The sequence below is a fragment of the Corythoichthys intestinalis genome, chromosome 20 (assembly GCF_030265065.1).
Source record: "Corythoichthys intestinalis isolate RoL2023-P3 chromosome 20, ASM3026506v1, whole genome shotgun sequence".
Classification (NCBI taxonomy): Eukaryota; Metazoa; Chordata; class Actinopteri; order Syngnathiformes; family Syngnathidae; genus Corythoichthys; species Corythoichthys intestinalis.
The window spans coordinates 37,761,811-38,050,168 of NC_080414.1; the positions used below are offsets into that span (position 1 = coordinate 37,761,811).

Here is a 288,358-nt window from a genome sequence, read left to right on the forward strand (position 1 = left end):
TTTTAAAACTGGTTGAAAATATAACGAGGAATTTACAATTCCATGCTCCATTATTAATTACGATAGGAAAGGGCATTGGCATAAAATGGCCGACAAGTGATGACGTCTGTCCCCGTTGACTCACAACGCGCACCTGACATCTAGTACTATATAATACCAGAGGACTTTCTTCTTTTCCTGTACAAAATCACCACACCAAATGCATCTGGCCATAGTAGCGTCATCTGTCGGTCAGACTGTCAGACACGGCAAACTAATGCTATGTTTGTATTTATGGATTACCGATGACAATTTCATGTTTCAGCCATTTGAGGGCCACGTCACCTCATATGTGTTCTATTTTGCTTGATGAACTGCTGCATTTGGAGATCTATACAGTAGATAATACGTGTAGCACATATTAAATCCAGAGGTGGGTAGTAACGCGTTAACGGTTATTAACGCGTTTTAATTTCAAAATAGTAATTATGAAGGAACTCTTCACTATTCAAACTAGGAACTATTTTCTCCACCAGAGGACATCCATGCTCTTTGGACGAATAATGGTTCATCTATGATTTTTATTTTTTTATTTTTATTTATTTATTATTTTTTTTCCTTGCTCTCGTCGAAATTCAATGTGTTTTTTTGTTTTGTTTTGTTTTTTTGTTTTTTTTGTTTGTTTGTTTTTTTGTATTTCTTTGGCTTAATGTGGTTATGTAATGGGTTATTGTACAGTATCATTCTAACAACAGTTCATATGGATAACTTTGTGCTCAGAAAAAAAAAAATACTATTGTTTAAAAAAAAATCCAATTTGTCCTCAGAAAAAAAATACTATTGTTTAAAAAAAAAATCCAACAAAAATGTAACCAGTTACTCACTATATTACTCATTACTTGAGTATTCTTCTCACCAAATACTTTTTTACCTATACTTGAGTACATTTTTTGGACGACTACTTTTACTTTTACTTGGGTAATATTATTTTGAAGTAATGCTTCATTGATTATAATTTTTGGCTACTCTACCCACCTCTGATTAAATCTAAATTCAATGCTGTCATCGGAGTGATATTCAGCTGGGGTTCTGAACCTTTTTGACCATGGCGCCCAACTTTTACAGTACGAAGTGAAATATGAGGCAAGTCACGGACTGTCTATGGAACAATAAAGAGAAAAAACTTTTAGGTTCACAGTATTGACGATAAGGACCTGCGTTCAGAAAAACAGCCTGGATCTTTCCAGTGGTTTAAAAAAATAGATTCAGTAGGGACATGGGTGAAAGTGGGTAGAATTTCTTGCCGGAACTCCTTGACATAAAGGTCGCCACGCAGCCTGAATTTTCTTTTGGGGAAGGTCTCAAATCTCCTAAAACCACAGTTATAAAATAAATGCTTTTGGCAGTTATACCTGTAACACACAATAAAACACAGCAGGTTATACACATGCATTAGGCTACTGCATTACACTTACTGTAACAAGGCATAGATAAGAAACTGATTTTCATTCAAAATTGTATTTTTTTTCATTGATGTGCAAATAATAGGTGACAAAAACACCATACGGTAACCTCCAATCTCCCAACCTCCAGCTCATCATTTTTATTTTCCCTCATTTCCTCGCATCTAAATTGTCTGTGCACACTGTCCACTGGATACCGATATATGCGGTCGTGGACCTAACGTATTCATTTGTTTTCAAACATTTGTTGTTCATTTAATTTTTGCACCATGAATGCAAATGGTCTGCTATCATAACAAATCCCACGCATCTTAGTTTGGAGACATCAGCGTAAGCGCTGTGCTAAACTGTGACCATTTTTTTTAGCTTGGCGTTTTGCCATGCCGCTTCTGTATGACAATGAATGACCTGATACAAAATGGTATCTGACTGCCACTGTTGTTCTGACCTGTGTTGCCAATAGTCAGATTGCCTCACACATCAGTTGTGATGTTTATGAACAATCTTTTTTATTTAGTTGTTGAGAATTGGGAATTAAGAATTTGTTGTTGAGAACTAAGGCCTCACCTACAGTGACATGTTTGAGAAATTATTACCATTAGGAGTTAACAGAGCTTTTGTAAAGTTTTGTTAAGAATTTTGCTATATAGTTGCAGATTGAACGTATTGCTGTATTGTTGCATATTGAACGTATAATTTTCGGACAGAATTAGTAGGTTTAGCTCAGTAGACATCTTGTTCCTACACGATTTACATGCGTCTAGCATGAGTGACACGTGCGATTTTGACCCCCCCCCCCCCCCCCCCCGCAACAGTTGCTAGCTTCATGAATATTAATCAGCAAAGGTGACATGTTACGTGCGGCACGCTATTGCAATTATTTATTTATTTATTTTAAATCACTTTTCACGTCCCAAAAAATCATTAAAGGGTCACAGTAATCAGGCTGGCCGGCTCTACCAAGGAGGTGTCCCTTATTTTTATTTTCAGGGTTTGTCAACCCTATCTGTTAGCAAAAATACTATTTCCCTTAAGTTTGCCTATGATTTATCTCATTCTCTTCGAATGTCATCAGTCGAGTGAGTTTTTTTTTTTGATACCAAAACAAGCGTTTGCCCAACTCTACAAAAAAGCTAATATTGTATGTATGTATGTCATCATGACAAAAAAATAATTATAGCTTTAAATTTATATTAATATTTGTCCATTGCTCTTTATGTATGACTCATTTCAAACATTTTTTATAGTCAAAATCGCTGAATTTGCCTATTTCTTGTTCAAATAAAGAAATGAAACGAGAGGTGCGGCAGCAACGAGTAAAGCCTCACCTCTGAATGCGCAATCCATAGCAAACTGGGTTGATACATGGAATTGGAGCGTGCTGGTTGCCGTACATCTGCATGTCGCCATTATAATGTTTCCAGATACATTTATTTGACCTGATTTTCCACAGTCTGGCTAATGTCTTTAACCCTTAAAGTTTAATGTTTGTTAGCGTCATATTTAGTTTTGCTGATGGGAAATAAAACCGCAGTGAAAAGGCACAGGTTGCGGCAGATAGTACTCTGCCGCACTGAAAGGGGGCGTACGTGAAACTGGACTTTCCGTCAAAAGTGGACGCGATTAACACAACACCGGAGCTAAAAGGTTTGCTTCAAACTACGGGACAGAAGATAATTCGCGCTTTTCAAACGGATTGGTACACCCGAAAAGACTGGCTATGTGGCTGTCCATCGAAAAATCGCCTTTGCTGCTTTCCCTGCCTTTTCTTCTCAACTTGTGCCAATGTCTAGACTAACACGAGATATTGTGACATTAAAAAACTACCACGAAGCCTCAGCAAACATGAGAGCTCGACCACTCACATTCAAAGCCTGATTGCTTTAAAAACTTTTGGAAGCTCAAGGATCGATTTGGCTTTGACAAACAGCGGAAGCTCAACGGTAGAATCCACAATGCTAAGGTAAAGGAAAACCGAAAGAGTTTGAAATACCTCATTAATGCAACCTGCATCCTAGCTAAACAGGAGTTAACAATTCGTGGTAACGATGAGCGTGTATGCTCTTATAAACGTGGCATATATGTAGAACGATTACATGGTTTTGCTGAGAAAGATGAAAGGTTAGCTAGACATTTGGACACATCCACTGTGTTTTCTGGCTTGTCAAATAGAACACAGAACGATCTAATTGAAGCAATCCTCTCCATTGAGGCGGAGAGATTTTTTAAAGTAAAGGAAAATAAGGAGGACTTTTACAAAAAGTGCGTAGGTTTGCATAGGGACGGTAGGGACATAACACTACCAACTTTTAAGGATGCTAAAATTGTCCCCACCAACTTTTAAGCAACCTTACCTTGTTTGCATGATATAATGTTCAGTTATATAGAGAATTTAGATCTTTCAATAGTTCCATATGTTGTAAGGATAGAATTGACCCTACCATTATTAAGTGAATTATTTTCATTATGTTTTTGTTTGCTAATAAAAACCAGACATTGATTCAGGAAGTTTTCAAAATTTTTCTTTAGTATTTTTTGAAAACAAAGGTTTGAATCGAACAGTGTATCATCTGAACTAATGCACGTAAAAGTTATTATCAGTAGATAAGGATTTATTTTGCATTGATCATTTTGCCTATGAATTAATTAGGTTCATATTCATGAGAAATGTGGCCCTTTGCCCCTTCATCCAATCTGTTTGGTCTTATTAATGTCCCGTCCCCAGCAAAAAGTGTACCTACATGCAGGTTATGCTGTTATATCGTCCCTACGAATGTTGAGACCAAACCTATGCCCTTCCAAAGTAATGGCGGTTTTTGTGGTGAAGGACAGGTGCAAGACCACAAACAGTTTTCATTTCAATCTTATTAAAAAAAAAAAAAAAAAAAAAAAAATTAGACTAAGAAAAATACAATAGAATGTTTAAAAACTAAATTTTGGCCTTAAATAAAATATTCTTTGTTTTTCTTTTCACTCTTTTTGTTTAGCAATCTGTAATAAATTGATTAAAGTATCAGAATTAAAAGTTTTAAAAACAACTGAATATTTCACTATAGGTCAGAATTGAATTCTGTGGTTTTGTACACCACTCTTTACTCTCATTTATGTTGCATGAATTATAGAATTGCGACGACACATTGAGGGTGTAGAGCAAATGCATGTTATTTTCTTACTTTTACGTATCGATAATATGTACCGTGTGTGCGTGTTTTGTGAAGAATGCTGATGAGATATGAAATAACCAGTAGCCAATTGAATAAGCTACCCTTTTTGGTTTATATATTTGGAAATCTGACACTAAAGGAGTCAGTGCGTCACCAACCATGAACCTCACCGCACGTCACTGGTATGTCTGTATGTATGTATGTATTTATGTATGCATGTATGTATGTATGTATGTGGGAATATAGCCTATCAATACACTAAATTTGCGACAGAACTATCGTGCAGGTGTAGCTCGATAGGTGGGTGTCATTGTATCGAAACTGCATTTTAGGAATACAAACACATTTTTAAAATGTAGTAAATGTATTTGTTTTAACAAAATACACACTCACTTTAGCACCTTCGGGAAAGATTATCATACATGTTTGTTTTTTTTATTTATTTTGTTGGTGACATTTATTCCTTAGCCAGTCCATGACACTAAACATATACAACACATACTTTTGTCTTTGTGTCCGTTTCTTTTTTATTGAAAAAAAAAATTTGACAAATTGTACAAAGTACAAGTAACATTTTCACATGCCAACAATAATACCAATATTAATTTGACATGTTAGTGTCCTTCTTTATGAGTGTGACGAGCATTTTACCACTCACTCATTGTTTATGGGAATTTTCTAAGTGTCAGGGCATCTTTCATTTGCCACAACTGTATTTGGGGCAGTCAACATGTAGAAAAATTCAATTCAATTTTATTTGTATTGCACTATATCACAACAAGGTTGTCTCAGAGGGCTTCGCGGAGTCAATATGATACACAGTCAAAAACAGAAGGTGAATTAGATGAAGTTCATGTCCTGGGCATCCCCCATCCTCAGACCCTCAATGGCGGCAAGAAAAAACTCCAAAAACCATATGAAAAATATTAGAACCCTTGGGTAAACCACAGTCAGGAGAGATCCACTCCCAGGACGGACAGGCTATAGATGCACCAGGACTGATGGTGGGTATTAGTAGCAGGAGGTCCAGTTTGTAGAGATGCAATGGAATGAAAAAAACAAGAGCGGTTCATCTAGCCAGATGAGACGGGGGGCAACGAGGACGTCCATCCAATTTTACAATATACACATCCAATCCATCCATCCATCCATCCATCCATCCATCCATCCATCCAATTTTACAATATACACATTCTATATTTTCCGACCTATAAGGCGCATCAGAGTATACGACGCACCTTCAATGGATGGCCTATTTTAAAACTGTTTCCATATATAGCTTGCACCGCATTATAAGGCGCAGTAGTAGTAGTGGTTGGGGTTACATTATGCATCCACTAGATGGAGCTGCACTAAAGGGAATGTCATTCCAAGAGTAACAAATATTGATCCATACACAGGGTGACTTTTTAACAATTCATTAAAACCAAGAGTGATGGAAGAAAAATATTGTATTTATAGGACTTGAATGCTTAAACATGGCAACGAAAGCAACACTAACCTTTCAACCTTTATAAAATATTTTCATAACATTTGTGATGATATGTAGACTGACCACTAGTTGAATGACACCTCTTTTATATGTTGAGGGGGTCTGTATCGCTCTTACTGGCACGAATTAACTTTGAGGAGGGTGGCAGGAACCCTGCCACACAAAAACCTTCAAATGTGCTGACTGCTTTACGGCATACGTCACTTCCCCCTTTCCTCATTCGTTACAAAGATGGAAGTCGATGAGGACGCTTTTGTGCAAATCCTGCAAAGATGGCACAGCAACAAAAGACACAAAAAGCTTTGTCCGAGGAGATAAAAAACAACAAAAAGGCAGGCTACCAGGATAAAAAGAATAAACATTGGCCCAGCTTTCACTTGCTGGCGTAAAAAAATCCTCCCCCCCGCCCCCTTTTTTTTTTTTTTTGGTGGTCAACAGCAGATTTCAAGAATATATTCATGCAGGAGGATGGCATTTAAAGGACATAATTTTAACATGAAATTTCCTTTCTTAAATTGCATGTTTTAAGGTTCCAATACTGTACTGTGCTGTACTGTAAAACACTTCTCTGTTATTAATGATCACTCGCCTCTTTCCGAGCTGTCACAAATCCAACATTTAGGACAGAAGGTAGAGAGTGTGTCCGTGCCTCGGATAGTGAAGAGTAGAAAACATAATACTATAGGAATGAGACCAAAGAATTTAAAGGGGAAATGTAAACTAAGGTTGGCCAACCATGTTTTTGAATAATATCAATGGCTAAACAATTTTAAGCATATTTTCATTTTTTTTTTTTTAACGCAACCCTTCCAGATTCTTTTTTTAACCCATAGCAACGCCCTTGACAACGAAAATGCTTTTCTTCGGCAATCTTCGGAAATTACGTCACACCAGGAAGTGCGAGGGAAGTCCACCATAGAACAGTATTGTTTGTTGCATTGCTTCTCGGTAAGATGCCACGGCGGTGTGTGGCGATGTTTTGTTCTCACTCAAACGAAAAGCTGTATGAGTGGCCAAAGGATAGCAGGGCACGTAAATGGACATCTTTCATTCGCACGAAGCGAATGAATTTCATGCCATCATCGAGTAGTGTTCTCTGCTGCAAACACTTCGAAGATGCCTGCTTCCTTAACCGGTCTGCTTATGATCAAGGATTTGCCAAAAAGTAAGTGTGATTTTTGGATTGATGACTGATGACTTTGTCAAAGCAGAGCTGCCAACTGTTGTGGAATGAACAGTATAAACTAGCGACGTTAGCTGAAAGTTAACTCGTGGCAATCCCCGATCATAGTTGTTGTTGCGTTCGCTAGGTTAAGCGTGTTTAAATTGTGCGTCATCTACGATCTTGTCCGAAAGGGTTAATCCACTGTCAGTCGGGAAAGGGGTGTGGATGTGCACATAAGCGGGTCGGCGTCGCGGTAATTCACGGTCACGTTGCAGTAAGAGACACACACCGCCGGTGAGTTTTTGCACATTTATTTGTATTTGTATTATGTATTTCCACCTTCATGCTTCAAGCATTGCATTGCATTTGTACGGTTCGCCGTTTCTTTCACGGTGATCGCTTGATGGCCTTGTAGTTTGTGTTTCGCCGCTTCGCGAGAGCCGCTGACAGATGACGAGTGTTGCTTTTAATGTCTGGCAGCGAATCAGCGAGCGCGCAGGCCACGCAGTGAATCATGGGAAATGTAGTTTCGGGACAACACTGAAGTGGTGCTTTGTAATCTGTTCGCTTGTGTGAAAAGACTACATTTCCTCACGCCATTAGACGCCACTTTGTTTTCTTATTGTTGCCACAATAAAGTGGAGAAAGCCATCGGCGCCTGTGATATAGTGGATATTATTTAGTTGTAATACGGGAGTTCACCAGTAAAGTGTACGCATGTCATTTAGATGTGTTATTGTTTGTGCCTTACTCCTTCACTAAAAGAGAGAAAAGTTGTTGTTCAGAGTCACTTGGCAAGACGTTGAGTAAAGTTGTAAAAGCCAATAAAGGTGTCCTGTGGGTCACTCGGTCAAGATATAACAACGACTCATCTCCTTCTCCCCCCCTAACGTTTTTATATAACTATTTTATATGAACGAGAGCTGCCGGATCTGCCAAAATGAACATGAAGTCTGATTTTTTTTTTTTTTTTAACAATGTCGTCAGATAGACAAAAAATATAAAATTATGTGCAAATGCCTGCATCTTCAAATCATGAAAATAATAACAGCCTATATCTTACCAATGTTGTAATCTCGATGGGTCTTGTATCCATTCCATGTCAGGAAGTCTAGGCACATTGTTTGCATCCTGATTAGCGTCTGGCTAATAACATGAAATTCCAATCTCCTCTTCTTCCTCCAACTCTTCAAAAACTTGGATCTCCTCCCTTGCGCTTGATCTATCGCTTATATCGCTGTTTGAATCATTATTTGAAGGGCTTTGTATGGCGGCCGTATGTATGGAGGTGCCATCGCGTTCCCGGTGTGACGTATCACTTCGGGGTTCGTCCCCTTTGAGGCTCGAACTTCGGAAACGCGATTATTTTGTCATATATACAACATATAAATGATTTTTTCATGCTTTATTTGTTGGACAATGTTTAATTACTTTATTTGTGACCCTATTTGGCATGTGAAGAAATTACTTCACATTACTGCTTTAAGACATATAGCTCCCAATAGCGGTGAAAATAAAATAACTCCTAATAAACATATAAAAGGCGGATTATTAAACATTAGGTCAATCTCGCCCAAATCTCTGTTAGTAAATGACTTAATTGGGGATTATAATATACTAGGGCTGTCAAACGATTAAAATTTTTAATTGAGTTAATTACAGCTTAAAAATTAATTAATCGCAATTAATCCCAATTCAAACCATCTATAAAATATGCCATATTTTTCTGTAAATTATATATATATTCTGTAAAATAAATTGTTGGAATGGAAAGATAAGACACAAGATGGATATATACATTCAACATACGGTACATAAGGACTGTATTTGTTTATTATAACAATAAATCAACAAGATGGCATTAACATTATTAACATTCTGTTAAAGTGATCCATGAATAGAAAGACTTGTAGTTCTTAAAAGATAAATGTTAGTACAAGTTATAGAAATTTTATTTTAAAGCCCCTCTTAATGTTTTCGTTTTAATAAAATTTGTAAAATTTTCAATCAAAAAATAAACTAGTAGCCCGCCATTGTTTATGTCAATAATTACTTACACAATGCTCATGGGTGCTGAAGCCTATAAAATCAGTTGCACCCAAGCGCCAGCAGAGGGCGGCAAAACTCCATAAAACAATTAACAAGTGGGCATTTCACTCTACTGTCATTTAAATCTGTCTGAGCGGGACATGTGCGTTAATTGCGTCAAATATTTTAACGTGATTAATTTAAAAGATTAATTACCGCCCGTTAATGCGATAATTTTGACAGCCTTATAATATACATATTTTGGCCCTGACTGAAACTTGGCTTCGGCAGGATGACTTTGTAAGAGTTAATGAAGCCACACCCCCAAGTCACGTGAACTATCAAACAGCTAGAAACATGGGCCGTGGAGAAGGAGAGGCAGTAATATCACACTCTTGTTTAGGTATGAGCAGGGGTGAAAGTGGGCCAGAACGGTCAGGAACGCAGTTCCGGTATAAGATTCAGGGCCAGAACACAGTTCCTGTATAAGATTCAGGGCCGGAATGCTGTTCCGGTACACGGTGCTTTGATTCCGAAAATACGACAGCAATTGTCAAAACGCTATGTAAAAAAAATAATAATAATAAATGCTATGATGCCACACATGCATTTCATCTCCAAGAAGAAAACAATCTACCAACATCAGATTTACATACACAAGTGTTAACAACAAGCGTAATAAAGTGCTTGTGTAGCGTAATCCGTTTCCACCAATAGGTATTTTATTCCATGGACGACATAGAGGTTTCCCCAGCTGCTGCAGTTATCTGAGTCTGACGATGATGAGTCACGTCAATGTGCACGCAGCAAAACAAAACGCCTGGACTAATTTATCCGTTCAATTGGCTGACATACTGATATGTGATCAGCAGAGATAGTTAGCTCTGATTGGTTCAAATGTGCATGTTTTCTGGAACAGCAAAAAAAAAAAAAAGTTAAAATTGAGATTATGCATTTAGTATGTGAGGAAATGAGGGAAAATAAGAATTAGGAGATGGAGGTTGGGGGTTATTGCTGTTTTATTTTTCAAATCATTGAAAAAATACAATTTTGAATTAAAATCAGTTTTTGTATGTGATATAGAAATAACTGCAAAAACAGTTTTCTTTGCATTTCAGTAGTTTAAGAGGTTCTTTAACAATAACATCTCAACTATTAGAAACAAAATAAATGAATTACTTTCAACCATTAGGTCTGATAAAGTGCAGACTGAAAATTCAGAATCTCCAATAAACCCTAATATAATATTAAATAACTTCACCACTGTAGACCAAATCGATGTATCTTCAATCATTATGTGCTCCAAACTATCAATGTGCCTCCTAGACCCAATCCCAACCAAACTTTTTAAAGAGACCCTGCCTCTAACTATTGATATTATCCTAAATATAATAAATACCTCATTAGTTACTGGCCACATGCCTCAGTCCTTTAAATATGCAGTTATGAAACCGCTCTTGAAAAAACCTACTTTTGATCCTGATATCTTGGCCAATTATAGACCTATCTCTAATCGACCCTTCCTCTCCAAAGTCCTTGAAAGAGTGGTAGTTAAACAACTCTGTCAGCACCTACAGGACAATAGTTTATTTGAACATTTCCAGGCTGGCTTTGGAGCTCATCATTGCACCGAAACTGCATTAGTCAAAGTAACTAACGACTTGTTACTAGCCGCTGACGATGGATTAGTCTCGATCCTGGTTCTGTTGGACCTGAGTGCAGCCTTTGACACAATCGACCATAATATCTTATTGCAGAGACTGGAATGGGACATAGGCATTAGAGGAGCAGCCCTCTGCTGGTTTAAATCCTATTTATCTAATAGGTACCAGTTTGTCAATGTAAACCAGCAATCATCACCGTTTTCCAGAGTCAGTTATGGTGTGCCGCAAGGGTCGGTCCTCGGGCCCATCTCGTTTACGCTGTATATGTTTCCTTTAGGCAATATCATCAGAAAACATAGCATTAACTTTCATTGTTACACTGACGACACACAAATGTATTTATCAATTAAACCTGAGCAGATCAGGCAAGTGGATAAACTAAGCACCTGCGTCCGAGATATAAATACCTGGATGAGCACTAATTATCTTTTACTTAACCCTGAAACGACAGAAGTCCTTATAATAGGCCCGAAAAGTGTGAGAGACTCTCTAACTGCCCAGATAGTCACTCTGGACAATGTAAGTGTAGCCTCCTGCATCACAGTTAAAAACCTAGGAGTTCTAATTGACCCAGACTTATCATTTAAAGGGCAACTGAAGACCTTTCCGGATTTTGGTGTAATTTTACGAATATAAACTTTGGACGAGTTCGTCAAAACAACCATGACATTATCAACACGTAATTGCAAGGATAATTTGCGTTTTTTTGTTTTGTTTTTTGCACTTCGTTAATGGTCCCTTCACAAACCCGGAAGTGTGACGTAGATTCCCCGACGCAACAGAGAAGACTATCCACAGCTAGCATAGCAGCAACAACGATGTCAGTGATATTTCCACCAAAGGTAACCATTCAGGATCGCTCTTTCGTGACACTACCGATGGCAAAGACTCCCAGGAAAGATGAACTACAATTAATCCCGACATGTTTGAACCTGAGGCGTCAGATGAGGCGATTTACTTGACACAGCAGATGTCATCATGACGTCAATTGACAGCTCGACACTTCACGAACGGGAGAGTGAGTGGTAAGCCTAAGTCCAGCATCGTGATTTTTTTTATTTGAGAGAATGCGATTACATGGTTGTATATTTTTCCATGCTCTCCACATAGCTAAAACTGGATATTAGGTAATGGGACAGCTCCTACCGATCTAAATATGGTAAAGCTAGCCCAAATGTGGCTAAATGAATGATATGTTTTTGATTTTTCAAAATAAATGACAAAACTATTTCATTTTCCAGGTGTTGCTGTAAACCGTCAAGTAATTACCCTTCCAAGAGTATGCCTGTGTCGTCAGGAGATCCCAGACGTGAGAGCCAAACTTGAGGAGGCTGAAGCACTGACAGGGGCATGAATTACATTAAAAAAATAAAACCATAAATTGTAAACAACACTGACACATTTTGTTGACTGTTTAATGTATTCTATTGGTATATAATATATTGTAATTATATTACATTCTGAAAAAATATTCAATAGGCCACAATAATAAATGATACCAGATTTATGTTGAATGAGCATCAGCTTTCGCTGTCAGGTTGTGACACAACATAGAAAGCTGTTATACCAAGCACACAATGGCACACATCAAAGAACAAATTTAGTAAGCAACACAAAGTTAGGATAGCAACGGACTAGCGCAACATTGAAAAATGATAATGGCAGTTGGAAATATGTATTTACTCTTTTTTTGTAGCATTAAGTGTTCTCTATACAAAGATAAATCATTATCATTAAAATATGAAGGTAATTAGATTTTTTTTTTTTTAAATGTGTACTGTATATATGACTAGTTTATGATTTCATGTCATCAAAATTTGCTACATTTATCTCTCCTAAGTCATCGTCATCTGATGTCGCAGATGGAAGAAATTCAGCATCTGGCAGGCCTCATGGGATCTCTTCAGTCGTCATCGCTGGACACCGCATCACTTGGGTCATCATATGACTCGACCCACTCTCTCTTGATTTTGGGAAACTGGGTGGCGACTGACTTGCAACGCTTTTTTCATAATGCTGAGGGTTTCCGCCGCTAAATTTTTTAAGTTTGGCTTCCTGGAGAAGAAAAAAAATCACAGCAGCATGAAAATATTGGATGAATCCTAATTTTAATTTAATAATAATTTCTTAGTGATCAAATAATATTGCTTTATATCTACCCTGTGACAGGCCAAAAAACAACGAGCCAAGGACCTATTTGGTGCTGGGGACATACCTGTTACCTATTACCTATAATACCTATTGATATAGTAATAAAATCACATGAGTAGACCTGTCAGCAAACCTATCTACTTATGACAGGGCAACAGCAACAACAACAAAATGTCGCGCTTCAACAAACAGGCAGTAGGAGTCCCCCTCGTTTATCAACAGAAGTGCATCAAATTTTAGAATCAGAAAGGTAAGGGTCTACTTACGTCTTTGTAAAACCAAGGTTGCATTGTTGTAGGTTTTCAAAGCTGTCGCCGCTGAAATAATGAAAACAATGAGCCGATTGGGGACCTGTATGCATGCTTACAAAAACGGTCCAAACCTTTGCAGGAGAAGTTTTTTTGGACCACTCATACAGTCTCAAGTCTTCCTGTGAGCAATTCATTGCTACGCATCGATATGGCATGACGAATCCCGCGAGTAAAACCCAGAAAATGTTTGCAATATATGGCGAGGATAGCCTGATGCTATATTTCCGTGTTCAGAGTGGTGGCGAGGTTCCGTGGAAGTTACGTCATCAGGTAGCGGTCGGCAGGGCGGCGCGTCCCTCGTTGCTATGGTGTTGCTATGGCCATAACTCAAAAACTACTCGGTCAATTATTTTTTATGACTGGTCTCTTCAACACTAGTCACCCGGTGTCCCCTTTCCGGGGAGGGGCTATTTTTCAGCCGCAGCTTCCTGACTATCCTGACCCCTGGTGTTGAGAGAAATGGTAGAGGAAATGTTTTGTATTCATAAATGTGTCCTCAGTTGATGTGGAAATAATGCTCCTATTGCTTGTTATTATTGACATATTAGCCTTTCGCCACAAGATGGCAGAATGGGACATAATTGTCTAAAGTGCTACTTTTATTACTTCTTTGTGTTTGACTTTGATTACTTTGATTTGTGAGATTGCCTGTGAAGACAACAATGAGAGAGGATGTATCCGCATGTCAATGAAAATTAAATACGCCGAGTTTTGACTAAAAGACAACTTATTCTCCGTCAATTCTTCCTACGAATGCAATGTTGAGCTGCAACCACCTCAACAGGTTATGGGCCCAGAAGTCATTCGAAGGTAAAGTCAGTTTCCACCGTGTAGAAGGTCGCAAAGGACAGCGTGCTCACGGACTGCTGATTAGCGGAAAAAGCTAACAAGCAACATGGATCCACGAGGAACAAGTAGGTTACCTCGACCGGCATTTGACGGAGATGAAGCTAAATATGAACTCTGGGAAACTAAAATGTTGGGACATTTTCATCTAATCGGGCTAAAGAAGACAGTGCTGGTAGGACCAACCACTGAAGCCGAGAGAGAAAATGATGAAATGAAAAATGCGGACGCGTATGCTGAAATGATACAACTTCTTGATGATAAAAGCCTTTCATTAATAATGAGAGATGCGCCAAATGACGGAAGAAAAGCTCTGAAAATATTAAGAGAATATTATGCTGGGAAGGGAAAACCCAGGATTATAAATTTGTACACCATGCTAACATCTCTTCAAAAGGGAACCGAAGAAAGCATAGTCGACTACATAATAAGTGCTGAGACCGCCATCACAGCATTGCGAAATGCAGGTGAAACAATGGCAGATGGTCGACTTATCGCAATGGTCTTGAAGGGGCTGCCAGAAAGTTACAAGCCATTTGCAGTTCATGTGGCGCATACCGATGAGAACATGACATTTGCAGAGTTCAAAACCAAACTCAGAAGTTTTGAAGAAACGGAAAAGTTAAATGCAGCAGAAACAAGCGACAGAGTGATGAAGACTAAAGCAAGAGCTTCAAAGCAAACCACAAAAGCAAACGCTCGTGACCGGATCAAAGACAACGCAGAGTTGGTGTGCTTCAAATGTGGGATCAAAGGCCACCGTGCAAAATCATGTCGACAAAAGACATGGTGTAGTCGGTGCAAAACGGACACGCACAAAGACACCACTTGTAGACGCAAGGAAAGACCGGACGGAGCGAGAAAAATTGCTGAAGATGGAGATCCTGACTTCGTGTTCAAGGTGAGAGATGAACAGCCCGACACCAGGCGGCAGGATACATACAGCATCCGGGAACGAGGTCTGATCGTGGACATGGGAGCAACATGTCATATTATCACTGACGAGACCAAATTCAAAAGCTTCCAGGAGACGTTCAAACAAGAGAACCACAGCGTCGAGTTGGCAGATGGTACCCGGTGCAGTGGAGTCGCACTCAAAAGAGGAGATGCGGAGTGCTACCTGAATGACAACGGATGACATGATAGCTGATATCATGACAAAACCTGTAACAAAGTTAAAATTGAAGAAGTTTGACAGTGTTATTTTTGGAATTTGAAATTTAAAAGTTCATTTGGTTGTTAAAAAGGCCATCAACATGAGAACAAGTGGGGGTGTTGAGAGAAATGGTGGAGGAAATGTTTTGTATTCATAAATGTGTCCTTAGTTGATGTGGAAATAATGCTCCTATTGCTTGTTATTATTGACATATTAACCTTTCGCCACAAGATGGCAGAATGGGACATAATTGTCTAAAGTGCTACTTTTATTACTTCTTTGTGTTTGACTTTGATTACTCTGATTTGTGGTATTGCCTGTGAAGACAGCAATGAGGAGGATGTATCCGCATGTCAATGGAAATTAAATACGCCGAGTTTTGACTAAAAGACAACTTATTCTCCGTCAATTCTTCCTACGAATGCAACGTTGAGCTGCAACCACCTCAACACCTGGCTGGATGGATTTTCTCCTCGTTCCACCCGATAACCGATAATGCAGTAAGCAGTAAATTCCAACATCTAAATAATGACAGATTGCCTGACATTGAGTAATGGTAAAAATTTTGGCAACCATTACTTACAGAGTAAATAGCTAAGTTAAACAAAAATGCTTATAAAAGTAAGCCATTTCTAACATATATAACATTGCTACACTGCAAGAAAAACACCTCCTTTAAACTCTGTTGTATCTGTTGTAAAGTGTATCCCAAAAGTGAGTACACCCCTCGCATTTCTGCAGATATTTAAGTATATCTTTTCATGGGAGAACACTGACAAAATGACACTTTGACACAATGAAACGTAGTCTGTGTGCAGCTTATATAATAGAGTTAATCTATTTTCCCCACAAAATAACTCAAAATATAACCATTAACCAACAATAAAGAAATTCTTCTCATTTTTAACCATGTTAGTGAGTTCTGTGTGATTTTCTACCCTAAACTGCAACTGTAACACCTGAATCGCTAACACTGCTAAATTATGTTTACTTGTAGTCTTAACTTTTCAAAAGTGACCCAAGATGTATGTCGTACACACTACTGTAGCCTATCTATAATCCTGCCTCTGGGTGTCTCTGCAAAATAAATCCCTCCTCTACAGCCTTCCAGTCTCTTCCACTGATGTAAATTGAATTTGGTACGTTTCCTCTCCAGCAAAAGCACATGACAGTCCTGGGATGTTAGTTTGGCTTCTGATGTGTTGGAATATTTACTTCATGGTTTAATGCATCATGAACAAAGTTCGTTGCTTGATTGTAATTTACATTGCAGTTGGTGTGACACAGCTTTGTCTCGCTGGACCTTTACATGCCCAGTGCAAAGTAGAATGGTAAGATTTATTCTCATATAATCTATGTACGCATATATTTCTATATTTTTTTTTTTTTTGCATCCATGGTTTTCAAAATGTAATACATTTCATAATATAGTATTTAGTATGCTTTGTAGTCAAACTATGCTTGCGAGGTATATTGAAGCATTGTTTGATTTTGATTATATATTGTTTATACCGTATTATCATATTTTTATCATTATCGTCCACCTTCTAAAATCTGATTGATAAACTCAGAATGAAACTTAACTTTGAGCAATAAATATTCTAAATCTGAATCTGAATCCTAGATGTACTAAAATACAAGCAAAAATATTCTAAAAATGTGCACTAAAATACTCACAATAAATTACCCCAAATATTTCAAGGAATACTTCCTCAAAAGGTGTTTAGATATGCCTTGTCTACAGGTTAAAAAAAAAAAGTTAAAATTTAAAACATAAAATGAGTGGTAAATGGGTCCCATACTTTTTCTCAATGGCGTGGCTCCCGGGGCGTGTCCTCCCCTCTGCCTGGGCTGCCGGCCGCGGGAATAGATGGGGGGGGGGGGGGTTCGGGGCTCCAACCTCGTGTCGCCCCATAGTGGTTCATCGGCGTGCTCCTGCTGCCGCCTTCCCCTCTCAACTCTGCCTTGATATCTGCCCTGCGCTCCGGTGCAGGTCGCTAGCTGGACGCCGCGGTGTCGGCTGGGTGTCGCCTGCTCCAGCGGGGGGCCCTGCCCTGCCCTGGGCTTGCTGGGCCATTGGGGGTCCCCCGATGTGCTGTGGCTCGTGGGCCGGGTGGGCGGGTGGTAATGGATATGGGGGCCGGTGGTGCATCTCCTCTCCCCATCCTTGGCTGCGCTGCTGACCTGTGCGATGTCTCCGCTCGTCTGCATCATGGCTATCGCATGTTTTGTGGGCTTGGCGCATGGCTGGATGTGAGTGGGCACGCCCAATGGTGTCATCTGGAAATACATCTAGCTGACGATAACATCCACATATTCATAGTGTAGCCGTTCAATGTATTTCTTGTTGTTGTGTTTCTTCTTTTTCCTCTCTTTCTTTTCTCCTGTTCCCCCATGACCCCTTCCTGTTCGCTGCTTTGTCCTAATAAACAAGATATGTTGAACGATCACAATGGGAGTATGTCATACTCTAATGTGAAACATTAAAACTGTTCGGATCAACCGGACACTCAGGCTTCCATTCTCTGTGTCAAACAGCTGAACAGGACAGGCTTTAAAAATTTTCATTGAATACAGTGGTACCTCTACTTACGAAGGTCTCTGTACATACGATATTTTCAGGTACAACACGCCTCGATGGGGAAAATATTGCCTCCTGTTACGAAAGAAATTTCAAGATACGAAATGCAAAAATACAGAATGGGCTGCTACTTGCAGCTCCCAAAGTTTACTGAACGTCACATACTTATAGCTGCTCTGCCATTGGCTATTGCCTAGCTATCTTCTTGGCATCCAATTGGCTAAGAAAGACTACTGTATGTGTATGTGTGTATCCCAGCGTCCTCTTTAATCGCCATGAGGTGTTTCGACAGCTACGTGAGTGTATTAACTTTTATTCTTTATTCTTTGTTTTCTACATTACCCACAAATCTTATTTTATGCCGGGGGGCTTGGAACAGATTAGGGCATTGACATGGAAAACATATCTCCACTTACAGAATTTTCAGTTTGCGAAACTACTTCCAAAACCAATTAATTTCGTTAGTAGAGGTACCACTGTAAACAATGATTGACACATTCGGTCCATTTAATTGTAGATCTACCAAGCTTCTCTGGCAAGATCAAAGCTAGAAACCTGTCAATCATCGTTCATGTTAGATAGCTAACTCAAGGTCACTGCCGACCAAGAAAAGCAGCAGGAGGGAGAGTCAGAGGCTGTATGAGCGTAAAGCAGAAAAAAGTCTATCTTCTTCTTTTCCTTTCGGCCTTCCCTTCGTGGGTCGCCACAGCAAATCACTTGTCTCCATCTAACCCTGTCCTCTGCATCCTTTGCTCCCACACCAACTACTGTCATGTATATATATTTTTTAATTAAAAAACCTGATCCATTTCACCTGATTCTGATCCACTTATAAATAGTGTGATTGGCCCGATTTCCGATCACGTGATCGGATCAGGACATCCTTATGTGATACATTTGGCAATATCGTTAATGTGCATTTTGGACTATTTTTGTCCATTTACCTATGATAGGCTAAAACCCCAAAAATCAGGCTCCGTGGTGACCTTTATGCAGTGTTGTCAGTAACGCGTAACCTAAGTAACACGTTACTGTCATCTGATTACTTTCTTAAGTAACGAGTAATCTAACGCATTCATTTTTCCAAGTCAGTAATCCAATTAAAGTTAGTTTCCCTAGTGCCTGTGCGTTTCTATTTTGTTTTTGCCTCATAATGTAGGTAGAATAAATAATACTGTAGTCATGTACGAAGAGCATTTCTCATCGGGAAAAAAAAAACGGGTCACGTGTATTACGGTGCTGTTTGAAGCTGAGCGCTGTCTGCAAAGGCGGTCAACAACATAGCATTCTGACGAGGCAGCGAGGCTAACAGGGAAAGGCAGGATATATACCGCAAATGGATGCCTTTGCTCAATGGAAATACAGCCGTTACTTCACATTTGTGTCCAGTAAAGATGACAAAAATATCTCCGTGCGTTGCAAACTTTACGCTCGCTGAAAAAGACTGTCGGTCGCTAAAAACTCTACATCCAATTCAACAGGGAAGCACTTGGAATTACAGCACAACGCAACAAAACTCGAAACAAAGCCTACAGGTTACAAGACAGCCAGCAATTCTACAGTTTGTAACCAGCCTTTATGCACATTTTATTGTCAGTGTTTGTAACCATAGGCAGAGTTTTACTTTTGTGGGGCTGGGGGCAAAGCATGTTGATGACTGAAACAAAAGTCAAAAGTTTGGACACACCTAACCATTTTTACGTTTTATATATTTTCACTACTATTGTAAATCCTTTCTGAATACATCAAAAACTTTGAACGAACATGTGGAATGGCAAAAAAAAGTGAAAAAACTGAAAACAGGTTTTATATTGTACATTCTTCAAAGTATCCACCTTTGAGGTGTCTCCAAACTTTTGGCCAATACTGTACAGTATATATACATATATATAAAACTGTTCAAGCTCAGTTGTTGGTTGTGTTTGAAAGCTTAGGTTTACAGAAATTCTAAATATCCATCTTGCCTCCACTAGTGTAGTTTTGGCTTAGCAAAGCAAAAGCTAGTGTCTTAGGTGCTAGTCACATGATCTGCTCGAAAAATGATTTTGACCCATTATGAAATACGTTGTAGGATTCTTGTTCATTTCATTAATTTTTGTTGTTTGTTTTATTGCTTTACAACTTTTATATACAATATTTTAACGGCTAGGTCTATTTTAAAGGGGAAGTTCAGAATTTTTGACATTAGGCTTTATCTTGGAGTTAGCGGGGGTTTATTTAGTCGTTGGAGTTGATTTGAACAAATTCCGTGCAGTTTGTCAGTTATTTGTTAGTTTCAGGGCTCCGGGGTGGCTAAGCTAGCGCGAGTCAATGGTGGTTGAAATCAACTCCATCGACTAATTAAACCCCCGCTAACTCAAAGATTAAGCCTTATGTGAAAAGTGTGATGACATTTTTTTGTTGTCATTTTTATGTTGAGGCAGGAAAAGGAGAAACATTGGTAAAAAGTAACTGATAAGTTACTTTTAAAGTAACTTAGTTACTTTGATAATAAAGTAATCGGTAAAGTAACTAGATTACTTTATTTAGGTGTAATCAGTAATCACTAATTAAATTACTTTTTTAAGTAATCTGTGACAACACTGCCTTTATGTCAGTGAGTTCCGGCGAGAAATTTTAGGCATTTTCAACCCTGCCAAAGGGCATGTTTTAAGGTTTTGATTACTATTAATAGAATATTTTTCCTTCATCACTCTTGGTTTTATTCGATTGCCAAAAAGTTCCCCTTTTTTGGGTCACCCTGTACTGTATTGTATTGTGCTGTAGGTTTTACATTGTGATTGGGCTGGAGAATGTCATTCCCATCTGCCAACCCTGAATGTATTCATTCATTGATTTTCTAAGATGCTTATCCATACGAGGGTTGCGGGGGCGCTCCATCTAACTACGGCCAGCATGCGGGGTCCACCCAAATTGTTTGCTGGCAGGCCTACTAATGTACGTCAAATGTAATTAAAGAAATTAAGTTAAATCAATTGCTTCCTTTCCAGCAGTAGAACTTTAAGCTAAAGTACATGGAAAATATTATGCGAACCCAAAATAGCTGTAACATTTACTCTGATGAAACAAATAAGATTATAAGATATTTTTTTATAGATTTTTAAAAATCATTTCTACACAAAATGGAATGTAGGAGGTGCGGATAATGGCTTTTTTCTTCTATTTTAACATACACTGTATAATACAATGGTACCTCTGCTTACTAAATTAATTGGTGCTGAAAGTAGTTTCATAAACTGAAAATTCCAAGTAAATGCCCTGTCTGTTCCAAGCACCCCCAAAATTCGGATATATATCTTTTATAAAGCATATAAATGCATCAAAACATGTTTTGATGCATTTTTTTATGCTTTATAAAAGACACTAGATGAAAGTTGTGTATAATGTAAAGTACAAAGAATAAAAAATAAAAGGTAATACACTCATATAAAGCTGTCGAAACACGAGGCGGGGGAAATGAAGAAGCTGGTATACACACATACACATAAAGTAGCCATTAGCCAATTGGATGCATGGAATGCTAGGCAAAAGCCAATAGCGGAGCAGCGATAAGTACTGTGGTATGAAAAAGTATCTGAACCTTTTGGAATTTCTCATAAAATCAAATGTGAACTGATCTTTGTCAAAATAACACAGATGAAAAAACAGTGTCTGCTTTAACTAAAACCACAACAACATTTATAGGTTCTCTATATTTTAATGAGGATAGTATGCAAACAATGACAGAAGGGGGAAAAATAAGTAAGTGAATCATCAAATTTAAAATGTTGTGGCCCCCTTTGGCAGCAATAACTTCAACCAGACGCTTCCAGTAGCTGCAGATCAGTCTGGCGCACCAATCAGGACTAATCTTGGCTCATTCTTCTCGACAAAACTGCTGTAGTTCAGTCAGATTACTGGGATTCCTGTCTAGCATGAATCGCTGTCTTTAGGTCGTGCCACAGCATCTCAATGGGGTTCAAGTCTGGACTTTAATTTTGGCACTCCAGAACGTGTATTTTGTTCTTTTGAAACGATTCTGAAGTTGATTTACTTCTGGGTTTTGGATCATTGTCTTGTTGCAGCATCCATCCTCTTTTTAGCTTCAACTGTCTGACAAATGGCCACAGGTTTTCCTGCAAAACATTCCGATAAACTTCTGAATTAATTATTCGATTAATGATTGCAAGTTGTCCAGGCCCTGGGGCAGCAGCCCCAAATCATGATGCTGCCTCCACCATGCTTCACGGTGGGGATGAGGTGAGCTGTTCCATTTCTCCTCCACACATGAGGTTGTGTATTACACCAAAACAATTCAACTTTGGGTTCATCAGTCCACAAAATATTTTGTCAAAGCTTGTGTGGAGTGTCCAAGTGCCTTTTTGCGAATATTAACTCATTCACTCCCAGCCATTTTCACCGGTGCAAGGCCCTTCGCTCCTGGCCGTTTTACTGGATTTTGACTGATTTTGCAAGGCCCACTGAAAATTCTGTTCTATTGCTATATAAACATTGAACCCACCAAATGACAGATTAGACTCTCTTCTTTCAGCAGAAAAAAAGTAAATTCATATATTTTCCCATTCTTTAGAAATCAGCATTAGAAAGTAGCTTAGTTTGAACATTTTTTCCAATTTCTGATGAAAAAAAACGGAGAAATTTAGCTTTTTGTGAATGCATACATTTCAAACACAACTTTGACTTTAACACAGGTATTTTTTGCTTTAGTTACATCCCAAACATCTGAATAATGGTGTCCCTTTACATAAAAACAGAGAAAAAGACAAATAGAGCTTTTGATAGCAATGTAACAATTTATTTACACATGACTAACTGAAAGATGATGTTGTGTTGGCCGTGACAGCGGGTTAAACTTTTCCCACATCGCCACCTCTTTCAAAAAGATGAATTTTTTTGAGTCTCTGTGGGCTCGGCTCGCAAGCAGCACGAACTGTTCGACATCTAGTGGTCCAGGTCATTCTGCTCAGTCGTCCGCCGCCTGTGATCCATTCGGTCGCCTTCCGCCCTCTCCCCAGCTTTGCGGCTTGGCCGTTGGTTGCCGTCGAATAGGGTTACCAAATGCGCTACTGCCCTCCAGTGGCCAGTTTTATTGCTTTAAGATGAGTTTTGAGCTTTGTGCATTCTATCTGAGATGCATGGGAACCTATAGATGCTGATTGTGAAAAAAAAAAAAAAACGCAAAAGACATATAAATACGTTTTTGGGACACTGAAGCAATTAAAAATAGAACGTATTTACACGTTTTTGGGAGCAAATGAGTTAAATGAGCAACAATGTTTTTTTTAGACAGCAGTGACTTCCTCCGTGGAGTCCTCCCATGAACACCATTCTTGGCCATAGTTTTGCATATACATAGTTGATGTGTGCACAGAGATATTGGACTGTGCCAGTGATTTCTGTAAGTCTTTAGCAGACACTCTAGGGTTCTTTTTTTACCTCTCTGAGTATTCTGTGTTGAACTATTGACGTCATCTTTGGTGGATGGCCACTCCTTGAGAGAGAAGTAACAGTGCCAAACTCTCTCCATTTGTAGACAACTTCTCTGCTTGTCGATTGATGAACATTCAGACTTTTAGAGATGGTTTTATATCCTTTCCCAGCTTTATACAAATCAACAGTCCTTGATCTCAGGTCTTCTGACAGCACTTATGACCACTTGCCACGACGCACATCAGACAATGCTTTTCATCAAGACATTTCTTACCAGGTGTGTATTTTATAGTGGGCAGGGCAGCTTTAAACCACTCATCAGTGATTAGGCACACATCTTACTTAAAATGCTTGGTAAAAAATGGTTTCAGTTGCTCTTTAAGTCTCCTTATGCAGAGGATTCACTTACTCATTTTCCCCCTTCTGTCATTGTTTGCATGCTATTCTCATTCAAATATGAAAACCTATAAATGTTTGGGGGGCTTTAGTTGAAGCAGACACTTTATTTTCATCTGTGTGATTTTGACAAAGATCAGATCACATTTGATGGTGATATTATGCAGAAATGTTAGAAAGGGTTCAGATACTTTTTCCTACCACTGTATGTCACGTTCAGTAAACTCTCCAAGTCCCAGCATACTGTATTTTTGCCTTTTGTATCCTAAAATTTCTTTCGTAACAAGAGGCAATATTTTCCCGTCGAGGAGCTTCGTAACCTGGAAAATCTGTATGTAGACGTTCGTAAGTAGAGGTACCACTGTACTAGATTGCATACGTTTATCAGAAATTACAACTAAAATCTTTTTTTTTTTTTTTTCATTTAAAGATATCCGTTGGTTGGAAAGAGCATTCTTTAATAACACTGTTTTTTTTTCAACCCCATCCAGGTATTTTGGAATACCTTGTCAAACGGTTTATAAATCCCTGGTTTTACAAATAAAGACATGGGAAACCATGGCTGGCTGCAAGCAGGGTGGACAACGGTGCTTGTACAAGGTTTGAATTGTGATAAATCTGTTCATGAAAATTGCAACCACAACATCGCAAAAAAAATCTAACAGGAAAAATTGGTTATTCACTAACAAAAAACTAAACATTTCATATATTGTATATATTAACTACTGTATATTACTGTATATATATATATATTCATAGTCATAACACTGTAATTTGGAAAAATTGATACAGAAGATATTAAGACCTGGACCAACATGCACCATTATATTATTATTGTCATTACTTACATCTCCAATCCTTCTAGTTGCAGTCTGCCTCAGTCCACTTTATAGCTGCCAAACACATGACTCCCGTTAAGAAATATATGGCTGCCATTCATTTCCGCCTCGTCCCCTATTATTTTCACACCTGCTGTCATGTTTCGGTAGGTTTCCACTCAACTCAAAACTATTTTGAAAATCATTTTTGTCGCTAATGTGTCATTTATGTGATCTGTCCCTATAGGCCATGTCAATCTCTGAGACCTGGTATGTCATTAGAGACCATGGCACAAACTACTGCAACCTCTACAATCTGATAGAAGGTGAGAACTAAGAGCACAATATTCCAAGCAGCAAGCATTAGAAATGCAAATATATGGTGTACAAACGTGACCGACACGGGGATTGATCCATGAGCTCGGCCCGCAAAATTATACGAGGACGCGACCTGGTTAACGTCCGTGTCAGTCGACCTGGGAAATTGCTTTCATACATAAAGGCTACCCGTTTAAATCCCGGGATTTAACTGGAGTTCAGCGTATGTGTGAGAGGGGCTTAAGTGATGTAAGTGCCGTTGATCATCGTTGATCATTCCCGTCCCCGTGGTAATGGCTCGTGGGTGAAGTTGAAAGTGTGGTTGACATGTTAGTCGTCCGTTTGCATTTCTTGGTTGGGTCATGCATCGTATTTGCCCTTCGCTGTGCTCTGGCGTTTGCTGGTCCCAATCGATGCCTACCTGGTACTGCTCACTTCAAGGGCCTTGGCCCCACTACTCCTGCTTGCCCTAGTTCTCCCAGCATGGGACAAATCATCGTCATCTTTCTCGGGTGCCCCGATCCACTGTAGCCAAGCGCCAGCTCCTCCCAGGATTGACCTGTGGAATGCCAGATTTCTGGCAATCAACTTTTATCCTAAACAACAATAATACATTTAAAACATACAAAGCATATGGTCATGGCTCACAATTACATGCAGCCAAAATAACATTTCAAGTTTTTAAAACTCTTTAAAGAAATCTTGTCATCTAGTTTCATATGACTTGGAAGGTTATTCCATTTGTTAAGGGCATAAAATTGAAAGGCAATTTTCACCAGTTCTGTCCTCACACTGGGGTTTTTTAACCCTCGTTTTCCTTTGTTCATTCTTGATTAAATCTTTTTAGCTTAGGTGGTTATTGCTTTCTTTTCGCTCCTGAATTGTGTGTTGTCATCCTTTGTTCATTGAAGAGAATTTAAAAAACCTGTCAAAAGAGAAAGTCGACCAAGGCTATTTTTGCTTCCAATTTTTTCGTTAAAATTGAACTGGTGTATAATGCATTGAAATCATTCAACAGTGTCCCATACCTCTCTAACATCTATAACTGACAGAAGATGAGCCTTTGTATGCAGCAAAAATCTTGTATCTTGAGTATGAGATGAAAAGTTGAAATATGGTGTTCTTCGCGGACAGATGCTTATGACATAGTATATCAATTAGGGATGTCCCGATCCAGGTTTTTGCACTTCCGATCCGATACCGATATTGTTTTGCACTTCCGATCCGATACCGATACTGGCCGATACCGATACCGACCTATCTGAGCATGTGTTAAAGTTTAAAGTTATTTAGCCTCCGTACTTAGTTGTCAGACTCATATTGAAAAAGGTTTTAGTACTCTTGATAACAGCTAGCCAGCTGAATTAGGTGAGTTTGAATAACACACAACGGTTGGTAACAAGAAACTGACCGGTTTATTCAGTGACAAACACAAAACATTATAAATAACAAACAGAAATGGCATAGTCAGTCAGTAAAATGTGCAAATAATATTGTAAACTGTCTTAAAAAAGCAAAACACACCAACAACCTCAGTGGAAAATCCCACAAATCCCCCAAGCTATTAGATGCTTTTAATGTTCGTGCATTAGTTACAAAAATTGTATAAAAAGCCTCTCAGGTTTAAATAAATGACTATTTCAGTATCAAGTTAACATTTCAAAACAGTAAATAAAATACTCAAGTCCCCATTCTGTATCAGCAGCTTTAAACTACATTCAATTCATTTAATTTTGCGAATCAACTGTTAAAGTTGTTAAAATTGCTCCCGTTATTCCATAATTTCCCTTCTGTCTACTTTCGACATGTGAAAGTTTTAAAACTGTTTTGAAGATAGATTCAAGTCAAGATTTTGCCGATTTAGGAGTATTTTAGATAAAAAGTTAATTAGGTTCGCTTGGAAGGTTCACAACAGCCTACTAGGGAAGTCTTCTGCTTTAAGATGGTGGCTGTTTACTAACGCATCTGGTTTTCAATACTTCAATGTTGCTAATGCAGTCGAGTCTGTCGTTTTGCATCTAGTTCTGTATACCTATGATATCTATTGTCTCCAGTAAAACGACGTTGACGTAGTTTGTTGCGGCTGTCAGCAGCAGTCAGGTATTCTTGTGTTTTTATCCAGCGGCATGAGTTGAGCTAAAGCCGTGAGTTGAGCATTGGCATTACCCGGGTCTATGACAAGCATTATGTTTACTATCGGGACGCAATGCGGTCAGTTTCTCATTGCGTCCCGAAGACCGCGCTGTGTATTAGTTCCACTTTACTTGACATATTTCAATAATCGGAATTTGGATGTTTGTGAATCGTTCTCGAATCTTCAGCAGCCGAATCACGTGCTGGATGGTGCGTCTTTACTCACGTGAGATAATGGCTTGTCATCCAGAATGAATTCTTCGGCAATGACTCTTGTTATTTCCTGGGCTCTGGGACTGTCAAGTGCCAGTTTGTCACACATAGCAAAGGTTTCTGCCAGTGTTAGTTGCGTAGGACCTTTCTTTTTGTCTTCGGTTTTCTTAACACACTTCTCATATTGTTTGTGGCGGTATTTCGCTAAATGCTATATTAGGTTGGTTGTATTAAAACTTCTTACAGCTTTACCACTACGCTTGACTTTATTGTGGGATATGTTGCTCTCTGCCTCTTCGTCTTTGTCGTCCTTTAAGGTAAAATGATCCCACAAAGCTGACATTTTTACCGATAAAGTCTCTCGGTAAATTGGGAGACGGTAATGTAAATGTAGTGTGTTGAAGGTGTGCCGTAAAATGCGGACCGGATTTTAGGGAAACCGAAGCGAAAACTGGAATGGATTATGTAAATCGGTGCGCTGGAAAATCCGACCGGAATTTTAAAAAAACTGGATCGGAAGTCTGGATCAGAATTTTTCCCGTGTTCCGATCCGATACCTATGCACATTGTTTTTTGCCCATATCGGTGTCCGATCCGATCCAAATATCGGATCGGGACATCTCTAATATCAATGTCTTCTTTTTTCAACAGGAAGCAGTCTGACTGAGGCCAGGGGGTATAGGGAGATCACCAGTGACTTCCTATGCACCCAACGCTCTACAGCCAACTGTACAGTATTTTGACGTCTGACTCCAAAAATACAGGAACAAAATAAAGATTCATGTTCAGTGTTGATGAAAATTCCAAACTGTCCAGAAAATAACCATCCTGAAAATGACGTTTTACTTAAAATGATCCTGTTCTTGCGTTTCATTTCATCAACATTAGTGCATCTAACACTAATACTAGCATATTTGTATTGATGTCCACAACTATGTAAAAATGTTGAGTTATGCAGCATTATTACTGGGTTTGCATGGTTGTAATATATATCTATATGGCGGAAAACACTCAGGTGACTTGAAGTTCCGCTCTGACACCCCCAATTTGGCCAAATTTCAAAATTGTCCGATATGCACGTGTGAGACATCATTGGAAAGCTTAAAATCTCAATTTTGTGGAGGAAGAAAAAATTTGAACAGGAGGGCATTTAAAAAAAAAAAAAAAAAAAAAACATGTTTTTTTTAAACAGTAAAACCCTTACTGGAGGTGAGAGCAAGCGAGAGCAGAATTACAGACGCCATGACTTTAATGAGATATTATCACGTACTTACCTTGTTTCGATCCAAAAACTCCCATGTTGCATGTATCACTGAGTGTCAAGACACAGCTGTGAATGGCCACAGCTGGATTTCTTTGGGATTTTATGGGTGAAACATGGTAATATAACAAGGGTCGCGATGCAGAAATAGCAGACATCAAGGAGTGGTTGAGATGTTCTTTTTAATATATTTACCCTTTTAAACGTTATTTTTCAATTTTTCTTTGTTTGGATCGATTATTTATCATCAAACATATTGGAGAAAATGCGACAGTAACAAAAAAATACAATTAAGCGAGAATTATGAGGTGGACATCCGTGACTTTTTTACAGACGCCATTTTTTTCATTGTGACTTCATTTGTTTAAAAGTTTAAAATATGCAAATAAATAGTTTTTTTTAAAGTCGTTTTCTTTTTTAAATGAACTATTAGACATCAATTAATGATTCTAAGCTTAAAATGACAGACATTTTGAATAATAAATATAATTAATTACCTCCGTTTTATGGCTGGGTTGAAACAAAAGCGGCTGCGCGACGTCTGTAAACGGGGGTTTTCGGGGTAAAATGGATGAATTAAAAATAGTTCGGGGGCTTATGGTGCCATGAATCTGCTATGGCAGCATATAGACATATTTTTCAATCAAACACACAGTTGTTTGGCTTAAAATACAGCAGTTTCTTTTAAAGAGAGGTGCAAGAGCAGAAACTGCTTTTTCAGTCTTTTCTGTGTTTTCCGCCATATACATATGAATGAGCATTTGAAATTACGATGAGCTTCAAGAAAAACCTGAAATTGTTTTCACTTAAGTTATGCCATTTTATTAATGCATGTTAATTAAATTTCTTGCTATATCAATGGGTTTGGGACTATCATTTGTGTTGCATTGAAAGAAGTCTGTCCAAACGTCTGGTTCGCGTCGATAACTACGTTAACGTGAACCCCCTTTGACGCAGTCAATTTTTTAAACACACGATTAATTATGGCTCTGTCCACTCCCCATAGTTTGGACTGCAAGACAATGTGTGCGTTCTATTGGCCGTCAGAGTGAAATGCTGGTTCTCAGACAAAACTTAATTTTGGATTTTAATGACCAATGTGAGGTACGTTGAGGTGGCATGAAGAGTGTAAATGGTAAAGTACTTGTATAGTGCCTTGTCCACCTTCAAGGCCCTCAAAGCACTTTACACTATAATGCCATCCACCTACTGCTGATACAGCACCAGGAGCAACATGGGGTTCAGTATCATGTTCAAGAATACTTAGACGAGTTCATCAGGGAGGAGAATCGAACACACGACCTCAGGGTGGGGGGACTCTATCACTGAGCCACACTGCCCCGTGTGTAAACTCGGCCTGAACGATATTGGAAAAGATTAACATGTGATTATATTGAATTGCCATGGTTACACACCTACCTTTTGCATTGATTGCACTGTTGCGCTTCACTTTTTTCTTCAGGTGCGCTTGAGATATTAATTTCGAGTGATGACGTGACTCGCAGCCCCCATTTACTGCAAAACTGATCCAAAGGGGTGCCATTCGTTTGTGCTATGTTTGCACTAGTTGTTGGGACACCACTCTGTTGAGTTGAGTGAGTTGGTACGCTTCGTCAGCCCTGACAGTGGTACTGTGATTGACGTCATCACTCGAAATTAATATCCCAATATCTATAAAACGATAGCAGCACAGACAAAAAATTTTACAGCACAAATGTAGCACAAACGATTGACACCATTTTTAACCATTTATAATCAATGGGTGGGGGCTGGTTGACCTTATATTGACCTATGTATACATATATATATATTTTCACTTTAAACCCTGCAAATGAACCAATTCTCACCACATCAGCTTTCATTTCCATGGCAATCGTGGGTCGCTACTTGTACGCAGTAAACGAGTAGCTAATACTCATACTAAGACAATCCAAACGTGAGACTTGTGATTGTGAAAGATAGTAAAAGGATTGGTCGTACATTAACTGTAAGAGGCACCTCATCATCACCTAAAGCAATTTTCCAGAATATTTTATTTGGTCCTTCCACTTAGGGTTGCCAACCGTCACTTGAAAAACAGAATTGTCCCGTATTAAGAAACAAGAGTACTGCGCTAGCCTTTTTTTCCCCTTCTTTTTAAGGCAGCGGGAGCAAAACTGAGTTCAATTCTACGTTATTAAAGGATTTTACAAAGTACTCGCATCAATCTTAATCTATTCATCAAACCTTCTCCCTTTAAGGTTGTCATGTGGCTTTCACTGACTCTACCGTTCAAAAGTTTGGGGTCACCCAGACAATTTTGTTTTCTCCTTCAAAAGTCACACTTTTATTTTTAAAATGAGTTGCAAAATGAATAGAAAATATAGTCAAGACATTGACAAGATTGGAAATAAGGATTTTTATTTTAAATCATAATTTTCTCCTTCAAACTTTGCTTTTATCAAAGAATGCTCATTTTGCAGTTACAGCTTTGGAGACCTATGGTGTACTAGCTGTTAATTTGTTGCGGTAATCTGGCGAAACTTCACTCCATCCTCCCACAAATTGGATTGGCTTGATGGGCACTTCTTGTGTACCATACGGTCAAGCTGCTCCCACAACAGCTCAATGGGGTTGAGATCTGTTGACTGTGTTGGCCACTCCACTACAGATAGAATACCAGATGCCTGCTTCTTTCATAAATAGTTGGAGGTGTGCTTTGGGTCATTGTCATGTTGTAGGATGAAATTGTCTCCAATCGAGCCTTGTCCACAGGGTATGGCATGGCATTGCAAAATGGAGTGATAGCCTTCCTTATTTAAAATCCCACTGATCTTGTACAAATCTCCCACTTTACCAGCACCAAAGCAACCCCAGACCATCACATTACCTTCACCATTGTTGAAAGATGACATCAGGCACTCTTCCAGCATCTTTTCAGTTGTTCTGCATCTCACAAATGTTCTTCTCTTTGATCCAAAGTCCAAACACCTCAAACTTTGATTTGTCTGTCCATAACACTTTTTCCCAAATCTTCCTCTGTCCCATCTCTGTGTTCTTTTGCCAATATTAATTGTTTCCTTTTATTATCCAGTCTCAGATAAAGCTTTTTCCTTGGCCACGCTGCCCTGAAAACCAGCATCCCGGAGTTGTCTGTTCACTGTCGACATTGACACTGGCGTTTTACGGGTACTACCGTATTGGCCCGAATATAAGACAGTGTTTTTACATTTAAATAAGAATGAAAAAGAGGGGGTCGTCTTATATTCACGACGCTAGATGGCGCCAGATATCATTGAAGCGATTTTCTGTCATGACTCATACTCTCAAGTTTAACCAGTTTGCCTTCTTTTATTGCAATGTTTTTCCTTATTCAGATTTGTTTCAAGACTAGTTACAGTTAGACTTCATTTTGATGGTTAATGCAGTTATTGCAATTTTGTTTTATCACAATAGATTGGTTTATTTACATTTCAAAAAACAGAAGCCATTCATTTACGACTGTGATTGCACTTAAGTTTACATATATAAATGTTCAGATATTAAGATTTGAATGAGGCAAAATAACATGCTTTTTCTCTCAAATATATTGTTATAATCATTTGTTTCGGATGTACTGTAATTATATTCTGTCTAAAAATTAAATAAAATTAAAAATTAATTTGGTGTTCAAAAAGTCTTTTTTCAAACTTGAGTCTTGAAAAAGAGGGGGTCGTCTTATAATCAGGGCCATCTTATATTCGGGCCATTATGGTATTTAATGAAGCTGCAAGACGAGGCATCTATTTCTCAAACTTGAGACTCTTTATGTACAGGGGTGCACATAAGTGGTCTGCATGCGCGCATGCGTACTGGACGTAGACAAACGCCCTGGCCCTCAACAGCTTCCATACGCTTTTGCGTACAGATGGCTGACCCAGTATTTGCGGCGAACACGAGAAAATCACTTCTCACAATGTCAAAGAGGCAGGCCCCACTGAGTAATTATTTCCGTGTTCCCCCACCCCCGTCAAAAGACAGACGGACATCACCGGAGCTACCGGAAAAAAGTACTTTTGCTGAAAAGTGGCTGCAGGAGGTACCATGGCTAGAAGCAAATGATGCTCTCACGGAAATGTGGTGCAACATTTGCTGCGAGAAACCCAATGTCGTTAATAAGAGCAGCAAATTTTACGTAGGGTCAAAGAATTTTAGTTATCCAAACTTTGAAAAGCACGAAAAAAACAGCATGTGGCAGTTAAGCAAACTATTGATGTCAGACAGGACCCCACTCGCCCTATGGACAAGTGGCGGGAAAAAGTTATTGAAGAACAGCGACATGCACTGACAAACGTGTTTTTGCCCGCATTTCACAAAGCTAAACATGTACGTTCAATGAGCTCTTATGAGGAGGACATCCCACTTTTACAAAGGCTTGGAGTTAATGTGGGAGCCGCATATGTATGCCTGTTATTTTGAATTAGTGCTTTTTTGTTTATTTCTTTACATTTCACTTCAAAGTAATGGCAATTTTGTTGTGCCCGTTGATGTTAATCAAGCGTTAATTGTTTATATAATTTATTAAAGGTAATTGGCTCTAAGTAAAGCTTGTCATAATTTTATCGCATCAAGCGGGTCGGCTCTCAAGATCAATGAGGACCAAGTCACATCTCCAGGTCCTCCTCTGAGAACCTGGGCAAAAAAAAATATGTGCACCCCTCCTTATGTACTTGTCTTCTTGCTCGGTTGTGCTGCGGGGCCTCCCACTTCTCTTTCTACTCTGGTTAGATCTTGTTTGAGCTGCTCTCTGATGGGAGTGGTACACAACGTTATAGGAAATCTTCAATTTCTTGGAATAGCCTTCATTTCCAAGAACAGATTGTCGAGTTTCACGTAAAAGTTGTCTTTTTCTTGCCATTTTGAGAGTTTAATCATACCCACAAAGGTGATGCTCCAGATACCCAACTAGCTCAAAGGAAGATCAGTTTTATAACTTACCACCTAAACTGTTTTGAGCTGTGCCAACATAATTGCACAAGGTTTTCTAATCATCTATTACCCTTCTCAGGCAACTTTTCTGATTAGTTTAATTTTATTTGCTTTGAAAAAACTTTGCTTTTCTTTCAAAAAGCAGGAAATTTCTAAATGACCCCAAATTTTTTAACGATAGTGTACGTCCGCCTTTTCAAAAATTGCTCAGTCAGACAGGCACATTTAGGTAGCCTGGAACTCCAGTCTCACCGCTTTTCCAGCTAAAGAGTCTGGCGACTGTTCCGAGGTTTAAATTCCCAGGGCGGAGCAAGCCAGAGCAAACAGACAGCAGAGTGGACCAATCAGCGACGGGCGGACGTGACGTTAGTAAAGCGACAAGAATCTCTAGCGCGAGGATGTAGACATACGAGGAGAGCGGAGAACTTTATTCCACATGGGTAGTGTGAGACAGACTGTTGGTTTTAGCAACTCAATGTGTTTTTGGTCATTTAAAACTGAATTTACCGCAGATAATGAAATATTCTCGGTTCTCCCGTTTGCCATCTGTGTTGTTGTTGCTGAGACGACTTCCGACGTGCAAGAGTGACGTTGCTCGTTAAGAACAAGTCACGCAAATAAACGAATCTGATTGAACGGACGATTTCGTTCGGGCTCGAGAGGCCAACAAGGAGCTGGGTCCCAGACTCTATATCTGGAACAGCAGTGAGTCTGGAGTTCCAGGCTAACATTGAGGTGCTCAGTCCACACAATAGGCGTGCAACATTATTAGGCGCACCATTCATTTTAAAGAAAAAGTTTGACTTTTAGGTGCACCTTATGGTCATGAAAATAAGGTACACATCCCGTATTAAGCTTACAAAGGACACACTTTGTCCTGTATTATTCATATTGACCTATAAAAGAATTGTTAATATCTCAAAAATGATAGCAGCACAAAGGAGCAATTTTCAGCACAAACAAAGCACAAATGACATCATTTTGCTATAAATTTGCATCTAATGTGGGGCCAACTTCACAGAGGTCAATGATACATTTGTTAAACACATTTATAACCTGAACAACCGGCTGATGGGTTATTAGCTTGTTCAAAATAGCCTTACATTACCATATTTTTTATATATATATTACATTTTATCTTAAAGCGACATCAGATTGTTGTTCCAAAATGCTTTGTCCATTCATTAAATTCTTCGGAAAACATTGGCTAAACATCATTTTTGTCCAAGCGTGTCAAGAGTTATCATTATCTTAATACTGTAATAAAAATGATTGAAATATATTATTTCCCCAGATTGTGCTACACATGCAATTGACTTATTTTTAAATGACTTTTTATCTATGCATGATGGTTAGTGGCACTGTGGTTAGCATGTCTGGCTCACAGTTCTGAGCTCAATCGGAAAAGGAATGAACAATGCCAAATATCATCTCTTTGAATATGAGTTCAATAAAAAAGAAAAAAAAAAGTATTTTATTCCTTGAGCAACACAAGTGCATGAGTTAATTCTGTTTTACATTAAAAGCATTTCATGGTTTTCAAATCTACAGTATATTTCATGGAGACAGACATAACAATAAAAGCAACTTCTTGTAACAGAGTTAAAGACATGGCAAAACATTCCATTGTAAATACAAGCTGATTACAATCCCATCAATAAGCAGCAGGTGATTTTTTTTACTTTGCCTTTGTGTTAGACTTGAGCATTAAAAAACTTTTATGATACAAGATACTTTCCCTTTGCAATATATAAATTGCCTTGAAATGATGCTATTGAAAGGCACATGCAGTGAGTCTGGCTTGTTAAAGGAGCCATATGTAAGATGGGTGGACAAAAATTATACTGCAAATATTGAAGCGCACCACCTTTGCACTGTCAGATAAGCCCTTTGCAATGGAGAATCAGAAAAGACGAGGCTAACAGACTAGACCCTAACATGATCAAGTGAGCATCAAAGGCGAGTAGTGAGGCATTATATTTACTCGAAAAACCTACTTTCGGGAAAAAAAAAAAAGTACTTCTACGAGTAGTTTTACTAAGCCGTATTTTTTACTTTTACTTGAATAGATTTGTGAAGAAATGCTACTTTGGGCTTCACTAGCGTTATTACCTTGGTCTTTCTGAAGGAAAGAACAAGGTTATGTTGTTGTGCAACTTTATTACCTTGGTCTTTCTGAAAGAAAGAACAAGGTATTGTTATTGTGCAACTTTATTGTACTTATTATTTATTCATCTTATTCTCCGCGTTTTTTTGAGCCAACGCACAGCCCAAACCGTAGCACCGATCGGCACAGTTCAAGTATCGGCACGACCGGAATTTTCGCGTGACGATGGGAATTTTTCAAACCGCCACGAAAAATTTTCCGTTCGCCCGTAAACGGCAATTTTCCGAAAAATAAAAAAAGTTTCAAAATGTATCTAGTCCTACAATTTTTGACCAAATCACATAATTTGGGCATCAAAAATTCCGGGACGGTGAGGGGCATAAAAGTTGTATACAGAATTTGGCAAAAATTTACGGTTCCCCGGAAATTTGCCAAAAACTTTCCTATTCATTTTGAATGGAAAAAAAACGCGCGCTTCACAGCCCGAACCGTTAGACCGATCGGCACCGTTCAAGTATCGGCACGACCGGAATTTTCGCGTGACACAGGAAACTTTACAAATGGCCCCGAAAAATTTTCCGTTCGTCCGTAAACGGCAATTTTCCGTGAAAAAAAAAAAAGTTTCAAAATGTATCTAGTCCTACAATTTTTGACCAAATCACATAATTTGGGCATCAAAAATTCCGGGACGGTGAGGGGCATAAAAGTTGTATACAGAATTTGGAAAAAAATTACGCTTCCTCGGAAATTTGCCAAAAACTATCCCATTCATTTCCAATGGGAAAAGTCCCATTCACTTCCAATGGGATTTCCAATGGAATTTTTTACATTGCATTGATGCCATTGACGGCCATGCATGTCGAATCTACTGATGCCAATGTACTTGGATTCAATTGACTATATGAATGTCGATGCCATTGACGGCCATGGACGTCCAAAATTTTTCCCATTCATTTTCAATGGGGAAAAAACAAAAATTCCCCAAATCAACAGAAAATGACCAGATATCAATAGGACGTGTCCCCCAAACTTCCCCAATTCCATTGACGCTTATGAAGGGTGCCGCCATTGACTTCCATGGACGTCCAAAAATTTTCCCATTCATTTTCAATGGGGAAAAAAGTAAATTTCTCCAAAACAACAGAAAATGACCAGATATCAATAGGACGTATATCCCAAACGTCCCCAATTCCATTGACGCTTATGGGGGGTGCTGCCATTGACGTCCATGGACGTCCAAAATTTTACCCATTCATTTTCAATGGGAAATTTTTTTTTTTCCCCAAATCAACAGAAAATGACTAGATATCAATAGGACCTGTCCCCCAAATGTCCCCGATTGCATTGCTGCTTATGGAGGGTGATGCCATTGACGTCCACGGACGTCCAAACTTCCCATTCATTTCCAATGGCATTTCTTCATGTTTGTTCATTCTTTTGATGCCAATGTACTTGGATTCCATTGACGCTTATGTAAGTTGATACCATTGACGTCCATGGACGTCCAAAATTTTTCCCATTCATTTTCAATGGGAATTTTTTTTTTTTCCCCAAATCAACAGAAAATGACTAGATATCAATAGGACGTTTCCCCCAAATGTGCCCGATTGCATTGCTGCTTATGGAGGGTGATGCCATTGACGTCCACGGACGTCCAAACTTCCCGTTAATTTCCAATGGCATTTCTTCATGTTTGTTCATTCTATTGATGCCAATGTACTTGGATTCCATTGACGCTTATGTAAGTTGATACCATTGACGTCCATGGACGTCCAAAATTTTTCCCATTCATTTTCAATGGGAAATTTTTTTTTTCCCCCCAAATCAAAAGAAAATGACTAGATATCATTAGAACGTGTCCCCCAAATGTCCCCGATTGCATTGCCGCTTATGGGGGGTGATGCCATTGACGTCCATGGACGTCCAAACTTCCCATTCATTTTCAAAGGCATTTCTTCATGTTTGTTCATTCTATTGATGCCAATGTACTTGGATTCCATTGACGCTTATGTAAGTTGATACCATTGACGTCCATGGACGTCCAAAATTTTTCCCATTCATTTTCAATGGGATTTTTTTTTTTTTTCCCAAATCAACGGAAAATGACTAGATATCATTAGGACGTGTCCCCCAAATGTCCCCGATTGCATTGCCCCTTATGGAGGGTGATGCCATTGACGTCCATGGACGTCCAAACTTCCCATTCATTTCCAATGGCATTTCTTCATGTTTGTTCATTTTATTGATGCCAATGTACTTGGATTCCATTGACGCTTATGTAAGTTGATACCATTGACGTCCATGGATGTCCAAAATTTTTCCCATTCATTTTCAATGGGAAATTTTTTTTTTTTCCCAAATCAACAGAAAATGACTAGATATCATTAGGACGTGTCCCCCAAACTTCCCCGATTCCATTAACAATTATGAAAGGTGCCGCCATTGACGTCCATGGACGTCCAATTCTCCCATTCATTTCTAACGGCTTTTACTTTGTTTTTTGCCAATGACTGGCATTATGATCCATTCTATTGATAGACCTGAGTGGGGCCAAGATCTGTATCTCCACAGAGGAAAGACCAAGGTGTGTAATTTCTCCCGAAATTGCAGTTTCTAGTTGTACTTATTATTTATTCATCTTATTCTCCGCGTTTTTTTGAGCCAACGCACAGCCCAAACCGTAGCACCGATCGGCACAGTTCAAGTATCGGCACGACCGGAATTTTCGCGTGACGATGGGAATTTTTCAAACCGCCACGAAAAATTTTCCGTTCGCCCGTAAACGGCAATTTTCCGAAAAACAAAAAAAGTTTCAAAATGTATCTAGTCCTACAATTTTTGACCAAATCACATAATTTGGGCATCAAAAATTCCGGGACGGTGAGGGGCATAAAAGTTGTATACAGAATTTGGCAAAAATTTACGGTTCCCCGGAAATTTGCCAAAAACTTTCCTATTCATTTTGAATGGAAAAAAAACGCGCGCTTCACAGCCCGAACCGTTAGACCGATCGGCACCGTTCAAGTATCGGCACGACCGGAATTTTAGCGTGACACAGGAAACTTTACAAATGGCCCCGAAAATTTTTCCGTTCGTCCGTAAACGGCAATTTTCCGTGAAAAAAAAAAAACTTTCAAAATGTATCTAGTCCTACAATTTTTGACCAAATCACATAATTTGGCCATCAAAAATTCCGGGACGGTGAGGGGCATAAAAGTTGTATACAGAATTTGGAAAAAAATTACGCTTCCTCGGAAATTTGCCAAAAACTATCCCATTCATTTCGAATGGGAAAAGTTCCCATTCACTTCCAATGGGATTTCCAATGGAATTTACATTGCATTGATGCCATTGACGGCCATGCATGTCGAATCTACTGATGCCAATGTACTTGGATTCAATTGACTATATGGATGTCGATGCCATTGACGGCCATGGACGTCCAAAATTTTTCCCATTCATTTTCAATGGGGAAAAAACAAAATTTCCCCAAATCAACAGAAAATGACCAGATATCAATAGGACGTGTCCCCCAAACTTCCCCAATTCCATTGACGCTTATGAAGGGTGCCACCATTGACTTCCATGGACGTCCAAAAATTTTCCCATTCATTTTCAATGGGGAAAAAACTAAATTTCTCCAAATCAACAGAAAATGACCAGATATCAATAGGACGTATATCCCAAACGTCCCCAACTCCATTGACGCTTATGGAGGGTGCTGCCATTGACGTCCATGGACGTCCAAAATTTTTCCCATTCATTTTCAATGGGAAATTTTTTTTTTTCCCCATATCAACAGAAAATGACTAGATATCAATAGGACGTGTCCCCCAAATGTCCCCGATTGCATTGCTGCTTATGGAGGGTGATGCCATTGACGTCCAGGGACGTCCAAACTTCCCATTCATTTCCAATGGCATTTCTTCATGTTTGTTCATTCTTTTGATGCCAATGTACTTGGATTCCATTGACGCTTAAGTAAGTTGACACCATTGACGTCCATGGACGTCCAAAATTTTTCCCATTCATTTTCAATGGGAAATTTTTTTTTTCCCCCAAATCAACAGAAAATGACTAGATATCAATAGGACGTTTCCCCCAAAATGTGCCCGATTGCATTGCTGCTTATGGAGGGTGATGCCATTGACGTCCACGGACGTCCAAACTTCCCATTAATTTCCAATGGCATTTCTTCATGTTTGTTCATTCTATTGATGCCAATGTACTTGGATTCCATTGACGCTTATGTAAGTTGATACCATTGACGTCCATGGACGTCCAAAATTTTTCCCATTCATTTTCAATGGGAAATTTTTTTTTTCCCCAAATCAACAGAAAATGACTAGATATCATTAGGACGTGTCCCCCAAATGTCCCCGATTGCATTGCCGCTTATGGGGGGTGATGCCATTGACGTCCATGGACGTCCAAACTTCCCATTCATTTCCAAAGGCATTTCTTCATGTTTGTTCATTCTATTGATGCCAATGTACTTGGATTCCATTGACGCTTATGTAAGTTGATACCATTGACGTCCATGGACGTCAAAAATTTTTCCCATTCATTTTCAATGGGATTTTTTTTTTTTTTCCCAAATCAACAGAAAATGACTAGATATCATTAGGACGTGTCCCCCAAATGTCCCCGATTGCATTGCCGCTTATGGAGGGTGATGCCATTGACGTTCATGGACGTCCAAACTTCCCATTCATTTCCAATGGCATTTCTTCATGTTTGTTCATTTTATTGATGCCAATGTACTTGGATTCCATTGACGCTTATGTCAGTTGATACCATTGACGTCCATGGACGTCCAAAATTTTTCCCATTCATATTCAATGGGAATTTTTTTTTTTTCCCCAAATCAACAGAAAATGACTAGATATCATTAGGACGTGTCCCCCAAATGTCCCCGATTGCATTGCCGCTTATGGAGGGTGATGCCATTGACGTTCATGGACGTCCAAACTTCCCATTAATTCCAATGGCATTTCTTCATGTTTGTTCATTCTATTGATGCCAATGTACTTGGATTCCATTGACGCTTATGTAAGTTGATACCATTGACGTCCATGGACGTCCAAAATTTTTCCCATTCATTTTCAATGGGAATTTTTTTTTTTTTTCCCAAATCAACAGAAAATGACTAAATATCATTAGGACGTGTCCCCCAAATGTCCCTGATTGGATTGCCGCTTATGGAGGGTGATGCCATTGACGGCCATGGACGTCCAATTCTCCCAATCTTTTCTAATGGCTTTTACTTTGTTTAGTGCCATTGACTGGCATTATGGTCCATTCTATTGATAGACCTGAGTGGGGCTAAGATTTGTATCTCCACAGAGGAAAGACCAAGGTGTGTAATTTCTCCCGAAATTGCAGTTTCTAGTTATTATTATTATTATTATTATTATGCAATGGTTTCTCCGCGTTTTTTCGGCGCGCCGCGCAGCCCGAACCGTACCACCGATCGGCACCGTTCAAGTATCGACACGACCGGAATTTTCGCGCGACGATGGGAATTTTTCAAACGGCCCCGAAAAATTTTTCGTTCGCCCGTAAACGGCGATTTTCCGATTTTTTACAACTTTTTCAAAACGCTACTTGTCCTACAATTTTTGACCAAATCACATAATTTGGACATCAAAAATTCCGGGACGGTGGGGGGCATAAAGATTGTATACAGAATTTGGAAAAAATTTACGGTTCTCCGGATATTTGCCAAAAACTATCCCATTCATTTCCAATGGGAAAAGTTCCCATTCACTTTCAATAGTATTTCCAATGGACTTTACATTGCATTGATGCCATTGACGGCCATGCATGTCGAATCTATTGATGCCAATGTACTTGGATTCATTTGACTATATGGATGTCGATGCCATTGACGGCCATGGACGTCCAAAATTTTTCCCATTCATTTTCAATGGGGAAAAAACTACATTTCCCCAAATCAACAGAAAATGACCAGATATTAATAGGACGTATACCCCAAACGTCCCCAACTCCATTGACGCTTATGGGGGGTGCTGCCATTGACGTCCATGGACGTCCAAAATTTTTCCCATTCATTTTCAATGGGGAAAACACTAAATTTCCCCAAATCATCAGAAAATGACCAGTTATCAATAGTACGTCTCCCCCAAACGTTCCGAACTCCATTGACGCTTATAGGGGGTGCTGCCATTGACGTCCATGGACGTCCAAAAATTTTCCCATTCATTTTCAATGGGGAAAAAACTAAATTTCCCCAAATCAACAGAAAATGACCAGATATTAATAGGACGTATACCCCAAACGTCCCCAATTCCATTTACGCTTATGGAGGGTGATGCCATTGACGTTCATGGACGTCCAAACTTCCCATTCATTTCCAATGGCATTTCTTCATGTTTGTTCATTCTATTGATGCCAATGTACTTGGATTCCATTGACGCCTATGTAAGTTGATACCATTGACGTCCATGGACGTCCAAAATTTTTCCCATTCATTTTCAATGGGAATTTTTTTGTTTTCCCCAAAATCAACAAAAAATGACTAGATATCATTAGGACGAGTCCCCCAAATGTCCCCGATTGCATTGCCGCTTATGGAGGGTGATGCCATTGACGTCCATGGACGTCCAAAATTTCCATTCATTTCCAATGGCATTTCTTCATGTTTGTTCATTCTATTGATGCCAATGTACTTGGATTCCATTGACGCTTATGTAAGTTGATACCATTGACGTCCATGGACGTCCAAAATTTTTCCCATTCATTTTCAATGGGAATTTTTTTTTTTTTCCCCAAATCAACAGAAAATGACTGGATATCATTAGGACGTGTCCCCCAAATGTCCCCGATTGCATTGCCGCTTACGGAGGGTGATGCCATTGACGTCCACGGACGTCCAAACTTCCCATTTATTTCCAATGGCATTTCTTCATGTTTGTTCATTCTATTGATGCCAATGTACTTGGATTCCATTGACGCTTATGTAAGTTGATACCATTGACGTCCATGGACGTCCAAAATTTTTCCCATTCATTTTCAATGGGAATTTTTTTTTTTTCCCCCAAATCAACAGAAAATGACTAGATATCAATAGGACGTTTCCCCCAAATGTGCCCGATTGCATTGCTGCTTATGGAGGGTGATGCCATTGACGTCCACGGACGTCCAAACTTCCCATTCATTTCCAATGGCATTTCTTCATGTTTGTTCATTCTATTGATGCCAATGTACTTGGATTCCATTGACGCTTATGTAAGTTGATACCATTGACGTCCATGGACGTCCAAAATTTTTCCCATTCATTTTCAATGGGAAATTTTTTTTTTTCCTCAAATCAACAGAAAATGACTAGATATCATTAGGACGTGTCCCCCAAATGTCCCCGATTGCATTGCCGCTTATGGGGGGTGATGCCATTGACGTCCATGGACGTCCAAACTTCCCATTAATTTCCAAAGGCATTTCTTCATGTTTGTTCATTCTATTGATGCCAATGTACTTGGATTCCATTGATGCTTATGTAAGTTGATACCATTGACGTCCATGGACGTCCAAAATTTTTCCCATTCATTTTCAATGGGAATTTTTTTTTTTTCCCAAATCAACAGAAAATGACTAGATATCATTAGGACGTGTCCCCCAAATGTCCCCGATTGCATTGCCGCTTATGGAGGGTGATGCCATTGACGTTCATGGACGTCCAAACTTCCCATTCATTTCCAATGGCATTTCTTCATGTTTGTTCATTTTATTGATGCCAATGTACTTGGATTCCATTGACGCTTATGTAAGTTGATACCATTGACGTCCATGGACGTCCAAAATTTTTCCCATTCATTTTCAATGGGAATTTTTTTTTTTTTCCCAAATCAACAGAAAATGACTACATATCAATAGGACGTGTCCCCCAAACTTCCCCGATTCCATTAACAATTATGGAGGGTGCTGCCATTGACGGACATGGACGTCCAATTCTCCCAATCTTTTCTAATGGCTTTAACTTTGTTTAGTGCCAATGACTGGCATTATGGTCCATTCTATTGATAGACCTGAGTGGGGCTAAGATTTGTATCTCCACAGAGGAAAGACCAAGGTGTGTAATTTCTCCCGAAATTGCAGTTTCTAGTTAATATTAATATTAGACTTTATTTTTGTCCGATGATCACACCAGCATGGCGTCTTTATAGCACTGTATAAACAAAACAAAAAAAAAAACTGACAGAGTGCTGTCGTCCACATGACTCAAAAGCATGGACTTCCATGCCGTCAGAAGTCCTATGATCACGCAGGCCTGTTCAATCACTTGACGTCTTTAAAGCATCGTTAAAAAAATAATAAAACTATTCCATAGAGAGCTATACCAACAACTTGACTCGAGAGCACAGATATTTACCTCTCTCCCAGTTTATATTTGGAAATAATAGATCATTTTCATTTCATGGTAGGAAATACGTTTTCTCTACTTTAAGGCACTCATGCTTTTTGGTTGGCTAATGTTTCATTCATGTCGATTTTCTATTAGGAATTCATTTTTTGGGCAATATATGGTCATGTAATAAGTTATAGTACAGTATAATAATAACACTTCATATAGCTGTTGTGCTGACAAAGAAATATAGCATTGTATAAAAACATATCAGACATTGTAAGCAAATTACTATTAATATTCTTTTCATCAAATACCTTACTTGTACTTGAGTAAATTTTTACTTAAGTAACATTATTTTGAAGGAATGTTCCTCTTACTTGAGTAAAATATTTTGGCTACTCTACCTCTCTGCAGAACCTACAACACGTGCCATCTACAACCTACGTGTATAGCATACCAAAAATTAAAGGCTATAAATTGGACTGGAGTTATGTTGCTGCATGAATTAAAAAAATCATTTCAGCTGGTAGGTTAACACAAAGATATAAGAGGTTAATTTAGAGTTAAGTTCAAGGTTAATTTCTATCGCTATGACAGCTGGGAGGTTTATTGTTGGAACAACCTTTGTCAACAGATAAGCACACAGGCAAAGAAATATCTCATTTGGTAATATATTGACAGCATCCACAAAGATGATTTTATTCCTAAACACATTTTAATTCCCTACCAACATAGGTACATGGGTGAAGACGTCATCTTTACCCCAGTCAATGTATAAAGCACTCGCATGCCATCTTTTTTCATCTTCTAAATGTTTCAGTTGACCATACAAGAAATAAAGTGGTACCTCGAGATCCGAAAGAAAAATTAATTTCACGAAAAGTTTTTTCACTTCATATTACGACAAATTAGTCATCATACAAAATACGTACAGCAGTACGTCGACATACGATCGCATTGACATACGATCCTTTCGATATCGGACGCAAAATTTGACTCGTCATTTGTCTCGACATATGACGACATCCTTGAAATACGTCGAATTATGACCGCGTCGCATTTTCGTTGTTTTCCCGCAAGAAGGACGCAGGGCAGAGTTTCTTGTGAGAGAAATCAACATGGGTCTCAAGTTAAGTGCATGTGGTGAAAAAAGGTGACACTTACCATTGAAATTAAGAAGGAAATGATTGAAAAAAAATATGAGCGTGGTGTGCACGTCAGTGAACTAGATCGACAATGCAGCCGAAAAACAATATATCTACGATCTCGAGCACAACCCTCATTATTTTTGTAACATCGGCAATTTATTTCAGACTTTGTCCAACACAACGCAGCTACTGTTGGCTGTAGCCGACACCAACAACAGAACATAAAAAGTAAAAATTCTGCCGCGAACAGCATGCAAAACACAACCGCCACATTAGTAGCGATTCATTACAGCATTGTAATTATTATCATAATTCCGATTTATAATGTATTTGTTTTGTTATGTGAATTTTTTATTTGTACCTGCAGTATTTATGAAGGATTCGGCGTAGGTTTTGGACTTTGGAAGGAATTAATCGAGTTATTATGTAATCTTATGGGAAAATCCCACTCGATATACAAACATTTCGACATGCAAACCAGGTCCTGGAACGAATTAAATTTGTAACTAGAGGTACCACTGCACTCTGATCGATAATTCCTGCTTGCCGTAATGCAATAATGTTACTACGATGGACTATAAATGTAAACAAAGAAAATATATACACCACAATGTGCCATACAATGCTCATGTACTGTGGTATGAAAAAGTATCTGAACCTTTTGGAATTTCTAACATTTCTGCATAAAATCGCCATCAAATGTGATCTGATCTTTGTCAAAATCACACAGATGAAAAAACAGTGCCTGCTTTAACTAAAACCACTCATACATTTCTACGTTTTCATATTTTAATGAGGATAGTAAGCAAACAATGACAGAAGGGGGAAAAATAAGTGAACCATCACATTAAATATTTTGTGCCCCCCCCCCCCCTTTGGCAGCAATAACTTTAACCAGACACTTCCTGTAGCTGCATATCAGTCTGGCACATCAATCAAGACTAATCTTGGCCCATTCTTCCCTACAAAACTGCTACAGTTTAGTCAGATTCCAGGGATGTCTGGCATGAATTGCTGTCTTTAGGTCATGCCACAGCATTTCAATGGGGTTCAAGTCTGGACGTTGACTTGGCCACTCCAGTTCGTGTATTTTGTTCTTCTCAAACTGAAGTTAATTTACTTCTGTGTTTTGGATCATTGTTTTGTAGCAGCATCCATCCTCTTTTTAGCTTCAATTGTCTGATAGACGGCCTCAGGTTTTCCTGCAAAACATCCTGATAAATTTTGAATTCATTCTTCAATTAAGGTTTGCAAGTTGTCAGGCCCTAAGGCAGCTAAACAGCCCCAAATCACAATGCTCCCTCCACCATGCTTCACAGTGGGGATGGGGTTTTGATGTTGTTGAGCTGTTCAATATCTCCTCCACACATGACGTTGTGTGTTACTCCCAAACAATTCAAGTTTGGTTTCAGCTGTCCACAAAATATTTTACCAAAACGCCTGTGGGGTGTCCAAGTGCCTTTTCACAAACATTAAATGAGCAACAATGCTTTTTTTAGACAGCATTGGCTTCCTCGTGGAGTCCTCCCATGAACACCGTTCTTGACCATTGTTTTACATATAGTTGATGTGTGCACAGATATTGGACTGTGCTGGTGATTTCTGTAAGTTTTTAGCAGGCACTCTAGGGTTCTTTTTTTTAACCTCTCTCAGTATTCTGTGCTGAACTCTTGGCATCATCTTTGGTGGCTGGCCACAACTTGGGAGAGAACCAACATTGCCAAACTCTCTCCATTTGAAGACAACTTTTCTGACTGTCGATTGATGAACATCCAGGCTTTTAGAGATGTATTGTTTCCTATCAGCTTTATACAAATCAACAATCCTTGATCGCAGGTCTCCAGACAGCTCTTTTGACCGAGCTATGATGCACATTAGACAACGCTTCTCATCAAGTTATTTCTTACCATGTGTGTAACGGTGTGTGGGCAAGGCAGCTTTAAACCACTCGTCAGTGATTGGGCACACACCTGACTTAAAATGTTTGGTAAAAATTGGTTTCAATTGCTCTTTAAGTCTCCTTAGTCATAGGGTTCACTTACTTATTTTCCCCCCCTTCTGTCATTGTTTGCATGCTATTCTCATTAAAATATGAAAACCTAACCTTGGGTGGTTTTAGCTAAAGCAGACACTGTATTTTAAATCTGTGTGATTTTGACAAAGATCAGATCACATTTGTGCAGATGTGAGAAATTTCAAAAGGTTCAGATACTTTTTCATACCACTGTATATGAAACAATGGATATAAGTTACAAGCGATGCTTTATCAAGGCACAAAAAGGGAGATGAAATAGCAAGCGATGGCTAACTAAGTTAGCTTGTCTTTAGCACTCTCTGTTTGCTATGAGCTCGAGTAGTAACGTGATAACGTCTGTAGTATGAGTTGAAATTTAATCGAGTTACACTTCGGCCCCACTAGGGGGCAACAAAACAATCAAAGGATAGGATTGCAAATTTGAACGAATTTGGCGATTTACCAAAAAAAATCAAGAGCTGAAAATCACTCCACAATGAATTAATTTGGTATCTTGAGGTACCACTGCACAAGGAAAATTTAAAAGTACATCCCTTGTTGTGGAGAAATCATTCAACTTTGGTCAGTTTTTTGTTTTCAAATGTCTCAATTGATCAAAGTCATCTCCAAAGTATATCCTCGTCTTATTACTGATTTTGTCATGATCTTTGAGATTCATAGCAAGTTTATTATTATGATTAGCACTTTTTGCTCAAGTGGTCGACAACATCGCTGACTCAGAGATTTTAGCAAACATGGGTTTAGGCAGACTATAGATTACTGAGCTCTATCAACCGGGATGCAGAGGCAGAAGAGATCGCTTAATTGGCTGGTTAGTGGAGGGCGGGACATCCATCATGCACACAGAATCAAAACAATAACTCATACGGGCTGATAATTAACTTTTAAAATGGGTAAATCTAGGCTTTAGCATTGACGACAGTGTTAGGAATATTCGCTAAAAACTTGTTTTTTTAAATGTGTATTAAAATATTTGAGCCATTTAATGAATAATCTGAGTGCAAATCTTACACATGGCCCCTTTAACACAACGTTAACATTCATTTTTAGTTTTTATCTGTTTTTGGCTGCAAGCGGTTTTCGGCTGATCTTCTTACTCTTGTCGTTGCTCTTCTTTGGAGGTTCCGGGTTGGCCTGCATGTGTCTGCCATAGAGACTGAAGGAAAAACAGAACAAAATGTAAAAAACACATAGTTTTGAAAGCATGCAAGACTGATGACTGTTTAGCATGTCATGAGATGACAGTTTAAAACAAAGATTCTTTACCTGAGGATGCATATACCTGCCTATTTTATGTGAATGAGACATTCTAAAATTTCATAACTTTCACAGAGATTGACATGAGACAGCTACGTTATACGACAAGGTGGGGAGCTAAAAACCATTGTCGGAGTTGACAAATTGGGTCGAATATAATCACTTAAGTGGATCTGGATGGTTGCTGAGCTGATGACCTTCGCCACTTTCAAACCATGGGAACCTGAATACTCAGTTCCTATAACTACAGGCCTCGCAAGGAAGCATCCTTCACCAGGCAGTCGTGGTCGTACATGAGTAGTGCACCCGATACGAACTGCTGTGACGTTGTAGTCTGCGCGAAAACTGCTGAATGGAAAACAAAAAAATCATAGAGGACACAGCGGTCATTACTGTCTGTTTACAGGGAAGAGTGTGGAAGATAAGAGGTTTGCGCAGAGCTTGAGAAAAAAAGGTTCAAAATGATGATTTGTTTTCTTGGTTTCACATGCCACCCATGTGTACTTTATTTTCACAAATTGTATTATATATTTGTGTTCTCCCAATTTCATTTGTATTTCCACATTATAATTGGAGTGATCATTTACGAAACTTCTATTGCGGAGTGGAGTTTGAACGCACCTCAGTTGCAAATGAAAAAGTGCTGCATGCTAGCCTCGCAAGCAAGACAGTGCTTCCTGATTTATTGATTCATCATACAGTGCCGTCTTGCAAACCTCTATGGGGCTAGATTAGTCTCACAATGAACACACACATCTAACATGAAACACACGCATATAACGTTTCGTAAACACATCTAACACGAAACACACACACACATTTATCAAACATCAATAACAGACTATGTCCAAATCACAACACAAAAGATTAAAAACATAATAATGAAAACGATAAAACAATAACAAGTGGATTACAATAAACAACACTGGGTCTCCTAGCGACCCACTTTTAAAAGGCACATATACCAGCGCTTCCAAAACCGTGACAAGTAGCATGTAAAACTGCGCAAAATAATACATTTGTGCCATTTTCAACAGGCATAAATGCAAATGAGTGGCTATCTGAATGATACCAACAGGAATGTTTTAAATAGTCAGGCAGCCATAATTCATGTTTTTATTGAGGAAAATACAAATATACGAGATAGTCGCTAACGTGATTCAAACCGACGCTTCCTGTATGACAGCAGCCCACTTATACCACTAGTCTATACTTTCACGCGATGACTCAGTCATGATTTTCTTTGAGAAACCCAATGGAATCCCCCTGCGTTGTTTGTCTCTGTACAATTAAATCTGAAAGGGAGACGCAACGGAAAAGAAAGTGCGGATGGCTTGACAACTTATTTAGAAAATGCGGCTAACTTCCCCGAAGTTGCCTAGAGAAACTGCCAGCCAGACGCAGTTTCTTGTGCTAAACTCGAAGTTGCACAGCAGTGACGTAACAAAACAGCCCAGCCCGTGTGATTGGCTATTTAAGAGGGAGACGTCTGATTGGCTGCAGACGGGCTCTGTTTAGAAAAAATAAAGGTGTGTTTGTCGGCTGCGCAAAAGGAGTCTCAAAAAGATCAACACACTCGTGAGTGGGATTTCAAATAAAAGCATGTTATAAATGTGCGTAAAGCAGTTCACACACACATTTGATGAATGTGTGTGTGTTTCGTGCGAGATGTGTTTACGAATCGTACAATGCGTGTTTCGTGTTAAATGTGCTTACAAATCATACAATGCGTGTTTCGTGTGATATATGTTTACGAATCGTACAATGCGTGTGTTTCGTGTTAGATGTGTGTGTGTTTCTTGTCATATGTGTTTCTAAATCCAACAATGCATGTGTGTTTCTTATTGGATGTGTGTGTTCATTATGAGACTGATCTAGCCCCATAAACCTCAACTGTCCAACAACTTCATCTGATGTTTGAGCCAATCAGGGGAAAGCGGTGGGACCAGGAAGCAACTATCTGCTTGAATACTATGGTGGAATGTGAAGCAAAGTTTTTTCAGAAATGCACTTAATTTCCTTACGACTAGAAGTTTTTTTTTTGTTTAACTAGAAACAACTTTTTAGCAAGTGTGACCAGAAGAGCCATCATGCAATTATCAGCCGTATATTTTTTGGAAGGTTTCTCCAATGAAACAGGTCTCGGTTGTTCTTTTTTCCCCAGATTTGTATTTGTAACATAAATAGGAGTTGTAGGAAAGCCCCATTGTGAGAGTGTGTGCTTCAGTTCAGTCGCTGCTACACTGGCCCTTCAAGGAGAGTGACGCGCGCACGAGTGACTTTCTCTCCTCCCTTCATTGGCGCGTGCGAGTGACTCTTTTTTTTTCCTCCCTTCACTGCCGTGTGCACAAGTGACTCTTTTTCCTCCTTTCAATGCGTGCAGTTCGTTCCTAAATCTGCCGTCCTGTTTGTTGCCTTCCGGTGTTGTGTGTGGATGAAAAAGGTGGGTGTGGAGTAGAAGTGTACTTTGGAATTGTTTGAAGACCTTTGGCAGATGATTTGCCTATTTGTGGTCCGTTGCGTTGTTAGCCGCCACGAGCTAACCGCTAGCTTCCGAGCGCAAGGCGCCGCGCTAGCCGCTTAGCGCTGGTGCTAATCGTTGGCCCTTTTGGCTACATTCTGAAGGTTGAGAGTTTGTTGTTGCCAATTCACTTATCTGAATTGTTAAGTTATTTTCCTGCTCAGTTGGTATGCTCATTATTGTGCATGATTAGCAGTGTATTTCATTTATATTATGTTTAATGTTTTCCTGTTAATTTAGCTATAGGTTTATACAGTATGTGTTTATATATTGTATTAGTGACATGTTACATGATTGTCCTGTGTTTGCAGAAAACCGCAACACAACATAAAACAATACAACAAATAAATCAAATCCTGAACTGTTGATCCGCTGATTCTCTGGCCGGAGTCGCACCTCCATAGCGTCGCCGGCTTTACACCTCACACCCAAAGAGAGGGATTCCCAGTAAAATTAGACCTCTTTTTCATGGTCCTTCGAGCCGGATAAAGCCACTATAAGACGCTATGGAACCAACAGAGCGTGATCACCTTCCTGCACCCCAGCCTTCATCCCAGAACGCTACAGAGGATCATGTCCGTCCTCAGCGAGAGCGACACCTACCCCGCTATCTAAGTGACTTCATGATGAACGATGAACCTCAACAACCAGATGAACCTCTAATTGATCTAGCCCCCCCATCTCCACAGCGGGCTAGCGAATCGAGGACCACATCCGTGAGGAGCAAGTACACGTCACGAGCTTCATCTCAAAGCAGCGGGAGGTCACGCCACTCCTCATCACGGACTGCCTCCGAAGTTGGTCCAGGTTCCCACCGCAACTCTCTGCGCTCAGTTGCCGGCATCAGTCTCCAAAACGCTCTATCACCAGTTCAGGAAGCGATACTAACAGAGAACATCCAACGCTTGGAGCTCGAGGAGCTGCAGTCACAGATCAAGGAGGAAAACAATGCTGACTTGGAGTGCCAACGCCTAAACACTCAAGCCAGGGAAGCCCAACGCCTACAGCAAGAAACACAAGAGGCACGCGAAGCCATCGCTAAGCGTATGGACAGGCAGCAGCGACTCAAAAGGAAAGAGAAAGAGCTACAGGTAGCTAAGATAGTTACCTCATTACTTCAAAAGCCAGAGAAGGAAGGATCCAGTGGCGATGAAACATCACATAAAGACTGCCAATCTTCACCGGCTGCGGTTAACAACCTAACTGAAGGCAGTGCAGGCATAACCTCTTATCATCCTGCTCCTCTACCACAATCTTCTCGACTGCCTCATCAAGCTATCATGGGGCCCTCACTCCAGCTGGCCTACTCCGAGCCTCCTCTTGCACCACAGAGCACGCCGCTTCCATCAGCTCAGCCAGCACAGCACTACCCGAGGGCTGAACCTGTCATCAACCCTCGTGATATGAAACACGCAACAACAGGTGGCTCACCCTGCTGTAACCTCCACTTCGGTGCACCCGCACCCCGTCACACCTGCTCAAGCTGGGCTCCCCATTCAATCACACCAAGCCTCTGCAGTTCCAACTGGTACTTATGGTCCACAGCAGTCTTCTACAGGACTCAAGACCGGACCACATTTCACCACCAGTTCAACTCTCCCGCACCAGCACATGAACTCGTTGGTCCAACCTGCGGTTCCCGTTCCTTCACGAGGCCCAGCTTATTCAGCACCAGAGACATTAAGTAACACTCTATATGGGGTTCCACCACCAATTCTACCTGTATTTGAACGTGACCGAGAGAGTGACTTTGCCCTTCTCAAGATGGCTCTGGACAACCTGATGGGCGGCAGTGAACACCTAACTGAACAATATAAGTATCAGGTGCTTCTCAGCCATTTGAAACTGCCCAGCGCTTTACACCTAGCTAAGGCCTATATGTACGACCCCCAGCCTTACACGACGGCCTTGCATGCTTTACAAGACAAATATGGCCAGCCGCGGCAGCTCGTCCAATCAGAGCTAGGTGCTATCCTCAACTCACCCGCCATCAAGTTCGGAGACGCTGAGGCCTTCGACTCATTTGCCCTCTCCATCCAGTCTCTGGTGGGCATGCTGGGGACACTTGAAGGCCCAAATGGGTTCGAGCTGAGGTGTGGATCCCATGTAGATCGGCTCTTAAGCAAAATGCCTCCCTCTTTCCGAGACAGTTTCATCGAATATTGTCTCAACCGCGGGGTCCTCCGAACAGGGTCCGACCTGACTTACACCCTGCCTGACCTAGCAACCTGGCTCCAGATGAAGTCACAAGCAAAGCGTCTTTCCAGTCGAGCAGCAGCGCTCTACCAGCACGAAACTCATAAGCCAGTCAAGAAAGATCGTGCTCCACAGTATAAGGAGAAGACCACGACCATCTTTCTCAACGCTGGAGAGCCTCCTAACCGATCACCTCCTGCTCATTCAAAGGCCAAGTTCAAATCCAACCCATATTGTCCTTACTGTGATAATAAAGATCATTTCTTAAACAACTGTGAAAACTTCAAGAAGCTGTCCACAGCTGAAGTTGCGAAATGGATCCGAGACGGGAAGCGGTGCTTCAAGTGCGGTCGCAATCACGCTGCCGAGAACTGTAATTTGAAGCGGCCCTGCAAGCTGTGTAAAGAACTACATCTCACTGTTCTGCACGAACCCAGCCAACAGATCCAAACCAGTGTCAACATGGTGACCACACCCACTGTGAGAGTCTACCTCGACAGGCCCAACCGTTCACAACATGTGATGCTGAAGGTGGTCAAAGTGATTCTTCGGAACGGCGACCGGGCTCTGGAGACTCATGCTGTCCTCGATGATGGCTCAGAAAGAAGCATCATCCTCCCTCAAGCAGTGCAGCAACTGAACCTGCAAGGACAACCTGAAACTCTCTATCTACAAACGATCCAACAGCACGTCGAACAACTCCAGGGCAGTACTGTCTCATTTGATATCTCTCCTTTGTGCAGGCCTTCCCAGAAGTTTCGGATCCATCACGCCTTCACCGCTAAAGGGCTCAACCTTGCCGAACACTCCTATCCAGTGGTCGCACTCCAACAAAGGTATGAGCACCTCAGAGGACTGTCTTTACCGCCAATAGATCAGGTGCACCCCATGCTTCTGATAGGCTCAGATATGCCACACCTCTTGGTTCCCACAAAGCCAGTCCGTGCAGGTCCACCGGGTGGTCCAGTTGGAGTCTGCACCCAGCTAGGTTGGTCACTCCAAGGTCCAACCACACTTGTCCAACCTACATCAACTGTGCAGTGTCTTCATATTTCTGCCGCATCCCCTGCCACAGAACTCTTCAAGCACGTCGAGCTCCTATGGCAAGTTGATACGCTCCCTTATCAGTGTTTCCCACCAATGAAAGAGACTGTGGCGGCCCGCCACAGTCTCGTTTGCGCCCCCCCCCCCCCCCCCGCGAAAGAAAAAAAAAAGATACTAATCAGATGCGTCAGTCAGCCGATTACACAGCTGTAGCCCACTCCACACTACTACCCGCGCGAGTGAGAGCAGCATTTTAGAGTAGTATTTTATTTATTTATTTATTCATTTAAGAGACGCAAGGGGAACGAGTAGGAAGAATGGGAGAACGAGCGAGATAGCGAGAGATAGCGGTCGCATGTTGTAGCAGCCCGCTGTTATTTTGTTATTGTTTTTCTTTATTATTGTTACCACAATCAAGTGGGTAAGCAAATACAGACTTCTCTCCTTCTTCCCCATATCCGGGGCATTACAATAGTTTGGATCGGACTTTTCGGCGAAAGTGAGCGGTGGACGGCCGTCTTGGACGGAAAGCAAACTTTGACTGAACTTGCGCAGAGAGGCGGGGCCCAAAATAAAGCCTTGCTCTATTTTCAGAGCGTTGGTCAAAGTAAAGTATTTATTAGTTCAAGCAGAGGAAAATGATACATATTCACGGTACCAGAACGTCGTTTCCGTGTCCATCGATTGGTAAGAAAAGGCTGTTTGTACGAGTGACGTGTGGGCGCTCCCGTCGGGGGGACATTTCGCGTGGAGTGGCTATTTTTCGGCACAACACCGACGCGCCAACTTCAGACAATTACGGCTGACGAAAGTTGGATAAATGCGCCCCCACCCCCTCCCGCCCCCCCAATTTCGCGAGCTCTGGGACACTCGAAAAATGACTCTCATACCTCTCCTTGCTAAGTTAATGGTACCTCGATGTGCGTTTGTGTGGAAATTTAGTTCACGAACAACGGGGAAAAAACTATTCACCTTCTCACCGAATCAAGAAAAACTTTACACGACCATTAGAATTCCCCCAGTCCTGTAAATGGGTCAGTTGACAGAAGGACTGTTATTGTTGTGGTAATGTAGTACTTATGAGGGTCAAATAAAAAGGAAAAAGGAGGGCTACGACGGCGGTCTGAAACCCGCGGCTCTTGGGCCGCATGCGGCTCTTTAGTGCTGCTTCGGAGCTTTTTTTTTTTTTTTTTTTTTTTTAATGGAAAAAGATGGGGGAGGGAAATGTATTTTTTGTTTTAATAGGATTTCTAGGAGGGCAAACATGATACAAACATTCTTTCAATTCATTAATATTGTAATGAAGTTAAACTTGTGGTGTCATCGTACAACAGAGTAGTCACGTGGTGTGCTGTAGGATCCACTGCAGGGAAAATAAACATTTAATCATGAAGGCTAATTATGTATTTCTAGCCAACTTATTCATTTTTATAGTAGGCTAATATAGCTAGTATTGATAATTATAAGGCTTGTACAAGGCTGTTAATTTTTTGCTGCTCCAGACATACTGTATTAGTTTTTTTTGGGGGGGGGTCAAATATGGCTCTTTCAACAGTTTGGGTTGCCAACCCTGAGTCACTACGAGATGTAAGTCGTACTATTGCTACGAGAAAAAAAGTTGCATTATTACATAGGGTAACGTAGCTGTAATCAGCAACGCATTTTACATACATGTACCGTAGCTGAGAGCTATAACATTAGCCTCGCTAATGAAATATTTCAAATATATCTTTGTTATGGTTCTTCTTGGGGGAAAAAAATAATGAAAAAAAAAAAAAAAATCGCCGTGGCACGACATGGTGTGGCTGTCCGACTCCGATGCAGCCCACCACCACAGTTTCAAAAAATCCTATGGTCAGAGACCCTCCCACCACAGTCTCCTAAAATCCTGTGGGAAACACTGCTTATAGTAACCCAAGAGCAGCTACCCGCTCCAAGCAAGATCAGCAAGCTATGGTCATGCTTCAAACACACACCAACAGAGTCGATGTTGATGGAGTCCTGCGGTATGCCACCCCGTTACTAAGATGAGCCAATGCTACTCCGCTTCGTGCACCAATGGAAGCGGTGTTGCCCTGCCTTCGCAGCATCGAGAGGAAGCTTGCCAAAGACCCGAAGAGAGCAGAAGTTTACTGCAAAGAGATATGGAAACTGGAGAAGGCTGGCTACGTTGCACAAGTATCACCAGAAGAAGCTGAGCAGACTGATGAGTCGTGGTACATCCCTCACCTTATGGTGAACCACAATGGTAAAGACAGGATCGTCTTTAATTGCTCATTCCAACACCAAGGACGTTCGCTGAACGAACTTCTCCTTCCTGGACCCACACTCGGACCTACCCTGCTCGGTGTCCTCATCAGGTTCCGCCAGCATGCCGTGGCAGTCAGCGGAGACATGAAAGGCATGTTCCACCAGATTCGTTTGCTACCCACCGACAAATCAGTACTGCGCTTCAACTGGAGGAACATGGATAGAGAGCAGGTGCCTCAGATTTATGAATGGCAAGTCCTTCCGTTTGGGACAACGTGTAGTCCCTGCTGCGCTATCTATGCACTCCAGCAGCTCATTCAAGACAGTGCAGAGTTCGAGCCTGGCCTAGCAGAGACAATTGAAGGGTCTTTCTATGTGGACAATTTTCTGCACAGCATGTCTTCCTCTGAAGAGGTCAAGAGATTGATCGACGACCTCCGCCAACACCTTCAGACTGGAGGGTTTGAAGTCTGTCAATGGTCAAGCAACATACCCACCGTGGTCGAGCACCTTCCTCCTGAAGCACGCTCTGAGAGCTGTGAGCTGTGGCTTTCCAAGAGTAGCAATGATCTTCAGGAACCTGCCCTGGGCTTACGTTGGAACTGTCTCAGTGATTCCCTTGGCTACAAACCTCGTCCCATAGCAACATCAGTACCCACACTGAGAAACCTATACCGGATCCTTGCTTGCCAGTACGACCCTCTTGGGTACATCGTTCCATTCACTACTACAGCGAAAGTTCTCATACAAGACCTGTGGAAAGAGGAAATCGGATGGGACGATCCAGTTCGACCTCAAACCCTGCTGGACAGATGGCGTACTTGGGAACAAGAGCTTCCTCACCTCATACATCTAGAGTTCCCCCGACCATATGCTCCACCACATATGGACACATCGACCGTAACACGAGCACTCCATATATTTTGTGATGCATCGGAGCGAGCTTATGGCGCTGTTGCATACATGCGGACTGTGAACGAACAGCAACAAGTCCACGTCTCGTTTGTGCTGGCCAGGTCTCGAGTTTCCCCACGGAAGCAGTTGTCCATGCCTCGCTTGGAGTTGAGCGCTGCCCTTGCAGGGGCTCAACTACTTGACGTCCTCCAAAGAGAGCTCACGGTGCCTATTCACCAAACAGTCCTTTGGTCCGACTCCACCACAGTGCTCCACTGGATCAAGTCAGAGTCTTGCAGGTACAAAGTCTTCGTCGGTACACGAGTTGCGGAGATCCAGAACCTAACTGATCCCATCAGCTGGAGATACGTGAACTCCGCAACCAACCTAGCAGATGACATAACGAGAGGTCTAACTCTACGTGAGTTGATGAGTCCGCACCGATGGCATCAAGGTCCAGACTTTCTCCACCAATCAGAGGAATGCTGGCCAACCATGCCTTCTGCTGAATCTGGATCTAATGACATTGAGCTGAAGAAATCTGTCAGAGTTGGGAACATGACAATCCTTCCGGGTCCTCCAGTCCCTGTCATTGAAGATTTCTCCTCATGGAAAGATCTCCTACAGGCCACAGCTAGTTCCCTTCACGGGGCGGCTAATTACCAAGCCGAAAACCAGCTCTGTGAAGCGACTGATTATATTGCTGCTGAGACTGCTCTCCTCATCAAAGCACAGCTCGACTCGTTTCCTGACGAGGTCAAGGCCCTCAAGGTAAACCGGCCTCTTCCGTCTGACAGTCACTTGTGTTCTCTGTCGCCAGAGTATGACGAAGTTACAGGTCTTCTGAGAGTTGGTGGTCGACTACGGCGAGCTGGACACTTGGAGATCGATGCAATTCACCCGATTGTTTTGGATCCACACCACCCTGTGACAAAACTGCTAATCCAAGACTATGACAGCACTCTTCTCCACCCCGGACCAGAGCGAGTACTTGCAGAAATGCGACGCAAGTTCTGGATTCTACGTGGGAGGGAAGCAATCCGCAAGCATCAACACTCCTGTCAAGAATGTCAGAGGTGGAGAGCTAAACCTGATGTGCCCAAGATGGCCGACCTCCCATCCTCAAGACTACGGCTGTACAAGCCTCCCTTTTACTCCACAGGCATGGATTGTTTCGGGCCATTCCACATCAAGATAGGCCGACGCCACGAGAAAAGGTGGGGCATCTTGTACAAGTGCATGACTACACGCTGCATTCATCTGGATCTTCTCGAGAGCTTGGACTCGGAAGCCTTCTTAATGTCTTTACGTCGTTTCATCTCCCGTCGTGGCACCCCATTTGAGCTGCTTTGTGATAACGGCACTAACTTCGTTGGAGGCGATCGTGAACTGCAGGACGCCTTCACTGCCATGGCACCCCCACTGAAGGAGCAGTTGGCCAAACAACGAATCACATTTCGCTTTAACCCACCTGCAGCACCTCATTTCGGTGGGACTTGGGAGAGGGAGGTGAAATCTGTCAAGACAGCCCTCAAGGTTATTCTGCAGGATCAGACAGTGCCCGAGACTGTGCTCCGTACAGTCCTCATTGAGGTTGAGGGCATCCTGAACGCAAAACTATTAGGTTACCTCTCCTCAGATGTCGCGGACCCAGACCCAATCACTCCAAACATGCTGATCATGGGACGTAGGGATTCGTCCTTACCACAAGCAGTGTATGATTCTACCAACCTCCTTGGCACACGTCGCTGGAAGCATAGTCAACTGCTGGCTGACCATTTTTGGTCCACCTTCATCCGACACTATTTGCCATGTCTTCAAGAAAGACAGAAGTGGAGAAAAGATGGCAAGCAACTATCAGCTGGCCAGGTGGTCCTCATCGTAGACCCGCAACTTCCACGGTCGCTTTGGCCAGTAGGTAAGGTCACTCGGACTCATCCAGGAGTGGATGATCGCATCCGCACTGCGACTGTACAAGTGAAGGACAGACAGTACCTGCGCCCTGTATCCAGGTTGGTGCAGATACCGTGTCTTCCAGATACACAGGACACTGATTAAGGTTTCCTATTAGTGTTCAAAGGTCTAGTTAGACCTCTGGGGGCAGCTGTGTAGGAAAGCCCCATTGTGAGCGTGTGTGCTTCAGTTCAGTCGCTGCTACACTGGCCCTTCAAGGAGAGTGACGCGCGCACGAGTGACTTTCTCTCCTCCTTTCATTGGCGCGTGCGAGTGACTCTTTTTTTTCCTCCCTTCACTGCCGTGTGCACAAGTGACTCTTTTTCCTCCTTTCAATGCGTGCAGTTCGTTCCTAAATCTGCCGTCCTGTTTGTTGCCTTCCGGTGTTGTGTGTGGATGAAAAAGGTGGGTGTGGAGTAGAAGTGTACTTTGGAATTGTTTGAAGACCTTTGGCAGATGATTTGCCTATTTGTGGTCCGTTGCGTTGTTAGCCGCTACGAGCTAACCGCTAGCTTCCGAGCGCTAGCCGCCGCGCTAGCCGCTTAGCGCTGGTGCTAATCGTTGGCCCTTTTGGCTACATTCTGAAGGTTGAGAGTTTGTTGTTGCCAATTCACTTATCTGAATTGTTAAGTTATTTTCCTGCTCAGTTGGTATGCTCATTATTGTGCATGATTAGCAGTGTATTTCATTTATATTATGTTTAATGTTTTCCTGTTAATTTAGCTATAGGTTTATACAGTATGTGTTTATATATTGTACTAGTGACATGTTACATGGTTGTCCTGTGTTTGCAGAAAACCGCAACACAACATAAAACAATACAACAAATAAATCAAATCCTGAACTGTTGATCCGCTGATTCTCTGGCCGGAGTCGCACCTCCATAGCGTCGCCGGCTTTACACCTCACACCCAAAGAGAGGGATTCCCAGTAAAATTAGACCTCTTTTTCAGGAGTACTTCTCAAAAAATTTGCATATTGTGATAAAGTTCATTATTTGCTGTAATGTACTGATAAACATTAGACTTTCATATATTTTAGGTTCATTACACACAACTGAAGTAGTTCAAGCCTTTTATTGTTTTAATATTGATGATTTTGGCAAAAAAGTCAAGAAAAACCAAAAATCCCTATCAAAAAATTCGCATATCATGAAAAGGTACTCTAAAGAAGTTACTAACCTAATCATCTGAATCAATGAATTAACCCAAAACCCCTGCGAAAGATTCCTGAGGCTTTTGAAAACTCCCAGCCTTAGTTCATTACTCAAAACTGCAATCATGGGCAAGACTGACGACATGACTGCTGTCCAGAAGGCCATCATTGACACCCTCAAGCAAGAGGCTAAGACACAGAAAGAAATTTCTGAGCGAATAGGCTGTTCCCAGAGTGCTGTATCAAGGCACCTCAGTGGGAAGTCTGTGGGAAGGAAAAAGTGTGGTAGGAAAAGGCTGCACAAACAGAAGAGGGGACCGCACCCTGAGTAAGATTGTGGAGAAGGGCCGATTGCAGACCTTGGGGGACCTGCAGAAACAGTGGACTGAGTCTGGAGTAGAAACATCCAGAGCCACCTTGCACAGGCATGTGCTGGAAATGGCAGGAGCGCCTGACCTGGGCTACAGAGAAGCAGCACTGGACGGTTGCTCAGTGGTCCAAAGTACTTTGTTCAGATGAAAGCAAATTTTGCAGGTCATTTGGAAATCAAGGTGCCAGAGTTTGGAGAACGACTGGGGAGAAGGAAATGCCAAAATGCCTGAAGTCAAGTGTCAAGTACCCACAGTCAGTGATGGTCTGGGGTGCCATGTCCGCTGCTAGTGTTGGTCTACTGTGTTTTATCAAGGGCAGGGTCAATGCAGCTAGCTATCAGATTTTGGAGCACTTCATGTTTCCATCTGCTGAAAAGATTTATGGAGATGAAGATTTCATTTTTCAGCACAACCTGGCACCTGCTCACAGTGCCAAAACCACTGGTAAATGGTTTACTGACCATGTCATTACCGTGCTCAATTGGCCTGCCAACTCTCCTGACCTGAACCCCATAGAGAATCTCTGTGGATGAGTTTAAGGCCTCTATCGAAGCATCCTGGGCCTCCATAACACCTCAGCAGTGCCACAGGCTGATTGCCTCATTGCCACGTCGCATTGAAGCAGTCATTTCTGCAAAAGGATTCCCGACCAAGTATTGAGTGCATAGCTGATATAATTAGTTAAAGGTTGACTTTTTTGTATTAAAATACACTTTTTTGTATTGGTCGGATGAAATATGCAAATTTTTTGAGATGGGGATTTTTGGTTTTTCTTGACTTTTTTGCCAAAATCATCAATTTTAAAACAATAAAAGGCTTGAACTACTTCAGTTTTGTGTAATGAATCTAAAACATATGAAAGTCTAATGTTTATCAGTACATTAGAGAAAATAATGAACTTTATCACAATATGCTAATTTTTTTAGAAGGACTAGTATTCGTAGTTAATATATGGAACAGTCAAAGTGGCATGCCAGGTTAGCTGCACTAAAGAGAAAAAGCTAAATAAAGGCTGGGAAGATTGTGCTCAGTTTTTGCTTGTTCTTTGTTTGCTCATTTTTTTGGTTTGTTTTGGGGGGTTTTTCCGAGTGATGTATGTATTGCTCGTGTAAAATATATGGAGGCCAAGCGCAACTCTATTTTCCCTTGGAATTTTGGCAAAGACAATTTAAGTATGATTATTATTCATCCCTTTTTTCCTTCTCATACCGAATAGGCCATGAAAAAGACGGGGATTAATTGTTACCTTTGGTTTGGCTGAGAACTACTGAATCATGCTCATGTATCAAAAAGCCTAAATAAAAAGATGTATACCAAAGGGTACCAGAGGACTACTTGGCAGTCCGGTGCTTGGCCTGCAACAATAGTTTTCATAGACAACAACGTCGAGCGTCAAACGACAAGATTGGAAGAGCGCACAGGTTTAGTAAGACTATGACTACGAGCCAAAGGCAGGTGACAATTCTTTGTTTTATGGAGGAGGAAAGGAGAGGACGTGTAAGTGTAATATAGTAAATGTGTTTACTGTATACACTTAAAACTTGCTGATACCACAGGCTACTTTTTTATTTATTCATTTATTAATTTTTAATATTGCAAATCCCTGAGACGCACTATGGCAAGTGGCATCAGGGCTTCAGACTAAAATTTTTTTTACTGAAGCACAGTGGCCTCTAACTTAAAATTTTAGGGCCGCAACCAGAAGATTCAGGGGCGCACACTGTAAATCAACATGCAGACAAAAAATGCAATCTTACTGGTCACGAATGTGCAAGTAGATGAAAAAAATACTCCGACTCTAACTTTAGTGGCAAAATGCCCCCATTTGGAGGCAGTCTGGAGCCCCGGGCATAGCTTCCGGTTTCAGCAAACACTGACATAATGGAGTTCCTACGGCCCTCCTACCTCAGAGCAAAGGCTTGAATGGTTATAGGAACTGGTCCCTAGTTCCTACATGTGTGAACACAGCAAATGATGTAATCGGCCCGCAAACGGTTATAGAAACTGCAGCAACAGCAGCAGGGTTTTAAAGTAACCTCACCTAATCTAACTCCTGAAGGTCTTTACTACGCAGAATGTTTTGTTAATTAAAAACAAACATGCACATTGCATCAAGATGGCGTCATCTCTTCTTTTAACACCCTGCAAGAAGCAACTGGTTGAGATGTGCACACATGTGTGAGAGTAAGGTTGTACGTACTATTTGTAGGTCTCAGAGCGAACATATTCAAAAACGTGTGAGACTCCTAGTTGAAACTGGTCAGAAATGGGAGTGACCCAGGGATTGTTTTCAGCCTTGAAGACCTGCTTTGGACCAGTCAGATCAAGATTACCTAAGGATGAATAAGGACAACCTTTTTAAGTTATTTCATTTCATACACTGTTTTTCTTAATAACTTGCTTTAGACCAAACAGTATTTCGTTTAAACTGTGCCTGAAAAGAAGGAAGAAATGAAAGTCCAAATACTGTACATTATAGAGTGTATGAGACATAATAAAAAATGTTCCATTTTGCTTCCTTTGACATAATACAGGTTTTAAGAGCAAAATCTTTAAAACTGCTGTTGATGTGATATGGAAATCAAATTAAAAAGCATTTAAAACATTCATGAAATGATTAGGGTTGGGTACCGAAGCCTGGTATTAATTTGGTACCAGTTCCGAAGCAACCGCTGGTAATATGACCGAATAAACGTTAATTAACATTTTGGTGCGTCATTTAGGTACCTGCCAGAGTCAGCTAGCACAAGATGCACATTTTATTTTATATTGAGTCATTTATTAATATTATTTTACTTGTACTGGTAATTATTACTTCCTCTCCTCCAATGATGACATCAGTCTTTTAATCACTGTTGCGTTGACTCAAAGGAAGTCCCTTGCTGTAGTATTTCATAGCAGATTTAGCCTTTCCCCTTGGTCTTACTGAGAAATTGGACAGCACTTGAGTCTTCTGGCACGCACAAAATTAAGGGGTGAAAAGAGAGGTAAATGGGAGAGTTTGGGATGGCCAAAATTAAATCAATTCCGAGATCAATCACGATTTGCGCAAAGGTAGGGAGAATGGATGTTGTCTTTTAACATTGCAGTAAAAATAAAAGTCAGGTCAGTACCGAGTTCCGGAGGTAGTACGGTCAGTCTATTGCCCTGGATGTGAAGCTCCTTGAGTTGAAGGAGTTCCCCAATATCCTTCGGTAGAGAGATCAGATCGTTGTCCCGTAGGCTCAACTGGATAGAGTAGGAGGGGAAAAAAATCATTTTTAATGAAAATGTTCATACACGAGAAGATTGTGTCTTTACATCATTATTCAGTAATCATAATTCTCACATTCAGGCTGTTGTAAGTGGAATCACAGCGAGCAGGACAATATGCTCCCCGCATTTCCAAACTGTTAAAGATGCACGATAATATCGGTTACCGATCATTATCGGCCGATAATGGCAGTTAAGACGTCACACAGATAATCCAGATTTGAAAAAATTTAACCGATAATGCAATCTGATCGGTTCTACTTGATGTAGCCTCCAAATGTGCAGTTTTGTCCAATTCTGCATCGCCACCTCAACCCCTCCTCCCTCTGAAACCCTTGTCGCATGCGTGACAAGTCACACCGAATGCTTAAAGCAATAGGATATCATGGTGGCTCCGTCACAAGTGTGGGTTTACTTTTCCGTGTGAAAGAGTATCCTCATTCAATACCACTAACCTGATCAACCTGATTTAAAGCTGCATCACAAAGATTTGTGGAACGAATACATAATAAATTAGCGGTTGAAAAATGTATTATCGTGCATCACTACAAACTTTAATGCGGCCTGCCGATATGAAAATAATAGAATTTGAACTACCATATTTTCACAACCGTATGGCGCACTTAAGTCCTAAATTTTCTCTAAAATGAATGTGAGCCATGGAGCGCCTTATAATGCGGAACGAATCACAGAAAAAAACTAGTTGACAACAGTTGGCCACTCAATGAGTTTTTACAACCCTGTAAACTGCCGTAAGCTTAAGTAGCATTCAGTGGCATTATTCAGTAGTGTCCAACAGCATGGAACTTACTATTTGCAGCTTGGTCATCTTCCCAATGTCAGCTGGCAGGACTTCAAAGTCATTATCACTCAGATATAGAGCACGAAGAGTTGCTGCAATACAAGCATCACCGTTAGTTATGTTATTGTCATCAATTTGCAATATTGTTTTACATTGAATATTTCATGATATACTGTTCACGTTCAAGGTGTGACTTCCAAAACATATTTGATGCTAGTTCACATTCTTTGTTTGTTTTTCCTATCATTGTAGTGCTCGTGCCACCTTGCGACAAACGGAAAATGCATATTAATCTTTCATGGTGTATTCCCAGTGTATTAACTGCAAACCTTCTAATTAGCAGAGAATGGTTTTAATTAGGGCTGACAAAATTATCGCATTAACGGGCGGTAATTAATTTTCTTAATTAATCACGTTAAAATATTTGACACAATTAACGCACATGCCCCGCTCAAACAGATTAAAATATACAGTACAGTGTACTGGCGCTTGGGTCCAACTGATTTTATGGGTTTGTACCATGAGTGAGCATGGTGTAATTATTGACATCAACAATGGTGAGCTACTAGTTTATTTTTTGATTGAAAATTTTACAAATTTTAATAAAACGAAAACATTAAGAGGGGTTTTAATATAAAATTTCTATAACTTGTACTAAAATTTATCTTTTAAGAACTACAAGTCTTTCTATCCATGGATCGCTTTAAGAGAATGTTAATAATGTTAATGCCATCTTATTGATTTAATGTTATAATAAACAAATACAGTACTTATGTTCCGTATGTTGAATGTATACTGTATATCAGTCTTGTGTCTTATCTTTCCATTCCAACAATAATTTACAGAAAAATATGGCGTACTTTATAGATGGTTTGAATTGCGATTAATTACGATTAATTAATTTTTAAGCCGCAATTCACTCGATTAAAAATTTTAATCATTTGACAGACCTAGTTTTAAGACTTTGATCATCCTAAAACAAAACTTTTAAGATTTCGGTGAACGCCGTTGCCATGTTGAGTAGCTATTCGCAGAGATAAACCAAACAATTTAGAGCGCTGGGGGAAAAAAAAAAAAAAAAACCTGGCTCAGGTCAGACCTAAAAAGAACTGTGAGACTTTTAAGGGGAAGCATGCATGACCCTCCCCCCTAAATATTAAATTGTAGAGATGGACCGATTACCGTAATTTCCCGAATATAAGGCGCACCCGTGTATAATGCGCACCCCAAATTTACTTGTAAAATTTGGGGGAAATTATTGTACCCGTTTATAACGCGCACCCTAATTTTAGCACCAATAAATAGAAGAATACAAGAAAACAGAGGTCGTGTACAGATACAGAGATGTCATTTTACTGACTGGTGAAACACAGCACAAGCATAGCACATTGGTAGTTCAAAACATTACCGTAAACCGACAATATTTACGGTAATAATATGATTTGACAACTTCTCCAACTTACCAGAATCTAGGAGAAAACAAAACGGATGTGACTTTTCTTTTAAAGGCTGCTGTATAACTTGCTCGTTTCCTCATGATGAATAAATGTTTCTTCCATGGATTGATACGGTAAAACTACTGAACTATTGTTATTTGGGTTTGAGTTTCCCGAGGGACCGATATAGTTGACGGACACAGGAAGTGTGTGTCCTTACATTTGTTATGCTCCGAATTGTGGAGCTGCAATAAATGTCGACTCAAATGAGTTCAAGAAACTAAATTCTGTGCTTTATGAAGAGTGAAAAAAGCAGAATTTAACACAGACGAAATCATTCGGCCGATTAGTGTGAAGTATTACCGAAACAAAAATGGTGACGTCACGTACCGTAATGGTCGGCAACGGGTCGCCGCATACGTTTCTTCAACACAACGTGGCCGTGTCAATGGAAAAAAAATCGGTTTCTATATATATGTAATACATATATATTTCTGTCTCCATCCATGTACCCATTTATAATGCGCACCATGAGTTTACAAGTTGATTTTGGGGGGAAAAAGTGCGCGTTATATTCGGGAAATTACGGTATCCGCGTCGACATATGGAAATTTTACATATATAGATATCGTCCTTTTAGTCCGACCGGCCGATATGGAAAAAAATCCATTTAAAACGGGATTATTAGTTTGTCCATTAGTCTAGGCCTGTTATTATGTTCATGGTGATATATTTTCTGTGGATTTTTTTCCAGAGAGCTATTTATTTAACCTTTTATTCAACTTTATAAGAGATGTTTCCGAGTCTAGGAAATTCAGGCACTTCTGGAGCTATCAGTGTTTGCATTATTCAAAAAGTGCTATGCCAATTTTTACACTTTTATGGCAAATGAATAGCAGCTTCAAAAATCGACCATCGGCCCCTCTAATGACTAATAATCGGTATCACTCCTGAAAAATCCATTTCGGTCGATCGCCTTAAAATAAATTGCAAAATTAAAGTGGCCTCGTATAACTGCCTTCAGAATGTCGGGGGGAAAAAAAGATGGAAAATGTTGCAACATTGTGATTTTATAGGTGAGAGCAACTAGGCGCACACATCTTGACATGCAAACCTATTTGTCGATTTGGACTACATAATTGTACTGAAGGTGTTGCCTCAAAACAACAAATGATTATTTTATTTCCTTTTTCTTAATCAGTGACACACCTGCGTTATTCATTGTGCGTGAACGGCGGCTCCACTGGGCTCCAGAACAACACATTGACATGACTGTATAGGTGATTATCTCTGCATTTGGTGATTTTTGTCCATCTTGCGTAAAATTTGAGAATTTTATAGCCATTTTAAGTTTTTTTTACAGTGCTGTCACCACTGCAATTCTATCAGATAATGCTCAATTTATCCCAGAAAATGATTGCAATTACAAATGCTTTGTTAGCAATATCTTCATTTATTTTGCTTGCAATGGAAAAAACACAAAACAGAATGGGAAAAAAAATTCAAGTCCTTATCATTTTACACAAAACTCCAAAAATGGGCCGGACAAAAGTATTGGCACCCTTTGAAAAATGATGCGATGCTTCACATGACAAGTGATGGCAATGACTAAATCACACTTGCAGCCAGTTAAAATGGATTAAAGTGGACTCAACCTCTGTCCTGTGTCCTTGTGTGTACAACAGTGAGCATGGAAAAAAGAAAAGACTAAAGAAGTGTCTGAGCACTTGAGAAGCAAGATTGTGAGGAAGCATGAGGCCACAAGTCCATTTCCAAAGACCTGAATGTTCCTGTGTCTACCATGCGCAGTGTAAATAAGTGTAAAGCCCATGGCACTGTGGCTAACCTCCCTAGATGTGGACGGAAAAGAAAAATTGATGAGAGATTTCAACGAAAGATTAAGCGGATAATGGATAAAGAACTTGGACTAAGATCCAAACAATTTCAAGCTGTCCCGCAGTCCAACGGTACAACAGTGTCAACCCGTACTATGAAAAGGAACTCTTTGGCAGGATAGCCAGGAAGACCCCACTTCTGACCCAGAGACATAAAAAAGACAGGCTGGACTTTGACAAAACTTACCTGAGAAAGCCAAAGAACGTTTTGGAAGAATGTTCTCTCGTCAGATGAGACAAAAGTAGAGCTTTTTGGGAAAAAGCATCCACATAAAATTTACAGGGGAAAAAAAAAAGCTTCAAAGAAAAGAGCACGGTCCCCACAGTCAAACATGGCGGAGGTTCCCTGATGTTTCGGGGTTGGTTTGCTACCTCTGGCACTGGACTGCTTGACCGTGTGCATGGCATGATGAAGTCTGAAGACTACAAAAACATTTTGCAGCATAATGTATGGCCCGGTATAAGAAAGCTGGGTCTCCCTCAGAGGTCTTCCAGCAGGACAATGACCCAAAACATACTTCAAAAAGCACTCTAAAATGGTTTGAGAGAGAGCACTGGAGACTTCTAAAGTGGCCAGCAATGAGTCCAGACGTGAATCCCATAGAACACCTGTGGAGAGATCTGAAAATGTCACCCTTCAAATCTCAGAGACCTGGAGCAGTTGGCATTACTACCAAAGCATTTGTATTTGCAATCATTTTCTGGGAGAACTTGAGCATTATCTGACAGAATTGCAGGAGTGCCAATATTTTTGGCCAGCAGTGTAAGTCCATTTCCCAAGTTTTTTTTCCTGAAATACACTTCATTTCCTCATTAAAAGAGGAGCAAAGAACATCACTAAAAGCTTTGTTGACGAGAAAAGACGTTTTCGCGAGTGTGACAAGAAGAGCCATCGTCCAATCGGCAGCTGACAAGAAGAGCCATCGTCCGTCCATTTAGCAGCCGTATATTTTTTGGAAGGTTTGTCCCATGAAACGGGTCTTGATCGGATCTTTTCCAGATTGACATGTGTAATATATTCTTAGTGGATATATGGAACAATTCATCTGGCTTGCCAGGTTACATGATTCTACAAAGCCTGAAAAAAGCTAGTCATTACCATAAACTAAACAAAAATATTCGTTTTTGCATGTGTATTTACTCACTGAGATAGAAGAAGTTTCCAGGCAAGGAATTTTGGCTCAGGTTATTGTAGGTGAGGTCCAAAACTTCAAGCGCTGGCAAAGAACCAAAGCCTCTGGGTAAGTTGTAAAGGCGATTCATTCTGTGCACAAAATTTAGCCGTTGTTTTAGATACAGGTACCAGATACAAACAAAGAAACATACAGTATACAGTAATTACATATACTTGTAGTACAAGCAACCACAGTTGAGTACAATTAATTATACGCCAGGGGTCCACAAATAAAAATGTTGAAGGTCCACAATTATTTTTTTCATACAAGCACGGGTCAATTTATTAATGTCCGTCAAGTACAAGGCAGGTCGAAGGTGGTTTTCTTTTGACCAAACAAAAATACAATGTGCATTCTGATTAGATAAAAATAAATTTAATTAAACTTAAAATAAAAATACACAAAAAACATGCAAGTACAATGTTTACACATGTACACTAAATAATTGACAAGATCTGTCATTAATTAATTAATTCATGTCATTTTGTAACTGTAAAACACTGCTGGACAAGAAAGAAAATGTGCAAATAGTAGTACAGTACATGTTCACATGTACAACACATAAATGACAAGCTCTGTCATTAAGGTGCAAACATAATAATTACTGACAGTAACTTTAACTGTAAAACACTGCTGAATGAGAGAAATGAGATTTGTTTGATTTTTGATGTCATTTCCTCCTTATCTTTTCCTTTGAACATTGCTGCCATCACTTCAGTCAGACACTCTTTTACTATTTCTCCACCAGAGAACAGCTTCTTATGTTTGGCCAACACCCACGACACTCTAAGTGAGCACTCCGTTAAAATTTGTTGCTGTGTCATAGATTTAACAATAACCTTGCTTGACTCTTGATATGACTGCTTCAACCTGTTAATTTCTTGCCTTCTCAAGTCTGATTTAGGAGGAATCTTATCTTCAAAAGAGCTGTGCTCTTTAACATAATGGCGTTTCGCATTTTCACTTTTTATCAGAGCAACTGTTTTGAGGCATATCAAGCATATAGGTTTGGTATTTGCAGTTGGTAAAATGGACGCATTTTTGTCAGTCCATTCCTCATTGAAACGGCGATTTTTGTTGTCCACTTTTCTGCTTTTGGTCAACTTTGAGCATACCATTTTGTAAGATTCAGTCTTCTACTGGGATTGCAAAGTGCCGGGTGCGACTCGTTTTCACACTGCTGCGGTCCGTCCACTCTAGCATTCAGGCTCTCTCAGCCAATCAGCGCATCGTTGTCATAGAGATGACAACAGAAGTGGAAACATGGAAGATATATTTGGCAAAAATTAAACAGAATTCAGCGATAGAATAGTAGCACCTTTTTTTTTTTTTTTTTTTTTTGGAAAAGTGCCATTTGCTCTGGGTCCGCGGAGAGGTGTGCTGTGGTCCGGTTGTGGACCGCGTTTCGCTAATTAAGGACCCCGGGATACGCCCTTGAAGTATAGGTAAATATACTTAAAGTGCAGGACATATTTCTATATCCTTGTCTTATTTCTGATTTTGCCATGACTCATTTGAGATTCATAACAAGTTTTTTGTTTGTTTGTTTTTACTCTAATTATAGACGGCAGCGTTATTTCTGACTGAAAGTTTTAGCAACCTGAGGCTAGGTTCATTTCGCAGGTCTTAATGCACAATTCCAATTTATTTGTCATATCAGTTTTTTTGGCGTGCCAGTTCAGACTGCCTTTGTCCATTGTGCCTGTTCAAGTATCACGCATGCGCACTAATTCGCAGTCCGAGATGTGCTGAGCAAACTAACCCACATGCGCAGGAGTATCAAAACAAATGATTACACATGACACATCCCCCACCCAACACACACACCCATACGGACATTTTGCCCCGACTCCCCGCAGTGTAAGCAATCCTGAAATATTGCTCATTTGGAGCAGAGAGAAAACCGAGCATTCTCAGGCTTATCCTAAACCCATTTTATTTTTTTTATAACTTTTGTCAAATCACCCCTTCCCCAAAAGCCGCACACAAGCTCGGTGCTAAGGCTAATCCACAGCTGCACCGCTACCGTAGCGCCCTGTCTCTATCGCTCTTTGCTGACGTTATTGCTGCATGAGTTCCGATTTTGGGGACTTGACAGTTCAGACCTCCGCCACATTCTTGAAAAATGTGGCCCAGATCAGATTTTAACCACGTACGGAAGTGACCTAGATTCGATTTGAAATGGTCCACTTTTATGTGACTTTTCCCGCTTAGACCGTCAAGTTAATGCCTCACTCGAGTCGGAAAAACTCGAGAAAAGCGGATTCGTGCATTAAGACCTGCGGTATGAACCTAGCCTTTGTTTACTAAGCCTACAGAACTCTGGCTACCTGGACAAAGCCAGAGAGATCTTGTCATTGGCTGAATAGTGGAGGGCTGGACATCTTTTGTAAACACAGAATCAAAACAATAACTTTTAAGGGTCTGACAATTGACTTTTAAATGGGGAAAATCTCGGCTTACCCATTGAGAACCGGGTTAGAAGTATTTCCAAAACACTTGTTTCTTTTGGAATTTCCCTATCGCATATTTTTGCAACACAGTCCGAGTCACCTGATTTTGAGGTTCTGCCGATAGAGTCCTGATCCGATACCGGGAAAAAAGTTGTTGTTTTTAGTTCAACAAAAGTTCCAAACATGTTACAGAACTGTACTTGTTACAGTACTTCCTCTTTTGAGTGTTGCGGAGGATAAAACTTAGATATTTCTGTTTCTTTTGGCAATGCCATTGTATTTCTGGATTATTTTATTACTTTTTAGCCCTTGAAAAAATATTTAAAAATCTAAGTGTACTACCCAAAACAGTGCGTTTCCTTGTGCACTGCCCAACAGCCAGCTAACATTGAATGTCCTCCAATAAAACACAAGGCTTGGTGTGTTCTTGTTTTTATATGAAGTAATTCACCTAAGTTTGTGAAACTAATAAGGAAACATGCATGCATTCAAAACAACTGCACAATACACGCCGATATACAAATACCATGTAGACACCTCACTTCACTTGAGCTACCAGCTATAAGTATAGGTTAGCTCCCATACAGCAGGACTTGGTTCATATAGCTATTCCCCATAAACACACATTTACTGCATATTAACAGGTTTGTATAGATGTAAAATACTTTCAGACATGTAGTTTGCAAGGCAAAAACGTAACACACTGAACTGTGTCAATGCGACCGACTAGCTGTGTACTGTAAAAGTGAATGAGCATGTGTTCCAAACTGTGACACACGGTGGGTGCAGTGAATTATTATAACCAGAAGGTGACAGTCACGTACTGTAAAATGTTAACTGGCTCTAAATGGTAAATGGTGTGTTCTTTTTTTTTTTTTTTAATTTGTTTTTTATTGTTTTCCAGTCACATGTTACATTGAGCATTCATTTCTAAGCAGTGGAGTCAAACTAGCAAACTATGTGACAATGTATAAAGAACAATACCCCCCCCAAAACAGAAAATACAAATCAAACCATACTTGCTAACACAAAAAAAAAAAAAAAAATACTTAAACACACAAACAGTACCTCGTCAGTCCTAAGATATACTCTATATTAGCATTCTGTCTCCGCAGTTCAGCAGCAGCAATTAGTCCCTCACAGTGCTCCCCAAAAATCAGAATCCAATGCTGTATACATGGAAATATATGAACCTTTGGGTCCAGCGGAAGGAGCAGTCTCATACCGTACGTTACTAACCGAAAGTTTTTTTTGTAATGCACACAACAGCAAAAATAAACTATACATTATTCTGGAATCTGAGGGAAATTCATGGCTCCCACATACACCAGAAAAAGGGGTCCACCTTGCATAAAATTTGTTTTCGTAGCCGCCGAGCGTACACCGGATTTTTTCTAGATGGACACAATTTAAGATTGATTTTATCCAAAGCGTGTGAGAGGGTGACTTGGGAGATTTCCACGCGAGTAAAATCAGTCGTCTTGCCAAAAGGGTGGCAAAGGCAATTCTATCCTGGTCCATCTTGGATAATTTTAAAACAGACGAGGATGTTCCAAACAGCGCTATGCTGGGGTCAGGACTTATTTGTGCGTTGCATATTGCTGAAATTGTGTTAAAAACCTCCAGCCAAAACTTATATAAAGACGGGCAAGACCAGAACATGTGGGTATGATTAGCTGGTGAACGGTTACATCGTGCACAGGTAGGGGCAACATCTTTATAAATCCTGGACAACTTGTCCTTAGTCCAGTGTGCTCTGTGAATAATTTTGCACTGAATAAGACCATGCCGTGCACAAATTGATGAAGAATGAACTCTTTTCAGTGCAGCCTCCCATACTTCCTCCGAAATCATAACACCCATTTCTTGCTCCCACAGTGCTTTAATTGGTGCCAATGAAACATTTTGTAGACTACAAATTTGGCCGTAAATATTCGATAAACTGCCTTTAAGTGAAGGTAAAGGCGTTAGAAAGGTATCCAAAGCATTCTCCTCTGGTAAAGCAGGGAAACAGACGTTCAAACTGCTAATAAAACTGCGTACTTGCAAAAATCTAAAGAAATTATTCCGAGGAATACCAAATTTCATCACCAGTTGTTCGAATGTTGCAAATGTATTATCGATGTAAAGGTCCCTAAGCCTGCAAATACCTCTAGTAGCCCAGGAAATGAAAGCATCATCGTATATGGATGGTTGAAAAGCCGGATTAGCTACTATTGGGGCAGAGAATGAAACAGCCTGAAGCCCAAAGTGTCGTCTGAACTGGTTCCAAATCCTTAACGTCGCTCGAACACGTAAATGGTGTGTTTTTCAACCGGTGTGCCGTGGCTCACTTGTGTGCCGTGAGAGGTCGTCAGGTGTGCCGTGAGAAATTATCCAATGTTTCTCTAGGCTCAAGTTTCACACTGAGTAAGTATACTGTGTGAAATTATTATATAATTACATCTGTACATTATAATTGTACAGAAAATAATTTTGGAACATTTTTGGTTTGTGGTGTGCCGCGAGATTTTTTACAACGTAAAAACATGCCGTGACTTAAAAAAAGGTTGAAAAACACTCCTCTAAACTATGGCAGCTCTAGCCAGAACAACAGTTTTTTTGTTTGTTTTTTTTTTAAAGCATAAATTAAAAACCCGATCCTTTTCACCAGATTCAGATCCTCTGAAAAATGGCCTGATCGGCCCAATTTTCGATCACGTGATCGGAGCGGGGCATCCCTGGTTTCTATTGAAATGTCAGGGCCACGTAATAATGAAACTACAAATCTTACATATCGCTCCTTTAATGTCCCAATACTGGGTTCCCCACCAGCCATTACTGGCATTGTTTGGGCACTCACGGTGCCCTATCAAGCCCCTATGAGAGCAAGGCTTGAGACAGCGGGAGAGAGTGAGCGAGAACTGTTTCAGCCTTAAAAGATGCTCAGATTAATTCTCAAAGCAGCTGACAGGTGTTTATTTTTTTAATTTAAAAAATCAAGAAAGAGAAAGAAAGAAACATGTTCACCCCCCCCCCCCCCCCCACACACACACAAAGTGATCATTTGGGTTTGTTTTTTTAAAAATAACTTGTGAGGCAAAAAGGTGTGGCAACCTCTGATGTAAAGAGTAGAGTCCCAAAATATGTGCTATTTTGAAGGTTCTTGTACAGTGAATAATGACAATGCAATCTGGTACAAATTATGCGGGATTCAATAAAAGAAGTAATAAAAGTATGATGTATGAAGCATGCATGTGTGGTATACCCAAGGTTAAGGTGTTTCAACTTCTGAAGACTGCTAATTTGAGTTGGTAGCTCTTCAATTTGGTTGTTGAACATATTAAGAACCTCCAGATTTTTGAGCTCAGAGATGTTGGGAGGCACCGCTGAAAAAAAGAGAAAACAACATGAATATTTTTTGTCGCACATTTCAAAAACAATTAAAGGAGATAGTCAATTTCCAAAAGCGTACCGCACCAATGCTATTTGTAGACCGGACGTGTTGACCATCTATGTTGACCCACCTCCTTAACACACAGGTGGGTCAACATAGACACGCCCTCGCATACAACTCATGTTATTACTCTTTTTTTCTGCTGGTAATCTTTGAAAAAAAACATACCGAGTAAACACTGCTGCTATGGAACTTGTAGAACGACTCTAGACATTATGACATATGAATGATGTTTTCTTCGTATGTTTCCCGAAGCCAAAAAAAGAGGAAAAAATGTGAACAATGGATCAACTTGTGCGGATGTCCAAGACCAGTTTAACGCCAGCAAGGTGAAGCTATTCATCTTCATATGCAGTAAACATTTTTATGGCGGCCATGGTCCTACGGAGGACGAAAAGGTAACCCATTTTGATATTTTTACTCATTTATTTAGCGTAGCGTTTTGCTGTGCTGCTTCTTACTGACAATGAATGACCTGAAAAAAAATTAAAATGGTAACTGACTGCCACTGTTGTTACCTTTTCTGTTGTAAAAAAAAAAAAAAAACTTTAGTAAGGGGGACGTGTAAATAAATTGAAAGAATTTAGATTTGATATTAATGAAAAAATGAAAGTGTTCGTTGGCTGTCACTGAGTAGCATTTGCGATCGCTACACAAAAATAGCAATGTAAATTACCCCCAAGAACAGTCAAAGACGTAAGAGAACCAGAGGATATAATATATAAGACAAGGCATATGGTGGCAAAGGATAGATTGTTGAAAGAGGAGAACGTCATTGTCAGTGGCATAAGGCAATGCACACAAGAAAAAGGTGTCAATAAAAAAGCTACCTCTGGATCAGGTCGGCTCTTTTTCAGCCCAGGCGCAGCCCATCCCTCCTCCCGCAGCCCAGCAAAGGAGCCCTAGCCCCCCCGGAATCCAGGGCGGTCCCCCGGGCCACCCGCGCGCCCTGCCTCAGGGATGGCAAGGTGGGACGCACCACCAACCCCACGCCCGCCCCCAACCCCGTCCGCCCACCCGGCCCACAAACCGCCGCCGCAGCCCCCCAGCCGACACGGCACGCCAGGGGGCCCCCAGCGGCCCACCAAGCTCAGAGCAGGGCAGGGTCCCCCGCCGTAGCAGGCAACATCCAGCCGATACGCCGCCCAGCCAGCGATCCGCGGCGGACCACAGGGCGGATACCCAGTTAGAGAGGAGAGGGGAAGGCGGAAGCAGGAGAATGCCGAGGAGCCGCCGAGGAGCCGCCGTGGGGCGACGCGAGACCGGAGCCCCGACCTCCCCCCACTCCTGCAGCTATCAGCCCAGGCAGAGAGGAGGCCACGCCTCGGGGGCCATGCCATAGAAAAAAAGTGTGGGACCCACCTACCACCCTATTACTGTGGCTGCCAGGTTCCCGGCTGGCAGCCATAACCCAGCACTGTGATGGGATTCTGAGGGGAGGGTAGTGCAATGTATGCATAAAAATAGGAGCTCTTGGCTTGGGGCAATGGGACCGCAGCATGGAAATTCAGCCCAGCTGCCCGTCCCACCGCCCTTTGGCAGAGCTCTCCTGTGGAGTATGATGTGTGTGGTGCGTTAAAAAAAGGTGCAGGGATGGTAGGGCCTGCCGTGAGGAGGTAACCGTGAGGCACGCCCCCCACCAGGTCCCAACCATCCCACAGCCTTGGTGTGTGATGCATTAAAAACAGGGGGGAGCCAGGCCAGGACTGTATGGCCCCGTCCCAACTCTCCCCAGAGAGATGAATGAGTATGTAAGTGCCAGGGTGAAAGATATTTACCAGTAGTAGTAGTAGTATTCACCAGTAGTATTTTTGACCTACAGGTGTTCTAAAACTCAGGTGAATATACATTTAAAATTATATATATATATTATCGGTTATCGTACCGGTATCGGCCTTGAGAAGCAGGAAGTTTTCGATATCGGTTTCAAAAAATGGATATCGTGCACCCCTAGTAAAAAGTTGACGATGATTAACACATTTGTGCCTTTTATTGTAGACCAACCAAGTCTCCTCTGGTCAGATTAATGCAACAAACCTGTCAGTCATCGTTAACTTTAAGTACCAAAGGCCAACTGCACTGCTGACCAAGAAAAAGAGTTTGGTCGCGCTACTTAGCAGGAGGGAGGGTGAGAGGCTTTGCCGCTGTACAAGCATTAAGCAGAATGATAGGTTTTTGTGTTTTTTTTTTCTTTTTTTTTTAAATATCACACATCTTTGCGATGAGCGTACTCCCCATTTTCACATCGCAATGCCGATGTTCAAACAATATATCATTCAGGCGTACTTGTCACAAAGAGTTGATATGTAAGTGACTATCAACTCTTTGTGACTATCATTTCAGCCTTAGCATGGGCGTAATACTTTTATAAGTACTGAATATAATTTGGATCTAAACTACGTAAACATTAAAAAACAATATGTATGCCACGTCCTAAAATAAAAAGAAGTCAATAAAATATAACAGTAACCAACTAACAAACGATCACGTCATAGATGGCTTACCTGTGAGCTTGTTGTGACTCAGAACCAATTGAGTTATGTTGGACAAAGTGACTATAAAGAAAAGCACACAAAAATAAGGCAAGGGTTAGCCACCACAGCACCATGTTGTTAACCACATTTCCAGCTAAATGTGTGATTGCAAACTCTATTGTTGGAAAGTTGATACTGCAGTAAAGAAGGTGGCAAATGGAGCTCGGTGTAAGGTGAATTGGTGCGCAAATTTTAAGTGCCTGAGCCGGAGGTGGGCAGGGTAGCCAAAATTTTTACCCAAAATAATATTACTCAAAATTAAATGTAGTCATCCAAAATTGTACTCAAATACAAAAAAAAAAAAAAAAAACCCTCAAGTGTAATGAGTAACATTGTGAGTAACTGCTTTCAATGTCAGATTTTTATTTAAAAGAAAAAAAAAACAATGGTATATATTTTTTTCTCAGGACAACGTCATCTATATGAACTGTTATTATTATATTGTATAATAACTATTACATGACCATATTAGGCTAAAAAATATACAAACATCCTCAAAGTACAAAAATAGTGATAAAACATCACCAGTCCTGTCCAAAGAGCATAAGTGCCCTCTAGTGGAGAAAACATATTTCCTACTGGGAAATTGAAACAATCATTTCTCCAGTTTTCCGTGGTCTATCGACACCAAATAAAAACTGGAAGCGAGGTTAAAATGTGTGCTGTCAAGTAACATTGACGGCTCTATGTCAAATTGTTCATTTTTACAGCGCTTTAAAAGCGCCACGTGACTGAACAGGATCATAGGACTGCAACGTGTTACAACCAACCTGTAGTTATTCTTGGTTTAGAGGTGTATGGGGGCACAAAAATAGAGGAAAAATTGCAATTTGTGTCTCTCGCTTTAAGTTTCCACATCATTCGCCACTGTACATGTTGCTAAGGATGTCCTGATCACATATTTTTCACTCGAGTACGAGTCACCAGATTTTAAGAATCTGCTGATACAGAGTCCCGATCCAATAAAAAGTTTTTTTTTTTAATTTTTTAAAAGATTTTTTTAAACATGTTACTGTGGCATAATGTGAATTATTTTTAAACAACAAAAACGTAGATAAGTCTCTGGCAAGATCAAAGCTACAAACCTGTCAGTCATCGTTAACATTAAGTACAAAACAAGTTGGCCAGTTTGGCTGTACTGCTTAGCAGGAGGGAGGGTGAGAGGCTGTGGCGCTGTACGAGCATGAAGCAGAAAATCATAAACTTATTTCATTTTAAATCCACTGATCCCGAACCTCTGAAAAATAGTGGGATTGGCCTGATTTCCGATCACGTGATCAGATCGGGACATCCCTATATGTGGCTTTGGTGTAAAACATAGAATCGAATCGAATGCATTCATTGTCATTGTACAGAGTACAAGTCTTAAAGTGTCGCCCATAGACTTGATAATATATTGACGGGACACGGGGCGCAGGGCCGATTATTAATAGGGGGCCTATCTCCGTCAAAGCTGACCGAGTGCAAACACAGAAGAAGAGATTTTTCCATTAAAACTTCTTGTGAATAAATGCTTAAATCCCTGATTTTTTTTAATAGATATGGATGTAAAACAGTCTCGCTTCTTGGTTAAAAGTAACAACAACAACAACAACAACAACAAAAAAAAACGGGCAGTTAGGCTTTATTTTATGTAAATATGTCAAATGTGCCGCTAGTCTTTAAGCCACTGTGGCACCGCCTTATCACCACAAAGAGCTTTTTACGTTGAAAATTCTTGTGACTAAATGCGTAAATCCCTAAATTCTTCATAGATATGAACGTAAAACGGTGACTATACTTTGTTAAAAGCAGAAAGAACCGGACAGTTAGCATGTATTTTCCGTAAATATTGCAAATTAAGACGCTAATGCCGTAGCGGTTAATTTCTCCCATTGATTTTTTTTCACAACGTTTCAAAACGCATGCATGGTACGAAAAATATAATAATTACCTTGAATCCACGAACAATCACTCCTGAGACAATCCTTTCTGTTTGTATGCGGTTACGCTTTCGTACCTTTTCAACCTAAATCCGGCATCGGATCGCTGCATGTGTTTCAGAATAACAGCGACCGACTGAAGCGCAGTGTGGGACGGCCCCCTACTTGAATGCGTGTGTTGGGAATGTGTCCCGTCATTATCATTATGAAGTTTATGCGTTGCCAAAACGTGCATCAAATAAAACAAAAGAAAAATTGCAAGTTGCATTACATTACAATACCAATTACAGTGTACAGAGACTGGGGATAAAGAGAATAAGTGACTAGCAGCAAGTGGTGATGAAGTGCAACAGTGCGTAGGCTATATGATATTTTACAGTACTCAGACAAGGACTGAGTACTGACCTCATGATAACTAGTGCAAATGATTTAGTAATTTTTTTTTTTTTTTTTTAATTGACTGTTTTTATTGAAAAGTATATTGTTCTTTCAACGTACAATACTAAGAGATTTTACAGATTTCTGTTGCTTTTCCTTTTTACAATGAAAGATTATTTTTTCAAAAAAAATAATAAAACCGCGGAGCAGGGAACCTATATCATCACTATACCCTTTACATGCAAGAAATCATTATGTACTGTATGAGCATATATTAATCAAAATCATTTCATACAGGCTTAACATATTCTGTCCATTTTGTCGACATCACGTAAAAAATGTCCAGTTCTAGCATGAGCGCATAGTAAATCCTCTCCATAAAATCTCTCTAACGACGTCAATCCAGTCGTCTGTTGTTTTGAGCCACTTTCTTGTCAATGCATTTTTGCTTGCAGCACTAAAATATGGATGAGTTTATTTTCATTACTACTAATTTGTTGCACATTTATTTTACATAAGTACATGGTAGCAAAGGCCACATGCCATTGTGTGTTGCATATATCAGTCCATTCTTCTTCTGTATTAATAATAATACTCCCTTCTTTTACCCCATTTCTCCATCACATCATGTGTGCTCCCCCCTTTACTAACCAGTCCACCGCTATGTAATTTAGACTGTATTCTTCTTGGGTGTAGCGATTTCGTTAGAGGTATAAATGTTTGTAAGAAAAAATCTTCAGCAACATTTTTTAATGTTTTGATTTATGTAGTGCCTGACCTGTAAATACTTCTAAAAAATCATCGGAGCCCAATCCATGTTTTTGTTTTAAAAAATGAATGAACTTTAAATGGTTGAAGTGCCCCCTCGTGGGTGAATGATTTATAGTCTGTTATTTATGGAGGGAGATTTGTGTCTTTATTATTCAATTTTTAAAAAAGTTGCTCAATTAAAAAAAAAAAAAAGTCGCTTCAATCAAAATATATACAGTATTTTCAATTTTAAAAATGTGTTTGAATGCAAAAATAAATTTGAAACTGCATTCAAATGCATCTGAAAACTTTTTCTTTGATTTTTTGTTTTTTTGATTAAACTTTTTGATTAAAGTAATGTAGTTTTGCATTTGGGCCACATTTTGGCTAGGACATTTGTGTCTTTATTATTTAGTCAAAAAATAAGTTGCTTCAAAACAAACAAACAAAATATTTTTTCAAAAGAAAAATCCCTTCAGTCAAAAATGTTTTAAAAAATTCAATCATAGAAAAAAGTTTTTGAACGCGAAAAAATATTTCAGACTCAGAAATTAGCATTTGAACACTTAATTTTTCATTGAAACTCTTTTCTTTGACTGAAGCAATCCTTTTTGTGTTTGGGCCATATTATGGGTAGGACATTTGTGTCTACATCATTCAATCCCACATAAAGTTTTTAAATGCATTTTTTCGAGTTTCACATTTATTTCTGCATTCAAACACATTTTTTAATGAAGTGACTTTTTTATTGAAAATATATATTTTGATTGAAGCGACTTTTTTTCTATTGAAGCAACTTGTTTTTTTGATTGAATAATAGACACAAATCTACCTCCATATTAATCCTTTTGAAATCCAAAATTTGAATCTGCTGTCATACTTATTGCGGGTGAATTCAGAGTTATATTTTTATTACTATCATTATTTATTATTATTTTATTATGTATTTTTTTAATCTTTTTTTTTTATTTTTTTTTTAATATAGGATTACAGTGTTAATGCTTAAACATAATGTTTGAATGCTTATAAATGGTATTTAAACGTAGTTTTTATTAATAAAAATACATAACTCCCACTCCGAACCCGAAATTAGAGTTCATGACAAAGATACAGTCAAATATTTCTCTTGGGATACATTCACTTCAGAGGGAGTTTAGGAGGGGGTGAAAAGTTGTGTATCCTTACACAATCCGGGTATATCCAACAAATTCGAAATGCCTCTGTCACACATTTCAACATCTGAAAGGTTCTTGTCCCGAGTCTCATCCACTATTTTCTTCACGGACTTCGACATATCTGATGGTGGAAAAACAGAATCATTTGAAAACACCGCCCGTCGGATTTTCATTGAACAAATGACATTCACGGAAAACAAGCGAGGAAATACAATGTCACGGAAATCGATGTTCGGTGTACGAAAAGCTTACCGTTGATCGTTAACGGGAGTGAAAATGTCTTGAAATTTCTTCAACACTAGCAGCTCCTACAGTGAAAAGGAAAAGCACCATACCAAAAAAGGATGTAGCCTTCGGCCATTCTACTTCATGTGTTGACATTTTGGCAGGCTGTACCCGGAGAATGTGTGAGGCTTCCCTCTAGAGGCAAGATTGTAGAAATACTTTCTTAACAAGGAGGAACCGGGGGGCGGGGGGTTCGTGACCTTGTTTTTTTTTAATTCTGTGATTCCATAATTTTTCCTCATGCCTGTTTTAAAAAAAAGAAACCTTTAGTGGATATATGACTAAAAACAATGAATTCAAACAAAATGAATATTTTTAGAATCTGCATTAAAAACATAATACCAATGATAGGCTCATTATTGTACAAGAAAAAACAAAGATCATTTAAAGCAGGGGGTGTCAAACTCATTTTGGTTTGCGAGCCACATTTATAGCAATTATATCGCATGTGGGTCAGACAAGTTTATTTTTGACCAAATAAGTAAGCTTCGCCCCTCCCTGTTAAAATGGATTGGACGCCGAATGTCGTCAATGACACTGGAAGATGAGCATTCACAGCCATTCCTTACAAGATAAGTGTATAGCGTGCCGCACGAATGCTATTTTCAGACCGCAAGGCTGCTTGACATCACCATCGTAAACCGGAACGGGGTCAACATACAGTACATAGAAACTTGCATCACATACAACCCATGCAAGTACTACTAGTTTCTGCCGGCAATCTTTCAAAAAGAACATGCCGAGTAAACATTGCTGCTATGGAACTTGTACAAATGACTCTAGACATTACGACCGTCTACATATGAAGAATGTTTTCTTCATACGTTTCCCGAAGCCAAAAACTGGAAAAATTGTGAACAATGGACCAACTTGTGCGGACGTCCAAAAAACAGTTTAATACCAACCAGGTGAAGCCATTCACCTTTATATGCAGTAAACATTTTGTTGGGGGCCATGGTCCTAAAGATGACAATCCTGGTCCATTGGCTGCCACGAAGAAATAAGCCGTTTTGATATTTTTACATATTTTTTAGCGTGGCGTTATGCCGTGCTGCTTCTGTCTGACACTGAATGACCTGAATTTTTTAAATTTTATTCATATATCACAACAGTCATGTAGGCCTAGTTTTCTAAAATATGGATATTTAAATAGATAAGCCATGTTTGGCCTTGGTCTTTTTGTAGTAAGCCTGTTCATGCCTACAGGGAGGCTCTAGATTTAACAGCGTTACCTTTTCTGTTGTAAAGAAACAAATTAATAGAATTAAGATTTGATATTAATGACAAATTTAAACGTGTTCATTGGCTGTCACCGAGTAACATTTGTGATCGCAATATAAATTACCCCCAAGAACAGTCAAAGACGTAAGACAACCAGAGGATATAAAATTTAAGAAAGATAGGGCATATGGTGGTAAAGGATAGCTTGTTGAAACAGGAGAATGTCGTTGTCATTGAAAAAGGTATCGATAAAAAAGCTACCTCTGGATCAGGTGGGCGCTTTTTCCAGTCTTTTTCAGCCCTCGCACTCAAGCCATCCCTTTAACTAAACATTTGTATGTTCTTCCACATCTTTATCAGTGAATTTGGCACCAGTGACATTTTCAAGCAGAATTGGTAGGTTTAGCTCAGTAAACATCTTGTTCGTATACTATTTACATGCATCTAGCATGAGGGACAAATGCGAGTTTGACCCCCCGAGAAACAGTTGCTAACGTCATTAATACTAATGAGCAAGGGTGATGTTTAAGCTACGTTCACACCGGCCGCGTCATTTGCTTGTCGCGTGACGGGTTCCCATTGAAAGTCAATATAAAAGCGCAAATAAGCTCGTCAAGCTGCCTCGCGTCACGCGTTGGGGCGACGCGATGACGCCAAATCGACTGTCGCACGACAAATTAACGCGCCGCCAAGGAGATGGTTTGATTGAACCTTCTGCGACAGAGTTCGGCGTCCAGGAGGAAGTGGCAAATCCAATACTTGTCATTCATGTCGCCGGAAACCTGCCGCTACATCATTTATCAACACACATCCAAACATGAAGCAGCAAAAGCTTCAATTAAAGTTGGATCGGCTTGCGTTTGTGAAGGCACACGAGAGCTCTGGGTAGTTATTTTCTTTGAATTTTTTTACCGTGAATTTTTTTTCTCCTACAACTATTGTACTGTGTGTATTTTGCATTAAGGAATTAAAGTTTAATTAGCACCAAATAGATCTCTTTTAGTCTGGTCTATTACAGTAAATATTTGATTAATCGTATTTATCCACACATTTTTATATACTGTACTTCACCTCTAGGCGCGCGTCAGACCTGCGCCGTCAAGGAAGACCTTAAGTGTTCTAACAGGTGGTTAAACGCAATTCATTCGTTTCAATTATAAATTATCATACCTCATATTTATACTTCAAAAAAAAAGTTTGACACAGCTTTAATTCAATATTCAAGTTGAATATGGTAATATTAAGGAATTGTATAGCGTTTGTATTGATTGTCTAATTACAGGCAAGAAATGAAATACTTTGTGATAGTTTGGCTCAGACATAGCTAACGTGTGGGTTCTAGCAGATCTTGTCATCGATTAATACACCAAGAAATTTACATTCAAAGACTTTATCTAACATCAGATCATTAACTTGTATGTTGAAATCAATATCATACAATTGCCAAACACCATGTTTGTCTTTTCCAGGCTCTAATTACTGCGCACAAAGAACAACAAGAGTTGCCAGTACAAGCAAATTTTAATAAAAGGGCACGCCATTACAGAAAATGCAGGCATGGTAAATCTAGTCCATGCGGGATATTGATAAAAACTTTATAAACAATTTACAGTCTTGCTGTTGCACCTTCATTTGTGAAATAGGTGGTGAATGCTTCCCGCACTGCAATGGCCTCTCGTGTTGCGTTGTTGGCAGAAAGTCTGCTCACATCAGAAAGAGGATGTTCAAGCAACATTGGCTGTGGCATTTGGTATTTCAGCTGTTTCTGGTGTGGATTTCCTAATGTAATTGTCAAGAACACGAGATGCTTTTACACACAGTTCCACAATTTCAGGTCGCATTTCCATTGTTCGACGGAATATTCTCCACTGCTCGAAATCTACAGCATTGGACCTCCATCCCTCAGTGTTGGGCACAGCCATGAACTCTCCCGCAAGGCACTCCCAAATTGCTGCTGCAACTTGTGGCACAATATTTGAGACGGTGGACACCCCAACACGGAAACTGTTGGCAATAGACCTGTACGAGTCCCCAGTCGCCATATACCTGCAAAACACAAAATGATAAGCGATTAGAATGCCACACTATTTACTGCACACAAGAACAAGCAATTGGTATATGAAACGATCCGTAACTGTCACTTCTGTGATCCTTTGTTCCTTTAAGGCAGTGCTTCTCAATTATTTTCTGCTACGCCCCCCCCAAGGAAGACGTAAATGTTTCGCCCCCCCCAACTCTCTGCCGCCACTGTAAATAGTATCATTTGTCTATAATATTACTATTATAAGTACGCCTCAGGCTTAGCGCGCATCAATTTGGCTGAAGTTAAAAAAAAAAAAAAAAAAAAAAGCACATCCAATCTGTAAAAATACACTCAAGGTACATTTTTGACCATTTCATACTGAAAAATAAAATGTAATAAAATCAGTAAATAATAGCAAATTCAAATTGATTAGAAACATGTACTCTTCAGGACAACATGCCAAAAAATTTGACCGAAAAAAAAAAAAAAAACTGAATAGAAGGGGGGAAAAGTGTCTTTGGACAGAAGGAAAGTTTTTATTTTCGCTGATTCACCACAGTGCTCACTGGTTTACAGATATAACACTGACAAAGCGGGACGATTGTGACAATTGGCAATATTCGGCACGTTTTCGCTGAAAAACAATCAAGCGGCTTATCAATGAGATTGAGGTCCAATGTCTTTAAGTGGCGTCTTAAATCATTTTTAGACTCAGTAAACAGTGGTCTTTCCTCATTTCCCACCATATTAATTGTCAAAGCCAAAAGGCAAACGGCCCGCAAAAAAAGCGCATTCTCGGCGGCCGAGGGAGAACCGTAGGTGAGGGCGGTGATCGTGACGATCCCAAGCCGAAAACGGCACTTCTCGGCCGGACACGTGAGAAACGGAGAAGACAGTGGGTCGCTGCGTGAGTCCAGCTCTGCATGAGTCTCTTCCGTGTGCACTTGCTTATTTCAAAAATACTGCACGTACTTTGAAAATGAGAGCGCCACTGCCACCCATGGAGTGGATGTGCAAGTACACTTTATTCTAGTACGGCCAAAAAAAAAAAAAAAAACATGTTCCCCGAGGTCACTCGCGCCACCCCTGGCATCGCTCTGCGCCCCCCTGGGGGGGCGCGCCCCACCATTTGAGAAGTACTGCTTTAAGGACATCCACCCCACGGTGGTGCCTATATATGTGGTCTGTTGCACTCCTGAGTGACGAGTGGTTGAGATGGATTTTTTTTGTGTGTATTAAAGTGCACAAGCGGAAGTCTGCTCCCTTTTTTACTTTTTATGCACTCATCCTTCCCTGCCACGCGTTGCAGACCTCACAGTTTTAATACGAAGAGCAGAGAAAACAGGAACAAAGCCAACCTATTCCAGACTAAAGGACAGCAAAATAAACATTTATATTACATTTGCATGGATAAAATTAAACGTATTTCTCTTTTAGCTTTTTTAAAATTATTTATTTATAGTATTCTAAACACAGCGTTTGTGAATGGCAAATATTAATTCACAGTTTCCACTCACCGAAGGAATATTGCAAGGCGTTCCCCTGCAGAGATGGCGAGCCTGTAGTTGGTGTCTTGCCGGGATATGTGGTGAGCAACACGAGACAATAGGTCGTCATACTGGGCCACGGTCAGTCTGGTGTACCGCTGAAAACGGCTTTCATCCAGGCGCAATTCGTCGAAAAGCCGGTGGTATTCACCGAGCTGGCGGTGCTGTCTGTGAACCCACTTCCTGCGCCGGCGTTGCGTTCTCCTTCGGCGAAGTTTTAACAGCAAATATAGAGCAGCAAGTCTCACAATCATCGACATCTTCTCTATGCTATTCGAGTATGCGTCTGAATGGTTTCACGGGATACACAACAAGGGCTGAACCGGAAGTTGTTCAGTTTCGCGGGCTTTGGCTTCTCGCGATGTCGGTGTGAACACGATGGCATCGCGTGCGTCACGCGTTGTCACGCAATATTTCGTGGCCAGTGTGAACGCAGCATTATGTAGCTTGTAGAACTGGATGATTCTGTACAACACAATTTTTGGTCAAACAAATCGTATTATTTAAAAAAAGCTGTTGCCAGTCAACTAATATTAGTACAAGTCAAGTAGGTGCCTAGGCAAGAATTTAGAAGTAATCTTTTTCTCTCATTTTCTCTTGAATTCCTCAACGCTCAGACATAATGATGTCCCCTTTTATTTAATTCAAAAAATCCAAAAGTTATGTGGGGGGGGTGCGCTATTGATTGGTCTTGTTGTATCGTTTATTCATTGAGAAAGTCATCTGTAAAATATTATATATATATATATATATATATATATATATATATATATATATATACACACACACCGGTATACAGTACTGTGCAAAAGTTAAAAGTTTTAGGCAGGTGTGAAAAAATGATGTAAACTAAGAATGCTTTCAAAAATATAAACAATGATTGTTTATTTTTATCAATTTACAAAATGCAACGTGAGTGAACAAAAGAAAAATCTAAATCAAATCAATGTTTGGAGTTACTACCCTTTGCCTTCAAACCAGCATCAACTCTTATAGGTACACTTGCACAGAGTCAGGGATTTTGTAGGATTATAGTCAGGTGTATTATCAACCAATTATACCAAACAGGTGCTAATGATCATCAATGTCACATGTAGGTTGAAACACAGTCATTAACTGAAACAGAAACAGCTGTGTAGGAGGCTTAAAACTAGGTGAGGAACAGCCAAACTCTGCTACCAAGGTGAGGTTGTGGAAGACAGTATCATGTCACAGTTCGTACACCATGGCAAGACTGAGCACAGCACCAAGACACAAGGTAGTTATACTGCATCAGCAAGGTCTCTCCCAGACAAAGATTTCAAAGCAGACCTGGATTTCAAGATGTGCTGTTCAAGCTCTTTTGAAGAAGCACAAAGAAACGGGCAACGTTGAGGATCATAGACGCAATGGTCGGTCAAGGAAACTTAGTGCAGCAGATGAAAAACACCTCAAGCCTATTTTCCTTCGAAATCGGAAGTTGACCAGCAGTGCCATCAGCTCAGAACTGACAGAAACCAGTGGGACCCAGGTACACCCATCTACTGTCCAGAGAAGTCTGGCCAGAAGGGGTTTTCATGGAAGAGTTGCAGCCAAAAAGCCATACCTCCGACATGGAAACAAGGCCAAGCGACTCGACTATGCACGAAAACATAGGAACTGGGGTGCAGAAAAATGGCAGCAGATGCTCTGGACTGATGAGTCAAAATTTGAAATATTTGGCTGTAGCAGAAGGCAGTTTGTTAGCCGAAGGGCTGGAGAGCAGTACAATAATGAGTGTCTGCAGGCAACAGTGAAGCATGGTGGAGGTTCCTTGCAAGCTTGGGGCTGCATTTCTGCAAATGGAGTTGGAGATTTGGTCAGGATTAATGGTGTCCTCAATGCTGAGAAATACAGGCAGATACTTATCCATCATGCAATACCATCAAGGAGGCGTATGATTGGCCCCAAATTTATTCTGCAACATGACAACGACCCCAAACATACAGCCAATGTCATTAAGAACCATCTTCAGCGTAAAGAAGAACAAGAAGTCCTGGAAGTGATGGTATGGCCCCCACAGAGCCCTGATCTCAACATCATCGAGTCTGTCTGGGATTTCATGAAGAGACAGAAGGATTTGAGGAAGCCTACATCCACAGAAGATCTGTGGTTAGTTCTCCAAGATGTTTGGAACAACTTACCAGCAGAGTTCCTTCAAAAACTGTGTGCAAGTGTACCTAGAAGAATTGATGCTGTTTTGAAGGCAAAGGGTGGTCACACCAAATATTGATTTGATTTAGATTTCTCTTCTGTTCATTCAATGCATTTTGTTAATTGATGAAAATAAACTATTAACACTTCCATTTTTGAAAGCATTCTTAGTTTACAGCATTTTTTCACACCTGCCTAAAACTTGCACAGTACTGTATATTATATATAAAAATATTTTCTAAATTAAACGTTAGGTGGATGTATTGCTACTCTCCTGCAGTTATTTCTGCTAACCGCTAGATGTCAGTACATGCCTGTTGGAGAGGAGAGTGAAAAAATAAAATTTAAATATTACCAATTCTATCCTGCCAAAAAGCACTGTCGTCAGTGTCGTAAAAGAGAAGAGTGGTGTTACTGTAGCAGACGAACAGAGCGGTATAAGAGAAGCAGATGAGGGTGCTACATTGCAATTAGGGGTGGGCGACACCAGTGATTCACACTCTTTAACCAAGACCCTTAAATTCATATGCACAAAACATTTCCCTGCTACACGTTGTATTTGATCTAATTTTAATCTACCTAAATTAAATATTTTTGATCTAATTAAAGAACGAATCAAGAGCAGCATGTTACCGCCCTCTAACGGTATATCATTAAAAATAAATCCAATAAACAATAGTCACGTGCCGTTTTTGAATTTTATTTTACTATCACAATTTTCAGATTTTGAAATAATTGAAACAGACCTTTAACAAAAATAAATAAATAGCAACAAAACATAAGAAGTCAAGCATTTAGTTGTTTGTCAAATAAAACAATATGCTTCTAAATGTTTGTTTGTTGTGACTTTGTTGGTGTCTCGTGAGAGGGGCGGAGGGAAAGCATGCCGATCAACACAGGATAGGGACGTAAATGGGGGCAGGAGCAGACGCCGGTGCACTGCCTATGTGCGTGTAGAACACGAAAGGGAATAGTACAAAAAGTGTGCACAAAAATATACCCCAAAAATAGACAAAGAAAATATATTAATTCCAAATATCGATACTTGCTTGGGGATCGATACCTAAAACTTTACATGCTGGATCGAAATATCGATATTTTGGTATCGATCCGCCCACCCCTAATCGCAATCCTGTTCTAAAATGCACCATTTCAATTGTTTCCAGCCATTCTTTTTAAAAGGCCAATCGATACAATGATAAAGGCCATTACTTTTTGTGATCCAAAAAAGGATGAACTATTGTGGGTATCTTACACTATACCAGACATGTCCAAAGTGTGGCCCGAGGGCCAAATGCGGCCCGTGGTCAAATTTCATCCGGCCCCCAGCCTCTGTCATAAGATCAATAACGTCTGGCCCGCACACAGACTTTTAATAAATTGGTCAGCAGTACTGCTACCGCCATATGAAGTAGCTTACACATTAAATGCTGCTCCTCATTTACCCACTAAAAGGCAGCAGCACTCTGAGCAATGTTACCCCAAGTGACAATTGACTTCCAATTTTCTAAAATGGCAACAATCAACAACAACAACAAAAGTTGACTGCGACAGCCGACGCTTCAAGGATAGGTGGAAATTGGACTATTTCTTCACTAAAATACCCACAACTGTGTCTGCCTCATTTACAAAGAGACAGTCACTGTTTTTAAAGAGTTCAGTGTGAGGCGATATTACCAAACAAGACACGCTGACATGTACGACAAGATTACAGGGAAGATACGCAGTGAGAAATTGAAGCAACTTGAAGCTAGTTTAATTTCACAGCAGCAAGATACCGAGAGTCGAACGCCACAAAGGCTAGTTGCGAGATTGTTGAAATTATAAATAATAAAAAAATAAATAAATAAAGCAAATGTGACACACAGAATGGCTTGCTAAAATTTGCTTAAATATATTGTTCTACGTAAAAGACGTTAGCCAAGGTCGGCCCCCCACATTTTTACCACACCAAATCTGGCCCCCTTTGCAAAAAGTTTGGACACCCCTGCACTATACTGTATGTTTGTGTTGTTGTCCCCCCCCCAAATCAAATTTCCAGCGCATAATGTTTTATGTGTTGAATTTTCATCATTGAAATTAAAGCATAGACTTCATTATTAGGGGTGTGACAAAATATCAAAATGGTGATATATTGTGATACTTTGTATCCCAAAAGGTTATCGATATGCTCCTGCCAAGAATCGAGATATAATTTTAAAAAGGTGCCAATGTCTAAGAAACAAAATAAAATTGAACCAAGTTGCTACGAAAATCTTCCACTATAATAGTGTATCAGTTAACTCTAAGGATGCATTGACGGCGCTCGACGCACAATCCATTTAGGCTGGAAACGTTCGTTCATTTGAAACCAGCGCATTCAGTCATTCTGTCCGATTTTCAGGGCATTTACAGGTCACTTGCTGTCCATTTTAGGGCATTTACAGGTCATTTCCTGTTGAGTCACTGCCTATTCATTTGGGTGATTCTCAGGTAAAGTAACTGAAAATCAACAGGTAAATGACCTTAAATGGCCCAAAATTACCTCATTGCTTGGCATTGGCTGCCGCTGACCACCATAGACATTCAATCCATTTGAAGTGAGACGGATGGCAGCAAATGAGCGTTAATTTGCTGCCTTCCCTCCCACTTCAAACGGATTGGACGTCTACTAGTGATCAACTCATTCCAATTCTCAGCAGAAGCTTCATTTCTGTTTATTAGTTGTAGAATATCCTATAATGATTTCCGGACCAATGTATCGATAATAATTGCATCGCCATATCGTCAGATCATCGTTATTGTGAGCTTTGTATTGCAAATTGTATCGTATCGTGAGGTACCAAGAGGTTTCCACTCCTAATAATGATATTGACAGGTCACCGACTCCAGACACTGCGCCACGCCTTCAAGTAGGGGGGCCGTCCTACACTCCGCTTCAGTCGGACAGAAAAAGTATGAAAGCTGTACCTCATATAAACAGGAAGGATTGTCTCAGGAGTGATTTGTTCAAGGATTCAAGGCAATTACTATATTTTTTCGTACCATGCATGCATTTTGAAACGTGAAAAAAATGAGAGAAATTAACTGCTACAGCAGGGGTCTCCAAACCAGTCATCAAGGTCAGCTGTGGATCCTGGTTTTTGTTCCTACTTATCGAGCAGAGAGTTTAACCAATGAGGTTTCTGCTAAAACAAGCAGCACCTGGCTGGGCTCAACTGATTACACTTGTAGAACATCAGATTGATGCAAAGGTGTCCTGTTGTTTTGTTGGAACAAAATCCTGCACCCACTGCGGCCCTATGTGGAATAGTTTGGAGACCACTGCGCTACGGCATTGGCGTCGTAATTCGCAATATTTACGTAAAATAAATGCTAATTGCCCGTTTTTTGGTTGTTTTTTTTTTGGTTTTTTTTTTGCTTTTAACCAAGAATCGAGACTGTTTTACGTCCATATCTCCATAATTATGTAAAATAAATGCTATCTGCCCGTTTTTTTTTTTTGTTGCTTTTTTTTTTTTTTTTTTTTTTTTTGCTTTTAACCAAGAATATAGACAGTTTTACATCCATACCTATAAAGAATTCAGGGATTTAAGCATTTCCGAAAATTTCAACATAAAAAGCTCTTGGTTGTGATAAGGCGGCGCCACAGTGGCCTAAAGACTAATGGCACATTCGACATATTTACGAAAAATAAATACTAACTGCCCTTTTTTTTTTTTTTGCCTTAACCAAGAATCGAGACTGTCTTACATCCATTTCTATAAAGAATACAGGGATTTAAGCATTTATTCCCAAAAATCTCAACGTAAAAAGCTCTTTGTCTGTGTTTCCACAAGGTCAGCTTTGAAGGAGATAGGCCCCCAATTAATCGGCCCAGCAAACAGTGTCCAGTCAATATATAATGAAGTCCATAATGGAAGTTAAATTTAAATATCAAAAACAATGGCGGATTGGTTTGTCTAATAACTTCTGTTTAACACCATTTTCCCCTTTTGTTAATACTCTTATTCTGTGGCGTGTGGTCGTACCAATTAAAATTCACAAAAAAAAATAATAATACCAATGATAATATTATGAAGACTGTTGTGCAATTTTCAGGTACTTTTTGAAAATGTACAGGGGATGCAATGAAATCAAATTTGAAACCTAATGAAAATACCACAATGGTGGCTATTTGAGCCTTTTGAAAGTTCTTAATGAGTTCTTCAGTTTTTGACATATCTGCTCTGTGGCTGCGGTGCAGGTGCCTCAGGCTGGTTCCCTTTCCTCGCGGGGTGTAGGTGGCGGCTTGGTCTCGAGGCTCTTCGTGGACCCTGGCTGCCTTCCAGCTCCATAGCGTGTGCCGCCCTTCTTGACCCAGGATGGGGGGGGGGGTCATGCCTTTCCTCTGGGCCCGTCACCTCTGCAGCTCTCCTGCTCGGGACAGCATTGGGGCATCCGTGGGGGTTCTTGGGGCTCGTGTTGGACAATGTCGGTCCCTGTTTTTTCCTATGCAGGTGTGAATGCATGGCGCCCTGGGGGCAGGGGATAAAGCCCCGTGCTGGACTCCCTCACCCGATCCCCAAAGGCTGGTTGGATGTGACTCGTACAGGCCGGAGGGCTTCCCTTCGTCCTGGGGTTTGAACAGTGCTCCATTGGCCGAGAGTGTAGGAGAGTTTCGAGCTCGCTCCTGTCTGGCTTTCCCGTCGATTCCGGAGCATGTCACAATCTCCCCATGACTATCGCACACTTTAAAATGGGCATACACATGACTAGGTGCCACTGAACACATTTTTGGGTATGGATTGAATAAGTACTGGGTTCCCCACTACACATAACTAACTTTAATTGAGCACTGTTCACACACACTGGTCCTATCTAAACAGCAATGCTACTTGTATGAGGTACAGTGGTATGAAAAAGTATCTGAACGTTTTGGAACTTCTCACATTTCTGCATAAAATCACTATCAAATGGGATCCGATCTTTGTCAAAATAACACAGATGAAAATAGAGTGTCTGCTTTAACTAAAACCACCTAAACATTTAAAGGTTTTCATATTTTAATGACGATAGCATGCAAACAATGACAGAAGAGGGAAAAATAAGTGAACACTCTTCCCAAGGAAAGAAACTTAAAGAGCAATTAAAAACAATTTTTAGCAAATATTTTAAGTCAGGTGTGTGCCCTATCACTGATGAGTGGTTTAAAGCTTGAGCGGTTTAAAACTGCCCTGCCCACTATAAAACACACACCTGGTAAAAAATGTCTTGATGAGAAGCATTGTCTGATGTGCATCATGGCTCTGTCAAAACAGCTGTCTGAAGACTTGCGATCAAGGATTGTTGATTTGTATAAAGCTGGGAAAGGATACAAAACCATCTCTAAAAGTCAATGTTCATCAATCGACAGTCAGAGAAGTTGCCTACAAATGGAGTTTAGCACTGTTGCTTCTCTCCCGAGGAGTGGCCGTCCACCAAAGATGACGCCAAGAGTTCAGCGCAGAATACTCAGAGGTAAAAAAAGAACCCCCGAGTATCTGCTAAAGACTTACAGAAATCACTGGCACAGTCAACAATGTCTCTGTGCACACATCAACTAAATGTAAAACTATGGCCATGGGAGGGTTCCATGGAGGAAGCCACTGCTGTCTAAAAAAACATTGTTGCTCGTTTAATGTTCTCAAAAAGGCACTTGGACACTCTACAGAGATTTTGGCAAAATATTTTTTGGACTGATGAAACCAAAGTTGTTGTGTTCGGGAGTAACACACAACGTCGTACGTAGAGGAAAAATGGAACAGCTCACCAACATCAACACCTCATCCCTACCGTGAAGCGTGGTGGAGGGAGCATCATTATTTGGGGCAGTTTTGCTGCCTCAGGGCCAGGAAAACTTGCAATCATTATTGGAAGAATGAATCCAAAGGTTTATCAGGATGTTTTGCAGAAAACCAGAAGCTGTCAGACAGTTGAAGTTAAAAAGATGGATGCTACAACAAGACAATGATCCAAAGCACAGAAGTAAATAAACTTCAGAATGGTTTCAGAAGAACAAAATTCAAGTTCTGGAGCCGCCAAGTCAAAGTCCAGACTTGAACCCCATTGAGATGCTATGGTATGGCCTAAAGACATTATGCCAGGAATCTGACTGAACTACAGCAGTTTTTTTTTTTAAAGAGGAATGGGTCAGGAATAGTCATGATCGATGTGTCAGACTGATCTGCAGCTACAGGAAGCGTCTGGATGAAGTTTTGCTGTGTGTTTGTGTGGGGGGAGGGGAGGATTTAGTGCACAAATACTAAATGTGATGGTTCACTTATTCCCCCCCCAATTCTGTCATTGTTTCCATACTATCGTCATTAAAATATGAAAAACAATGTTTGGGTGCTTTTAGTTAAAGCAGGCACTATTTTTTCATCCGTGTGATTTTGACAAAGATCAGATCACATTTGATGGTGATTTTATACAAAAATGTGAGACATTCCAAAAGGTTCCGAGAAGTTTTCATACCACTGTAGCATATATATTTAATGTTTTGCATATCAATATTCCTTGTTCTGTCTTTCTCACTTTCCCCCAAAACCCTTGTCTGCCCAGCTGCTTCCTTTGAATAAACAACACAATATTCCTTGTTCTGTCTTTCTCACTTTCCCCCAAAACCCTTGTCTGCCCAGCTGCTTCCTTTGAATAAACAACACAATATTAACAACCAAATTAGTCATCAACTTTTGTTTCCTTTTATTCAATAAGTTGGGAGTGGTCGAAAAATATTTTCCCTTAGAAAGACCATATAAAATTAAGGGCTATTTTTAAATGTACATATGCAGTATTTCCTTATATATTTAACAGGAAAACTAAGTCACAGTAAAAAAAAAAAAAACCCTTAAGAACCTTTAGACAGGAGCAATTGGAAAATCTGCAGTCGCTCCTTTTTTTGTGTCAGTTGGAGATCAGCTGGCGTAACAGTGTAGACACCACCACAACATTGAGGCTGTTTCCGAGGACTTTGTAACGCTGCTTGATAGGGATCTCCTCTGGAAAGGCTTAAAGGACACATTAAAAAGACACATGCATTATTTTAACGTATAGTATTATAAATACACTGATTAGTCGAGCCCACTATTCGTAGGACATATAGGTAGACTGAGTTGGAGCCAGGGGTTAATTTGTGCCGGATTCTACCGGAACAAGATCCGGCACCTCCTGATTTTGGCCTCCCTGTGTTTCGGGACTTATTTGAGCAGATCCAGCAGGTCTTGTGTATAGAAAATAATAATAATATAAAAATGTTTTTAAAAAATATATTGTAATAGCCCCGAATGGTGGCAAAGGAGAGGAGTTAGTGATGGCTTTCTGCACTTTTTTTGTGGCAACAAAAAGAAAACAATAGACAAAATAGCTTGAACCTGGCAAAAGAATGGGTTTGTGTAATTTATTGTAATCTCTGTTTTTTTATGTTTTACATGTTAGACTGTACGTCACTGTAAGTCCCACCTGTGGTTATGTTGGCAATTGCCCGTGCAGTGTCGAGTATAGACCCTACCCACCGACATCACAAAATCACGTGCTCGCTGTATTGTTCCGCCCCCTTGTCCATCATTTTGTGTCTGTATTATCAATGGTCTCAATTGATCGAGCAATTTATAATGCATTTCATGGAAGACCCGGTGCTTTCCGATGCCGTAAACTCACTTGATGCGTTGCATAAAAGGCGTTATGTGGAAAAGCTTCAGTTTATCCATTCGCCAGATCCATATTTGATGCCTAAATCGATGTTTATCGACCTGCTGTCTCCGCCGTATTTGCCTGACATCTGCTAGCTACCCTGATATGTACAACTATCTTGTCCACACAAAATCAGCCAATTCTCATGAAAGTTTGAAAAACTTTAAGAGCTTGGAGGCTTATAAATACTTCGCTGCTGGTTGGGTGAAACAGGTCCTCGTCCACGAAAATTCGGCAGGAATCTATCTTGTGCTTGGAAGGGTGAGTTACGAAATGTTCAATTCAAAATCTTTTGTTCTTGCTAACATCCACTGTCAAGTCTAATGTATTTCATGTCATTTGTCAATGGAGCTAGGGCTTTTAATGTTTATATGGTTTAGCGATAGCACTCTCACTACATACATACGTGTATGTTGTCGGCGATTAGCCTAGCAATGATCTTAATTGTGGTTGTCAGCCCAAAACCCTCTAAATATATATTAAATGCATCTTACCAGATATAAAATGACTACTAAATAATCTGTGGTAATCGTTTGGAGCCCAGTTTTCTCGTCGCAGCCCATCTCGCTCTCCTCTCCTGGTCTCTCGGAATCCGGTAGAACTTCAAGTCTCTCCGTCTATCTTCTCTGTTATTGCAACCGACCGCCACACACGCCTTCACCATTTTGATTATTAATGTTAACGAGCAGAAAAACACGCCGTAAATAGGAGGAATGTACGTAGCCGTAACAGGTAAACACGATGTGTTGACGGACAATTGGGCGGCACCAGTCAGGAGGCCGGAGTTGTGACGTCACGTGGGTAGGGTCTATAGCCTAAATATTTGTAAATTGTTCTTATAACATTTATACCATGGATATCATCTGAAATTGAGGCTTGGAAGTCCCACAGAATGGCAAGTGGGCATTTGCCTGTTGTTTTCAGCACCATTTTCTGCATATGTTCCGGGACCTGTGCCCGTCTCGTCATCCCTGTGCTGTCATATGTACTTTGCGTTCCGGCACCTTATGATTTACAAATTAAGCACTGGCCGAAGCCCTAAATAAAATAAACTTGACAGCAATGAGATCAACAACCACTTCAGTGGTAACTTGACAGCATGGGCGTCGGCAAACATATTTCACTGGGAATTCACGGTTAAAAAAAACAAAAACATCATTCCGTCAATGAAATGTCGAGCACATTGATGAATACTTGAAGTTCATATTTTCCACTTGTCTCTGTCAGGGAAGAAAAGTAAGAATTTACACTTCAAGAGCTAATACTTTTTGGACTTACAAAAGCTTTTAGGGAAACCCATTATGTTGGCTACTTCTCTGGGGGTAAAATAACGAAGTTTCAGTCTCAGCAGTTGTTTGAGTTTTTCTTCATTAGACAATTGTTCCAGACTTTTAAACACGGTCGCAATCTGCAGAGCATAGAAATCAAGCATTAAGAACACAAATACTCATGTTCACACATGCTAAAAACACTATTGTTGACTACAATGTATTCATAACTGCCCCTATCGTTCAAATTTTAAGCTATACGACTTTTGCTTTTCATCCATTTTATTGTTCTTCTTTCTTTTTCAAATGTTTTTAACTGTCCTAATGATTACATGCGACTTACGTATCATTTGCAGTGTTTAGACTGGCAGTTAGGGATGTCCCAATCCAGGTTTTTGCACTTCCGATCCGATACCGATATTGTTTTTGTTCTGCACTTCCGATCCGATACCGATACTGGCCGATACCGACCTATCTGAGCATGTGTTAAAGTTTAAAGTTATTTAGCCTCCTTACTTAATTGTCAGACTCATGTTGAAAAAGGTTTTAGTACCCTTGATAACAACTAGCCAGCTGAATTAGGTGAGTTTGAATAACACACAACGGTTGGTAACAAGAAACTGACCTGTTTATACAGTGACAAACACAAAACATTATAAATAACAAACAGAAATGGCATAGTCAGTAAAACGTGCAAATTATATTGTAAACGGTCTTAAAAAAGCAAAACACACCAATCCAACAACCTCAGTGGAAAATCCCACAAATCCCCCAAGCTATTAGATGCTTTTAATGTTTCATGCATTAGTTACAAAAATTGTATAAAAAGTCTCTCAGGTTTAAATAAACAACTATTTCAGTATCAAGTTAACATTTTAAAACAGTAAATAAAATACTCAAGTCCCCATTCTGTATCAGCAGCTTTAAACTACATTCATTTAATTTTGCGTATCAACTGTTAAAGTTGTTAAAATTGCTCCCGTTATTCCATAATTTCCCTTCTGTCTATTTTCGACATGTGAAAGTTTTAAAACTGTTTTGAAGATAGATTCAAGTCAAGATTTTGCCGATTTAAGAGTATTTTAGATAAAAAGTTAATTAGGTTCGCTTGGAAGGTTCACAACAGACTACTAGGGAAGTCTTCTGCTTTAAGATGGCGGCTGTTTACTAACGCATCTGGTTTTTCTGCGGTCAGTTTCTCATTGCGTCCCGAAGACCGCGCTGTGTATTCGTTCTGCTTTACTTGACATATTTCAATAATCTGAATTTGGATGTTTGTGAATCGTTCTCGAATCTTCAGCGGCCGAATCGCGTGTTGGATGGTGCGTCTTTACTCACGTGAGATAATGGCTCGTCATCCAGAATGAATTCTTCGGCAATGACTCTTGTTATTCCCCGGGCTTCGGGACTGTCGAGAGTCAGTTTGTCACGCATAGCAAAAGTTTCTGCCAGTGTTAGTTGCGTAGGACCTTTCTTTTTGTCTTCGGTTTTCTTAACATACTCCTCATATTGTTTGTGGTGGTATTTCGCTAAATGCTTGATTAAGTTGGTTGCATTAAAACTTCTTACAGCTTTACCACTACGCTTAACTTGATTGTGGCATATGTTGCTCTCTGCCTCTTTGTCTTTGTCGTCCTTTAAGGTGAAATGATCCCACACAGCTGACATTTTTGCCGATAAAGTCTCTCGGTAAATTGGGAGACGCTAATGTAAATGTACTGTGTTGAAGGTGTGCCGTAAAATGCGGACCGGATTTTAGGGAAACCGAGGCAAAAACTGGAATGGATTATGTAAATTGGTGCACTGGGCAACCTGGACCGGACCTTTAAAAAAAACTGGATCAGAAGTCTGGATCGGAATTTTTCCCGTGTTCCGATCCGATACAGATGCGCATATTTTTTGCCCGTAACGGCGTCCGAGCCGATCAAAATATCGGATCGGGACATCTCTACTGGCGGTGTTTGAATAAACTGTGTTACCCAACGGTATTCTTTTCCTTTGTCACGAGGAATTTGACTGAATACTATTTCCATCGTTAAAACGTTCCTACCGTTGCCACAATGACTTGTGCTGCTGTTATTTAAGGTCTTGCAGTGGCCAAATTAAAGACCGGATTTAAAATCCAAACCGCCTGTTGTGGTCTGACTTTAGACGTGCTAGAAAACCACTCCATGATGGCAGAGTGGAAACAATTCTGCAAAGAAGAGTAGGCTAAAAGACATGACAGACATGTGAAAGACTCATCACCAGTTATCACAAACAATTTCAGTTATTGCTGCCAAAGGTGGCACAACCTGCTATTGATTTCAAGGGATAATTTTTTTTTCTTTTTTTACATCGGGCCAGAAAGGATTTGATTTTTTGTGCTGAATCTTCATTTAGAAACGGCACATTTTATTTCCTGATTAAAATAGTTTGATGATCTAAAACGTTTCTGTGCGATAGGCCCTCCCCAAAAAACGGGGCAAATACATTTTTGTGCCGCTGTTAAGCAAAAAAATATAATAATAATACATATGTTAAAATATATATATTTTTAAAAAGATGTCTTAACTATACCTCTGTTTCCAGGCAACTTTGCAGTACTGAGCCAGTTCCTTCCACATATCGGCCATAGCTTTAAAGAAAAACACACAATTTAGCACACAATCTAGCGCCGTCAATGGTAGCCAATGAGTTAACAAAGAAGTGACCCCAAAATTCCCCAAGACCAAATGGAAGTGACTGTGACACCTAATCAATAGGAAGAAACCTGGATATCATCAGGAACCAGCTTGGAAATGCCTGGAAAATCAACAGGAAATGATCCAAAATTTACAGGAAGTGAGCTGTAAGTATCTTAAGATGACGTAGAAGCGACGCAAAATTAACTCATTGCCTGCCATTGACAACGTTACACGTGCAAGAGACTGCCTGTGAATGCTCAACTTCCAGTGCCATTGATGGCACTCGACGTCCGATCCATTTTGAACTCCCAGTCAAAATGTAGTGCCGTTAATTGCAGCCACTCAGTTAACTTATTTGATCATAAATAAACTACTCTGGCCCACAAATGAGTTTGACACCCCTGTTTTAGTATATATGACCTTCATGTGAAAGACAGTTTCTCAATCAATCCTAATATGCAAATCACAACTTTACCATGGTCCTACCCTGTGGGAAGAATATCAGAGATGTGCTCAAACGGTTAGCTCCTTTAAATCTGGGATAAAACGCTACCGTTTACTACAGCGAATTCATAACTGCCCCTTTTGTTCTTATACCCAGGTGTTAATTTGTGCCGGATCAGGATCCAGCACCTCTCGATTTTGGCCTCCCTGTGTTCCAGGACTTATTTGCGCGGATCCGGCACCTCTCGTGTATAGTAAATAATAATAATAATAAAATGTTTTAAAGAAATATATCAAATAAAATAATAATGTGCATAAATTCATTTACAGAACAAATCCCAAGAATTGCATGTTGTTTTAAAAAATCTAACGTCATTTGAAAGAGTCAGAGATTTGTTGATGCACTGAAAAGCTGGACCCACAAGTCACGCCCCTGAAATAATTTTTTTTTTTTTTTTTTAAACTGGAAAATTTGTGGCATCTGGGGAGCAAGCAGCCAGGATCATATGGTATTTCAACATGCCAAAAGGACAGTTGAATTTACTGTCTTTTTTCAGAAAAAAGGAAGATGGTTCAAAACGAATCAGAAAAGCAACAACCGCCGATTAGGGCAGCTGCAGCGATCATGCTAATGGGTGCAGCAGGAGGCTGGCACCGCAGCAGCTAGCCTGGTTCGCGGATAGACAGCCACGCCAGGGCAGAAGGCTACCACCATGGCAGCAGCCGGTCAGGTTCAGCGCCACCCGGAGTGGGGGCCAGCCAGGTGGACCCACCAACAGCCGGAACAACAAACCAGTACCCTGGCATCAGCTAGATTTGTGTTATTTATTGTAATCTCAGATTTTTTTTGTGTGTGTTTTATTGTTGAGAAAGCTAATTGCTGACTCAGTACGGTAAGTCCCACCTGTGGTTGTGGGCAATTGCCCGTGCTGTGCAGAGTATAGCCTAAATAATTGTAAATTGTTATCATAACATTTATACTAGGGTTGTTCCGATCATGTTTTTTTTGCTCCTGATCCGATCCCGACCGTTTTAGTTTGAGTATCTGCCGCTCTCGATATTTCCCGATCCGATTGCTTTTTTTTTTTTGCTCCCGATTCAACTCCAATCATTCCCGATAATTTTTCCTGATCATATACATTTTGGCAATGCATTAAGAAAAAAATGAATAAAACTCGGACGAATATATACATTCAACATACAGTACATAAGTACTGTATTTGTTTATTATGACAATAAATCCTCAAGATGGCATTTACATTATTAACATTCTTTCTATGAGAGGGATCCACGGATAGAAAGACTTGTGATTGTATATTGTGACTAAATATTGCCATCTAGTGTATTTGTTGAGCTTTCAGTAAATGATACTGCAGCCATGCCCCAATGCACGATGGGAAGTGGAACCATGATGGGAAGTAAAACCATGACTGTGCGTCGTGCAACCAATGGATATATCTTCTCTGCTTTGGGAAACAACATAAGGTGTTAAGACAAAGATCAATTGCCACCTTGCTTCCCCACATTGCTTCCCATGATATTTCTAATCATAGGGAGAGGGATTGCAAGGTTTTAGCCATTTGAACAAAGGCTCCAAAGGCTGCCAAAATTCACTCTACTCATTTTGCGCTGCATTTTATCTCTCTACATAAGTAAAACAGCGTCATTATAGATTAATCGCGGCAATGAGTGAGAGGGTCGTGCAGCGCAGATATTAATAGTGTTAAATATTTAAACGTGACACATTTTTTAATAAAATAATTGCCTCCATTATTGGGATATTTTTGATAACCCTACCTTAAGCCTAAATTAAAGACTCTGGATGAGTGTAACATATTATGTCTGTAACGTTAAATACAATTAGAACACGGTTTAATTAAAATATATATATATTAAAAAAAGGCATGGCCGATATTTTTTTGCCGATTCCGATACTTTGAAAATGACGTGACCGGACCCGATCGATCGGCATCCCGATCGAAATTAGACATCTCTAATTTATACCATGTATATTATCTGAAATTGAGGCTTGTAACTCCCACAGCATGGCAAGTGGGCATTTGCGTGTTGTTTTCAGCACCATTTTCTGAATATTTACCGGGACCTGTGCCAGTCTCATCATCCCTGCGCTGTCATACTGTATGTACTTTGCGTTCCGGCACCTTATGATTTACAGATTAAGCACTGCTTATACCCAGTTGCATAATCTATGCTTTTCATCCATTAATGTTATTATAATCCATATTTTCTAATTCCTTTTGTTTTTAACGGTCTTGGTATTTTAACGTGACTTTTTTACTTTGTGCATCTTTTTTTTTTTTTTTATCACTTTATTGTGTCTTGCTCATTTTCATGAGATGTAAAGCTGTTTCCTTTTTGTTTCGCTTAGATTATAGCCTTGAGTTTGAACTGGGCTTCGTAAGCGTTTATCTTCGCAGTAGATGCCATTTTCGAGGGTCCTTTGCTAAACCAATTTTGTTTAACATAACGCACACACTTGAACATTACAGCAATTGGGGGCACGCCCCCTATCACGTGCACCCTTCTCCCTTTAAAGTGCCTGTGACAACATTAAAAAAATCTTAAATATCATTATTATGCAAATTAAAATCATATTTTCAGAAGATTCTACTATATACAACAATTTGGCAAAGCGAAGATGACGAGAAATTAGTCTTTTAATCTGCCTGTCATTATAGCACTTTAACGTCCCCAGCTGGATAATGAAGTCGGCAGGGAACGATTTCAGCTGATTTAGAATTCAGCCCTTTGAGGGGGAAGATACAGATCGAGGAAAATGCGACCAGGAGCAGCAAAATGACATCATTGGTTCAATCTCTCTACTCCAATATTTTTACAGGATATTCTTTTTATCTAAGTATGTTTCCCCAATTGCTAAATAAATGGTATGGTCCTGACAAATAACAGCCTAGTGCTAAATGGAATATGAAATGTTAAAAATGCATTTATTCAGTACAACAGGGCAAAATTACTGAATAATGGTCAAAACTGACAACTTCTTCCTCTCCCGAACAGTATTTTATACCACCAGAGTTAGTCCGGCTTCAGACACTGACAAAAGAGCATAAACAAAACAGCAGACGTGACAGTTCGGCAACATGCTTACCCAAACCGAGCGGCATTTCTCGCCTTTCGAAAACAACAAACAACACAAAACTACCACGACTCATGTCACATACAGCGGCAGGGTTGATTGTCTTTACAGATCGACCAGCCCCGTGCGGCGAACACGTTTCGGCTCGTCATTCTGCTGCGGCCATGGCGGGCTGGCAGTGCTCGTCGCCGAGAATGAACACCTAAAATAGCCCATTCTCGGTGGACAAACCAGCCGATGTCGGAGCGGGGGGCTCCTCGTGGCCAAGGGTAGTGGTCTACTGGCGGCGACACGAACAGGACCGAGAGGGTGCAAGTTACCATGGTGTGTGAAAAGCCGCCGGTCGTCGGCTGAGTGGCCTTCTCGGTGGACAAGGAGCATTGTCACCCATAAAATGCAAGCCACCTCCTTAATAAAACGTGTGCCATGATCCCAGTATTTGACATAATATAAAACACGTAGCTTACTCACTTCCTTGTCAGTCCAATGGTCCCACAGTTGTCGAACTTGTTTTGGCCAGTCTCCCCGGTGAAATGGAAGTTTTGAAACTCAAAAAGGCCCACATGCCTCTCCCTGGTGCAGCAATAAAAGCCTGCTGCACATTAGGCTGGTGTGATGCGAAAAATAAACGAAATAATCCGCAAAATCAGTTGAATCCGCAGTTGTTCTGCATACTGTAGTATTGGCTGTATACAGAAGATGATTAGCCCACTGACGTCACATTCGCATTCTTCGTCAATCCAGGAAGTCACTTATTTTCATGGCGCGGGATTCAAAAAATTGAATATTATATTATATATATATATATACTGTATATATATATATATCGATCGCTTTCACACACATCCAAGCTGTCCATTTCATTCAGGAGCATAAAATATCGCGTGAAATATGAAATAAACATGCTTTTTGCCGTCATAGGCACTTTAAGGATCTCAAGCAGATCTCACTTATGTCCGCCTTTTCAAAAATTGCTCAGTCGGACAGACACATTTTGGCACGCAGTCCACACAATAGGTGCACCAAATTAAGCACACTGTCCATTTTGGAGAATTTTTTTTCACTTTTAGGTGCACCTTATGGTCATGAAAATACGGTAGATTGTGTTGAATTGTGCTATAGACACGTTTCCGAGGTACTTCCGCATTTCTGCCTGTGACTTCCTTTTTCCACGTTCTCTAACCAAAACAACAGTGAAGTTGGAATGACATCACTCATCAAAATCTCTCAAAAAAGACATTTTGGAAATACCACAACCATCTACTATCATCACGACATAGGAGGACACCATGTTCATGAAGGCAGATGTAGAACCAAGCCCATGACACCACAAAGACCGGGTGTTTATGAAGCCATGTTGCCGCTGTGTTATGGAAGGTATGTTCTTCCTATCCCTGCATTTTCATGTGTCCACTGCTCAAAAAATACGAAAGCTAAAACCTTGCGCATGAATCGGCTTGTCGTCTTTTCTATTATTACGATGACTATTGTATTTGTGATGATGTTTAATATTATTTACTACAACTACTGTACTGCTGTGGCTGCAACACATGCTATCTGCTGCTAGCCTGTTGCTAATCAGTATATGTAGGATTACACAATTGTGTTCAATTTGCTGACAAAAATGTGTTTTGTGTCACAGCTGCGATATCATTAGCTTTGCTAAATCAAGTTATATAACGATTAAGAAATGGAAAAAAAAACTCATCTATTACAAGTCATACATGGGCTTCTTACCCTAAATGCATGAAGCAAGTGTTACAAGTTTTTGTTTGTTTGATTACAGGAGGAAAACGCTGTAAGGCAAAGGAAGACATCTTGATGTGCCTCACAACAACACTTACTGTACGTTGATGGACATATATCGAGACTATGTGCATTCTACTTTGATGATGGAAGGTTCGACTGATGCTCCACCTTCATTAATATTTTTTCTAATAATTTTCTAAATTGTGATACATTGACCTGTTTTGCACATACACCAATCGTTTTAAATTAAACAAGAAATGGAATCATGTTGTCTAAGAGTTTTATTGCGATCAATATCTCCAATTAAAAAAAAAAAAAAAAAGACACTATTTGTGTTTATATGTACATGTGTGATGACTTGTAATTTTGCCTCATTTTGGTCACTCAAGCGGCTGCCGTATCAATGTACACCTCATGTTAACACAGGTAGCACAGATTGTTAGAATTTTGTCCGCAAACGAGCAATGAAGTGAAAAGAACAAACGCACAGAACTACACTAAAACCTGTCAATTTTTACAGACAAAATGATTTTGAGTATTCGTCGACAAAAACTAGACAAAGACTAACAGGTTTTAAACTGACTAAAACATGACAAAGACTCATAAGTATTATCGCCCCAAAAAACTAAGACGAAAATTTAAAGGTCTGCCAAAAAAAAACACAAAACAGCAAAGTATCAAAACACTTACCCTTTGGTGAAGCAAATAGATCTCCGACAGGTGGGTTGGACAATATCCAGGATTTGAGCATAACGCAGCAGTATTTTAGAAGGAACAAGATATTGATCCATGTCAACAATCTCCTGTGGTTCAAGGAACTCTTCGATCTGCCTCACTGACAAATCACTATTCTGATTTATCTTTCTTAGAGCATCATTTGCGGTCTCAAGTTTATAAAGGACATGATGACCTTCCTTTTCCTCCTCTTTTGTCAGGGAACTAACTGCCTGTAGAGGGCTTGGAAGGAGCGGCGCCTCAGAGGACTCTGTTTGGGACTCCTAAGATATAGAGTACAAACATAGGTCAGATACTGTACATTACAATGCAAAAATTTGAATCAATATTTCCAACTCAGTTTGCAACTGACCTTTCGCAAACACCGCCCCCAAAACAGCCATTGACCAATAGTACGTCCGAGCAACCGTTGTTAAGTGAACATGAGCCGACAAACTCGGCATTCTGCCATTGTCTCTTTGATTATTTTTGTGGTTACTCTAAGGTTACTTCCTGCCTGACTGCAAACTGCCATATAACTTTACGGAAGCCCTGGAAAGAATCAACAGCGGCAGACGTCCAAAACGCTGAAGTGGTGTGCCAATTGCGTATGTAAATCGGACATAAGCTATCCAAAGAGTTTATCTGGGGGAGGGACGTTCATTCCATTCACAAAGCCAAGAACACAACTGGACCATTGCCTTCAGTGGATAAAACAGTATGGACAGTCTCACTGCTAGGTAAATGTCTCAAAAATAAACAGGAATGGCAGGGCTACAGATTTAAAAATTTTTACTAGGAGCACAGTGACTCAATATCAAGGTTAGTTAGTTAGTTTGATCAAATATTATCATTTCATCGCTATAACGTCTGAGTATAGCGATTTCACCTAGCTAATGTTAGTCAACTTCTTGTCTTCGTTCGCAGTCTGTTCTAACAATCTATGCTGATCATTAAGGGTGTAACGGTACATGTATTTGTATTGAACCGTTTCGGTACGTGGTGCTTGGTTCGGAATGGGGGCGTACCGAACGAGTTTCTGACGTAATGTAACCCTTACTTTTCGAGGCTGTGAGTCGATCGGGTTACAGTTTCTTTGTGTAGATTATATTTACTCCGTCTTCTCTACTATAATGAGGACCAACACGGTAGGACAGTATATAACCCAGAAACGTCAACGGCGCGACAACGTGGCCGCCGCGAGAACACAGTAAAACGCGGCCGTTAAAGTCGATCAGCCAATGCACACCAGTCGCAGTGCGGCCGCGTGTTAGACGCGTCCCAGAAGCGGCTCAATGCGACGCACGCGAAAAGAACGGCAGAGTTTATTATTTGACGCGAGACGCGACCCTCCTGCGTCAATACTACTAACGGTAGCTAGGATCTGTTAGACCGGAAGTCACTCGTGTAAAAATACGGTGTATCCTGTCGATTTTCAAACTGCGTAATATGCAATCGTAACCTACTTTTTGACTCCCATTAGATCTCTTGAGTGGTAGATCGGGGCACAGTTGACTTGTCTTTGTTGATTTACTGCCGTCTTCTCTGCTATAATAATAACCAACACAGCCCCGTGTTCAATACAAAACCCTCCTACCACAACAAAACAAGTAGGAACTAATATTCACATAGGCACTAAAGTTATACAACATAAAATATATAATATAAATGAATACTACATCCCTTTTGTAAAATATAAACACATAATAAAATAAATAATAGCCCATTTAAATAAAATAAATTCAAATGAGCTAAAACACCTGTAATTAAATAATAAGAATAATAGAATAATAATAGATCCTGCTTACACAATTAAATTTATTAATTTCTGTGTGGCCCTTTAACTTGAGAATATCGACCAATAAAGCTTTTGAAAACCGTTCATGACAAAAAAAATGATTCATTGAGGCGTTTCATTTGTAAAATACATTTTAAAATCTTTGTCATTGGGAATGGTTTTCTCTTTATCACAGGACTTCTTTTTTCTGACCAATACCCGAGGTCTGAAAGGCAAATTGTTGTTGGATTATATTTAAATACCCGCTACTTTTTGAGCAGAATTCTAGCTTTATATAGGCTAATGTTCCTATTGTTGAAAGCACAAAGGTGTGTAATAAACAACTAGCACATTTATATTTTGCATTTTGTTTTCTTACTGTACCGAAAATGAACCGAACCGTGACCTCAAAACCGAGGTACGTACCGAACCGAAATTTTTGTGTACCATTACACCCCTACTGATCATAGATGCTTGCATTGTACAGGAGCGCATACAGAAGGTTAATAGGCACGGTTAAAACTGTACAGTACTGCCATTTGTCTCACCTTTGACTCTAAAAACATTGTTTCTTTTGAAATCTTGGCCATCAAGAAATAACGCAGCCTCGAATTTGGGATCCCAACCTTCACGTTAGAAGAGATCAGAAAATTATTTGCAAAACAATCAGACAGCAAAGAAAAAAGTACTCTGAGGTGCTTACACTTGTAGGTGAGACCATGACCTCCTGAAAAGTGTAGCCACATTTCTGAAGCGTTTCAATTAAACATTGCCTGCAAAAACGAGACCAAAACAAATCTAATCATTTAAAATAAAATTTTGATTAAGACTTCGTATGGTTCTCAACAAAACTATCTGAAAATGACTGTGCCTTGGTGCATATGACTGCAGCGTGCTTCAAAAATCAAGACAAAAGCTGTCGGGGCTGTAAAGTGCAAGTGTTTTGCTCGCATAAGCGCCTAAAAGTAATTTAATGGGATTCAAGAAAAAAAGAATAAAAGCAAGAGTGCAAGCACAAAATTTACCACTTTAATTCGGATTTTGCTCCTATAAAATTTAAGAGATTTGAAGATGTCTTGGTCCCCATTTGTTTTCGCTTACAATTAATTATTAGTTATTTTAGAGCTGATGATTCTTACAGGCTCTGTATGCCTGTAAGAATCTTCAGCTCTAAAATAACTAACTAGTCGTAACCCTCGACTACTTTTACACGCATTTACCGTGTGTAAATCCACTGCATCATTTCAAAGTTTCATTACAACTTATTGATTATCATTTACAATAAATTAAAATCAATATATTAAAAGGCAGTATGCCGAGCACAGACATATAGATCAATATTAGGGCTGTACAATACTGGAAAAAGCTGACAGTGACTTTTTGGTGGTTTGGGATACATATTGCGATATTAAAATGAATTTTCACCGGATGTCTTAAATAGCTCTGTGGGGCTGACTCTCCATGGCTACATTATAATACAGTTTAATCCAGGCTAACGGGTTCATATGTGAATGATGAAGATTGTTTTATATAAAACGGATCCAGGACGCCATGTCTCAGCACACTTGCTGCTTTTATGAAGCAAAACAAGTTTATGTGTTTAAAAAAAAAATTTTTTTAATTAATCCCAAATTCTGTGATGGGACTATTGCGCATGTGTACATCGCGATAGTGATGTTCGAACAATATATTGTGCAGGCCTAATCAATATGAATCGAATATCTAGACCCCTATAATTTAATCTACCGATAATCATTTTTGTATGTTCGTCCCTGTTATGAATAGTGAAAATATTACCTGGCAGAGGAGCTCTCAAAGCCTTTGACATTCTCGAGCAGGATAAAGCGAGGAAGATGACTGAGCCTTAACAAGGTGAAGAACACAAAAGACAAATTGAAGCACTCTTGAGAAGCAGAGAAGACAAGAAATCAAGTAATAAGACTTTCTGTAGTTCGATTGGACATGAATCCAACTTTAAACCTAACATTTAATGTGTGGACTTGTTTGGGCTGTATAGGGAATGGGACGTACTACATCATTGTTTGGATACGCCGCCATGTTGATAACATCATGTACTTCCGTTCCGGGAGACTCAACGCGGATTGTAACCAGTCTTGCCGTTTACTTCACCGTGGGATAGGTTTTTTTTCAGGAATTATGCTAAAAACCCAAAGTCGTGTTGGGATTTACAGGGGAACGCTGTCAGTAAAGCTTTAAAACCGGTACTTTTCAAATATTATTTAATCAACGACGTAGACCCATAGTTGCTGCCAAAGAAGGCATGGAGCAACAATTTGGATGACCTGCCCTAATTGACTACAAACGAACTTTAATGTACATATTTATTCTGCCTGGCTATTTAACTAAGGCCAGTGATTTTTTTAAATTTATTTATTTTTTTGTAACTTGTGGTTGTGCCAGGCTAGTTCCTTCGTAGAGTCTCCCACGACAAAAAAAAAAAGAAGAAGGGGTGGAATGTTTATTTTTTATCTTTCATTACATAGTAGGTTGGGAAATTTTTAATACACGACACACATAAGCTTTTAGCTAAATTTAATACGTATTTCAATGTGCTGGGTGCAAATCACTTGTGTTGAAGCATTGCCTTCAAGAAATCAGTTACATTTCTCATTCTGAATTCACCCATGTGAACACTAAGGCACCAATAATTGTTTCAAACATTTGGTAGATGTTTTTATGACATTGATAAAGATTTTGTGTTGCCAGAATTAATACAGCACTTAAAACAAGCAAAAACAGCAGCACCAGATTTGCGTTTTTGTGTATTCACATCAAGATACATTTCTGGCTGGTGACAAAGCTCAGACAAATATTCTGGGAAGAACCTAGAGGTTAGAAGGGTATTGGCTATTAAAAAAAATGCATTGAACGCGTAGATCCAGCATTGTGAAACAAAATTCATTTTCTGAGCACTTTTTCCTGTGGTCACAATACAGCCTATATACATTATATATATGTATTTTTTTTCCTACTACATAATGTTTATTCCTACACTAATGGATAATATTGATTTTTTTTTTTACTAAACAGTTTACAAAATACTGAAAAGTCCAAATATAGATGTTTTCATGAACATGATCACGAATCGCAATAATTAATCGTAGTTACAACATTGATCAAAATAATCATGGTTTTCACTATGGTCAAAGTCATGCAGCCCTGATGTGATCGGTAAGAAATAGAGTTGTGTGTATTCCAAAATATTGGTCAACACTGCATGGCATATTCTAAATAGCTCTGGTACCAACCTATGATACAAAAACCTGAAGAACATTCACCTTGGCAGGAGGTTAAGAACGTAGAGGAAGCTCTTGGTTCTGGGGTCAGCAATACCACGTTGGTGTCCAAGCCTACACAAGTATAGATATAAAAAAGAAAGCGCTTAAAAGAAGTAAATTTTTGTAAAAATGTTTACCCGGACTTTTCGGACTATAGGTCGCACCCGAGTATAAGTCGCACCAGCCTTAAAATGCCCAACGAAAAGGAAAAAAAAACATGTATAAGTCACACCTGAGTATAAGTCGCATTTTGGGGGGAAATTTACTTGATAAAATCCAACAAATAGAACAGATACGTCATCTTGAATGGCAATTTACAATATAATACAACGTGCTGAATAAGTGTAAAGTATGATAATGTTAGATGATGCATGACCAACGAAATGCAAACGTGGCCGGCATTTAAGAGTTATTCAGATAACTATAGCAAAGAACATGCTAACAAGTTTACCAAACCATCAGTGTCACTCCAAAACACCAACATAACATGTGACATGATATAATACTGTGTTAATAATTTCACACATAAGTCACTCCAGAGTATAAGTCGCACCCCCAGTCAAACTATGAAAAAAACAAAAAACTGCAACTTATAGTCCGAAAAATACGGTAATTGAATTTACTCGACATTAGTCTAGTTTACTTAAAATTTTGAATTTTCGGCAATAACTTGACTTTTTAAGTTTTCCATCCGTTTTAAGTTGTGGCACTGTAAATCTACTAATCTGAACACAGAGCTGGCCAAAAGTAATGGCGTCCCTGAAGTTCTGTCAGATAATGCTCAATTTCTCCCAGAAAAATGATTGCAATTACAAATGCTTTGGTCGTAATATCTTCATTTATTTTGCTTGCAATGAAAAAACACAAAAGACAATGAAAAAAAATTTAATCATCATCATTTTACACATAACTCCAAAAATGGGCGGGACAAAAGTATTAGCACCCTCAGCCTAATACTTGGTAGCACAACCTTTAGACGAAGTAACTGCGAACAACTGCCTCCGGTATCCATCAATGAGATTCTTGCAATGCTCTGTTGGAAATTTAGACCATTCTTCTTTGGCCAGCTGCTTCAGGTCTCAGATTTGAAGGGTGCCATTTTCAGATCCCTCCACAGGTGTTGGGATTCAGGGTCTGGACTCATTGCTGGCCACTTTAGAAGTCCCCATTGCTTTCTCGCAAACCATTCTGTAAACACTTTATTTTGAAGTGTGTTTAGGGTCATTGTCCTGCTGGAAGACCCACTCTGTAGGAGACCAAGCTTTACCCTGTACCCTTCATAATGCTGCAAAATTTGTTGATAATGCCATGTACACGGTCAAGCAGTCCAGTGCCAGAGGCAGCAAAGCAACCCCAAAACATCAGGGAACCTCCGCTATGTTTGACTGCTGGGACCATGTTCTTTGAAGGCCATGTTTTTTTTTTTCCTGTAAACTCTATGTTGACGCCTACACCTATGTTGAAGCTCTACTTTTGTCTCATCTGACCAGAGAAAATTCTTCCAAAACGATTTTGGCTTTCTCAGGTAAGTTTTGGCAAACTCCAGCCTGGCTTTTTTATGTCTCTGGGCCAGAAGTGGGGTCTTCCTGGGTATCCTACCATAGAGTCCTTTTTCGTTCAGACGCCGATGGCTAGTACGGGTTGACACCGTTGTACCCTCGGACTGCGGGACAGCTTGAACTTGTTTGGATGTTAGTTGAGGTTCTTTTTCCACCATCCGCACAATCTTTCGTTGAAATCTCTCGTCAAATTTTCTTTTCCGTCCACAACTAAGGAGGTTAGCCACGGTGCCATGAGCTTTACACTTGATGAGACTGCGCACGGTAGACACAGGAACATTCAGGTCTTTGGAGATGGACTTGTAGCCTTGAGATTTCCCATGCTTCCTCACAATTTTGCTTCATACGTCCTCAGACAGTTCTTTGGTGTTCTTTCTTTTCTCCATGCTCAATGTGGTACACACAAGGATACAGGACAGAGGTTGACTCAACTTTAATCCATTTTAACTGGCTGCAAGTGCAATCATTTTCTGGGAGAAAATGAGCATTATCTGACAGAATTGCAGGGGTGCCAATACTTTTGGCCAGCACTGTACTTTATAACTTCGTAACTTGATGCGACTTGACAAACCCTGTGACTCAATTCGACTCGACTTGCTCATAAGCCTGTCGTGTTATGCATTAATTCCATTTATCGTAGGGCTAGGCGATATGGCCTTAACCACGTTCATTCATATCACGGTAAATTGAGTAGATTTACCTCGATAACGATAAATGACGATAAATTCGCCCAAGCGGTCTGTTATATAATTTGAAAATCTGAATCAATGCATGAAATACAGATAAACCGTTTCTCATTGATTTATTTACCAGCTTTCAATTCAATATATTTAACAATTGTACATGCAGTCTAAACATTAAGTATATAAAAATGTATTGTAAACAATAAGAATTCAAGTATGAACATTAATAACAGCTTGTATGGCTTGAACAGTGTACATTGTCAAAATCAATATGCCTGTGCAAACATGTCATTGTAACACAAATGACTTACAGCTTGAACAGTACACTTCAAAAAGACAATGTTAATGGCTGCTGTGACAGAATTATTCAAGACAAGTGTTTGCTTCAAGGTTTCAGGAATTTTTTTCCCCAGTGCATTTTTTAATACATGCAAGCATACATGAACCCCCACACAGACACACACACACAAACATTAAAGCTATATTGATCTTCTGCAAATAAAACATTCAAGATTTTATGATGGCAGTAATGACACAGAATTAACCACATACAGAAAATTAGCTGGGCCATTAAACAGTCATATTATAATATTCCCTGTTGGATTGTACTTTATGCTTTACCATCACAAAAGCTATCAGAGAAATCGCACACAGACAGGGATACAAAATAATGCGACATACTAATTGCTAGATGCAGTCCGTGCCCAATCCACTCATTAAGTTAAGCTGTTTCGACAAGGTTAGAGCCGCTATCCGACTCCATCACTTTCTTTTGTAGCGTTAACCGCTAGCAGCTAACGCTAGCGTTAGCCTGTGGCCTGGCTACCAGTAAAAAGCACTGAAAGCACCCTCTCCGGAAATCGCGAGAACAAGGGAGGACAGTGCATGAAAGTCCATCTGGATGCCGCCAAGAGTCTACTTAATGTAGTGTTGCACCGATACCATTTTTTGGCCCCGATACCGATACCTGGCTGTGCAGTATCGGCCGATACCGATACCACCCCGTTTATATATATATATATATATATATATATATATATATCCCCCCCCCAAAGAGCTACATAATTGGATGTGAAATCATTCTATCAAGGCTTTGTCAGGCTGTTGCTTACCTTTGTAAAATAGGAAAAAGACTAGTACAAAGTGAATAGTCTACTAAACCCTAGTAGACAATAGTTGAATAAACCTTTGGCTCTCAAAGGCCAAAATAGTGCTACATTTGAGAAATTAATAAAACATGTATAATGCTAGTAAGAAAGTAAAAATAAATTCATAATAATAAACTCTGAAAGAACTGAATAAACTTTTTTAAACCTCTCAAAGGCCAAACAGTGTAACTTTCATGAAATTATTGTCACATTCCGCTGCTGGTTAGACTGTGTTTTGTTGCTGGGCTGTTCGTGGGGGCATTCCTGACATCGCACCTGAATCCAATGCAGGCTCGTCAGCGCAGCATTTAAGCACGTGTGGTCTCAAAGATATTTGCCTTGCTGATCGCCATTTGACATCTCGCACTAGAGTCTCGCTACATTTGCTTGTTACGCCCCTGCATTGGGTTATCTATCCCGCGATCGTGTGTTATTTTTTTGTTTGCAATCATTAAACCCTTGTACGTATCCCCTGCTTGATGTCTGCCTCGAGTTCCAACTTTGTTTCCGCATTTGCTGACGCTAACAATTATAAGTAATAATAATTGACCACAGCATCCCGTCTCTCTATTAGCCTCCTTTATTCCGGGAGGGGGGAGTCCCTTATTTCTATTTCTGAAAGGTGGCAGCCCTACTTTGGAAACAGTTCCCAAATTACTGCGGCATTTCTTTCAGTAAAACACAATAAAAGTAAAGTAGACGTAGTGAACTGACCAGAGATTGTTGCTCCGATCCAGCGCCCTTCCTCTGGATAGCAGTCCTGCTCTTGCAGGCTCAAACTCATTGTGTTCGTTCTAGAGCTGAAACGAATACTAGAGCAACTCGAGTAACTCGAGTTTAAAAACGGAGCTGAGTAATTTTATTCGCCTCGAGTAATCGTTTATTTTGACAGCTCTAAGCGTCACGTTTTGCTCGGACTACTTTTAATGCGGGACAACGCGCTGATGTCAGGTGCGTAGAGGAAGAAGCCCAAAAAAAAAAAAAAAAAACTTACATCAGACGACAGCCGCTACAAACGACGCAGACGTTACTAAATACTAGCCCGCACGATGCTACGTTGATAGCAGGTAACGTCTGTTGAGTCTCATAGAGATCACATGTATGCTGAACTAGATGCGAAATGACAGACTCGGCCGCGTCCGGGCAGCGTTAGTAAACAGCCGCCATCTTAAAGCAGTAGCGCGCTAAGCGCTAAAAAAGAGCGCTAAGCGCTAATAAATAAGATTAACGTTACTGTCATGAGCTCACGTATTGTTAGCCCTGCGGAGGGCTAGGTTTCTATTAATTATGACCACTTTCGATGCGTGGCTAACGTGTCTTACATACAGGCTTTAACATGACATAGCGTTGTGGAGTGATGAGGGTGTAAAATAAAAACTCAATAATGCTAACTATCAATTTTATCTCAGTAGTCATTGCTGGATAAAACACCAAGTAGCACTGGTCCCTAATGTGCTCCAATACAGCCTATATCATACATTTATTTTGAACACTGCAAAAACTCAAAATCCTATCAGGACTTACAGTTTATGGTAAATGGTAATACTTGACATAAATAGAAATTCAATTGAAACACGTGGGAAAAAATCTTAACTTTTAAGTGATGTGTGTTATCAAGCGTAACAGCATTTTTTGGTGTGTGTGTGTGTGTGTATATATATATATATATACTGGACTGTCTCAGGAAATTAGAATACACAATATTCTAATTTTTTGAGACAGTCCTGTGTATATATACAGGACTGTCTCAGGAAATTAGAATACACAATATTCTAATTTCACAATATTCTAATGAGACAGTCAGGAAATTAGAATATTGTGTATTCTAATTTCCTGAGACAGTCCTGTATATATACACAGGACTGTCTCAAAAAATTAGAATATTGTGTATTCTAATTTCCTGAGACAGTCCAGTATATACATTTTTTAATAAGATCTAAAGGTTTTTTGAGTGAAAGCAGTGAATTAGTCTTTTTTTTTTAATTCTAGTTACATCTGAGACGCAATTGTTGGGTGTTTTCAACAATATACATAAAAAATAAATACATTCATTGACTGAAAATGGTTCAAGATTCGATGAAATGTCTTGTTTTCTAATGTATATTTATAATTGCTCTTCACCTAAAAATATATTTGTTTTATCCGATTACTCGATTAATCGATAGAATTTTCAGTCGATTACTCGATTACTAAAATATTCGATAGCTGCAGCCTTAGTTCGTTCACATTCCGTCTTCAAATGTTTTATCAGGTTCGAGGTATTGAAATTGGCCGATTTAACTCCACATCTGGAAACTTTCAGGCCGCAAATCTTGCATGCAGCCACAGATTTTAATCGACGGGATTTCTATTTTGAAATACTTCCCGACTGCCGCCATTTCTCCTGGTTTGTTTTTCATCCATATGAAAAAGCGGCCTTGTCATTGGTTTGGATTGGCTATTGGCCCGCTCTCATTGGTCTGGAGCAGGCCAATAGCGATAGCTGCTTGGTGTTCACGTGTCATCACACAACACAGAGACGGAGCGTATTGAGCGCCAGGACGAAAAAAAGGCTGCGGTCAAATGTTATAATAATGGACCGGTAAATGGTATCGGCGCAGTCTTAGTTGGTACTCACCGATACCGATACCACCTTTTCGGGCTGGATCGGCGCCCCCTGCCGATACTAGTATCGGTGCATATTTAACTTACTGTCGGTTGAAAGTTTGGCGAACCTCCCTTAAGCCACACACAATCACGTTTGCTTGTAGTGTTAGCCACTAGCGTTAGCCTACCGGGCTTCTGTTTGTTTGGCTTCATGATAACCACGTGACTCCATACGTAAGCACACTGACTGCTTTCTTAAAGGGCAATGAACATAGCCGAACAACACAGAGTCAAAGCGGGATGAAAAGACTATATTGTCTTGTTTTATTAACCCTTAGATGCACAAGTTACTGGACCCTACACTCTTCCATAAGTGGGTCAAAAATGACCCATATTAGAACCAATGTGTTTTTATGCCATTTTGATGAAGAACAATCACTTGTATATTAAGTAGTATTATATTTAGAGCCACAAAAGAATGATTTCATGCTTAAAATTTCTTTATGATTCAATTAATATTAAAAAAAAAAAACAGAACAGAACAGAACAGCAATAGACTTTGTCCTTCCTTGTATTTTATCATCAATGATGAAGAGCTCCCATGCATCTTTTTGGTGAGACAGCGGTGCTAAACTCTTGTGGAGGCATTGACCAATTTCTGAGGATATTGTGATTCTGTGTTCTGCCCTGAGTGGGAGGTAATTCTCTCTAGTAAGAGCCCTACCAACTCTTTCTGTTGGCCATGATTTGGACACTTTCTTCTTCAGAGGACACATGAGTGGAATCTTATGAGTCAGATTGATCCTGTTCAGTTGGATTTCCAGGTGGACAACTGCCACCTGAACAATAGTCTGGGTCCTCATCATTAGAAATTATGGACACTTGAGTCCAACCCCGTCACTGCCTCTCCATCATCCAACATCTGTAGGACCATTTGAGCTGTAAATCTAGCAGCTATGAAATTTTGGATCACGAAACATAAGAGTAGTGTTCAATCAATCAATCAATCAAATTTATTTATATAGCCCTTTACAAAACCCGAAAGGCCCCCAAAGTGCTTTACAACAAAACATGGCTCAAGATAAATAAAAGGCAGGAAAATATTATACAATGACATTTTACAAAATAAAATAAAACAAAGAGCGCATCGCAATAAAATTCCAGCAAGTAAAACAATAAAACCGATAAAATCGAAAAGAAACATTAAAAAAGCCCTTAAGCTAATAAAACCAGGCTATCCTAATCTTTGTAAAAGGCGAGTCTAAAAAGGTGTGTTTTTAGCCGAGACTTAAAAAGACCTACATCCGTGGTGGTGCGGATTTCGGGGGGAAGGCTGTTCCACAGCCTGGGGGCAGCAACCGCAAAGGATCGGTCTCCCCACTGTTTAAGTTTTGACCTTGGAACATCTAAAAGAAGCTGGCCGGTTGAGCAAAGAGTCCTGCCAGAGTTACGAAAAGTTAAAATTTCCGATAGATAAGATGGAGCCTGGCCATTAATAGAATTAAAAACAAACAGTAAAAGTTTGAAATCAATTCTAAAATGGACTGGAAGCCAGTGGAGTGATGATAGCACGGGGGTAATATGCTCACGTCTAGGTGTACCTGTTAAAAATCGAGCAGCAGCATTTTGAACAAGTTGCAGCCGAGAGATCGAGGACTTGGGTAGGCCAACATAAAGTGCATTGCAGTAGTCCAGCCTTGAACTTATAAAAGCGTGAATTGCTTTTTCAAGGTCGTGGTGACTAAGAAAAGGCTTCACTTTGGCTAAGAGACGAAGCTGGAAAAAACTTGCTCTTACAACGGAACTAATCTGTTTTTCAAAGTTAAGCCTGCTATCGAATATCACTCCGAGATTTTTAACGTGTGTCTTAAAAATGTCAGCCGGAGCGCCAGAGTTGGGCTCAAGGGCTTTCATCATGGAAGGTGTGCCAAAAGTAATAAATTCAGTTTTGCTCTCGTTAAGGTGTAAAAAGTTTTGTGCAAGCCACTGCTTCACATCAGATATGCACCCCATCAATTTAGCAAGAGCAGTTTTTTTGTTAGGTCTCAGGGGCAGATAAAGCTGCAGGTCATCAGCATAAAAATGAAAAGCGATATCATGTTTTTTTTATAATTGATCCTAAAGGTAGGAGATAAAGCGCAAAAAGAACAGACCCTAAAATAGAGCCTTGCAGTACCCCGCAAGACAGAGAAGTTTGTGAGGAGGAAAATTCCCCAATCATTACCGAGAATGTTCTATGTTGTAAATAGGATTTAAACCATTTTAAAGCGTTACCACGGATACCTATGAAATGTTCTAAACGAGATACAAGGACTGAATGGTCAACTGTATCGAATGCTGCTGTGAGGTCCAGTAAAACAAGGATAGCCGGGTTTCCATTATCCACAGAAAGAGCAATGTCGTTATGTACTTTTAACAATGCTGACTCAGTGCTGTGTCTGGACCTAAAACCTGATTGGAACTTGTCAAGGGTGGAATTTGTCTCTAAGAAGGTTTGCAATTGAATAAAAACAACTTTTTCTAAAACTCTGGAAAGGAAAGACAAGTGGGAGACAGGTCTAAAGTTGGACAGCACAGAGGAGTCGAGATGGGGTTTTTTAAGAAGGGGTCTGACTACAGCCTGTTTGAAGGCAGCTGGGACAGAACCGGAACTGAGAGAGGTGTTTATGAGAGACAGCAGACTTGATCCAAGGCAACTAAAGACTTCCTTCAGAAGCCTAGCTGGTATTACGTCTAATGGACAGTTAGTGGGTTTCATGCTACTAACTACTTCGGTGAGGGATGACAATGAAATATGTTCAAATTGCTCAAAGACATTGAGCAGTTCTGAAGGACGTACGTTATCGGATGAGAAACCAGAGTTGCAGACATTTTGCCTAACTGAAGAGACCTTGTTTTGAAAGAAATTGAGAAACTCTTCACATTTGGCAGCTGACACATCAGTTAAGACAGTGGGTTGTGGGTTTAAAACAGAATCAATAGTGTTAAAAAGGCGTCTTGGATGATTGGAGCTGTTATTTATAATGGTAGATAAATAACTAGACTATGCCTGTTTTATGGCGGTGGTTTTATGGTGTTTTCAATAGGTCAATATGTAGCTGTATAAATAAATATACACACACACTATATATATACACACAGTAATGTTAGCTAACCTAGGCTAGGTTCGAATCAGATTTTTTTGTGTTTTTCTGACTCGAGTGAACGCGAATAGTCGCATAAAAGAGGACCATTTCAAATTCGATCAAGGTCCCTTTCGTATGTGGTTAAAATCCCCTACGGGCCACATTTTTCCAGAATGTGGCTACGGTCTGAAAGGTCAAGTCCCCCAAATTGGAATTCATGCAGCAATAAACATCAGCAAAGAGCGAGAGAGCCCGGATGCGATGGTAGCTGTGCATTAGCGTTAGGACCTAGCTTGAAGGCGGCTTTTGAGGAAGGAGCGGGCTTAAAAACAGTCATAAAAAAATAAAATGGGTTGAGGATAAGCCTGACAATGCTCCGTTTTCTCTCTGCTCTAATGCTCCTGCGCATGCGGGCCAGTTTGCTAAGCGCATCTCGGACTTCGAATTAGAGCGCATGTGTGATACTTGAACAGGCTCAACGGACAAAGGCAGTCTGAACGGGTACGCCAAAAAAACAGATGTGACAAAAATCGGAATTGTGCATTAGGACCTGCGGTATGAACCTAGCCTTAGTTAGCTAGCTAGTTATGAAGTGGATTAATTTGTTGATAAATAATAATAAAAACAGTCATGAAAGACACACACACAAAACACTATATGGACATAATACTTATAGTACACATATCAGCTCTTGCTGTGTAAAATAATCTTCTTAGGGGTTGTCACTTTTTGCATACCTAGTCTGTGTGGTCCACGGTAAATTTATTCCTGACAGTCAAAGTTGATAAGAATGAAAGATTCACATTGGATTCCATAGAAAATGCATGTGGGTCATTTTTGACCCACTTGTAGAAGCTTACAGTAGTAATACAAAAATGACAATTTCTTCAAATGTAGAAAAAATTCATCGAAAATTTGAATGGCATTATATGAAAAACATGTTTTTTGAGGAATACCTGGAATATTAATTAATAACCATTTTTAATTCCGAAGATATTTCAAGAAAACAACCTCACCAAGTCATTTTTGACCCACCTATGCATCTAAGAGTTAAAGTACCAAATTTACCGACATGGTCAAAATTACGTCGGTCATCATGAAGAATTTCGGTAACGGTAAATTTTCGGTATACCGTCTTGCTCTAATTTATCGCACGGTAAATGAAAAATGAAGGCGGTAATTTTCCCGCTGCGATATATACCCTCACGTGTGTGCATACATGCGTGCGTGCGTGTGCGGCAGACGTGCTGTTAAAAGTTCGGCTTCATTGTAACCAACAGCGCAATATGCTGTGACGAGGATTTACTGTTTTATTGACTTCTGGGTATGTTCGTTTTATACATTTGAGTTTGCGTGACCATCATTCAATGGGGAGAGACGGGGCCGAGTGCACTGTCGGCATAAGGTCATGAGCAAGCAGAGTGAGGAAGACGAAAATGGACGGAAAATGCTGATTTCCCAGCCAAACACCACAGCCCCGGTGTGGGAATATTTTGATTTTAAACCGAATGAAAATGGCGAGGCAACCAAAAAGGAGGAACCAGTCTGCAAAATGTGTTTGGAGGTGGTTTCAACAAAGAGGGCCAACACAACAAATCTACATGCTCATCTATCACCCTCTTTAGTTTTCACTGCTTGGTAAGAAAACTACATTGCAACAAGCGGAGCCTACTTCGTCACGTCAATCGACTATTACAGAGGTAATCGCTTGATTTGTGAAACACAAACGAGATCCCGCAAAATGGCGTTCCCTCACGGAAAGTGTTGTCCGCTACATTGCTGAAGAAATGAGACCGTTTTACTTCTGTTTAATGTTGTTTGACACTTAGGCTACGTTCATACTGCAGGTCTTAATGCACGAATCCGATTCGTGTTTTTCCGACTCAAGTGAAGCATTAACTTGACGGTCTGAACGTGTCAAGTCGCATAGAAGTGGACCATTTCAAATCTGATCTTGGTCACTTTCGTATGTGGTCTAAATCCGTTCTGGGCCACATTTTTCCAGAATGTGGCTGGCGGTCTTAAATTTCAAGTGCCCCGAATCGGAATTTATGCTGCAATGAAGTCAGCAAAGCGAAAGCGGCAGGCAGGACGGGAGCGATGTAGCTGTGCATAGCTTCGAGCTTGAACTCTGCTTTTATGCAGAAGCGGGCTTGACCACACTCATAAAAAAAATAAATAAATGAAGAAAAAGATAAGCCTGACATTTTTCGATTTTCATTTCATTCATGGCCGAGACGGGGCAAATTGTCACACCCACGTCAAGTCACGCACCCACACCAGTCAAGGCTTATGTGCGTGCGTGTATGCGTTCTATCAGTCCATATAAACTAGGGCTGTCCCAAACGACTAATTTTCTCCCGATTAGTCAGTCGACTATTTTTACGATTAGTCGACTAATCTTATAATTAAAAAAAAAAAATTTTTTTTTTTTTTTTACTCATTTAGCAATGAAATTTTTGTTGACGATTATCAATTCACAAAAACATTTTGGAACACATAAATTCTTTATTAAAGTACAAATAAACAGATAAATAACAATAATAAATCACACATAAATAGTGATGCACGATAACACATTTTTCAACCGATACCGATAACCGATCATTTTCTCCTCATTCCAACCGATAACCGATAATGTCAAACCGATAATTCTATTAAAAAGATTTATGTAAAATTTTAAAGTATACACAAAAGAAAATATTGCGGTGCAAAAATATAATTTATTGCTCTTTTTTTCAGCATAAAATATGAACAAGTATTCAATTCCAACATCTAAATAATGACAGATTGTCTGACATTGTGTAATGGTAAACTTTTGGCAACAATTACTTGCAGAGTAAATACCTAAGTTGCACAAAAATGCCTTTAAAAGTAAGCCATTCCTAACATTCATTCATTCATTCATTTTCCATGCCGCTTTTCCTCACGAGGGTCGCGGAGGTGCTGGAGCCTATCCCAGCTAACTCGGGGCAGTATATAACATTAATACACTGCAAAACACACCTCCTTAAAACTACTCAGTTTTAAGTGTAAATCTGTTGGAAATAAATGAAATTATCTGCCAGCGCTTCAAGTGTATTTCAGATTGGAAGAAAAATAGCTAGCTGAAAATAATCTTAGCCTTATTTTAAGCAATACATTATTATACTTAATCCTAAAAAAAAACTTGGAAGAAGGAAAGATTTTGCATAATATTTGTGGCTACAGAATATTATTGTTATTTCATTACAACAGGAATGTGCATATAAAAATTGATAAGTGTTGATAAGTGCCAATAAGTTTTGATTATCTACTGTGACTGCAATTGAGCAGACAAATAAGTTAAATTAATTTGAAAAGTGATTGCTAATGTTATATGCTTTGTTGCACACTGTGAAAATGATTAACTCAAAAGAGCGAGATGTTATGTACCCATTCTGCAGCGCTTTGTTTACATTTGCGGCACTCACGACATCTGCTTTACAGCAGCTAAACTGATACACGGCAGTACTATTTGGATGAAGTTGGAGCTCACATCTCCGTGCGTGTTGTTTTGTGCCTGAGTTTTGTTAAGCCGAAAATAAAGGCAGCGTCACAAAGTCATCTGACCGCTCGTCATTTTACATACTGAATGCATTATTGACTGGCTGACTTCGTTTTCTCCATGTTTAAATTATCATCTAACCACTGTGCCGTCATGATAAGCTTGCTTACTGGACATCACTTTTCCAAATGTCCGTGGTGAAAATGTGTTTGGCATGTTTTTCATGAAGAATGGTGGCCGTATAAACTGCATTATTTTTTTATCCAGGGCTTTGGCTCTCGGGTCAAAAATCGCGTCTTGTCTCGGCGGCTGCAGCTGCGTTCGTACCAGACAATCCGCCCGCACAGGCCGGTTCGCCGCGGCGTATTCGGGGCCTGGCTCTGCTCGCACCCCGTGGGGGATTGCTCGAGAAACCGGGGTGTTCGCCGGAGGTCCTGAAGCCGGGGAACCGTGCTTGGCCCCCCAGCCAACGGCGAGGCGGCGGCCTGCGGGACCGGCCAGAGCGGCAGTCTCCGTCGGAAGACTGCTACTTGCCGACTATCGGTCTCCAGTCGTGTTTAGCCTTAGATGGGCTGCATTCCCAAACAACCCAACTCTGCATCGTCACAAGCCCTATAGTTTAACTTAGTTTGTGTTTACAATAGCTTTAGCATTCCCGCTAGCAGCAGCCTCTTATTCGTTCCAAAAATCTTTGTGATGCAGTTTTAAATGGATGCTGGGTAAGTGGTTTTGAATGAGGACGCTTTCTTTCCCCCTCATGGAACTTCTGCAGTACATCTTTCGCAGATGGCGAGAGCGACTTTTTTTTTTTTTTTTTTTTTTTGTGACAGCCGCCAAAATATTCAACTACTTCTTGTTGTGTAACTCCACCTCCTCAACCCCCCCTCCCTCAGGGGCTTCAGAGAGGGGACGGGTTGAGGAGGCGGCGTGCTGAATTCTTCGGGTGTGCACATTTGGAGGCTAAATCAAGTACAGTGGTACCTCTACATACGATCGCTTCGACACACGAACTTTTCGACATCCGACGTAAAATTTGACTCGCCATTTGTTTCTACATCCGACGACATGCTCGAAATACGACGACAATGGCAGCACCGCAGACGAATGCACGGCGGATTTTCTTGTGTGACAAATCAACACAGGTTTCAGAAAAGGTTGGTACAGGTGGTGAAACAAGGAAAAAGTTGACGCTTACCTTCTAAATGAAGATGCAAATGACAGAAAAATATGAGCGTAGGGTGGGCATCCGTGAAATGGCTCAACAATACATCTCCACGGTCCTCCTCCGACCATCCTTCGCCAGTCTTTAGAAGTTAAGCTGACAATTCTTATTGTGGTAACATCTCCAGAGAAATCGCCAGCTTCGCCACGTTTTCATCATTTCTTTCACAACTTATTCAACACAAAACGCCTACTGTCTGCCGCAATTGACGATGTTCTCAAGAAAGCATTGAAAGCGAAAGTAAACTTTCACCCGCTCCCCTCCCTCTTTGTCACGTCAGCGCCGCGGTGCCTTCAGGTACAGAAAAAAACGTCCGCCTTATTAGAACCCGTTTCGTTACACTATTACAGGAATTATTATTATTATTATATTATTAATCCGATTTTTATTTATTATTTATTTGTTTTGCTATATGTAATTGCCATTTGTAATAGTACCAGCAGTATTTTTTAAGGATTTAGTGCAGGTTTTTGGGCTGTGGAACGAATTAATGGAATTATAATGTATTCCTATGGGAAAATCCTGCTCGACATACGACCATTTCGACTTACAAACAAGCTCCTGGAACAGATTAACTTCGTATGTAGAGGTACCACTGTATATAATTATCGGATTGCATTATCAGTTGAATTTTTTTATTATCTGGATTATCTGTGTGACGTCATAATTGCCATTATCGGCCGATAATTGTCGGTGACCGATATTATCGTGTATCTTTACAAATAAACAATGAGTTCAAATGCTGATAGAATTAACTTGTGCAAAAGAATGGAATGTAAACAGATTCAGAACACTGACTTCACCTTTCTAACATGATTCAATTCTTAAAAAAATACCTAGCATTAATATTATAGTATACTGTTGTACTATATATAATAGTATTATATTATTTATTCATTGCCAATCAGACTTTTCATAAAGGGTGTCATTTTAAAGGTATTCTTAGTGTAGAATCTGAAGTATGTGGGATTAACTCCAGAAATCGTTATTTATATGACGAACATGACATGCTTTTACTTTGAAATGTTCACCTGAAGTACGTTCACTAAACCGCTAATTTAAGCTTTACACTCCGCAAAAAAAAAAAAGCACTTTTTGTCATTACATATGGTGTCAGTAACAGATTTTTTTTCCTTTTGCAAATGCTGTTAACCAGCGATTTATCATGTTTGAAGTGTCACCTTTTAACTGCAAGTTTTGGAGAAGGCTGCCTGTTTTATAGCCGTTCAGAACACCGACTAAAGTAGGTCGTCTTTTTTCCCCCATTCACCTCAATGTAGCAATGCTGACGTATATAGTGTTTAATATAGATGTGTTTTCTTATTTCAGGGTCCCCCCAGGATTGATAAATCTAAATTCAAGACTTTTAAGACCTTTTTTAATGCCATTTCAACTGAAAATGAATACTTTTCTCGCACCCATTATTTAGATCATATTGAATCATATTAACTAATTAAAGCACTGAACATCAAATTTAACCTCAATTACTAAGTGTGTTTGACAAAAGAATGCACATATATTGAAGATACAATTAAAACATATTTAAAGTAACATTATAAAGTCTGTCAGATTTTTTTTAAAACACACACACGCACACAATAATTATGGACAAAAAGAGGAGGAGGACAGGACTCAGACCAGCCATCTTCTGTAACAGGCTAGCTGCTAGTGCACCTGCCAAGACCCCAGTGAACATGGCTAACTCTCGAGTTAAAACGACTAAATTCACATTCATTCGAAAAGCAAACCGAAATGTTTAAGCAGGTCTACTGCCTTCGCATGACCCATAAACTGCAACCTAAAGTATCTGGATGTAACTTGAGCCCCTATCACATACTCCAAAGCAATGGGAATATCGCGGGACTTAACCGTGCAGCAGTTGTGTGTGAAAGCAATTTCCCGTGTCGACTGACATGGGAAGCAGTGTGCGTGAAAGCAGGTGTTAAATTCCCGGGTCACAGCAGATGGCTGATGACTTAAATATCATAGCGGCGGCTGATTTAACTTCCTCTCTCTTCGCAGTAAGAGGAAAAGCGGTAAACAAACAAAGCAATTATAAACATAGCAAGCTGGAAACAGCTAAATTAAACTGAAAACATGACCAAAATTAAAATGTCATTCTTTCTCGCTAACTTTTTGAAATAACTATATATTAACGATGTATGAATGATAAACTAAGGAATACTTGTTATAAAATAAATAATTTGGATAAAAAAAGAAGGCACTGTATGGTCATTGCAGAGCCAGAGCTTGCCTATACGCCCTTTTTAATCTCCCCCTCTGCAAGCCCTCAAAACCGCATGTTTATTTATATTTGACAAACTTTTCCAGCGTTATTTCATTGTGTAAATAAATTTATAATGATCGTAAAAATATGTAGTCTATTTAAACATTAAGAAAATGTGCGTTTTTTTTCTGCCAACTGAGAATTCGTTATAAAAACCAGGGTTTTATGCAGACATCGTCACAAATGTTATCACACAAAACGCGGGTCGGGCTTTAATACCCACGGACCAGTTCGGGTCGGGCTGGACTTTTTAGGCCCGATTTAACCTCTATCTTAAAGTCTTGATGAGCTTAAATTGACTGCAGTTACGAAGTCGGGAATGCTCCCTCCGGGAAAAAAAAAAAACACGATTTGAGCAACATTATGTTTAACAAACTTTTCCAGCGTTATTTCATTGTGTAAATGCATTTATAATTGTCATAAAAATATGTAGACTATTTAAACATTAAGAAAATGTGCGTTTTTTTTCTGCCAACTGAAAATTTGTTACAAAAGACAGTTAAGACATCGGGAACGCTCCCTCTGGAACAAAACGCAATATGACCAACATTGTGACAGCCGATGCCGACCAAAAATGACGTAATATCCGAAACAGATCATCAATGGACTCATTTGAAGTATATGAATGGTGGTCTGTTTTGGTGTTCAGAATCCACAATACTTGTGCCTGCAGGGTTTTCGTTCCAACGACAAACGGACGCATTCCCGATGCAGAGGTGGGTGGATTCTCCGTTTTGCCGGTTGTGGTGGTTTGGCACGCACGAGTTGCATTTCGATTTGTAGTGCAGTGCATCGTAAAAATTCTATGCGTCATCTTCGTTATGGATTTAAAAAAAAAAAAAAAAAAAAACTGTCACGGATATAATTTAGGTTGCACTGAGATGTTCTTGAAAATTAAAACCACGGTGAAAAAATTCCAGACTTACAACAGCTAATTTAATACTTTTAATACCTTAAATAATGGAAAACTAAATTCAATGCTTTTTTAATACTTTTAATAACCCGCGGGTACCCTGTATTTTGTATGTCTGAACTTTCATTCTACAGCGTGTTGATGAGAGAAAAGAACTGGAGTCTCATATGCCATCAGCACGCACGCACGCACAAATGTACGCACGCGCGCGCGCGCAGCGATAAAACACAGAATGAAAATGACCGCCCTCATTTTTATTTACCATGCGATAAATGGACTCATTGCATATCGCGACAGGCTTAACAACTTCAATGAAACATGTCAGTAGTTAGTTAGATGGACTTACAATCTCCTGTCATTATCATTCACGGCCGACGTGCAGCCAAGCTTGGCATTGAAGAGACAGGACACAACAGTGTACCCTCCTTTGTTTCTTTAAAAATAAGTCAAGGTTTTGGACTCTCTGGTGCGCTTTTTTGGATTTGTGCCGCTTTCCCCGCTTGCATACCAAGCGTCCGACATTCTGAACTTTCCACGCATATATTTTTTTAACCCTTCATTAACAATCGACGGGATGTTGTGCTCGTCGACAGATTTACATCATCGATGACGTCGACTATGTCGACTAGTCGGGACAGCTCTAATATAAACTTTAAATAAAAGACTAAATGGAAGTTATTAATGTCTGTTATTGGTGTCATCTTTTTGGAAATGAAAATATGATCACCCTGGAATGACATACAGCTAGCATGTGTAATTTGTTTTGATGCTTCTGCGCATGCGGGTCATTTTGCTGTGCGCATCTCGGACTGCGAATTAGTGCGCATGCGTGATACTTGAACGGGCTCCATGGACAAAGGCAGTCTGAAAAAAACAGACATGACAAAAAATCGGATTTGTGCATTAAGACCTGCAGTATGAACCTAACCTTAGTGAAGCCAAATTTATATTACAGCTACTAAATTAACGTATTTTTCTCTGTTGTTGTTGAAGTGCAATTGTTTGTGTTACTACAACTTTATACCTCTGTGCCTAAATGCTTAAGTTATTGAAGTCCAATTATATTTTTTCTTGAAAAAGACATTTTATTTATTCTGTGTTTCTGTGCGGTATTGATATTGCTATCTTTTACTTAAAAGAGGCATGGTCTATTGTTTTTAGTTGTGATTTCTTAAAAAGTATTTCTGAATTTAAGAGTAAACGTTTATTGCGTTTAATTGGGTGTACTAAATATTACTTAGTATTATTAATATATACTGTATTCTTACTGTGCTATTGTAAATGGGTACCAAAAAAATGGGGGGGGGGGGCGCAATAATATCGCATATCGCAATAATTTATGAGAGAATTTATCGCCCACTAAAATTTGTTATCTCGACAGGCCTACGTGCTCACAATGTAAAAGACTCGGGACATGCATGAAACTGAAACCAAATGACTTGCAACTTGATTGTTACTCGGCTCGTAGGGACTCACGCAGACTGTCTGCCAAATATAGGTAACACTTTATAATAACTATCCGTTTTACTAGTTAATAGATCATTAGTAAACTGTTTATAAATGATTTATTGTTGATTTGTGAAGTATTTGTTAGCAGTTTGTTAAGCATTTACAGTGTGTTTTTAACCTGAAACACAGTTTGTGTAGAAACGTTTCAAGTTTTTGTGTGTAACGTTTCGCATTTCTAACTTTTCAGGTTAAGAAATGCCGTTCACTTCAAAAGAAAATGTATTTTGATAAGGAATTTTGCAGGCAGCGCTCATGTTGCACATTTATGAAAATCTGCCATAGAACCAACAAATATTTGTACTTTTCTTTTATATTTAACCAATAAAACTTATGACCTTCAACATAAAGTGTATATAGTTTTATTAAGATCCATCAACTAGCATGGGCATTTAGAATGGAGTCAACCATATTGGAACAACCAGTAAATGCTTAACAAACTGTTAACAAATACTTAACAAATCAACAATAAATCATTTATCAACAGTTTGCTAATGATCTATTAACTAGTAAAACGGATAGTTATTATAAAGTGTTACCCTCAAAGGTTGTTTTCTATTCGGATTACAGTGGCACCTATACATACGAATTTAATCTGTTCCTCGGTCATTCGACCTCGTTTGTAAGTCGAAATGGTCATATGTCAAGCATGAGAGAAAGAGTGGGAATTTTTACTTTCTCTTTTCATGTTCTGTTGTTGTTCGCGTCGGCTAAGGCGGACATTTGCTTTGTTGTGTTGCACAAGTTCTGAAATAAATGATTAAAAACCTGACGAATCTGGCAACTTCCTTGCCAATACAATAATAGTAAGAGTTGTTCTCGAAATCGTAGATATACTCTGTCCGTATTGTCAAGGCAGTTCCCTGGCGCGCACACCACGCTCATATTTTTCTATCATTTCCTTCTTAATTTCAATGGTAAGCCCCACCTATTTCCTTTTTTCACCATCTGCACTAACCTTCTTGGGACCATGTTCTCACAAGAAAATCCGGCACGCGTCCGTCTTGCGGGAAAACAATGAAATGTGACGCTGTCATAAATCGTTGTATTTCGAGCACGTTGTCATATTTCAAGACAAATGACGAGTCAAATTTTATGCCGGCTGTCGAAAGGATCGCATGTCGATCTATGTCGAGGTACCACTGTATATACTAGTACATGATTAAGGTGTACAGTACCTGGTAAAAGGTTGACACGGAGGACTCATCAGAATCATGTCAAAGTGCAATTTATTGAATTCATCAAGTGATATACCCTAAGAAAAAAAGTCAAGCAAATCAAAAGTTGAACAGAATCATATCTCGTACCTAACCTAATAATTCTTTGAACGCCACCTACCTCAATGGTTCTGTTCCAGAGTGGGGTGTCGGGGAAATTATGCCTGTAGATCTCATTGGCAGTAGTGTTTATGTCTATGGCTGCCACCACGTGACCAGATATTCCAGAATCTGGATGAATTAACATACAGTATCAGTTAAAATGTTAAAATATCAACAGATTACCTACCTAGGATTTTAGAGATTTCTCCCAACGTTTGATAGAAAAGGCCTTCAGTGTTTCTCCATCAGCACATCCTTGATGAAGCTTTTCTAATTTAACACTGGGAGAAATCGTTGCGGGTTATATTGAATGCCCGCTGCAAAATAGCATACCGCAACGCTTTAAAGGACGCATGTGGAGACAAAAAACAAACTGTAGTGTTTCATACCCAGTCTTGTTCAAGTTACTTTTGCAAAAGTTATACTTACTTCTCAGAAAAAGCAACTAAATAATTTAGTACACACAGTGGTATGAAAAAGTATCTGAGCCTTTTGGAATTTCTCACATTTCTGCATAACATCACCATCAAATGTGATCTGATCTTTGTCAAAATCACACTGATGAAAATACTGTCTGCTTTAACTAAAACCACCCAAACGTTTATAGCAGGGTTCACTAAATACGGACCTTGGAGCCACTTTTCCTGTCGTGTTTTCCATGTCTCCCTCCTCCACCACACCTGAATCAACATAATCAGGATCATTATCAAGCTTCTGGAGAGGTTGCTGATGACATAATCATTTGATTCAGGTGTGTTAGGGGAGAGAGACGTGGAAAACACGACAGGAAAAGTGGCACCGAGGTCCAGATAAAGTGAACCCTGGTTTATAGGTTTTCATATTGTAATGAGGATAGCATGCATACAATGACAGAAGGGGGAAAAAATAACTAAGTGAACCCTCTGCCTAAAAAGACTTAAGGGGCAATCGAAACCAATTTTTACCAAACATTTTAAGTCAGGTGTATGCCCAATCACTGATGAGTGGTTGAAAGCTGCCCGGCCCACTATAAAACACACACCTGGTAAGAAATGTCTTGATGAGAAGCATTGTCTGATATGCATCATGGTTCGGTCAAAAGAGCTGTCTGAAGACCTGCTGTCAAGGATTGTTCATTTGTATAAGGCTGGGAAAGGACACAAAATCACCTCTAAAAGTCTGGATGTTCATCAATCGACAGTCAGAGAAGTTGTCTAAACGGAGAGAGTTTTGCACTGTTGCTTCTCTCCCAAGGAGGGCCCGTCCACCAAAGATGACACCAACAGTTCAGTGCAGAAAAGAGGTATAAAAGAACCCTAGAGTGTCTGCTAAAGACTTCCAGAAATCACTGGCACAGTCCAGTATCTCTGTGTAAACATCAACTATATGTAAAACTATGGCCAAGAATGGTGTTCATGGCAGGACTCCACTGCTTAATGTTCGGAAAAAGGCACTTGGATACTCCACAGAAGTTTTGGCAAAATATTTTGTGGACTGATGAAACCAAAGTTGAATTGTTTGGAAGTAACACACACAGTCATGTATGGGGGACAAATGGAACAGCTCACCAACATCAACACCTCATCCCCACTGTGAAGCATGGTGGAGGGAGCATCATGATTTGGGACTGTTTTGCTGACTCAGGGCCTGGACAACTTGCATTAATGGAAGAATGAATTCAAAAGTTTATCAGATGTTTTGCAGGAAAACCTGAGGCCGTCTTGTAAATAAGTTGAAGCTAAAAAGAGGATGGATGCTGCAACAAGACAATGATCCAAAACACAGAGGTAAATCAACTTCAGAATAGTTTCAGAAGAACAAAATACACGTTCTGGAGTGGCCAAGTCAAAGTCCAGACTTGAACCCCCTCTGACATGCTGTGGCATGACCTAAAGACAGCAATTCATGCCAGACATCCCAGGAATCTGACATTTTTGTATGGAAGAATGGGCCAAGAAGCAGGAAGTGTCTGGTTGAAGTTATTGCTGCCAAAGGGGGGGGGGGGGGGGGGGGGCACAAAATATTCAATGTGATGGTTCACTTACTTATCTTCCCCCTTCCGTCATTGTTTGCATACTATCCTCGTTGAAATATGAAAACCTATAAATGTTATGGTGGTCAACACTGAGAAGTCAAATCCCGGATTCAGGAGGAGCAGTGTGGTTTTCGTGCCGGCCGTGGAACAGTGGACCACCTCTACACCCTCGGCAGGGTCCTCGAGGGTGCATAGGAGTTCGCCCAACCAGTCTACATGTGTTTTGTGGATCTGGAGAAGGCGTTCGACCGTGTGCCTCGGGGAGTCCTGTGGGGGGGTGCTCCGGGAGTACAGGGCACCGAGCCCCTTGGTAATGGCTGTTCGGTCCCTGATCGACCGGTGTCAGAGTTTGGTTCGCATTGCCACGACTCCTCCACGTTGAGAGGAGCCAGCTGAGGTGGCTTGGGCATCTGGTTCGGATGCCTCCTGACGCCTCCCTGGGCATATCCTACCGGCTGGAGTCCCCGGGGACGACACAGGACACGGTGGAGAGACTGTGTCTCTCGGCTGGCCAGGGAATGCTTTGGGAGCCCGCCAGAGGAGCTGGTTGAAGTGGCTGGGGAGAGGAAGGTCTGGGCTTCACTGCTAAACTGCTGCCCCCGCAACCCGACTCCGGATTAAGCGGTAGATGATGGATGGATGGAAATTTTACACAATTTTTATTTTAAGAAAAAAAACGAAAGCGATGCGCATGATTCAATTCAGTGGGCCACACAAAATGTGGTCCTGATTTAGATGAGAGGTGTCACAAACATTTCATGGACAAATACTTGTTTTTACTCCTTAACCATCTCTTTATTATTTCATTCATGACCATATATTTTACTATTTAATTTTTAAGGTGTTCGGGTCCTGGTCCCTGTTGTCAGTAAGGGGGGAAATGGGTCCTACAGACTCGAACACCATCGTGTAAATGTGTTAAATGGTGACGAGCAATGGCTTATTTAAAGAGTAGCTAGTATTTACACAAATAAATAAAAAAACGGACAAAACCCTGATCCATCACATCGGGCTAAGTATTATGAAAGTAACAACAATACAATGTTCCACAGGACAGTAGATACTTACTTTTTAGAGCATAATGCATCCCACCTATGCCACTGTAAAGCTCAAGTATTCGGAGAGATTCCATTTTTTGACTCCTGTTTCGCTCAAATGTGTCTCAAACACGAACTGCACCATCGAAAATCTTTTTAAAGAAAAACTCGCACGTTTTTCATATAGAGATCCTGGTCGCAAGTCTATCGGAGTGCCTGCCTACTCGATGTGACTCGCGCACGCATTGGTTTACGACCTTTTTACGACAGTACCTCATAAACATCATATAAAGGCTAGACGCACCATGGGTGATTTTCTGTGAGAAATACGACCGCCATCTTGGCCCGGTCTTCCTACTTATATGGGGACGGTCGTACTCCTGTCTTGTGTGGACGATTTTATCTGAGAAACAAAGGTAAAACAAATACATGGACTTAGATTACATTGGACACAAGAATGCAACGGTAAATAAAGCATATATTGCCGATATAACACTGACCAGCTATTTTTAGACAAGTGACATAGGCTGCAGAAATATTCTCTCATGGCTCAGTCCCATCAAGTCAAATTACATCCGACTGAAGAATAATTGGGAAAAGGGTTTATTTATTAGTCATTCCATCATTTCACCTTGATGTCATTGGTTGTGTCTGTTTTTCTGAAGAAGGCAACAGTGTAGCCTAATCTTACTATTTTTATATCCTTGATTCTATAATATAATAATAATGATAATAATTGTGCTACCAGAATGTCACATTGACTAAAATAATTTAATTATTTAATCTACTATTATTGTTAGATACTGTATATTCTTGATTAACATTTCCTTCATTTTCCGTTTGTATAATTTCACAGTGTTTTGCAAAATATCACTCAACGCCTAAATTGCACATAATCCAAGTACAGGTATGGAGGACCAGGAGTGCAAAAATTCAATAAATAAATACATAATTAAATAAATAATTAAAAGTGTCATTAAAAGGCTTTTGTTTCAATATTTATTTATTTATTTCAATATTTATTTCAATTTTTATTTATTTATTTCATTTTATATTTATTCATTTCAATTTTTATTTATTTATTTCAATTTGTATTTATTTATTTCAATTTTCATTTATTTATTTCAATTTATATTTATTTATTTTCAATTTATTTATTTATTTCAATTTATATTTATTTATTTTAATTTTCATTTATTTATTTCAATTTATATTTATTTATTTTCAATTTTATTTAATTATTTCAATTTATATTTATTTATTTCAAAATTTATTTCGATTTTTATTTATTTATTTCAATTTTTATTCATTTATTTAAACTTTTATATATATGTATTTCAATTTTTATTTATTCATTTAAACTTTTATTTATTTATTTCAATTTTTATTTATTTATTTCATAATTTATTTATTTCAACATTTATTTATTTCACTTTTTATTTATTTCATTCTTGCACTCTTGTTCCCCGTGTGGCCGCATGAAATAATTTTATCTGTCATTGGCTCATCAAACTCGGTGGGCGGGCGTGAACTAGGCGGGGTTTGAGTTGATCAAGTAATAAGCGATTGCTTCGTCCTATTTCTTCCCAACATGGCGGCGTTACCTGAGATTTTGCATGAGCTCTCTCGGGACATGTTAGATTTCTCAGAACAAATTGAAGCAGGACATTTGGACCCTGAGTACGTGTCCTACAAAACAGAGCAATTAATTAACGTTATTGGCATCATCTCGGCTCTGTCATATCAAGATGTTGATCGAAGAGTTTTCGATAGTTTAAAACTGCGGTCAAGCCAGCCTCCACCCGTAAAAACGAAGTCAAACCAGCCGCCCCTCATTTGGATTATTGTTGGCATTACAGTATGTGCATTCCGGTAATGCAGTGCGCTGGCTTCAGAATGCAATGAGGTGGCTTCAGAGCGCAAGTCCCTTTATTAAATATATGGGGGGGACGGTGACCTGTTCCACAACGGGTCCACTTTAGAGAGACACTGGAGCACCCCTAGATCCAAACTAAATCATTATCATGTAAAAATGATGTTGGAGTTCAGAGTAAAACTACTTAGAAAACTGCTAGTTATTTCTGTCATTTAGCCTTATTTCAAAACTTGATTAAAAAAAGAAAATAAATAAAATCTGGGAGATATCCAAGGACCGTTCCACTTCTGTGGTATATGAGGTATAGAGGCAGACGGACATCCGGGCATTTAATGATGTCACCAGCCACAACAAAGCGTCGCCATATTGACAATGGGGTAAAAGACCAGTCACTTATAATAGAAACGCATTGAACTTTCGTCTTATTCGCCACCTTTTTTCCGTCGGAATGGGTAAAAGTTGCTGTGTTGCGGGTTGTCACACAAGGAAGAGTTCGGAGCCGCATTTGAAGTTCTTCATTCTTCCACGTGAGAAAAAAAGGAGGAACAAATGGCTGAGCGCAATTAATCTAGGAACAGTAAAAGAAGACGGTTCCGTGGACTATTTTCGCCTGTGGGAACCTAAATCCAAGCACATTTACGTTTGCAGACGACATTTTATTACTGGTGAGTTTATATTTTGCCCCAATTAGCTGCTACGATTCAATAGACTTGGCAGTGGTTATTTTTACCTTAACCGGCAACTCGCAAAGCGTTTTTTTTCTTTTGCCGTGAACTGCTTTGATTAGTCAATCGGTATATTATTGGCCTGGTGGGAATTGTTTTTTTTTGCCGTGATGTGTTGACGGCTAAATAAAGCTTGGAGGCGAATTACCGGTAACGGCAGAAATAATCACTTTGTATACTACCAATTTTCTCAGTTCCACACAGTACATATTCCACGTAAATGATAAAGGTCAACTTACTGGGTGACTTTATGAGGTAGTTGTAGAGAACTCCACTGCAGGCCATTCCTTTGTTTATCCAGCTATCAGCTGCGACTTTGTATCGGCAGCTTTGTACGCCAATAAACGCTAATTTTAAATTGCATCGCCTCTTCGCGTCTGTCGGCAGTGACTCGTGATAATAGTAAACCATGTTTAAGACGTTTTTAGGAAAAAAGACGCAAAACACACCTGAAATATATGAATTTCAGAGGTCTGTCTATGGAATGTTAAGCTGTGCGTACCCCCTTCACAAAATGGCGACACGTTGCTAAGCGAGGTGATGTCATCGTGACATCACGCCGACTTCCTCCATACTAGAGTTTCCCGTAAGCAGACATCAGCCCACTTAAAGGCGCTGGCCAGCGCGATGTAGAAGCCACAGACCGGACTCCACCATGGGCTGCTGGTGGAGTTCTCAGAGTTTCCTCGATTAAATTTGCTGCTTCTCTGAGCAGCTCTGGGCACGTTTTGGACATATGTATGTTTTCCTTGGGCAACACGCAAAATGCGTCAAGGCCTACTACCGCTGCACTGACCATGCTACTAATCTTCGTCGTCTTTGTGATTTTGAGGGAGCAATTATTTTTCAGATCATACGGATCTACACTGCCACCTTATGTATCGGGTGTACATAAAAATTAGCCAATGCCTCAGGCGTCAATCTATTATCTGAGATCAACTAGTTAAGACTTGCTTTGCTGAGCAACCAATCAGACGTTAGAAACTTTAACGAGCAAACGTGACAGAAAATTATTAAAAAATTTTAAAAATTTAAATTATTTCATGGTTGCACCTCCAGAGGCAGAGGAACATGAGTGCAAGAATGAAATAAATAAAAAGTTAAATAAATAAATGTTGAAATAAATAAATGAATGATGAAATAAATAAATAAAAATTGAAATAAATAAATAAAAATTGAAATAATTTAATAAAAATGGAAATAAATGAATAAGAATTGAAATAAATAAATAAAAATCGAAATACATTTTGAAATAAATAAATAAATATAAATTGAAATAAATAAATAAATAATGAAATAAATAAATAAAAGTTTAAATAAATGAATAAAAATTGAAATAAATAAAAATTGAAATAAATAAATATGAATCGAAACAAATAAATATAAATTGAAATAAATAAATAAAAATTGAAATAAATATAAATTGAAATAAATAAAAATTGAAATAAATATTGAAATAAATAAATAAATATTGAAATAAAAGCATTTTAATGACACTTTTAATTATTTATTTAATTGTATATTTATTTATTGAATTTTTGCACTCCTGGTCCTCCATAGTCCCTGGGTTACGACGTACCTGATTTACGTGATTTTGACTTTACGACGCTGGAGTCTCATCCGCCTTTTTTGTTGTTGTTGTTGTTGTTTGTCGCGCAAACAGTAGCTTCTTGTACCTCAAAGTATCTTTTTTTTTTTTTTTTTACTTTATTGTATTAATATGACTGTTCTGACCTTTGGAAAAATGTGTATTTGACTACAATGTTGACTTTTGTTTTGTGATGCATGTTTTTACTTTGGCGCAGGAAGCATAGAGCAGGTAGTACTTCCGCACGCGATTAAGAGCACATGTACACACGAGGAACAGCGTATTTGCTCCCATGAAGAAGTCGCACAGCTAAGTCAGAGATATAGACCCTACCCACCGACGTCACAAAACCACGTGCTCGCTGTGTGGTTCCGCCCACTTGTCCATCATTTTGTCTCTGTATTAGCATTGTTTTCAATTGATCGAGGAATTTAAAATGCATTTCATGGAAGACCCGGTGTTTTCTGATGCCGTAAACTCACTGGATGTGTTGCCATGGAAGACCCGGTGTTTTCTGATGCCGTAAACTCACTGGATGTGTTGCATAAAAGGCGTTATGTGGAAAAGCTTCGTTCTATACAGTCGCCAGATCCATATTTGATGCCCAAATCGATGTTTTTCGACCCACTGTCTTCGCCCTGTCTGCCTGACATCTGCTACGCTGATATTTACAATTATCTTGTCCACACAAAATCAGCCTATTCCCACGAAAATTTGAAAAACTTCAAGAGCTTGGAGGCTTATAAATACTTCGTTGCTGGTTGGGTGAAACAGGTCCTCGTTCGGCAGGAATCTATCTTGTGCTTGGAAAGGTGAGTTACGAAATTTTCAATTCAAAATCTTTTGTTATTGCTAACATCCACTGTCAAGTCTAATGTATTTCATGTCGTTTGTCAATGGAGTTAAGGCTTTTAATGTTTATGTGGTTTAGCGATAGCACTCTCACTACATACATACGTGTATGTTGTCGGCGATTAGCCTAGCAATGATCTTAATTGTGGTTATTTGTCAGCCCCGTAGACGAGGCCAGTTTCTTTCACTTGGTACCAGCTAAATATTATTCAAAAAATAACGATGGTGGAAGAAAGGGAAGTCACAAACATCTTGAATTTGAAACTATGTCGTACTACGTCGTATGTTGTCGGCGATTAGCCTCGCAATGATCTTAATTGTGGTTATTTGTCAGCCCAAAACCCTCTAAGTATATCTTAAATGCATCTTACCGGATATGAAATGACTACTACATAGTCTGTGGTGATTTTTTGGTGCCCAGTTTTCACGTCGAATTGCAGCCTTCCATTTCGCTCTCCTCTTTGGATCCCTCGGAATACGGTAAAACTTCAAGTCTCTCCTTCCATCTTCTCTGTTAGTGCAACCAACAGCCACACATGCCTTCACCATTTTGATTATTAATGTTAAGGAGCAGAAAAACACGCCGTAAATAGGAGAAATGTACGTAGCCGTAACAGGTTAACACTATATTTTGACGGACAAGTGGGCGGTACCATTCAGGAGAGCGGAGCTGTGACGTCACGTGGGTAGGGTCTATAGGGGGAAAATTACAGTTTAGTTCGCTGTCTAGGTAGAACTTAGCTCAAATGTCTTGGTGAGGACATTACAATGACATTTTTTGAATCATTATTTTGAGACTTAAAGGATTTTTAGCGGTACTTAAAGAGTTAATTCCGACTTACACGGAAGTGGAAGGGTTATGTCGCCAGCGTAGTGTAACGGTCAACTCTGTGTTTCTTATGACATCCATCACACGGTTATTTAAGTACATTTTCTTCTTTGTTGCTACTCGCTTTTTGTGGGAGTCAATTGTCACAGCGTGTGCGTGGCCCGTTGTACTTCAAATGACGAGTGGTCAAACTTGATTTGTTTATTTACTGTGATAAAATTGCATAAGTGGAAGTCTGCTCCCTTTTTTACTTTTTATGTACACATCTTGCACTGCTACGCATTACAGTAGGAATGGAACTCGTTCGTAACCTGGGGACTTCCTGCACTGTAGATTCTATTCCAAATATTTGAGAACGCCCCCCAAATTTGGCTTCTCAATACAACGCTTTGTAGTAAAATATTCACGTGAAAACCAATTAAGTATGTAGTGAAGTATGATTGATTTAATGCGCTGCGACTTCATTTTGCTTGTCAAGCAGCGATGCAGAGTGAGGCAAACGAGCAGGCCACGATGGCGATTGTTTTTCCTGCCAACGCCGATAGTAACAAGGTAACTAGCGGTGAACAAGGTGTCTAGCCTTTATATGATGTCTATGAGCAACCTGATGTGTATAGAATCAAAGGAGTGCCAAATTTTGAAAAAAATAATGAATAAATATAAAGAGAAATAAATGAAAAAATTGATGAAAATATAAAAGTATATTTAGTCATTGACTTTTACTTCTTTTTCACTGAAAAACACACTGAAAAAAACAAAGGCATTTTTTTCTTTGATTTTCCTTTTCAATTTCGTTTGTCATTGACTTTGCCTTTCTCTTTTGCAATTGCCTTTTGTCTTTGCTTTTAGCGAAAGGAATGGTTTGTCAATCAAACAGCAATCAAATCAAAGAGAAGCAACTGACATGTTGGATGGGTAGCCTTGGCCAACTACCCCGTCAACAGGACAATCAAATTTAATACCGTCGATAACTAACCCTTTACTGTTTTTTTACATTTTTTTTATTCCTGTTCATTTTTTTGTGCAATAAACCAGGCATATGTGGAACTCTACTGCTTCAATGGCGTGGCCAGTTGAATGTCAATGGGCTTTAATCATACGCAGAGATTAATGGGGGGTCAGGGCACCGAAAATGTGATTGGTTGTACATTGACTTTCCTATATAAATTTAAAATGAAGACATGGCGGTAAAATGTTGTCTATAGCAAGCAATAAAACAAACAACAAAAAATAATGTAATGAATAAAAATAAAAAAATTATAATGGCTCAAAATTATTTTTCGAACACATCATGTAATTAGCGGCTTAGAGACATTTACTTTGCTTAGCCAAGACCACTGGAGGACAGATTCTGGCTGGAATATTCAGTCAAAATGGACACACAGCTGGGGTGCCAGTAAGTACGAGCATGGGCTAAGCTACTATCCAAGCATATATCTTGTAAGTTAATTTTATTGCTGACAGTGTGTTTCGGGGTCATCAGCATGCCCCCCCCCCACCCCGCCCCAAAAGTCAAACTCGGACAATGGATTTAATGCAGTGCTTCTCAATTATTTTCTGTTACGCCCCCCCCAAGGAAGACGTAAATGTTTCGCGCCCCCCCAAACTCTGCCGCCACTGTAAATAGTATCATTTGTCTATATTATTACTATTATAAGTACGCCTCTGCCTAACATTGCATCCTTTTTTTCTATTAGAGAAAATAACAGAGATCAACTTATAAAGTATAACTTTATTAACATTGTTTTGTTTGTAACAGAAAAGACTTAACGCGCATCAATTTGCCTGAATCTAAAAAAAAAGTCACATCCAAACTGGAAAAATATACCCAAGGTACATTTTTGACCATTTGATACTGAAAAATAAAATCAGTAAATAATAACAAATTCAAATTGATTAGAAACATTAACTCATGAGGACAATATGCCAAAAAAATTGACCGAAAAAACAAAACTGAATAGAAGAAGAAGAAAAAAAAAGTGCGTTTGGACAGAAGGGCAGTTTTTATTTTCGCTGCTCACAGTATCACCTCCAGTTTGCAATTGTGTGGGGTTATTTTGCACTGAGGATGCTAACAGTGCTCACTGGTTTACTGATATAACACTAACAAAGCGGGACGATTGTTGGCAATATTCGGCACGTTTTCGCTGAAAAACAACCAAGCGGCTTATCAATGAGATTGGGGTCTAATGTCTTTAAGTGGCGTCTTAATTGATTTGGCTTCCGGCTGTCCGCTATAATCATTTTTAGACACAGTAAACAGTGGTCTTTCCTCATCTGCCGCGGTATTAAATGTCAAAGCCAAAAGGCAAACGGCCCAAAAAAAGCGCATTCTCGGCGGCGGAGGGAGAACTGTAGATGAGGGCGGTCGTCGTGACGACCCCAAGCCGAAAATGGCCCTTCTCGGGCGGACACGTGAGAACCGCAGACGGCTTTCGAAAACGGCGCACACTACCGCACAGCTCTCCAGCACTTCATGTTCACGAGTCTCTTCCGTGTGCTCTTGCTGACTTCAAAAATACTGCGCGCACTTTGAAAATGAGAGCACCACTGCCACCCACTGAGTGGATGTGCAAGTACACTTTATTCTAGGACGACAAAAAATAAATTAAAAAATTAAAAAAGCATGTTCCCCGAGGTCACACGCGCCACCCCTGGCATCGCTCTGCGCCCCCCTGGGGGGGCGCGCCCCACTATCTGATTTCTTCACATGCCAAATAGGGTCACAAGTAAAGTAATTAAACATTGTCCAACAAATAAAGCATGAAAAAATAATTTATATGTTGTATATTTGACAAAATAATCGCGTTTCCGAAGTTCGAGCCTGAAAGGGGACGAACCCGGAAGTGATACGTCACACCGAGAACAGCGATGGCAGCGCTCCATACGGCCGCCATTCAAAACCCTTCAAACAATGATTCAAACAGCGATATAAGCAATAGAGCGAGCGCAAGGGAGGAGATCCAAGTTTTTGAAGAGTTGGAGGAAGAAGAGGAGCTTGGAATTTTATGTTGGACCTAACATGTATTAGCCAGACGCTAATCAGGATGCAAACAATGTGCCTAGACTACCTGACATGGAATGGATACAAGAAGACCCATCGAGATTACAACATTGGTAAGATATAGGCTGTTATTATTTTCATGATTTGAAGATGCAGGCATTTGCACATAATTTTATGTTTTTGTCTATCTGATGACATTGTTAAAAACAATAATAATCAGACTTCATGTTCATTTTGGCAGATCCGGCAGCTCTTGTGCATATAAAATAATAATATAAAAACGTTGGGGGGAAAGAAGGAGATGAGTCGTTGATGGCTTTCTCCACTTTATTGTGGCAACAATAAGAAAATAAAATAATAGCGGACTGCCGCCACATTCGAACGCGAAGTTTTGCTTCTCGCCGATCTCCTCCTCTCCTCCTACTCCAGCGTCTCTTAAACGGCTCGTGCATAGTGTCTTGTTATGAGCTTTTTGTTTACAAATGTATCGAACACACGGCGTGCTGACAACCTTGTCTCTTTATTAACACATGGAGCAGTTCTTATGGAAAAGTAAGAACACAGCTCGGCACAGCTCTCGGCAGGAAGTGGCGTCTAATGGCGTGAGGAAATGTAGTTTTTTCACACAAGCGAACAGATTACAAAGCACCACTTCATTGTTGTCCCGAGACTACATTTCCCATGATTCACTATGTGACCTGCGCGCTCGCTGATTCGCTGCGAGATTGCCTAAATGCCAACACGCTAAATTGTCACCTGTCAGCGGCTCTCGCGAAACAAACTAGAAGGCTATCAAGCGATCACCGTGAAAGGAACGCCGAACCGTACAAATGCAATGCCATGCTTGAAGCATGAAGGTGGAAATACATAATACAAATACAAATAAATGTGCACAAGCTCACCGGCGGTGTGTGTCTCTTACTGCAACGTGACCATGAATTACCGCGACGCCGACCCGTTTATATGCACATCCACACCCGTTTCCCGATTGACAGTGGATTAACCCTTTTGGACACGATTCTAGATGACGCACAATTTAAACACGCTTAACCTAACGAACGCAACAACAACTATGATCGGGGATTGCCACGAGTTAACTTTCGGCTAAGGTCGCTAGCTTATACTGTTCATTCCACAACAGTAGGCAGCTCTGCTTTGACAAAGTCATCAGTCATCTATCCAAAAATCACACTTACTTTTTGGCAAATCCTTGATAATAAGCAGACCGGTTAAGGAAGCAGGCATCTTCGAAGTGTTTGCAGCAGAGAACACTACTCGATGATGGCGTGAAATTCATTCGCTTCGTGCGAACGAAAGATGTCCATTTACGTGCCCTGCTATCCTTTGGCCACTCATACAACTTTTCGTTTGAGTGAAAACAAAACATCGCCACACACCGCTGTGGCATCTTACCGAGAAGCAATGCAACAAACAATACTGTTCTATGGCGGACTTCCCTCGCACATCTAGGTGTGACGTAATTTCCGAAGATTTCTGAAGATTGCCGAAGAAAAGCATTTTCGTTGTCAAGGGCGTTGCTATGGGTTAAACAAAGAATCTGGAAGGGTTGCATTAAAAAAAAAAAAAAAAATGCTTATAACTGTTTAGCCATTGATATTATTCAAAAACATGGTTGGCCAACCTTACTTCACATTGCAGCTTTAATGGGACGTGTTTGGTCAAAAATCACAACCACCAATAGACATATGTTTTGGGGTGTGCCAATGTAAGTTTTTGATGGTCTGTCATTGAAAGGTAGGGGTGAATTGAGGTTTTTGTGCAATTGAAATTAATGGCGAATTGGGACGTTGAAAATGAATGGGAAATTTACCTCTTTAGACAATGGGAAAGTTTTGGGCAAATTTTGGCATAATTGTACATTATTTATTATTTATGAATCATTTATAATTTATTTTATAATAATTTTGGCAGAGACGTACTGCGAGAAGAATAATAGCTTGGTGCGCCTCAATATCCTGAAATACATGTGTAAATTGTGTTTTTTTGTACACAAACTGTAGGACAGTGGTCCCCAAACTACGGCCCGCAGGCCGGATATGGCCCAACTCCACATTTGGTCCGGCCCCCTGAACAATACCAGACAGCATTTTGACTTTTTTTTTTTTTTAATTTCAATAGTGGTATTTATTTCCTGGCATTCTCTGTGAAGAACCCAGAGAGGGTTATTTGCTTATTATCTATTAAATTAATAGTGTTGTTATTATTATTATTATTATATTATATTATGGTGGCATGGTGGCACGTGGTGAGCACGTCTGCCTCACAGTTCTGAGATCAAGGGTTCAATCCCGGGCTTCGGCCTTCCTGTGTGGAGTTTGCATGTTCTCCACGTGCCTGTGTGGGTTTCCTCCGGGAACTCCGGTTTCCTCCCACATCCCAAAAACATGCATGGTAGGCTGATTGAACACTCTAAATTGTCCGTAGGTATGAGTGTGCGCATGAATGGTTGTATGTCTCCTTGTGCCCCGCGATTGGCTGGCAACCAGTTCAGGGTGTCCCCTGCCTACTGCCCGTAGTTAGCTGGGATAGGCTCCAGCACCTCCGCGACCCTCGTGAGGAAAAGCGGCATGGAAAATGAATGAATATATTATATTACATTACATTACATTACATTACATTACATTACATTACATTATATTCTTTTGTTCCGTGAAGAATCCAGAAAGGGTTATTTGATTGTGGCTTTCTGAAAAACAATAATTTTTTACATTTAGGCACTCCTGCAATCGTCACACTTTTTCTGTTACAAACTGACCCCGGCCCCTCATCAGAGAAGGGAAAAGTTATGTGGCCCTCACAGGAAAAAGTTTGGGGACCCCTGCTGTAGGATGTAGCGTTTTGAAATGTCACTCCCCCCCCAAAAAAGCGCCAAAAAATGCAATTGAAAAAAATATATATACAGTGGTACCTCTACATACGATCGCTTCGACACACGAACTTTTCGACATCCGACGTAAAATTTGACTCGCCATTTGTTTCTACATCCGATGACATGCTCGAAATACGACGACAATGGCAGCACCGCAGACGAATGCACGGCGGATTTTCTTGTGTGACAAATCAACACTGGTTTCAGAAAAGGTTGGTACAGGTGGTGAAACAAGGAAAAAGTTGACGCTTACCTTCTAAATGAAGATGCAAAGGACAGAAAAATATGAGCGTAGGGTGGGCATCCGTGAAATGGCTCAACAATACATCTCCACGGTCCTCCTCCGACCATCGTTCGCCAGTCTTTATAAGTTAAGCTGACAATTCTTATTGTGGTAACATCTCCAGAGAAATCGCAAACTTCGCCACGTTTTTATCATTTATTTCTCAACTTATTCAAAACAAAAACACCTTCTGTCTGCCGCAATTGACGGTGTTCTCAAGAAAACATTCAAAGTGAAAGTGAAACTCAAGCTCACCGGTCTGTCTCTGGCACGTCAGCCCCGCGGTGCGTTCAGGGTCAGCAAAAAACGTCCGCCACATTAGAACCCGATTCGTTACATTAATACAGGAATTATTATTATTATTATTATTATTATTATTCCGATTTTGATTTATAATTTATTTGTTTTGCTATGTGTAATTGCCATTTGTAATAGTACTAGCAGTATTTTTTAAGGATTTAGTGAAGGTTTTTGGGCTGTGGAACGAATTAATGGAATTATAATGTATTCCTATGGGAAAATCCTGCTCGACATACGACCATTTCGACTTACAAACAAGGTCCTGGAACGGATTAACTTCGTATGTAGAGGTACCACTGTATTATAGAGGGTAGCTGTAGTGGTAGCAATACCCCAGCCCAGTAGATGGCGATACTGAATGCATTCGCCAACGCAAGTTCAACAGGATCAGGAAACCGATGTGAATTGTGAACGCAAAGTCGAAAACCGCGTTACATGCCTGCTTTGTGTTCTGTCATTATATTTTCCGAGTTCTGAGTGCTTGTTACGTTACTGTATCAAACATGGAGACAATATTAGAGCAGCAACGTCGCTATCATGAAGAAAAGGAGAGGCTAATGGATGCTAAAACTAAAGAAGTATTGCATAAGAAATCGACGGTGAGTTTTCCCACATTATGCTTAAGTTAGCATTCTAGCTATCATTATATTGGACTGAAATGATGATACTGTATTTGATTACCAATTTGCTTTCTCGACAGTTGAGGGATCAGATTAACTCTGATCATAGGACAAGAGCCATGTTGGATGTAAGTAGTGTCAAATATACTCTATATACACGTCCATTTATTCTCACGAGAAGTAGCTTGAGCATTGACACACTACACTTTGAAACGACACTCCATAAGAATACATTTTTCATTCAAATTAATGTAACATATTATTTTAGTACTGGCGGCAGGGTGATGAGCGGTTAGTACGTCTGCCTCACAGTTCGGGAATCAAGGGTTCAATCCCGGGCTGCGGTCGTCGTTTGTGGTGATTGTATGTTCTCCCCGTGCCTGTGTGGTTTTTCTCTCTGGTATTCTGGTGTCCTCCCACATCCCAGACACTTGCATGGTAGGCTGATTGAACACTGTGAATTGTCGGTAGGTATGAGTGTGTGCGTGATCGGTTCTTTTTCTACTTGTGCCCTGTCGTTGACTGGCATCCAATTCTGCGTGTACCCGGTGTATCAGGGGGGTTGACAAAAAAAAAATACATTTAAATACAATTTTGAAAGGGATTTAAAAATCTATTGACGTTACTTTTATTTAAAACATGCATGAAATTTAGTATTACTTTTAAATGTTTCAGTTTTTGAGGACGCTTCAATGTAACTACAAAGCAGAGCTACCTGTGCTGCCCAGTCATTTTCCTTCAAGTCTTTTGCACTTTTTAAAAATTTTTTTAATGCTGATATCGATGTGAAATGGGTCTTAAACTGTATTCATTATGGTCTTTAAAAGGTTTCAAAAAGTCTGGCTTGTTGAAACCTGCAGAGAGCCAGCTCATAGTTGCTGGAATAGATAGGCTCCAGCTCCCTCGTGAGGATAAGCTGCACAAAAAAATGAATATGTTTAATAATGGTAAACAATAATTTTATGCTATTAGTTAACTATCGATTTTTGTATGAGTAGATCTAACGGAAAAAAATGTATATAGAAATAACTGAAAACAAAAATATTGAGTTGATATGAATTATAAGTACATTTGATGTGTAAATTTACACATGAAAGTGAATTTTTTAAAGTTTTACACATCAATGCTGTGTAATTTTGTAAGCATTTATATTGTGCAGTACTTTGATATGAATGTATTCAGTACAAAGATAGATACATTTTTGTTTAATAGGAAGCCCTGATGGTGGTGAACGAACACGAACACTTGCTTATTATGGGGACAAGTTTACAAGTCATTTCCTGTTCATTTTTGGGCATTTACAGATCACATCCTGTAATGGTGAGTCATTTCCTATTGATTTTGGGACATTCCCACATCACTTGCTGTTTAATAAGCCAAAATCAACAGGAAGTGACCCGTAAATGCCTAAAAAGCAACCGGAAGTGCCCAAAAAAGAACCGGAAGTGAACAGGATCACCCCAAAATAGACTTCCAATCATTCACTTCCTCCCACTTTAAATGGATTGGACATCTACTGATAGTCATTTTAATTCACAGCAGAAGGATATGTTTGTTAGTTGCATTTTAGAATATTGTAGGATTTCCTAGCCAATGTATCGATATCTGTGTAAATAAAAAAAAATGAAATTTTAAGTAGAATAGAATACAAAGTCTTTATAGTCATTATCCAGAGTACAAGAAGATTTAAAACTACACCATATAGTGCACTACATAAAACAAAAGTACAATAAAGGTAATACAAAACACAGGTTACAGATTGGGAACAAAGTGAATAACTGACAAGCAGCAAGTGGTAATATACAGCAATAGTGCATATATGACAATTTACTGTACTCAGGAGGCAGATGGCTGACTTGATATGATATGACAGTTTGTGCATTGATATTGGTATAACTGGAAAAAAAAATGCTATAATGTAATATATATATATATATATATATATATATATATATATATATATATATATATATATATATATATAATATTGCATAAAAGTAAAGGGTGAAGAGTCCAATTTAAACTACACATTAATGACAACGACTTTTGTAAAATGCTAATGGTCATTATTAACGCTCACTATCATTTCTTCATATTTTTTTAGAGGTATATGGAAGTGAGTGCCAATCTCAGAGACTCTTATGAAGATAAAGATGGGTAAGTTGTTTTTGTTTTGTAAATTGGCTGCAATATTCCCGGGGCAGTTATTGATTAGGCGCACAAATGTGGCTACCAGTGTGCTTGCTAGTGATGTACGAAATGACAATATGTATCGTCAAGATGATAAAAAAGGACCGACTGTCCTGTGGAAATCATGATACAGTGCTGGCCAAAAGTATTGGCACCCCTGCAATTCTGTCAGATAATGCTCAATTTCTCTCAGAAAATGATTGCAAGGGTGCCAATACTTTTGGCCAGCAGTGTATATTTTGGGTGTATTCAATGTATTCCTTCAGATTTTGCATTGGAAAGGGATACATATAAGTCATGTTTTGAATGTCATACCACGGGTTGGATAAAAACATTCAAATGACATGGCATGTTCATACCTTACATAATGTTGACAGAATGAGAAGAGATGAGCTGGCTGCCATCTCGGGGCCCAATGAATTTGCAGAGTTCTACAATAGACTCAAACAGATCAAGGAGTTTCACAGGAAGCACCCAAATGAAGTAAGTGGATCACCGATGTTTAGAAAAAAAGAATCCTTTTTACTACAATTTTAAGGTCTTTCCAATGATTTCTCTCTCTGTAGATTTCCATTCCAATGTCTGCAGAGTTTGAAGAGCTGATGAGAGCCAGAGACAACCCAAGTGACGAAGCTCAGAGTAAGTCGTGAGCTCTAATTCTCATTATTTATAACTGTGCCATAAACTTAATGGATGTGTGTCAAAACCTAATCTGCTAAGGGGTGCATAAACATCTCTAATTTAGCACACTAAATTCAAGCTAGGTATCAGTCCAAAATTTTCGATACCTTTCACTCTGATACGGTTCCTGAGCGATTCCTTTTCAATACAAATTTTATTAGACTTATTTTTCAGATTAGTATTTTTCCACCCCAAGCAGTTTTCTATAAGGATGTAGATCTTTTTTTTTTTCATAATGGCATGATTTGCTTAAAATGTGAAAACATGCTGGTGAATAACTTTTTAAAGTTTTTGATTTTTTAAATTTTTTTTAAGAAAACTAAATACGAGACATTTAAGAGACATTTAAGCTAAAAAAAAAAAAAAAATTCTGAGAGTGGCCCTCGTAAAGAAAAGTTCGTACATCTCTATTCAATTGGCAAGCTGACAGACAGCACAGTATGAACTTTAGAAGAAGCCTAAAAAAAAAAAAAAAAAAAAAAAAAAATTTTTTTTTCACCAGTTTATTAAACTGCAGTCAGGACACAAGGCACACAAAATGTATTCATTCCATACTAATTACGCATGCTTGCCTAGATATAAATAAGGGTATTTACTTGAACTGTGAAACTTTCACATAATGCTCAAATAGGTGGTTTTTGCTTTGTGCACTTCAATCATTTTGAGTTAAGACGGAAAAATGTGACTTATTAAAACTTGGAAATGAATGAAATGTAGAGCGGTCCCGACTAGTCGTCATTGTCGACGTCATCGGTTACGTAAATCCGTCGACGAGCACAACATCCCGTCGACTGTTAACGAAGGGTTAAAAAATATATGCGTGGAAAGATAAGAATTTCGGACGCTCTGTATGCAAGCGGGGAAAGCGGCACACAGCCAAAAAAGGGCACCAGTGTTTCCAAAACATTGACTTATTCCAAAGAAACAAAGGAGGGTACACTGTTGTGTCCTGTCTCTTCCATGCCAAGCTTGGCTGCACGTCACCCATGAATGAACACCTACGCTGTCACCCAGTTGTAATTTTTGAAGACGACAGGAGTAAGTCAATCTAACTAACTAATGACATGTTTTAACGAAGTTGCTAAGCCTGTCGCGATATGCAATGAGTCCATTTATGGCACGTTGAATAAAAATGATGGCGGTTATGTTCACGGCTGCATTTTATCGCTGCGTGCGTGCGTGTGTGCATGCAAACATTTGTACGTGCATGCTGATGGCATATGAGACTCTAGTTCCTTTCTCTCATCAACACGCTGTAGAATTAAAGTTCAGACATACAAAATAAGAAAACACATCTATATTAAACACTGTAAACGTTAGCATTGCTACATTGAGGTGAATGGGGGAAAAAAGACTACCTTTAACTACTTTACTACTACTTTAGCCTGCTATAAAACATTGGCAGTCTTCTCCAAAACGCAAACTTGCGGTTAAAATGTGACACTTCAAACATGGTAAATCGCTGGTTAACAGCATTTGCAAACAAAAAAAATGAAAAAAACTATTACGAACACCGCATGCAATGACAAAAAGTGTTGTTTTTTGGTCTGCGGAGCGTAAAGCTTAAGTTAGCTGTTTAGCGAATGAACTTCCGGTGAACATTTAAAAATAAAAGCATGTCATGTTCGTCATATAAGTGACGATTTCTGGAGTTAATCCCACATACTTCAGAATTCAGATTGTACACCAAGAATACTTTTGAAATGAAACTCTTTATGAAAAGTCTGATTGGCAATGAATAATTATTATATTACTATTATATATAGTACTGTACTATACTATAATATTAATGCTAGGTATTTTTTTTTAAGAATTTTTTTTAATCATGTTGGAAAGGTATGTGAAAGTCAGTGTTCTGAATCTGTTTACTTTCCATTCTTTTGCACTAGTTAATGCTAACAGCATTGGAACTCATTATTTGTGAGTTATTATTGTTATTTATGTGTTTTTTTGTACTTTAATAAATAATTTAAGTGTTCCAAAATGTTTTTGTGAATTGATAAGAGCCAGCAAAATTTTCATTGCTAAATTAATTAAAAAAAAAAAAAAAAAAAAAAAATTCTTATTATTAGATTAGTCGACTAATCCTAAAGATAGTCTGTTTACTAATCGGGAGGAAATTAGTCGTTTGGGACAGCCCTCATGAAATGTTTTTTTTTTTTTTTTTTTTTTTTTTAATAAGTCATGGAAGCCTCTTGCAAAAAAGTACAGATTTCATCCATTTATGAGCAGTGTTGTTAATCTTACTTGAAAAGGTAATTGATTAGTTACAAATTACTTCTCCCAAAAAGTGATTGAGTTAGCCACTGAGTTACCTTATTGTAAAAGTAATTAGTTACTCAGCAAAGTCATGTTCTACACTAGAGATGTCCCGATCACGTGATTGGAAATCGGTCCGCTCGGGCCATTTTTTAGAGGATCGGTATCGAGTGAAAAGGATCGGGTTTTAAATGTATTTATTTATTTATTTATTTATTTTGGGCTAAAAAGTAACAAAATAATCCAGAAATACAATGGCATTGCCAAAAGAAACAAAAATGTATACGATAAAGAAGTACTGTAAACAGTACTGTACTGTAACATATTTGGAACTTTTTTTCAAATAAATAAATAAATAAACTCCTGTTATCGGATTGAGACTCTGTATCGGCAGATTCTCAAAATCAGGTGACTTCGACTGAGACTTTGGTCCAAAAATATGCGATCGGGACGTCGCTAGTTATCAGCAGCCTGAGCAAATTTGAGTGGACTCACTCAATGAATCATTTAATAAAGACAAGTATTTTTGTACGTTGTCCTTGTTCAAAAATAATTCGGTGGGACAGTAACATGATTGAAACTTACAGCCACCCCCCACCCTCAGACTCGGGTGCAAAAATATGCAACGTGATATTTATTTGGATCAAATGTATTAGTCCACAGGTGTCAAACCGATTCCAGAAAGGGCCAAGTGGGTGCTGGATTTTGTTCTAACCGATACCGTGCAGAGAGTTTAACCAATGAACTTCTTACTGAAACTAGTAGCACCTGACAAAGTTTAACTGATTACACATGTAAAAGATCTGATTGGTGAAAAGGTGTCCTCTTCATTGGTTGGAAAGCAAACCTGCACCCACTTGGACCTTTCTGGAATCTGTTTGACACCTGTGTATTAGTCTGTTCAGAAAACAAAAATGTAAACTGACCATTAACCAATGCAAATCTGAGACTGTATTTTAGGCCTACTGCACAATAAGCAGAACACTATCCTTAAATATTCTGTAAAGTAACAATATTAAATCTTGAAAATAATTCAAGTACAAAAACTAATAACCAAACATAAACTTGGCTAAAAGGACTCATTCTTGCCTTTAATTTCAATGAGCGAGAAGTAGTGCCAGTACTAAGTAGGGCATGATCCGCCCACCTAGCCAATCATCATCGCGTTTGCAACGGCGTCACCACCCCATTACCCCCTGCCCCCTCCCACTCTGCTCTATCCAGGCAGGAGGCAGCTAATGTGTGACCAAATCCAGTGTTGACAATGATTGGTCATCATAATAGCGTGTAATTTAGAACTTTTGCAAATGCTGGTCTACAGTATGTTGTTTATATACTGAAACAAACTTAAATGAACTGCTACAGACCTTGTGGAATTCACCGATGAGGAAGGATACGGCCGCTACCTTGACCTCCACGACTGCTACCTGAAGTACATCAACTTGAAGGCAGCTGAGGTTTGTTTCCTCCTCAATAGTTTTTGAAACCAAGTAAAGCAAACTCAGGCTTGTGATTATCCCAAAGGATAAAATTGTGAAATAACCATAAATCCATATACAGTGGTACCTCTACATACGAAGTTAATTCGTTCCAAGACTTTGTTTGTAAGCCGAAATGGTCGTATGTGGAGCAGGATTTTCCATTAATGGAAATTTCCCCTATAATTTCCCTTCTATCTACTTTCGACATATGAAAGTTTTAAAACTGTTTCGTCATTTAAAGATGGATTCAAGTCAACATTTTGCCGATTTAGGAGTATTTTAGATAAAAAGTTAATTAGGGTCGCTTGGAAGGTTTGCTACAAAGCCTTCCAGAGAAGTATACTGCTTTAAGATGTCAGTTGTTTACTAACGCCGGCGAGTCTGTCATTTCGCATGTAGTTTTCTATACATGTGCTAACGCTGCTGAGTCTGTCATTTCGCAACTAGTTCTATATACATGAGATGTCTAGCGTAGCATTATGTGGGCGTAATTTGTAGTGGCTGTCAGCCGCAGTCAGGAATTATTGTTTTTTTACCGAGCGGCATGACTGGAGCATGATGTTTACTCTCGGTCCGTTCCTCATTGCATCCCAAGGACCGGGCTGACTGTGTTTTAGTTCCGCCATACTTGGCATATTTCAATTATCGGAATTTGGATGTTTGTGAATCGTTCTCGGATCTTCCACGGCCGAATCGCGAATAATCGAAGAGTCGGAAATAGGGCTGCAGCTATCGATTATTTTAGTAGTCGATTAATCGATGAACTAGTTAGTTCGAATAATCGAGTAATCGGAAAAGGAACATGAAAAATTAAAATACCTGAGCTGAGCCTCAAACGGTATTAAAAATAAATAGATGAGGATCTATGTACAACAAAAGAACAATTGGCTAACTTACATGGCAAAAGTCTGCTAGCTTAAATGCTATAAAATGCTAACTTTTTTTTCTCCAATGCTCTTAACAAATTGTTCAGACTCATATTCCCACAAAAATGGCTAAATATCCATATAAACTAAATTACGAATGCATAAAAAAACATTAGCCCAAAGAAAAACTCAGCTTACGTTGGTCTTAACAGGAAGCAGTTGGATTCAGCCATGTGAAATGAGGCAGACTGGAGGGCAATCTATCCACCCTAATCAATAAACTAAATGTAAACACTTTCAAAAAAATAAAACTTCACAAAGCCACTTTAATCAAGCGAATACTCGAGGCAACAAAATTTAATTCGAATATTTTTTTCTAATCGAATACTCGAGTTAATCGATTAATCGTTGCAGCACTAGTCGGAAATTTAGCACACCTCTAATAATAAAAGTAATAATAATCATACCTGTAATAATATAACAAATCGGGTTTTAATGTAGCTGATGTGTTTTGTGTGGTGTACCTGAACGCACCGCGTGACTGACTTGACAGAGTGAGAGAGGACTTTTTACTTTCACTTTGTTCAGCTGGGGCACGCAGTAGGCATGTTGTGTTGCACAAGTTCTGAAATAAATGATTAAAAACCTGACAAAGCTGGCAATTTTTTGGTGATGTTACCACAATAATATTTGTTACTTGTAAAGACTGGCGAATGGAGGTCAGAGGAGGACCGTCAAGATTGTAGACATTCTACGGCCATATTGTCGAGCCAGTTCACGGAAGCGCATGCCAAGCGCATATTTTTCTTTCATTTCCATCTTCATTTTAATAGTAAGCATCACCATTTTACTTTTTTTCACCACCTACACTAACCTTCTTGGAACCCATGTTGATTTCTCTTCTAAGAAAATCCGCCGTGCGTCCGTCTTGCAGTATAACAAACTGCAGCGCAGACATAAATCATCGTATTTCGAGCATGTCGTCGGATGTAGAAATAAATGGCGAGTCAAATTTTACTTCGGATGTCGGAAACATCGTGTGTTGAAGAGATCGTATGTCGAGGTACCACTGTTGTTCGTAAATGTTGTTTTATTTTCTTAGAGATTGCTTAGAGAAGCTTCGAAATTGACTTCACATTGGTAGCATGTTACTGCAACCTGGGGGCAATCAAATTCCCTTAAATGATGGTTGTCGTTTCACCCTATCATAGGGGTGTTAAACTCATTTTGGTCCGCGGGCCACTTCATGGCAATTAGATGTCATGCCGGCCGGACCAGTTCATTTTGGGCCGAATAAACTCACTAGCTGCCATTGATGGCACTAGATGTCGAATCCATTTTGACAGGGAGGGGCGAATGAACATTCATTCTGTCACTCTGGAATGTAAGACTGAAAAATATCTCAAGGATGTGTAGAGTGTATATTGCAGTGTAAAGTGCAGAGTGCACTTCCATGTGTATAATATCTTGTGGCCCCGTGGGCAATCCGATCGCACACTGAGTAATGGAGTTCTAACTGCTAAGACCACTGCTATGTTTGACTATAAATGTAAACAAAGGAAAAATATACCCAACAATGTGCTACACAATGCTCATGTATATTAAACAAAAAAATGGAATTTACAAGCAATGCTTTATCAAGGCACAAACAGCAAGATTAAATGGCAAGCAATGGCTGTTTAAGTTGCTATGTGTTCGAGTAGTCATGTGGCAACATCCTGGGAATTTTAACAGGTTAGTTACACTTAAGCACCCCTAGGACGCGACAAAACATTACAGATAAAGCCAAGTTATCAGAGGACATGACAGCAAATTTTATGTTTTGTTTTTAGTATAGATTGGAACGTATTAGGCGATTTACTTGGAAAATGTGATTCATGATACAAATACTATGAATGATGGTGCGAAACCCACTCCAGAACGAATGTTTTGTAGCTTGAAGTGCAGCTTTAAGACTGAAAAATATCTCAAAGGATGTCTTTTTTTTTTTTTTTTTTTTTTTTTTTTTGGCCCTACAGCCAAACTGGGAAATGGGAAGAGTACCCCCGCCATAGGTTCTAACCACTTTGTAGCCATTTCTCCGGCACTGAAAGTGTTATTTATAAAATTTCAGGAAAAACTTCTATATTTCCTGCCTCATTGCGAGCTGGCCTTTTGTAATTTGTTGCCTTCAGCCATTCTGACCGAGCCACCGGCTTGACGTCACAGATAATATCAAGATTTTCAGACTCTGCAAATTCACACTATATTTCGCCAGGGTCGTAGAACATTTTAGGAGACATTTGCCTCCTTATGAAATATGAGAATAGGTACCATATTTGATTTCTGATTCATCAAAAAAAAAGTTTGGGATGACATTTAACTAATATCCAACTCTTTCAACAGAAACTTGAGTATATCGCCTACCTTTCATCATTTGACCAACTGTTTGATATCCCCAAGGATCGAAAGAATGCAGAATACAAAAAGTGAGTTTTCATGTATTTTTTTGTCTTCATTCTTTCATACCAAGGAGATGTTGACACGAGAACGAGGGGAAAACGGTAAAAACTCTACCAATTCAAATGTGAAATATACTAGCCCTCTCAGTTGTAAAAAGAGGAGCAGGAAAGCCGCATCTGTACCATTCGCCACCATTGTTTACGATGCCATAATGCCACACAAAAAGTGTCGTTGGCGCGCCCCACGACGTCACTTCAGCTAGCTCTGATTTTTACACGGGTAGCCGGCAGCTACACTAGACCGGGTATTCGGCGTTTAGGAAATTAGCTGGCTCACTAACCCATGTAATTGAATATCCGGACAAGACAACCATGAAAACTCGCTTGTTTAAATCCTTTGCAAGCGATGCAAAAAACAAATGTACAAAGGATATCCCATGTGTGAGGTAATACAGTGGCATGAAAAAGTATCTGAGCCTTTTGAAATTTGTCACATTTCTCAATAAAATCACCGTCAAATGTGATCTGATCTTTGTCAAAATCACACAGATGAAAAAACTCTGCTTTAACTAAACCCACCCAAACATTTATAGGTTTTCATATTTTAATGAGGATAGTATGCAAACAATGACAGAAGGGGGAAAAATAAGTAAGTGAACCATCAGTTAATATTTTGTGGGCCCCCCTTTGGCAGCAACAACTTCAACCAGACACTTCTTGTAGCTGCAAATCAGTCTGGCACATCGATCAGGTCTAATCTTGGCCCATTCTTCTCTACAAAACTGCTGTAGTTCAGTCAGATTCCTGGGATGTCTGGCATGAATCGCTGTCCTTAGGTCATGCCACAGCATCTCAATGGGTTTCATGTCTGGACTTTAACTTGGCCACTCCAGAACGTGTATTTTGTTCTTCTTCATTCATCTTCATTATCTTGTTGCAGTATCCATCCTCTTTTTAGCTTCAACTGTCTGACAGACGGCCTCTGGTTTTCCTGCAAAACATCCTGAACATCCTAAAGTTTTGAATTCATTGTGGCAGCAAAACAGGCCCAAATTATGATGCTCCTTCCACCATGCTTCAATGTGGGCATTAGGTGTTGATGTTGGGGAGCGGTTCCATTTTTCCTTTACACATGACATTGTTTGTTACTCCCAAACAATTCAACTTTGTTTTCATCAGTCCACAAAATATTTTGCCAAAACGTCTGTGGAGTGTCCAAGTGCCTTTTTGCGATCATTAAACGAGCAACAATGTTTTTTTAGACTGCAGTGGCTTCCTCCCTGGAGTGCTCCCACGAACACCATTCTTGGCCATAGTTTTACATATACAGTGGTACCTCTACATACGATCGCTTCGACACACGAACTTTTCGACATCCGACGTAAAATTTGACTTGCCATTTGTTTCTACATCCGACGACATGCTCGAAATACGACGACAATGGCAGCACCGCAGACGAATGCACGGCGGATTTTCTTGTGTGACAAATCAACACTGGTTTCAGAAAAGGTTGGTACAGGTGGTGAAACAAGGAAAAAGTTGACGCTTACCTTCTAAATGAAGATGCAAATGACAGAAAAATATGAGCGTAGGGTGGGCATCCGTGAAATGGTTCAACAATACTGGACTGTCTCAGAAAATTAGAATACACAATATTCTAATTTTCTGAGACAGTCCTGTATATTGTTCTATGTAAAGGACGTCAGCCAAGGTCGGCCCCCCACATTTTTACCACGCCAAATCTGGTCCCCTTTGCAAAAAGTTTGGACACCCCTGCTTTAAATGGTGGATTAATGTACAGGACTGTCTCAGAAAATTAGAATATTGTGTATTCTAATTTTCTGAGACAGTCCAGTACATCTCCACGGTCCTCCTCCGACCATCGTTCGCCAGTCTTTATAAGTTAAGCTGACAATTCTTATTGTGGTAACATCTCCAGAGAAATTGCCAACTTCGCCACGTTTTTATCATTTATTTCACAACTTATTCAAAACAAAAACACCTTCTGTCTGCCGCAATTGACGGTGTTCTCAAGAAAACATTCAAAGTGAAAGTGAAACTCAAGCTCACCGGTCTGTCTCTGGCACGTCAGCCCCGCGGTGCGTTCAGGGTCAGCAAAAAACGTCCGCCACATTAGAACCGGATTCGTTACATTAATACAGGAATTATTATTATTATTATTATTCCGATTTTGATTTATAATTTATTTGTTTTGCTATGTGTAATTGCCATTTGTAATAGTACCAGCAGTATTTTTTAAGGATTTAGTGAAGGTTTTTGGGCTGTGGAACGAATTAATGGAATTATAATGTATTCCTATGGGAAAATCCTGCTCGACATACGACCATTTCGACTTACAAACAAGGTCCTGGAACGGATTAACTTCGTATGTAGAGGTACCACTGTAGTTGATGTGCGCACAGAGATATTGGACCGTGGCAGTGATTTCTGTAAGTCTTAAGCAGACACTCTAGGGCAGTGGTCCCCAAACTACGGCCGGCCTCCACATTTGGTCCAGCCCCCTGAACAATAATTAAAAAAAAAAAAAGTTTCTCAATAGTGTTATTTATTTCCTGGCTTTTTTCTATGAAGAACCCAGAGAGGGTTATTTTGTTATTATCTATTTAATGAATAGTGTTATTATTATATTAAATTATTATTATTATTTTATTCACTTTTGTTCCGTGAAGAATACAGAAAGGATTATTTTATTGTGGCTTTCTGAAAAACAATACATTTTTATATTTTGGCACTCCTGCAATCGTCACACCTTTTCTGTTACAAACTGACCCCGTTTGTAACAGCTTGTTACAAACGGTGGCCCTCACAGGCCCTCACAGGAAAAAGTTTCTTTTTTTACCTCTCTCTGTATTCTACGTTGAACTCTTGGCGTCATCTTTGGTGGACGGCCACTCCTTGGGAGAGAAGCAACAGTGCCAAACTCTCCATTTGTAGACAACTTCTCTGACGGTTGATTGATGATCATTCAGACTTTTAGAGATGGTTTTATATCCTTTCCCAGCTTTATACAAATCAGCAATCCTTGATCGCAGGTCTTCAGACAGCTCTTTTGACCGAGCCATGATGCACATGATCAGACAATTCTTGTCATCAAGACATTTATTACCAAGTGTGTGTTTTATATTGGGCAGGGTAGCTTTAAACCAATCATCAGTGATTGGGCACACACCTGACTTAAAATGTTTGGTAAAAATTGGTTTCAATTGCTCTTTAAAGAACAATTGTGAAGTTAGGTTGGTCAACCATGTTTTAGAATAATATCAATGGTTAAACAATTATAAGCATATTTTCGTAATTTTTTTTAACGCAACCCTTTCAGATTTTTTGTTTAACCCATAGCAACGCCCTTGACAACGAAAATGCTTTTCTTCGACAGGCTTCGGAAATCATGTCACACAGAGAACTGTGAGGGAAGTCCGCCATAGAACAGTATTGTTGCATTGCTTCTCGGTAAGATGCCACGGCGGTGTGTGGCGATGTATTGTTCTCAATCTAAAGAAATTTTATAAGTGAGTGGCCAAAGGATAGCAGGGCATGTAAATGGACATATTTCGTTCGCATGAAGCGAATGAATTTTATGCCATCATCGAGTAATGTTCTTTGCTACAAACACTTCGATGATGCCTGCTTCCTCAACCGGTTTGCTTATGATCAAGGATTTGCAAAAAAGTGTGATTTTTGGATAGATGACTGATGACTTTGTCAAAGCAGTGCTGCCAACTGTTGTGGAATGAACAGTAGAAGGTAGCGACGTTAGCCGAAAGGTTACTCGAGGCAAAACCCCGATCGTGTTGTGGAATGAACAGTAGAAGCTAGCGACGTTAGCCGAAAGCTAACTCGTGGCAATCCCCGATCATAGTTGCATTGAGTTCATTTTGCCTACACTAATAAATTCGTCAAAATCTTTCTTTTATCCCAGGCAATAGTAGGTTGTTTATTTACCTGACATGTTTCGGCGAACACTTCTGCCTTCGTCAGAGGGTCCAACGGCAGAGGTGTTCGCCGAAACATGTCAGGTAAATAAAAGCTAACGTCGCTAGCTTCTACTGTTCATTCCACAACATGATCGGGGATTCGTCAAAACCTTTCTTTTATCCCAGGCAATAGTAGGTGGTTTATTTACCTGATATGCTTCAAATAATAAAAATAATAACAGCCTATATCTTACCAATCTTGTAATCTCGATGGATCTTCTTGTCTCCATTCTATGTCAGGTAGGCTGGGCACATTGTTTGCATCCTGATTAGCGTCTGGCTTATTACATGTTAGGTCCAACATAAAATTCCAACTTCCTCTTCTTGCTCTAACTCTTCAAAAACTTGGATCACCTCCATTGCGCTCGATCTATCGCTTATATCGCTGTTTGAATCATTGTTTGAAGGGCTTTGTATGGCGGCCGTATGTATAAAGCTGCCATCGCTGTTCCCGGTGTGACGTATCACTTCCGGATTCGTCCCCTTTCAGGCTTGAACTTCGGAAGCACGATTATTTTGTCAAATATAAATTATTTTTTCATGCTTTATTTTTTGGACAATGTTTAATTACTTTAATTGTGACCCTATTTGGCATTTCTTGAAATTACTTCACATTTGGTCTTTAAGTCTCCTTAGGCAGAGGGTTCACTTTCTTATATTTCCCCCTTCTGTCATTGTTTGCATGCTGTCCTCATTAAAATATAAAAACCTATCAATGTTTGGGTGGTTTTAAAGTGATCCTCTAACTTAAATACATGTAGGCTCTAATAAACCACAATTGTTCTCTTGTACTAAAATATGTTGTTACAAACACATAAAATGTTAAATCAATGGCAATATTTTATAATATTTAGTACATAATTTGACCGTTAGTTGGCGCCATGGTTTGCGGGCTCGCAGTGATGACGAAATTGGGATCTTTCCAAATGTGTAGCGTGTTCAACAATTGCTTATTGCTGCCTAAACTCGCGAAGTAAAATGCCACGATGTGCTGATTTTGGATGCATTTTCCAGTCAAATGGAAACGGGGGGAGTGAAGTGAGTGGTCAAGGTGGAATTATTATTTTTAGTGAGCATAGGTGGAGGCTTCTTCCCCCTTTTTGGTCCCTGTATGCACGTATCCTACCCACCACGTGTTACAACTGGCGCCCGAACATTTTTCCTGGATCCGCAGTCAAGTAAGGGATCCGTCTATTTTCTGGATCCGACGCTCCCACCGCGTCTGCAATATTGGTTTCGGATCTGTCCATTTTTTTGATTCGTCGGTCCCACAGCGGCTTTTCGGATCAGTCTATTTTGTGGAATCGATGGCCTTATTGCGGCTGCAACATTGCCTTGGGATCTGTCTAATTCCTGGATCTTCGAGTGAGTAAAAAACACGGATTTGGATTACTATTGCTATCTTTTTGTTGACTATTCTTCGTGGGAGTTTTCCCCAAATCATACTAAATAATTAAAGCACTATGGCACGCTACAGTGACGACAGTGACTCAGACGTGGACCTTACAACAATGTTGGAGTTCGTCAGGGAGCGCGTGTTTGCGTACTACTGAGCTCCCGAGTGAAGAGTGGTCAAGGTGGACATATTATTTTTTGTGAATAAAAGTGCATAAGTGGAAGCTTCTCCCCTTTTTGGTACTTTTATACACGTATACCTACCTACCTACCTACCTACCTACCTACCTACCACACGATACAATGTACAAGACATGGATTACACAAGGTGTGCTCTTTGGCCTGTACTGTATGGAAAGCACTCGATAGCTCTGGATGCTAACAATCTACATAATTATATTGGGATAAGTTTGAAAACGCAATATGCTTACCTTGAATATATCTGCTATTAAAACCGGAGTTCCCAACAGCATACACTCCGCTCCCAACCGGAGTTCCCAACAGCACTCTCTTGCTCTGTTGCCATTGAGACTCACTTGCAGCGAGTGCATCACCAGTTTTGCCCAACTTTTGTCAGGTATTTGCTGCACGCATTTTTCCCTGAAGCTCGTCTTGTGAACGACCGACAGTGCTGTCCTGCTCTTCACTTTTCAGATCTGTTTCAAATAGGAAGGGTAGAACTGACGACATGTTGGGAAAGCTAACGAGTGACACGCTGGAATTTTGGCAAGGGGCCCGTTGACGTCACGCACTGCGACGTAACAAGAATGACGACCTATCAGTTAAAATAATTTTACAAACTTTATTAAAACAAAAACATTAAGAGGGGTTTTAGTATCAAATTATTATAAGTCATACTAACATTTATCTAAGAATTACTTGTCTTAAAAATAGAGGATCCCTTTAAAGCATTTTTAGTTAAAGTTAGTTTAGTTAAAGCTCTTTTTTTCATCAGTATGATTTTGACAAAGATCAGATCACATTTGATGGTGATTTTATGCAGAAATGTGAGAATTTCCAAAAGGTTCTGATACTTTTTTATGCTACCGTACCAAGTGCACAGTTTGAGGTTAGCAGCTGAGCACATGCACGTCCGGTTAACATTTCAACATAAAAGCACGTTATGGTCAACATGAATGCAGATGCCTGCAGTTACTTTCACATATTCTATACTACGATAGCCTTCAAATGACGCCCATTGTGAAAGATGTAATTGGATGACAGTCATTTTGGATTAAATGAACGCTTCTGGTGGGCTCTTAATTGGCAGAGAACAAAAATGGCATTGGTTTCTCACCTATTTGATATTCCACATGAAGCTAACTTTCAAGTGACACGTTATGCCATTGTGAATTTTAAACAGTATTATATGGAATATAGTTTGTTGGGTTTATTTAAAAGAATAAACATTACATTTGAATGGGAGGTTTATAAGGATGTATATTATCACTACATTTGTAGTTAAATTGGTCATTTTTGGGGTGGGGGGAATTACATCACATTAATTTGAGACAATATATCACCCACTAAAATTTGTTATCTCGACAGGCCTATTATGTATTTTAAACATAGCTAGCACATCGATCACTACACATATTGATATTGACAGCCTGTCCCGCCCTAGTCCATTCTAATGTAGATAGCTCCATGCAGGTATTTGGAGATGCTGCTCGAGTACCTGCAGAACTACACAGACCGGGTGAAACCTCTGCTTGACCAGAATGATCTTTATGATAAAGTTCTATCAGACTTTGAAAGAAAGTGGGAGAGTGGAACCTTTCCTGGTTGGCCTGTAAGTTGAGTTTATATTAGTTTTTTGATGATTCTGATCAGTCAAGGTTATTTAATTTTTATTATTATTATTTTTTTAATAAAAGAAAGAGACAAGTAGTGCTTTGACGCATGCTGGGGCTCACCTGGACCTTTCAGCTTTTTCATCTTGGGAGGTAAAAATACTTTTTTTAAAATAGTTCCTTGCAAGCCACATTATATTCTAATCTAATTCTCTTTTTTTTTCCACACAGGAGTTGGCCTCTTTAGGTCTGGACAGATTAAAGTCTGCTCTTCTGGCATTGGGACTTAAATGTGGAGGGTGAGCTTGCCTTGGACACATAATCCAATGATGACTATTTATTAAAGTGCATATGACACCTGACCTAAACTGAAATATTAAGTAGCAATATTATTGGAATTAAAATCATATATTGAGACGATTCAACTATATACAACAATTAGGCAAAGCGCATGATGATGAGAAATGCATCTTTAAAGCTGCTGTTTAGCTCCTCCTGTCATCATAGCTCTCTGCGCCTCGAGCTTGGTGATGACGTCACTAGGTAAAGTATTTAGCCTTGGGCACAATGGAGGAGGAAGTGTTTTTCAGCAATTCTGGTTCAAGTGTGGATTTTTCAAACAATATTGTCAATCCAGAGGAAGTATGAGACATGCAGCCATATATGTTTGAGTCGTATTTGGAGGAGGAGGAAGATTCATAACGAGGAAAAAGGCGATAAAAGAGACGACAAAAACGAGGCTGATGGCTAGAACAGACTGCATGGCCAACACAAAATGTCATTGTTTTTATCTCTCTCCACCGCTATTAGTACAGGATAGTCTTTGTAAAAGTATCGATTTCCCAACTGCTATATAAATTGTATTGTCATGACAAATAACAGTACTGTGCTAAATGGAATATGAAAAATTACTGCATAATGGTCAAAACTTGCCTGGTATACCAGACTCACCGCTGTTCCAGCTATTGAGTCTGGCCACCATTCAGTGGATACAATTTCCAGGGCGTAGCAAGCCACAGCAAACAGACGGCGGAGTGGACCAATCAGCGACGGGCAGACGTGACGTTAGTAAAGCGACGAGGGCAGGACGACGGACTTGCGCGCGGAAGGAAACATACAAGGAGAGCGGAGTTTATTCAACATGGCTAGCACGAGACGGACTGTTGTCAATGACTCGTGTCGATGTGTTTTTGGTAATTTAAAACTGATTTTACCGTGGATTGGAACATATTCTCGGCTCTCCTGTTCACCATTTGTGTTTTGTGGAGACGACTTCCGACGCACAAGAGTGATATTGCTCGTTAAGAACACGTCACGCAAATAAACAAATCTGACTTGTCGATTGATTTCGTACCTGCTCGAGAGGCCGTTAATGGGCTGGGTCCCAGACTTTTATCTCAGTGTTTGAAAAATACAGGGAGAACAGTCTGGCCGTGCCAGGCAAGGTCAAACTGCCGATTTCTTGCACCACCGAATGGTATTTTATGCCACCGGACTATTACGGCTCTTGTCATTTCCCTGCTGTGGCCTCGAAGACTGAGGAAAGCGCGTAAACAAAAGAGGAGGCGTGAATGCTAGGCTAGGCTACATGCAAACACGAGCCGAGCGGCTCTTCCAAGTCTCTTCCTCATCAAAATCACAACTGCCCTGACTCTTGTCACACACGGCGGCGGGAGTGACTGCCTTCACCGATGTGCCAGCCTGTGGCGGCGGGCAAGTTTCGGTAGACGACGCCGGCTCGTCATTCCCCTGCTGCGGTCCCGGCCAGCAGTCCCGCCGGACCCAGGGCAATGTGAGCGAGTGTCCGGCGGGCGTGAACGCTGAAGATGGCGCATTCTCGGCGGACAAACCGGCGGACGTCGGGTGGCTTGTCACACTCCATGGTCGCCGGCCGATGAAGGCAAGCACTCCCACATTCACCGGCTGACGACCAGTCGGCCAATTAAGGGAAGCAGTCCCGCTTTCACCGGCTGACAGAGAGCACTGTCACCCACAAAATGTAAGCCATCTACTTATTAAAACGTGTGTGATGATCCCAATATTTAACATAATATAAAACATTTATCTTTGGTTTGCCCAATCTTCGTTGTGAATAGGATCTTTTAGAAACACAAAAACGCTCACACCACTCTTCCTGGTGTAGCAACAATTGCCTGCAGCACATTGGGCTGGCGTGATGCAAAAAATAATGAATCGATTCAAGATCTGCTGAATCCGCAGTCTTTCTGCACAGAATAGTATGGCTGTATAGTGAAGATGATCTCATCCTTCTTCCTCAATCCCAGACTGGCCGGAAGTCACTCTTTTCATGGCGCGGGTTTCAAAATATTAAATATTTCGACCTCTTCAATCCATCCAAGTGCCATGCATAAGTTTACACAGACTGCAGTTACGCTTTAGGCCAGAGGAAACCCGGGTACATCACTGACAATGTGTCCAGGTTGCACCAAAGGGTGTATTCATGTTTAATAAGGATAGTCTTTCCCAGAGCACAAGATGAAACCATTCGTCCTGGATCGTAATATTTAGTCCTACTTGATAGAATGGCGGTATCAATATCAACTGTGATGATATATTTCATAGTTTTAATCAGTAAATGTATATTTTTATGTATATTTAACAGCACTCTAGAAGAGAGAGCTCAGCGACTTTTCAGCACCAAAGGCAAATCTCTGGAATTGCTTGACCCTTCGCTGTTTGCCAAGAATCCCAAAGTCAAAGGTCCTAAGAAGTAAGTATACGTTTAAGTGAAGTTTGTGTAGCTCAAAGTCATCAAAAAATCTCAAAAGCCTTCAGACGGACAGTGAACATTTATACAGTAGTACATCTACTTAAGAACGTCTCTACATACAGAATTTTCAGGTTAAGACATGCCTCAACAGGAAAATATTGCCTCTTGTTAAGAAATTTCAGGATACATGGGGCAAAAATACCAGTGTGGCCGGTACTCGCAGCTCCTAGAGTTCACTGAACATAACGTAACCGATAATGATAAAAATAAAATTTTCTTTAAATGTTTGTTGTTGCAAACACATACCTTTTCGTCAAAATAAGTGACACTAGACACTTTATCTCGGGGTTTGGGAGCGTATGGCCCGCAAGCTATATCCGTCCCTTTCGATCATTGTTGTTTCCGTCAACGGCGACAATAACGAATTCGTTGACGAAAGATTGTTTCTAGTCTTTGGTTGTGAATGAGTTAACCACCAGTCACCGGTGACAGGGTTGGTGCGCATGACATGTCACGTGAGCAACAAGATCTGAACACTGCTACGATGCAGGCTGACTAACTACACGCACAACAAGAAAATGTCAGAAATTGTGAACATACGACAGAAAGTATGGCGCATTTTCATCTTGTCAGACGAAAGCGTGTATTTGTCCCATGAAGCCACGGCTTTAGCTCGTTCTTGTCATGAAAAAAATGGTTCGTCGACAATATATTTTTGTTATCATCATCATTGGCGAAAACAACAATATAGTCCAATACTGGAAATAGCGATAATTGAATGTTGAAATAAAGTATGCTTTCACTATACCTACAGAGACACAGAGCGAAACAAGGAAATAGGTTTTCTGGAGGCACAACTCTATGAATATGTTGAAATCCTTGGCGTAAGTATTGTTTCATAAAATGTCTTTGTTTTATGACCCGATTATGTGATAACTACAGTATTGTAATAACCAAAAATTTGATGTGCATGGAATTTAAAGGAGCAGAGGCAGCTTACCCATGAGAATGTGCAGAGGAAGCAAGCCAGAACTGGTGAAGAACGTGAGGAAGAGGAGGAGGAGCAACTTAGTGAGAGTGAAAGCGAAGACGAAGACAATGAGATCATCTACAACCCTAAAAACTTGCCCTTGGGCTGGGATGGCAAGGTATAACCTCTAGTGACCAAAAGAACATCACATTGTGAAGATAATTCCTCAATGGCATACCGCAAGCAACACGTCACTTTTGCTCATTAATTTTCATGACGTTAGCAATTGTTACTAGGTGGGTCAAGCTCGCGTTTGTCCCAATGCAAAATGCATGTAAATACTGTACAAACGAGATGTTTACAGAGCTAAATCTACCAATTCTGTCCAAAAATCATGTCCCCCGTGCCAAATTCACTAGCAAAGGTGTGGAAGAACTTACAAATGTTCAGTTAAAGAGATGGCTTGAGTGTCGAGGGCTGAAAAAGATGGGGGGAGGGAGCCGACTCAATCCAGAGGTAGCTTTTTCTTGTCCGCATTGCCTTACGCCACTGACAGAAATTCTCGTTTCAACAATCTATCCTTTACCACCATATGCCGTCTTTCTTATATATTATATCCTCTGGTTGTCTTACGTCTCTGACCGCTCTTGGGGGTAATTTACATTGCTTTTTTGTGTAGTGATAGCAAATGCTACTCAGTGACAGCCAACGAACACTTTTAAGTTTTTCATCAGTAACAAATGTTAATTCTCTAATTTATTTACACTTCCACCGTACTAAAGTGTTTTTTTACATCAGAAAAGGTCACAACAGTGGCATTTAGAAACCATTTTAATTTATTTTCAGGTCATTCGTTGTCAGACAGAAGCAGCACGGCAAAATGCCATGCTAAAAAATAAGTAAAAATATCAAAATGGCTTGCCTCTTCGTCTTCGGTAGGACCATGGCCCCCAACAAAATGTTTACTACATATGAAGCTGAATGGATTCACCCTGCTGGCGTTACTCTGGTCTTTTGACTTCCGCACAAGTTGATCCATTCTTTACATTTTTTTCCTCCAAATTTTTAGCTTCGGGAAACGTATGAAGAAAACATCCTTCATATGTCTAGTTGTTTCTACAAGCTCCATAGCAGCCATGTTTACTCGCCACGTTTTTTTTTGGAAAGATTACCGGCAGAAAAAAGGAGTAATAACACGAGTTGTATGCGAGGGTGTATCTATGTTGACCCACTTCCCTGTTAAGATATCTACGTCCCGGTCTAAAAATATCATTCGTGCTGTACGCTATTGGGACATAACTCGCTACATAAACCCTGGGCGATAAAACTATAACAATAACTATCATCATATAATTTTTTTCAACATAAATAATAAAAACATTTGATAACAGTTAATGTATATTATCGACTTTTATTACACCAATGTAGTTACACGACCCCAACACCAGGGGGTGCGGATGCAACGTAAATGCTAGCTCTTAGATGGTAGTCGGTACAAGAAGGTGTTGTCTTCATCCAACTGCTAGGGGGGAAATGGATTTAGGATAGTGTAGAGGGGGAAAGCGTTCCGGAGACACTATAAATAAAATAATTTTTTAATAATAATCCTAACAACCAGACTACACAATTCAGCACATCACTTAATTTACTCCGCATTATGTATTTGACGGAAGACAATTTATTGTGCTGGAAAACGACATCATGAAATAAGGCCATTGTGGCAAAAGACATAATGAAAAAATTGTCTTTGTGAAAAAAAGCTTTTTAGCTTGTAAAATCTTGTTCATAATTAGCCTGGTACTCTAGACTCACCGCTGTTCCAGCTACTGAGTCGGGCCACCATTAAGCAGATAAAATTTCCAGGGCGAAGCAAGTCACAGCAAACAGACAGCGAAGTGGACCAATCAGCAATGGGCGGATGTGACGTTAGAAACGCGACGAGGGACTTGCACACGGAAGTAAACATACGAGGAGAGCGGAGTTTATTCAACATGGCTAGCATGAGACAGACTGTTGTCAATGACTCGTGTCGATGTGTTTTTGGTAATTTAAAACTGATTTTACCGTGGATTGGAACATATTCTCGGCTCTCTTGTTTGCCATCTGTGTTGTTGTGGAGACGACTTCCGACGCGGAAGAGTGACGATGCTCGTTAAGAACACGTCACGCAAATAAATGAATCTTATTTGACGATTGATTTTGTACTTGCTCGAGAGGCCGTTAATGAGCTGGGTCCCAGACTATTCTCTCAGTGTTTTAAAAATACAGGGAGAACAGTCTGGCTGTGCCAGGCAAGTTCATGATTACCTTTTTTTTTTTTTTTTTACAACTTAAGGGCCATATTACACAATTTGTCTATCAAAATGGTATTTCAAAATGTTGTTTATATTCATTTAATTTGGAGCCTTTTGAGGTTCCATAATCACCATAGCATGCATCTTTGTTCTGACATTAAAGATTGTTTAAAGCAGCTGTAGCTGTATATATGTTGAAAGTTGTCATTGTAAGCTTGAATTCTGCTTTTCCTTCCTTTCAGCCTATTCCATACTGGCTCTATAAACTCCATGGGCTGAATATCAATTACAACTGTGAAATCTGTGGAAACTACACCTACCGAGGACCCAAAGCCTTTCAACGACACTTTGCGGTAATTCCTGCTCAAGCAATTTTCTTTCACTCTTTTCCTGTTTGTTTTGTTCGAAAGAATTCTGCTCATATATTTCATCACAGCACCCTCCGGAGCCCTACACTTTGTTTAAAAATAAAAGTAGAGAATGGTTGACGTTGAATTGCAAAGCTGGTTTGTCAAAGTAATTTGTAAGGCCTTAACGATAGCGTTGGCCATCGAGCATTGATGGGATCCGGGAGTAACACTCCAATTCTCCCGGAACCGTTTGAATTTTTTTGTTTCGATGCCCTGACCTCTGACTGGAAAAAAAGCTGCCGAACACTACGAAGAAGAAGCCACATGAAGTATGTGTTTGTGCATTGCAACTTGATTTCAATCGTAGACACTGTGCGGCGGCGCTCACAAGTTTGGTTCAACTTCAGAAAGAAAAATGACCAGTCAGTTCAGTGCAACATTTACAACACAGCTATATCATGCATAGGTGGCTGCACGACCAATATGTGCCACTTCATGGAATACAAGTGCTGAGTAGTGTATAGCTAAGCCAGTCCTATAACCAGTCAGAACCAGGTAAATAAAACAATAAATTACGTCTGTCTTCTGCTGCCCCCGCAACCCGACTCCAGATATAGCGGTTGATGAAGGATGGATGGAAGGAATAGTAGGAGAATAAGTCCTATTATTACGTCGGCTGAATGTAGCTATATAAGTATCTTCGTACTTTACGTTGCATGTTGCCGCTGCCATTAAAATCAACAGAATAAAAGCATCTTTAGTTTTACAATTTTTTACTAATAAGGAAATCCTTCTCATTTTGCTGCATCTACATCAAATTATAATCAATAGAAGAATTCATACGAATGCTTCGTCGTAGCTCCCAGCTAAGGCACGTGTACTGTATGTAAAGTCCGTAGCAGCTCACAGCTACCTTACCCCAACCTAGTATTTGTGAGTTTTTCTCGTAGCAATAGTGCGACTAATCTCGACAGATTGGCCACACAAAACATCTTTCTGACATTTTGAAAATGACTAAAAGGTGAGGTTTTTGGACAAAAATGGAGGATAGATTCATTCAGAACAAAATCTGGGATGACGTGAATGCCAAACAGTAAATATTATTAGATCATTTTCTGAACTCGACATCATTGTCATTTCTCCGACTAACCCACCATTTTGGACCGCGCTTTATGAAGAGGATGACTCCCAAGTTGGACCTAATTCGAGACGAGCGAGGGTTAGGACCACTCGCCTGACCCATGAGCAGCTCTGTAGCAAGTCAAAATCAGTGACAAGTGTAGAATATTGTAAATAAGACGTACCCTGTATAATTCATGTGCATTTTTTAAACTGTATAAAGACCTTCTCCTACTAACTGATGTGTATTTTTGTTGTGTTAGGAATGGAGGCATGCCCATGGTATGCGCTGTCTTGGAATCCCCAACACTGCCCACTTTGCTAACGTCACACAGATTGAGGATGCTGTCTCTTGTAAGTCACGTCTTGGAACATACCATAAATGTTTTTGTTTGAATAATTGTTAGGCACTTTCTGTTTATCCTTTAAACTTCATTTCACTTCTCACATATTACTGTGTTCATCTGCTATATGCAGTGCTGGCCAAAAGTATTGGCACCACTGCAATTCTGTCAGATAATGCTCAATTTATCTCAGAAAATGATTGCAATCACAAATACATTGGTAGTAATATCTTCATTTATTTTGCTTGCAATGAAAAACAAGAGAATGGGTGAAAAAAATTAAATCATTATCATTTTACGCAAAACTCCCAAAATGGGCCGGACAAAGGTATTGACACCCTCAGCCTAGTAATTGGTAGCACAACCTTTAGACAAATTAACTCATTCACTCCCAGCCATTTTCACCAGAGCAAGGCCCTTCGCTCCCGGCCGTTTTTCTAGATTTTTCACTGATTTGCAAGGCCCACAGAAAATTCTGTTCTAATGCTATATAAACATGGAACCCACCAAAAGAAAGTTTACTCCCTTCTTTCAGCAGAAAAAAGTAAGTTCATATATTTTTCCATTCTTTAGAAATCAGCATTAGAAAATAGCTTAGTTTGAGCCATTTTCCAATTTCTGATGAAAAAACGGAGAAAATGAGCCTTTTGTAAACGCATACATTTCAAACATAACTTTAACACAGCTGTTTTTTGCATTACCGTATTTTTCGGACTACAAGTCGCACCTGAGTATAAGTCGCACAAGCCATAAAATGCCCAACAAAGTGAAAAAATATATATATAAGTCGCACCGGAGTATAAGTCGCATTTTTGGGAGAAATTTACTTGATAAAATCCAACACATAGAACAGATATGTCATCTTCAAAGGCAATTTAATATAAAAATACAATAGAGAACAACATGCTGAATAAATGTACAGTGTACAGTGCATGAACAACGAAATGCGAATATACTGTCCTCACCAGGACGCTACCGCTCGGTCCTGGCTATATACAGCAAACTCCAAAAAGACAATGCTGGACGTCCGCATAATTTGCTGAATCAATTTGGTCCTCGATAGCAAACAGGTTCGCATCAACGTAAATAAATGATAATTAGGTACTATTACAGCAATAACGTAACAGGTTAGCATGCGTTCGCTAGCATTAGCACACCGTTCAAACAACCACACAACTGGCTCTAAGTGTCCGATCGCGGGTGGAAAACACACAACAACAACAGAAAAGATGATACACGCAGGCGTTGCCTCTGTAGAGATATTTTAAAAGCATAAACAATGAACGTAGGTTCGCAGCCGTCTTTCTCTCTCGCTAACTCGCCCACTCACTCACTCACTCACTCACTCACTCACTCACTCACTCACTCACTCACTCACTCACTCACTCACTCACTCAGAGCTACGTAGCTGTCCGTCTTCTTCTGGCGTGCGAGCGCTCTTCTTCACGTAAACAAGTGCGAGTGCGCTCCCACGTGGGCGTGAAAGCGCCACAAACTAAATGCATCCATTTCAATATAAAAAAAGTCAATAATACAATTGAACATACATTGTCAAAGGCAGAACGCGAACGTGGCCATAGCTATTAAGAGTTATTCAGATAACTATAGCATGCTAACAAGTTTACAAAACCATCAGTCCAAAACACCAAAATAACGTGAAATTATATCATAATGTGTTAATAATTTCACACATAAGTCGCTCCTGAGTATAAGTCGCACCCCCAACCAAAATATGAAAAAAAAAACGCGACTTATAGTCCAAAAAATATGGTAGTTTCATCCCAAACATCTGAATAATGTTTTCCTTTTACAAAATATCATATTGAACAAGACAAATAGATAGCAAAGTAACAATTTGCTTACACATGACTACTGAGAGATGACGCCTGTTGTCGCCGAGATGACGCTGTTGTTGCCGCATCTGCCGTGTAAACTTTTTCCTCATCGTTGTCTGTCTCACAAAGATGGATTATATTTGAATCTCTGCGGGGTCAGCTTGGCGAGCCCGCTGCACGGTGGTCTCAGTCGTTTTGCTCCGTCGTCCAGTGCCTGGCATTCCAGGCGTCTTCTCGGTTGTTTTGTTCGGTCGTCCGCCGCCTGGCATACTGCCGCCAGCGCTCCGACCGTGCTGCCCGGCCTTTCATTGCTGTTGAATCGGGTTGCGGGTGTTTACAAAATGCGCTACTGCCCTCCAGTGGCCAGTTTTATTGCTTTAAAATGGGTTTGGAGCCTTGTTTTTTGTGTATCAGAGAGATGGCAAGCTATAGATTCTTCTTGTTTAAAAAAAAAAAAAAAAAAAAAAAAAAAAAAAAAAACGTTAAAGACGTATAAATACGTTTTTGGGACAATGACGCATTTAAAAATAGAACGTATTTATACGTTTCTGGGAGCAAATGAGTTAACTGCGAACAATCGCTTCCATTATCCATCAATGAGTTTCTTACAATGCTCTGCTGGAATTTTAGACCATTCTTCTTCGGCCAAGTACTCCAGGTCTCTGAGATTTGAAGGGTGCTATTTTCAGATCTTTCCACATTTTTTTCTACGGGATTCAGGTCTGGACTCATTTCTGGCCACTTTACAAGTCTCCAGTGCTTTCTCTCAAACCGTTTTCTATTGCTTTTTGAAGTGTGTTTTGGGTCATTGTCCTGCTGGAAGACCCATGACCTCTGAGAGAGTCCCAGCTTTCTCACACTGGGCCCTACATGATGCTGCAAAATTTGTCGGTAGTCTTTAGACTTCATCATGCAATGCACATGGTCAAGGAGTCCAGTGCCAGAGGCAGCAAAGCAACCCCAAAACATCAGGCAACCTCCGCCATTTTTTACTGTGGGGACGATGTTCTTTTCTTTGAAGGTTTCGTTTTTTTCCCCTGTAAACTCTTATGTTGATGCCTTGTCCCAAAAAGCTCTACTTTTGTCTCATCTGACCAGAGAACATTCTTCCAAAACATTTTTGACTTTATCAGGTAAGTTTTTAGCAAACTCCAGCCTGGCTTTTTTATGTCTCTGGGTCAGAAGTGGGGTCTTCCTAAGTAAATAGTCCCTTTTCATTCAGACGCTGACGGATAGTACGCATTGACACTGTTTTACCTTCAGACATGAGGACAGCTTAAACTTGTTTGGATGTTACTCGAGGTTCTTTATCCACCATCCGTACAATTTTTCGATGAAATCTCTCGTCAATTTTTCTTTTCCGTCCACATCTTTGCATTTATTGTGACACTGCGCACGGTAAACACAGGAACATTCAGGTTTTTGGACATGGACTTAGCCTTGATGAGATTGCCCATGCTTCCTCGCAATTTTGCTTCTCAAGTCCTCAGACAGTTTTTTGGTCTTCTTTCTTTTCTCCATGCTCAATGTGGTGTACACACAAGGACACAGGACAGAGGTTGAGTCAACTTTAACTCATTTGCTCCCAAAAACGGATGAATACGTTCTATTTTTAATTGTTTCAGTCTCCCTAAAACACATTTACGGGGTTTTTTTTCACAAGAGACATCTCTAGGTTCTAATGCAACTTCGCTCCAAAGCACAATGTTCAAAATCCATTTTAAAGCAATAAAACTGGCCACTGGATGGCAGTAGCGCATTTGGTAACAACTCATGTTGGACCATGAAAGGAAGTGAATGAAGACAAATAGTCAGGAAACGGAAGTTGGAAGAAGTAAGAACCGTGAGAAAAATGTGGAGAACGATGTAAAACACAAGGCAAACGATGCTGGAGTAGTGTTTTGGAACGAAAACAACACTAATGTCAAAGAAAGATTAAAAAAAAAAATCTTATCTTGATGGGACAGGCGGTGATGAGGGAAAAGTTTATTCCGTCAGTCGAAACAGCCGCGGCAGCAACAGCATCATCTATCAGTTCAATGCGTGAGAAAAATGTGGAGAACAATGTAAAACACAAGGCAAACGACGCTGGAGGAGTGTTTTGGAAAGAAAACAACACAATCGTCAAAGAAAGATTTAAAAATATCTATCTCCATGAGACAGGCGGTGATGAGGGAAAAGTTTACCCTGCCAGCAGAGACAGCTGCGGCTACAACAGCGTCATCTCTCAGTTCAATAGTTTAGTTATGTGTAAATAAATTGTTACTTTGCTATCAAAAATTGGGTCCGATCACGTCATTTTCAAAGTATCGGAATTGGCAAAAAAATATCGGCTGTGCCTTTTTTTAATATATAGATATTTTAATTAAATCGTTTTCTAATTGTATTTAATGATACAGACATAATATGTTACACTCATCGAGAGGTTTTAGGCTTAAGTTAGGGTTAACAAAAATATCCCGAAAACGGCGGCAATTATTTTATTAAAAAATGTGTCACATTAAAATATTCAACGCAATTAATGCATGTGCTGCACGACCTTTTCACTCATTGTAGCGCTCAATCTGTAATGGCGCCGTTTTACCAATATAGAGAGATTAAAGGCAGCGCAAAATGAATAGAGTGAATTTTGGCAGCCTTTGGAGCCATCCTTTAATAGGCAAAAGCTTTGCAATCCCTCTTCCTATGATTAGATATATCATGGGAAGCAATGTGGGGATGCAAGTTGGCTATTGATCTTTGTCTTAACACCTTAAGTTATTCCCCAAAGCAGAGAAGATATATCCATTGGTAGCACGACGCACAGTCATGGGTCCACTTCCCATCATGCATTTGGGACGGCCACAGTATCATTTACTGAAAGCTCAACAAATACAATGTCTTGTTGTTTATGTTATTTTGTAGAATGAAAACATTATTCAGATGTTTGGGATGTCACAAAAGCAAAAAATACCTGTGTTAAAGTCTGTTATGTTTGAAATGTATGCTTTTACAAAAAGCTCAATTCCTCTGTTTTTTTCATCAGAAATTTGAAAATTGCACAAACTAAGCTATTTTCTAATACCGATTTACAAAGAATGGAAAAAGACATGAACTTTTTTTCCTGCTGAAAGAAGAGTGTTTAATCTTTCTTTTGGTGGATTCCATGTTTATATAGCAATTGAACAGAATTTTCTGTGGGCCTTGCAAAATCAGTCAAAATCCAATAAAACGGCCGGGAGTGAAGGGGGTTGCTCCGGTGAAAATTGCTGGGAGTGAATGATTTAATCTATTTTAAATGGCTGCAAGCGTGATTTAGTTACTGCCACCACCTGTTATGTGCCACAGGTAAGTAACAGGTGCTGTTAATTACACAAATTAGAGAAGCATCATATGATTTTTCAAAGGGTGCCAATACTTTTGTCTGGCCCATTTTTGGAGTTTTGTGTAAAATGATAATTATTTTTTCCCCCATTCTCTTTTGACAAAAAGAGAACCAATTGAAGCTTTGCAGCCGATTGGTTTGCACATGTAGCAAAGCTTCATGGTGCTTCATTTACGCTATGGCGCCCTCAAGTGGTCTAGAACAGGGGTTTTCAACCCAGTCCTCAAGGCACACTGTGGGTCCTGGTTTTTGTTCCAGCCGATCCAGCAGAGACAGTTGAACCAATGAGGCTTCTGCTAAAACAAGCCACACCTGACTGCAATCAACTGATTGCACTTGTAAAACACCAGATTGGGGAAAAAGGGTTGTCATCTTGTTTGGTAAGAATGAAATCCTGCACCCACAGTGTGCCTTAGTGGAATAGGTTGGGAACCCCTGGTCTAGAAGCCCAAGAAGTCAACAGTGTTAAGAATTGAATGGCTATTTGCTTAAAACCCTTTCTTGCCAAATGTGTCACATTTGATACACTTCAAATTTCATGATTTTGAGACTAATTCAGAATTTTGAAATAACTTTGCTAAAAAAAAATGGAAGTAAGTTAACACATGCATCTGCATGTTTCATGAGAAAAAAATGCATTTACCAAAGATTATAGATATTAGAGCGCTTATTACACTTTTTTTTTTCTTTTCAACAAATTTGAAAAAATATTTCACGAAGACCTCATTTTCCAAATTTTGTGACTGACAATTGCTTCATATTGCAGGCATTACAGGGTTAAGACAAAGATATGAATGATGTTAGTAATTTAGTATGTGAACAAAATACAACAAGTGCTAAGGATAATTTGTTATTCATTTTTATTTAGAAATAATAGCGTTCCGACAGTGGCTGGCTTTAAACGGTTTCTTTTTTTGGACAATATTTCACCAGCTTTAGAAAATATTCTTTCACAAGGCACAGATGAAGCTGGGGTGCAGAGTAATGCGAGTGCCAGTTTATATAAATTTGGGTAGGTATTTTTGTGTCTCCCGGTAAACTAATGTATTGTTCATTCTGTCGATGTTTGGTTCAGATAGGTACTTTTGGACCTCCAGGGTTGCATTAGCTAGGGTGTTTGGGGATTAATTAAGTTTTTCTCCCTTACCTTATTGGAAGCAATCAAATCAAAATGTTCCCATACAGGGGAGGATCGCCTTTTTCGCGCAGGTTCCATCACAGCAAGCAACGGACGAGGCTCGAAAATAGATTGCACAAGTTGCACCGTTGCGCACAGGTGTAACAAGTATAGGAGCCCGAAATCCACAAAATGTGAGATAACAGGCGATCGTTATTGCGTTTTCCAACCAATTTTTACCGTAGTCTGTACTGTTTGCAATGCGCGCCAAACGTCGGACCACTTTCGAGGTGCACATGTGGTTCAGCCGGCCGGCGAGGCTTTATATGATACCATTTCTGGGTTTTGCCGAAATGACGCGCGCCTCGATACAAGCTTCGTGGAAACGCCCCTCCCATTCGACACAAGCTTCGGAACCTTGGCCCATTTCGTCCTATCGCTATCTTTTGTGTTTTTTCTAGTGTTGCACCGATACAATTTTTTGGCCCCGATAACGATACCTGGCTGTGCAGTATCGGCCGATACCGATACCACCCCGTTTATATATATATATATATATATATATATATATATCTTTTTTTTTTTTTTTTTTTCCAAAGAGCTACATAATTGGATGTGAAATCATTGCTATCAAGGCTTTGTCAGGCTGTTGCTTACCTTTGCAAAATAGGAAAAAGACTAGTACAAAGTGAATAGTCTACTAAACCCTAGTAGACAATAGTTGAATAAACCTTTGGCTCTCAAAGGCCAAAGTAGTGCTACATTTATGAAATTAATAAAACATGTATAATGCTAGCCCAACAGTAAGAAAGTAAAAATAAATTCATAATAATAAACTCGGAATGAACTGAATAAAGGAATGAACTGAATAAACTTCCCATGGGCTCACCACCTGTGGGAGGGGCCAAAGGGGTCGGGTGCGTAGGGAGTTGGGCGGCAGCCAAAGGCGGGGGCCTTGGCGGTCCGACCCCCAGCTGCTGAAGCTAACTCTTGGGACATGGAATGTCACTTCTTTGGCAGGGAAGGAGCCTGAGCTGGTGTGTGAGGCAGAGAAGTTCCGACTAGATATAGTCGGACTCTCCTCCACACACAGCTTGGGTTCTGGTACCAATCCTCTCGAGAGGGGTTGGACTCTCTTCCACTCTGGAGTTGCCCATGGTGAGAGGCGCCGGGCAGGTGTGGGCATACTTATTGCCCCCCGGCTTGGCGCCTGTACGTTGGGGTTTACCCCGGTAGACGAGAGGGTAGCCTCCCTCCGACTTCGGGTGGGGGGACGGGTTCTAACTGTTGTTTGCGCTTATGCACCGAACAGCAGTTCAGAATACCCACCCTTTTTGGAGTCCTTGGAGGGTGTGCTAGAGAGCACCCCCTCTGGAGACTCCCTCGTTCTACTGGGGGACTTCAACGCTCACGTGGGCAATGACAGTGAGACCTGGAGGGGCGTGATTGGGAGGAACGGCCCCCCCGATCAGAACCCGAGTGGTGTTCTGTTATTGGACTTCTGTGCTCGTCACGGTTTGTCTATAACGAACACCATGTTCAAACATAGGGGTGTCCATATGTGCACTTGGCACCAGGACACCCTAGGCCGCAGTTCGATGATCGACTTCGTAATCGTGTCATCGGACTTGCGGCCGCATGTTTTGGACACTCGAGTGAAGAGAGGGGCGGAGCTGTCAACTGATCACCACCTGGTGGTGTGTTGGCTCCGATGGCGGGGGAAGATGCTGGCTAGACCTGGCAGGCCCAAACGTATTGTGAGGGTCTGCTGGGAACGTCTGGCAGAATCCCCTGTCAGAAAGAGTTTCAACACCCACCTCCGGCAGAACTTCTCCCTTGTCCCGGGAGAGGTGGGGGACATTGAGTCCGAGTGGGCCATGTTCCGCACCTCCATTGTTGAGGCGGCCGATCAGAGCTGTGGCTGTAAGGTGGTTGGTGCCTGTCGTGGCGGCAATCCCCGAACGCGCTGGTGGACACCAGCGGTAAGGGATGCCGTCAAGCTGAAGAAGGAGGCCTATCGGGCCTTTTTGGCCTGTGGGACTCCGGAGGCAGCTGACAGGTACCGGCTGGCCAAGCGGACTGCGGCCTCGGCAGTCGCCGAGGCAAAAACTCGGACATGGGAGGAGTTCGGTGAGGCCATGGAAAACGACTTCCGGACGGCTTCGAGGAAATTCCGGTCCACCATCCGGCGTCTGAGGAGAGGAAAGCAGTGCACTATTAACACTGTGTATAGTGAAGATGGTGTACTGCTGACCTCGACTCGGGACGTCGTGAGTCGGTGGGGAGAATACTTCGAAGCCCTCCTCAATTCCACCGACACGCCTTCCTTTGAGGAAGCAGAGTCTGGGGACTCTGAGGTGGGCTCTTCGATCTCTGGGGTTGAAGTCACTGAGGCGGTTGGCAAGGCCCCGGGGGTGGATGAGATCCGCCCGGAGTTCCTAAAGGCTCTGGATGTTGTAGGGCTGTCATGGCTGACACGCCTCTACAACATCGCGTGGACATCGGGGAGAGTGCCTCTGGATTGGCAGACCGGGGTGGTGGTCCCCCTTTTTGAAAAGGGGGACCGGAGGGTGTGTTCCAATTATAGAGGAATCACACTCCTCAGCCTCCCCGGTAAAGTCTATTCAGGGGTGCTGGAGAGGAGGGTCCGTCGGGAAGTCGAATCTCGGATTCAGGAGGAGCAGTGTGGTTTTCGTCCCGGCCGTGGAACAGTGGACCAGCTTTTCGTCCCGGCCGTGGAACAGTGGACCAGCTCTACACCCTCGGCAGGGTCCTCGAGGGTGCATGGGAGTTCGCCCAACCAGTCTACATGTGTTTTGTGGATTTGGAGAAGGCGTTCGACCATGTGTGTAGGGGAATCCTGTGGAGGGTGCTCCGGGAGTACGGGGTACCGAGCCCCTTGGTAAGGGCTGTTCGGTCCCTGTACGACCGGTGTCAGAGTCTGGTCCGCATTGCCGGCAGTAAGTCGAATTCGTTCCCAGTGAGGGTTGGACTCCGCCAAGGCTGCCCTTTGTCACCGATTTTGTTCATAATTTTTATGGACAGAATTTCTAGGCGCAGCCGAAGCGTTGAGGGGGTCCGGTTTGGTGACCTCAGCATTGAATCTCTGCTTTTTGCAGATGATTTAGTGCTCTTGGCTTCATCAAGCCGTGACCTCCAACTCTCACTGGAGCGGTTCACAGCGGAGTGTGAAGCGGTTGGGATGAAGATCAGCACCTCCAAATCCGAGACCATGGTCCTCAGTCGGAAAAGGGTGGAGTGCCCTCTCCGGGTCGGGGATGAGATCCTGCCCCAAGTGGAGGAGTTCAAGTATCTTGGGGTCTTGTTCACGAGTGACGGTAGGAGGGAGCGGGAGAACGACAGGCGAATCGGTGCGGCGTCTGCAGTAATGCGGACTCTGCACCGGTCCGTAGTGGTGAAGAAGGAGCTGAGCCGAAAGGCAAAGCTCTCGATTTACCAGTCGATCTACGTTCCTACCCTCACCTATGGTCACGAGCTTTGGGTCGTGACCGAAAGAACAAGATCCCGGATACAAGCGGCCGAAATGAGTTTCCTCCGCAGGGTGTCCGGGCTCTCCCTTAGAGATAGGGTGAGAAGCTCGGTCATCCGGGAGGGACTCTGCGTCTAGCCGCTACTCCTCCGCGTAGAGAGGAGCCAGCTGAGGTGGCTCGGGCATCTGGTTCGGATGCCTCCCGGACGCCTCCCTGGAGAGGTGTTCCGGGCATGTCCCACCGGCGGGAGGCCCTGGGGACGACCCAGGACACGCTGGAGAGACTATGTCTCTCGGCTGGCCTGGGAACGCCTTGGGATCCCGCCGGAGGAGCTGGTTGAAGTGGCTGGGGAGAGGGAAGTCTTGGCTTCCCTGTTGGAGCTGCTGCCCCCGCGACCCGACCCCGGAACAAGCGGAAGATAATGGATGGATGGATGGATGAACTGAATAAACCTTTTTAAACCTCTCAAAGGCCAAACAGTGCAACTTTCATGATATTATTGTCACATTCTGCTGCTGGTTAGATTGTGTCTTGTTGCTGGGCTGGTCATGGGGGCTTTCCTGACGTCGCACCTGAATCCAATGCAGGCTCATCAGCGCAGCATTTAAGCACGGGTGATCTCAAAGGTATTTTGCCTTGCTGATCGCCATTTGACATCTCGCACTATAGTCTCGCTACATTTGCTTGTTACGCCCCGCATTGGGTTTTTTTTCTGTTAGTGTGCTGCTCTCGTTTGTAACCCTATACCCTGTGCAGGTGTTTGAATGTTTTTATTTTGGCTTTTTGGCTCGCTTAGTTAACCTTCGAGTTTGTAGTATTGAGCTCCGTCGACCTGCTGTCACGGACTCCTTTTGTTATTTCTTCTATCCCGCGATCGCGTGTTATTTTTTTGTTTGCAATCATTAAGCCCTTGTACATATCCCTTGCTTGTCTGCTTCGAGTTCCCACCTTGTTTCCGCATTTGTGGACGCTAACAATTATAAGTAATAATAATTGACCACAGCATCCCGTCTATAAGCCTCCTTTTTTCGGGAGGGGGGAGTCCCTTATTTCTATTTCTGAAAGGTGGCAACCCTACTTTGGAAACAGTTCCCAAATTACTGTGGCATTTCTTTCAGTGAAACACAATAAAAGTAAAGTAGACGTAGTGAACTGACCAGAGATTGTAGCTCCGGTCCAGCGCCCTTCCTCTGGATACCACTCCTCTCTTGCAGGCTCAAACTCGTTGTGTTCGTTCACATTTCGTCTTCAAATGTTTTATCAGGTTCGAGGTATTGAAATTGGCCAATTTAACTCCACATCTTGAAACTTTCAGGCCGCAAATCTTGCATGCAGTCATTGATTTTAATCGACGGGATTTCTATTTTGAAATACTTCCCGACCGCCACCATTACTCCTGGTTTGTGTTTCCTCCATGTGAAAAAGCTGCCTTGTCATTGGTTAGGAGTGGCTATTGGCCCGCTCTCATTGGTCTGGAGCAGGCCAATAGCGATAGCTGCTTGATGTTCACGTGTCATCACACAACACAGAGACAGAGTGTAGTGAGCGCCAGGAGGAAAAAAAAAAGGCTGCGGTCAAATGTTATAATAAAGGACCGGTAAATGGTATCGGCGCCGTCTTTGTTGGTACTCGCCGATACCAAGACCACCATTTCGGGCTGGATCGGCGCCCCCTACCGATACCAGTATCGGTATCGGTGCATCTTTAGTTTTTTCATTGCAAGCAAAATAAATTAACATATTACTATTGCAATCATTTTCTGGGATAAATTGAGCATTATCTGACAGAATTGCAGGGGTGCCAATAATTTTGGCCAGCAGTTTAAAGTCGGTCAGTGTTTTTACAGAGTTGTGTGGAACACTTTAGTCTCTGCAACTTTTGAATGGTTTCATCATTCATTTTATTGTTATAAGCTTTTTTGTTGTTTTTTTTAACACTAGTGTGGGCCAAACTGAAGTCCCAAAAGGCCTTAGAGCGTTGGCAGCCTGACACAGAGGTAAGAATGGGAAACATTTCACATATATAGTAGTTCTGACAATACTCACTGACTGAGGTTTGTGTTAATCCAGGAAGAGTATGAGGACTCCAGTGGAAATGTAGTCAACAAGAAAACATATGAGGATCTCAAGAGACAAGGATTACTTTAGATTGTTTTTTTCTACGATCCATTTCCCCAATTGCTATTCTGTAATTTAGAGAGTTTAGATCATCACAATAAACATCACACGTTGCCCATTCTAAAATGTTTCACTTATTTTAGCAGTGATTCTCAGTGGTTCAATCATGTGCATGTTGTAAAACGCATTCCGGGTTATGAGCCACATCTATGGCAATTAGAGCTCACGTGGGCCGGACCAGTTTATTTTTGGCCAAAAATGTGAACTCACTCCACTTTGACCGAGGGGGCAAATGAAGGAATGTTTCAATTTCTCAATTTTTTCTAGCACTTGACATAGGGGTGGGCGATATGGCCTTAAACACGTATCACGATAAATTGAGCAGATTTACCTCGATAACGATAAATGACGATAAAGTCGCCCAAGCGGACTGTTATATGATTTGAAAATCTGAATCAGTGCATGAAATACAGATTAACAGTTTCTTGATTTAGTTACCAGCATTCAATTTGATATATTTAACAATTGTACATGCAGTCTAAACTTTAAGTTTATTAAAATGTATTGTAAACAATAAGAATTCAAGTATGAGCATTTATAACAGCGTGTATGGCTTGAACAATGTACATTGTCAAAATCAATATGCCTGTGCAAACATGTCATTGTAACACAAATGACTTGCAGCTTGAAGAGTACACTTCAAAAAGACAATTTATTGTTAATGGCTGCTGTGACATAATTATTCAATACAAGTGTTTACTTTATGGTTTCAGGTTCCCCACAGTGCATTTTTTAATATATGCACGCATACATGAACCCCCAAACAGACATAAATTAAAGCTATATTGATCTTCTGCAAATGAAACACTTAAGATTTTATGATAGCAATAATGACACAGAATTAAGCACATACAGAAAAATAGCTGGGGCCATTTCTCGGCCATATTATAAGTTTCACCGTTGGATTGTGCTTTATGCTGAATGCTTTACCATCAAAAAAGCTATCAGAGAAATCACACACAGTCAGATACAAAATAACGCGACATAGTAATTCCTAGATGCAGTCCGTGCCCAATCCACTCATTAAGTTCAGCCATTTCGACAAGGTTAGAGCCGCTATCCGACTCCATCACGTTCATTTGTAGCGTTAGCCGCTAGCGGCCGCTAGCGTTAGCCGCTAACGTTAGACTGTGGCCTGGCTACCAGTAGAAAGCACTGAAAGCACCATCTCCGGAAATCGTGAGAACAAGGGAGGACAGCGGGTGAAAGCCCGTCAGGATGCCACCAAGAGTCTACTAAATGTCGGGTGAAAGTTTGGCGAACCTCCCTTAAGCCACACTCCATCACGTTTTGCTTGTAGCGTTAGCTGCTAGCGTTAGCTTACCGGGCTTCTGTTTGATTGGCTTCCTGATGATCACGTGACTCCCGACGTAAGTATATTGACTGGTTTCTTAAAGGGGAATGAACATAGACGAACAACACAGAGTCAAAGCGGGATGAAAAGCCTATTTTCTTGTTTTATTAATTTACCAAATTTACCGACATGGTCAAAATTACGTCGGTCATCGTGAAGAATTTCGGTGACGGTAAATTTTCAGTTTACCGCCCAGCTCTAACTTGACACAATGACCACTATGTGTATAACTAAATCAGCTCTGCTAAACCACGGACACAATTCCTGCTTCGTATTCAGAAAGAATGGAGGAAAATGTAGTAATTGTGTCTGTGTTGTCGTGGATTTAAATAAAAAAAAAAAAGTACACAAAAAAACTCAAAAAAATGTACCTACATACGTCTAAATGCTTTGAATACACATTCTGTAAAACTTTGTTTTTAGCAGTAATAAAATCCAAGTAAAGTTTCCCCGCTTCCCAAAGCGGTGATGGCGAAAATATATAGTCGTCAAGAGCCATAAAACATTTTCATTCTTCTAAAATGTATCAAATGCTAGCTCATCCAGTTACATCGCCAGTTTGGGTGGAATATCGTGCAGGTATTGTTTTCATTTCATTAAACACAATAATTGTCAATAAAAATCGCTGTACTGTCCTCGACGATATGAAGAATTGCGTAGAAACAAGGCAAATGAATTTTCACGTCATATCATTTTTTGAATTATTTTGTTGAAATGGACTGTGCATACACATCAGAAATGATGTGTGGTTCACAGTTCCATGTGCCGCGAGGCCCTAAAATGCCACATATAATTAGAACTAAGAAGGTGGTGCTCTAAAGAAAAAAAAACAGGCCTGAACTTTAAGGCGTAGACATTCAGGTTTAACTGTTAAGACAACTCACAAAGGTTCATTACAAAACAACAATATGTCAAAAGTAGCACAAATTTGATTAACCCGCTCAATGTGTTTTTCACCCACCTAGTCTTTAAAAATATCCCAACTGGGCAGGAATCCAGCCAATTTGGCAACACTGAATGGAACTAAAACGATTTTTTGGTTCATTTGAAAAAACAAAAGGACTACGAGTTGTGGCTCAACCAAGTACAATCTATCAAATTCAGTAGTGTTAAAAAAAAGTGTTTTTTTTTCCTAACAGTATGTATGGTTTGTGTTCAATGAGGAAAAAAATGACAAATGATTTTCAAAAATGGCTGCAAGTATGTCCATTTTTATTTAGGTTCACATACATTTTCCTTGTTACCTTAAAGGGTCAAAGCTGTCTGACATTAAGTATCTGGGTGGGTATCACTTAAACATTGTCGATACAGGTATTATGAGATCCATTCTACAGAAAGTTGCATAACACATAACAGTATCTTGCATTTTGTTTTTCAAAGCAGTATTTTTCTACACAACACAGCACAGTACTCCTAATTTCCTACATGAACAGACAATAGCGTACCGCATAAATGCTATTTTTAGAACGTGATGTCACCATCGTAACCCAGACGTGGGTCAACATGAACACGAGCTCATATAAAAATCATGTTATTACTGCTTGCTTTCTGCCGGTAGTCTTTCAAAAAAGAACATGCCGAGTAAACACAGCTGCTATGGAACTTGGAGAAATGACTCTAGACATTACAAAATATGAAGGATGTTTTCATAAGTTTCCCGAGGCAAAAAACTCAGAGGGGGAAAAATGTGAAGAATGGATCCACTTGCGCGGACGTCCAAAAGACCAGTTTAACGCCAGCAAGGTGAAGCCATTCACATTTCACATGCACTAAACATTTTGTTGGGGCCTTAGTCCTTCAGAGGACGAAGAGGCAAGCCATTTTAATATTTTTACTTATTTTCTAGCGTGGCGTTTTGCTGTGCTTGTCTGACAATGAATGACCTGAAAATAATTAAAATGGTATCTGACTGCCACTGTTGTTACCTTTTCTGTTGTTTAAAAAAACAACTTTGGTAAGGGGGAATTTTAAACAAATTATAGATTTCAGAATTGTTATTAATGAAAAAATTAAAAGTTCGTTAGCTGTCACTGAGTAGCATTTGCGATCGCTATACAAAAATAGCAATGTAAATTACCCTCAAGAACGGTCAGAGACGTAAGACAACCAGAGGGTACAAAAGAAAGACTGGGTATATGGTGTTTAAGGATAGATTGTTCAATCGGGAGAATATCATTGTCAGTCAGTGGCGTAAGGCAATCGTACAAGGAAAAGGTGTCGATAAAAAAGCTACCTCTGGATCAGGTCGGCTCTTTTTCAGCCCTCGACACTCAAGCCATTTGTTTAACTGAATACTTGTATGTTCTTCCACATCTTTACCAGTGAATTTGGCACTAGGGTTATCATTTTCGGACAGAATTAGGTAGGTTTAGCTCAGTTGGGGCCAGATGTATGGGGGGGGGGGGGGGCACGGCCCACCCAGACGTGAGTCATGACCACCCAATCAAAATGTCAGGAATATCTATTGTAGCGTCACACTGGATATAGAGAACGCAGAGAGAGTTGGTCTCACCTACTTTTTTATTGCAGTATTAACGGTTACTGTTGGCCGCAACCACGCTGAACAAGCAATCACCAAAACAAGCTGTTTTTCCAACCTTGTTTGTTATCCGTGCGCTTCCGCTCTCTCCACCAGACACATTCTCGCAGTCGGACCTCCGGGCATTAATGACGTCACCAGCCACAACAAAGCGTCGCCGTATTGAAATGGGGGCAAAACTCGGGTCACAAGCAGTTGCTATTGTGCATTGTAGTACAAACGCGTTGAACTTTTGTCTTCTTTGCGGTCTTTTTTTCCGTCGGCATGACTAAAAGTTGCCGTGTTGCGGGTTGTAACACAAGGAAGAGTTCGGAGCCGCATTTGAAGTTCTTCATTCTTCCTCGTGAGAAGAAAAGGACAAGCAAATGGCTGAAAGCAATCAATCGAGGAACAGTAAAAGAAGACAGTTCCGTGGACCATTCTCGCCGGTGGGAACCTAAATCCAAGCACATTTACGTTTGCAGCCGACATTTTATTACTGGTGAGTAAACTTTAATCGACCCCCCCCCCCCCCCCCCAATTAGCTGCTAGGATTCAATAGACTAGGCAGTGGTTATTATTAGCACAACCGAAAACTTGCAAAGTGTTATTTTTCTTTAGCGGTGCACTGCTCTGATTGGTCAATCGGTATATTATTGGCCAGGTGGGAATTGGTTATTTTGCTGTGACGTGTTCACGCTTAAATAACGCTTGGAGGCGAATTACCGGTTACGGCAGAAATAATCACTCCGTATATACCACCAGTTTTCTTAGTTCCACACAGTACATATTCCACGTCATTGATAAAGGTCAACTTACTGGGTGACTTTATGAGGTAGTTGTAGATGTTTCCGAACTCCACTGCAGCCAATTCCTTTGGATTGTTTATCCAGCTATCAGCTGCGACTTTGTATGAGCAGGTTTGCAGGCCAATACACGCTAATTTTAATTTGTATCGCCTCCTCGTGTCTGTCAGCAGTGACTCGTGATGTTAATAAGTCATGTTTAAGACGTTTGTATGAAAAAAAGACGCAAAACACAGCTGAAATATATGAATTTCAGACAAGGTTTGTCTACGGATGTTTACCTGTGCGTGCCCCCATCTCAAAACGGCGACACGTTGCTATGCGAGATGACGTCATCGTGACATCACGCCGACTGCAAAAATAAGTCGATAGATGGATGAAAAAAAACAAAAAAAAACAAATAAACCCCCCAAAAATTAATGCAGCCTCAACGGGACAAAAGCCAGTGTCCTACTTGCGCCGGTCCCAAGCCCGGGAAAATGCAGAGGGTAAAAAAGCCTGCATTGGGGGTGCCCCCTCAAGATTTCTAAGTGCCCACTCTGGTGTGTAAATCTAGATCCGGGCCTGAGATCAGTAAACATCTCGTTTGTACACTATTTCCATGCATTTAGTGTTTCGGACAAATGGAAGGTTGACCCGCCGAGCAACGATTGCTAACATCATGAATATTAATGAGCAAAAGTGACGTGTTGCGTGCAGCACGCCATTGAAAGTCAGGTGTCTAATGCACAATGCTACATACATCACCTAGCAGTAGCAATTTCTTTAGAAAACGTTCTCAATTGGAATAGTATTAGAAAGACCACTTTAGTTACAGTTGTGGATTTAAAAAAGACTTGCAAAAAGCATAAAAAAGGCATGGCTCTTGAGTTTTCAATGATATCTGCAACTGATGTTTCTCCAAGAGGAACAGACACTTCTTTGTTTCAAAAAGGATCCATGAAGCTACTGTATGTGTGTCAACAGAATAAGTGGTTGCAGTTCAGTTATATAGATTTGTTGGTTCTCTGACATGGACTTGTTTATTCAGCATTGACCACATGTTCTCAATGTGGCTTTGGGAAAGCCATTCTAAATCCTGATCACTTTTGATGTGTGTTGGGGGTCATTGTTCTGTCCCAAGTGCGCTCAAGACCCAACCTTCGGGCTGATGATTATATACAGTCACTTCCAAAAGTATTGGAACAGCGAGTTTCTTTGTTATTGTTGTACACACAAGATATTTGGCTTTCAGATATAAAGATAACACAAAAGTTCTTCAGGTTGTATGCCTTGGTTTTTAAATCAGGATGGGTTCTGAAAAACCAGGAAAGATGGCCTTTTGTTGGACCCCAACGACTTTTCAAGGTGAAGGTATTTGGACATACATAAATTAATAAGCCTTACTGCAATAACTGTACATGTTAAAGAATTTGAAGGTTATCCTCCATTTTCGTTCTCCCATTTACTTACTGTAACGCATCAGTTCCATTGGTGGAAAAACAGCTCCATAGCAAAATATTACCATCGCCAAACTCGATACCAAGCATGGTGTTCTCGGGTTCAAATAATTTTTCCTTCAAACATATTACTCAGTTTGTGGCCAAATAGCTCAATTTGTGTTTCATCGGACCACAGACCTTTTCTCCATGTCAGCAGCAAACTTCAGTGCCATTTTCACAAACACATTTGTGTCTCTTCACTTGATGCTTCTGAGAGAACCTCTGTCCACATGCTAAGCAGGAAAAGGGTTTCTCACCAGTGTGTGTTCTTGTGTGTGTTTTTAAATTCCCTTTTTTAGAGAATCTTTGACCACAAACCGAGCAGGCAAACGGTTTCTCTCCAGTGTGTGTTCTCGTGTGTGTTGTGAGGTGTCCCTTCTCGGAGAATCTTTGATCACAAACGGAGCAAGAAAAGGGTTTCTCACCCGTGTGTATTCTTGTGTGCGTTGCTAAGAGTCCCTTTTCATAGAAGCTTTGACCACAAACGGCGCAAGAAAAAGGTTTTTCCTGAGTGTGCGTTCGTATGTGCCTTGTCGCATGTCCTTTTCTGTAGAACTTGTGGCCGCAGACTGAGCAGGCGAAAGGTTTCTCTCCAGTGTGCATTCTTGTGTGTATTTTTAAGGAACTCCTCTGAGCGAATCTTTTACCACAAACCAAGCAGGCAAATGGTTTCTCCCCAGTATGTTTTCTTGCATGTATTTTTAAGGAACTCCTCTGAGAAAATCTTTGATTGCAAACTGAGCAAGAAAAAGGTTTATCCTCAGGGTTTTTTTTATCGTGATGTATTAAGGCTCCCTCCTGAGAGAATTTTTGACCCAAAACTGAGCCGGGTTTCTCTCCAGTGTGTTTTCTCATGTGTATTTTTAGGCGATCCTTCTGGGAAAATCTTTGCTCACAAACTGAGCAGGCAAAAGGTTTCTCTCCAGTGTGGCTCATCACATGCCTTTTCAAAAGGTAATTGTAAGTAAATGTTTTCCCACACTGAACACATTTCCATTGTTTGTCGTCATTCTGACCTGCCTTTTGAACTTCAGGAAGTCTATCGTCATCGGTATTTGGAGAGTATGACGTGTCGTTGTTATCTGATAGTGGAGCTTTGTCTTCTTGGGATCCACAACCTTCTGTTGTCATATGTGTACTTGAGCTGCTGTAGCTTGCTGCCCCTCTGTCTTGATCACTTGTAATAGGCACCGGAATTAATGGAAATGTATTGATGCGCTCCTCTTCCTCTTTGAAATAGGGAGGTTTTTCTCCGTCATTGGTAAGGAAGTGGTCCTTCTCCACTTTAACGTAGGGGTGTTCTTCAACTGCCTCTTTTTTAATGAAATGACAGTGCGACTCCTCTTCATCTTTAATGTGAAAGACTTTTTCATCTTCCATTTCAGCTTTAATGGGAAAGGACTGTCCCTTAAGATGAACACCTTTGGTGACATCTGCAAGACAGAAAAAGGCAAATCCACATGGTTCATTCAAGTCAGTTCTTGTGTTGTGTATTATGCTTTCATATTTTTAGATAATAGCTTGATCGTTAAGATTTACGGTGAATATACAGTATATGTCAGGGAACAGGTGCGAGTGGGCAAAGAACTACATTTCGCATCAACCGCAACATGGCGGCCCGCACAGACGCAGCGGCCCGTAGCTCTCCCCAACAGCGCCTAATTTTGCTATGATAGCATCTAGACATATTTTTCTATCAAACACAACAATTATTTTGTCTTAAAATACAGTTGTTTATTTAAAAGTCAAGAGCAAGAACAAAAAAATGCTTTTTCAGCCTTGCGTGCGTCTTCTGCCTAATTTCAAAGTGGAAACAGATTTCTACAGAGTAAAGTAAATGAAATAAAAATAATTGTTTGCACTGCTTCAAATCAGTATTTCGTGGCTGCACCCTTTGGCTTCAATAACAACGTGGGTCTGTGTAGATAAGTTTCAATCAGTCTTGAACCTCTGCCAACTGCAATTTTGCTCCATTCTTCTTTTTTAAAACTGCTCAAGCTTTGTTAGTTTGCGCGGGCACGAACAGTCCTTTTCAAGTCCACCTTCAAATTCTCCATAGGATTGAAGTCTGGGCTTTGACTTGGCTACTCCAGAAAATTTGCCTGCTTCTTTTTTTTTTTTTTTTTTTTTAAAAACGATTCCTGTGTGTTAGTAAGCTTGCATGCCCCCCCCCCCCAAAAAAAAACAAAAAACAACCGCACGTCCTGCGATTGGACTATCGGGCAAGCGCACTTTGTAAGGGTGACGATAAACAATATATTATGCAGGCTTAAAATACAGTGCATTGTAAATAAAAGACAGCAAAATACTCTCCAGTTATCCCTCAATTGTAGCTGGTAACGCGGTCGGTTCTGGTCCCCATTAAGTGAAAAACCGCAAAGTAGTGTCACCCCCCCACCCCAATTTTAACTGATATGTACGCAACTAAAATGTAATATCAATGAGTATATGAATCCCTTTAAATGCATGTTATCATTAGAACATTATAGTTAGAAACGTAAATAAAATAATAGCATATAAAATGTGTAAATACTAGAAATAATCCGTACTGTACATTCATTCTCTCACTCTCTAATATGATACGTGTGTGTGTGTGACGTGTACAGTATATAATACTAGAGATCGACCGACATGGGTTTTTCAGGAGCGATTCTGACTATTAGTAGTTAGAGGTGCTGATAACTGATTTTTGGAGCCGATATTTACGTATTTGCAGTTGAAGTGTAAAAAAAATGGAATAATGCAAACACTGAACTTCATTGAAATGCCTATAAAGCATGTTTATCGAATCACACAAATAGAAAATAATAGCTCCAGATGTCCCTCTGCCGCATGGTTCAATGGTAGAGTAGTCGTTCCCCAACCCAGAGCCTGTGGGTTTGATTCTCCACTTTGATGACCTTGAACTGTATCTATTCATCTTTGTTGCTTCATTTCTAATTGTGTATCATATTGCCTCTGTAAAGCCCTTTGAGACTTCTGTTGTGATTGAGGGCTATACAAATAAAATTGAATTGAATTGAATCTAACTATCCTACCCTCACTCGTGAACAAGTCCCGAGGAAACTTGAACTCCTCCACTTAGGACAGGATCTCATCCTCGACCCGGAGCGGGCACTCCACCCTTTTCTGATTGAGGACCATGGTCTCGGATTTGGAGGTGCTGATCATCATCCTAACCGCTTCACACTCGGCTGCGAACCGCTCCAGTGAGAGTTGGAGGCCACGGCTTGTTGAAGCCAACACCACCAAATCATCTGCAAAAAGCAGAGATGCAATGCTGAGGTCACCAAACAGGACCCCCCCTCAACGCTTCGGCTGCGCCTAGAAATTCTATCTATAAAAATTATGAACAGAATCGGTGACAAAGGGCTGCCTCAGCGGAGTCCAACCCTCACTGGGAATTAATTCAACTTACTGCCATCAATGCAGACCAAACTCTGACGCCGGTTGTACAGGGAATGAACAGCCCTTACCAAGGGCCTTGGTACTCCGTACTCCCGAGCACCCCCCACAGGACTTCCCGAGGCACACGGTTCAACGCCTTCTCCAGATCCACAAATCACATGTAGACCGGTTGGGCAAACTCCCATGCACCCTCAAGGACCCCGCCAAGGGTGTAGAGCTGGTCCACTGTTCCACGGCCGGGACAAAAACCATGCTGCTCCTCCTGATTCCAAGATTTGACTTCCTGACGAACCCTCGTCTCCAGCACTCCTGAATAGACTTTACCGGGGAGGTTGAGGAGTGTGATCCCTCTATGATTGGAACACACGCTCCGGTCCCCCTTCTTAAAAAGGGTGTAGACCACTCCAGTCTACCAATCCAGAGGCACTATTTCCGATGTCCACGCAGTGTTGTAGAGGCGTGTTCCTCTCCTCAGACGCCGCATGGTGGACCAGAATTTCTTCCAAGCCATCTGGAAGTCGTTTTCCATAGCCTCGAGTTTTTGCCTCGGCAACCGCCGAAGCTGCAGTCCGCCTAGCCAGCCAGTACCTGTCAGCTGCCTCCGGAGTCAGACAGGCCAAAAAGGCCCGGTAGGCCTCCTTTTTCAGCTTGACGCCATCGCTTACCGCTAGTGACGCGGTTTCATCAGAGCCGAAATAACCCAGTTTTAAATGGATTTTTTTCATATTGGCTGGTCGGATTTAAAAAAAAGGTCAATACCGATATACAGTACGTGAAATATGGTTGCCGATTTTCGGTCTATCTCTAGTATATACATATGTAGAAGGAAATAAAAAGGACATAAAAATGTCTTAAGAACGCTCATCCTTAAAAGAAAATACGTAACTGAAATCAGTGATGCACTGAGTCGCGAACTAGTGATGGATCAATGTACAATAAAATTGAGGGGGGACAAAAAACAATGCATTGCACTCAAAGTCAATAAAACAAATAAAATATAAAATCCCACCAAGTTAAAACCCTAACAATCAGGCTACCCAAGTCAGGAGAAGCTAGTCTAAAAAAAAGTGTCTTTTTAACCTAGATGTAGACATCCGCACAATTTCTTTCTTCCACCTCTTTTTTTTTCTTCCCCTACGACAACTGGTTGTTTTGCCATGGCCTATTACGTGAGAGGAGTGTCCTTCTGGTTTTAATGAATTGGAAAAGTGATGTAAAATGGACACTTGACACAGTGTATTGAGACACAGCTATTATCTCGACACGGCCCACTTCGTTGTTCTTGTTACAATGACAACGTCTATACTATTTAATCTTGGTACTTAAAAAGCCTTCTACCTCGAGAGACATCCTACCAATACCCAGTGCGCTTGCGCACGCATGGGCACATCATTTAAAAGCAGCGAGTACTTACTATTTTCATTTTTATTGAGTATGTTTTGTACTTTTTCATTGCTCCAAAATAATTTTTCCGTGTTTTCCTCTCATAGCTTGTAAGCATTGTGTTCTCTTGTGGTAGCTTTAAAGCAGAGTGTGACCGCATTTGTCACGTAATGTATTTAAACCACTATTATTTGTTATGTTTAAGGTGTTGTTCCTGTATGCTTCTAAACTAAATATGTTGAAGGCGTACAATAGTACTTAAAGTGCGTATGACAGCAAAAGCATGTTTATTTCATATTTCAAGCGGTATTTTATGCTCCTGAATGAAATGGACCACTTGGATGTGTGTGGAAGCGATCAATTTACGTATTCAATTTTTTTAATCCCGTGCCATGAAAATGAGTGTCTTCCTGGATTGAGGACTAATGCGAATGGGACGTCACCTGGGTCAGCATCTCAAAATACAGCATTGCTCTACAGCATGCAGATGGACTGTGGATTCATCTGATTTTGTGGATTAATTTGTTTATTTTTCGCATCACGCCAGCAAATGTGCTGCAGGTTTTTGTTGCTGCACCAGGGAGAGGCGTGTGAGCCTTTTTGGGTTTCAAAAAGATCCGTTCAGCGCAGATAATGGAGAAAACCAGTCCGACAACTGTGGGACAATTGGACTTACCAGGAAGTGAGTAAACTATGTGTTTTGTATTCTGTCAAATACTGGGATAATGCACAAGTTTTAATAAAGAGGTGGCTTGCAATTTGTGGCTGATGATGCTCCTTGTCCACCAAAAATGCCACTCGGCCGACGACCAACGGCTTGTCGCACCCCCCCCCTCGGTCCTCTTTGCGTGCCCACCGGGCACTTATGCTCATGCAGCCCTCCACTCCCTCCTGCGGTCCCCATATCGTCCAGACTTCCAGCCCCCTCTGCACTCTTCATGTGCCCGGCAATAGACCAATACACTCAGGTTGGGCTCGGGCAGCCATGCGCACCTCTGATGTTGGCTGGTTTGTCTGGCGGTCATTCTCCAGCTTCTTCCCCGCCAACGAGCACTCCTGCCCGCAGCAGGGGAATGACGAGCTGTAACTTGCTCGCTTCTGGGGGTTGCCGATCGGTGAAGACAATGGACAACCCCACCGCCGTGTGAAATGACCTGGGGTAGTTTTTTGTGAATTTTTGTTTTTGAAAGGCGAGAATATGACTTGGAAATGCCGCTCAGTTTGCGTTAACATGTTGGCTAGCTGTCACGGCTCCTGTTTTGTTTCCGATCTCCAAAGCTGGGGCACGGAAATGACAAAAGCCGGACCAACTCCGGTGGTATAAAATATCGTTCGGGAGGTGCAAGAAGTCGTCAGTTCTGACCATTATGCGGTAATTTTTCCCTGTCGTACTGAATAAATGCATTTTTAATATTTCATATTCCATTGAGCACAAGACTGTTATTTGTCATGACCATACGATTTATTTAGCAGTTGGGGAAAATACTTAGATACAAAGAATATCCTGTAAAAATATTGGGGTAGAGCAATTGAAACGTTGACATTTTGCTGCTCTCTTCATCGCATTTTCTTCATTCTGAATCTTCCCCCTCAATGGGCTGAATTCTAAATCAGATGAAATTATGACCCTGTTGACGTCATCCTCCAGCTCGGGATGCTAGCGCGCTACAATGAGAGGCGTTGCTAAACGGCAGATTAAAAGACTCATTTCTCGTCATCTGCGCTTTGCCAAATTGTTTTAGATAGTCGAATCGTCTCAAAATATGATTCTATTTCACATAATGATACTATTTAAGATTTTTTTATACTGTCACAGGCACTTTAAGGTGTCAAATTTGCCTCTAGTAGGACGTTTTGAAGGGTTAAGATATTTTGGAAGAACACCAGTCGCTTGCAACGCTCCCGATGACGGCAATTTTCAAAGTCTGTTGCGTTAGTGTTCGGAAAAACCGATATTACAGAGACTAGCTCTACTCGATTCTGCGGGAAACGGCATCATATTGGACGGGGGAACCTTGTCAAGTTAAGACGTTTCCCTTAAAAACTCAATCTATATTTGGATATTGTAACCAGGACAAAAAATCAACTGTTGGGAGACACATTGTAAAGGAATCGTTGCTGTTTCTCTGATCAGCACCATAGGAGGTGTAGTTCCTTGTCTTAAAAAAGGTCATTAAACGCAATAATCAATAATTGATGGTGTATTTGTTAGTTATTAAACATCAAAATACTTAGTTGTCAATAGAAATCACTGTCGAAGTACAATTTTGACGTTCAGCGCCGTCATTGGCGGCCAATGATTTCATTGAGCTCCTTGAAGATTTCAAATTCATTGATGACAACTGGACTTTCTTTTCTAATAGAATACACTTTGTCTTGGTTTCAAAAACACCGATAATTATCACAAATTTCCCTCGTCCTGCAATAATAATTGCCTTGAAAAAAGGTGTTTAATTCCAACCTTTAAAGAGCAACTCCCGGGCCTGGGCATTTTGACAAATGAGCAGCCAAAATGCTTATGATTTTCCATCTTTCCAGGAAGGTTTGTGAGACATTTGGTGGCTTATTAAGTGGCTATTCTATGTGCATCATGTCACAATATAACCAATAATATTGCTCGGCTCTAGTTAATAAACAATATTTGCGCACCATTCCACATCATTTGAGTTACTTTGGGACATACACAATTTATTTTTACAAAATAAATAGATCTAATTCTTTCAAATCAAATCAATGCACTTCACAATTGAAATGATTATTACTGATTATTATACGCACACCCCTCATGGCCCGGGGGTGGGTTGGGCCTCCGTTCCCTTGGTCTGTCTCCCTGTCCGCCTCTCTGGACCGCGGCGGCTGCCGCTGCCCTCCTGCCAGCAGGTTGTCGGCGGGGCCTCTTGGGGCCCACGGGGCCTTGGGTGGGGCTTGCTGTCCCTTGCCGGTGGGGTGGACATCCCCTGGTCTCCGCCGCTTGGCGTAGCGCCTGCTCGGGGTGCGGAGTGGGTGCTCGGGCGGCGGGGAGAGGGGTGGGCGGTTGTGCCGTGGGTGGTCTGGGGCTGGGGTTGATCGGGGTCCTGGCGCTTCTCCCGCCCTGCGGCCGGTGGTTCCGGTGGACGGGGCCACGCCTGCGCGAGCCTGCCTTCTAACTCATGCACTTCTCACTTCGGCAGTGTAAATATCTTTCACGCTGGCACTTACATACTCATTCATTTCTCCGGGGAGAGCTGGGACGAGGCCACACAGTCCCGGCGCGGCTCCCCCCTTGTGGTGCGTCCCCTCTCGCCATCCCTGAAGGCCGGTTGATGGGTGACCCAGGGGACCACCCTGGATTGTCCGCCCATATGTTGTAAGGATAGAATTGACCCTATTATTATTTAGTGAATTATTTTCGTTATGATAAGACTTACATTTGACCCCTTTTCACTTGCTGAATGTGCCGGTCCATTTCCCCCCCCATTTATTTAAAACGTGTATTTTCTACATTATTTATTTTAAAAATGTCTTTTTTTTTTCTTGTGTTTGGCTGTGCTTGTGGACAAAAGCAGTAGTGTTTTACCTGATGGAAGGTTCCATTTATATGTTTTTGTAATACTCTAGGAATTTTTTTCAGTTATATTATATTTAACTTATTTATTTAGACAGACAACGTTGAGTGGTCTTAAGACAAATGTTTATTTTTTGGTCGATAGATATTAGATATAGATATTATTAACACGTTTGTTTATATTTTGATGTCAATATAATTTATGTTCAAATATTGCAATTTCAATTTGCAAGGTTTCACAATGTTTTTTTTTTAGTTTTTGAAAACAAAGGTTTGAATCGAATGGTATATCACCTGAACCAATACACATGAAAGTCAATACGGATTTATTTTGCATTGATCACTTAGCATATCAATTAACTAGCTTCATATTCGTCAGAAATATAGCCTTGATCCCCGTTCACCCAATCTGTTCGGTTTTATTCATGTCCCGTCCCCAGCAAAAAGGATACATGCAGGTTATTACGTCCTAACCAATGTTGAGATCGAACCTACGCCCTTATCTTTTTGTTTCTAATTGAAATAGACACAGACAGGAGCAATAGAACCAAGGGACCATACCTCTGTAAAGAATACTGGGTTGCTGTTGTCGCTCGTTGCCGTCATTTGAGCCACAGAAATCCTCCTCGTACTTTACTGATTTTGTCTTTCTACGCATTCCCACGGTACCGGGACACCAGATTAGGCTCACACTCGATCCCTGCTTTCGGTGCCGAGTTATCTCAGACACTGGCTGCTAACAAACCAAGCTAGGCTACTATGAGCGAGGCCAAGACGCTTGGCTTCAACTTGTGCCGAAACGACGAACAAAAAGATTGACTGTATGATTTTGAAATTGCTGGACGTGTCGAGGCTTCATACTGCTGTCAAGCCAAAGTGACACGGACGGAGATGTTTTGCCTTTGTCAAGAAGAGTGGCTCGGTTCGGCACTAGTGTTGTATCGGTCGCGAACGATTCGTTCTTTTTGAACGAATTGTTTGGGTGAACGAGACCGAACTAATCACCATCTGCACTGATTCGTTCTATGAAGTTGGTGGCGCTTGTTCGCTGCGTGGGAGGGCGTTGAGCAAGCGGCAGCGTCTTCTGACATCGCACACGACCAATCAGACGCCAGCCTCATCGCGGGCAGGGGAGGGAGCGGAAACAGAATCATGGCGTATGTCACTCATTTCCACGTGTGGCCAATAAGCAGCCAGCGTGCAGGCAGGGGGGAAAGACTGAGTTTTGTCACTTCCCGTTCAGTGATTCGGTCCTCCGGTTCCTGACCTAGCTTGCTGCTAACTTGACTTTCCAGTAATGACTATGCGGTGAACGAGTCATAAAATGAAAGGAAACGACTTTGTCACATATTTGTTAACGTGGAGCCTATCAAATGCTGCTCAAAAAGACAAAAACACCACACAAATCTAGCGAGCATGGTTTAGTGTTCTACTTTTCTCAACAGACTCGGGACTGTGCCTATGACGATATACTATCAAATTTACAGTAATTTAAAACACGCGTAGCTACGAGGCAAGCAAAACCTGAGCTGCGGTCGCGTGACGGCAGTGAAGCGGGCAGAGAACTGTCACTATATGGAGGCTTCATGGCAGCGATATGTACCTCATATGTGCACAGAAAAAAAATAATATTTAGTATGATCACCATAATACTGATTTGCAATGAAACTGTATATACATGTCAATTTTTTCCGAGTGTTTTTTTTTTTTTTTTTTTCCCCGTGTCAGAGGGTGTCGGTTGGTTTGACAAATTATGTCAATCCGTCCATCATGTGCTACTCAAGCGCCCCAAAAACAAAGCGCGCGGACACGGGAGATGTCGCAATATGTCTACATTTTTCTTAACAGACTAATGAGAGTAGAAAGGCGAAATCATAAAGCAAACAATTATTTCTCGTCAGCATTTGACGATCTGAGATGCGGGGACGACAGGGGAGCTGACCGGATTATTTTATTTATTAATACCAGTGCAAAAATTCAAAACGATCATCTTAATAATAAAAAACAAAAATACAACAGAGCGAGAGGTTAATATGATGTGTTGGCCGTTCCATAATTAGAAATTAAACTTTCGATTTATTTTTATTTTCATGACAGCAGGCATGCCGCGTTGGCTGTTAGCAGCAGCATTGTATATGTGAGCAAGATCATGCTAAAGAAAGTCCGTGCGCCCCCGACCCCAAACCCCGACTTCCCCCTCAAAAGGAAAATGTTTAACCGTGTCCTAATTCGAAATGCAAGCACGAGCCATGACTTTGAGCCCATAGAACTAGGACAGACGACGCGGAAGTTCTCCCTCGCTTTTGCAGCAGCGGGAGGGAGACGAGGCTGTCTCTGAGAGCAGAATGATATCGCCTGTCACTCATTTCTGAAACTACGACGAGTGGTCAATGTGCAAGAGAGGGAGGGACCAAGCAATGTCACTTCCCGTTCAGTTATACTGCGAAGCGGTCTTTGGTGATTCGTTCGGCAACGTCACTTCCCGTTCACTAACCGAACGATTCATTTGGGTGGGGAGGGAGATGAGGGGGGCGGACGATTCGTTGAACGATTCGTTTGAACGAATCGTTTTACTGAACGAACCGGAATGGATTCGTTTACTCAAGTGAACGACAGATCCCGTCACTATTCGGCACAGGGTTGCCAGATAGTACACACCGTTTCCAGCACAATCACACAATGTAAAATCAGCCATGTTCAATTAAAAGCGCCCAAAGAGAAAAAGAATAAATCAACAAACAGCAGGACTGGGAGTCATTATTAGACGAATCATGCCGTTTTGCCTAAAAGGATTATGGGAGATACAGTTTTTAAAAAAGTTTCAAACTTGTGCTGTCAAGTGATGACAATTTTAAATCGCTTTTTTTCTATAGTTAACTTGCACTTTTTGTGTTAAAAAAAAAAACAAAAAAACTCCTTGACCCCCCCCCCCCGTCCCGTCCCGTTAGATTATAATATTTTAATACTACTGCCATCAAGCCATTAAAAAATGATAGTTAATTTGCGATTAATGGTATTTTGTTTTCATTTTTAAAATGCTAAATTGATTAGATATTTTAAGTTGGAAGTATACCAATTAGCACTGGACTTAACCAATGTGCTTACTTTACATCATTCAAATTTTAGCCTCATTAAAAACTAGAGTTGGGCAACTTTACACTTGTAAGATGAATTAAACATCCTTTTTTTCCCCAAATAAATTGATATAGAAGGGAGGAAGAGTGGTTAGCGTGTCTGCTCCCAGTTCTGAGCTCAAGTTCCCTGTATTCCTTGTACACTTGTATTTTTATTGTATATTTATTTTGTATACTTTACATGTCTACATACATGTATACTTTTATTAAATGTATCATTTGTTATCATTGATTTAATATTATTTATGTATGTATATGAATAAATATATATATATGTATATGGCGAAAAACACAGACAAGACTGAAAAAGCAGTTTCTGCTCTTTAACTCCTCTTTAAAAGGAACTGCTGTATTTTAAGCCAAAACAACTGGTTTGTGTGATAGAACAATATGTTTGTATGCTGCCATAGCAGATTCATGGCGCATTAAGCCCCCGAACTATTTTTAATTTGTCCGTTTTACCCCGGAAACCCCAGATTACAGATGTCGCGCAACCGCTTTTTTTTCAACCCAGTCATAAAACGAAGGTAATTAATTACATTTATTATTCGAAATGTCTACCATTTTTAGCTTAGAATCATTAATTGATGTCTAATATTTCGTTTAAAAAAAACAAATTAAAAAAATTATTCACTCGCATATTTTAAACTTTTAAACAAATGACGTCACAATGAAAAAAATGGCGTCTGTAAAAAAGTCAAGGATATATACCTCATAACTATCGCTTGATTGTATTTTTTTGTTACTGTCGCATTTTCTCCGATATTTTAGATGATAAATAATAGATCCAAACAAAACGAAATTGAGGGGGGGGGGGGGGGGGCGTTTAAAAGGGTAAATATATGAAAAAGAAAATCTTGACCACTCCTTCATGTCTGCAATTTCTGCATCGCGACCCTTGTTATATTACCATGTTTCACCCATAAAATCCCCCCCAAAATACAGCTGTGGCCATTCACAGCTGTGTCTTGACACTCGTTGATACATGCTACATGGAGTTTTTGGATCGAAACAAGGTAAGTACACGATAATTCTCGATAAAGTCATTGCATCTTTAATTTTGCTCTTTCATGCTCTCACCTCCGGATAGGGTTTTGCTGTTTTTTTTTTTTTAATGCTCTCCTGTTCAAAACTTTTCTTCTCCCTGAAAATTGAGATTTTAAGCTTTCCTTTAAGCTTATCTGTGACGCCATTTTTTCTATTGTGATGTAATTTGTTTAAAAGTTTATAATATGCGAGTGAATAACTTTTTAAAGTAGTTTTTTTCCCTAAATAATATAGTAGACATCAATTAATGATTCTAGGCTAAAAATGACAGACGTTTTGAATAATAAATATAATTACTTACTGTGGTGACCCTTTATTATATGACATAATTCACCCACCGAACTTGTGTGGGAGATGTTGTGTGTTTTGCCGAGCGCGTTTCCGGCTACGTTAGTCACGTGACAGACACATGAGCGGCCGAACATGGCAACAAGACTCCATCCAACGTCATTCGCGTCATTACCTTGATTTTATGGCTGGGTTGAAACAAAAGCAGTTGCGCGACATCTGTAAACGGGGGTTTCTGGGATAAAATGGACAAATTAAAAATAGTTCGGGGGCTTAATGTACCATGAATCTGATATGGAAGCATATAGAGATATTGTTCTATCAAACAAAACAGTTCTTTTGGCTTAAAATACAGCAGTTTCTTTTAAAGAGGGGTGCAAGAGCAAAAACTCCTTGTTCAGTCTTGTCTGTGTTTTCCACCCCCCCGTGGTGGCGACGTCTCATTCGAATGTCTGCCCTATCAACTTTTGATGGTACTTTCTTTCTGCTTACATTTTTGCACCGGTAGAAAATACTAAATAAATTTAGTTTTCATTTGTAAATTTTAAAGCAAGTACTTTTGTACTTTTACTTAAGTAAAATATTTTCTTACATACTTGTACTTTTGCTTTGGTGTTTTTTGCACCCGAATCTGTACTTTTACTTAAAAATGCAAAAAAAGTGAGTACTTCATCCACCACTGATCATGAGTACAGGTACTAGTATCAGGAGGTAGCAGAGATGAAGATACCGAGGTTCTCTTTGGGAATGACCAGGATGGATAAGATCAGGATTGAGCATATCAGAGGAACGGCAAATGTTAGAGGATTTGGAGAGAAAGTCAGACTGAGATGGTTTGGGCATGTCCAGAGGAGAGCTAGTGGCAACAAGATCCGGGATTTTGCATATGCCAAGCAGGAGGTCAAGGGGACAACCAAAGAGGAGGTTTATGGATGTAGTTAAAGAGGACATGAAGGCAGTTGGTGTGAGAGCAGAGGATGCAGAGGGCAGGGTTAGATCGAGTCAACTGATTCGCTGTTGCGACCCATGAAGGGGAAAAGCCGAAAGGAAAAGAAGAAGAATCATTGTTTAATAAAGTATTTGGGCTGAAAACCTTTTCGATCTGGCAACCCTGGAGATGAGACAACCTTTTACCTTTCAAAATGGCGCAGAAGGATTTTTGCATCGGGAGTTTTTTTCTTTTATCATTATCGTAAAATTTCCTGTTGTTTTGATGCCTTCCTAATACGTAGTGTACACCGTTGTAAAAGTTATTTTTCAACCAAGTGTCTGAGTAGAACACTCATTTAATACTTGTTGCCCACGCAACAAAAACCTAAATGAAGTCCCTGTCTGCCATGTTTTTTTAATTTTCATTTTTTGCTCCAACAACAAAAGCACACCCTCACCTCTTGTGCGCTCGAAGAGCCTTTGACTGTTTATTATTAGCCGAACAGCTAAAAGCATTAGCCGCCGAGCACCTAACGTCGTGCCGTCGGCCGTCGCCGTGGAAACTGCGGACGCCCCGCCCACCCGCAGAAGTTTCTGGTGAGGTGAGGACAGTGTCCGGAAGCCTCTCGTTCCGTTCCCCTCTGGATGCCCCTCCGGGGGAATGCGTCGACATGACGGAGGAGGGAGGCCTTAGGGTCCGCGTCCCCCTGGCCGCTAAGGCGCTGTCCGAGCCCTTCGTCCGTCTGCGCTACCTGGACACCTCGGCGCTGGTGTGGCGTCAACAGCAGGAGGCCCCCCCGTATCCGTCTTCCTACCTCAGCCGGAGCCGCTCGGCCTGGTACAGCAGCTACGGGAACTGCGCCGTGGTGGTCCCTGACAAGAGCGTCCTAGACGACCGGGAACGCTCCAGAGTCTGCGCGATCATGTAGCGCCGTCATAGTCAATGCATTGCCATTCAAATGAAGTCATCGTTGTCTGCTAGATGTCCAATTCATTTGAAGTGGGAGTGGGACGTTGGCAGCGACCGAATGATGAGTATTATCAAATGGATAGTGATGAACAGCAGAAGCATCGCCCCAACCAACATGGCCGTCCCGAGGCAACATTCACATCAGACTGGATGGTGCATGCTGACTTTAGATTGTTATGATGCCATTTAATTATCTTATTTATCATTGTCTGCTAGATGTCCAATGCATTTGAATTGGGAGAGTTGGCGGTGAATGCTCATGTTACAGGGCCATTGACGCGCCGAGACGTCCTATCTAAACGGATTGGACGTCTCGCGCTTCAATTGCAGTTAATGAGTGCCCCATAACGACTACACATCCATGGTTTTTCAATTTATGGTGATTTCTCGCAATTTTGTCAGGTTTAGGCACTCGATTCTCCCAGTTTCAATGAATTTGACGTGTATTGTTGTCAATGGCAGCGCCGCGGTTTGGACCCGCGTACCCCTCTTTTATCATCCATTGTTCGCTCCCCTGAAGTGTTATGGACAGGGGTGTCTGAACTATGGCAAAACCGCAGCCCAGTTTTGATTGCTTCGCAGCAAATGATGAAAATATCATTGAACGTGGCCCACACAAGAACCTTGTGTTCAGCCTACATGTTGTTGCACATCTCCAACACTAGATGGAGTCACTTTAACAGTGTCACCGTGAGCACAGGGTCAATGTACTGTAGTTTCAGCAGTTTTACATAAATAATCACATGACATAATATTCCAATGTGATAAGACAGCTCTCGGTTGTGATTTTCTGATCTGCTGTTGCTGGACATTTTCTCTTTTTAATGCAAACTTTGTTTCAGTAGCGTAAATATAAATGTATAGTATTAGATAAAGGTCGACTGATAAGTGATTAAAAAAAAAAAAAGGCCTATTGTTAGTGTCTAAAGCAGATATACTTCTTTTAAAAGCACATTGATGATGAAAAGCAATTGAGTCACTCAGTCACTCCCTCATTTATCGGTTATTGGGGACCAGAACCAACTGCGTAAAGTGGAAACCGCGTAGTGTCCACCACACCTGATTTTTACAATTTTTGTGGTATATATATATATATATATCGATCGGGTTACAGTTTTTTTGTGTAAATTATATTTACTCCGTCTTCTCTACTATATGAGGACCAACACAGTAGCCAGAAACGTCAACGGCACGACAATGTGGCCGCCGCAAGAACGCAGTGAAACGCGGGCGTTAAAGTCAATCAGCCAATGCACACCAGTCACAGTGCGGCCGCGTGTTATTTAGACACGTCCCAGAAGCGGCTCAACGCGACGCATGGGAAAAGAACGACAGAGTTTATTATTTGACGCGAGACGCGGCCCTCCTGCGTCAATACTACAAGCTAGGATCGGGCAGACCGGAAGTCACTCGTGTAAAAATACAGTGGATCCGGTCGATTTTCAAACTAATATGCAATTGTAACCCACTTTTTGAGTCCATCAGATCTCTGGAATGGTAGATCGGGGCACAGTTGACTTGTCTTTGTTGATTTACTGCTGTCTTCTCTGCTATAATAATAACCAACACGGCCCTGTGTTCAATACAAAACCATCCTACCACAACAAAACAAGTAGGAACTAATATTCACATAGGAACTAAAATTATATACAACATAAAATATACAATATAACTGAATACTACATCACATTTGTAAAATATAAACAAAATAAATAATAGCCCATTTCAATAAAATAAATTGAAATGAGCTAAAACACCTGTAATTAAATAGTAATACACAGATCCTGCTTACACAATTTATTAATTGCTGTGTGGCGCTTTAACTTGAGAAAATCCAGCAATAAAGCTTTTGAAAACCGTTCATAAGAAAAAAAAAAATCATTGAGGCATTTCATTTGTAAAATACATGTTAAAATCTTCGTCATTGGAATTGCTTTGTCCAAATTGGGGGTCTCAGAGCGGAACTTCAAGTCCCCTGAGTGTCATCACAGTCATCACAACAGCAGAGATCCAGACAAGACTGTCCAAAATGAAGAACTGGACAGCTCCAGGGTCCGACAAGATTTATGCCTACTGGCTTAAGAAGCTAACTGCACTCCATGAACGCCTAGCAGGACAAATGAACCAGCTGCTGAGGTCGGGTACCCACCCAGAGTGGCTAACCCAAGGTCGGACAGTCCTCATCATGAAGGACCCCCAGAAGGGAACAGTACCATCCAACTACCGGCCTATCACCTGCCTCAGCACCACATGGAAGCTCCTCTCAGGCATCATCGCGGCCAAAATGAGCAGGCACATGGAGCAATACATCCACAGGGCACAGAAAGAGATTGCCAATAACACCAGGGGAGCCAAGCACCAGCTACTGGTGGACAGGGCGGTCGCCAGGGACTGCAAGGCCAGGAGCACCAACATGTGCACTGCCTGGATCCACTACAAGAAAGCCTATGACTCAATGCCACACACATGGATACTGGAATGCTTGAAGCTGTATAACATCAACAGGACACTAAGGACCTTCCTCCAGAACTCAATGGGGCTGTAAAGACAACTATAAGCTAACTCAAAGCCAGCTGCACATGTGAGCATCAAATGCGGTATCTACCAAGGAGATGCTCTGTCACCCCTGCTGCTCTGCATAGGCCTAAACCCCCTCAGCCAGATCATCACCAAGAGTGGTTTTGGGTACCGGTTCCGAAGTGGAACAACCATCAGTAACCTCTACATTGATGATATCAAGCTGTATGCCAAGAACGAGCGTGACATCGACTCCCTGATTCACCTCGCGAGAATATGCAGCAATGACATCGGGATGTCATTCGGACTAGATAAGTGTGGGCGAATGGTATCCAGAAGAGGGGAGGTGATCTCAACCGAAGAGGCTGAACTACCTGAAGGCAACATAACTGATGTACAGGACAGGAACAAATACCTGGGGATCCCACAGGAAAATAGGAACCATGAGGAAGCAACTAGGAGGTCTGCCACAACCCAATACTTACAGAGGGTGAGGCAGGTCCTTAGAGTTAGCTGAATGGCAAGAATAAGATCCAGGCCATTAACAGCTATGCCCTACCAGTAATCAGATACCCTGCCGGCATCGTATCCTGGCCGCTGGAAGAGTTGCAGGCTACCGACATCAAGACAAGGAAGCTCCTTACAATGCACAGAGGGTTTCACCCTAAGTCCAGCATCCTGAGGCTCTACACAAAGCGGAAAGAGGGAGGCCGAGGACTAGTGAGCATCAGAGCCACTATCCAGGAGGAAACTACATCCTTCCAAGAGTACATCATGAAAATGGCCCCCAGTGATGACCTGCTCGGTGAATGCCTCAGGCAACAGAAGCTCAGTAAGGAGGAGGACCGTGAGGAGATATCATGGAAGGACAAGCCCCTGCATGGTATGTACCACCGACAAATTGAGGGGGTAGCTGGCATGGGGAAAACATACCAGTGGCTGGAAAAGGCCGGACTAAAGGACTGCACGGAGGCACTGATCACGGCAGCACAAGAACAGGCCCTAAACACAAGATCAATAGTCTATCACACCAGACAGGACCCCAGGTGCAGGCTATGCAAAGAGGCCCCTGAGACAGTCCAGCACATCACAGCAGGGTGTAAGATGCTGGGAGGCAAGGCATACATGGAACGACATAACCAGGTAGCAGGCATAGTGTACAGGAACATGTGTGCCGAGTGCGGACTGGAGACCCCGGGGTCAAGGTGGGCAACACCTCCAAAGGTGGTTGAGAACAACTGAGCCAAGATCCTGTGGGACTTCCGGATCCAGACAGACAAACTGGTGATGGCCAACCAGCCTGACATAGTGGTGGTGGAGAAACATCAGAAGACAGCAGTAGTGATAGATGTAGCAATCCAGAGCGATAGCAAAATCTGGAAAAAGGAACACGAACAGCTGGAGAAATATCAAGGGTTGAAGGAAGAGTTGGAGAAAAAGTGGGGAGTGAAGGCAACAGCGGTGCCAGTAGTGCTCGGGACACTAGGGGCAGTAACCCCCAAGCTGGGTGCATGGCTCCAACAGATACCAGGAACAGTGACCAACATCTCCGTTCAGAAGAGTGCAATCCTAGGGACAGCTAAGATCCTGCGCAGAACCCTCAAGCTCCCAGGCCTCTGGTAGAGGATCCGAGCTTGAGAGGAAAGACCATACCGCCCGGGTGGCACGATTTTTTTTTTTCATACTGTATATCAAAAAGTGTATAGAAAACCTATTAATGCATGTTGTCATTAGAACATTAAAGAATGGTTTGAAAGTTGTAAATAAAATATGAATATAAATTAGATAATGTATTATACTGTATATATTCGTATTGTACATGTATTCGCTCACGATACATGCGTGTGTGTGTGTGCATACATACAAAGATGTAAATAAAGTGTACATAAATGTTTTAGAAGTCTTTTATTCTTAAAACAAGAATAAAAATCCACGATGTTACACAAAGTAGCAAAGTATCACTGTATATTAGGAGTTCCAATTTTTCTTCTGCTACTTCCTTGTCTAACACTGGCCGTGAGGTGACGAAAAATCACAGTACTGTACACAACAATCATTTGTACTTCTTATATTGTATCAACTGCAGATGAGCCAACAGCGGATCTTGAAAAAAGTCCATGCATTGCATTTGCTCATCACTTCCCGTTTGTTGTTGGTCCTTTCTGTTTATTTTAGGGTACTTTCTGTTGATATCGGGTCATTTCCTTTACATTTTCAAGCAATCAGGGTCATTTCCTGTACATGGAAACTCATAAGACACCAATAGTGTACCGTACGAATGCTATTTTTAGACCGTGACGTCGCCATTGTAATGCAGAAGTGGGTCATTATAGACACGCCCTCGCATACAATCCATGTTATTTCGGCTTGTTTTCTCCCTAATCTTTCAAAAATGAACATGCCAAGTAAACTCAGCTGCTATGGAACTTGTAGAAACGACTAGACATGACGAAATATGAAGAATGTTTTCTACATATTTTCCGAAACCAAAAAATTGGAGGAAGAATGGATCAACTTGCGCGGACGTCCGAAAGACCACTTTAACACCAGCAAGGTGAAGCCATTCACATTTCATATGCAGCAAACATTTTGTTGGGGGCCATGGGCCTACAGGGGACGAAGAGGTAAGCCATTTTGATATTTTTACTTATTTTTTCAGCCTGGCGTTTTGCCGTGCTGCTTCCGTCTGACAATGAATGACCAAGAAGTGAGGGGGAGGGAGAGAGGCAGTTCCAGCCTTAAAAGATGCTCAGATTAGTTCTCATTGCAGCTGAATAGGACCGGTGTTAAAAAAAAAAAAAATTGCGATTTTCGCAATTTAACCAGGGATGGCATTTTCTAGTTGATGGTCAAAAGTGCGGTCCTTTGGCATCGTGCAATGAGGTGGAGTCTAACGCCGTCGGTACAGGATGTCCCAGGAGCTCCTCCATTTAAGCGCTCGCAGCTCGTCGGCCGACAGCTCCGGGCTCCCGTAGGTCAGAGGGCGGAAGGCGCGGTAGGACAGGAAGGTGCAAGCCAGTGCCGCCAGCGCGCACGCCCGCAGCGCGCGCCACTGCCACTCCATGCTGAAACGCACACGATAAAACCGCATTTACACCGGATGACTTTTATTTTGGCTTTTCACGCCAAGTCGTTGTCATCGACGCTGAAGAAGCAGCATTATCGAATACTTTTTGTCATTCACATGACTTCAGCTGTATATAACTAGCATCAGCACAATAAAAGTACAGTGATACCTCTACATACGAATTTAATTCGTTCCAGGACCTTGTTTGTAAGTCGAAATGGTCGTATGTCGAGCAGGATTTTCCCATAGGAATACATTATAATTCCATTAATTCGTTCCAAAGCCTAAAAACATACACTAAATTCTTAATAAATACTGCTGGCACTGTTACAAATGGCAATTAAACATAGAAAAACAAATAAGTTATAAATAAATAATTCAGAATAATATAAGAAGAAGAAGAAGAATTAATAATTATTCCTGAAAATAATGTAACGAATCGGATTCTAATATGGCGGACACTTTTTACTGTCCCTGAACGCACCGCGAAGGTGACGTCTCCAGTGAGATAGGTCGGTGCGGTAGAGATAATACTTTCGTTTTCCTGAGAGCAGTCAACTGCTTAAGACAATGAGCGTTTTGTGTTGGATAAGTTCTTAAATAAATGATAAAAACGTGACAAAGCTGGCGATTTCCTTGGCAATGTTACCACAATAATAATTGTCACCTTAACTTATAAATAGTGGCGAACGGTGGTCATAAGAGGATCATGGAGCTGTATTGTTGAGCCAGTTCAGGGACGCGCACCCCAAGCTCATATTTTTCTATAACTTGCATCTTCATTTCAAAGGTAAGCATCACTTTTTTCCTTGTTTCTCCAACTGTATCAACTTTTTTTGAAAACTGTGTTGATTTCTCACATAAGAAAATCCACCGTGGGTTCGTTTGCAGTGCTGTCATGTCGTCGTATTTCGAGCAACTCGTCGGATGTAGAAACAAATGGCGGCTCAAATTTTACGTCGGATGTCGAAAAGATCGTGTGTCGAAGTGATCGTATGTAGAGGTACCACTGTATTAGCGTCAAAACAGGACTATGAGATTAAAATCTGAATATTATGAGATTAAAGTTGCAATATTACAGGATTGAAGTCGTTATATAATATTACAAGAAAAAAGAGAGGGAAAAATTCATACTTTGTAATATTACGAAATTAAAATTGCAATGTTATGAGATTTAAGTCATTATATTACATATCTTGAGGGAAAAATTAGTAATGCTACGCAACTATGTAGTATTACTAAATAAATTTGCGATATTATGACATTTAAATCATAACACGTATTACGAGAATAAAATCATACATTGTAATAATATGGGATTACAGTTGCAATATTACAGAGCTGAAGTCGTTATCAAGCATCTATGTAATATGACAAGGAAAAAGTAGTAATGTTGCACAATTTATTGTAACATTATAAAAAAGTCACAAAATAATGACATTTAAATCATAATATTACAAGAATAAAATGTAATATTATGAGATTACATGTCTTTATGTAATAATATGGGGGTTAAATTGTAATGTTACGCAACTTTATAAGGAACAAGTCGCATAATTACAAGATAAACGTCATACTATTAGAAGATTAAAGACTAATGATATCTTTACATAATATGATGAGAAAAAGGTGTAATGTTACATAACTTTGTAATATTATGAGATTTCAATCGCAATATTAGGAGAATAGTCATACACTGTAATATTAATACAAGATTAAATTCATAATCTTTTCCTTTCGACTTTTCCCTTCAAGAAAAAAGTTGTCATATTAAAAGATTAAAATTGTATTATCCTGAGAAAAAATTCGTAATATTACAATATTAAAGTTGTTATGTGATATACTTTACATAATTTTACGAGAAATGTGCCGTAATGTTAAGTCATTTTACGAGTCGTAATGTTATGTAACTACGTAACATTTCGAGATTAAATTGGATAATGTGATGAGATCAAAGTTGTTACAGGATTTATTCTTTAGGTTGTTTGGTTTGGCGACGCTCATGCTTTGGCGTTTAACTCTGGGCATAGACTTCATAATTTATTGACATGACACAGTTGCCATGCACTGTGTCACGCTTTTCCGAAGGGGGCCGTCACACACTCCGCTTCACTTATTAGCAGTCGATCACATGCAGCGATGTAACGCTGGATTTAGGATGAAAAAGTAAGAAAGATGTACTGCATACAAACAGGAAGGATTGTCTCAGGAGTGATTTGTTCAAGGATTCAGGGTAATTTTATTTTTCGTACCATGCATGCTATGGCACTGGCATTATACTTAGCAATATTTACATAAAACAACTGCTAACTTGCTTGTTTTTTGCTTTTAACCAAGAATCCAGACTGTTTTACGTCCATATCCACAAAGAATCCAGGGATTTAAGCATTTATTCACAAGAATTTTCAACGCAAAAAGCTCTTTGTTGTACTAAGGGGGCCGCCACAGTGACTTAACTAGCAGTACATTCGACATATTTGCGTAAAATAAATACTAACTGCTGGTTTTGTTTTTTTTTTTGCTTTTAACCAAGAATCGAGACTGTTTTACGTCCATATCTATAAAGAATAACTAGCAGCGCAGTAGTAAGTGGCCAGCATTATTCACTTTATTAAAAAGATTCATCAAAACACCTATCTTTCTAAAACAAACATGATTTTTAGGAGCCTGAGAGGATGAGGACGGCCCGATTCTCGAGCCTGAAGGTGCTGGCCAGGTGGGAGAACTACAAGTTTGTCAAGGCCGGCTACAAGTTGACCCAGAAGGTGCTGAAGTGCTCTTCGATCGAGAAGCAGAGCGTCGGGCTCGTCATGGCGGTCGTCAAACCCAACACGGTCGGCAAGGCTTGCGAGGCTCCTCGCCACGACCACGGGCAAAGAGGAACACAGGGACATGGCCGGCATCCTGGAGCTGTTCCAGAGGACAAGGGAAAGCTAGAGATGGACTGGGCGGTCCTCAAGCGGCCATCTCTCCCCATGGCCCACATGGCGTCCTTCGGAATGTCGCTGTGGGACTCCCTGATGTGCAGGAAGCACAAGAAGGCGCGCAGGGTTAGGCTTCAGGCACCCTCTTCAACTGTTTTGGTGCAAACTTCTCCAAGGATGTGACTTCAGAAGCGAGGAAGAACAAGGCTTTGGAGTGGCCAACCAGCAAGAAGAGGAGCAGAGTCAAGGAGGGCAGAAAGGAGACGGCCAGGAACAAGTCGAGGAAGCTGACCAGAAAACACGAGGCATAGAAAGAGGCTATGTGATTGTTGAAAGATGAGGCTCACATCCTGGTAACACCACATCGATTATTTGCACTGCCTGAATTCTAAGGACTAGCTCATACGCATTTTACTTGCAAATCACTTTTGAGATTTTAATTTACCCAATCCTGCACTGTAAAGGGAGATGCTCCACCATTTCATTGTACAAAGATTTAATGACAATAAAGGGCTATTCTATTCTAATTGTATTCTATTCTATTCGAAGTTGTGATTGTATAAAGAATTTATTAATAATCTATTTATATTTTATTTATAATTGGTTCTGCATGTTTTCCTCTAGTATTAGGTTTCTGATTTGAAAATTGAATGATTTATTAGCTGTTGAAAACTTGCAGTAAATTAAAAAAAAAAAAGTTGCTATTTTGGGCAAAAACATATGTTAAATATTGCTATTGATCCTGAAAATATAGGTGATTATCTCTGCATTTGGTGATTTTGGTGCATCTAGTGTAAAATCTGAGGGTTTTATAACCATTTTCAGTTTTGTTATACTTGTATAAAAAAATAATCAATCGTGATTTAATTAAGGAACGACTTAGAATTTTTTGATGCCGCTGCTCATGGAGACTCATATATGGCTAAGGTAGGTGCCCGTTTTGGTTTTAGGTCGGTAGCAGCTTTGGCTTTGAAAATATTTGAAGTTTTTGAAAATAGGCCGCCTACTGATCGGCCCTGTGTCATGTCAATCAATATGTTATGAAGTCTATGCTCTGGGTCAGTCAATCAGGTGTACCTGAGCACGTGTTCGTGCAGGTGCTCCAGCAGCGCGGGGACCAGCAGGTGCAGGAAGACCAGAGCCGGCAGGTAGTGGTACAAGAACAGGCGCTTCTCAGTCAGCACGAAGGGAGCAAAATTCAACAGCCAGCCGCCCACGCACACTGCGCCCGTGCTCACAAAACGCTCCCACGCATCTTCACAGGGCCAAACAAAGATAGGGGAAAAAATTTTTTAAATATAATATTATGATTTTAATCCTATAATACAATTTTTTACCCGTTTAATCCCATAATATTACTACAGATGATTTTTAATATTACAGATGTGAGGGATGTTTGTCGCTTGGCTCGCACCCTCTGTTAAATCTTTGATGCCCCGCCTCCTTCTCAGCAGGTAGACGGCCGCCATTATGAGATAGGTGGAAAGGCTGAGTTTGGCCAGACCCCACGAGACGGGGTTACCAATCAAATGGATCTGAGCCTGATGCACACAAGCAAAAACAATGATTTTTCCGGCTGCCGTTAATGACAACACCATCGCCCAATGTTCAAACTGCGGTCCACGGGCCAACTGTGACCTCCAGCCCAGTTGTTAGAGACCCGCAGCAAATGATGAAATTATGGCCAACAAATTCAGCCTACATTCTTTTGCACTTGTCAGCTTTAACACTAGATAGAGCTCGTGCCTGTCCAATAGCCCAGGGGTCAAAAATCAATGCAGGAATGCAGGTTGATTTCAGGAGTTGTTTACATGGTGACGCTCAAAGAATATGACAAATTTCACATTTGCATTTACACGGTTCCGTCTTCATTACAGCGATGTCCAAATTCCACGTGAAAACAATGTAGTATTGATGCCAGGACCAAGAGAGCTGTGCAGTTTTACAAAGCAGCCACTTCCTTGACAACAACAACAACAACCTAAGCATGTAAGACAACACACCCACCCATCCACTCGAAGCAATGGCGCCCATGCAGTTTTTTCTTTTGCTTTAAATGGCACAAAAACGTGAAAATAGAATATATTTAATATAAAAGTGGCATGGAAAATGAATGAATGAATATAAATATTATAAAATGAAGGAATCTGACCTTCCAGCCAGACCGCCGGAATCACGCCAGCCGAAACGCGGGACCCACGCTGGCGCAGATCCAACGAGCCGGGCTGGCGGGAGCCCGACTATCCGGCAAGAAGGCCTAACGCCGCGCGTTCACTTTAGTCTTAACCCTTTGTACTAACTCCATTTTGAAAGGTTTAAAGTAGGCTCACCGAAAACAAGTTGACTATTTAATCAGGTCGACAGCAATCAAAACGGCAAGGCAAAACAGAAACACTCAGGCGGGGAGCAAGGTCACCCTATCACACGGCAACATAAGGTTCATGAGAAAAATGACCACGATTAGTTAAACATTTAGTCTTTTGAAGGCTCTCGCTGGGCGGGCCTTGGGCAGGAAGAAGGGTGTGTTTGGGCTTTGTGTAAGATTATTGTCTGTTTGTGGATTGGACAGGAGGATTCGGGAGTTACTGTTGTCAGGCGTTAGAGTTAGGAAAATTGTGCCACATATAACTGCATTTATTTGCATGCATTCTTATTGCGTTATATTTTAATCTACAAGTAAAAGTACCATAAATGCCCTTTCCTGTTAGTGTTAAAGCAGTAGATTAGTCAATAATGAGCTAATGGGATTAGCGCCCTGTTTTGCTTTCTCAGGGAAACTGTAAATTAGTTTCACTACTTCTCCATTATTTGCTTCACTGTAAGTGGGACACTCACCCGGTTAAACATAGCACAAGGGTAAACACGCATTGTCTAGCGGAAGGGCGCTAAGGTCACAGAGCGCCACAGACTGCGCCAAAGGCTGACCTAGGCGTCTAGGCTGGAGGTGCTGAAGAGACCTTCTCATCTGGACACCTGCTCCTCACGTCATCTCGACATTACATCACCCCATGTTCTTAGTATGCTAATTTTCTTACGGATGGAGGATATAAAGATCAAGAACTATCAGCCAGATATCTGTAACTGCCGACTGCTTTGTCTCTGGGATCATTACACTCGGAACAAATTGCAACTCAAGGTCTGTGACTCTTTTATTTAGATTATTATTTAGATTTTTTTATTTAGATTAGCATTCAATTATTAGTATATTGTACCTCTTCTCCGAGTAACGAACACGATTAAAGATAGGACAGAGGAGTAATCCGGTGTCTCTTGGAGGTTAGGGGTTGGTGTCGCGGTGTCACCATGTAAACGTCCCATCAGTTAATTATTTTACATAAATAAATTTATACAGAAAATAATCCAATGTGAATCAGCCAAAGTCAATAAGAAGTGGCCTGTAAGTACCTAGAACAGGGGTTACCTCAACACCGGTCCGCGGTGCATTACCGGGCTGTACAGAAATCATAAATCATTTCTTAAGGACCGCGTACTAGCCAAATTAACATGGCCTGTGCATCTTGACACACCAAAATGGCTGTCTACTACATAGATATAATCATAAAACTGGATAGGCTGTTGACATCGAAATCCATTGGAGCTAGCATCAATTTCTTTTTAATAGTGTATCTTTGTCCTCTATACTGTAATGCCGTGGGCGCACCAGATTTGGTCCCGGAAATAATGAGTCCATACACTCGAGAAGACGACTGAAAAACAACAGCTTTTTTAAGGGGGAAAAGCCACCTGACGAGCCAGAAGAGAAGCCTACTACCTTGAAGAAAAAAAAAAATTTTTTTTTTCAAGAATCCTCCCTAAAATATGGGTTTGTCGCAACAGGTGACTCAGGCACCAAGTCTGCTCTGCATCATATATGGCCGAAAGCTTGCAAACGAGGCAATGAAACCTTCAAAGCTGCTTCGGGACATAAAACATGAAGCAGCCTGGATTAAGAAAACGTGAGCACGAAAAATAGAAACAATGACTGAAGGTCACCATGCACATCAACAAAAACGAATGCAAAGAGACCATCATTTTTTGCGGCGAACCGTATTGCTTAAGCCAAGACACCTTTCACAATTCCCTGCACTTAACATTAGTTTTATTTTATATTTGCTGTATTTGTCTTGCACACATTGCCGGTCCTTGAGGGAAAAAAGGCCCACATCACACTGGACCGTGGTGCAAAAAAGGTTGGGGCCCCCTGAACCAATACTAAATGTCACTGAAGAAACAGGAAGTGGAATTTGAAATGCCCTAAAATCCTATAGTTCACTTCCTGTACATTTTGGGCCATTCCCATGGTCACTTCCTGCGCATTTTTCATCATCTCCTGTTGATTTTGAAGCATTTCTGATCATGTGTTGATTTTGGGTCATTTCCTATTGGTTCTAGGGAACTTACGGAGAAAAAAGTCACTTCCTGTTGACTTTGGGTTACTTCCTGTACATTCTGAGGCATTCCTTGGTCACTTCCTGCACACTTTTGATCATTTACTGTTCGTTTTAGGGCATTTCCGGGTCACTTCCTTTTCATTTTGGGGCATTTCGGGTTCCTTCTGGTTGATTTCAGATCACTTCCTTTTGGTTCTGGGGCATTCTGGTTATGGGTTCATTTGCCCTCCCCAGTCAAAATGGATTGGACGTCTATCACCAACAATCACGTCTATCACAATCATTTTCAAGTGAATACAGTGGTACCTCTACATACGATCGCTTCGACACACGAACTTTTCGACATCCGACGTAAAATTTGACTCGCCATTTGTTTCTACATCCGACGACATGCTCGAAATACGACGACAATGGCAGCACCGCAGACGAATGCACGGCGGATTTTCTTGTGTGACAAATCAACACTGGTTTCAGAAAAGGTTGGTACAGGTGGTGAAACAAGGAAAAAGTTGACGCTTACCTTCTAAATGAAGATGCAAAGGACAGAAAAATATGAGCGTAGGGTGGGCATCCGTGAAATGGCTCAACAATACATCTCCACGGTCCTCCTCCGACCATCGTTCGCCAGTCTTTATAAGTTAAGCTGACAATTCTTATTGTGGTAACATCTCCAGAGAAATCGCCAACTTCGCCACGTTTTTATCATTTATTTCTCAACTTATTCAAAACAAAAACACCTTCTGTCTGCCGCAATTGACGGTGTTCTCAAGAAAACATTCAAAGTGAAAGTGAAACTCAAGCTCACCGGTCTGTCTCTGGCACGTCAGCCCCGCGGTGCGTTCAGGGTCAGCAAAAAACGTCCGCCACATTAGAACCCGATTCGTTACATTAATACAGGAATTATTATTATTATTATTCCGATTTTGATTTATAATTTATTTGTTTTGCTATGTGTAATTGCTATTTGTAATAGTACCAGCAGTATTTTTTAAGGATTTAGTGAAGGTTTTTGGGTTGTGGAACGAATTAATGGAATTATAATGTATTCCTATGGGAAAATCCTGCTCAACATACGACCATTTCGACTTACAAACAAGGTCCTGGAACGGATTAACTTCGTATGTAGAGGTACCACTGTACTTGAAAACAAAACAAAAATTAATACCGGTACTCTTTTTCTGAAAGTGGCCCTCCCTGTGAAAACAACAACAACATTTGAACACTGCTGTTTTAGACCAAAAATAAGACCGTGCGTGCATCTCACATTAGTGGAGTGGTGGAGCCAGTAAGCGATGTTGGTTTCCATGGTGAGCCATTCTAATGGTGCGGAGCTATATTTGTGCTCGATGTCTTCCTGTTTGACTGTCAGCATCCTCCACTGGTGACGACATGACACAACAGCAGTTTGAAATCAGCAAACTAGTGGCTCGGCGACTTGGCCGCCGCCGCACCTGAAGCTCGGTGAACTTAGACCACAGGGAAATCCGGCGCTCGACGTCGACGCGGGTGGGAGACTGAAGCTCCGCCTCCCGTTCCTCGCCTGCGTACAAGTGAGCAGCGTCTACCCGGTGGTCGGTGCACGTGCCAGAGCGGAGCGGGTTTACCGGTTCCGTATCGGTGCTCCTCCACGGTCCAAGTGGCTCTGCCTCCTGGACCTTTAACCTTGTCTGCCACCACCTCCGCGTGACCCGCCGCCCAATCGGGAAGAGATGAGCCGCTCAGCTGACCGGAGAACAGCCGTGAACGAGAAGGGAAAGCGTGGCGCCGGTCGAGCAGACAGCGGTACCTTGAGGACGGCAGATGTGTTGACGTGAACAAAGCGGACCTCCGACACAATGGTCTTCCACACTTCGGAATCTTCCTCGCGGTTCACGATGTCCTGAAATATATGGGTAGCCAAAAATTGTATTTGGGTGAAAACAAAACTCTAGTACTGAGAATAGAAGAAATTGTACTCAAATTTGAGTAGCGTTACTTCAAAATACTCTATAATAATCAATCATCATTCTGATTTCTAGGGAGTCTCCGGATAATGGATGAGTTCCGTTCCTACGCTAGCGACGTAACCTGAATTTCCGTGAAATATTCAAGTAACAAATAACTGTATAACTTGCTTTTAAAGGAGCAGAATGTAAGACTGGTGGCCAAAAGTGGTACTGCAAAAAGGATCAAAATTTTGAAGCGCCCAGCAGCATCCTTTCCATTTTAGGTTGCCGGATAAGCAAGCGCTTCGCCATGGAGAATAAAAATGCATTATTATACCAATGTTACATTTCCATCAGCCTAGCTCACAAACTACACATTATCGTTAGCAATGGTCATGTGAACATAGCATGTGTGGTCTAAAATGTATACCAAAAATTATAGTGGGGCAAATAAGTATTTAGTCAACCACTAATTGTGCAAGTTCTCCGACTTGAAAATTTAGAGAGGTCTATAATTGTCAACATGGGTAAGCCTCAACCATGAGAGACAGAATGTGAAAAAAAAAACAGAAAATCACATTGTTTGATTTTTAAGGAATTTATTTGCAGATCATGATGGAAAATAAGTATTTGGTCAATACCCAAAGTTCATCTCAATACTTTGTTATGTACCTTTTGTTGGCAATAACGGAGGCCAAACGTTTTCTGTAACTCTTCACAAGCTTTTCACGCACTGTTGCTGGTATTTTGGCCCATTCCTCCATGCAGGTCTCCTCTAGAGCAGTGATGTTTTGGGGCTGTCGTTGGGCAACACGGACTTTCAACTCCCTCCACAGATTTTCTATGGGGTTGAGATCTGGAGACTGGCTAGGCCACTCCAGGACCTTGAAATGCTTCTTACGAAGCCACTCCTTTGTTGTCCTGGCTGTGTGTTTGGGATCATTGTCATGCTGAAAGACCCAGCCACGTCTCATCTTCAATGCCCTTGCTGATGGAAGGAGATTTTCACTCAAAATCTCTCGATACATGGTCCCATTCATTCTTTCCTTTACACAGATCAGTCGTCCTGGTCCCTTTGCAGAAAAACAGCCCCAAAGCATGATGTTTCCACCCCCCGTGCTTCACAGTGGGTATTCTTCGGATGCAATTCAGTATTCTTTCTCCTCCAAACACGAGAACCTGTGTTTCTACCAAAAAGTTCTATTTTGGTTTCATCTGACCATAACACATTCTCCCAGTCCTCTTCTAGGTCATCCAAATGCTCTCTAGTGTCCCGCAGACGGGCCTGGACCTGTACTTTCTTCAGCAGGGGGACATGTCTGGCAGTGCAGGATTTAAGTCCCTGGCGGCGCATTGTGTTACTAATAGTACCCTTTGTTACTGTGTTCCCAGCTCTCTGTAGGTCATTCACTAGGTCCCCTCGTGTGGTTCTGGGATTTTTGCTCACCGTTCTTGTTATCATTTTGACGCCACGGGGTGAGATCTTGCATGAAGTCCCAGATCGAGGGAGATTATCAGTGGTCTTGTATGTTTTCTATTTTCTTATAATTGCTCCCACAGTTGATTTCGTTACACCAAGCGTTTTACCTATTGCAGATTCAGTCTTCCCAGCCTGGTGCAGGTCTACAATTCTGTCTCTGGTTTCCTTCGACAGCTCTTTGGTCTTGGCCATAGTGGAGTTTGGAGTGTGACTGACTGAGTTTGTGGACAGGTGTCTTTTATACAGATAATGAGTTAAAACAGGTGCCATTAATACAGGTAACGAGTGGAGCCTCGTTAGACCTTGTTAGAAGAAGTTAGACCTCTTTGACAGCCAGAAATCTTGCTTGTTTGTAGGTGACCAAATACTTATTTTCCATTCTAATTTGGAAATAAATTCTTTGAAAATCAAACAATGTGATTTTCTGTTTTTTTCCCACATTCTGTCTCTCATGGCTGAGATTTACCCATGTTGACAATTACAGGGCTCTCTAATCTTTTCAAGTAGGAAAACTTGCACAATTGGAGGTTGACTAAATACTTATTTGCCCCACTGTATACATACACTTCCGTTCAAAAGTTTGGGGTCACCCAGACAATTCTGTGTTTTCCTTCAAAAGTCACACTTTTATTTTAATGAGTTTTAAAATGAACAGAAAATAGTCAAGACATTGAGAAGGTTGGAAATAAGGATTTTTATTTGAAATAATAATTTTCTCCTTCAAACTTTGGTTTTATCAACAAATGCTCATTTTGCAACAATTACAGCTTTGCAGACCTATGTTGTACTAGCTGTTAATTTGTCAATGGGTTTGACTGTGTTGGCCACTCCATTACAGATGGAATACCAGCTGCCTGCTTCTTTCCTAAATAGTTCTTGCATATTTTGGAGGTGTGCTTTGGGTCACAGGATGAAACGGACTCCAATCAAGTGTTGTCCACAGGGTATGGCATGGTGTTGAAAAATGGAGTGATAGCCTTCTCTATTTAAAATCCAGTTGACCTTGTACAAATCTCCCACTTTACCAGCACCAAAGCAACCCCAGACCATCACATTAACTTCACCATGGTTGACAGATGACATCAGGCACTCTTCCAGCATCTTTTCAGTTGTTCTGCATCTTACAAATGTTCTTCTCTTTGATCCAAAGTCCAAACACCTCAAACTTTGATTCGTCTGTCCATAACACTTTTTTTCAATTTTCCTCTGTCCAATGTCTGTGTTCTTTTGCCCATATTAATCATTTCCTTTTATTAGCCTGTCTCAGATGTTTTTTTTGCCACGCTGCCCTGAAAGCCAGCATCCCGGAGTAGTCTCTTCAAATCGACATTGACACTGGCATTTTAGGGGTACTATTTAATGAAGCTGCTAGATGAGGACCTGAGAGGCATCTATTTCTCAAACTAGAGACTCTTATGAACTTGCCTTCTTGCTCGGTTGTGCAGCGGGACCTCCCGCTTCTCTTTCTACTTTGGTTAGATCTTGTTTGTGCTGCTCTCTGAGGGGAGTGGTACACAGCGTTATAGGAAATCTACAATTTCTTGGCAATTTCTCTTATGGAATAGCCTTCATTTCTAAGAACAGATTGTCGAGTTTCACGTGAAATGTGTCTTTTTCGGGCCATTTTGAGAGTTTAATGAATGAAACCCACAAAAGTAATGCTCCAGATACCCAACTAGCTCAAACGAAGATCAGTTTTATAGCTCTATAACCACCTAAACTGTTTTGAGCGACTATTGGTCTGGAGCAAGCCAATAGCAATAGCTGCTTGGCATGCAAAGTGATCACGTGTCATCAAACAACACGGAGTGTAGTGAGTGTCAGGAGAAATAAGGCTGCGTTCAAGGGATACCAGTAAATGTTTTTGGCGCCCTATTTGTTGGTACTCGCCGACACCGCCATTTTAGTGCCGTATCGGCCTCCCCGCCAATAGACCCCAATCACCAACGTCACACAATCACGTGATCGCTGTATTGTGCCGCCATATTGTCCGTCATTGTGGGTCCGTATTGTCATTGATCCTAGTTTCTAAAGGTGGATTCACTTGCAAATTATGGAAGCCCTGGTGCTTTCAGATGCTGTAAAGTCATTGGATGAGTTGCATAAAAGCCGTTATTTGGAAAAGCTTCGGTCGATCCAGTCACCAGATCCATATTTGATGCCCAAACCGATATTTCCTCCCGTCCGGTCCCGTCCCGTGCATCAGAGCTCGTCCTGAGGCCACAAAATTTCCAATCATACTCCAGTTTATGTCACTATGAAGAGCCGGGTACCCAAAATCGGCACCGGCCCGAATATAAACCGACATTTGGTCAGCTGAGCGTCACCATTGTCACGATTGTAAAATGAAACTTGATCGACAACGGGCCGGTGTGTGCCGAAAAATAGCTGCCCTGCGTGAAATGTCCCCCCGGACGGGAGCGCTTCTTTATAACGCTTTATTGACGTGAAAACGCATTACAGTAATGGATTTACAACTGTAACATCGGTTTTAAATAATTAAATTACACAAAATATTAGTACTGTATTTTAGTAACATTGTGGATTGGGCCACATAACCATCTTTGAACAGAAATGTATTAGTCTACAGGTTTTCACGACCATATCCCAATGACAATCACACCTGTTGTTGCGCTCACCTTCTTGCTGTGCGACCGTGGCGACGAGCTTCATAGTCTCTGTCTGATGATGTCCGCGATCGTGTTGGCATCATATTGATGTTTTCGCCGCTGTCTAACGGCTGTCGACACAAACGCATCATGGACCGAGATAAACAAACCGTGCTGCTTTCGAGATTTGACCTTTTAACAATGGGCACACAGCAACTACTAAAATGACAGTTTATCTTCTCTGTTACTGCAACCAACCGCCACACATGCCTTCACCATTTTGATTAATCAATGTTAACGATTGTCAGGAAGGTTTTTGGGTTCGTTTACTAGGCGGTGATTCCTTAGACAAGCAGAAAAACACGCAGTAATAGGAGAAATGTATGTAGCGGTAATATGTAAACACGATGAGCTGACAACAATATGGCGGCACCAGTCAGGGGGGCAGAGTTGTGACGTCACGTGATTGGGGTCTATACTGGCATCGGTATCTGTGCAACATTAGTAGGAACGGAACTTGTCCGTAACTCGAGGCCTCCATGTAATCAGCAAAGTAGTCAAACATTTTATGCAAGTGACACTAGCATTCCTTCAAAATAATGTTACTTAGAGGAGCCATCCAGAAAAATAACTACAAAAAAAAAAAAAAAAAAAAAAAATTCGGTGAAAAGAATACTCAAGTCCTGAGTAACGGCTTGTCATATTATTATATGTAGTCGTAATAAATAAATCACCTGCGGAACTATAGTTGTCAGGGTCTGTGCATGGTGACCTGCGTGAGATGTTGCTGCTGACTAAATGTCAATAAAGCATCGCGGCTTGGCTGCTCGGTTTAATACACCGCCTCAGCTCTCCTTCCTCTTCTCATGTCATCAGTACAGTAGGCAAAACTCAAGTAAGAGGGAGCACTACTTCAAAATAATGTTACTCAAGTTAAAAGTAGTCATTAAAAAAAGTCTCCTCAAAGACAGGTATTGGGTGAAACGATGACTCAAAGTACATTTTTCTCCAAAAGTCACTCAAGTAAATGTTCAAAAGTACGTCCCTTCCCTTCGGCTCGTGTAAGACATCTACCTTATTGAGATGATATGTCTACACTTTCAACATTTGGGCTATGTGTCATTGCTAACTCTAATCCTACTGAGGGCGACAAGTAGTTAATTGGCCGGCAAGTCGATGCGAGGCGACCCACCACTTTCCAAAGATTCTGTGCGGGCATGGACACGTTGAAGTCCACATATCCCGACACTTCCTGGGCGTGGGGACTCAAAGGGGCGGCCACATCATGGCTGCGAGAAAACACGCGTGTCAGTGGCGATCGCTTGCGGCGTGGGAGAGAAGAGCCCAGCACCTGTTGAGGAAGCGAGACGTCATCCCGTGAAGTAGCTGGACCACGTCTCCGTGATGCACCGCCTGAGGAGGACTGCCAACGGACAGCTCGGCCCTGTAATGCACAGGCACACCTTGAGACATAGTAAGGGTCGACCGAAAAAATGGGGGACTTTTTCTAGATCGGCGAAACTTACGTTCTATGTTCGGGTAGGAGTTCTAATATAGATAGACCGATATATAGCATAATTGTTATGTTCGCTGTAACGAGCTTTGGTAATTGTGAATTTGCACCACCTAGTGGCCAGTGTTACAAACGGAAATACCGGAAGAAATTTGGCTTCTAATACTATATGTACACAATTTGTAGCCTGGCTCTGCCAGACTATTCTCCCTGTATTTTTCCAACACTGAGAGAAATAGTCTGGGAACCATCCCATTAACGGCCTTTTCGAGCAGATACAAAATCAATCAACAAATCAGATTCGTTTATTTGTGTGACATGTTCTTCACGAGCAACGTCACTCTTGCGCGTCGAAAGTCGTCTCTTCAACAACACAGATGGTGAACGGCAGAGCCGAGAATATGTTCCAATCCACGGTAAAATCAGTTTTAAATGACCAAAAACACATCGACACGAGTCATTGACAATAGTCTGTCTCGCGCTAGCCATGTCGAATAAACTCCGCTCTCTTCGTATGTTTACTTCCGTGCGTAAGTCCCTCGTCCTGCCGTCGCCATTTTACAAACGTCACGTTTGCCCGTCGCTGATTGGTCCACTCCGCTGTCTGTTTGCTGTGGCTTGCTCCGCCCTGGAAATTGTTTCCGTGGGAATGGTGGCCAGACTCAATAGCTGGAACAGCGTTGAGTCTGGTGTACCAGGCTACACAATTTGTGCCTTTTATTCTAGAGTCCTTATTAGAGCTGGGAATCTTTAGGCACCTAACGATTCGATTACGATTCAGAGGCGCGGATTCGATTATAAAACGATTATTGATGCACCCCCCTCCTTTTTTTTTTTTTTTTTTTTTTTTTAATGTTTTGTACATTAGTTCCAAAATTGTTCAAAAATCCTCCCAGGTTAAACCAAACTACTATTTCAGTATCAAGTTAACATATAACAGTAAACAAATATACAAAAATAACAGTAAATAAAAAACTCCAGTCCCCATTCTGTATCAGCAGCTTTATACTACATTCAATTAATTTAATGTTGTGAATCAACTGTTACAGTTGTTAAAATTGCTCCCGTTATTCCACAATTTCCCTTCTGTCTACTTTTGTCAAAGTTTTAAAACTATTTCATCATTTAAAGATTGATTCTGCTGATTTAGGCCTATTTTAGATAAAAAGTTAATTAGGTTCGCTACAACAGAGCCTTCTAGAGAGGTCTACTGGTTGAAGATGGCGGCTTTTTACTTACGCCGGAAAGTCTGTCATTTCGCATCTCTGTTCAATAATACATGTTCTAACACAGACGTCGTCTGTCATTTGCATCTAGTCCTACATATATATGATATCTACTGTAGCCGTATGTTTGTAGCAACTAGCAACTGGGCGTTGTTTGTAGCGACTGTCAGCCGCAGTCAGGTATGATTGTTTTTTTATCTAGTGGCATGAGTTGAACATGATATTTACTCTCGGTCCGTTCCTCATTGTCTCCCAAAGACCGCGCTGACTTTGTTTTACTTCCGCTTTACCTGGTATAATTCAAAAATCGGAATTTGGATATTTGTGAATCGTTCTCGAATCTTCCACGGCCGAATCGCAAATAATCTAAGAACTGGAAATTTCGCACGCCTCTACAGGGTGACCCAAAAAAAAGTTTACACTGCCATAATACAACTTAAATGCCATGTTTATTCAGTTTAGAATTAGAATTTAATCACAAATTATACATTATTGTAAAGAACATGTACAGTACACTCTATTTTTCAATGTGTCCTCCCTTAAGTGTCACAACAGCCTCCAGGCGCCTGCGGAACGCTTGACAGGTCTTCTTTATGTAGGATGCTGTCATCTTTTCCCAAGATCTAACAATGGACCTCTCCAAGGCTGCCACAGAAATTTGTGGCTTCTTACAGGCACTGTCCTCCACAGTTGCCCATATGCTATAATCCAGGGGATTGAGATCTGGACTCTGGGGTGGCCACATATCACCTTGTCAATCAACTTTTTGGTCCGCACAGATCGGCACTTCCAGACCCAGTTTTTCGTGAGGCTGTTCCAGTATCTTTCAGCTTCTTTTTAACTTTGTAGACTGCACATCTGGATATTCTCAGATTTGCTGCAATCTCAGTAGGTGTCAGACCGGCACGCAGCAATTCAGGTACAGCTAAAGTTTTCTTCATTTTCAGCAGAAGCACAGGAATTGTAGAGACGAGTGATTACCAGCTGCATTGAGTGACCTTAATGAATCACTTAAGCATGACAACCTATTTAGATATTATACCGGCTTGTTCACAAATGGAGACTCGAGAGTTCTTGTTTAACTGATGTTTACTGTAGCCTTGCCTTCACTACAGATCCACCGTAGAACTGGTGATACAATGAAGTGATGTACAATTGAATAAATGAACATATACAAAATATAAAACACAAATGAAAATATACATACCACTTTGGCCTGCTCATGAACAAACAGGGAACTTTACTTGACGTATTAACTTTTATATGGCTTACTTTCAGCAACTCGAACGTGCTAGTGCTGCTTATGCTACAGCTCTTAGCATCGGACTTTCACTTCCTTCTTGGAGAACAGGACGCGACCTGATTGGTTGTGCGTTCACTGCAATTAACTTAGAAATTTAACAATTTTAGTTTAACCTTTCAACTAATTATTATTAACAATGTACTTCCATGAATTGTAAAAATGACAATAAACAATAAAAATAATGCACACAAAAAATATTAAGTTGCACGTCTTGTAAAAGTTAAATTAACTTTAGCGATTCAACAGCTCCGCTTGCTGGCGAAACAAAAAATTGCGGGACAACTTGACAGCTGTTACACTCCCACCATCACACTATTACTACAGTATGTGTGATCCTTAACATTCAATTAAACAATATGCAATGATGAACTATTTACAAAGTCAAACATCTACTGTATTAGTCCTTAACCAGCTTCTAGCAAAAGTACCGTTTTGTGTATCGGTCTTTCTAAAACAGTCTTAGAGTCACCAATCAGAAGCTTGACCTTTCTGACTCTGCCATCAGCTCCGGGTGTGACTTCTACAACCTTGGCGAGCTTCCACTGGTTCCTCGGAACACAGTCTTCCTGTAGAAGAACAATGTCGTCGATCTTCATGTTTCTTCTGTTCTTACTCCATTTACGTCTCTGTTGCAGGTTTAACAGATATTCCTTTCGCCATCTGGTCCAAAATACATTCGCCAAATACTGTACTCTTTTCCATCTTTTTTGCAGGTAGAGGTCTTCTTTGACGAATTCTCCAGGTGGTGGTGTGATCACTGTCGATTTCATAGTCAAAATATGATTCGGTGTGAGCAGCTCTGGTCCTACAGGATCATTAAGGCACTCAACAGTTAGTGGACGACTGTTCACTATTGCCATAGTTTCATACATGAAGGTTCTCAATGATGAAGTGTCCAATCTTGAAGCTGACTCGTCGAGAATGGCTCTAAGAACATTCCTTATTGTCCGAATTTGTCTTTCCCAAACTCCTCCCATGTGACTTGAAGCAGGTGGGTTGAAGACGAAACTTATCCCGAGACCTTTGACCTTCTCTTGAGTTGCTTGTGTTAGGAGCTCATTCCGTGCACCAATGAAATTAGTGCCTTGATCGCAATGCAGTTGACTGACGTTGCCACGTATTGCTATGAAGCAACGCAGTGCATTGAGAAAACAGTCTGTGCTGAGGTCATCCAAAACTTCGATATGAATAGCTCTCGAGCACATACATGTAAACAAAAGTCCATATCTCTTGACTTCCTTTCTCCCTTCCTTAACACAGAAAGGCCCAAAACAATCCATACCGCTGTATGCGAATGGAGGGGTCGCTTCTAGTCTTTCAGATGGCAGGTCGCCCATCTTTTGTTCTTGATTGTATTTCCTGTATCTTCGACATTTGACACATTTGTATATGAATGATGAAACTTCAATACTGCAGCCAATTATCCAGATGCCATTAGCACGAATTTCATTGACTGTCATTCCTCGACCTTGGTGGTGTATCTTCTCATGAAAATGTTTGATGAGCAAACGTGAGACGTGATGATCTCTTGGCATGATAGCTGGATGTTTAATGTTGGGATGGAGAGATGCCTTCGTCAGTCTGCCTCCCACCCTAAGGATATCATGCACGTCGAGGAATGGACTTAACTGGTACAACTTTGATTGAAATGACTTGAGTTCTTTTTTGTCTTTGAGGTATTGGATTTCTTTGCTGAATGTCTCCTTTTGAATTGTGCGTATGATGAACTCTTCAGCTTCTTTTCTTTCTTCCAATGTAGTACTTTCATTTGACATCACCTTTGAATTCTTTGCAGACTTAACATATCTTCTTAATCTTGCGATTGCTTTCACAGCTCTTGTCCAATCTGAGAACTTTTGCAGCCGTTCAGTGACATATTTCTCCTCCTTTGCTTGTACTGTGAAAACATGCGTGACCTTTAGCTCTGGATCTTCAGTGTTAATCTCTTTCAGTTTAACATCATCTTTGGGCAGTTCCTTTTGCCATAAGAAACATGGGCCAGTGAACCAGTTGGACTCGACTAATTCTCTGGTCATGATTCCTCGCGATGCGTAATCTGCGGGATTTAGTTCTGAGGCGACATATCGCCATTGACTAGGTTCTGTGCTTGATCTGATTTGTTGTATTCTGTTAGCAACGAATACATGAAAGCGTCTTGCGTCATTATTGATGTAACCATGGACAACTTTAGAATCAGTCTAGTAGTATTCTTGAATGTCCGGTATTTCTAACTCTCTTTTCAGAAAGCTAGCTGTTCTTGTAGCTACCACTGCCGCTGAAAGCTCCAGTCTTGGAATCGTTCACTTTTGTAGGTGCGACTCTTGCTTTCCCCATTACAAGGGTGCAGTGAACTTCTCCAGACTTCGTCACTGTTCTTAGATATGAGCACACGCCGTAACCGGATACACTGGCATCAGAAAAGCTGTGTAACTCATACTGTTGCACTTGGTTGAATGTTGATGGAACATAACAACGTGATATCTTGATTGTGGACAGGTTCTGGAGGTCTCTAAGCCAGGCTTCCCATTCAGGTTTGAGATCTTGTGGAAGCGGCTCGTCCCAATCCAGCTTTTCCTGACACATTTTTTGGAGGATTCTTTTGCCGACGAGAATGAATGGGGCCACAAATCCGAGTGGGTCGAATATTGAGGCCACTGTGGAGAGCACTCCTCTTCTGGTGAAGGGGTTGTTTTTTATGACAACTCTGAAGCAGAATATGTCCGATGTCACACACCAGTGAACTCCTAAGGCTCTTTCCATCTTTGGCTCCCCCAGTGCTAGATCCAGTTCTGTTGCTCCTGCTGCACATTCTTCTTTTGGAATAATAGCAATGACCTTTTCACTGTTGCTAATGAACTTGTGTAGGTGCAGCTTTGCTGTGTCACATAGTTCTCTGGCTTCTCTTACAATCTGCAGAGCTTCTTCTTCCAAATTTACATTTAGCAAACCATCATCAACGTAGAAGTTGCGTTGGATGAACTTAACAGTGGCTTGACTGAACTTACTTTTGCCTTGGTCAGCTAAATGTTTCAATCCAAAGTTTGCGCAACCAGGCGATGATGCTGCGCCAAACAAGTGGACTCTCATGCGAAAAACTGCTGGTGGCTTTTCCATGTTACCGTCCTCCCACCATAGGAATCTAAGGTAGTCCTGGTCTTGTGTGGCGACATGAAATTGATGAAACATGCGCTCTATGTCGCACATGATAGCCACCTGTCCTTTCCTGAAACGACACAGAACTCCAACGAGGGTGTTTGTGAGATCTGGCCCTGACAGGAGATGTTCATTCAGAGATGTATTCTGAAACTTTGCCGAGGCATCGAAGACAACACGTATCTTATGTGGCTTCTGTGGATGGTAGATGCCATGATGAGGTATGTACCATGCTGGTTGATTGTGTAGCTCAGCTTCTGGCACCTTTTCAGCATCACCCTTCTGTATGATGTCTTGCATGAATGCCACATAATCTTTGTAGTAGCGCTCATCTTTCCGGAGGCGCTGCTCTAGACACTTGAGCCTGTGTTCTGCACAAATTTTGTTATTTGACAATTCAGGTTTTTCTTTCTTAAAGGGTAGTGGCATTTCAAAGTGACCATCTTGCTTTTGTTTGATGCCTTCTCTTACTTTAGTCAGAAATAGCATGTCCTCTTGTGACATCAACTCTTCTTCGATGCTTCTTTCAACGAAGTCCATTTCCAACACTTTAATTATTTGAGCAGGAGTGACTTCTTTGACTTTGTTTCTGTTCACAAAGTGCACTTCAGCTTTGAGTTTACAGCTTGGTTCAATAGCTGGCATGACTTGTTTCACAATAACACGATGGCTCACTCCTGTTTCATCTACATATGCACTCTCGGTGTCACTGTAGCCAATAAATCACCAACCAAGCAGGGATTTCAGTGCGAATGGCTGGTCTCTTTCACCACTAATGACTTCTAGTGGGAGTAAAGCTTGAGGACAATTATACCCAATCAGTAACCCTACATCGCAGTCAAGCTTGGGTGCCATCTCACTTGCGAGATGTTTCAGATGGGACCAATTCTCTGCCGTCTTACTTGTAGGAATATGTGATCTGTTGGCAGGAATGTAGTTTCGAGTATAGGTTGTTGGCAACTTGATTCTTGTTTCGGAATTCATGCCCCTTACTTGTAGGTCTTTCATCTTGTGGCTTGACACGATCTTTGTTTTAGAAGTCATTGTGGAGATCTTAAGTTTGACCAGCTCAGACTTTGTGTTTAAGGTCTCAGCCGTGTCCTTCAAAATGAATGTGGTGTCGCTTTGAGTGTCAAGCAAAGCATACACAAGTCTTTCGTTTTTTGGTTCATCCACCGTTGAGACATAGACTGGAATAACTGAAGAAGTACAACCTTGTGACCTTTGTTGCACTACTCTGTTAGACATCACTTGTGTGGATTCTTGTTCTTCTGACACTGTTTCCTGATTTGATGCTGATCTTACTTGATTGTTCTTTGGTCTTTGTTCTTTGTCTCTTTTCTCTCTGTCTTGATGAAGACACGTTGGATGAGGCTTTTGGCACTTGTCACACACACTTCTTGAAGTACAGTTTTTGGAGTTATGACCGGACTTGAGACAGCCAAAACACAGTTTTTCAGACTGCACAAACTTAACTCTTTCCTCCACCGACTTTTCGAGGATCTTTCGACATTTATGAATTGTGTGACCAGGTTTCTTACAAAAAAGACATGTGATATTTGGTTTTTCATTGGAGCTTGTGCTGAGTGATTTAGCATTCAGCATTTTGTTCCCTCTTGGCTTCTCTTTGAACATGTACTCATCTGGTTCACTTGGCTTCATTGCCTGCAACGAAGTGATTGGATTGCATGCAATTCTTGCTTCTTTATTCAGAAATTTCACAAAATAACTGAAGTCAGGGAACATTTTATGTTCATCTTGGAATTCAGTCGTCTTTCTATTCCAGCGTGCACTTAGCCAATCAGGTAGCTTTGATGCTATTCTCTGATTTTCTACACAGTCATTCAACACTTGTAGACTTTTAATGCAGAGCATGGCTGATTCAACACTTGTTAGAAAATCTGCAAACTGGCGTAAATCTTTACTGTCTTTGGTGCCGATTTTATGCCACGACTGAATCTTATCTCGATATGACTTGCCAATCACAAATGGATTTCCAAACCTGTCATTGAGAATTTCCCAGGCAGCAGAGTAGGCTGCATCTGTTCCAACTAAAAAATGTCCTTCGATGGCCATTTTAGCTGAACCTCCAACATACTTTCTTTCTTTTTTTTAATTTTTACGATCAACTAATGTCTGAAAAGACAACTTCCAATCATTAAACTGTAGCGGGTCACCTGTGAAGATAGCAGGCTCCGGGATTGGAATTCTGTTTGCCGTGATTGCTTCAGCCAATGTCTGTACGAGATCAATGGATGTTGCAGTTGTCATTGCTGGTTGATGCACAGCTGCTTGTTGAGGTGCAAACTGCTGACTTGTGAGAGCAGCAACTTGAGATGGAACAAATGGTTTAGAATGGACATTGAGAACGCACGGTTGTGGAAGAGAACTATCATGTTTAACTTCAGAATTGGAAACAGGAGGTTTTTCTTCAAACTCACTGTTTTGACTTTCAGCATACACCCTTAATCTGGCTTGAGCTGCATTGTGCTTTTGAATTTCTTTTAATAGTTCCACTTCTTTTTTCTTTTCCTCTAACTTGGTCTTTATTGTTGTGCTTTCTGTCAGAAATTGAGCTCTTCTCTTTGCATCCTCAACTTCAAGTTCTCTTATTTCTTCTTCACATTGATGCTGTGTTTTCATTATTTTAATAACTTCTTCAGAAGCTGCTACTTCAGCTGCAGCTTGTCTTTGTTGTAGTGAAACTACAGATGACTGTTGGGACATTCCTGACATGGACTTTGACTTATGTGTCAGTATAGAAGAAATGCTAGAAGAACTACCTTCAAAAACTGACTCTGAGTCAGGCCAGGCGATGCTATCTGGATCACCCTTTTCTTCCAGAAGACACTGAGCCTTTGCTCTGGCTGCTTCAGTGATAGACCAGCACATATCACATTTTCTTCTTATTTAAAAATCAGGAATTTCATCCATACTTCTGAATTTATCATAGGTTTCACATAGCTCAGTCCTGATAGCGCTTATAGCAGTCACAGCTTCAGGTAGCAAATCAGTGTCCTTGTATTTCAGCATTCTTTTAAAACTGTTAATTTGGTATTTCCACTTCTTATAAATTCGCTCAAAGTCCTTTACCAAATCATTGAACTTTGCTTCTTGTAAGGATTTTCCTTTATCGGTGAGTGTGCGTGCACGCTGACTTCTCCGTGGAACTTCTGGATGTGTGCAATCAGGGAACATTGATGACAAAAGTGTTTCTTCTCCAACTGCTTGAGCTTCTGAATGCTGTTCTTTATTTTCATCCTGCACAAATAATGCTGCACTGCTTTGTTCAGCGGGCTGCATTATATCTTTCTTGTCTTCTGCCATCTTGCCTTGTTTTCAGTTTATACACGTACAGTGACTTTTATCTTGTTGGCAAATGTGCAACTTTTTGCGTAAATGTCACTTTGGAAGTACTTGTAATACTTGCTATGAACAAGTCTTAGTGCTTTCTTGATTAGCTTTAACTTATTAGTTTGCTTATTGACTTCTTCAATGCATTTTACAAGCGTGTGTAGCATGTCTTACTTGCCGCTTCTTCCGGCCGCCATGTTGCCTTCCCTGGAATTCTTTCTCCAGAGCAGAAATGTTCTACTTTCTCTTCTCCGAAGCGGAGGTGCTCTACTTTCTCTCTCCGAAGCAGAGGTGTTCTACTATACCGGCTTGTTCACAAATGGAGACTCGAGAGTTGTTGTTTAACTGATGTTTACTGTAGCCTTGCCTTCACTACAGATCCACCGTAGAACTGGTGATACAATGAAGTGATGTACAATTGAATAAATGAACATATACAAAATATAAAACACAAATGAAAATATACATACCACTTTGGCCTGCTCATGAACAAACAGGGAACTTTACTTGACGTATTAACTTTTATATGGCTTACTTTCAGCGACTCGAACGTGCTAGTGCTGCTTATGCTACAGCTTAGTGTTGTATCGGTCGTGAACAATTCGTTCTTTTTGAACGAATTGTTTGGGTGAACGAGACCGAACTAATCATCTTCTGCACTGATTCGTTCTATGAAGTTGGGGCTTGCCTTGTTATCTGCGTGGGAGGGCGCTGAGCAAGCGGCAGCGTCTACTGACATAGCACACGACCAATCAGACGCCAGCCTCATCGCGGGCAGGGGAGGGAGCGGAAACAGAATCAGGGCGTCTGTCACTCACTTCCACGTGTGGCCAATAAGCAGCCAGCATGCAGGCAGGGGGCAAGACTGAGTTATGTCACTTCCCGTTCACTGACTCTCCGTCCTACCGAGAATGCTTAGAGGATTCGTTCTGCTAGACGGCTACGCTAATTTATAGTGCGCCTACACCGGCAGTCACGCAGCAGCGCTGCGGCAGTGAACGAGCTAAGGACCGAAAGGAAAGGGCTTTATCACATATTCTTTCATGTTGAGCCTATCATATGCTACTCAAATGCACAAAAAACACCACATAAACACAGTGAGCAAAGTTTACTGTGCTTTTATCAACAGACTCGAGACTACATATGACGACATTGTATCCACTTTACAGTATGTTAAAACTTTCGCCAGTAGCTACAAGGCGATAAGGCTGAGCTATGGATACGTCGCGGGGGCGGGCGAGAAAGCTGTCAAGAGACTAGCTGGACTTCATGGCAGCGAAATTTATCTAATCTGTGCCCATGGAAAATGATTATTTAGTATGATCACCATAATACTGATTTGCTATGAAACGGTAGTTTCATGACATATTTTTCCGAGTTTTTTTTTTTTCGCCGTGTCACAACTTGTCGGGTTGGGGCGCAAATTAATTAACGTTGAGTCCATCAGTCCATCCTGTGCGACTAAAGCGTCCAAAAATTAAACGCGGGGACGTAGGATGTATATATATATATGTATGTCTCCATTTTCTTAACATACCAATGAGAGTGGAATGGTTACATTGTAAAGAGCAAACGATTCTCTTTTCGTCAGCATTTGGTGATCTGAGATCGGGAGGAGATGACTGCGTGGAGTTGATGGGATTATTTATATATTAATACCAGTGCAAAAATGACATTTCAACACGATTTTTAGGTAATATTTTTTCGAGTGTTGTTTTATTTATTTATTTTCGTGTCAGAGAAGCCAAATAATAATAATACATTTTATTTATAACGCTGATTTAATATTTATTAATATACATAATAAATTGATTATTTATTAATATTTTTTATATTTTCTTATTTGTGTGCAATAAATCTCACTCAACAAGAAAAAATAGCCGAAGACAGTTTATTTAAATTCCACATTTATTTGTTCTTCAGCCGAAATGATTTGGTGGTATATCAAATGGCTTTCACGAGCAGCCAGCTCACGTAAACACGCATTTAAACTACGAATACGGAAGGGAGCGTACACGTAATTTAGCGTGATTTAAAAACTTTGTGCTTAAAACAGGGGGAAATGTTTAACCGTTTCCTATATCAAAGTGAAGCAAGCACAAGCCATGGCTTTGATCCCATAGAAATATGATAGACGCGGAAATTCTCATTGCTGTAGCGGCTGGGCTGCAGAGACGAGGCAGTGAAAAAAAAAGAAAGAAAAACACAGTCTGTCACTCACTTCTGAATCTACGAAGAGAGCGGCCAATGAAAAGCCTGTGTACTGTGCAAGAGGGGGAGGGACCAAGCCTTCCTGTTCAGTTACATATGCTAAGCGGTCTTTTGGTGATTCGTTTGGCAACGTCACTTCCCGTTCACTGACCGAACGATTCATTTGGGCGGTTGTGGGTGGGGGGGATGAGGAGGGCGAACGATTCGTTGAACGATTTGTTTGAACGAATCTTTTTACTGAACGAACCGGAATTGATTCGTTTCCTCAGGTGAACGACTTTTCCCGTCACTACTACAGCTCGCTGCATCGGACTTTCACTTCCTTCTTGGAGAACAGGACGCGACCTGATTGGTTGTGCGTTCACTGCAATTAACTTAGAAATTTAACAATTTTAGTTTAACCTTTCAACTAACTATTATTAACAATGTACTTCCATGAATTGTAAAAATGACAATAAACAATAAAAATAATGCACACAAAAAATATTAAGTTGCACGTCTTGTAAAAGTTAAATTAACTTTAGCGATTCAACAGCTCCGCTTGCTGGCGAAACAAAAAATTGCGGGACAACTTGACAGCTGTTACAGATATGTTTCAATGGCTTTTAAACAAGCAGTCAACTGAGTGTAACCTTTTTTGGGTCACCCTGTAGTCCTTATAGGTCACTTCCTGTACATTTTGGGGCTTTCCTGGGTCACTTTCTGCAGACTATTAAGCATTTGATTTTAGGGCAGTTCTGGGTCACTTCCTGTTGTTTTCAGGCCACTTCCTTTTGGCCCGAGGGTACTTACACATCCCTTCCTGTAAAATTTGGGGCTTTCACAGGTAGGGTTGGGCATCGAGCATTGATGGGATCCGGGACTAACACTCCGGTTCTCCCGGAACCATAAGAATTTTTTAATTTCGATTCCAAGTTTCGATGCCCTGACCGGCGACCGGGAAAAATAGCTGCCAAACACCACAAAGAAGCCACATGAAGACCAGCTCCGTTATGAACAAATCATATGAAGTGGATAAATTTGCATAGCACAAAAACGTGTTGCTTCGCTTCACCTAAATGACAATAAAGTAACAGAATAAGCACACCGAAATGACCCGCTGTTAAAACGTGCAAACTTACAGATTTTGTTTTATCATGGGTTCCCAACGATGTGTAGTGCAGAGGAGGTGTGTAGCGTCTGTACACCTCAAGGATTCTTTTCCAACTAAAACATTAAGCTCTTTTTGCCTACTGCTTCCAGTAAGGCACCACTAGGGGAATCACAGTGCAGCTAGCAAAACCAAAGAAAAACTGTAGAGTCCGGAGTTACAATAGTAATATCTTGTGGACGGATGAACAATGTATCATTTTAGAAAGAAAGTCAACTTAAGATCAAGGGACAGAACACTCCCCGCCTGACATCTGATCATCATCTTCATCAGATGTCAGCCCTTAACTAACTTATAGAAATACCACCTAAAACAAAAGATGCAATACAATAAATGCCGGCAGCATAAGACACTCTAAAACATAGGCAAAAGAATATGTGTAAATGTTTTTTCTCCGTGAGCTTTTGAAAAATAAACATCTTTGTGAAAATGCACTCCTGTGGAAAGAAATTTCATCTTATCTTCATCAAGTTCAAAGACTAATATTTATATACTAGTTTAAAATAGCCCTGTGAGAAATTCATAGCAAAGTTAATTGAAAATTCGTATCATTTAAAAAAAATAATTGAGAAAAAATTAATATGAACTAGGCCATTTTTTTACCCTGCCTATTAAAAGAATCGGAATCAAGAATCGTTTGGAACCGGAATTGAAACGTGGTATCGGAATCGAAACCGTTCAAATTCAAACAATGCCCAACCCTATTCAGAGGTCACGTCTGAGCATTTCCTGTTATGTTTAGACTAGGCGTGATGCAAAGTATCACGATATATCACCATTTCGATATTTTGTTACAGCTCTAGTGGAGAGTAGATGAGGAGTGAAGAGGTCGGGGAGGAGTATTAGTGGGAATGAGGTCAGATATGTAGGGTGGGACCAGGTCATAAGCTAATGATGTCGACGGAGGATGAGGGGTTCTTGTGATTAGGCGTTTCTGGAGGTATGTATTAGGGAGACCAAAGAGCAGTGAGTTGCAGCATACGATACGGGAGGTGACTAGGCTGCAAACAATTGGCTTCCTGTTGAGTTTTGGTCACTCCTTTATAATTTTGGGTTTTTTTCGGGTTACTTCCCGGTTAAATCATTGGCTACTATTGACAGTGCTAGACATCCAATCCATGACTGAACATCCAATCATTCACCCTTCCCAGTCAAAATAGATTGTAGTTCTATCACCATCAATGGCAGCCAATGAGTAAGTATTTTAAAATAATCATTTTAAAAACATGTTTTGAAAATCTGATTCCGATTTATTTAACTACTATTTAACAAATGAGAGTGGAAAGCAATTAAAGTTTGGGCACATCTCCGCCCGCCACCTACCTGCGGGGGTTCTTGACAATCCACCAGTTGTTGACGTCCTTAAGGTGATGACAGGTGACCTGCTGCTGGTGAGAGCTGCCTCGTCCGTTCTCGTACCTGCGCGGACAACATGTGCAGATTAACAGGGCGACGCCCGAGTCGGCCGCATACCGGCGGCACCTGACCTGACGGGATAGTTAGCTTTGCGAGACTGGAGCCAACATGGGACCGGGCGGGAGGCGGAGCTCCTCAAGGTCACCTGACTGCCGTAGGCCACCTCCAGAGGTTGTCCTCGGGTGATCCTGGCCAGACCGCCCTCAAACGGAAAATATTACGGAATGAAAGTCAAAATATTACGAGGGAAAGTCATAATATTACAAGATTAAAGTCGTAAAAAGTTTCTGTATTGATATAATACGAGAAAAACTATGAGAAAAAAGTATTTACCAGATTAATGATGTAGTATTAGAAAACAAGTCATAATAGTGCAGAGAAAAAAACCATAACATTGCAAGATTAAAGTCGTAATACTGGTAGTCACCAGGTTACGATGGACCCGACTTTCGTGATTTCAACTTTATTTTCTCTATTGATTTATGGCATTACTGAATGTTCTGTCATGATTGTATTTTCTAAATATGTGTTCAAAGTTTGACAATAACAAATAAATAAATGTATGTTGTAAGAAGAACTACAGTGTGATCTATATTAAGGGAGGGAAGAAATATCTGTTATTTTTTACTTTAATAATATGACACAATACATGCTTTTGGATAGTTATTTTCTTCCTGACATACTCTCCTCTACAGTACCCCTGAACAGACCTTCCAAGGTAAGCTGAGGAGTGTGCAGTCGTAAATTATGAGTTTAAAGTTGTAATATTACGAGAAAAAAAAAAAATCGTAACCTGTGTCATCCGTCGTGGCTAGCTTGCTGGAACGCACACCTACCTGTAGGCTAGCTTGAAAGGCGGGACTCATCATGTGGTCGTGGGGTCCACTGCGGTGCAGGAGCGTCAGATGCGCGTAGAAGCAGAGGACATAGAGCCCCACCGGGACCGCCAGTAGACACGCGCCACGCCCGATGCACTCTGCGCACACTCTCGGCTAACGGAGGGCGAGAGGTCAGGCGCGTGTATGCTCTTGCGCATGGAATTTCATGCGCACTCACCCCGCTCACTTGCGTTTCACCAATTAGCTTCCAGCAGTGTATGCAGGCCACACCTACCAGCAGCAGGTAGGAGAACACACCCACGTACTTCACCCTGTTTGCATAGGGCGCCTTTTACCAAACGATTTAGTACCTTGATATTAGTGTTACACCGATTACAGGTCAACTGATATGGGATTTTTAAAGGCCGATACCGATTTAACAAAAGAATGAAAAACAAAAGGGAAAAAAAAGGATATCTATCGGCTTACAATTTTGACTTTAGACATCAGTAATCAGCTGACTTTTTTTTTTTTTTTTTTTAAATCTGTATCAGGGTTGCTAATTTTGATGCGAAAAAAATTGAATTTCAGAATTTCAAAGCAAAAATTCAGCCGCAAACATTTCGTCAAATTATTAGTATCGGTGCAACACTACTAGAATCAATTGAACAATTTCCACGTGTCATCCGGTAAAACAAAATTACGATACGGTGGCAATTCTAACCCGACGGCGGCAGCACAGGACGTCCCAGAGAGGAGGATCCAAGCGTATCTGGTGGGACACCTGCGAGGACAAAGGTCAGAGGTCACAAAGTGCCCTCCCCGCCAGAAGAGATGGGTATTAATTATTGCTGTCAAAAATAGCGCGTTATTAACGCGTTAACGCAAATCAATTTTAACGGCGTCATTTTTTTTATCGCGCGATTAATGTTCATTGTGACCAAGTGGACTTGTAGTTTTTAATCAACTGTGGCCACTGGTAGCAACGTGAGAAAAAAAGTTGTAACCCAGAAACAAAACAATAGGCATGCCCCGCGCATGTGCTTGATCTTGCCTGTTCAATCGCTGTGAAAGAGTAGGCTGTTTGAGTTAAACGAAATGGAAACGAAAACAATTCTGAACGGAAAGTTCACGGAGAAGTCCAAGGTACAGCACGCGTTGGAGTAGACAAACACAGTCACGCTCACTGGAGATTACTGGACATCCCTCAGTAATGATAACTACCTCGGGGTGGGTCACAGCACATTATTTCGACCCACTGTGGGAACTTCAGTCGCATGCTTTGAATGTTATGAAGTTGTTGCAGCGCATTTCATGCAAGTAGCCAAAGACTGGAACATTGAACACAAAGTGGTCTAACTGACCACTGATGCAGGCAACTTGATTGCTGCGGCCAGACAACTTCCTTTTGAACACTTGCCATGCATCGCACACAGTGTGCACCGAGCAGTCACGGTTTCTGTACACAACAGCCCGTTTGACTGCGCATTGGCAAAATGCCGAAAAGTTGGACATTTCAAACACAGACCAGCAAATGCCGTGGAGCAAGAGCAGCAACAGCTAGCACACCATCAGAAGAAAGAGTCGCTCACACAGGAAGTGTCAACTAGATGGAATAGTACCCTGATCAAGCACGTCCAGCGGAATACGGGACATCTGAGAAACGCGTTGGCCCAACGCCCAAGCAATGTCGCCATGCCAACAGCTACTGAGCTGGAGAAAATGAGGAAGCTCAAAGCTGCCTTGGAGCAGTGCAGGTAACTCTTAGTTTGTCCATGTCATTTGCCTATCTGTTAATTTAATAATCAAAGTAGATATGTTTCAGAACAGTAATGTTAATGTGTGTGTGGGGGTGTGTGTTTGAGAGAGAGACAGAGAGAGAGAGAGAGAGACAGAGAGAGAGAGACAGAGAGACATATCCCTCCTCTCTCCCCATATACCACTGTAACTACTGATACCAGTGTGAGTGAGTGAGTGAGTGAGTGAGTGAGTGAGTGAGTGAGTGAGTGAGTGAGTGAGTGAGTGAGTGAGTGAGTGAGTGAGTGAGTGAGTGAGTGAGTGAGTGAGTGAGTGAGTGAGTGAGGGAGCTCTATGTGACTAACAACACTGAAAAGCTTCTTTATATTATTGCAGGTACGTGTCTGAACTTGTGTGAGATATTGCTTGAAATGTGAATGACTGCTCAAAGTGAGAATGGTACTGCGAAATATAACACCACATATTGTTTAAAAAAAAAATGCAGAAAGCAAGCCTATCCACTTTTCCATGTTGATAAGAGTATTAAAATAATTCAAGGGACATTTATAATAGATAAAAAGTTGTGATCAATGTGTGATTAATCGCAAGTTAACTATGACATTTGTGCGATTAATCGCGATCAAATATTTTAATCGCTTGACAGCACTAGTATTAATGTGTTACATTTACTTGAGTAACTTGAGTAAGAGTACCTGCCATACCACAGTTTATACTTTTACTTGAGTAGAAAGTATAAACTTGTTCTCGAGTCAATTTTTTGGATGACAACTTTGACTTGAGTAATATCATTTTGAAGTAACACTACTCTTACTTGAGTAAAGTTTTTGGCGGCTCTACTGATTACATTTAGTCTCGCACGCAAGACTATACTTCCTGATTCATTATATAGTACTGTCTTGCCAACCACAACTGTCCAATGTTCGAGACAATCAGGGAAAGAGGCAGGAGTTTCAGACATGACCAGAAAGCAACTATCTGCCTGAATACTTTGGAGGAATGCAACACGGTTCTTGTAGATAGAATAAAATAAAAGGGAAATTGACCTAAAATATACTTAATTTCCTTATTAAAGGGGAGCAAGGAACATCACTTTTTATGGCGAATTGACGTTTTCGCGAGTGTGACGAGAAGAGCCCTTGTCCAATCAGCAGCTGTATATTTTTTTGGAAGGTTCCTCAAATGAAATTGGTTTTGATTGAATCTTTCCCAGATTGATGTGTGGAATATATTCTTAGAAGATATATGGAACAATCAAACTGGCTTGCCAGGTTAGATTGTGATAAAAATAAATTAGAAGCAGTTCCAGTTACTTTAGCAGTCTTTTCAGAAAATATTTTTTTTACGTGTACTTGAGTAATATTTCAAAAGTTGCCTACAACTACTCTTAGTCAAGTCCAATTTTTGGCTACTCAAATGATTACCTTCTTTTCAAAATAAATCAGACTTTAATAGTAGTGACTCAGTACTTGAGTATTCTTTTTTCCAAATACATTACTTGTATTTGAGTGAATTATTTGGATGACTACTTTTACGTGAATAATATTATTTGAGGGAACGACACTCTTACTTGACTACAATTATTGGCTACCCTACCCACCTTTGCCCGGTGCGGTGAAAGCGCAGGTAAGACAGGAAGGCCGCCAGGACGAAGAAGATCAGCACGCTCTCCAGCAACATGAGCCGCGATTGGACGATCAGAGCGTTGTCTGTGAAGTGTCGGGCGCGTTCCAGGACGAGTAATTTTTAGCCGGCGCAATGCGGGCGCTTACCTAGCAAGAGTAGAAGCGCTGCTCCCGTTGCAGCCGCGCGCCCAAAGCCCAACTCCAGAGTCAGGCAATATGCCAGGGGGACGCATAGAGCGCCGCACGCAGCCGGTACTGCCCGCAGGCTCCACACGCTCACGCCGCATGGGTACTCTGGGGCAGACGCAAGCGGGCCATCGAAGGAGGTCATCCATCGTATGTGCTAATCGCACTCGTCGTCTTACCCGCTCCTATTCGGTTCCACGTGAAGTTTCCGTCAAATTCTCCCAGGTAGGCTGCAAAATATGTATGCACATATGGCCAGGGTTTGCCAGATGAAAAAGACCTTATCCAGCCTCAAATACTTATAAAGTCCGATTTCTTTTTAAAACAATGACATAAGCAGATGTGGTTAGAGTAGGCAAAAATTTGACTCAAGTAAGGGTAGGGGGACCTTGGCCCTTCTCCAGCTTTCCCCACGGGCTCCGTCCGGAGCAGAGCAGCAGATGACCACCGGTGCATCCGCAGCGGCTACACCCAGGCCTGCGCCCAAGGCTTCCGTGTCACTGCGGTGGCTTTCTACTCGACGGGGCCTGAGGCGCGGGGGAAGGGGGGCATTTTACCTCTGCTGAATGACCTGAACCGCTTTTTCGCAGGCTTTGAGGAACAAAAAAAAAAACACGCTTCCACAGAAAACACCAGCCCCGCCCCACGACCGACCACTGTTCCTGCCTGTTACCAGCGTGAAAAGAGTACTCACCAACATCAACCCTCACATGGCAACAGGCCCAGACAGTATCCCTGGGCGAGTCCTGAAGGACTACGCTGAGGAACTAAAGCACATTTTCACTGACATCCTCGCTCTATATCTACGATCCACAGATGAAGCAATCTGCTCTGACCTACACCCAGCCCTCACATTAGCAAACTGGACAAGCTAGGACTTAGCACCTCCCTCTGCAACTGGTTGCTGGACGTCTTCAGCAAGAGACTGCAAGCAGTACGTGTCGGCAACAACATTTCGAGCACCATCACCTTAAGCACAGGAGCCCCACAGGGCTGTGTTCTGAGCTCCATGCGCTTTACATATGACTGCAAAACAACCAACAGCATCAATTATTTGGTAGAGTATGTGGACGACACCACTCATGTGGGCCTCATTTCCAACGGCGACGAGACGCACTACAGGACTGAGTTGGAACTTTTGGCCACATGGTGCAGAGAAAACAACCTCCTCCTGAACGTCAACAAAAAAAAAGGAGATAGTTGTCAACTTCCAGAGAGGCCACAGCCAACACCTGCCACTGATCATTGATGGGGCTGCTGTAGAGAGTAACCAGTACAAAAGGCGTGTACATCGATGAGGGCCTCTCTTGGACCACTAACACCATGTCACTCGCCAAGAAAGCACAGCGGCACCTCTATTTCTTAAAGACCAAATGTGAAGTCAGGTTGGCCAACCATGTTTTTGAATGATATCAATGGCTAAACAATTATAAGCATATTTTCGTTATTTTTTTTAACGCAACCCTTCCAGATTCTTTGTTTAACCCATAGCAACACCCTTGACAACGAAAATGCTTTTCTTCCACAATCTTCGGAAATCTTCGGCAATCTTCGGAAATGACGTCACACCGAGAACTGCGAGGGAAGTCCGTCATACACCCAGTATTGTTGCATTGCTTCTCGGTAAGATGCCACGGCGGTGTGTGGCGATGTATTGTTCTCAATCTAAAGAAAAGTTGTATGAGTGGCTGAAGGATAGCAGGGCACGTAAATGGACATCTTTTTGTTCGCACAATGAATTTCACGCCATCATCGAGTCGTGTTCTCTGCTACAAGGACTTCGAAGATGCCTGCTTCCTCAACCGGTCTGCTTATGATCAAGGATTTGCAAAAAAGTAAGTGTGATTTTTGGATAGATGACTGATGACTTTGTCAAAGCAGAGCTGCCAACAGTTGTGGAACAGTGTAGTACATATGACAGCGCAGGGATGACGGCACGTGGACAGGTCCCGGAACATATTGTAATAGCCCGAATAGGGAAATAGAAAGGAGAGGAGTGAATGATGGCTTCCTTCACTTTATTGTGGCAACAGTTAAATAACAACAAAAACTAGGCCTGCAAGCAGGACTGAACGGGCCCTCGCAATCTAGCGCAACTCGGACTGTGTGCAGGTCAGGGTGGTGGCAGATCCTCCTCTCTAATCATCTCATTAGAACTTAACATGCTCGAAAGTCGCCTCTTACATTACCACACCCAAGAGATAAAAACCCCTATTGGAGAGACTACTACAAAAAAGGAGGTACTACTGAGCTGTGCAGCCAAGCCCTTATTCAAAACCAAAATTAAGCTTCTAACTGGGCCAATTCGACCAAGTGTGCCAAATATTGTGGCTCTATAAGCTGCCTGACTCTCTGGAAAAAAAATATTTCCTTTAAATGGCGAACAAAGGGTCGTCACGGCAACAGACAGACACGTGGACATGGGCCGTAAATAAGTATTTTAATAGGTCTTGAAACTAGAATGACCAAACTGAAAAGAACTGGACATGTATTGGAAAAACGAGTGACTTTCTATTGCCACTAGTTGGCGCTGTAGGGTTGATGCAAATGACCCCTACAAGGCCCTTCAGGGTAGGGATGGGCAATATGGCCTTAAACATGTATCACGATAAATGGAGCAGATTTATCTCGATAACGATAAATGACGATAAAGTCGTCCAAGCGGACTGTTATATAATTTGAAAATCTGAATCAATGCATGAAATACAGATTAACAGTTTCTTGTTGATTTAGTTACCAGCATTCAATTTGATATATTTAACAAATGTACATGCAGTCTAGACATTAGGTTTATACAAATGAATTGTAAACAATAAGAATTCAAGTATGAGCATTTATAACAGAGTGTATGGCTTGAACAATGTACATTGTCAAAATCGATATGCCTGTGCAAACATGTCATTGTAACACAAATGACTTGCAGCTCGAACAGTACACTTCAAAAAGACAATTTATTGTTAATGGCTGCTGTGACATAATTATTCAATACAAGTGTTTACTTTATGGTTTCAGGGTCTCCCCCCCAGTGCATTTTTTAATAAATGCACACATACATGAACCCCCAAACAGACAGACAGACAGACACACATTAAAGCTATATTGATCTTCTGCAAATGAAACACTTAAGATTTTATGATTGTTATGGCTCACTCAGCCTCGCCTTCACCTCCTCCTCACTGACTCTGCTGTGCACACCTGTCATCAATCACCACACCTGCCTTCACTTCACAATGCTACTACAAAAGACTGGTCTGCACGTCATTCAACGCCAGAGCTTCACCTAACCTCACATGGTAAAGTACAGGCCTCTCACGCAACCAAACTTTGACTTATTCATATCCCTTTTCTTCACAGCAACTCCAAGCCATCTCAGCCTTCCAACTCTGCAGTGCCTCCACCTCTCGTCATTCCTTTTTATTTTCTTGTTTATTAAACACGCCCTCGGGCTCCTCGTCACCTCTGCCTCCTCATTGCTGCGCTTTTGGGTCGAACATTCCAGCCACCGTAACAGTAAGCTCTGGCCAAAAGACCCAGCCAGCATGTCGCAGTCGGAGAGACCCACGACCCCCGACCCGCGTCGGACCCAGGAGCGGCTGTTGGCGCATCATTCTCGTGAGCTATCTGACGCAGCTGCTCTTTTCGCTGGATTGAGGGAGGACGTCCGGGCGGTGTCAGGTCTTCAACAGACGCAGGCGTCCGAACACAAGGCCCAGGTTAGCCAACTCACCCTTTTGGTCCAGTCCCTCACCGACCAGGTTGCTGCTCTCGGCGCCCGAATTTCTTCTCCTTCGGGGCCTCCAGCTGCTGTCCCTCCGCCGGACGCACCCCCCGCCCGGGAGCCCCACCTTGTTGCTCCGGCCCTGTATGATGGCTGTTTTTCGCTCTGCCGTGAATTCCTTATGCAGTGTGAGTACGTCTTTGAACTCCAACCAAGCATGTATTCAACTGCTCCTGCTCGCATAGCCTACATCGCTAACCTCACCACAGGGCAGGCCCGTCGGTGGGTTATGGCTAGCCGAGAGGGCTCTGCACCTTACATGCATGATTACACAGCGTTTATTAGGGAGTTCAGGTTGGTTTTCGATCATGAGGCCCCTGGGCAAGATGCTGATACTGCTCTTTCCACCCTCCAGCAGGGTTCTCTTTCCGTAGCTGAGTATGCCACAGAATTCCGTATCCTCGCAGCTCGCTGTCAATGGAATGAGCCTGCCCTGTTCAGTGCGTTCCGACGAGGTCTGACGGAGCCCATTAAGGACGCCTTGGTGGGTAGAGAGAGGCCTACCTCCTTGAACGGGCTCATCACACTCGCCATATCCCTCGACGAGCGACAACGTGAGCGTAGGCGAGAGAAGGCTCACCAGTGTCATAATGCAACCAGGCTACTTTCTTCACCTCCGGCGAGTCGTAGCCAGCCTTCTCGACTCTTCCCTGCCTCCTCAATACCTGCTGGTGAGGACGAGCCCATGCAGTTGGGAAGGGCTCGTTTGACTCCAGCGGAACGTGAACACCGGAGACTACAGGGACTCTGCATGTATTGTGCCACCGTTAGCCTTTCCTCTGGGTATCACCCGCAGACTAACGGACAGGCCGAACGGACTAACCAGAGCCTGGAGTCAGCCCTCCGCTGTGTGTCCGCTCTCCACCCGACCTCCTGGAGCAGGGACCTGTCATGGGTGGAATATTCCCTCAATGCCCTGACCTGCTCCGCCACTGGCAGGTCTCCATTCGAGGCCTCTCTGGGATACCAACCCCCATTGTTCTCAGTCCAGGAGACCGAGGCCTCTGTCCCCTCTATTCAAGCCCACCTTCGGCGTTGCCAACGAGTGTGGAGGGAAGTCCGCTCTGCCTTATTGCGTGCCAACATTCGCTCCTGCCGTGGGGCCAATCGCCACCGTACCCCTGCCCCGTTGTATCAGGCTGGGCAACGGGTTTACCTTTCCTCTGCTGACCTACCGCTACAAGTGTCATCCAAGAAGCTAGCTCCAAGGTATGTTGGTCCCTTCCCGATTGACAGTGTTCCGAGTCCCACAGCTGTTCGTCTGAAGCTCCCTGCCGCCATGAAGCAAGTGCATCCCGTGTTTCACGTCTCAAAAATCAAGCCTGTCTCTTCGAGCCCTCTCATGCCCTCTGCCCCAGCTCCACCGCCACCTCAGTTAGTTGACGGACATCCCCAATGGAAGGTCCGGCGTCTGCTGAAGGTCCGGCGCCGTGGTCGGGGTTTTCAATACCTGGCAGACTGGGAAGGTTACGGCCCAGAGGAACGTTGCTGGATCTCAAAGCGGCTCATCATGTGTCCCTCTCTCCTTCGAGATTTCTACGAGGCCAATCCTGAGGCCCCTGGTCGGCCGCCTGGGGGCGCCCCTCGGGGAGGGGGTACTGTTATGGCTCACTCAGCCTCGCCTTCACCTCCTCCTCACTGACTCTGCTGTGCACACCTGTCATCAATCACCACACCAGCCTTCACTTCACAATCAACAGCCTGCTACTACAAAAGACTGGTCTGCACGTCATTCAACGCCAGAGCTTCACCTAACCTCACATGGTAAAGTACAGGCCTCTCACGCAACCAAACTTTGACTTATTCATATCCCTTTTCTTCACAGCAACTCCAAGCCATCTCAGCCTTCCAACTCTGCAGTGCCTCCACCTCTCGTCATTCCTTTTTATTTTCTTGTTTATTAAACACGCCCTCGGGCTCCTCGTCACCTCTGCCTCCTCATTGCTGCGCTTTTGGGTCGAACATTCCAGCCACCGTAACAATGATAGCAATAATGACACAGAATTAAGCACATACAGAAAAATAGCTGGGGCCATTTGTGCTTTATGCTGAATGCTTTACCATCACAAAAGCTATCAGAGAAATCACACACAGTCAGATACAAAATAACGCGACATAGTAATTGCTAGATGCAGTCCATGCCCAATCCACTCATTAAATTCAGCCGTTTCGACAAGCTATCCGACTCCATCACGTTCATTTGTAGCGTTAGCCGCTAGCGTTAGCGGCTAGCGTTAGCCTGTGGCCTGGCTACCGGTAGAAAGCACTGAAAGCACCATCTCCGGAAATTGTGAGAACAAGGGAGGACAGCTGGTGAAAGCCCGTCTGGATGCCACCAAGAGTCTATTAAATGTCGGGTGAAAGTTTGGCGAGCCTCCCTTAAGCCACACTCCATCACGTTTTGCTTGTAGCATTAGCTGCTAGCGTTAGCTTACCGGGCTTCTGTTTGATTGGCTTCCTGATGATCACGTGACTCCCTACGTAAGTACATTCACTGCTTTCTTAAAGGGGAATGAGCATAGACGAACAACAGAGTCAAAGCGGGATGAAAAGACTATTTTCTTGTTTTATTAATTTACCGAATTTACCGACATGGTCAAAATTACGTCGGTCATCGTGAAGAATTTCGGTGACGGTAAATTTTCGGTTTACCGCCCAGCTCTACTTCAGGGTATGACTCTCAACAAGCACGGGAAGTTTGGCGCAGATATGTTGTATATCTGCCGAGTTATGACTGTTCAAAGTTTTTAGCGAGAAAAATTGTTGACTGTCATTTTCACTTTCCTGTTTGGACCCCTCCGCTTCAACGAAACTTCAATATTTTTCATCAGGCACCTGAAGACAGGTCTTTAGGCTTCCCTTATGCAGGTTTGAGGTAGATTGATTTTTTTCCCTTTAGAGGAGGAGTGTGTCCCGTAAAAAAGGGCATTTCCTGTTCCCACTAGGAGGCGCCAGGCACAAATGGTAAATTTTCAATCCAGTCCTGCTCAGGCTGGTATACCTCACACACATGCCAGATTTAAAATAGATTGAACGTTGTATGAGGGAGTTATCAGTCATTTTCCGAATTCGATGTTTTGACGAAAAAATGGCCGACTTTGGCACCCCGCCCATGTCAGGCCCGTGAATGAAAACACACCATTTTGATAACTTAAGATTTCATATGCCTCATGAACAGTCTCTCCAATTTTGAGAATGATCAAACTAATTCCCTAGGTGCCAAGGTGTAAAATGTGCACACTGTAAATCGATAAAAATTTCACATTCAATCCAAAATACCCGATTTCCTGTTGGGTTTGGAATATGCATGCAAGAGACTTTTTGGAGCAGTTTTGTACAAGGTATCGACTCTCCGAATTTCATCCCTCTACGTTGAAAAAACCTAAATGGAGAGGCCTTTTTGAAAATTTCAAGGGGGCGCCACTGAGCCATTTTGTTACATGTTTTCGTAACGTTGCAAGATTATTGAACGTTACGCAAAACCGCATTTATATCCAAATTTTTGTGAGTTTTCGTGCATGTTCAAGCCTCTAAATGTAAACTCCTACTGTGAACCGATAAAAATTTCACATTCGATCAAAAATACCCGATTTCCTGTTGGATTTGGAATACGGGTGCAAGAGACTTTTTGGAGCAGTTTTGCATAAGGTATCTACTCCCCAAATTTCCTCGCTCTATGTTGAAAAAACCCAATAGGAAAGGCCTTTTTTAAAACTTCTTTCTGTCGCCACTAGTTGGCACTGTAGAGTTGATGCAAATGACCCCTACAAGAACCTTCAGGGTATGACACTCAACAAACACGGGAAGTTTGGCGCAGATATGTTGTATATCTACCGAGTTATGACTGTTCAAAATTTTTGGCGAGACAAATTGTTGACGGTCATTTTCACTTCCAGTTTGGACCTCTCCGCTTCTACAAAACCTCAATATTTTTCATTAGGCACCTGAACACATGTCTTGAGGCTCCCCTGAAACAGGTTTGAGGTCAATAGATTTTTTTCCCTTGGAGGAGGAGCCTGTCTCGTAAAGAAGGCCATTTCCTGTTCCCACTAGGGGGCGCCAGGCCTAATGGGTAATATTTCAATGCAGTCGTGTTCAGGCTGGGATATCTCATATACTTGCTATAAATGACAAAGATTGAACGTTGTATCATGGAGTTTTTAATCATTTTCTGAATTTGGTGTTTTGCCCAAAAATGGCCGACTTTGGGACCACGCCCAGGTCAGACCCTTGAATGAAAACTCACCATTTTGAAAACTTAAGATCTCATATGTCTCCTGAATAGTCTGACCAAGTTTGAAGACGATCCAACTATTTTCTTCAGCGACAAGGTCTCAAATGTAAATCGATAAAATTTCACATTTGATCCAAAATTTCTGACTTCCTGTTGGATTTGGAATATAGGTGCAAGAGACTTTTTGGAGCAGTTTTACACAATGTATCGACTCACCAAATTTCATCGTTCTACGTTGAAAAAACCTAATAGGAGAGGCCTTTTTGAAAATTTCAAGGGGGCGCCACTGAGCCTTTTTGTTAATTTTTTTCAAAGATTATCAAAATTTACGCAAAGTTGAACATATGTACAAATTTTGGTGAGTTTTCGTGCATGTTCAAGCCTCCAAATGTGAACTCCAACTGTGAACCGAAAAAATTTCACATTCGATCCAAAATACCCGATTTCCTGTTGGATTTGGAATATGGGTGCAAGAGGCTTTTTTGAGCAGTTAGGCATAAGGTATCTACTCCCCAAATTTCCTCGCTCTATGTTGAAAAAACCCAATAGGAAAGACCTTTTTTAAAACTTCTTTCTGTCGCCACTAGTTGGCACTGTAGAGTTGATGTAAATGACCCCTACAAGAACCTTCAGGGTATGACTCTCAACAAACACGGGAAGTTTGGCGCAGATATGTTGTATATCTGCCGAGTTACGACTGTTCAAAGTTTTTGGCGAGACAAATTGTTGACGGTCATTTTCACTTCCAGTTTGGACCCCTCCGCTTCTACAAAACCTCAATATTTTTCATTAGGCACCTGAACACATGTCTTGAGGCTCCCCTGAAACAGGTTTGAGGTCAATAGATTTTTTTCCCTTGGAGGAGGAGCCTGTCTCGTAAAGAAGGCCATTTCCTGTTCCCACTAGGGGGCGCCAGGCCTAATGGGTAATATTTCAATGCAGTCGTGTTCAGGCTGGGATATCTCATATACTTGCTATAAATGACAAAGATTGAACGTTGTATCACGGAGTTTTTAATCATTTTCTGAATTTGGTGTTTTGGCCAAAAATGGCCGACTTTGGGACCACGCCCAGGTCAAACCCTTGAATGAAAACACACCATTTTGAAAACTTAAGATCTCATATGTCTCCTGAATAGTCTGACCAATTTTGAAGACGATCCAACTATTTCCTTCAGCGACAAGGTCTCAAATGTAAATCGATAAAATTTCACATTTGATCCAAAATTTCCGGCTTCCTGTTGGGTTTGGAATATGGGTGCAAGAGACTTTTTGGAGCAGTTTTGCACAATGTATCGACGCGCCAAATTTCATTGTTCTACGTTGAAAAAACCTAATAGGAGAGGCCTTTTTGACAATTTCAAGGGGGCGCCACTGAGCGATTTTGTTAATTTTTTTTGTAGATTATCAAAATTTACGCAAAGTTGCATGTATGTGCAAATTTTGGTAAGTTTTCGTGCATGTTCAGGCCTCCAAATGTAAACTCCAACTGTGAACCGATAAAAATTTCACATTTGATCCAAAATACCCGATTTCCTGTTGGATTTGGAATATGGGTGCAAGAGGCTTTTTTGAACAGTGAGGCATAAGGCATCTACTCCCCAAATTTCATTGCTCTACGTTGAAAACCTGAGAGGAGAGGCCTTTTTGAAAATTTTAAGGGTCAAGGGGGCGCCACTGAGCCATTTTTTGACATTTTTTCAAAACGACACACGATTATCGAAATTTACGCGAAGCCGCACGTATGTGCAAATTTTGGTGACTTTTCGTGCATGTTCAGGCCTCCAAATTGGCCATTTTCATTTGCCATGAAAAAAGAAGAATAATAACTAGCCCTGCAAGCAGGACTGACGGGCCCTCGCGTATGGCGCAACTCGGACGTCAAACAAAGTCGGAGGGCAGGCAGGTCGGGGCGGTGGCAGTCGACAACAGACAGATATCCAGGCAGATATATTGCATGTTCTTACCGGAGTATAAGTCGCATTTGTGGGTGAAATTTACTTGATAAAATCCAACAAATAGAACAGATATGTCATCTTGAAAGGCAATTTAATATAAAGATACAATAGAGAACAACATGCTGAATAAATGTACAGTGTACAGTGCATAAACAACGAAATGCGAATATACTGTCCTCACCAGGACGCTACCGCTCGGTCCTGGCTATAGACAGCGAACTCCAAAAAGACAATTCTGGATGTCCGCATAATTTGTTGAATCAATTTGGTCCTCGATAGCAAACAGGTTCACATCACCGTAAATAAATGATAATTACGTACTATTACAGCAATAATGTAACAGATTAGCATGCGTTCGCTAGCATTAGCACACCATTCAAACAACCACACAACTGGCTGTAAGTGTCCGCTCGCGGGTGGAAAACACACAACAACAGAAAAGATGATACACGCAGGCGTTGCCTCTGTAGAGATATTTTAAAGGCATAAACAATGAACGTAGGTTCGCAGCCGTCTTTCTCTCTCGCTAACTAGTCCACTCACTCACTCACTCACTCACTCACTCACTCACTCACTCACTCACTCACTCACTCACTCACTCACTCACTCACTCACTCACTCACTCACTCACTCACTCACTCACTCACTCACTCACTCACTCAGAGCTACGTGGCTGTCTGTCTTCTTCTGGTGTGCGAGCGCTTATTCACGTAAACAAGTGCGAGTGCGCTCCCAGGTGGGCGTGAAAGCGCCACAAACTAAATGCATCCATTTCAATATAAAAAAGTCAATTATACAATTGAACATACATTGCCAAAGGCAGAACGCGAACGTGGCCATAGCTATTCACAGTTATTCAGATAACTATAGCATGCTAACAAGTTTACAAAACCATCAGTCCAAAACACTAAAATAACACGGGAAATTATATCATAATGTGTTAATAATTTCACTCACCAGGGGGCACCAGGCCTAATGGTTTTGTAAACCTGTTAGCATGCTATAGTAATCTGAATAACTGTTAATAGCTATGGCCACGTTCGCGTTCTGCCTTTGGCAATGTATGTTCAATTGTATAATTGACTTTTTTATATTGAAATGGATGCATTTAGTTTGTGGCGCTTTCACGCCCAACTGGGAGCGCACTCGTTATTATTATTTTTCATGGCAAATGAAAATGGCCATAGCTATTAAGAGTTATTCAGATAACTATAGCATGCTAACAAGTTTACAAAACCATTAGTCCAAAACACCTAAATAACATGGGAAATGTTATCATAATGTGTTAATAATTTCACACATAAGTCACTGCTGAGTATAAGTCGCACCCCAAACCAAAATATGAAGAAAAAAAAACACGTCTTATAGTCGGAAAAATACAGTAGTCTTTTACTGAATTGTATTGTCAAAAATAAGACACATTTGCTCCCCTGCCCAGGAAAGGGCCGTGAATGAAATGTCACCATTTTGATAACCTAACATCTCATATGTGTCATGAACATTCATTCATTCATTCATTTTCCATGCCGCTTTTCCTCACGAGGGTCGCGGAGGTGCTGGAGCCTATCCCAGCTAACTCGGGGCAGTAGGCAGGGGACACCCTGAACTGGTTGCCAGCCAATTGCAGGGCACAAGGAGACATACAACCATTCACGCGCACACTCATACCTACGGATAATTTAGAGTGCTCAATCAGCCTACCATGCATGTTTTTGGGATGTCTGACCAATTTTGAGAAGCATTCAACTTACTGCTTCGGCGTAATGGTCTCAAACGAGCATGCAGGTTTTTGACAAAAATGCAAGATTCAATCCATAATACCCGATTTCCTGTTGGGTTTGGAATATGGGTGCAAGAGACTTTTTGGAACAGTTTTGCACAACATATCCACTCCCCAAATTTCATCACTCTACGTCGAAAAAAACTAATAGGACAGGCCTTTTTTAAAAATCGAAGGGGGCGCCACTGAGCCATTTTATTACATCTTTTGGCAATGTTGCTAAATTCATGAAATCTACATGAAGCCACATGTATGTGCACATTTTGGTGAGTTTTCGAGCATGTTCAGACCTTGAAATTTGCCATTTTGAGAGAAAATGCCGAGGGTCTTTTCACTTTCCTGTTTGGATACTGCAACATCAACGAAAACTCAATATTTTTCATCAGATACCTAAAGACATGTCTTAAGGCTCCCCTGATGCAGGTTTGAGATCAATTGATGTTTTTCACCAGGAGGAGGAGCCTTTTTCGTAAAAAAGGGTGTTTCCTCTTCCCACAAGGGGGCGCCAGGCCTAATGGAAAATATTTCAATGCAGTCGTGTTCAGGTTAAGACACCTTACATGCATGCCAAATATGAAAAAGATTGGACCTTGTATCAGGAAGTTATTAATCATTTACTGAAATTGGCGCGTTGCCAAAAAAACACCCGACTTTGGTACCCCGCCCAGGTCAGGCCCGTGGACGAAAACTCACCATTTTCACAACTTAGTATCTCATATGTCTCATGAACACTTACACCAATTTTGAGGAAGATCCAACGTACTGGCTCGGCACAACGGTCTGAAACGTGCATGCTGGTTTTCGCCCAAAATGCTATGTTTTTCAACATTCAATCCAGAATATCCCATTTCCTGTTGGGTTTGGAATATGGGTGCTTTAGACTTTTTGAAGCGGTTCTGGACAACGTATCCACTCCCCAAATTTCATCGCCCTACGTTGAAATACATCAAAGCAAAGGGCATTTTGAAAATTGCAAGGGGGCGCCACTGAGCCATTTTTCTATTTTTTTTGTAAACGTTGCCAAATTGTCGAAATTTTCGCGAAGCCGGATGTATGTGCAAATTTTGGTGAGTTTTTGAGCATGTTCAGGCCTTCAAATTGGCCATTTTCATTTGCCATGAAAAAAAAATAATAATAACTAGCCCTGCAAGCAGGACTGACGGGCCCTCGCGTATGGCGCAACTCGGACGTCAAACAAAGTCGGAGGGCAGGCAGGTCGGGGCGGTGGCAGTCGACAACAGACAGATATCCAGGCAGATATATTGCATGTCTGAATGTTCAGAATTAGTGGGGAGAGAAAATGGCGACGGTCATGATGACTTTCTTATCGGACCCCTCTGCTTTAACAAAACAAAAGTGTTTATTAGGCACCTGAACACGGTCATTATGACTTTCCTATTGGACCCCTCTGCTTTAAGGAAACAAAAGTCTTACCCGAGTATAAGTCGCATTTGTGGGTGAAATTTACTTGATAAAATCCAACACATAGAACAGATATGTCATCTTGAAAGGCAATTTAATATAAAGATACAATAGAGAACAACATGCTGAATAAATGTACAGTGTACAGTGCATAAACAACGAAATGCGAATATACTGTCCTCACCAGGACGCTACCGCTCGGTCCTGGCTATAGACAGCGAACTCCAAAAAGACAATTCTGGATGTCCGCATAATTTGTTGAATCAATTTGGTCCTCGATAGCAAACAGGTTCACATCACCGTAAATAAATGATAATTACGTACTATTACAGCAATAATGTAACAGATTAGCATGCGTTCGCTAGCATTAGCACACCATTCAAACAACCACACAACTGGCTGTAAGTGTCCGCTCGCGGGTGGAAAACACACAACAACAGAAAAGATGATACACGCAGGCGTTGCCTCTGTAGAGATATTTTAAAGGCATAAACAATGAACGTAGGTTCGCAGCCGTCTTTCTCTCTCGCTAACTAGTCCACTCACTCACTCACTCACTCACTCACTCACTCACTCACTCACTCACTCACTCACTCACTCACTCACTCACTCACTCACTCACTCACTCACTCACTCACTCACTCACTCACTCACTCACTCACTCACTCACTCACTCACTCACTCACTCACTCACTCACTCACTCGCTCACTCACTCACTCAGAGCTACGTGGCTGTCTGTCTTCTTCTGGTGTGCGAGCGCTTATTCACGTAAACAAGTGCGAGGGCGCTCCCAGGTGGGCGTGAAAGCGCCACAAACTAAATGCATCCATTTCAATATAAAAAAGTCAATTATACAATTGAACATACATTGCCAAAGGCAGAACGCGAACGTGGCCATAGCTATTAACAGTTATTCAGATAACTATAGCATGCTAACAAGTTTACAAAACCATCAGTCCAAAACACCAAAATAACACGGGAAATTATATCATAATGTGTTAATAATTTCACTCACCAGGGGGCACCAGGCCTAATGGTTTTGTAAACCTGTTAGCATGCTATAGTAATCTGAATAACTGTTAATAGCTATGGCCACGTTCGCGTTCTGCCTTTGGCAATGTATGTTCAATTGTATAATTGACTTTTTTATATTGAAATGGATGCATTTAGTTTGTGGCGCTTTCACGCCCAACTGGGAGCGCACTCGTTATTATTATTTTTTCATGGCAAATGAAAATGGCCATAGCTATTAAGAGTTATTCAGATAACTATAGCATGCTAACAAGTTTACAAAACCATTAGTCCAAAACACCTAAATAACATGGGAAATGTTATCATAATGTGTTAATAATTTCACACATAAGTCACTGCTGAGTATAAGTCGCACCCCAAACCAAAATATGAAGAAAAAAAAACACGACTTATAGTCGGAAAAATACAGTAGTCTTTTACTGAATTGTATTGTCAAAAATAAGACACATTCGCTCCCCTGCCCAGGAAAGGGCCGTGAATGAAATGTCACCATTTTGATAACCTAACATCTCATATGTGTCATGAACATTCATTCATTCATTCATTTTCCATGCCGCTTTTCCTCACGAGGGTCGCGGAGGTGCTGGAGCCTATCCCAGCTAACTCGGGGCAGTAGGCAGGGGACACCCTGAACTGGTTGCCAGCCAATTGCAGGGCACAAGGAGACATACAACCATTCACGCGCACACTCATACCTACGGACAATTTAGAGTGCTCAATCAGCCTACCATGCATGTTTTTGGGATGTCTGACCAATTTTGAGAAGCATTCAACTTACTGCTTCGGCGTAATGGTCTCAAACGTGCATGCAGGTTTTTGACAAAAATGCAAGATTCAATCCATAATACCCGATTTCCTGTTGGGTTTGGAATATGGGTGCAAGAGACTTTTTGGAGCAGTTTTGCACAACGTATCCACTCCCCAAATTTCATCACTCTACGTCGAAAAAAACTAATAGGACAGGCCTTTTTTAAAAATTGAAGGGGGCGCCACTGAGCCATTTTATTACATCTTTTGGCAATGTTGCTAAATTCATGAAATCTACATGAAGGCACATGTATGTGCACATTTTGGTGAGTTTTCGAGCATGTTCAGACCTTGAAATTTGCCATTTTGAGAGAAAATGCCGAGGGTCTTTTCACTTTCCTGTTTGGATACTGCAACATCAACGAAAACTCAATATTTTTCATCAGATACCTAAAGACATGTCTTAAGGCTCCCCTGATGCAGGTTTGAGATCAATTGATGTTTTTCACCAGGAGGAGGAGCCTTTTTAGTAAAAAAGGGTGTTTCCTCTTCCCACAAGGGGGCGCCAGGCCTAATGGAAAATATTTCAATGCAGTCGTGTTCAGGTTAAGACACCTTACATGCATGCCAAATATGAAAAAGATTGGACCTTGTATCAGGAAGTTATTAATCATTTACTGAAATTGGCGCGTTGCCAAAAAAACACCCGACTTTGGTACCCCGCCCAGGTCAGGCCCGTGGACGAAAACTCACCATTTTCACAACTTAGTATCTCATATGTCTCATGAACACTTACACCAATTTTGAGGAAGATCCAACGTACTGGCTCGGCGCAACGGTCTGAAACGTGCATGCTGGTTTTCGCCCAAAATGCTATGTTTTTCAACATTCAATCCAGAATATCCCATTTCCTGTTGGGTTTGGAATATGGGTGCTTTAGACTTTTTGAAGCGGTTCTGGACAACGTATCCACTCCCCAAATTTCATCGCCCTACGTTGAAATACATCAAAGCAAAGGGCATTTTGAAAATTGCAAGGGGGCGCCACTGAGCCATTTTTTTATTTTTTTTGTAAACGTTGCCAAATTGTCGAAATTTTCGCGAAGCCGGATGTATGTGCAAATTTTGGTGAGTTTTTGAGCATGTTCAGGCCTTCAAATTGGCCATTTTCATTTGCCATGAAAAAAAAAAAATAATAATAATAACTAGGCCTGCAAGCAGGACTGAACGGGCCCTCGCAATCTAGCGCAACTCGGACGTCACGCAACTCGGACTGTGTGCAGGTCAGGGTGGTGGCAGATCCTCCTCTCTCATCATCTCATTAGAACCTAACATGCTCGAAAGTCGCCTATTTACATTCCCACACCCAAGAGATAAAAACCCCTATTGGAGAGAGTACTACAAAAAAGGAGCCACTACTGAGCTGTGCAGCCAAGCCCTTATTCAAAACCAAAATTAATCTTCTAACTGGGCCAATTCGACCAAGTGTGCCAAATATTGTGGCTATATAAGCTGCCTGAGTCTTTGAAAAAAAATATTTCCTTTAAATGGCGAATAAAGGGTTGTCACGGCAACAGACAGAGACACGTGGACATGGGCCGTAAATAAGTATTACAATAGGTCTTCAAACTACAATGACCAACCTGAAAAGAACTGGACATGTATTGGAAAAACGAGTGACTTTCTATTGCCACTAGTTGGCGCTGTAGGGTTGATGCAAATGACCCCTACAAGGCCCTTCAGGGCATGACTCTCAACAAGCACGGGAAGTTTGGCGCAGATATGTTGTATATCTGCCGAGTTATGACTGTTCAAAGTTTTTGGAGAGAAAAATTGTTGACAGTCATTTTCACTTTCCTGTTTGGACCCCTCCGCTTCAACGAAACTTCAATATTTTTCATCAGGCACCTGAAGACAGGTCTTAAGGCTACCCTTATGCAGGTTTGAGGTCAACAGATTTTTTTTCCTTGGAGGACGAACCTGTCTCGTAAAAAAAGGCATTTTCTGTTCTCACTAGGGGGCGCTAGGCCTAATGGGTAATATTTCAATGCACTCGTGTTAAGGGTGGGATGTCGCACATACATGCCAGATATGAAAAAGATTGAACGTTGTGTGAAGGAACTATTAGTCATTTACTGAATTTGTCATTTTGCCGAAAAAATGGCCGACTTTGGCACCCCGCCCAGGTCAGGCCCGTGAATGAAAACACACCATTTTGATAACTTAAGATTTCATATGCCTCATGAACAGTCTCGCCAATTTTGAGAATGATCAAACTAATTCCCTAGGTGCCAAGGTGTAAAATGTGCACACTGTAAATCGATAAAAAATTCGCATTCAAACCAAAATACCCGATTTCCTGTTGGGTTTGGAATACGCATGCAAGAGACTTTTTGGAGCAGTTTTGTACAAGGTATCGACTCACCGAATTTCATCCCTCTACGTAGAAAAAACCTAAATGGAGAGGCCTTTTTGAAAATTTCAAGGGGGCGCCACTGAGCCATTTTGTTACATGTTTTCGTAACGTTGCAAGATTATTGAACGTTATGGAAAGCCGCATTTATGTCCAAATTTTTGTGAGTTTTCGTGCATGTTGAAGCTTCCAAATGTAAACTCCTACTGTGAACCGATAAAAATTTCACATTCGATTCAAAATACCCGATTTCCTGTTGGATTTGGAATACGGGTGCAAGAGACTTTTTGGAGCAGTTTTGCATAAGGTATCTACTCCCCAAATTTCCTCGCTCTATGTTGAAAAAACCCAATAGGAAAGGCCTTTTTTAAAACTTCTTTCTGTCGCCACTAGTTGGCACTGTAGAGTTGATGCAAATGACCCCTACAAGAACCTTCAGGGTATGACTCTCAACAAACACGGAAAGTTTGGCGCAGATATGTTGCATATCTGCCGAGTTATGACTGTTCAAAATTTTTGGCGAGACAAATTGTTGACGGTCATTTTCACTTCCAGTTTGGACCTCTCCGCTTCAACGAAACCTCAATATTTTTCATCAGGGACCTGAACACATGTCTTGAGGCTCCCCTGAAACAGGTTTGAGGTCAATAGATTTTTTTCCCTTGGAGGAGGAGCCTGTCTCGTAAAGAAGGCCATTTCCTGTTCCCACTAGGGGGCGCCAGGCCTAATGGGTAATATTTCAATGCAGTCGTGTTCAGGCTGGGATATCTCATATACATGCTAGAAATGAAAAAGATTGAACGTTGTATCACGGAGTTTTTAATCATTTTCTGAATTTGGTATTTTGCCCAAAAATGGCCGACTTTGGGACCACGCCCAGGCCAGACCCTTGAATGAAAACACACCATTTTGAAAACTTAAGATCTCATATGTCTCCTGAATAGTCTGGCCAATTTTGAAGACGATCCAACTATTTTCTTCAGCGACAAGGTCTCAAATGTAAATCGATAAAATTTCACATTTGATCCAAAATTTCCGGCTTCCTGTTGGGTTTGGAATATGGGTGCAAGAGACTTTTTGGAGCAGTTTTGCACAATGTATCGACTCGCCAAATTTCATCGTTCTACGTTGAAAAAACCTAATAGGAAAGGCCTTTTTGAAAATTTCAAGGGGGCGCCACTGAGCCATTTTGTTAAATTTTTTTGTAGATTATCAAAATTTACGCAAAGTTGAATGTATGTGCAAATTTTGGTGAGTTTTCGTGCATGTTCAAGCCTCCAAACGTAAACTCCAACTGTGAACCGAAAAAATTTCACATTCGATCCAAAATACCCGATTTCCTGTTGGATTTGGAATATGGGTGCAAGAGGCTTTTTTGAGCAGTTAGGCATAAGGTATCTACTCCCCAAATTTCATTGCTCTACGTTGAAAACCTGAGAGGAGAGGCCTTTTTGAAAATTTTAAGGGTCAAGGGGGCGCCACTGAGCCATTTTTTGACATTTTTTCAAAACGACGCAAGATTATCGAAATTTACGCGAATCTGCACGTATGTGCAAATTTTGGTGACTTTTCGTGCATGTTCAGGCCTCCAAATTGGCCATTTTCATTTGCCATGAAGAAAGAAGAATAATAATAATAATAATAATAATAATAATAATCCTTTGCATTACAATAGGGCCTTCGCACGCCTAGTGCTCGGGCCCTAATAATCCTTCGAAGAACAATAGGGCCTCGCACGCTGAGAGTGCTCGGGCCCTAACTAGCCCTGCAAGCAGGACTGAACGGGCCCTCGCGTATGGCGCAACTCGGACGTCAAACAAAGTCGAAGGGCAGGCAGGTCGGGGCGGTGGCAGTCGACAACAGACAGATATCCAGGCAGATATATTGCATGTCTGAATGTTCAGAATTAGTGGGGAGAGAAAATGGCGACGGTCATTATGACTTTCCTATGGGACCCCTCTGCTTTAACAAAACAAAATTGTTTATTAGGCACCTGAACACGGTCATTATGACTTTCCTTTTGGACCCCTCTGCTTTAACGAAACAAAATTGTTGATCAGGCACCTGAACACATGTCTTAAGGCTCCGCTGATTCAGGTTTGAGGTCAATTGATTTTTGACCCTGAGAAGCAGGAGCCTTTCTATTTAATTAAAAGTGTGTTTCCTGTTCCCACTAGGGGGCGCCAGGCGTAATGAGTAATATTTCAATAAAGTCATGTGCAGGCTGAAATACTTCACATTCATGCCAAATATGAAAAAGATTGCACCTTCAATCAGGAAGTTATTACCGTATTTTTGGGACTACAAGTCGCACCTGAGTATAAGTCGCACAAGCCAGAAAATGCCCAACAAAGAGAAAAAAAACATATATAAGTCTTACCGGAGTATAAGTCGCAATTTTGGGGGAAATGTACTTGATAAAATCCAACACATAGAACAGATATGTCATCTTGAAAGGCAGTTTAATATAAAAATACAATAGAGAACAACATGCTGAATAAATCTACAGTGTACAGTGCATAAACAACGAAATGCGAATATACTGTCCTCACCAGGACGCTACCGCTCGGTCCTGGCTATATACAGCGAACTCCAAAAAGACAATGCTGGACGTCCGCATAATTTGTTGAATCAATTTGGTCCTCGATAGCAAACAGGTTCACATCAACGTAAATAAATGATAATTAGGTACTATTGCAGCAATAACATAACAGATTAGCATGCGTTCGCTAGCATTAGCACACCATTCAAACAACCACACAACTGGCTGTAAGTGTCCGCTCGCGGGTGGAAAACACACAACAACAACAGAAAAGATGATACACGCAGGCGTTGCCTCTGTAGAGATATTTTAAAAGCATAAACAATGAACGTAGCTTCGCAGCCGTCTTTCCCTCTCGCTAACTCGCCCACTCACTCACTCACTCACTCACTCACTCACTCACTCACTCACTCACTCACTCACTCACTCACTCACTCACTCACTCACTCACTCAGAGCTACGTAGCTGTCTGTCTTCTTCTGGTGTGCGAGCGCTCTTCTTCACGTAAACAAGTGCGAGTGCGCTCCCAGGTGGGCGTGAAAGCGCCACAAACTAAATGCATCCATTTCAATTTAAAAAAGTCAATTATACAATTGAACATACATTGCCAAAGGCAGAACGCGAACGTGGCCATAGCTATTAAGAGTTATTCAGATAACTATAGCATGCTAACAAGTTTACAAAACCATTAGTCCAAAACACCAAAATAACATGGGAAATTTTATCATAATGTGTTAATAATTTCACACATAAGTCGCTGCTGAGTATAAGTCGCACCCCAAAGCAAAATATGAAAAAAACCGCGACTTATAGTCATTTACTGAATTGTATTGTCAAAAATAAGACACATTTGCTCCCCTGGCCAGGAAAGGGCCGTGAATGAAATGTCACCATTTTGATAACCTAACATCTCATATGTGTCAATAATAGTCTGACCAATTTTGAGGAGCATTCAACTTACTGCCTCGGCGTAATGGTGTCAAACGTGCATGCTGGTTTTAGACAAAAATGCCATGTTGTGCAAGATTCAATCCCTAATACCCGATTTCCTGTTGGGTTTGGAATATGGGTGCAAGAGACTTTTTGGAGCAGTTTTGCACAACGTATCCACTCCCCAAATTTCATCACTCTACGTCGAAAAAAACTAATAGGACAGGCCTTTTTTAAAAATTGAAGGGGGCGCCACTGAGCCATTTTATGACATCTTTTGGCAATGTTGCTAAATTCATGAAATTTACATGAAGCCGCATGTATGTGCAAATTTAGGTGAGTTTTCGAGCATGTTCAGACCTGGAAATTGGCCATTTTGTGACAAAATGCCGAGGGTCTTTTCACTTTCCTGTTTGGGTACTGCTACATCAACGAAAACTCAATATTTTTCATCATATACCTAAAGACATGTCTTAAGGCTCCCCTGATGCAGGTTTGAGGTCAATTGATGTTTTTCACCAGGAGGAGGAGCCTTTCTCGTAAAAATGGGTGTTTCCTCTTCCCACAAGGGGGCGCCAGGGCTAATGGAAAATATTTCAATGCAGTCGTGTTCAGGTTAAGACACCTTACACGCATGCCAAATATGAAAAAGATTGGACCTTGTATCAGGAAGTTATTAATCATTTACTGAAATTGGCGCGTTGCCAAAAAAACACCCGACTTTGGTACCCCGCCCAGGTTAGGCCCGTGGACGAAAACTCACCATTTTCACAACTTAATATCTCATATGTCTCATGAAGACGTACACCGATTTTGAGGAAGATCCAACGTACTGGCTCGGCGCAATGGTCTGAAACGTGCATGCTGGTTTTCGCCCAAAATGCTATGTTTTTCAACATTCAATGCAAAATATCCGATTTCCTGTTGGGTTTGGAATATGGGTGCTGCAGACTTTTTGAAGCGTCTCTGGACAACGTATCCACTCCCCAAATTTCATCGCTCTACGTTGAAAAACATCAAAGCAAAGGGCATTTTTAAAATTTCAAGGGGGCGCCACTGAGCCATTTTTTGATTTTTTTAAAAAACGTTGCTAAATTTTCGAAATTTTCGCGAAGCCGGATGTATATGCAAAATTTGGTGAGTTTTTGAGCATGTTCAGGCCTTCAAATTGGCCATTTTCATTTGCCATGAAAAAAAAAAAATAATAATAATAATAATAATAATAATAATAATAATCCTTCGAAGAACAATAGGGCCTCGCACGCTGAGAGTGCTCGGGCCCTAACTAGGCCTGCAAGCAGGACTGAACGGGCCCTCGCAATCTAGCGCAACTCGGACGTCACGCAACTCGGACTGTGTGCAGGTCAGGGTGGTGGCAGATCCTCCTCTCTAATCATCTCATTAGAACCTAACATGCTCGAAAGTCGCCTATATACATTCCCACACCCAAGAGATAAAAAACCCTATTGGAGAGAGTACTACAAAAAAGGAGCCACTACTGAGCTGTGCAGCCAAGCCCTTATTCAAAACCAAAATTAATCTTCTAACTGGGCCAATTCGACCAAGTGTGCCAAATATTGTGGCTCTATAAGCTGCCTGAGTCTCTGAAATTTTTTTTTCCCTTTAAATGGCGAACAAAGGGTCGTCACGGCAACAGACAGAGACACGTGGACATGGGCCGTAAATAAGTATTTTAATAGGTCTTGAAACTACAATGCCCAAACTGAAAAGAACTGGACATGTATTGGAAAAACGAGTGACTTTCTATTGCCACTAGTTGGCGCTGTAGGTTTGATGCAAATGACCCCTACAAGGCCCTTCAGGGTATGACTCTCAACAAGCACGGGAAGTTTGGCGCAGATATGTTGTATATCTGCCGAGTTACGACTGTTCAAAGTTTTTGGAGAGAAAAATTGTTTACAGTCATTTTCACTTTCCTGTTTGGACCCCTCCGCTTCAACGAAACTTCAATATTTTTCATCAGGCACCTGAAGACAGGTCTTAAGGCTTCCCTTATGCAGGTTTGTGGTAGATTGATTTTTTCCCTTTAGAGGAGGAGTGTGTCCCGTAAAAAAGGGCATTTCCTGTTCCCACTAGGAGGCGCCAGGCACAAATGGTAAATTTTCAATCCAGTCGTGCTCAGGCTTGTATACCTCACACACATGCCAGATTTAAAATAGATTGAACGTTGTATGAGGGAGTTATCAGTCATTTTCCGAATTCGGTATTTTGCCGAAAAAATGGCCGACTTTGGCACCCCGCCCAGGTCAGGCCCGTGAATGAAAACACACCATTTTAATAACTTAAGATTTCATATGCCTCATGAACAGTCTCGCCAATTTTGAGAATGATCAAACTAATTCCCTAGGTGCCAAGGTGTAAAATGTGCACACTGTAAATCGATAAAAATTTCACTTTCAATCCAAAATACCCGATTTCCTGTTGGGTTTGGAATACGCATGCAAGAGACTTTTTGGAGCAGTTTTGTACAAGGTATCGACTCACCGAATTTCATCCCACTACGTTGAAAAAACCTAAATGGAGAGGCATTTTTGAATATTTCAAGGGGGCGCCATTTGAGCCATTTTGTTACATGTTTTCGTAACGTTGCAAGATTATTGAACGTTATGCAAAGCCACATGTATGTCCAAATTTTTGTGAGTTTTCGTGCATGTTCAAGCCTCCAAATGTAAACTCCTACTGTGAACCGATAAAAATTTCACATTCGATCCAAAATACCCGATTTCCTGTTGGATTTGGAAAACGGGTGCAAGAGACTTTTTGGAGCAGTTTTGCACAAGGTATCGACTCCCCAAATTTCATCACTCTATGTTAAAAAAACCTAATAGGAAACGCCTTTTTGAAAAATTCAAGGGGGCGCCACTGAGGCATTTTGTTACATTTTTTCGTAACATTGCAAGATTATCGAACGTTATCCAAAGCCGCATGTATGTGCAAATTTTTACGAGTTTTTGTGCATATTCAAGCCTCCAAATGTAAACTCCTACTGTGAACCGATGAAAATTTCACATTCAGTCCAAAATACCCGATTTCCTGTTGGATTTGGAATACGGGTGCAAGAGACTTTTTGGAGCAGTTTTGCATAAAGTATCTACTCCCCAAATTTCCTCGCTCTATGTTGAAAAAACCCAATAGGAAAGGCCTTTTTTAAAACTTCTTTCTGTCGCCACTAGTTGGCACTGTAGAGTTGATGCAAATGACCCCTACAAGAACCTTCAGGGTATGACTCTCAACAAACACGGGAAGTTTGGCGCAGATATGTTGTATATCTGCCGAGTTATGACTGTTCAAAGTTTTTTGCGTGACAAATTGTTGATGTTCATTTTCACTTTCCTGTTTGGACCCCTCCGCCTCAACGAAACCTCAATATTTTTCATCAGGCACCTGAACACAGGTCTTAAGGCTCCCCTGATGCAGGTTTGAGGTCAACAGATTTTTTCCCTTGGAGGAGGAAACTGTCTCGTAAAAAAAGGCATTTCCTGTTCTCACTAGGGGGCGCTAGACCTAACGGGTAATATTTCAATGCACTCGTGTTAAGGGTGGGATACCACACATACATGCCAAATATGAAAAAGATTGAACGTTGTGTCAAGGAACTATTAGTCATTTACTGAATTTGTCATTTTGCCGAAAAAATGGCCGACTTTGGCACCACGCCCAGGTCAGACCCGTGAATGAAAACGCACCATTTTCAAAACTTAAGATTTCATATGTCTCCTGAACAGTCTCACCAATTTTGAAGATGATCCAACTTACTCCCTCGGCGAAAAGGTCTCAAATGTGCACCCTGTAAATCGATAAAAATTTCATATTTGATCCAAAATAACCGATTTCCTGTTGGGTTTGGAATATGGGTGTATATGCTTTTTTGGAGCAGTTTTAGACAAGGTATAGACCTCCCAAATTTCATTGCTCTACGCTGACAAACCCTAATGTTATAGGCCAATTTTAAAATTTCAAGGGGGCGCCACTGAGCCATTTTGTTATATTTTTTTGCAACGTTGCAAAATTATCGAAATTTACAATTTTCCGGACGTATGTGCAAATTTTGGTGACTTTTCGTGCATGTTCAGGCCTCCAAATTGGCCGTTTTCATTTGCCCTGAAAAAAAAATAATAAAATAAAATAAATAAATAATCCTTTGCAAAACAATAGGGCCTTCGCACGCTTAGTGCTCGGGCCCTAATAATAATCCTTTGCAAAACAATAGGGCCTTCGCACGCCTAGTGCCCTAATAACTAGGCCTGCAAGCAGGACTGAACGGGCCCTCGCAATCTAGCGCAACTCGGACGTCACGCAACTCGGACTGTGTGCAGGTCAGGCTGGTGGCAGATCCTCCTCTCTAATCATCTCATTAGAACCTAACATGCTCGAAAGTCGCCTATTTACATTCCCACACCCAAGAGATAAAAACCCCTATTAGAGAGAGTACTACAAAAAAGGAGCCACTACTGAGCTGTGCAGCCAAGCCCTTATTCAAAACTAAAATTAATCTTCTAACTGGGCCAATTCGACCAAGTGTGCCAAATATTGTGGCTCTATAAGCTGCCTGAGTCTCTGAAAAAAAATATTTCCTTTAAATGGCGAACAAAGGGTCGTCACGGCAACAGACAGAGACACGTGGACATGGGCCGTAAATAAGTTTTTTAATAGGTCTTGAAACTACAATGACCAACCTGAAAAGAACTGGACATGTATTGGAAAAACGAGTGACTTTCTATTGCCACTAGTTGGCGCTGTAGGGTTGATGCAAATGAGCCCTACAAGGCCCTTCAGGGTATGACTCTCAACAAGCACGTGAAGTTTGGCGCAGATATGTTGTATATCTGCCGTGTTATGACTGTTCAAAGTTTTTGGAGAGAAAAATTGTTGACAGTCATTTTCACTTTCCTGTTTGGACCCCTCCGCTTCAACGAAACTTCAATATTTTTCATCAGGCACCTGAAGACAGGTCTTAAAGCTTCCCTTATGCAGGTTTGAGGTAGATTGATTTTTTCCCTTTAGAGAAGGAGTGTGTCCCGTAAAAAAGGGCATTTCCTGTTCCCACTAGGAGGCGCCAGGCACAAATGGTAAATTTTCAATCCAGTCCTGCTCAGGCTGGTATACCTCACACACATGCCAGATTTAAAATAGATTGAACGTTGTATGAGGGAGTTATCAGTCATTTTCCGAATTCGGTGTTTTGACGAAAAAATGGCCGACTTTGGCACCCCGCCCATGTCAGGCCCGTGAATGAAAACACACCATTTTGATAACTTAAGATTTCATATGCCTCATGAACAGTCTCGCCAATTTTGAGAATGATCAAACTAATTCCCTAGGTGCCAAGGTGTAAAATGTGCACACTGTAAATCGATAAAAATTTCACATTCAATCCAAAATACCCGATTTCCTGTTGGGTTTGGAATACGCATGCAAGAGACTTTTTGGAGCAGTTTTGTACAAGGTATCGACTCACCGAATTTCATCCCACTACGTTGAAAAAACCTAAATGGAGAGGCCTTTTTGAAAATTTCAAGGGGGCGCCACTGAGCCATTTTGTTACAGGTTTTCGTAACGTTGCAAGATTATTGAACGTTATGGAAAGCCGCATTTATGTCCAAATTTTTGTGAGTTTTCGTGCATGTTCAAGCCTCCAAATGTAAACTCCTACTGTGAACCGATAAAAATTTCACATTCGATCCAAAATACCCGATTTCCTGTTGTATTTGGAATACGGGTGCAAGAGACTTTTTGGATCAGTTTTGCATAAGGTATCTACTCCCCAAATTTCCTCGCTCTATGTTGAAAAAACCCAATAGGAAAGGCCTTTTTTAAAACTTCTTTCTGTCGCCACTAGTTGGCACTGTAGAGTTGATGCAAATGACCCCTACAAGAACCTTCAGGGTATGACTCTCAACAAACACGGGAAGTTTGGCGCAGATATGTTGTATATCTGCCGAGTTCTGACTGTTCAAAGTATTTTGCGAGACCAATTGTTGACGATCATTTTCACTTTCATGTTTGGACCCCTCCGCTTCAACGAAACCTCAATATTTTTCATCAGGCACCTGAACACAGGTCTTAAGGCTCCCCTGATGCAGGTTTGAGGTCAACAGATTTTTTTCCCTTGGAGGAGGAACCTGTCTCGTAAAAAAAGGCATTTCCTGTTCTCACTAGGGGGCGCTAGGCCTAATGGGTAATATTTCAATGCAGTCGTGTTCAGGCTGGGATACCGCATATACATGGCAGATATGAAAAAGATTGAAAGTTGTGTCAAGGAATTATTAGCCATTTACTGAATTCGGTGTTTTGCCGAAAAAATGGCCGACTTTGGCACCACGCCCAGGTCAGACCCGTGAATGAAAACACACCATTTTAGAAACTTAAGATTTCATATGTCTCCTGAACAGTCTCACTAATTTTGAAGATGATCCAACTAACTCCCTCGGTGAAAAGGTCTCAAATGTGCACCCTGTAAATCGATAAAAATTTCATATTCGATCCAAAATAACCGATTTCCTGTTGGGTTTGGAATATGGGTGCCATGCTTTTTTGAAGCGGTTTTAGACAAGGTATAGACTCCCCAAATTTCATTGCTCTACGCTGACAAACCCTAATGTTATAGGCCAATTTTAAAATTTCAAGGGGGCGCCACTGAGCCATTTTGTTACATTTTTTTGCAACGTTGTTAAATTATCGAAATTTACAATTTTCCGCACGTATGTGCAAATTTTGGTGACTTTTCGCGCATGTTCAGGCCTCCAAATTGGCCGTTTTCATTTGCCCTGAAAAAAAAAAAAAAAAAAAAAAAAAAAAAAAAATCCTTTGCAAAACAATAGGGCCTTCGCACGTCTAGTGCTCGGGCCCTAATAACAGCTGACTGCTGCAACATGCGACCGCCAACTTCGCTCTCACGCCGCACTCTTCTCCTCACTTACGCTTTGTCACCACTCTGCTGTCCGATGGCCCCTTCGCGGGCCCGCACCCAGTTAAGGACATTACATTATGCAGAAAATGGTGCTGAAAACAAAACGCAAATGCCCACTTGCCATGCTGTGGGACTTTCCTTTTTTTCTTTCTTTGCTATGTTCTTTTCTGACTCGTTTTGAACTGTCTTCCTTCTTTTTGAAAAAAGACAGTAAATGCAACAGTCTTTTTGGCATGTTGAAATACCGTTTGATCCTGGCTGCTTGCTCCCACGATGCCGCAAATTTCAAGTTTTTTTTTTCTTTCAATGTCAGGATTGTGATTTGTTGGTCCAGCTTCTCAGTGCACCAACAAATCTCCGACTCTTTCATATGACCTTAATTTTCATAAACTACTTGCAATTCTTGGGATATGTTGTGTAAATGAATTTATGCATATTATTATTTTATTTTATACTGTAATGTCCTAACTGTGTGTAATATTCTGATATGTTTTTCAAGGCACCCTGAAGTGCATGCAACCTTTTGGTCACGTGACACGGGAGTGTGATAGAGAGGCACAGGCTCTATCTATCGCTCCGCACAGCCTGCCAAGAGCCCCAAGCTGTGTTCGTACTGTTAGCTCCATGTGTTAATAAAGAAACAAAGTTGTCAGCACGTCGTGTGTTTGATACCTTTTTCAACAAAAAGCTCATAACAAGACACTATGCACGATCTGTTTAAGAGATGCTGGGACTGGAGAGCTGTGAGTAGTAGGAGGCGAGGGGGGAATGAGTGAGAAGCAAAACTTTGTGGTCGAATGTGGCAGCAGTCCGCTATTATTTTGTTTTCTTATTGTTGCCACAATAAAGTGGAGAAAGCCATCAACTACTCATCTCCTTCTTTCCCACCAACGTTTTTATATTATTTTTTATGCACGAGAGCTGCCGGATCTGCCAAAATGAACATGAAGTCTGATTATTATTTTTTTTAAACAATGTCATCAGATAGACAAAAACATAAAATTATGTGCAAATGCCTGCATCTTCAAATCATGAAAATAATAACAGCCTATATTTCACCAATCTCCATTCCATGTCAGGTAGTCTAGGCACATTGTTTGCATCCTGATTAGCGTCTGGCTAATACATGTTAGGTCCAACATAAAATTCCAACCTCCTCTTCATCCTCCAACTCTTCAAAATCTTGGATCTCCTCCCTTGCGCTCGATCTATCGCTTATATCGCTGTTTGAATCATTGTTTGAAGGGCTTTGTATGGTGGCCGTATGGAGCGCTGCCATCGCTGTTCTCGGTGTGACGTATCACTTCCGAGTTCGTCCCCTTTCAGGCTCAAACTTCGGAAACGCGATTATTTTGTCAAATATACAACATATACATGAATTATTTTTACATGCTTTATTTGTTGGACAATACTTAATTACTTTAATTGTGACCCTATTTGGCATGTTATGAAATTACTTCACATTTGGTCTTTAAGAAAACTGAAGCACGCTAGCGTCCCGCCACCCATCATGGCCATGTTTTACAGAGGGACCATCAAGAGTATCCTCACCAGCTGCATCACAAAGTGCATTGATGATGTAACTCACAAGAAAATCATCATCATTTTGGCCAACCAGAAGCCATGTCCACAGGCTATTGAGAGCTCCGAAAAACCTGGGCCAGGCCACCTGTGCGGCCCGCTCGCCTAGCACCCGGACCGGCGATGACCTGCGCATCCGGCAGCGGAGAGGGGTGGCTGCTCCTCCAACTCCTCTCCTCTTGCCTCTCCATTGACTTCCACACATACACGCACAGAGCACATAAATCTACCACCTCATTAGAACTGCTTGGTAGTGTTGTATCGGTCGCGAACGATTCGGTCTTTTTGAACGAATTGTTTGGGTGAACGAGACCGAACTAATCACCATCTGCACTGATTCGTTCTATGAAGTTGGTGGCGCTTGTTCGCTGCGTGGAGGGCGTTGAGCAAGCGGCAGCGTCTTCTGACATCGCACACGACCAATCAGACGCCAGCCTCATCGCGGGCAGGGGAGGGAGCGGAAACAGAATCAAGGCGTCTGTCACTCATTTCCACGTGTGGCCAATAAGCAGCCAGCGTGCAGGCAGGGGGGAAAGACTGAGTTTTGTCACTTCCCGTTCAGTGATTCGGTCCTCCGGTGCCTGACCTAGCTTGCTGCTAACTTGACTTTCCAGTAATGACTATGCGGTGAACGAGTCATAAAATGAAAGGAAATGACTTTGTCACATATTTGTTAACGTGGAGCCTATCAAATGCTGCTCAAACAGACAAAACACCACACAAATCTAGCGAGCATGGTTTAGTGTACTACATTTCTCAACAGACTCGGGACTACCTATGACTGACAACATACTATCAATTTGCAGTAGTTAAAACACGGGTAGCTAAAAATAAATAAAAAAAAACACGGGTAGCTATGAGGCAAGCAAAAGTGAGCTGCGGTCGCGTGACGGCACTCACGGCAGTGAAGGGAGCAGAGAACTGTCACTATATGGAGGCTTCATGGCAGCGTTATTTACCTCATATGCGCACAGAAAAAAATATTTAGTATTATCACCATAATACTGATTTGCAATGAAACTATATACATGTCAATTTTTTCCGACTGTTTTATTATTTTTTTTTTTTTCGTGTCAGCGTGTCGGGTGTTGATTTGACGAATTATGTCCATCCGTCCATCATGTGCTACTCAAAAACAACGCACGCGGACACGGGAGATGTCGCAATATGTCTACATTTTTCTTAACAGACTAATGAGAGTAGAAAGGCAACATCGTAAAGAGCAAACAATTATTTCTCGTCAGCATTTGACAATCTGAGATGAGGGGGCGACAGGGGAGCTGACCGGATTATTTTATTTGTTAATACCAGTGCAAAAATTCAATACGATCATCTTAATACTGATTTGCAATTAAACTGTTGAATATCAAAATGTAGTATTGTTTTTATTTCAGAGCAGCACATTTGACAACTAGCTATTTACACTTCAGTTTTAACAATAGTGACCTAAAATAATAGTGATGAGCATAAAAACAAAAATACAACAGAGCGAGAGGTAAATATGATGTGTTGGTCGTTCCATATTTAGAAATTAAACTTTCGATTTATTTTTATTTTCGTGACAGCAAGCATGCTGCGTTGGCTGGTAGCATATGTGATCAAGATCATGCTAAAGAAAGTCCGTGTGCCCCCGACCCCAAACCCCCACTCCCCCCACAAAAGGAAAATGTTTAACCGGCTCCTAAATCGAAATGCAAGCACGAGCCATGACTTTGAGCCCATAGAACTAGGACAGACGACGCGGAAGTTCTCCCTCGCTTTTGCAGCAGCAGGAGGGAGCGAGACGAGGCTGTCTGTGAAAGCAGAATGATACCGCCTGTCACTCATTTCTGAAACTACGACGAGCGGTGCCTGTGTGCAAGAGAGGGAGGAACCAAGCAATGTCACTTCCCGTTCAGGTATACTGCGAAGCGGTCTTTGGTGATTCGTTCGGCAACGTCACTTCCCGTTCAGTAACTGAACGATTCGTTTGAGCGGGGAGGGAGATGAGGGGGGCGAACGATTCGTTGAACGATTTGTTTGAACGAATCTTTTTACTGAACGAACCGGAATGGATTCGTTTACTCAAGTGAACGACAGATCCCGTCACTACTGCTTGGCCCTTGCAATACACAACAATAGACTGTCTCAATTTTTGTCTGTCACTACATAACGTTATTATTGAAGAGAATGCCACCGGCCGCTAGGGGGCAGCGCCATTCCATAGTAATGTTATTCATCCCAACAGTGGGAGAGTTAGTAGTTGTGTGAGACGTTTATGCTGTTGCATTGTGCTATTTGTGCTCCACACGTTTCTGTTAAGTCTACTCTCTGTTAATGTCAATTATGTGTCTCTTGTATTTTGGCTTATATACAGTGGGGAGAACAAGTATTTGATACATAGTCAATGGGAAAACCCATTGGCAGTGTATCAAATACTTGTTCTCCCCACTGTATGTACAGAGATAGATGTGTTATCTGTTTTGTTAGTACTTGTTGTTCTGTTTACTTCTATTCAGTTAAGTTACTATGCTGTGGCTAAGTAGCTATTTTTCTTGTTCTTCAGGGTTCCCTCATCTTTGTCAATAAATGAGAATTATAAATTGACATTCAGGGGTATTTCTTCAATTATTATTATTACGAATGGTCCTTTTGTCAATTTTTGAAAGTCATGTTTGTGTTCCAATGTATGTATGTCTCAGCAAATGTTAATCCTGTATTATGTGATCTTCATAGCGATAGAAAGAGAAACGCAATTTTTTGTTTTATTTGTATGACCTGTGCCATAGACTTCGCTATCAGTTGATGGGACACCTCCCTTCCGGAAGGAGGCCGACACAGGCAGGCAGAGCTGTGATAAACTCAAACACGCTGCGTTCTAACACCGGAATTAGGTTGAAACAGGACGAAAGTTGTACTGCATACAAGCAGGCAGGAGTTTCTGAAGAGTCGTTTGGTCGAGGATTCAGGGTAATTATTATATAAAATAGCACCATGCATGCACTTTGAAACGTTGTGAAAAAAATGAATGGAATAAATTACTTTTGGTTGAGATATTTAAGTAAAAACAATGATAACTGCCCGTTTTTTTTTTTTTTTTTGCTTTTAACCAAGAATCTAGAGTGTTTTACGTTCATATCTATAAAAAAAATTCTGGGATGTATGCATTTGTTTAAAAGAATTTCCAACTTAAAAAGCTCTTTGTTTTATTACGGCTGCCACGTTGGATTACACAATAGCCTAATAGCTTGAAATATTTACGTTAAATGAATGCTACCTGCCCGTTTCTTTTTTAGTGTTGCTTTTAATCAAGAATCTAGACTGTTTTACGTTCAAATCTATTCAAAAATTCTGGGATTTACGCATTTTTGTTTACAAGAATTTTCAACTTAAAAAGCTCTGTTTTGTGACAGGCGCCATGTTGGATTATGTATCTCTAAATTGCAATGTAGACATTTCTGCGTCCATATTAAATAATAAAAATCAGCTTTTACGGGTTTTATTTTATGTAACATTTCAATCCACATGGCATCCTTCGGGATGTCCCTGTAGGACTCCCTGATGTACAGAGAGGACAAGAAGGAGCGCAGGGTTAGGTTCCTCTCCCTTTCCATGCGCCACAGGGACGGCTCCAGGCACCTGCTGGAGTTCCTGGCGGCCTAACAACCGACCTTGCAGGGGGAAAAGGTGCCAGGAGAGGCACAACACCATTTTGCCGCACACCAGCAGGTCCCTCTTCAACTGTTTTCGGTCAAACTTCTCCAAGGATGTGACTACAGAAGTGAGGAAGAACAAAGCTTTGGAGTGACCACCGGCAGGAAGAGGAGCAGAGTCGAGGAGGGCAGGAAGGAGACGGTGAGGGACAGGGACTTGTACAAGTCCAAGAAGCTGACCAGGGCCCACAAGTCATAAGCCAGGAGGCTATGTGACTGTTGAAAGACGAGGGCCAGATAGCTGACAAAATGTGCAGAGGCAATTGTGACATTGGAATTCAGTAAGTTCAATAAGTTGTCATTGTATATAGAAAATTGCTAATTTTGCTTTTGTTGAATAAAATTAAGATGATTCTGCATGCTTTCCACATGTATGAAGTTTCTGATGTGAAAATGGAGTGATTTATTAGCTGTTGAAAACTTAAGGGAGGTGCCTGTTTTGATTTGAGGTCGCTAGCGGCTTAGGTTATGAAAAGATTTGAATTTTAAGGTTTTTAAAATAGGCCTCTAATGGAATAGCCCGTGTCCTAGAGTGCAGAGTCTACTGCACCGATCCACCTCATCTCCCCTTCCATTTTCCGTCACTTGTGAACAAGACCCTGTGATACCTGAATTCCTTCACTTGGGGAAGGACCTCAACCCTGGAGAGAGCATTCTTCCTTTTCCTGGGACCATGGTCTGGATTTGGAGGTGCTGATAATCCGACCGCTTCATATTGCCCTACGAACTGTTCCAGTGAGAGTTGAAGGTCGTGGCTTGTTGAAGGCAACACCTGGAAACGGAACCCACTTACAACTACTTACTACACAGACCAAAGTCTGATACCTGTCATACAGGGACACGGGGGCAGCAGCATCCCCCGCATCAGGGATTCCGATACCCTACACTCCTGGAGCACCCCCCACAGGACTCCCCAAGGGACACGGTCGAACGCCTACTCCAAGTCCACAAAACAAATGTAGAATGGTTGGGTGAACTCCAATGACCCCCCGAGAATCCTGCCGAGGGTGTTGGAGCTGGTTCAATGTTCCGCGGCCCAGACGAAAACCACACTGCTTCTCTTGAATCTGAGATCCGACTTCCTGATGGACCCTCCTCTCCAGTACCCCTGAATAGACTTTTCCGGGGAGGTTGAGGATTGTGATCCCCCTATAATTGGAACACACCCTCCGGTCCCCCTTTTTAAAAAGAGCGACCACCACCCCGATCTGCTAATCCAGAGTCACTGTCCCCAATGTCCATGTGATGTTGCAGAGGATATAGAAATGAAAAACTTTTTAATCAATTAGATATTTGAACTGTAAATAAAATATAGCATTAGTGAGCTCAAACTGTGAGTCATTATAGCATTCTGTTATTATTTTACGCAATCTTGGGTAAATGTCCTTCATTACCGTAATGCATTGCTTTCATGAGAATGACCTGGATGTGGAAGGTGAAGGCTAATGTGGTTCCTGTGGTAGTGTGGGAGTAAACGGGGCAATAACCCCCAAACTGGGGGAGTGCCTCCATCACATCCCGGGAACGACAATCAAAGCCGCTGTCTGGAAGAGCTAGGATACTATGCAGAAACCTCAAATTTCCAGGCCTCTGGTAGAGACTTGAGGATGAAACAGATACCACCTCGTGACAGGTGAGAGGGAAACTTTTTTGTTTTAAAATAAACGGAATAAACAAAAATTCCAAAATGTTCAGCAACTGCAAAAAAAAAAAATCAAGAAAATTATAACTAAGATAACGGAATTATCACACTGGATTTTTAAAAATTAATTTCCATAAAACAAAATACTGAAATTTAAATTGTTTCCTACATTGATTTCAACATGACAGGTTATCACTCCATAGGAAATGGAGAGTTGCTATTTAAGTGACTAGCTTCATCTCGTGTACTAAAAATTGAGAAGTGCAAAAGGATGTAGGCTGAACTCAAGCTTCTTGTGCGGCTATATTCATTCATACTTTTGTCATTTTAGACAAAAGGCATGACAGTAAGCCTGTCGCAATATGCAATAATTCCATTTATCGCGCGATAAATAAAAATGAAGGCGGTAATTTTTCTGCTGCGATTTATCGCCTCGCGTGCACGTGCGTGCGCGCGTGCGGCAGACGTGCTGTTAAAAGTTCGCCAAAATGCATCTTCGTTCAATCCGGCAAAAACTAGCGCCGGAGCCAATCGTTCCCATTATATCCTATTGTTCAACGTATACCGGCCGCCTTAGTGCTCCGGTGTGACTGTGGACCATCTATGGCGCGCCGGTATTGTTGACGTGTGGGCGCTCCCGTCAGGATTGACATTTCACGCGGGGCGGCTATTTTTCGGCACAACGCCGAATATTTACAACGAAGTCCGCCAAAATATTGTTACTGACTTGGCTGCTACGAACAACCTCGCTTTGACAACGAACAGCTGCTTCAAACTCGTCCTGTTTATGAAAGTCGATTGTCATTACATCATATGCTGGTGTTGTGTAGTAATGAGCAGACGTGACTACAGCGGCGCTTGCTAACATTAGATATCATGAAATGGCAAACTAGATGCACTACGTCCCATGCCATTGGCTACGTGAGCCCAGAGTGATTATGGGACACATAGTCCATATACTACATCGATGAATTCTAAACTGTCACGACTGAATGGAAGTTAAGAAGGCCAAATCAATCCATACCAGTGACTATAGATAATGTTGCAAATATTGTTAATTCAGTACGTGACACAGATGGATTCGGACCACAAATAGGATGTCTTGCTCATGTAGTAAACCTAACTGCTAAGAGAGCTGTAGCAATCAACAGTGTGCCCTGCCTCACTTTACAAACAGTAAAGATTGTTCCGAGCACTTTTATACAAAAATTTTTCAGATCAGTAGGATAGTAAGCACATAAATATTATGCCCTAAAATGCATGTTTATATGATGGCAATTTAATTTTTGCTCGTTTGCTTGTAAAAAAAAAAAGAAAAAAAATATATAATTGGTTTTTTTTTTCCAGAGCATTAAATTTATTGAATCGGATCGAAACTTGTGTCCCCCATATTAAAAATCGTACCAAACCATGACTTAACTGTATCATTTCATCCCTATGGAACACCATTAAAGAAGCTATGACGGGAAAAGTTTTCATTTGCCTAAATGCTTAAGTTATTAAGTGCAATTTTTTTTAAACACATTTTATTTATTCTGTGTTTCTGTGCGGTATCAATATTGCTGTTTTTTACTTAAGAGGCATGGTCTATTGTTTGTAGTTGTGATTTCTTAAAAAGTATTTTTGAATTTAAGAGTAAATATTTATCGCGTTTAAATGGGTGTACTTGATCTATTAATATATACTGTATTCTCACTGTGTTATTGTAAATTGGTTAAAAAAAAATTGGGGGGTTGGGGGGGCAATAATATCGCATATCGCAATAATTTATGAGAATAATTATCGCACACTAAAATTTGTTATCGCGACAGGCCTACATGACGGTATCATTGGTAACTCACCTCCCAGCGCCAGGATCATGTGACCGAGCGGCGGTCCGCTGTCGTCGATGAAGAAAATTCTCTTCATGTATAGAGAAACAAAATGGCCGTAGTAGACCTCGTCAAACCTGAGCACACAAACACACGCGCATGCGTTATTGCGAGCCCTGTCCTGTTACATCTTTTGCCTCATAGCGTGAGCATTACACGACGGAGTTGGGGTACGCAAGACGCCCCATCCTGGTCCAAAAGGCAAGCAGAGTGACCATAAGCAGCGGCAAGTCCACGTGGGCCTGCACCACTAGGGGGAGCCGTGGCGCCGCCATCCTCGACGACGACGCACGCTGTTGAAACTGGACGACAAGAACCGGGTGTTTTGTCAGGGATAGTAGACATCTATTAGCTTCGCTTATTGACTGCCACGTCAGGTCACAGAGTATGTGTTGTGGTAGTTGGACAAAGTGGGAAATTGATATTGAAAACAGCGATTGACGCCCAATCCATTTCAACCAAGGGATTGAACCGCTCGGTTAACATGGATTGGACATCTATTGCCATCGATAGCAGACAAAGAGTTATGCTACGTCAAATAAAACAAACACAAAAAAGTCAATTAACAAAATCCCCGGAGCAAATCACTCATAGGCACCTCTGATTTGACACCCCCCCCAGTTATTTTAAAAAAAAATAATTTGTTAAAACTTTAATAAATAATTTTAAATAATTTTATTTAAATGATTTTTAAAAAATAATTTTTTATATTTACTTCTTAGCACTTTTTTTTTTTTTTTTTAATGTTTGTTTAGGGATGTCCTGATCTGATCACATGATGGGAAATCGGGACAATTGCACCATTTTTCAGAGGATCAGAATCGGGTGAAAAGCATCGGGTTTTTAATTAAAAAATACATTTATGTTATTCTGCTTCATGCTTGTAGAGCGGCTGCTGCTTTTCTTGGTCAGTAGTGCCCTGGAGTTAGCTATTTAATAGAATAGAATAGAATAGAATAGCCCTTTATTGTCATTATACAGTTGTACAATAAAATTGTGGAGCATCTCCCTTTACAGTGCAGGACAAGTAAAAAAAAATCTCAAAAGTGGCTTGTAATAATAAAGTATAAAATCTAAATAAATATAAAATAGGTATGAGGTAGTCCTATGTTCAGGCAGAGCAAATAATTGAAGTAGCAGCAGTTGACAGTGAAGGCATTGAATATTGCACAAGTAAAAATTTCGAAAGTGGCTTGCAAGAATAAAAGTATAGAATCTACCATTTTTTTTCCGGTATCGGATCAGGACTCGGTATCGGCAGATTCTCAAAATCAGGTGACTGACTCGGGTACAAAAATATGCAATCTGGACATCCCTAGTTTTCTTTGAAGCCTTTAATTTTATTAACGCATGATTACATTGGATAAATTAAAATTTTTCCAGGACCTGGTTTGTAAATCGAAATTTTCATGTGACGAGCGGGATTTTCCCATGAGAATACATTATAATTCGATGAATTCGTTCCACAGCCCAAAAACTTACGCTAAATCCTTCATGAATACTATTACGAATGGCAATTACACAGAAAAACAAAATCAATTATAAATACAAATCAGAATAATAATAATGAATTGGAAATGTAGTGGTACCATGTAGTGGTATTTATATTATATGGCAGAAAACACTCAGGTGGCGGAAAGTTTTGCTCTGAGACCCCCAATTTGGCCAAATTTCAAAATTTTCCTATATGCAAGTACGATAAAGAAAACTTCAAATCTCTATTTTCTAGTGAAAGAAAAATTTTGAACAGGAGGGCATTTTTGACACCTGAAAAGTAGTTCAAATCAGGTATATTAAAAATACACATTTTTAAGACCTTTGAAATTTTCTTTAAGTTTCTCAATTACAAAAAAAGGTTTTCAACGCCCATCCCGGTGCATAATAAATAACAAACACTTCACTTCGAAACAAACTTTATTTTGTCAATTTCTTAAAAGATGATTTCCCCACTCGTTGTCATTTCATTGTCGTTGGGTGAAAGGACAAGGACACATATGAAAAAGATGTAACCGTTACCTCAGGACCATGACATGCTTTTTTGACAGAACAAAAAAGGAGTGCTCAAGATTTTCTTTTTCAAATATTTACCCCTTTAAACGTTTTTTTTGGGATCAATTATTTATCATCTAAAATATGGCAAAATGTGACAGTGACAAAAAAAATACAACAAAGCCATAGTTATGAGGTAAATATCCGTGAACTGTTTAGAGTCACAATTTTTGTCATTGTGACGTAATTTGTTTAAAATTTAAAAATATGTGAGTGAATCATTTTTTGAAGTCGTTTTTTTAAAAACTAAGTATTAGACATCAATTAATGATTCAAAGCTAAGAATGACATTTTGAATAATAAATATAATTACTCAACAGCAACAATGCACACAAACCATGACGACACAGGCCCACAAATTTTACATTTGTTTGCGCAGTAATGAAGTAATGAAATGCTAGAATTCAAATCACCTTAGCCAATCACTTGTCCGAATCGAGACAGCCAGTGTCTTTGACCCCCCTGATTGGATTATGAACCGATAGGGGTGTTTCACTCCAGAAACAAAACATTTCCCGTTTCATACGTCACGTGATTTGAAGCAAGCTCAGGAGCAGTGGTTCAATGGAAATATACGTCATTGGTTCGAAGCACGTTTTGGAGATTCAATTTCAAGCTGCCATCACTACTGCTATCCAAGAAAAGCACATAAACAGGACACACTCGTCTTGTTAACCATAATTAATAAAGATACACGATAATATCGGCTACCGATAATTATCGGCCGATAATGGCAATTATGACGTCACACAGATAATACAGATAATAAAAAAATCAACCAATAATGCAATCCGATAATTATATACTTGATTTAGCCTCCAAATGTGCGCAACCAAGCAGTTTTCTCCACTTCTTCACTGCCGCCTGCTCAACCCCTCCCCTCTCTGAAGCCCCTGTGGGAGGAGGGGTTTAGGAGTACGGCGTCATAGAGGAGGCGGTGTTACACATCAGTGTTGACACTGTTGAGGCGCTCTCACTAGCGTGCGTTGCTTTTCCCGTGTGTGAAATGAAATAAACGATGCTCTCGCCATCTACAAAGCAGTTCCTCAAGGCCTAAAGAAAGCGTCCTCATTGAACACCACTAGCACTAACCCAGCAGCCATTTAAAACTGCATCACAATGATTTTTGGAACGAATATGAGGCTGCTGCTAGCACGAATGCTAAAGCTATTGTTAACAAATAAACTATAAAGGAAGCTACAAGGCTTGTGACGACACAGAGACGCTGCGGTCCTCCCGGAGTCGGGGTGTTTGGGAATGCAGCCCAAAGCGAGTGGTAAACTCCCATCTATGGCTAAACACCTCACGAGATCGATAGTTGACAAGTAGCTGTCTTCCGACGGAGCCCGCCGGTCCGGCAGGCCGCCGCCTCGCCCTAGGCGGGTAGAGGATGAGAGCAGAGCCATGCACCGAATGCGCCGCAGCAAGCCGGCCGGGGCGGGCGGATATCCGGTACGAACTTAGCTGCCGCCGCCACTCCAGTTCAAGACAGAGGCCTGGCGCGGGTGCTAATTTGGCAGCCGGGCGGACTGAAGGGCACAGGCGGGAGGAAATTCCCGAAATGACCTGATAGCCAAATCCCTGGATGAAAAAATAATGCAGTTTATACGACCACGATTCTTCGTGAAAGACATGCCGATCACATCAGTTTTACCACGGACATTTACACAGGTGATGTCAACAAACCATGTTTATCATGACGGCACAGTGGTTAGTTGATAATTGTAACATGCACCAAACGACACAAAGAAGTCATCCAGTCAGTAATGCATTCAGTACGCTTTAAATTTATGACGTCTTAATCAGATCATTCTTCTTAAATCTAGTCAAATAATTTTCCCCATCTTGTTTGAGTGTTGAAGACTAGTTGAATGCGCCAGATTATTCAACTTACTTGAACTAAATATTGCAATTTGTTCTTATTAAGCCCAAACATCTAAAAAAAATAAGGTCATTTTCACCTAAATCAAATAATGTTTTGAACCATACATATTCTTGAATAAAGAACATTTCTGACAAGTTTTTTTTTTTTTTTTTAGGATTATGTATAATAATTTATTGCTTAAAATAAGGCTGTTAATCTCATTTTCAGCTGGCCATTTTTCTTCAAGAAATCTGAGTGAAATATACTTGAAGTGCTGGCAGTTAATTTAACTTATTTCCAATAGATTTACACTGAAAACAAGGGACTTTAACTAGTCTTAAGGAGCTGTGTTTTTGCTGTGTAGTAATGTTATACTTTAGGAATGGCATACTTTTAAAGCCATTTTTGTGCATCTTATGTATTTACTCCGTAAGTAATTGTTGCCAAAAGTTTACCATTACACAATGTCAGACAATCTGTCTTTATTTAGATGTTGGAATTTACTACTACTACTACTTGTTCACATTTGATGTTGAAAAAAAAAGAGCAATATTATTTTTGCACAGCAATATTTTCTCTTGTGTATACTTTAAAATTTTACATAAATCTTTAATAAAATTAACGGCTTGACATTATCGGTTATCGATTGGAACGAGGAGGAAATTATCGGTTATCCGTATCGGCTGAAAAATGCATTATCGTGCATCACTAATAATTAACCTTAGTTAGAGTTATTAACTTAGTTAATTAACCTAACCACAATTAGGCACTTGGAAAAAGATTTAGAAGTCATCTTTTTCAGTTTTTTTTTTTAAGCTATTCCTCAGTCAATTTTTATTTTTTTAAATCACATTTTCAGTAAATATTCTTTGACATGTTCTTGACATATGACCAAAAACTTGACCTTTGACCTAATTAGGCACAACCTCGACCTCTTCCCAATCACAATAAGGATTCACAAATAGGGCCACATTTTCTGTCAAATCATCTTGTTTGGAATGTATTTATTATTGTATTCCTGAAAAATAATGGCATATTACCGAACCTGTGACCTTACAATTAGAGATGTCCCGATCCGATATTTGGATCGGATCGGACGCCGATATGGGCAAAAAAATGCGTATCGGTATTGGATCGGAACACAGGCAAAATTCCGATCCAGACTTCCAATCCAGTTTTTTTTTTAAAGTCCGGTTTCACCGATTTACATAATCCATTCCAGTTTTTGCTTCGGTTTTCCCTAAAATCCGGTCCGCATTTTACGGCACACCTTCAACACACTACATCTACATTACCGTCTCCCAATTTACCCAGAGACTTTATCGGTAAAAATGTCAGCTGTGTGGGATCATTTCACCCTAAAGGACGACAAAGACGAAGAGGCAGAGAGCAACATATGCCACAATAAAGTCAAGCGTAGTGGTAAAGCTGTAAGAAGTTTTAATGCAACCAACCTAATCAAGCATTTAGCGAAATACCACCACAAACAATATGAGGAGTATGTTAAGAAAACCGAAGACAAAAAGAAAGGTCCTACGCAACTAACACTGGCAGAAACTTTTGCTATGCGTGACAAACTGGCACTCGACAGTCCCAAAGCCCAGGGAATAACAAGAGTCATTGCCGAAGAATTCATTCTGGATGAGCCATTATCTCACGTGAGTAAAGACGCACCATCCAACATGCGATTCGGCCGCTGAAGATTCGAGAATGATTCACAAACATCCAAATTCCGATGATTTAAATATGTCAAGTAAAGCGGAACTAATACACAGCGCGGTCTTCGGGACGCAATGCGGTGAGAAACTGACCGCATTGCGTCCCGAAAGTAAACATAACTTGTCTAAGACCCGGGTAATGCCAATGCTCAACTCACGGCTTTAGCTCAACTCATGCCGCTGGATAAAAAACACAAGAATACCTGACTTCTGCTGACGGCCGCAACAAACTACGTCAACTTCGTTTCACTGGAGATAATAGATATCATATGTATATAGAACCAGATGCTACACGACAGACACGACTGCGTGAGCAACATTGAAGTATTGAAAACCAGATGCGTTAGTAAACAGCCACCATCTTAAAGTGCATGTGACATGAAAAAGCATGTTTATTTCATAATACACGCGGTATTTTATGCTCCTGAATGACATGGACTGCTTGGATGTGTGTGGAAGCGATCGCTATATTTATTTAGCTTTTTGAATCCCGCCCCATGAAAATGAGTGACTTCCGGCTTCGGTCTTGCATTGAGGAGGAGGGCGCTGTGACGTGTACGGTAGAAGACGTCCTCTTCACTATACAGCGTACTGTTGTGTATGAGGACGAAGGATTCAGCTGATTTTGCGGATTAATAAGTTTATTTTTCGCATCACGCCAGCCAAACGGCTGCAGAAAAATCATTCTGTATGCGCCTTTTTGGAGTTTCAAAAGGTTCCCATTCACCTTGGATATTTACCCTAGATGCAAAATGACAGACTCAACGGCGTTAGCAACAGCCGCCATCTTAAAGCAGAAGACTTCCCTAGTAGGCTGTTGTGAACCTTCCAAGCGAACCTAATTCACTTTTTATCTAAAATACTCCTTAATCGGCAAAATCTTGACTTGAATCTATCTTCAAAACAGTTTTAAAACATGTCAAAAGTAGACAGAAGGGAAATTATGGAATAACGGGAGCAATTTTAACAACTTTAACAGTTGATTCGCAAAATTAAATAAATTGAATGTAGTTTAAAGCTGCTGATACAGAATGGGGACTTGAGTATTTTATTTACTGTTTTAAAATGTTAACTTGATACTCAAATAGTCGTTTATTTAAACCTGAGAGGCTTTTTATACAATTTTTGTAACTAATGCACGAAACATTAAAAGCATCTAATAGCTTGGGGGATTTTTGGGATTTTCCACTGAGGTTGTTGGTGTGCTTTGCTTTTTTAAGACAGTTTACAATATTATTTGCACGTTTTACTGACTGACTATGCCATTTCTGTTTGTTATTTATAATGTTTTGTGTTTGTCACTGAATAAACAGGTCAGTTTCTTGTTATTCAAACTCACCTAATTCAGCTGGCTAGTTGTTATCAAGGGTACTAAAACCTTTTTCAACATGAGTCTGACAACTAAGTGGGGAGGCTAAATAACTTTAAACTTTAACACATGCTCAGATAGGTCGGTATCGGTATCGGCCAGTATCGGTATCGGATCGGAAGTGCAAAACAATATCGGTATCGGATCGGAAGTGCAAAAACCTGGATCGGGACATCCCTACTTACAATGAGTGACTTTTTACCAGTAAAATGACCTACATTTAAAAAAATGCACACTTGATACATTCTTCGTCTGACAATAATAAGGAACATGCTGATTTCCTTAATCTAAATAACATTAAAATATGAAAGAAATCTGTTAGGTGCCATTACGTACAATTTAGATAGATTGTAGCGCTCAGCAGAATAGAATGGAGTTCAAAACCATATCTACAGGCATATGCCTATGAGCCAATATGGCTAGGCCGAAGGCATCACCATGGCAACTTCATATTTCATACACAAGTAATATAAAACATAAACAACAAGCTAGCAAGTAAAAATCACATCTATATGTAATTTTACACCATCCATTATCACTTTG

The 288,358-nt window shown here is 40.8% G+C and overlaps 9 protein-coding genes across 19 annotated transcripts in view; 3 read left to right on the forward strand and 6 right to left on the reverse strand.

The window, feature by feature from the left end:
* Window positions 1–13,252: 13,252 nt before the first annotated feature.
* LOC130909053 (uncharacterized) lies at window positions 13,253–32,126 on the forward strand. The gene is made up of 6 exons (XM_057825118.1): window positions 13,253–15,919; window positions 16,693–16,750; window positions 24,318–24,426; window positions 24,692–24,811; window positions 24,892–24,970; window positions 27,960–32,126. Exon 1 carries the CDS (start codon window positions 14,313–14,315, stop codon window positions 15,399–15,401), a length of 1,089 nt encoding a protein of 362 aa, XP_057681101.1. The 5' UTR covers window positions 13,253–14,312; the 3' UTR covers window positions 15,402–15,919; window positions 16,693–16,750; window positions 24,318–24,426; window positions 24,692–24,811; window positions 24,892–24,970; window positions 27,960–32,126.
* An 11,354-nt stretch (window positions 32,127–43,480) lies between these two features.
* On the reverse strand, window positions 43,481–82,438 carry rsu1 (Ras suppressor protein 1). Its single transcript, XM_057824474.1, has 9 exons — window positions 82,276–82,438; window positions 82,034–82,144; window positions 77,769–77,819; window positions 75,076–75,196; window positions 69,346–69,464; window positions 64,879–64,961; window positions 63,929–64,043; window positions 63,016–63,148; window positions 43,481–48,330 (listed from the first exon to the last, which is right to left on the reverse strand). Exons 2-9 carry the CDS (start codon window positions 82,140–82,142, stop codon window positions 48,228–48,230), a joined length of 834 nt encoding a protein of 277 aa, XP_057680457.1. The 5' UTR covers window positions 82,143–82,144; window positions 82,276–82,438; the 3' UTR covers window positions 43,481–48,227.
* A 987-nt stretch (window positions 82,439–83,425) lies between these two features.
* On the reverse strand, window positions 83,426–87,804 carry LOC130908829 (uncharacterized). The gene is made up of 2 exons (XM_057824684.1): window positions 87,070–87,804; window positions 83,426–85,575 (listed from the first exon to the last, which is right to left on the reverse strand). The coding sequence occupies exons 1-2, from the start codon at window positions 87,357–87,359 to the stop codon at window positions 85,254–85,256; spliced, it is 612 nt and encodes a 203-aa protein (XP_057680667.1). The 5' UTR covers window positions 87,360–87,804; the 3' UTR covers window positions 83,426–85,253.
* Window positions 87,805–95,949: 8,145 nt separating this feature from the next.
* trdmt1 (tRNA aspartic acid methyltransferase 1) lies at window positions 95,950–135,164 on the reverse strand. 3 transcript variants are annotated; one of them, XM_057824577.1, is made up of 11 exons: window positions 134,949–135,164; window positions 131,886–131,995; window positions 131,726–131,802; window positions 111,993–112,064; window positions 110,491–110,556; window positions 109,397–109,466; window positions 109,242–109,319; window positions 106,893–107,200; window positions 100,788–100,845; window positions 98,239–98,368; window positions 95,950–96,278 (listed from the first exon to the last, which is right to left on the reverse strand). In XM_057824577.1, exons 1-11 carry the CDS (start codon window positions 135,010–135,012, stop codon window positions 96,175–96,177), a joined length of 1,137 nt encoding a protein of 378 aa, XP_057680560.1. In that variant the 5' UTR covers window positions 135,013–135,164; the 3' UTR covers window positions 95,950–96,174. The 3 variants fall into 3 exon arrangements, 2 of the variants coding, with proteins under 2 accessions (XP_057680560.1, XP_057680561.1); XR_009061649.1 differs by lacking the exon at window positions 95,950–96,278 and adding an exon at window positions 100,279–100,439; XM_057824578.1 differs by lacking the exons at window positions 98,239–98,368; window positions 100,788–100,845.
* Window positions 135,165–147,615: 12,451 nt separating this feature from the next.
* sf3a3 (splicing factor 3a, subunit 3) lies at window positions 147,616–184,859 on the forward strand. The gene is made up of 17 exons (XM_057824933.1): window positions 147,616–147,863; window positions 147,965–148,012; window positions 149,989–150,041; window positions 150,452–150,557; window positions 150,641–150,713; window positions 154,380–154,471; window positions 157,747–157,829; window positions 164,846–164,984; window positions 165,070–165,138; window positions 165,217–165,284; window positions 167,609–167,716; window positions 168,531–168,600; window positions 168,700–168,864; window positions 171,223–171,333; window positions 172,713–172,803; window positions 184,541–184,596; window positions 184,670–184,859. Exons 1-17 carry the CDS (start codon window positions 147,768–147,770, stop codon window positions 184,745–184,747), a joined length of 1,506 nt encoding a protein of 501 aa, XP_057680916.1. The 5' UTR covers window positions 147,616–147,767; the 3' UTR covers window positions 184,748–184,859.
* A 4,331-nt stretch (window positions 184,860–189,190) lies between these two features.
* LOC130908958 (gastrula zinc finger protein XlCGF57.1-like) lies at window positions 189,191–205,749 on the reverse strand. Of its 3 annotated transcripts, none has more exons than XM_057824938.1 (2): window positions 205,129–205,749; window positions 189,191–192,369 (listed from the first exon to the last, which is right to left on the reverse strand). In XM_057824938.1, exons 1-2 carry the CDS (start codon window positions 205,184–205,186, stop codon window positions 191,087–191,089), a joined length of 1,341 nt encoding a protein of 446 aa, XP_057680921.1. In that variant the 5' UTR covers window positions 205,187–205,749; the 3' UTR covers window positions 189,191–191,086. The 3 variants fall into 3 exon arrangements, with proteins under 3 accessions (XP_057680921.1, XP_057680920.1, XP_057680922.1); XM_057824937.1 differs by lacking the exon at window positions 205,129–205,749 and adding an exon at window positions 199,833–201,428; XM_057824939.1 differs by lacking the exon at window positions 205,129–205,749 and adding an exon at window positions 193,975–194,105.
* Window positions 204,802–205,608, forward strand: LOC130908959 (putative uncharacterized protein BRD3OS). Its single transcript, XM_057824940.1, has one exon. The coding sequence runs from the start codon at window positions 205,342–205,344 to the stop codon at window positions 205,597–205,599; it is 258 nt and encodes an 85-aa protein (XP_057680923.1). The 5' UTR covers window positions 204,802–205,341; the 3' UTR covers window positions 205,600–205,608.
* Window positions 205,750–210,051: 4,302 nt separating the features above from the next.
* The window catches only part of pomt1 (protein-O-mannosyltransferase 1), an 89,979-nt gene continuing 11,672 nt past the window's right edge, over window positions 210,052–288,358 (reverse strand). For 3 of the 6 annotated variants that reach the window (XM_057824926.1, XM_057824925.1, XM_057824927.1), the window contains exons 2-20: window positions 280,972–281,117; window positions 280,786–280,892; window positions 244,443–244,493; window positions 244,225–244,371; window positions 244,053–244,161; window positions 241,422–241,481; window positions 240,936–241,029; window positions 240,716–240,871; window positions 239,951–240,081; window positions 239,787–239,882; window positions 225,905–225,997; window positions 225,746–225,842; window positions 220,326–220,418; window positions 220,144–220,261; window positions 219,991–220,079; window positions 219,804–219,917; window positions 215,530–215,689; window positions 215,226–215,403; window positions 210,052–211,222 (exon numbers count right to left, since the gene is read on the reverse strand). In XM_057824926.1, the coding sequence (XP_057680909.1) occupies window positions 211,048–211,222; window positions 215,226–215,403; window positions 215,530–215,689; window positions 219,804–219,917; window positions 219,991–220,079; window positions 220,144–220,261; window positions 220,326–220,418; window positions 225,746–225,842; window positions 225,905–225,997; window positions 239,787–239,882; window positions 239,951–240,081; window positions 240,716–240,871; window positions 240,936–241,029; window positions 241,422–241,481; window positions 244,053–244,161; window positions 244,225–244,371; window positions 244,443–244,493; window positions 280,786–280,892; window positions 280,972–281,090 (2,187 nt within the window). In that variant the 5' untranslated portion in view covers window positions 281,091–281,117 and the 3' untranslated portion in view covers window positions 210,052–211,047. Of the gene's footprint in view, window positions 211,223–215,225; window positions 215,404–215,529; window positions 215,690–219,803; window positions 219,918–219,990; window positions 220,080–220,143; window positions 220,262–220,325; window positions 220,419–225,745; window positions 225,843–225,904; window positions 225,998–239,786; window positions 239,883–239,950; window positions 240,082–240,715; window positions 240,872–240,935; window positions 241,030–241,421; window positions 241,482–244,052; window positions 244,162–244,224; window positions 247,430–249,669; window positions 250,827–280,785; window positions 280,893–280,971; window positions 281,118–288,358 lie in introns of those variants that run through there. The other 3 variants (XM_057824928.1, XM_057824929.1, XM_057824930.1) reach the window with 3 other exon arrangements.
* LOC130908955 (uncharacterized) lies at window positions 226,016–237,070 on the reverse strand. 2 transcript variants are annotated; one of them, XM_057824931.1, is made up of 2 exons: window positions 228,500–237,070; window positions 226,016–228,420 (listed from the first exon to the last, which is right to left on the reverse strand). In XM_057824931.1, exon 1 carries the CDS (start codon window positions 230,629–230,631, stop codon window positions 229,000–229,002), a length of 1,632 nt encoding a protein of 543 aa, XP_057680914.1. In that variant the 5' UTR covers window positions 230,632–237,070; the 3' UTR covers window positions 226,016–228,420; window positions 228,500–228,999. Both variants share the same exon structure in this region, with proteins under 2 accessions (XP_057680914.1, XP_057680915.1).

Coding starts and splice junctions, on each gene's coding strand:
- rsu1 (XM_057824474.1), bottom strand. CDS start 82,142: ATGTCGAAGTCCGTGAAGAAAATAGTGGATGAGACTCGGGACAAGAAC. Junction 64,044..64,878: donor AGATGACCAAGCTGCAAATA/GTAAGTTCCATG, acceptor TACTCTATCCAG/TTGAGCCTACGGGACAACGA. Junction 63,149..63,928: donor CGTACTACCTCCGGAACTCG/GTACTGACCTGA, acceptor ATTCATCCTTAG/GTAATCTTGATCTGACTGGT.
- LOC130909053 (XM_057825118.1), top strand. CDS start 14,313: ATGGATCCACGAGGAACAAGTAGGTTACCTCGACCGGCATTTGACGGA.
- LOC130908959 (XM_057824940.1), top strand. CDS start 205,342: ATGACGGAGGAGGGAGGCCTTAGGGTCCGCGTCCCCCTGGCCGCTAAG.
- sf3a3 (XM_057824933.1), top strand. CDS start 147,768: ATGGAGACAATATTAGAGCAGCAACGTCGCTATCATGAAGAAAAGGAG. Junction 165,139..165,216: donor CAGCTTTTTCATCTTGGGAG/GTAAAAATACTT, acceptor TTTTCCACACAG/GAGTTGGCCTCTTTAGGTCT. Junction 168,601..168,699: donor AATATGTTGAAATCCTTGGC/GTAAGTATTGTT, acceptor TGGAATTTAAAG/GAGCAGAGGCAGCTTACCCA.
- LOC130908958 (XM_057824937.1), bottom strand. CDS start 199,929: ATGCGTAGAAAGACAAAATCAGTAAAGTACGAGGAGGATTTCTGTGGC. Junction 192,370..199,832: donor ACCCAGTATTCTTTACAGAG/GTATGGTCCCTT, acceptor TCTGTCTTGCAG/ATGTCACCAAAGGTGTTCAT.
- LOC130908955 (XM_057824931.1), bottom strand. CDS start 230,631: ATGACCAGAGAATTAGTCGAGTCCAACTGGTTCACTGGCCCATGTTTC.
- LOC130908829 (XM_057824684.1), bottom strand. CDS start 87,359: ATGTCGATGATTGTGAGACTTGCTGCTCTATATTTGCTGTTAAAACTT. Junction 85,576..87,069: donor CGCCTTGCAATATTCCTTCG/GTGAGTGGAAAC, acceptor TGTGTTTTGCAG/GTATATGGCGACTGGGGACT.
- trdmt1 (XM_057824577.1), bottom strand. CDS start 135,012: ATGGAATCTCTCCGAATACTTGAGCTTTACAGTGGCATAGGTGGGATG. Junction 131,996..134,948: donor GATGCATTATGCTCTAAAAA/GTAAGTATCTAC, acceptor TAATTCATCCAG/ATTCTGGAATATCTGGTCAC. Junction 112,065..131,725: donor CCGTGTCAACCTTTTACCAG/GTACTGTACACC, acceptor ATACTTGTGTAG/GCTTGGACACCAACGTGGTA.